This window comes from Scyliorhinus canicula, chromosome 17 (assembly GCF_902713615.1).
Source record: "Scyliorhinus canicula chromosome 17, sScyCan1.1, whole genome shotgun sequence".
Taxonomy (NCBI): domain Eukaryota; kingdom Metazoa; phylum Chordata; class Chondrichthyes; order Carcharhiniformes; family Scyliorhinidae; genus Scyliorhinus; species Scyliorhinus canicula.
This window is the reverse complement of record NC_052162.1, coordinates 133,068,384-133,342,146: the sequence shown is the minus strand read 5'-3', so window position 1 is coordinate 133,342,146 and position 273,763 is coordinate 133,068,384. Positions and strand designations below refer to the sequence as shown.

At 47.3% G+C, this 273,763-nt stretch overlaps 6 protein-coding genes, 3 long non-coding RNA genes and 2 pseudogenes across 12 annotated transcripts in view; 5 read left to right on the top strand and 6 right to left on the bottom strand.

Moving 5' to 3' along the window:
* Positions 1–17,173, bottom strand: part of ttc5 (tetratricopeptide repeat domain 5) — a 28,255-nt gene extending 11,082 nt beyond the window's left edge. Inside the window, exon 1 of the mRNA XM_038774821.1 lies at positions 17,148–17,173. Coding sequence (XP_038630749.1) covers positions 17,148–17,173 — 26 coding nt within the window. The remainder of the gene's footprint in view (positions 1–17,147) is intronic.
* Positions 17,174–30,626: 13,453 nt separating this feature from the next.
* On the bottom strand, positions 30,627–166,085 carry LOC119951642 (annotated as a pseudogene).
* On the top strand, positions 35,369–41,169 carry LOC119951164 (zinc finger protein 239-like). Its single transcript, XM_038774195.1, has 2 exons — positions 35,369–35,460; positions 40,144–41,169. The coding sequence occupies exon 2, from the start codon at positions 40,205–40,207 to the stop codon at positions 40,877–40,879; it is 675 nt and encodes a 224-aa protein (XP_038630123.1). The 5' UTR covers positions 35,369–35,460; positions 40,144–40,204; the 3' UTR covers positions 40,880–41,169.
* On the top strand, positions 65,133–65,787 carry LOC119951183. The gene is made up of 2 exons (XR_005457539.1): positions 65,133–65,172; positions 65,684–65,787. It is a non-coding gene; the product is annotated as an uncharacterized LOC119951183 (long non-coding RNA).
* LOC119951163 (zinc finger protein 239-like) lies at positions 73,469–98,759 on the bottom strand. 4 transcript variants are annotated; one of them, XM_038774192.1, is made up of 3 exons: positions 98,686–98,759; positions 97,170–97,251; positions 73,469–74,433 (listed from the first exon to the last, which is right to left on the bottom strand). In XM_038774192.1, exon 3 carries the CDS (start codon positions 74,313–74,315, stop codon positions 73,614–73,616), a length of 702 nt encoding a protein of 233 aa, XP_038630120.1. In that variant the 5' UTR covers positions 74,316–74,433; positions 97,170–97,251; positions 98,686–98,759; the 3' UTR covers positions 73,469–73,613. The 4 variants fall into 4 exon arrangements, with proteins under 4 accessions (XP_038630120.1, XP_038630121.1, XP_038630122.1 ...); XM_038774193.1 differs by having other exon boundaries at positions 98,696–98,739; XM_038774194.1 differs by lacking the exon at positions 98,686–98,759 and adding an exon at positions 98,604–98,661.
* Positions 116,963–118,998, top strand: LOC119951173. Its single transcript, XR_005457529.1, has 2 exons — positions 116,963–118,875; positions 118,961–118,998. It is a non-coding gene; the product is annotated as an uncharacterized LOC119951173 (long non-coding RNA).
* Positions 131,471–133,848, bottom strand: LOC119951178. Its single transcript, XR_005457535.1, has 2 exons — positions 133,787–133,848; positions 131,471–131,570 (listed from the first exon to the last, which is right to left on the bottom strand). It is a non-coding gene; the product is annotated as an uncharacterized LOC119951178 (long non-coding RNA).
* LOC119951641 (oocyte zinc finger protein XlCOF6-like) lies at positions 165,974–195,664 on the bottom strand. Its single transcript, XM_038774820.1, has 5 exons — positions 195,607–195,664; positions 192,534–194,328; positions 184,198–184,279; positions 168,314–169,442; positions 165,974–166,293 (listed from the first exon to the last, which is right to left on the bottom strand). The coding sequence occupies exons 2-4, from the start codon at positions 193,881–193,883 to the stop codon at positions 168,319–168,321; spliced, it is 2,556 nt and encodes an 851-aa protein (XP_038630748.1). The 5' UTR covers positions 193,884–194,328; positions 195,607–195,664; the 3' UTR covers positions 165,974–166,293; positions 168,314–168,318.
* Positions 195,665–201,093: 5,429 nt separating this feature from the next.
* On the bottom strand, positions 201,094–207,592 carry LOC119951640 (zinc finger protein 239-like). Its single transcript, XM_038774819.1, has 4 exons — positions 207,526–207,592; positions 205,697–205,792; positions 203,966–203,988; positions 201,094–203,400 (listed from the first exon to the last, which is right to left on the bottom strand). The coding sequence occupies exons 1-4, from the start codon at positions 207,590–207,592 to the stop codon at positions 202,459–202,461; spliced, it is 1,128 nt and encodes a 375-aa protein (XP_038630747.1). The 3' UTR covers positions 201,094–202,458.
* On the top strand, positions 207,368–271,188 carry LOC119951639 (annotated as a pseudogene).
* On the top strand, positions 243,687–256,358 carry LOC119951153 (endogenous retrovirus group PABLB member 1 Env polyprotein-like). The gene is made up of 3 exons (XM_038774172.1): positions 243,687–243,933; positions 248,434–249,979; positions 256,068–256,358. Exons 2-3 carry the CDS (start codon positions 249,069–249,071, stop codon positions 256,231–256,233), a joined length of 1,077 nt encoding a protein of 358 aa, XP_038630100.1. The 5' UTR covers positions 243,687–243,933; positions 248,434–249,068; the 3' UTR covers positions 256,234–256,358.
* Positions 271,189–273,763: the final 2,575 nt, after the last annotated feature.

Below are 273,763 nucleotides of genomic sequence, written 5' to 3'. Positions count from 1 at the left end.
TTCAAACTTAGCAACAGTGCCTTCAGTACCTTCTTCCAGATCATTAATGTATGTTGTAAAAGGGTGTGGACCCAGCACAGACCCTGAGACACACCACTAGTCACCAGCTGCCATCCTGAAAAAGACCCTTTTATCCCCACTCTCTGCCTTCTGCCGGTCAGCCAATCCTCTAGCCATGCCAGGATCTTACCCTGAACACCATGAGCTCTTAACTTATTTAACAGTCTCCTTTGCAGCACCTTGTCAAAGCCCTTCTGGAAATCTAAATAAATCACGTCCGCTGATTCTCATTTGTCTAACTTCCTTGTTACCTCCTCAAAGAACTCTGACAGATTTGTCAGACACGCCGTCCCTTTGACAAAGCCGTGCTGACTCAATGGCGGAGCAGACCCGATGGGTGAAATGGCCTTATTCTGCTCCTATATCTTATGGTCTGGATGGTGTATTGCCACCAATGTTATCTTCAGAAACGTTATCTTTGCTTATTTTCAGCTTTTGGGTCAAGACTCCTCAACCTGCCTGTACTGCACCACTGAACCCACAATCTGCGACTGAGCGCTGAGGATTCTCTTTGTCCTTTTATACGATTCTACTCAGTTTCAGTCTTAGATTCCTTGGCAGCTGAGAGTCAGTTTCTTTTCTTTGTTTCCCTTTTCAATGAGTGTCTGTCTCTAAAAATACAAGCTTTAACCACAGTTTCCACAACACACCCCTTGGCTTGAACCATCACATCAGCACTTGGAGTAAATGACTGGGCTCAGGTCTGCCTTGGATAAAAACACAAGGATCACTTGTCATCACAGAATCCTAAAAGTTTCCAGCACAGTGGAGGCCATTCAGCCCACCATGTTTGTACTGGCTGAGAATGAGTTATTCCCTATTCCCTGTAATGTGGTGACCAGAACTGTACTTCGTACTCTAGCTGTGATCTAACTGGTGTTTTTTAGGTCCAGAATAACCACCCTCCTGCCTGTCACTGACTTCAATGTGATGGAAATCGACAGTTGGAACCTGCCAACATTTGACAGATATTTACAAATGATTTGCGGGGTTCTTACAATCGGGATTTTTCTCTGATCAATTCCCTCAATGTGTTCGATAACAGACTGACTTTCCCCTGTGAATATCCAGCTAGAGAATTGGGCCCTGATGAACACATCCTTCTTCATCTTGTTGACTCTAAATATTGAATCCTGTGGTTTCAGATACCAGATAATATAGAGCTTGGGGCGAAAGGGATCTAAGGATATAAAGGAAAAGCAGGAATACGTTACTGAGTTGGGAGATCAGCCATGATCACAATGAATGGTGCAGCAGGCTCGAAGGGCCAAATGGCCACTCCTTCAATTTTCTGTATTTCTATAATCAAGCTCCCAACAACAGATTGTCTTTTACTGACTTCATTAACAGCTCTGCAATAATACAGACAGAGTACAGTGATCCCATCCGGAGAACAGGGATAATGTTGGGATAAACTCCTCATTGTTCGAGTATGTCCAAGCTGACATTAATTACATTGTTTTCTCTGGATCCTATTGTGACTGAGGGTCTGATGTGGGACGACATGGACGTCCACAGAACTGGCAGTTTATGTTGTTGTTGGTGCTTAGGGAGAACTTCTGTAGCTGCTCCACCTCTGGTCTTTCTCTGGGAATGTCGGATGTTATGAGTTTGCTGTTGATGGTCCTTGAAACAAACTGAACTGATTTCAGTCTTGCTTCCACATGGACCGGTCGATTGCAATATTTTCCCAGAGAGGTAGTCTGCAGTGCAGACGTTTGTAAGGATCCTATTTTGGATATCCTTGTATCATTTGTACTGACCACCGTGATGTTGTTTATCCTGAGACAATCCCCATTGAAGGTCTGCTTGGGGATTTTATAATCATCCATGTGAGAGATATGGCCTGGCCGCTCAGTTGAATGTTCTGGAGGATGGTCTCCATGCTGTTGAGTCCAGCATGATGGGAAACCTGTTTTTTTGAGATTTTTGTTCTGCTATTGAATTTTTATGATGGTCCTCAGGAGTCTTTGCTGGAAGAGTTCCAGAGCTGTAGCTCCCGCATCCCCAGGATTCCGCTCCACACAGCCGGATGGGAAGGGCAGTGGCCTGGGAGATTTTGATTACAGTCCTCAGTTTAACGTCATGCTGCTTCCCGACACAAACAGAAATAACGCAGTGGATTCAGAGCTCGATTCCACAGGATATACAGCACAGCAACAGACCATTCAGTCCCTGCTGGTGTTTCTGCTCCACTCCCATCTTTCCACATCTAAATCTCTCATTGTAATCTTCTATTCCCTTCTCCCTCTTGTGTTTGTCTAGTTTCCCCTTCAACACATCTGTACTATTCACTTCACCCACTCTCTGTGCCAGTGAGCTGATTCTCACCATTAGTAGAATGAATCCTGAGAGATAGGATTAACTGTCACATAGAAAGGCATCGACCAATCGGGGATAGTCAGCATGGATTTGTTAAAGGATGTTCTTGCCTCACAAATTTGATCGAGTTCTTTGAGGAAGTGACAAGAAGTGTTGATAAAGGTAGTGCAGTAGATGTTGTGCACATAGATTTTAGCAAGGCGTTTGACGAAGTCCCACGTGGCAAAAAGTGAAAGCCCGTGGAATACAGGGCAACATGGCAAACTGGATCAAATGTTGGCTCAGTAACCGGGGACAAAGGGTAATGGTCATTGGCTGCCCTTGCAATTGGAAAAGTTGTTTCAAGTGGTGTGCCACAGGGCTCGGTGTTGGGACCATTACTATGTGGGTTATATAGTAACAATTTGGACGTGAACGCAGAGAGCATGATTAGGAAATTTGCAGACGACACAAAGATTGGCCGAATTCTGGACATTGTAGAGGATAGCAATCATCTCCAAAACAATATTGGTGGAGTGGGCAATAAAGTGGCAATAGGGAATTTAGCGCTGCTGTACCGGGTGACGGTAGCTAGTGTACGGACAAATAGGACGACGTTGGAATATTTCAGACTACACTGGGGCACGAGACAGGGATGTACCCTCTCCCCACTGCTGTTTGTGTTGGTGATAGAGCCGCTGGCAATTGCTCTGAGGGCCTCAAGGGGATGGAAGTGGTTGGTTCGGGGTGGGGTGGAGCACAGTCTCGTTGTATGCGGATGACTTGCTGCTGTATGTCTCAGACCCAATGGAGGGGATGGGGGAAATTATGGGAATCCTAGGGGAATTCGGCCAGTTTTCGGGCTACAAGCATAATATGGGGAAGAGCGAGCTGCTTGTGGTTCAGGCGCGAGGTCAGAAGAGGCAACTAGGGGAACTGTCGTTCAGAGTGGTAGGGGACAGTTTTTGGTACTTGGGTATTCAGGTGGTGAGGGATTGGGACAAGCTGCACTAATTGAACTTGGCCCGGTTGGTGGACCAGATGAAGGAGGATTTCCGGAGATGGGACGGGCTCCCGTTGTCTCTGGCGGGTAGGGTGCAGTTGGTAAAAATGATGGTCCTCCCGAGGTTTCTCTTTGTTTTCCAGTGCCTCCCCATCTTCATCCCGCGGGGGGGGGTGGGGGGGGGGGAGATGGTGGGGGGGGGGGGGGGGGGGGGGGAGGGTGGTGGGGGGGGGGAGGGCAAGTCCCCACGGGTGGAGGGCAAGTCCCCACGGGTGGAGGGCAAGTCTCGAGCGGAATCGGGGAGATGGTGGACTGGCGCTGCTGAATTTCAGTAATTATTACTGGCCGGCTAACATAGCCATGATGAGGGGGTGGCTGGTGGGGGGGTGGCTGGTGGGGGGGAGGAGCCGGCGTGGGTGCGCATGGAGGCGGCCTCGTTTAAGGGCACAAGTTTAGGGGCACTGGTGACGGCGCCCCTGGCATTTCCGCCGGCGCAGTACTCCACCTGTCCGGTGGTAGTGGCGGCCCTGAGAGTCTGGGGGCAGTGGAGGAGGCATGTGGGAGCAGAGGGAGCATCGGTCTGGGCCGCAATCTGCGACAATCATAGGTTTACCCCGGGGAGGATGGATGGGGGTTTCCGTATTTGGCGGTGAGCGGGGATAGAGAGGATGGGGGACTGGTTCTTGGAAGGTAGCTTCCCAAGTATGACGGCGCTGGAAGAGAAGTTTGCACTAGCTGGAGGAAATGATCTCCAATATTTACAGGAGTGGGATATTTTGCAAAGGCAGGTACCAACCTTCTCACGCCTGTTGCTAAGGGGGATTCAGGACAGGGTGGTCTCTGGAGGGTGGATAGGAGAGCGGAGCGTCTCGGACATATATAAAGAGCTTACGGGTTCGGAGGAGACGCAGACTGAGGAGCTGAAGCATAAATGGGAGGAGGAGCTGGGGGGAGAGATGGAGGAGGGCTTCTGGGCGGACGCGTTAGGAAGGGTTAATGCGACCACAACATGCGCCAGGCTCAGCCTGATCCAATTTAAGGTTGTTCACTGGGCTCACATGACAGTGGCCCGGATGAGCAGATTCTCTGGGGTGGAGGACAGGTGTGCGAAGGGGGGGAGGGGGGGGCAGCAACCATGTCCACATGTTCTGGACGTGTCCTAAACTGAGGGGATTTTGGCAGGGGTTTTCCGACACCATGTCCACGGTATTAAATATGAGGGTGGCAATGAGTCCGGAGGTGGCGATTTTTGGGGTATCGCAGGACCCGGGAATTCAGGAGGAGAAAGAGGCAGACGTTCTGGCCTTTGCTTCCCTGGTAGCCCGGTGGCAGATATTGTTGGCATGGAGGGACACAAAGCCCCTGAAATCGGAGACCTGGCTATCGGACATGGCCGGCTTCCTCTGCCTGGAGAAAATTAAGTTCGTCATTAGAGGGTCTCGGGTGGGGTTCGCCCAGAGGTGGCAACCGTTCGTCGACTTCGGGAGAGGGTGGCAGAATTTGCACTGTGTATATATTTATATTGTTGATTTTGTTGCTGTTAAAATGGCAAAGAAAATACTTCAATAAAACGTTTATTTTTTAAAAATCGGGAATTTAACACAGAGAAATGTGAGGTTATGCATTTAGAGAGGTCAACCAGTTCTGGGGGGTGGGGGGGTGCACAATTAATTAGATCTAGATCAAAACTGGGCATCCATGAGGTGCTGTGAGCCATCAGCAGCACAATATTTAAACACAATCTGTAAACTCATGGGCCAGCATATCCCTCACTCTGCCATTACCATCAAGCCAAGGGACCAACCCTGCTTCACCATGGAGGGGAGAACATGTCAGGAGCAGCACCAGGTATCCCTGAAACACATTCCAATCTGGTGACCCGATAACAGGAGACCATCAGTGTGTTAAACAGCGGAAGCAGCTCTAGGCAGGGCTAAGCGATCTCACTCAGAGTGGTTCAGATCAAAGCTACAGTCCTGCTACATCTACATGATAGGTCAAAAATTAAACAAATCACAGGAGGAGGAGTCTCCACAAACATCACTCCTCAGTGATTGGGGAGACAAGCACATCAGTACAAATGACTGGGTTTGTGTTTAGTGATCCTGGGTTTGTTGCCAATACCTCCCCTGGATGACAAAGCTAAGACAGACACACTGGAAGCGATGGAGAGCTGGGACATTGCTGTGAGAGTAACTGACGGTGTGAGAACTGAAATAATCTAGAGTTAGAAAAGAGGAAAGGCCACAAAAATGCAGCATTCAGTAACAGGACATCAATTAATCTCCTCTTATCCTGGTGAAATGAAGGTTTCGATAGTGTGTCTGAAACAATATTAGTTAATTTGACATATATATTCAGAGGAATAAACTCCAGCTCAGTTATTGGGATTATTAACATCAGCAAAAACAAACTCCAACTGTCAGAATAAACAAGGTTCAGTCCTGGATGTGATTAACAGCAGCAATAACAGCAGAATCCAAACCCTGCAGACACTTATCAACCTGTTGCTGTATCAGATGAGTGGCCTGAGTTAATCGCTTCTCATACTCAGAGCAGGTGAACGGTCTCTCCCCAGTGTGATCTCGCTGATGTGTTAGCAGGTTGGATGAGCGAGTGAATCCCTTCCCACAGTCAGAACAGGTGAACGGCCTCTCCCCAGTGTGAACTCGCTGATGTGTCAGCAGTATACTTGTGGTTTTAAAGCTCTTCCCACAATCCAAGCATTGGAAAGGTTTCTTATCCGAGTGAACAAGTTGGTGTGATCTGAGGCTGGTTAAATAAATGAATCCCTTTCCACATAAGGAGCAGGTGAATGACCTCTCCCCAGTGTGAACTCGCTGGTGTTTCTGGAGGCCAGATAACTGAGTAAATCCCTTCCCACACACTGTACATCTGAACGGCCTCTCCTCATTGTGAACTCGCTGGTGTATCAGCAGATCACTTGTGGTTTTATAACTCTTCTCACATTCAGTACATTTGAAAGGTCTGTTATCACTGTGAATCAGTCGGTGAGTAGCGAGGTGGGATAATCGTGTGAATCCTTTCCCACACACAGAGCAGGTGAATGGTCTCTCCCCAGTGTGAGTGCGTTCGTGTTCAATGAGATTCTGTGATCGTTTGACTAGCTTCCCACAGTGAGAGCAGCTGAACTGTCTCTCGATGCGAACAGCTTGGTGCTTGACCAGGTCCTCGGAACATTTAAAGTTGTTATCACAGTCTGACTGGTTAAACAGCCTCTCCCCACTGTGAACTCTCTGGTGTGTCAGCAGGTGGGATGACTGAATGAATCCCTTCCCACACACCGAGCAGGTGAACGGCCTCTCTCCAGTGTGACTGCGTCGATGCATTTCCAGCAGGGATGGGTAATTGAATCCCTTCCCACAGTCCCCACATTTCCACGGTTTCTCCATTGTGTCCGTGTCCTTGTGTCTCTCCAGATTGGATGATCAGTGGAAGCCTCGTCCACGCACAGAACACGTGTACAGTTTCTCCCCGCTATGAATGATGTGCTGTTTTTTCAGGCTGTGTAACTGGTTGAAGTCTTTCCACAGTCAGTTCACTGGAACTCTCTCACTCGGGGGTGTGTTGTGTGTGTCTCGGTGCTTTCCCAGTCACACTGATGTTTGAAATCTTTTCCCACAGACAGAACCAACAAACATTTCTCCTTCCACATTCAAAAACCGATGATATTCAGGTCCTGATGAATTGAGTGACTCTGTCAGATCTTAATGTGATGTTTGGTCTGAGTTTCCCATGTGCAAATCATCGTCCTCTTGTACCTTGTAAAAGACATTGACCGTGTCAGTATTACCATTAGTACAGGATAGAAATTCAGAACAGACAATTCCAGTTTCTATGGATTTTTTCTCTTGTTTCCCCAAACTTGTGGCACAATCAAACCTCCTCCTCAATTAAACCAGAATGTTGTTTCCAGTATCTGTGGGACATTTTGTATCCTGAGATTTCCACCAGTGTGGAAGGTCTCAAGTGTTCCGGTAGACACCACATGCTCCCTCTCCAGGACAACCCGGGGACCGACAGACCACAGAAGAGGGGCCGACAGGCAGAGTTACCCCCTGCCAATCTACAGGCTGCTGCTTTAATTAGGCCCAAGAGCAGGTCCAGGAGCAGATCCTCTGACTTACCCAGTCCCCTACACACTGAGCAGTGATTAGGAGTGTGGGGTTGTAGTGCAAATCAAATGGCAAAGCAGTTCCTTCAGGTAACTATACGGAGACTGCGACCTCTCACTGAATATGAATATATGGCCCAAAGACTCCTCTGGGCGGTTCTGTCAGTGGGAATGGCCGGAGAGTGAGGAATTTGTTTTAAAAGTGTTGTCCCGGATTGTTTCGCCCAGACACTAGGACCCGGTGAGAACAGAAACCCTGAAGCTCCACCTACTCTCTGTTGCGTCTTGAGGCCACAGCGCATGCGCTCTGCGCTGAACCAAAATGGCAATCGTTAACCAGAAGCTGGGTCTGAGGGAAAAAAAAGACCCGGGGCTGGAAACGCGGGACTTGCAGAGTCTGATTCTGGATTTGAGGCCTTCACCAGGTGTTTAGAAACCCTCCCTATCCAGATTCGCCTCCATCATTCCGTCACAGTTTCGGCATCCTTCCCGCTGCAGAGATGACAAATGAACGACTCGTCTCATCGCCATTACTTACACTGCGCATGCTCCCATACTGGTCACTGCTGTGCCTACGCAGCACATTCCTCTGATGTGAATAGGAGACATTCACTATCGCAGGGAATCCTGGGTAAATACAGCGCCATCGAAAATCCTAATTAGTGACTCGTGATCTTTTTTGCTGTGATGTGGATATTGGGGGAGAATGTGTCAAGACTCTTCATTAGAAGGGAAGGGGGGAGCATAGAAAAGCAATAGTAATAGGAGATTCAATGGTTAGGGGAATAGATAGGAGATTCTGTGGTCGCGAGCGAGACTCCCGAAAGGTATGTTGCCTCCCGGGTGCCAGGGCTAGGGATGTCTCTGATCGTGTCTTCAGGATCCTGAAGGGGGAGGGTGAGCAGCCAGAAGTCGTGGTGCACATTGGTACCAACGATGTAGGTAGGAAAAAGGGTGTGGAGGTAATAAACAAGTTTAGGGAGTTAGGCTGGAAGTTAAAGGCCAGGACAGACAGAGTTGTCATCTCTGGTTTGTTGCCGGTGCCACGTGATAGCGAGGCTAGGAATAGGGAGAGAGTGCAGTTGAACACGTGGCTGCAGGAATGGTGTAGGAGGGAGGGCTTCAGGTATTTGGATAATTGGAGCGCATTCTGGGGAAGGTGGGACCTGTACAAGCAGGACGGGTTGCATCTGAACCAGAGGGGCACCAATATCCTGGGGGGGAGGTTTTCTAGTACTCTTCGGGAGGGTTTAAACTAATTTGGCAGGGGAATGGGAACCGGATCTGTAGTCCAGCAACTAAGGTAGACGATAGTCAGGACGCCAAAGCACATAGTGATGCAGTGGGGAAGGTAACAATGACAAAGGAGAGTACTTGCAGGCAAGGAGATGGGTTGAAGTGTGTATACTTTAATGCAAGAAGCATCAGGAATAAGGTGGGTGAACTTAAGGCATGGATCTGTACTTGGGACTACGATGTGGTGGCCATCACAGAAACTTGGATAGAAGAGGGGCAGAAATGGTTGTTGGAGGTCCCTGGTTATAGATGTTTCAACAAGATTAGGGAGGATGGTAAAAGAGGTGGGGGGGGGGGGTGGCATTGTTAATTAGAGATAGTATAACAGCTGCAGAAAGGCAGTTCGAGGGGGATGTGCCTACTGAGGTAATATGGGTTGAAGTTAGAAATAGGAAAGGAGCAGTCACCTTGTTGGGAGTTTTCTATAGGCCCCCCAATAGCAGCAGAGATGTGGAGGAACAGATTGGGAAACAGAGTTTGGAAAGGTGCAGAAGTCACAGGGTAGTAGTCATGGGTGACTTCAACTTCCCAAACACTGAGTGGAAACTCTTTAGATCAAATAGTTTGGATGGGGTAGTGTTTGTGCAGTGTGTCCAGGAAGCTTTTCTAACACAGTATGTAGATTGTCCGACCAGAGGGGAGGCCATATTGGATTTAGTACTTGGTAATGAACCAGGGCAGGTGATAGATTTGTTAGTGGGGGAGCATTTTGGAGGTAGTGACCACAATTCTGTGACTTTCACTTTAGTAATGGAGAGGGATAGGTGCGAGCAACAGGGCAAGGTTTATAATTGGGGGAAGGGTAAATACAATGCTGTCAGACAAGAATTGAAGTGCAGAAGTTGGGAACATAGGCTGTCAGGGAAGGACACAAGTGAAATGTGGAACTTGTTCAAGGAACAGGTACTGCGTGTCTTTGATATGTATGTCCCTGTCAGGCAGGGAAGAGATGGTCGAGTGAGGGAACCATGGTTGACAAGAGAGGTTGAATGTCTTGTTAAGAGGAAGAAGGAGACTTATGTAAGGCTGAAGAAACAAGGTTCAGACAGGGCGCTGGAGGGATACAAGATAGCCAGGAGGGAACTGAAGAAAGGGATTAGGAGAGCTAAGAGAGGGCATGAAAAATGTTTGGCGGGTAGGATCAAGGAAAACCCCAAGGCCTTTTACACATATGTGAGAAATATGAGAATGACTAGAGCGAGGGTAGGTCCGATTAAGGACAGTAGCGGGAGATTGTGTATTGAGTCTGAAGAGATAGGAGAGGTCTTGAACAAGTATTTTTCTTCAGTATTTACAAACGAGAGGGGCCATATTGTTGGAGAGGACAGCGTGAAGCAGACTGATAAGCTTGAGGAGATACCTGTCAGGAAGGAAGATGTGTTGCGCGTTTTGAAAAACTTGAGGATAGACAAGTCCCCCGGGCCTGACGGGATATATCCAAGGATTCTATGGGAAGCAAGAAATTAAATTGCAGAGCCGTTGGCAATGATCTTTTCGTCCTCGCTGTCAACAGGGGTGGTACCAGAGGATTGGAGAGTGGCGAATGTCGTGCCCCTGTTCAAAAAAGGGAATAGGGATAACCCTGGGAATTACAGGCCAGTTAGTCTTACTTCGGTGGTAGGCAAAGTAATGGAAAGGGTACTGAGGGATAGGATTTCTGAGCATCTGGAAAGGCATTGCTTGATTAGGGATAGTCAGCACGGATTTGTGAGGGGTAGGTCTTGCCTTACAAGTCTTATTGAATTCTTTGAGGAGGTGACCAAGCATGTGGATGAAGGTAAAGCAGTGGATGTAGTGTACATGGATTTTAGTAAGGCATTTGATAAGGTTCCCCATGGTAGGCTTATGCAGAAAGTAAGGAGGCATGGGATAGTGGGAAATTTGGCCAGTTGGATAACAAACTGGCTAACCGATAGAAGACAGAGAGTGGTGGTGGATGGCAAATATTCAGCCTGGAGCCCAGTTATCAGTGGCGTACCGCAGGGATCAGTTCTGGGTCCTCTGCTGTTTGTGATTTTCATTAACGACTTGGATGAGGGAGTTGAAGGGTGGGTCAGTAAATTTGCAGATGATACGAAGATTGGTGGAGTTGTGGATAGTGAGGAGGGCTGTTGTCGGCTTCAAAGAGACATAGATAGAATGCAGAGCTGGGCTGAGAAGTGGCAGATGGAGTTTAACCCTGACAAGTGTGAGGTTGTCCATTTTGGAAGGACAAATCTGAATGCGGAATACAGGGTTAATGGTAGGGTTCTTGGCAATGTGGAGGAGCAGAGAGATCTTGGGGTCTATGTTCATAGTTCTTTGAAAGTTGCCACTCAAGTGGATAGAGCTGTGAAGAAGGCCTATGGTGTGCTAGCGTTCATTAGCAGAGGGATTGAATTTAAGAGCCGTGAGGTGATGATGCAGCTGTACAAAACCTTGGTCAGGCCACATTTGGAGTACTGTGTGCAGTTCTGGTCACCTCATTTTAGGAAGGATGTGGAAGCTTTGGAAAAGGTGCAAAGGAGATTTACCAGGATGTTGCCTGGAATGGAGAGTAGGTCATACGAGGAAAGGTTGAGGGTGCTAGGCCTTTTCTCATTAGAACGGAGAAGGATGAGGGGCGACTTGATAGAGGTTTATAAGATGATCAGGGGAATAGATAGAGTAGACAGTCAGAGACTTTTTCCCCGGGTGGAACACACCATTACAAGGGGACATAAATTTAAGATAAATGGTGGAAGATATAGAGGGGATGTCAGAGGTAGGTTCTTTACCCAGAGAGTAGTGGGGGCATGGAATGCACTGCCTGTGGTAGTAGTTGAGTCGGAAAATTTATGGACCTTCAAGCGGCTATTGGATAGGTACTTGGATTAGGGTAGAATAAGGGAGTGTAGGTTAACTTCTTAAGGGCAGCACGGTAGCATTGTGGATAGCACAATTGCTTCACAGCTCCAGGGTCCCAAGTTCGATTTCGACTTGGGTCACTGTCTGTGTGGAGTCTGCACATCCTCCCCGTGACTGCGTGGGTTTCCTCCGGGTACTCCGGTTTCCTCCCACAGTCCAAAGATGTGCAGGTTGGGTGGATTGGCCATGAAAAATTGTCCAAAATTCTATGATTAACCTAGGACAAAAGTTCGGTGCAACATCGTGGGCCGAAGGGCCTGTTCTGTGCTGTATTTCTCTATATCTCTATTATCCATCAGAAAGACAGAGTAGGAATTGGAGGAGAATTTCAAATGCCTAAAGTTTTCCAACACAGCAGCAATGACAGCAGAATCCAATAGCTCCAGTGAAATGTAAACTTAGAATGCGAGATGGCTGAGTGAAGCACTTCGCCAGAGACTCAAGTTGAATTCTGGCCTTGAGTGACTTTCTCCCCATGTCCCCATCTAGGTACTCTGGTTTGCTCCCACAATCCAAATACGTGCCGGTTAAGTGGATTGGCTATGCTGAATTGCCACTTAGTGTCCATAGATGTGGGGCGGCACAGTGCGCGAGAGACTCGAGTTCAACTCAACCTTATCATCATATCATAGAATTTACATTGCAAGAGGCCATTCGGCCCATTGAGTCTGGACCGGCTCTTGGAAAGAACACCCTACTTAAGCTCATGCCTCCACCCTAACCCCGTAACCCCACCTGTTTTTGATTCTGCAGTTATTGCTGCTGTTAATCACATCCATGCCGCATCCATGTTTATTCCAATATTTATTTCTGATGCAAATCAGCCCTATTTGGATGCAGTTTGTGCCCTATAACATCTCATTTACGTAGGAATAGACCATCATGTCTGAAAATCTTGTTTTAAATTTAAATCACTTCCAGACTGTATGAACTGAAGATGAGCAATAAACAGATCACAGTCCAATCCTGCAGCTCTATATTGACAGGAGAAAGTCTGTGTTGTAACTCAAGGATGAGGCTGTGTCCAAGATTTTGACCCAGCGACAGTGAAGGAACATTAATATATTTCCAAGTCAGGAGTAACTTGGAGGGGAACCTCCAGATGGTGGTGCTCCAATGTATCTGCTGTTCTTCTCCTTCTGGATGGTAGAGGTTATGGGTTTGGAAAGTACTGCCTAAATGAACCTTGGTGAGTTATCGTGCATCTTGTAGCTGGTACATACTGCTGCTACTGCTCACCAGTGGTCGTGGGATTGAATGTTTGTGGATGAGGTGCCAATCAAATGGGCTTGGTTTTTCTGGATGTTGTCAAGCTTCTGGCATGTTGTTATGCTGCACTCATCCAGGTAAGTGAGGAATATTCCATCATACTCCTGACCTGGGCCTTGCAGATGGTGGACTGGCTTTGCTGAGCCAGGGGGTGAGTTACGTGCTGCAGGATTCCTGGCCTCCGACCTGCTCGATAGCCACAATATTTATATGGCTAGTCCAGTTCATTTTCTGGTCAGTGCTAACCCCCAGGATGTTGATTGTGGGGCATTCAGCGATGGTAATGCCATTGAAAGTTAGGGGTCGATCATTAGATCCTCTCTCGTTAGAGACGGTCATTGCCTGGCACTTGTGTGGCATGAAGGTAACTTGCCACTTGTCAGTGCAAGCCTGGATATTGCCCAGGTGTTGCTGCATTTGGACATGGATTGTATTATAACCCCAATGGAGGTCCCGGGATAGGACCATACAATTTCCCATGGCCTCCCCGGAATAGGAACTGCCCCTTTAAGGGAGCAGGTCTTCCCCTTAACAGGGAGGCCCCATCTCACATAAAACCCTTGCCTGGGAGCAATCAGGGAAGGAGATTCTTAGGGGAGTGGAGAAGTTTGGATTTGTATCATAATAAACCTCGTCATTACTTTCTACCTATTGTCTCTGTGTCCTGCTGTCCGTGAATTCAACAGACTGCTTCAGTATCTGAGGAGCCATGAATGATACTGAGTGTTGTTTAGTCACCTGCAAACATCCCCAATTCTTTTTTTAAAAATTTAGAGTACCCAATTATGTTTTTCCAATTAAGGGGCAATTTAGTGTGGCCAATCCACCTGGCCTGCACATCATTTGGGTTGTGGGGGCAGAACCCAGGCAAATATGGGGACAATGTGCAAACTCCACACGAACAGTGACCCAGGGCCGGGGTCGAACCTGGGACTTCGGCGCCATGATATAGCAGTGTAAACATTCCCAATTATTTTTTTTTAATATTTTTATTCTCCTTTTTCAAAATTTTTCTCCCGAATTTGCACCCACCAACAACAAACAATAACAAACAACAAATATCTCAAAGCCCATAACAATAGCAATGATTCCATCCTCCCACCATACCCCAGACATCAGCCCGCATGTTAACATAAACAAATGACAAAAAAGGAATCGGGGATTACCCGTAGCCATCTTTTTTTTTTTAAATAATTTTTATTGAAGAGATTTTTTTACATGAGAATATTTACCCCCCCTAACCATAGACTATTACACAATATTCCCTCTTAACAGATATCCCCCCCCCCCGCCCGACCCCCCCCCAAAAACAAACAAAGCAACAATTAACATCAAACATGAACTGCGAGCAAATTTGTCCGCATTACAACCTTAAATAACCCACCACCCCCGTTGTTGCCACCCCCCCCCCCCCCCCCCCCCCCGGGTTGCTGCTGCTGCGACCTCTGCACCCTATCTTTGAGCCAAAAAGTCGAGGAAAGGCTGCCACCGCCTGAAGAACCCTTGTACCGACCCTCTCAGGGCGAATTTGACCCTTTCCAACTGGATAAAGCTTGCCATGTCATTAATCCAAGTTTCCACGCTTGGAGGCCTCGCGTCCTTCCACTGTATCAGTATCCTTCTTCGCGCAACTAGGGACGCAAAGGCCAGTACTCCGGCCTCTCTCGCCTCCTGTACCCCCGGCTCCACCCCAACCCCAAAGATCGCTAGCCCCCATCCTGGTTTGACCCTGGATCCCACCACCCTCGACACCGTCCTTGCCACCCCCTTCCAGAACTCCTCCAGTGCCGGACATGCCCAAAACATATGGACATGGTTTGCTGGACTTCCCGAACACCTGACGCATCTGTCCTCACCCCCAAAGAACCGACTCATCCTTGTCCCCGTCATATGGGCTCTATGTAGCACCTTAAATTGAATGAGGCTAAGCCTCGCACACGAGGAGGAAGAATTAACCCTCTCCAGGGCATCAGCCCATGTCCCATCCTCTATCTGCTCTCCCAGCTCCCCCTCCCACTTGTCTTTCAGCTCCTCTACTGATGCCTCCTCAGCCTCCTGCATTACTTTGTATATGTCCGATATCCTCCCCCCTCCGACCCAGACCCCCGATAGCACCCTATCGCTCGCCCCCCTGCTGGGGAGCGAGGGGAACCCTTCCACCTGGCGGCTAGCAAATGCCTTCACCTGCAAATGTCGAAACACGTTTCCCGGGGGGAGCCCGAATTTCTCCTCCAGCTCTCTCAGGCTCGCAAATCTCCCATCTACAAACAGATCCTTCAGCTGCCTGATGCCCACCCTGTGCCAGCTCTGAAATCCCCCGTCCATGTTCCCCGGGATGAATCTATGGTTCCCTCTTAACGGTGCCTCCATCAGACCTCCCACTTCCCCCCTGTGTTGCCTCCACTGCCCGCAGATCTTGAGGGTGGCCGCCACCACCGGGCTCGTGGTGTACCTCGTGGGAGGGAGCGGCCATGGTGCCGTTACTAGGGCCCCCAGGCTAATGTTGCCACAGGACGCCCTCTCCATTCGTTTCCAAGCTGCCCCCTCCCCTTCCATCATCCACTTGCGCACCATCGACACATTAGCCGCCCAGTAATACCCCGAAAGGTTGGGTAATGCCAGCCCCCCACTCTCCCTACTCCGCTCCAAGAAGACCCTCCTCACCCTTGGGGTGCCATGCGCCCACACGTAGCTCATGATGCTGCTCGTCACCTTTTTGAAGAAGGCCCTAGGGAGGAAGATGGGCAAGCACTGAAATAAAAACAAAAACCTTGGGAGGACCGTCATTTTAACGGACTGCACTCTACCCGCCAGCGACAGCGGCACCATGTCCCACCTTTTAAATTCCTCCTCCATCTGTTCCACCAGCCTAGTGAAGTTCAACTTGTGGAGAGTCCCCCAGTTCCTAGCCACCTGCACCCCTAAATATCTAAAACTCTTTCCTGCTCTCTTCAACGGGAGTCTCCCGATTCCCTCTTCCTGGTCCCCTGGGTGTATCACAAATACCTCACTCTTACCCAAGTTTAGCTTGTACCCCGAAAAGTCCCCGAATTCTGCTAGCAGTTCCATCACCTCCGGCATTCCCCCCTCTGGGTCTGCCACATATAGCAGCAGGTCGTCCGCGTATAGCGATACCCGGTGCTCCTCCCCGCCCCTTGTCAGCCCTCTCCACCCCCCTGAGCCCCTCAGTGCCATCGCCAACGGTTCAATTGCAAGTGCGAAGAGCAGGGGGGACAAGGGGCACCCCTGTCTGGTCCCCCAGTGGAGCCCAAAATACTCCGATCTCCTACCATTCATCACTACACTTGCCGTCGGGGCCGAATAGAGCAGCTTCACCCATTTAATAAATCCCTCCCCAAATCCAAACCGTTCCAGCGTCTCCCACAGGTACTTCCACTCCACCCTATCAAATGCTTTCTCCGCGTCCAATGCCACCACTATCTCCGCCTCCCCCTCCACTGCCGGCATCATGATGACGTTTAGCAGTCTCCGCACGTTCGTATTAAGCTGCCGCCCTTTCACAAAACCCGTCTGGTCCTCGTGTATCACCCCTGGCACACAATCCTCTATCCTGGTAGCCAGGATCTTTGCCAGCAGCTTGGCGTCCACATTCAGGAGCGAGATAGGCCTATATGACCCACACTGCACGGGGTCCTTGTCCCGCTTCAAGATCAAAGAGATCAGTGCCTGCGACATTGTCGGGGGCAGAGCCCCCCCCTCCCATGCCTCGTTGAAGGCTCGCACCAGCACAGGGCCCAAAAGATCCGCATATTTTTTGTAAAATTCCACCGGGAACCCGTCTGGCCCCGGCGCCTTCCCCGACTGCATATGCCCAATCCCCTTGACTAGCTCCTCTAACCCTATCTGCGCCCCCAGCCCCTCTACCAGCTCCTCTTGGACCTTGGGGCCCGTAGCCATCTTTAACATACAGAAAACATCCCCAACTCTGACGTCGTGAGGGTAGGCAGGTCATTGATAAAGGTGGTTGGGCCGAGGACTCTGCCATGAGAAACTCCTGCAGTGATGTCCTGGAACTGAGATAATTGACATTCAACAAACACAACCATCGTCCTTTGTGCAAGTTATGACCAGCGGAGTTTCCCCCGATTCCCATTGATACCAATTTTGCTCGGATTCCCTGATGCCATACTTGGTCAAATGCTGGCTTGGTTTAAATAACCGTCACTCTCAGATTACCTTTGGAGCTCAGCTCTTTTGACCATGTTTGAACCAAGGCTGTAATGAGATCAGGAGCTGAGTGACCCTGCCAGAACTTAAACTATCACCAATGATAATAATCTAATAATAATCTTTATTAGTGTCACAATTAGGCTTACATTAACACTGCAACGAAGTTACTTTGAAAATCCCCTAGTCGCCACACTCCAACGGCTGTTCGGGCACACTGCGGGAGAATTCAGAATGTCCAATTCACCTACCAAGCACGTCTTTCGGGACTTCTGGGAGGAAACCGGAGACTCAACGTGCAGACTCCGCACAGACAGTGACCCAAGAGCAGGTTATTGCTGAGCAAGTGCCACTTGATAACACTGTTGATGATCCCTCCATCACTTTACTGAAGATTAAGAGAAGACTGATGAGGCAGTAATGGGCTGGGTTTAACCTGCTCTTTATGTACAGGACATACCTGGGCAATTTTCCAAACTGCTGGGTAATCAGTAATTTACTAAGATTCACGATAGCTTGCTTGCATTTGTACTCTGTGTCTACATTAATAAACTGAGGACCCTATTAGGTTTTTTTTAAACCGCTTGATCAACAGCTTAATCAACCAATTGTGTACATTTACCACCCTTCGCCCCCAGCCAGGATTTTTGATGCTACCCTCAGTTTAAAATTGCATCGTTGACGGAGAGGTTTAGAGAGGGAATTTCACAGTTTCCTGCCTTGGCCCTGACACTGATTGTGGAGTAATTAAAATGGGGAATGCTAATTAGGCCAGAGTGAGCAGAGTGCTGATATCTCAGAGGGTTGTGAAACTGGAAATTACAGAGATAGGGAGGGATGAGGCTATGAAGGGATTTGCAAACAAGGATGAGGATGTGAATTTTAAAATCAAGGCTGTGCTACATAAGGAGCCAGTGTAGGTCAGTGAGCACAGGGGGAATGGTGAACAGCACTTGGTGTGAGAAAGCTCACAGGCAGCAGAGTTTGGGATGATCTCACGTTTCCGTGTGGGGTGAATGGGAGAGGCTGGACAGGAATGTATTGGAATCACCAAGTCTAAAGGTAACAGGGGCATGGATGAGGGTTTCAGCAGCAGATGAGCTGGGGTGAGGTGGAGACAGGTGACATTATGGAGATTGAAATATCTGGTATTAATGATGTTGTGGATATGGGGTCAGAAACTCATCTTGGGGTCAGATCTGACGCCGAGATTGTACTTAGTGTGGTTCAGCCTCAGACCACGGAGCGGGATGGACTCGGTAGTTAGGGACCGGAATTTGTAGTGATGACTGAAGACAATGGCTTTGATCTTCCCTAAATGTTTAATTGGAGGAAATTTCTGCTCATCCAGTACTGGATGTGGGATAAGCAGTTTGATAATTTAGTGACAGAGGAGGAATGGAGAGGGATGGGGGTGAGGTAGAGCTGGGTGTTGTCAGTGTCCATGTGAAAACTAACACGGTGCTTTTGGATGATGTCACCTAGTGGCAGCTTGTCGATGGGAAATAGGAGGGGCCGAGGACAGATCCTTGGGGAACACCGAGTACACGGACTTTGGAAAGGAACGGGAGATTGGAGATGGAGCAGTAGGTTGCCAGGACGATGGGGTCAAGGGTTTTAGGTTGGATGATGAGAGTGAATTTTTAAAAAAATAATTGTTTTTTTAAAATTGGGTTTTTGAATAAAGTATATTTACCGTTATGTCCACAAAATAGAATACATATATATACACACACACACACACAAAGAGAAGGGAACACGCAGAAAAAACAAAACAAACAACAACAAAAAAAAGTTACAATAGAATGACTGGTAGGGTATTATGTGCTAGCTCAACAACAGCAGCTCTGTACAATTGGCAGTATTGTTTTTGGCACTTAAGTAGGCATCTGTTTGTGTGGGGGGGGGGGGGGGGTGAAACTGGGTGGGTACATATACATTTGGGCGCCGGGGAAACAAATACAGAACAATTAGAGAGCAAGACGTGAATGGATCTGGTTTTGGTGTTGTAGCTTGCTTCTCCCTGATGGTTTTCGCTGCCGTTGTCGTCTCGCGATCACCTCCGCTTCAGCCGTTCGTCCCGTCTTTCGCACGGATTTTCCTTGTTCTCTGCTCCTGTAGATGCCAAGTTGTTATTGTTTCCCGTGCCCTCCTTCTGGCTGTCATTCCATTGCCTCCCCCTCCACCTCACTAGTTCCCCTCTATTGTTCCCTATCTCCTCCTTCTTCCACCCCCTCCGCTTCTCCTGTGTTTCGCCTTTCTTTTCTCTTAGGTTTAGCTGCTATCCCCCACCAGCCCAGGTCTATCCCTCCCTCCCGCGCCTTTCCCCTGATTCTTGCCGACCGTGCTATTCTTCCGCTTGTTCGTTGGCCACAAACAGGTCCCGGAACAATTGGGTGAATGGCTCCCATGTTCTGCGGAAGCCATCGTCTGACCCACGGATGGCGAATTTGATTTTCTCCATTTGGAGAGATTCCGAGAGGTCGGACAGCCAGTCTGCAGCTCTGGGCGGTGCTGCTGACCGCCAGCCAAACAGGATTCTACGGCGGGCGATCAGGGAGGCAAAGGCAAGGGCGTCCGCCCTCCTCTCCAGGAATAGATCTGGCTGGTCTGAAACCCTGAACACCTCCACTATCGGGCATGGCTCCACCCTCACCCCCACCACTTTTGGACATAGCCTCAAAGAAGGCTGTCCAGTACTCCACAAGTCTGGGGCAAGACCAGAACATGTGGGCGTGGTTGGCCGGGCCTCCTTGGCACCGTTCACATTGATCCTCCATCTCCAGGATGATACTATTCATACGAGTTCTTGTTAAGTGGGCTCTATGTACCACTTTTAGTTGCGTCAGGCTGAGCCTTGCGCATGTGGAAGTGGAGTTTACCCTATGCAATGCTTCGCTCCAGAGTCCCCACCCTATCTCAATCCCCAGGTCGTCCTCCCATTTCATTCTTGTTGCGTCCAGTACGGTGTCGGCCCTTTCTACCAATCGATCATACATATCGCTACAGTTCCCTTTATCTAGGATGCTTGCATCCAGTAAATCTTCCAGGAATGTCTGTCGTGGCAGTTGTGGGTACATCCTTGTCTCCTTTCATAGGAAGTTTTTGAGTTGCAAGTACCTTAGCTCGCTCCCCCTGGCTATCTGGCATTTCTCTGTCAGTTCGTCCAGTGTTGCGACCCTGCCGTCCGTGTATAGGTCCCTGACTGTCAGTGTCCCTCCGTCCTGTCCCCACCTTTTAAAGGTGGCGTCAGTCAGTGCTGGTGCGAACCTATGGTTGTTGCAGATGGGAGCTTTGGCTGACAGTTTGGACAGGCCAAATTGCTGCCGTAGTATGTTTCAGGACTGGAGGGTGGCTATCACGACCGGGCTGCTGGAGTATGTTTTGGGTGGGGTTGCAAGTGCCACCGCGGCGAGAGCCCGGAGGGAGGTCCCCTTGCAGGAGGCCTCTTCCGCATGAACCCCCTTGGCTCCTGGCTCCTTGATTCATTCCCTTATTCGCTCACTGTCATTGCCCAGTGGTAGAATTGTATGTTTGGGAGGTCTAGCCCCCCCCACCCCGGATTTAGTTTCTTTACGACCTTCTTTAGGATGCAAGCATTCTTCCACCCCCCACCTCCACCCCCCCCCCCCCCTCCACCCCCCCCCCCCCCCCCCCCCCCCCCCCCCCCCACCACCACCACCACCACGAACGCCATGATCAGTTTGTCTAGTGCTTTGAAAAAGGCCTTGGGGATGTAGATCGGGATGGATCTAAGTAGGAAGAGGTACCTGGGCAGCAGGTTCCCGCCTGAGTGTTTAACATCACCTGGCTGGAGCTCAGACAGGACAATCTCACCTCATAGAATCAGAGGATTTACAGTGCAGGAGGAGGCCATTCAGCCCATCAGGTCTGCACCAGCCCTCGGAAAGAGCATCCTACTTAAGGCCACACCTCCACCCTATCCCGTAACCCCACCTAGCTTCTTTGGACAGGAAGGGCAATTTCGCATGGCCAGTCCACCTAACCTGCATATCTTTGGATTGTGGAAGGAAACCGGAGCACCCAGAAGAAACCCATACAGACACGGGGAGAACTTGCAGACTCTGCACAGACACTGACCCAAGCCGGGTATCGAACCCGGGTCCCTGGTGCTGTGAATCAACAGTGCTAACCACAGACTTCCGGTGGCTGTGATGGAGTAGGAAGCCACACATTTGGGAGCTCCGTTTTAAAGAGTCTTTTCGGCTCTTTTGAGAGTCCAAAACGGAAATTTTTCGACGTCTCCCGGTGGGGGAAGGTGTGCTGAACGACTTTCCCCGCAGTCCATGCCTCGAACTCGGAGTGGAAAGGGGGAAAAAACAGCAGCAGGTCCTCAGAAAAAACGGGGGAAGGGATCCAAGATGGCCACCGACAAAGCTCCAGAGGAATGGAAGCTCTTGGTCCAGGAGCAACAAGCTGCTCTCCTGAGCTGCTTTAAAGAATTCAAGGATGAGGTACTGAGCTCTCTGCAGGAAACGAACAGAAGGTTGTCAGAGATTCAGTCCACCCAGGGTGCTGCCATCAAGGGGTTGCAGACGCAGGCCACTGAACGAGAGGAGGAGGCCGTGGTCCTCGTGAGTAAGGTGGAGGGGCACGAGGCACTCCACAAGAAGTGGCAGGAATGCTTCGAGGAGCTGGATCACCGCATGAGGCGGAAAAACCTGCGGAACTTGGGCCTTGCGGAGGGGCTGGAGGGATCGGACCTGACAGCCTACGTGGCTGTAATGCTGAATTCGCTAATGGGGGCCGGGTCTTTCCATCTGCCCTTGGAGCTGGAGGGAGCGCACAGGGTGCTGGCCAGGAGGCCCAAGGAAGATGAACCCCCGCGTGCGGTGCTGGTGAGGTTCCACCGGTTCAGTGATCGGGAGTGTGTGCTACGCTGGGCCAAGAAGGTGAAGAGCAGCAATTGGGAGAATGGGGTAGTACGGATCTACCAGGACTGGAGTGCGGAGGTGGCTAAGCGGCGGTCCGGATTTAATCGGACGAAAGAGGTGCTTTACAGGAAAAAGATAAAGTTCGGAATGCTGCAGCCCGCGCGCCTGTGGGTAACTTATTCGGACCGGGACCATTATTTCGATTCCCCGGAGGAGGCGCGGGCCTTCGTGCGGACGGAGAAACTGGACTTGAACTAGGGGTTGGGGGTTGCGAGGTCGGCTGTAAGATATTAGTGCTGGATTCTGCTGTTGCTGTGTTCTCTTTTTCTTCTGGTGTTTTTCTTCCTGTTTTAGTACTTTTGCAATTTTGATATGGTTATTTACGGAGGGGTTGTTCTGCTATGTTTTTGTTCTTGTGCTGTGGGGCATTGTTTGGGCTGTGTATCCTGCGGGGAGGGTCGGGGGGGTTTGTTGTATTCTATGGCTTTACCTGAATGCTCGTAGTATTCGGAATAAAGTAAATGAGTTGGTGGCACAAATCATCGTAAATGACTATGATTTAGTGGCCATTACTGAAACATGGTTAAAGGATGGTCACGACTGGGAGTTAAATATCCGAGGGTATCAAACTATTCGGAAGGACAGAGTGGATGGTAAGGGAGGTGGTGTTGCTCTGTTATTTAAGGATGACATCCGGGCAATAGTAAGGGATGACATCGGTGCTATGGAGGATAAGGTTGAATCCATTTGGGTGGAAATCAGGAATAGTAAGGCGAAAAAGTCACTGATAGGAGTAGTCTATCGGCCACCAAATAGTAACGAGATGGTGGGGCAGGCAATGAACAAAGAAATAACTGATGCATGTAGAAATGGTACAGCAGTTATCATGGGGGATTTTAATCTACATGTCGATTGGTTTAACCAGGTCGGTCAAGGCAACCGTGAGGAGGAGTTTATAGAATGTATCCGCGATAGTTTCCTAGAACAGTATGTAATGGAACCTACGAGGGAACAAGCGGTCCTAGATCTTGTCCTGTGTAATGAGACAGGATTGATTCATGATCTCATAGTTAGGGATCCTCTCGGAAGGAGCGATCACAATATGGTGGAATTTAAAATACAGATGGAGGGTGAGAAAGTAAAATCAAATACTAGTGTTTTGTGTTTAAACAAAGGAGATTACAAGGGGATGAGAGAAGAACTAGCTAAGGTAGACTGGGAGCTAAGACTTTATGGTGGAACAGTTGAGGAACAGTGGAGAACCTTCCAAGCGATTTTTCACAGTGCTCAGCAAAGCTTTATACCAACAAAAAGGAAGGACGGAAGAAAGAGGGAAAATCGACCGTGGATATCTAAGGAAATAAGGGAGAGTATCAAATTGAAGGAAAAAGCATATAAAGTGGCAAAGATTGCTGGGAGATTAGAGGACTGGGAAATCTTTAGGGGGCAACAGAAAGCTACTAAAAAAGCTATAAAGAAGAGTAAGATAGAGTATGAGAGTAAACTTGCTCAGAATATAAAAACAGACAGTAAAAGTTTTTACAAATATATAAGACAAAAAAGAGTGGCTAAGGTAAATATTGGTCCTTTAGAGGATGAGAAGGGAGTTTTAATAATGGGAAATGAGGAAATGGCTGAGGAACTGAACAGGTTTTTTGGGTCGGTCTTCACAGTGGAAGACACAAATAACATGCCAGCGACTGATAGAAATGAGGCTATGACAGGTGAGGACCTTGAGAGGATTGTTATCACTAAGGAGGGAGTGATGGGCAAGCTAATGGGGCTAAAGGTAGACAAGTCTCCTGGCCCTGATGGAATGCATCCCAGAGTGCTAAAAGAGATGGCTAGGGAAATTACAGATGCACTAGTGATAATTTACCGAAATTCACTAGACTCTGGGGTGGTCCCGGTGGATTGGAAATTAGCAAACGTGACGCCACTGTTTAAAAAAGGAGGTAGGCAGAAAGCAGGAAATTATAGGCCAGTGAGTTTAACTTCGGTAATAGGGAAGATGCTGGAATCTATCATCAAGGAAGAAATTGCGAGGCATCTGGATAGAAATTGTCCCATTGGGCAGACGCAGCATGGGTTCGTAAAAGGCAGGTCGTGCCTAACTAATTTAGTGGAATTTTTTGAGGACATTACCAGTCCAGTAGATAACGGGGAGCCGATGGATGTGGTATATCTGGATTTCCAGAAAGCCTTTGACAACGTGCCACACAAAAGGTTGCTGCATAAGATAAAGATGCATGGCATTAAGGGTAAAGTAGTAGCATGGATAGAGGATTGGTTAATTAATAGAAAGCAAAGAGTTGGGATATATGGGTGTTTCTCTGGTTGGCAATCAGTAGCTAGTGGTGTCCCTCAGGGATCCGTGTTGGGCCCACAATTGTTCACAATTTACATTGATGATTTGGAGTTGGGGACCAAGGGCAATGTGTCCAAGTTTGCAGATGACACTAAGATGAGTGGTAAAGCGAAAAGTGCAGAGGATACTGGAAGTCTGCAGAGGGATTTGGATAGGTTAAGTGAATGGGCTCGGGTCTGGCAGATGGAATACAATGTTGACAAATGTGAGGTTATCCATTTTGGTAGGAATAACAGCAAACGGGATTATTATTTAAACGATAAAATATTAAAGCATGCCGCTGTTCAGAGAGACTTGGGTGTACTAGTGCATGAGTCACAGAAGGTTGGTTTACAAGTGCAACAGGTGATTAAGAAGGCAAATGGAATTTTGTCCTTCATTGCTAGAGGGATGGAGTTTAAGACTAGGGAGGTTATGTTGCAATTGTATAAGGTGTTAGTGCGGCCACACCTGGAGTATTGTGTTCAGTTTTGGTCTCCTTACTTGAGAAAGGACGTACTGGCGCTGGAGGGTGTGCAGAGGAGATTCACTAGGTTAATCCCAGAGCTGAAGGGGTTGGATTATGAGGAGAGGTTGAGTAGACTGGGACTGTACTCGTTGGAATTTAGAAGGATGAGGGGGGATCTTATAGAAACATTTAAAATTATGAAGGGAATAGATAGGATAGATGCGGGCAGGTTGTTTCCACTGGCGGGTGACAGCAGAACTAGGGGGCATAGCCTCAAAATAAGGGGAAGTAGATTTAGGACTGAGTTTAGGAGGAACTTCTTCACCCAAAGGGTTGTGAATCTATGGAATTCCTTGCCCAGTGAAGCAGTTGAGGCTCCTTCATTACATGTTTTTAAGGTAAAGATAGATAGTTTTTTGAAGAATAAAGGGATTAAGGGTTATGGTGTTCGGGCCGGAAAGTGGAGCTGAGTCCACAAAAGATTAGCCATGATCTAATTGAATGGCGGAGCAGGCTCGAGGGGCCAGATGGCCTACTCCTGCTCCTAGTTCTTATGGCGGGTTGGGGGTATGGAGGGGGGCTGATATTTGGGAGCTGCGTCAGAAGGGTGTGGTGGGGCAGGTCGAAAGCGCGGGCTTTCCTCTGGTTTCCCGCGCTGCGGGGCTGGGGGGGGTGGAGACGGTGACGGGGGAGGCGGGGCCTTAACTGGTTCTTCTCCGCGCTGGAGCGGTGCCTGGAGGAGGGATAGATTGGGGGATGATCCCACTTCAGGAGGGGTCGGGCTATTGGCGGGAGTTTCCGGGGTCAGCAGAAGTTAGCTGACCCACGGAAGTACAATGGAGGACGGTTCGCGGCTGGGAGGGTTCCTAGACTGGGGGGGAAGGGAGGGGGGGGGAAAGGGGAATACCGGGATGCTGCTGGTAGGGTCAAGAAGGAGCTGGTGGGGGCTGGGGGGACAGAGGTGAGGGGTTGTCGCTATGGGGACGGGGTCGGGCAGGGGGTGCTGACCTGGGGCGGGCAGTCGACGGGCTATGGCTAGCCGACGGGGGAAGGGGGCGGGACGCCCTCTGATCCGGTTGGTCACCTGGAATGTGAGAGGGTTGAATGGGCCGGTGAAGCGGTCAAGGGTATTGGCTCACCTGAAGGGGCTAAAGGCAGATGTGGCAATGCTTCAGGAGACCCACCTGAAGGTGGCGGACCAGGTCCGCCTGAGGAAGGGATGGGTGGGGCAGGTTTTCCACTCTGGGTTGGATGTGAAGAACCGGGGAGTGGCGATTCTGGTGGGGAAAAATGTGTTGTTTGAGGCATCGGAGGTGGTGGCGGATAAGGGGGGTAGGTATGTTATGGTTAGGGGCAGGCTACAAGGAGAGAAGGTGGTACTGGCTAGTGTGTATGCCCCAAATTGGGACGATGCGGGCTTTATGAGGCGTATGTTGGGACGGATCCCGGATCTGGAGGCGGGAGATCTGATCATAGGGGGGACTTTAATACGGTGTTGGCTCCTTCACTGGATCGGTCCAGCTCTAGGACGGGTAGGAGGCCGGCGGCGGCCAAGGTACTGAGAGGGTTTATGGATCAGATGGGTGGAGTGGATCCATGGAGGTTTGTGAGGCCGAGGGCACGCGAGTACTCTTTCTTCTCCCACGTACATAGGGTCTATTCTCGGATAGATTTCTTCGTGGTGAGTAGGGGACTGATTCCGAGAGTGGAGGAGGCCGAGTATTCGGCCATTGCAATCTCCGACCACGCTCCGCATTGGATAGAGTTGGAGATGGGGGAGGTGCGGGACGAACGTCCGTTGTGGCGGTTGGATGTGGGGGTGTTGGCGGAGGAGGAGGTGTGTAGGAGGGTCCGGGCAAGTATTGAGGGGTACCTTGAGGTGAATGATACGGGGGAGGTTCAGGTGGGGGTGGTCTGGGAAGCCGTGAAGGCAGTAATTCGTGGGGAGCTGATATCCATCCGGGCACACAGGGAGAGGAGCGAGAGGCGTGAGAGGGATAGACTGGTGGGAAAGATGCTGGAGGTGGACAGGAGGTATGCAGAGGCACCAGAGGAGGGACTGTTGGGGGAGAGGCGCAGCCTGCAGGCTAAATTTGATTTGCTGACCACTAGAAAGGCGGAGGCACAGTGGAGGAAGGCACAAGGGGCAGTGTACGAACATGGTGAAAAGGCGAGTAGGATGCTGGCTCATCAGCTCCGTAAGCGGGATGCGTCTAAGGAGATTGCTGGAGTGAGAGACAAGAGTGGGAATGTGGTGCGGAAGGGGGTAGAGGTGAATGAGGTCTTCAAGGACTTTTACGGGGAACTGTACCGGTCGGAGCCAACGGGGGAGAGGAGGGGAATGGAGAGGTTCCTTGACAGGCTTTCTTTCCCGAAGGTGCAGGAGGAGAAGGTGGAGGGGCTGGGTGCGCCAATTGAGCTGGAGGAGCTAGTTAAGGGGATCGGGCAGATGCAGTCAGGGAAGGCACTGGGGCCAGATGGGTTCCTGGTGGAATTTTATTAAAAGTTTGTGGACCTTGTGGGCCCCTTGCTGGTGCGGACACTCAACGAAGCATGGGAAGGGGGGACTTTGCCCACGACGATGCCGCGGGCGCTGATCTCGTTAATTTTAAAGAAGGACAAGGACCCCCAGCAGTGTGGTTCATACAGGCCCATATCTCTCCTCAACGTGGATGCTAAGGTGCTGGCAAAAATCCTGGCCACCAGGATAAAGGACTGTGTGCCAGGGGTTGTGCATGAGGACCAGACAGGTTTTGTGAAGGGAAGGCAGCTGAACATGAATGTGCGGAGATTGTTGAATGTCATCATGATGCCGGCGATTGAGGGGGAGGCAGAGATAGTGGTGGCGCTGGATGCGGAGAAGGCCTTCGATAGAGTGGAGTGGGGGTACTTATGGGAGGTGTTGGGGAGGTTTGGATTTGGTGAAGGGTTCACTAGATGGGTATGGCTGCTATATGAGGCCCCGATGGCGTGCGTGGCCACGAATAGGAGGAGGTCGGAGTACTTCCGGCTTTACCGAGGGACCACGCAGGGTTGCCCCCTGTCCCCCTTGTTGTTTGCACTGGCAATCGAGCCGTTGGCGATGGCGTTGAGGGATTCAGGGAGGTGGAGAGGCTTGGTGCGAGGTGGAGAGGAACATAGGGTGTCGTTGTATGCCGATGACCTGTTACTGTATGTGGCGGACCCGGTGGGAGGGATGCCAGGAGTGATGGAGTTGCTAGCCGAGTTTGGGACCTTTTCAGGTTATAAATTAAACTTAGGCAAGACCGAGGTGTTTGTGGTGCACCCTGGAGACCAGGAGGAAGGAATTGGTAGGCTCCCACTCAGGTGGGCAGGGGAGAGCTTTAGGTACCTGGGGGTGCAGGTGGCCAGGGACTGGGGGACTCTTCACAAGCATAACTTCACCAGACTGGTAGATCAGATGGGGGAGGAGTTCAGGAGGTGGGACATGCTGCCATTATCGTTGGCGGGGAGGGTACAGTCCGTCAAAATGACGGTGCTTCCGATGTTCTTGTTCCTTTTTCAGTGCCTGCCCATATTTATCCCCAGGGCCTTCTTTAGGAGAGTGACCAGCAGTATTCTGAGCTTTGTGTGGGCACATGGGACTCCGAGAGTGAGGAGGGTGTTCCTGGAGCGAGGAAGGGATAGAGGCGGGCTGGCGCTGCCCAACCTTCTGGGGTACTATTGGGCAGCCAATGTGTCAATGGTGCGTAAATGGGTGATGGAGGGGGGAGGGGCGGCGTGGAAAAGAATGGAGATGGCGTCATGTAGAGGTACGAGCCTGGGTGCCATGGTAACGGCGCCGTTGCCGCTCTCCCCTAAGAGGTCTACCACGAGCCCGGTGGTGGCGGCGACCCTAAGAATCTGGGGACAGTGGAGACGGCATCGGGGGGAAACAGGGGGCTCGATGGAGGCTCCACTGGGTGGCAACCATCGGTTCATCCCGGGGAACACGGATGGGGGATTCAGGGGGTGGCAAAGGGCGGGCATCAGCAAATTGAGGGACCTGTTTATTGGCGGGAGGTTTGCGGGCCTGGGGGAACTGGAAGATAAATTTGGCCTTCCCCAATGGAACATGTTCAGATACCTGCAGGTAAAGGCGTTTGCTAGGCGACAGGTAGAGGGATTCCCTTTGCTGCCCTCGCAGGGGACGATGGACAGAGTGCTTTTGTGGGTGTGGGTAGGAGAGGGGAAGGTGTCTGACATCTATAAGGTAATGCAGGAGGTGGAGGAGTCGTCAGTGGAGGAGCTGAAGGCTAAATGGGAGGAGGAACTCGGAGAGCAGATAGAGGACGGGACTTGGGCGGATGCCTTGGAGAGTCAACTCTTCCTCCTCATGTCCGAGGCTTAGTCTCATCCAATTTAAGGTGCTGCAACGGGCCCACATCTCCGGGACTAGGATGAGTAGGTTCTTCGGGGGTGAGGATAGGTGCACCAGATGTTCGGGGAGTCCAGCGAACCACGCCCATATGTTCTGGGCATGCCCAGCACTGGAAGAATTCTGGAAGGGGGTGGCGGGGACGGTGTCGAGGGTGGTTGGATCCAGGGTCAAACCAGGTTGGGGACTCGCGATTTTTGGAGTTGCGGTAGAGCCGGGAGTGCAGGAGGCGAAAGAGGCCGGTGTCCTGGCCTTTGCGTCCCTAGTAGCCCGTCGAAGGATTCTGTTACAATGGAAGGATGCAAGGCCCCCAAGCGTGGAGACCTGGATCAGTGACATGGCGGGATTTATAAAATTGGAAAAGGTCAAATTTGCCCTGAGAGGATCAATACAAGGGTTCTATAAACGATGGCAGCCTTTTCTGGACTTCCTGGCTCAGAGATAGGTAACTGGGTCAATAGCAGCAGCAACCCGGGGGGGGGGGGGGGGGGGGGGAGGGGGAGGTGCATTATTGTAGTGTTTATTCTGTTACTTTATAGTGTGTTAATTTGTGTTGTTAAAATGCTGGGTTGTTCATGGGGATGGGGCGAATGTATATGATTGTTAATATTATTGTTATTTTCGGTATTTTACTAAGGTGCGTCAATGTTGTATAAAATCAAAATTTTTCAATAAAAATTATTTTTTTTTAAAAACGGTGCTAACCACTGTGCCACCCTTGCATCCAAGGTCCCGGATTGTCTGTCTTCTCTCCGGGTGAGATTCTGTTTGTCTCTTGTATTTCACTGTGACAGGGCAGAGACCTGATTTAAGGGATTCAAACATGGGAGTTCTGGGAAAGATGGGCAAGGATTTGGGAGGTGACAACAAGTTCAAAGAGTTTGGAGAGGAGAGGGAGGTTGAAGATGGGGCAGTAATTTGTAAGGATGGCAGGGTCAAGGGTTTGTTTTATTGAGGAGGGGGTGATGATGGCAGATTTGAAGGACAGAGGGACAGTACCTGAAGAGAGAGAAATGTTGACAATATCCATGGACACAGGGTAGTTGGCTGATCAGTAGCTCAGTGGGAATAGGGTCGATGGAGCAGGAGCTGGGTCTCATGGACAAGATGAGCTCTGAGAGGGCATGAGGGGAGATGGGAGAGAAACTAGAGAAAGATGTGGGTTCAGGGCTCGGGAAAGGGTGAAATTTAGAGACAGTTTGGTCCGGTGGGCTCGTGGAAGGGAGGGAAGCAGCAGAGGCAGCTGATCGGATTGACTCAATCTCAGTCACAAAGAAGCTCCACAAGCTCCTCACACTTCATGTTGGAGGTGAGGATGGAAGAGACAGGGGAGAGCGAGAGTACTTCAAAAGGAACAACTTGTGTCAGAGATTTTTAAAAGTTTCAACACTGCACGTTTGCACAAATCTAATTTATTTGACTTCTAGCCAGCATAGTAGCCCCTGTAAATGGGTTGGAGTTTATTATCAGCAGAAAGAATCTGAAATGAACATGGTTCAGTCCGGAATGTGAGTCACAGTAAAACCCAATCACTGTGGTTACTTGTGGCCTCGTTGGTGTCTCAGGAGGTGTGAGGAAGTGGTGAATCCCTTCCCACACTCGGTGCAGGTGAATGGTCTCTCTCCAGTGTAAACACGCTGGTGCTTCCGCAGTGCGGATGACTCAGTGAATCCTTTTCCACAGTTGGAGCAGGTGAACGGCCTCTCCCCAGTGTGAATTCGTTGGTGACTCAGCAGGTGGGATGACTTAGTGAATCCCTTCCCACACTCGGAGCAGGTGAATGGTCTCTCCCCAGTGTGAACTCGCTGGTGTGTGGACAGATTAGATGACTCAGTGAATCCCTTCCCGCACTCTGAGCAGGTGAATGGCCTCTCCCCAGTATGAATTCGCTGATGTACAGTGAGGTTAGATGATCGTCTGAACCCAGTCCCGCAGTAAGAGCACCTGAACGGTCTCTCATCAGTGTGAACACGTTGATGGCGTATCAGATCTCCAGAACTTTTAAAGCACTTCCCGCAGTCTACACATTGAAACGGTTTCTCATCGGTGTGAACTAGCTGGTGTCTCAGCAGGAGGGATGAGTGAGTGAATCCTTTCCCACACTTGGTGCAGACGAATGGCCTCTCCCCAGTGTGAACTAGCTGGTGTTTCAGCAGGAGGGATGACTGAGTGAATCCTTTCCCACACTCTGAGCAGGTGAACGGCCTCGCCCCAGTGTGAATTTGCTGGTGCTTCTGCAGAGCGGATGACTGAGTGAATCCCTTCCCACACTTGGCACAGGCAAATGGCCTCTCCCCAGTGTGAATTCGCTTATGTGCAGTGAGGTGAGATGATTTTCTGAACCCAGTCCCGCAGTAAGAGCACCTGAACGGCCTCTCCCCAGTGTGAACTCGCTGGTGGCTCAGCAGGTCGGATGATTGAATGAATCCTTTCCCACACTTGGAGCAGGTGAATGGTCTCTCCCCAGTGTGACTGCGTCGATGAGTTTCCAGCTGGGATGGGGAAGTGAATCCTTTCCCACAGTCCGCACATTTCCACGGTTTCTCCTCGGTGTGACTGCATTTGTGGCTTGTGAGGTCTGATGATAGAGCGAATCCTCGTCCACACACACAAATCATGTACGGTTTCTCCCCACTGTGAACGATGCTTTTTCCTTCCATGTTCAATGATATTCCGCTGATATTCAGGATATGATAAATTGAGGGCTCTGTCAGATCCTGATGTGATGCTTGGTTTGAGTTTCTGGACTTTGAAACCTCCCCCTCGAACACCCTGTGAAACGGATTTAAAAACAGAAAATAGGGAGTGAGAGAGAACCCACAAAAACACAAAGGCAGGTTGTGAAATTGAGCTGAATGAATCTGGTCATTTGTGGGGCCGGCTCTGGGAAAAAGTGACCATGAAAACAGCTGGATTGTTATAAAATTCTTCATTAGAGAGAAGAAGGTTAAGAGGTGACTTAATAGAGGCATACAAAATGATCAGAGGGTTAGATAGGGTGGACAGCGAGAGCCTTCTCCCGCGGATGGAGGTGGCTAGCACGAGGGGACATAGCCTTAAATTGAGGGGTAATAGATATAGGACAGAGGTCAGAGGTGGGTTTTTTACACAAAGAGTGGTGAGGCCGTGGAATGCCCTACCTGCAACAGTAGTGAACTCGCCAACATTGAGGGCATTTAAAAGTTTATTGGATAAGCATATGGATGATAAGGGCATAGTGTAGGTTAGATGGCCTTTAGTTTTTTTTCCATGTCGGTGCAACATCGAGGGCCGAAGGGCCTGTACTGCGCTGTATCGTTCTATGTTCTATGTTCTAAAACCCAACTGACGTCTTTGGGAGAGAGAAAGAGGGATTTTGTATATCTACAAGACATATTAACAGAGTAGTTGGCAAAGCATATTCGACCTTGAGCTTTATAAATAGAAATATTGATACTGAAACTATGCTTCTGGTGGCACAGTGATTAGCACTGCTGCCTCACAGCGCCAGGGACCCGGGTTCAATTCCGGCCTTGGTGACTGTCTGTGTGGAGTTTGCACTTTCTCCCCGTGTCTGCGTGGGTTTCCACCCGGTGCTCAGGTTTCCTCCCACAGTCTAAAGAAGGGAACGTTAGGTGGATTGACCTTGATAAATTGCCCCTTAGTGCCCAGGGATGTGGTTAGGTGGGGCTATGGGGTTACAGGGACAGGGTAAGGGTGTGGGCCTAGGCAGGGTGCCCTTTCAGAGAATCAGTGCAGACTCGATGGGCCGAATGGCCTCCTTCTGCACTGCAGGAATTCTATGGTTCTAATTCTATTCCATGAATCTTTATAAAGCTCTGGTCACCACTCTTCAGGAAGAATGGGAAGGTTCTTGGAGAAGGTGCAGAGGGGATTTACCAGAATGGTTCCAGCAAAGGAGGTTGAGGGGAGATTTGATTCAGGGACACAAGATTATGCCAGATTTCCATCAGGTGGACAAAGAAACTCTATTTCCATTCATTGATCGTACAAGCAGCCGGGACACAGATTTAAAGTTTAAGGTAAAACCTGGATTGATCTATATAAGATCCTGAGGGGTCTTGACAAGTTGGATGTGGAGAGAATGTCTTCTCTTGTTGGAGAATCGAGAACGAGGGCATCACTGTTGCAAAATAAGGAGTCACCCACTTCAGATGGAGATGAGGATTTTTAATTCTCTTGAGGGTTGTAAAACTTTGGAAATCACGTCCTTAAAAGGCAGTGGAAGCAGAGTCCTTGAATATTTTTAAGGCAGAGCTGGATAGATTCTTGATGAGCAAGGGGGTGAAAGGTCATCAGGGGTAGGCAGGAATGTGGAGTTGAAGTTAGAATGAGATCAGATGCAATCTTATTGAATGCTGAGCAGGCTCGAGGGGCTGAGTGGCCTGTTCCTAGTTTGTATGTAAAAGGTACAGGAGACATGAGGTGATATGAGATATATATTTTTACACAGCGAACGGCAATGACCTGAAACTTGCTGCCTATCAGGGAGTTTGGAAATAGATACATGAATCATTTGATTTCAAAAGGAAATTGGATACACAGTTGAGGGAAATAAACATGTGAGGATACAGGGAGCAGGAGAATGGCACTGACTGGATTGCTTCAGAGAGCTAGCATGGATTCAATGGGCCGACTGCCATCATGTCTCTGACTCTTTTGTGTAATCTAGTTTTGTAATTTAACCCCAGGGGGCTCAGATATCACTCAGGTAAATCTGTGCTGCACTCCCTCCGAGGCCATTCTATCATTCCTCAAGTTTGGTGCCCAGAACTGAACACAGTTCTCCAGATTTGGTCTAACCAGGGTTTGTGAATCTTGGGACTTTTCCAGTCACACTGAGACCTGAAATCTTCCCTCACAGAACAGAAAAACCTTTTACCTTCCACACCCAGATGCTGCTGATATTCAGGTTCTGATGAATCGAGTGACTCTGTCAGATCGCGATGTGACGTTTGGTTTGTGTTTCCCGTCTGTTAAACCTCCTCTTCCAGTATCCTGCAAATTTACAGAAACCTCATTGTCAGTTTAGGATAGAAATTCACAACATTCTCTCCTCGCCAACTTTGATTAAATGTATTCCTGGAGGTTTGATCACATGACCTGCCCCCATCCTCCAGCCAATAATCGGTCAACACATCCATCCTTGTGACACACTGCCTTCCTCGGTCAATTGGGAAGCAAAATGACTCATTACCTTACAGGACAGTGATTGACTGTCAGACAAACAACCTTTATCCCATTTTCAATATTTTTATATCCCCCCCACACTCCCTCCACCCACCCTTCCCCCCCCCCCCCCATCCACATACACTCATTCCTCACTCCCTCCGCCCCCCCCCCCACATACACTCACTCCCCCCCCCACATACACTCACTCCCCCCCCCCACATACACTCACTCCCCCCCCCACATACACTCACTCCCCCCCCCACCCCACATACACTCACTCCCCCCCCCACCCCACATACACTCACTCCCCCCCCCCCACATACACTCACTCCCCCCCCCCCCACATACACTCACTCCCTCCGTTCTCACTCTGCTGCATCGAAGACACACCCTCCCTATCCTCCCCCATCATGCTGATGGACAGATGTTCACAGCATTTCATATTCTCAATGGAGAGATCTTAAGAACCTCAGGACAGGAATCAGCCATTCGGCCCATCAATCCTGCTCTTCTATTTAATAAGATCATGGCTGATCGGATTGTGACCATAAACTTCATTTTCTTCCTGTCACCCATAACCTTTGACTGCCTTTTGGATCTAACTGAGCCTTGAATATATTTAATGAAGCAGCTTCCACTGCTGACTGGGAATTTCCTTCCTTGCCAGAGATCAGAGTCCTCATTGATTTGAGCCCCACAGCTGCAAACCAGGGAGCTGACAATGATGGTGAAGGGTTTGCGGATCCACAAAGTGTTTCCAAATCCTCCCACCCACCGCCTGACGCTGACTCTGCTTCTCCGGCTCCTTCCGCCAAAGGCCTCGACTCCGAGCATGCGCAATAATGTTCAGCTCTGGCAGCTGCACCACGCATGCTCCAGCTCCCTGGGAATGATTGACGGCGGTTCGCGATCAATAGAAAGTGGGGGCGGGACTGGAGGACCGAGTGGGAGAGGCTGGTCCTCCAGCCAGTCGGAGACAATGAGGGGCGGGGCTGAGCTGTCTCGGGTCCGCGGTCGGTTCCGGGGGAGTTGGCGCTGCTCCGGGAGGACAGATCTGCCAGGTTGGTGGAGAGGCATCAAAACATCCTTTTCAAGCTGAAACTATGAGAAATAACTTCTCAGTTCCCATATTTGCACCGAACAAGGCCACAACTTCTCGTGATAGGCCTTAGTTGAGGCCACCTTTCTGGTTGGGTGGAGATGCCGCCTCTGGGCTGGGGTGAGCACAGGGAGAAGTCTCACAAAACCAGGGTAAAGCCCAACAGGTTTATTGGAAATCACAAGCTTTCGGAGCGCTGCTCCTTCCTCAGGTGAAGTTGAGGCAGGTTCACAGGCACAGTAGAAATAGGCAGAGACATAATTGCCAGATAATTACAGATTGGAATGTCAGTCTCTGTAGGAACAGTCTGAGTGGAGTGAGGGATAATCACAGGTAATCGAGGTGTGAATTGTCTCAAACCAGGACACTGAGTAGGATTCTGTAAATCCGGGCAGTATGGTAGGGGTTACATGTAATGTGATAATTCCTATCACATTCAAATTCAAATTCCTAGGGGTGCACATAACCAAAAATCTGTCCTGGTCCACTCACGTCGACGCTATCACCAAGAAAGCACAACAGCAACACAATCAGGAAACTAAGAAAATTCGGCATGTCCACATTTACCCTTACCAACTTTTACAGATGCACCATAGAAAGCATCCTATCGGGCTGCATCACAGCCTGGTGTGGCAACTGCTCGGCCCAGGACCGCAAGGAACTTCAGAGAGTCATGAATACGGCCCAGCCCATCACCCGACCCTGCCTCCCATCCATGGACTCCATCAACACCTCCTGCTGCCGGGGGAAAGCAGGCAGCATAATCAAGGATCCATCCCACCCGGCTTACTCACTTTTCCAACTTCTTCCATCGGGCAGGAGATACAGAAGTATGAGAACACGCACGAACAGACTCAAAAACAGCTTCTTCCCCCACTGTCACCAGACTCCTAAATGACCCTCTTATTGACTGACCTCATTAACACTATACCCTGTATGCTTCATCCAATGTCAATGCTTATATAGTTACATAGTATATCTTGTGTTGCCCTATTATGTATTCTCATGTATTTTCTTGAATTTTGTTTAATTCCCCTTTCTTCCATGTGCTGAATGATCTGTTGAGCTGCTTGCAGAAAAATACTTTTCACTGTACCTCGGTACATGTGACAATAAATAAATCCAATCCAATCCAATATGAACCCGAGATCCCGGTTCAGGCCGGCCTCACGCGAGCAGAGTTTGACGACCTGTTTCTGCTCGGCAATTCTGTGTTGTCGTGTGTCTTTTTAAAAATAAATTTAGAGAATCCAATTATTTTTTCCCCAATTAAGGGGCAATTTAGCGTGGCCAATCCACCTAACCTGCACATCTTTGGGTTGTGGGGGTGAAACCCACACATACATGGGGAGAATGTGAAAACTCCACAAGGACAGTGACCCAGGGCCAGGATTCAAACCCGGGTCCTCAGCGCTGCAGTCCCAGTGTTAACCACTTATTATGCCGCCCTTGTTGTCGTGTATCTTGAAGGCCGCCTTGGAAAATGTTTACCCAAAGACTGGAGGCTCAATCTTTCTGGTAGGCAAAATGCAGCAAGGCGCATGTCCGGCCGCCATCTGTGTAAGGGGCAAAATTTTGAATGACTGGGAGGAGGTTGTTCCCATTGTTCAGAATGGAGACAACCTGTCCATCAAACTGTATTAGCCTTTGATCTGGGGAATTTGACCCTCCATTTCCCTTGTTTGCAGGGACCCAGATGATAAGTAGAGAAGTAAAGGAAAAGAAGTGAATTCTGCTCTCTCGATCTCTCTCTCCCTCCTGGGACATCGTGCCCCACGCCTCCAAAGATTTGTGGGTCTGTTCTTTACTCTGGGCCTGAATCCATCTCCATCTGCTTCACCCCTGCTCTCCCGAATCACCTTCCACCATTGTTCTCTGTCTTCAGTAATGAATGAGTTTAACATATTTTAAATATATTTAGCATGGTTCCATTGATCAGAAACTGAACTGGACTAGCACATTAATACTGTGGCTACCAGGGCAGGTCAAAGGCTAGGAATCCTATGGCGAGTAACTCACCACCTGACTCCCCTCAAAGCCTGTCCATCATCTGTAAGGCACAAGTCAGGACTGTAATGGAATACTCTCCACTTGCCTGGATGAGTGCAGTTCTAACAACACTAAAGAAGGTCGACACCATCTAGGACAAAGCAGCCCGCTTGATTGCGCCCCTTCCACAAACATTGAAACCCTCCACCACCAACTAACAGTGGCAGCCGTGTGTACCATCTACAAGATGCACTGCAGTAACTCACCAAGGTTCCTTAGACAACACATTCCAAACACACGACCACTACCATCTAGAAGGACAGGAGCAGCAGATACCTGGGGACCCCACCACCTGGAGGCTTCCCTCGAAGTCACTCACCACCCTGAGCTGGGAATATATCGCCGCTCCTCCTGTCGCTGGGGCAACATCCTGGAACTCCCTCCCTAACAGCACAGTAGATGTACCTACACGCCATGATCATAGATCATAGAATTTACAGTGCAGAAGGAGGCCATTCGGCCCATCGAGTCTGCACCGGCTCCTGGAAAGAGCACCCTGCCCAAGGTTAACACCTCCACCCTATCCCCATAACCCAGTAACCCCACCCAACACTAAGGGCAATTTTGGACACTAAGGGCAATTTATCATGTCCAATCCACCTAACTTGCACATCTTTGGACTGTGGGAGGAAACCGGAGCACCCAGAGGAAACCCACGCACACACGGGGAGGATGTGCAGACTCCGCACAGACAGTGACCCAAGCCGGAATCGAACCTGTGACCCTGGAGCTGTGAAGCGATTGTGCTATCCACAATGCTACAGTGCTGCCCATAAATAAATGAAGAAAACATGCGGTTTGACCAACGGAAAACCTCATCGAAGGGCTCGTCCGGGATTTGAACCCGGGACCTCTCGCAAATTCCGACAGCGACACACCCAAAGCGAGAATCATACCCATAGAACAGTACAGCACAGAACAGGCCCTTCGGCCCTCGATGTTGTGCCGAGCAATGATTACCCTACCTAAGCCCACGTAACCCGTATACCCGTAACCCAACAATCCCCCCATTAACCTTACACTACGGGCAATTTAGCCTGGCCAATCCACCTAACCCGCACATCTTTGGACTGTGGGAGGAAACCGGAGCAGCCGGAGGAAACCGGAGCACACACGGGGAGGACGTGCAGACTCCACACAGACAGTGACCCAGCCGGGAATCGAACCTGGGACCCTGGAGCTGTGAAGCATTGATGCTAACCACCATGCTACCGTGAGGCCCCTAAACCCCTAGACCAACGAGCCCCTAAACGAGCCAGGACTGCAGTGGTTCAAGAAGGCAACTCAGCACCACCTTCTGAAGGGCATCTGAGGATGGACAATAAATGCTGGCCTAACCAGAATCCTGTAAATTAATTTTTTTTAAATGTTATTGTTACTTCCACCGACCATGTCTAAACGAGGTTTCCATCACTGCTCATCCCCTGACCATCTCACTGCACCTTTCAGAGTCAGGAATTGTTTTTCCTGTGGCGTAATGCATTTCTCTTCCACTTCTGAGCTTATATTGACCATTTTTATTACCTGGAGTTCGTTCTGCACAAAGTGAAAATGTGAAATCTGTTTCCCTCCCCACAGACCCTGCTGAGTGTTTCCAGCATTTCCTCTTTTTATTTCAGCTTTCCAGCAACTGCAGTATTTTGATTTTTTTATTGCAAGAAATGAAAATGAAATGAAAATCGCTTATTGTCACGAGTAGGCTTCAATGAAGTTACTGTGAAAAGCCCCTAGTCGCCACATTCCGGCACCTGTCCGGGGAGGCTGGTACGGGAACCTCACCACAGAGTCACTCATGGAAACACAGGCAGACCAATTAGGAGCCAGTTTGTAGCAAGGTGGGTCCAGAGGCAGAATCTGGCCCATGGCCTCCAGTGTAAGTCTTTTTGCATTGAATCATTGAGTGATTACAATACAGACAGGGGCTGGGGCCATTTGGTCTGTCTTGCCTGTGCTAGCTCTCTGCAAGAGCAAATTAGCTTTTTCCACTTCCCTCCCTCTCACTAACAAGAGAAAGACAAGAGCAGGGAGAAGATAAGAGAGAGAGAGAGTCAAGGGCAGAGAGGAGATAAGAGAGAGAGAGTCAAGGGCAGAGAGGAGATTACACAGCGAGAGAGAGACGAGCACTGAGGTGGAAATAAACGGTCTTGGTTATGAAGTGGTTGGAAACCCATATTTAGGTGCAAGATGACACTGAGGTTGTGAACTGTCTGATTCAGACAGTTCCCAGGGAGAGGGATGGAGCCACTGGTGAGGGAGTGGAGTTTATAGCTGGGACTGAAGACAAGGCTTCAGTCTTGTCAATAATTAAATTGAGAGAGGAAATTTCTGCTTATCCAGTACTGGATATTTGATTAGTCAGGACGATATGTTACCTGGAGGGGAAACACAAGATGACGATGTTCAATATGGAAGATTATTATTATTAATATATACCTGCTATCCCAGTCCTTTTGGGTGGTACATGTTGAGGGTTGGCAGACTTTTGTCGAGTTGTAGCTGTATAAACTTCATCCCCTTCAACCCTGCTGCTCCACATCGCTCTCTCTTTGTGTTTTTGTGGGTTCTCTCTCACTCCCTTTTTTCTGTTTTAAATCAGTTTCACAGGACATTGGAAAAGTCGCCAATAATCATCACCTGAATATCATCAGATTTTGAACATGGAAGAGAAAAGCACCGTTCACAGTGAGGAGAAACCGTTCACGTGTTCTGTGTGTGGACGAGGATTCCGACAATCATCTGACCTGTTAAAACATCGGCGCAGTCACACTGGGGAGAGACCGTTCACCTGCTCTCAGTGTGGGAAAGGATTCATTCAGTCATCCAACCTGCTGAGACACCAGCGGATTCACACAGATGAGAGACCGTTCCAATGCCCAGACTGTGGGAAGTGCTATAAAAGTTCTGGGGATCTGAAATCCCATCAACGCGTTCACACTGATGAGAAACCGTTCAGATGCTCTCACTGCGGGACTGGGTTCAGGCGATCATTTAACCTCACTCAACACCAGCGAGTTCACACCGGGGAGAGACCATTCACCTGCTCTAACTGTATGAAAGGATTTATTACCCCATCCCAACTACGGACACACCAACGCATTCACACTGGGGAGAAGCCATTCACTTGCTCCAAGTGTGGGAAGGGGTTCACATGTGCATCAGCTATGCTGGTTCACCAGCGAATTCACACCAGAGAGAAGCCATTCACCTGCCCTCATTGTGGGAAAGGATTCACTCAGTCATCCAACCTGCTGAGACACCAGCGGATTCACACTGGGGAGACGCCGTTAAATGCCTGGACTGTGAGAAGTACTGTCGAAGCTCCTGGGAACTGAAGTTCCATCAACGTATTCACACTGAGGAAAGACCATTCAGCTGCTCTCCCATTGGGGCTGGGTTCAAACGATCATCTGACCTCACTGTACATCAGGGCACTCACACTGAGAGAGGCCGTTCACCTGCTCTGAGTGTGGGAAGGGATTAACTTGTTCATCACACTTGCTGACACACCAGAAGGTTCACACTGATGAGGCCTTTTAAATGTCCAGATTGTGGGAATTTTTTAATAACCTTTATTGTCACAAGTGGGCTTACATTAACACTGCTTGGTGTATAATGAGGGAGAATTCAGACTGTCCAAAGTACCTAATAGGACTTGTGGGCGGAAACCGGAGCACCCGGAGGAAACCCACGCAGACATGGGGAGAACGTGCAGACTCCGCACAGACAGTGACCCAAGCTGGGAATCAAACCTGGGATCCTGGTGCTGTGAAGCCGTAGTGGTAGCCATTATGCTACCATGCTGCCCACTGGAGCCCTGATATCCCACCAACTTGTTCACACTGCTGACAGACGGTTCAAGTGCTCTCACTGTGACAGTAGGTTTAGGCGTTCATCTGACCCCACTGTACATCACAGTCACACTGCCGAGAGTCCATTCACCTGCTCTGAATGTGGGAAAGGATTCAGTATCGCATCCTGCCTTCAGACACCAGAGAATTCAGACTGGGCAGAGGCCATTCACCTGCTCTGAATGTGGGAAGAGATTTAGTCAGTCATCCCATGTGCGGATACATCGGTGCATTCACACTGGGGAGAGGGCGTTCTCTTGCTCTGAATGTGGGAAGAGATTTAGTCAATCATCCCAACTGCGGATACATCGGTCCATTAACACTGGGAAGAGGCCGTTCTCTTGCTCTGAGTGTGGGAAGGGATTTATTCAGTCATCCCAACTGTGGATACACCAGCGAGTTCACACTGGGGAGAAACCAGTCAGTTGTTCTGTGTGAGGAAAACAATTCACTCGTTCATCCTACCTGCTGATCCACCAGCGACTTCACACTGGGGAGAGGCCATTCACCTGTTCCAAGTGTAGGATGGGATTTGCTCACTTGTCCAACCTGGTGAGACATCAGCCAGTTCACACTGATGAGTGACCTATTAAATGCCCAGATTGCGGGAAGTGCTGGAAACTTTCCGAGGAACTTTATCTCCCATTGACGTGTTCACCGATGTGAGTGAGTTCAGGCGCTCTCACTGTGGGACTGGTGTTTTTCTAAATTCACCTCTCTGTTTTAGAATTCCCCTTATACCAAAGAACAAAAGGGCCAATACTCTAAAACGGTGAACAGGGATTCTCCCACCCTGACTCCAGTACAGGCTTCTGTGAGTGCTAATCGGGTCAAACTCTCCTTTCAAGTTATCCCCCGGTATAACTCATACCTTCACTGAAGAATTTTACTTACTTACCCCTTAATAGCATCGATGTCCCGGGTCCTGCGTTCTTAAGGAAGTGAAGCAAGCTAATAACCACTTTTTCAGGTTAAATTATTTTATTATTAACATACTCTTTTCTCTTTCATTAAATTATAAACATTATTTACTTTTGGATGTTGTCTGGTTGGTTGTTGAGGCCTTCAGACTCTCTCTCTCTCTCTTTCAATTCTCCTGGTCATCTCTCCTGGTGCTGTTTTCTCTTTTTCTCTGTCTTCTGTCTTCATTGGCTGCTGCTCCCTCGCATTCTTCTCCTGGGCCGTCTGCTCTTGGGTCTCTCCTGCCGCTGGGCCGCTCCGCTCCTGGGCCGTCTCGCTCCTGGGCCTCTCCTGCCGCTGGGCCGTCTCGCTGCTGCTCCTGCTGCTGCCTCTTCCTTCTGGTGCCGTGCCGTTCTGCCGCTGGTTCCTTTGTTCCTGTCTGCTGCCTCGTGGGGAGAATCAGAGGAGGAGCCCTGGAAGCCCGCGCTGGCTGATCTCTGGCGCGAGATCGGGACCTCCGATAAGGATCGGACTTCGGGTCTTAAAGGGGCAGTCCATTACAATTTTTCAACAGCACAAAGAAATTTTTTAAAACTTTTTTCTTTTCCCTTTCTCCTGCTGCAGGTTGTAATAACCATTCTGACAGACTGAAATTGCTGCCCACAGTTTCTGTGCTCTTCAGCTGCCACCAACCTCTTGTGGGATCTTTCCCTGCACTCTCCCCGATCAGATATTGGCAGACCTCTATGTTTCAAATGACACATTCTGTATTTTCCAGAACACCCCGTCTTGACATTTGAAACATTACTATAATTTGGTTTATTGTCCCCCCATCCAATTGTACTAACATACATCCCTGATCATTGTCATTTGTATGCATATCACAGACCAGTGTCAATACGAGTCTTGTTTTCCGTTCCAGTCCAACTTGTTTTCCATTTCTGATTGGAATGTGGTAATTGTGATATCTTGTACCCCCCACTGATCCCCTTGTCTTATTAATTTAAAATGTTCAATTGATCCTGCTTGTATTCCTAACTTCCCCATTAATGTCTAACATTGTCGTGAATCATGTAAGTCTGCCAACCCCTGGTTTACATGAGAGAACATCTTTCTGACAACGTGTATATTTTTCATTTCAGCATTTACAAAACCACATTGAACCGTCTCTTTTTTTTTTCTTCCCAAACAAATTCTCCCTATTGTTCTATACATAGTAAAATTTTTATCTTATCTTAACACCTTATTAATTACCTAACCAATAGACTGTGTGTTACACTTTACATATTTTCAACTGTTAACAATTTAATATCAATATCGAAACATCGCTTCTTGGCTTTTGGAACAATAATTATTACATACTAAACTAACCCTCTATTAAAACATTCACAGTTTAGAAATGCGGATCAAGTTATTTAACGACACACATACCCCCCTTATCATATATATACAACAGTCCCTATCAATTTACATGAAAATAAAATGTTTTTCTTATCAACGATTATAGCTCTTCAATGCAATATTGTTTTGTTGCATTGGTAACAATTTTCCCGCCGTAGTATCAAGCTACTAAAATTCTTAACCTATTATCATTTATCATATTGGGGTTCCTCGTCAGTCGCTGCTATCTGCTGCCGAGACCTTAATGATTCCACCGCGTAGTACATACCCCATGGAGACCACAGATCATCCATCAACTAATGTCCAGTTAGAGATGTCTGACCGGGGGTTTCACTGTCCAGTTATAATTTGATATTCTAATTTGTTTCTAACCCGTAAAGTTTTCCTCCGGGTTCTGTCATTTAATTCCCTCAAATTTGTAGCCAATTATATCATTAGTTTCCCCCCAATCCTGTCGAACAGATTCTTCTCTGGAGTGTAGTTCTCTTCCTTTTTGCGAACTGGTTTGTTATTAATTTTTTCCACCTGAAAAAGCAAATGAACAGATCAAGGGTGGAGAGGGCCCTATTCTTTAATTTGTACCTTCTATTTTCATTCGGATTATCCCAGAAGTGCCCTCTCCAGGACTTCCGGATTCCTTTTGCCATCATTTCTTTTTGAACTGGTTTATATTCCATATCCTTGATGTACATCATACCATTAAGGCCTGTCAAGCCTCCTTCTGTCATTGCACCCCTGAGTGAGATTCGAAGAATCTCAAACTCCTCTGATGCTCACTGGGTCGTGTGTTTCAAGCGTGACACAATTTCTTTTGCTCCAGACACCATGCTTCTCTAATTCAATTGTATGTGTACCCAGAATCTGAACAATCTTGTCTTTACATTTTACAGTCTCACGAATGATTTTCCCCGCAGTCTTAGTTGGTAACTTCACCCAAACTTCGTCTCCTACTTGATAATTCCCAGATTCACTTGGGTCTCCTTGTCCCTGGGGGACAGAGGTTCCAAGATTGCTATTAAGATCAAATACTATTCTTTCAATGTCTTTATCCCAGCCTTTATTATTCTGAGTCTTTATGATCCAATCCTTTACTTTTCTTACAGACCTCTCAGCCATTCCATTACTCTCAGGTGCATATTTCACGGCCCAATTGATTGTTATTCCTCTGTCAGCACAAAAGTTAATAACAGTATTGTTTCTAAAGTGTGGCGCGTTGTCCATTCGGATCGATTCTGGTCTACCTCTGGAGGTCATCATTTCTGCCAATACCCTTTTGGTTGTGGCTCCATTTGCTTTGCTGGTTGCTCTAAGGTCAATTTCTCCCGTGCAGCTATCAGCTTTGACTAAAAAATACAAATTACCTTTGCTGCTTCTGGGAAAAAGTGGTCCTGCATAATCTAATGACCATTCCTGCATTGGTTTCTCAGTTTTTATGCTCCCATATGTTTTATTTCCTCTCTGTCCTCCACAGGCCATACATCTCTCACATTTTCTCCTTACTGCAGTTAAATGTTGTCTCCAATAGGCTATTTTAATTCCCAACTTCTTCAACTCCCTTGCGACTACAACATGACCCCCATGTCCTGTGGCTTCATGTACTTGCTTAATTATCATTTGATGGTCGGCTGCTGAGTTCCCAAGAGTCCCCACGATTATTGTCCTAAGTCTGGCTAATTCATCCACTTCCTGATTCCCCTTACACAGTTCCCCAATTCCTTTTGTGTGTGCTTTTTGATGAATTGTCTGGATCTCCATATTGGCTAAAATTTTATCTATCTCTTCCCACTGTTCTTTCTGTTCCAGTAGTTTATTTCTACCGTTCGTCCAACCGTTTAGTTTCCAAAACTCCAAATCTTTCTCCAATCCTTGCTGCACGAAAAAGCTGTCGGTTACAACGGTAACTTCCTGCAGCTTTCGCTGGTGACACTCCTTTAACCCTTGCAATACTCCCTCTACCTCAGCTGTCTGAGCTGATCCAATGATTATTCCCTGTTCCTCCACTACTATGTTTCCTGAATTTTTTAAAATGAATGCCCATCTGGCTTGTTCTTCGTCCTTCTTGACTTTACTACCATCAGTATATAATACCCAAGCATTCACCAACTCCGTTTTACTAACTGGCTCATCAAGTTTCTGTCCCTTTTGAATGTTATGAACAAACATTAAGTCAGGGTTTAGAAGAATGGTTTCCCATCTTTCCCATCGAGCTGTATTCGCGCCTTGCTGGCAAATCTGTCTCTTGGTTAGCTCCTTTAACTCCAAAAACTCAGTTGTGACATAAATTTTCTTACCACCCGACAAGTTTTCTATCTCTGCTATTCTCTTTGTTATAGCTGCTAGACATTTCTCGATGTTTGAAAACTTTTGTTCAGCTCTCGACCAGTTTCCTGTCAGATGTTTGATAGGTGTCTGATTGCTAAGATTAGCAAGTACCATACCATATCCATTTTTATATATGTCTAATTTAATGCTTAAATCATCCTCTTCTTGTCTCCCAACTAATGACCCCGATATCGCAATTGCTGTCTTTAACTGATCTAACCCTTTCTGGGCCTCGCTGGTCCAAATAAAATCCCCTTTCAAGGTTTGATAAATGGCTTTAGCATAGAGACTGAAGTCCTTCACTACTGGCCTTAGATATCCCAACATTCCCATTATTTTTTGAACCCCTTTTTTCGAAACAGGCGCAGTAATTTCAGCTATCTTCTTCCTCATTTCAATACTGGCCTCTCTACCTTCCTTCGATACTGAATAACCCAAATAGTTGACTTCGCTTCTCCCAATTTGACATTTCTTTAGCCCTATTTTAAAGCCTGCTTCACTAAGTGTCTTAATGATCCTGGCCACTCTTTCCACATGTTTGTCCTGATCGTCATCTCCAATTAATATATCATCGATATATACTAAAGCCAAATCATCTTTAATCAGCTCCCTGATTATTGCCTGAAAGTGATTTGGAGAATTAACATATCCCTGTGGAAGTCTACAATATACATAATGCTTAGTTCCAAAGGTGAATGCTGTTTTCTCCCTGCTGTCTGGGTCTAATGGAACACTCCAGAATCCATTCGCCAAATCTATACTAGTTAAGTAAGTTTTTCCCGCGACTTGCTCTAAGGTAGCTTGTGGATTTATTAAATATCTCTTGTCCTTCTTTGTGACTTTATTTAAAGCTTTGTAATTTGTTACCATTCTAAATGTACCATCTGGTTTTCTTACTACCTGAAGTGGACTATTTGTTGAGGCATATGTGACCCCTTGAATAATCCCCTGCTGCTCCAATTCCTTGATTATTATCTCCAGCTCGCTCTTAGCTCCTCTAGGCAAAGGATACTGTTTTTGAGGTCTGTGTTGTCCCCCGTGAATTGTGTGTTGAAATTGCTGGCTAATCAAACCTGTGTCATTCTTACCTATCGCTAGGTTTGCTCCCATCAGTACTTCTTCCATCTTCTTCCAAGCTTCGTCATTTAAAATACTTTTCTCTTTCTGTTTCCTTATTTCCTCCATGTTATCAATTGGTTTTAATATCCTTATTTTTCCAGTATCTATTTTTATTAAATCTTTCCCTGCCATCAGATTATCAGTTCCTGATATTGCCAGTAATTCTCCCAATCTAACTTCTGGTCTAATATCCTTATTCCCTAATGCTCCTTCTACTATGTATTTCTTTCCTGTCGGATTTCCAGCTTCTTCCCTTATCATTGATATCTCAGCCCCTGTGTCCACTATAAATCTTTCCCCCTTGTATACTACTACTAATTCTCCTTTGTCTGTTTCTGTTGTTAGATTTTGTATAGCCTGTTTAAGGGGAGAAGCCGAATCCTGTCAATATATACCGGGGCCTCCTCTGCCTCCTCCTCGGAATCCCCCTCGCGAGCGTCCCGGATACCCTTCTGGTGGTTGATATCTACCTTGCTCAATCCTCCCCTGACCAGCTGCTCTTCTTCTCCTATCCTCAATGAATCTGTCTCTTTCCTCCCGACTGAGGGCTAGGAATTGTTCCCTTGGTAAATAATCTAGATTTTGTGGTGGAGGTGGCCCTTGTGACCGCAAATTATACCCATGTTGTGGCATTGCTGGTTGTGCTGGATTTTGTTCCGATTTGTCAGGTATCTGTCGGTTTGGTGGTCTAATCTGAGCATTTTGTGTTGAAACATTATTTTGGGCAGCTGCTCTTTTTTGTTCCCCTTTTGTGTGTTTATCCTTAAATGCTTTGCCTGCCAAATCAAATTTAACCAGTTCTCTTCCTATTTCTCTTCTAGAGGTCGTTAACAGTATTGTTGAGAGGCTTTTTCCTCCTGGAATCTTGGGTCCTAATTCCCTCAGGAATCTGACTACATCGACCCCCTCTTCCTTATTAACCTCATATATTCGGTCGATATATGGTGTGAGGTGTTCCCCTGCATATGCTGCCTCTGTCATCTCTTTCATTAAATTAGCTCTCTCATTTCCCAAATCTAACTCATTTATTAAATCTGAGACTTCGCCTGTAACTATTTCTCCCACTGTATGTAAATCAATCAATTTGGTGGATTCTCCTGATGCCCCCATTTTCTTCGCTAACTGTTTTAACCTCTGTGAATACTCAATTCTACTCTCCCCATGTTTCTTTGGGCCTGCTGTCTTCATTACGGCTGCTACTATTTTATACGGTACCATGCCTCCCTGTCCTTCCTCTGGACCTGGTGTAAATGACTGAACAATTTTCTCACTTCTGGGGCATGGTGTTCTTAAAGGGGCACCTCTATCTGGGTCCCTATATTCGGAGAAATGTATCCGTCGTCGTACCGGTTCTTCCTCAAAATAGGGGGTACTATGTTGTACAAACTCTTCCACCGATTCTATATATTCTTCAAACCTTGCACTTGGTACTTGGCTATCTCGTGGAGCATAACTTGCCCTATCCATTGGAGTAGGAGCAGTTTTTTGGGGTCTTGGACGATTCTGTATCCTTTCCTGTGGTCTTAATGCTGCTATTATCTGGCCTTGTGTTTCTGTGCTGTTCCTTACCCTACTCATGGCTCTTCCGAAACTGTCATACCCTTTGCTCATTTGCCAAATTTTAGCTTTGGGGGTAACGTTTGGTAATTCTAGTAATTTCGTAGAATCAATTTGTTGACTTCCTCCTAATATTTCTCCTATTTTAAGTCCCCTAGCTGTAACCTCTCTTTCCCATCCTTCCTGATCTCTATGGTGTACCATTTCTGCTTCTGGATTATAAATATAATACGGTACATCCTGATTTACTGGTTGATAAGTGGAAGGTTGTTGTTGTTTCCAGTGGTCGCTATAATCCCCTATTTCTAATGGTTTAGAATTTTTTCTATTCCCTATTCCTCTCTTTTGTTTGACTATTTCCTCATTCTCGGATGAGGATGATAATTCTTCCTGTCCCATCACAGGAGGCGCCATAATCCCAACTATGCCTTGTTCCTCTTCACTTTCTTGTGGTTCAAAGAAATGATCGATAAACGCTTCTTTCTTATGTGTGGCAGATTGCTGAGGCCAATTTTCTTCCTGAACCAGACTTGGATCTGGGTATTGAAAATTGTATCCCGTTGGGAAATTTTCACAGGGGTCCGAATCCTCTCGGCTATCTGATTCTAGGCCTGATTCCTCGTCACTTTCCATTTCTAATGGTTCATTTTTCTGCAGTTGTTTTATATATTTGCCTACCCCTTCAGAGTTACTTTTGTGTTTACTAGGGATCTGTATTATTTCTTTCATGTTTACTCCGTCAATGATTTAAATCAGTTTGGAACACACTTTGCCCACTTGAGCAGCTGCATGCTTCTGTCTGTGTCCAAACACGATTAGTGATTCAGCTCGCTTTTCAAATGCAAACTTACAAAGTGCTTTAAGGACCCTGACAGAATCTGTATATTGCAGGGCTTTTGGCACTCTAACAAAGAGGGAGATATCTCCGTCTGGATACATATCTCTTGTCCAGGATTTCTTTTGCTCTTTTAATTTCTTCCATTCCCTTTTCATTTCTACATTTCTCTTGACCGTATCCCAGGGCATGAGAATTACCCTAATTGCCATTTTCGGATTTTTAGTTCTGTTCCTGGTTGTCCCTTTCAGGTGCACTCTGAAATTAAGGATAAGTACCCTTTCTGGGCCCTATCCAAGGCTGACTAAGGCACTATCTTCCGGTTTTAGTTAAGGGTCGATTGGTTATTGGTTTCTGAAGATTCTAAGCGTCCCTATTTTCCAGAAAATGTCCGCACAATCTGCCTTACTCTGAGGATGATTTATTCTTTGGCCTCTTTTACCAGTAACGGATGCAAGATTTTAGTGCTATCACCAAAATGTCTTGCAGACTTTTTCTCAGGGTCAGTATCTTCTAGTCTACTGATTTTCACACCCAACCTGAGCTTCAGTCCCCTCGATCCACAGAATATCCTTACAAAAGCCAATCACACATGACTTTCCAGACTAAACTCGGCAGGTAAAGTCTGACTCACACATAGACTAGAAACTTCTAATATTCTAGCCTTTTCTTGGGAACTAGAAACTTCTAATATTCTAGCCCCTGTGTACCTAGGACTTCTAATATTCTAGGCCCCACGTTGGGCGCCATGTTTTTCTAAATTCACCTCTCTGTTTTAGAATTCCCCTTATACCAAAGAACAAAAGGGCCAATACTCTAAAACGGTGAACAGGGATTCTCCCACCCTGACTCCAGTACAGGCTTCTGTGAGTGCTAATCGGGTCAAACTCTCCTTTCAAGTTATCCCCCGGTATAACTCATACCTTCACTGAAGAATTTTACTTACTTACCCCTTAATAGCATCGATGTCCCGGGTCCTGCGTTCTTAAGGAAGTGAAGCAAGCTAATAACCACTTTTTCAGGTTAAATTATTTTATTATTAACATACTCTTTTCTCTTTCATTAAATTATAAACATTATTTACTTTTGGATGTTGTCTGGTTGGTTGTTGAGGCCTTCAGACTCTCTCTCTCTCTCTTTCAATTCTCCTGGTCATCTCTCCTGGTGCTGTTTTCTCTTTTTCTCTGTCTTCTGTCTTCATTGGCTGCTGCTCCCTCGCATTCTTCTCCTGGGCCGTCTGCTCTTGGGTCTCTCCTGCCGCTGGGCCGCTCCGCTCCTGGGCCGTCTCGCTCCTGGGCCTCTCCTGCCGCTGGGCCGTCTCGCTGCTGTTCCTGCTGCTGCCTCTTCCTTCTGGTGCCGTGCCGTTCTGCCGCTGGTTCCTTTGTTCCTGTCTGCTGCCTCGTGGGGAGAGAGAGAGGAGGAGTCCTGGAAGCCCGCGCTGGCTGATCTCTGGCGCGAGATCGGGACCTCCGATAAGGATCGGACTTCGGGTCTTAAAGGGGCAGTCCATTACAATTTTTCAACAGCACAAAGAAATTTTTTAAAACTTTTTTCTTTTCCCTTTCTCCTGCTGCAGGTTGTAATAACCATTCTGACAGACTGAAATTGCTGCCCACAGTTTCTGTGCTCTTCAGCTGCCACCAACCTCTTGTGGGATCTTTCCCTGCACTCTCCCCGATCAGATATTGGCAGACCTCTATGTTTCAAATGACACATTCTGTATTTTCCAGAACACTGGATTCAGGCAAACATCTCGCCTCACAGTTCACCATTGCACTCACACTGGGAAGAGGCCATCTCATGCTCCGAGTGTGGGAGGAGAGTCAATTAGACATACACCCTTCTGAGACAGCAGTGTATTCATACTGGGGAGAGGCCAACCATCTGCTCTATGTGTGTGTGTGTGTAGGGATTATCACAGTCACACAGTCTGCTGTTGGACAGTCATTCACTTGCCCTGTGTGTGTAGGGATTATCACAGTCACACAGTCTGCTGTTGGACAGTCATTCACTTGCCCTGTGTGTGTAGGGATTATCACAGTCACACAGTCTGCTGTTGGACAGTCATTCACTTGCCCTGTGTGTGTGTGTGTAGGGATTATCACAGTCACACAGTCTGCTGTTGGACAGTCATTCACTTGCCCTGTGTGTGTAGGGATTATCACAGTCACACAGTCTGCTGTTAGACAGTCATTCACTTGCCCTGTGTGTGTGTGTAGGGATTATCACAGTCACACAGTCTGCTGTTGGACAGTCATTCACTTGCCCTGTGTGTGTAGGGATTATCACAGTCACACAGCCTCCGGTTGGACAGTCATTCACTTGCACTGTGTGTGTGTGTAGGGATTCACTCAGTCACACAGTCTGCTGTTGGACAGTCATTCACTTTCTCCATGTGTGGAAATGTTTCATCTCACCTGATGAAAGTTCACACTGGGCTGAGACTGTTCACTGCTCTGAGTGGGAAGGGATTCACTCAGTCGTTTAAACCTTTCACTCCTCAGTGAGTTCACACTGCACAGAGGGTGTGTGTGTGTGCTGCCTGGAAACACAGTTTCTGATAATGGAATTCATAATGATCAGAGATCCTGGATTTCATTTCAAATTGTTACAGTGTTGTTCCCGAAAATCTAAATATACCATGTGTTTTTACCGAATTATCCATAACACTTAATACGAGCTCGGAAACTAAGAAACAATGAGACATTGGTTTAATGTTTTTATTTCCATCACATAACCCATTCCAGACAGAGACCGTGAGATTACTGGATACTGACGGGAGGTCTCATCAGAAAGATCAGTGAGCACGTTATTCTAATCTGATCAATCTGCTCAAAGGTAGATCTGGTCAGGAACACCGAGATTTTATATTGATCCTTTTTGACTTTAGTAACGTGTTCTTAACTTGTCAACACACTCTGGTTATTTATTTATCAAAGTGGAACACATGAACCCATTAATTCATCTGGTAAATGATGTCATGCTCTTTAGTCAGTCTGTGTGATATGGCCACCACGTTTCTCATGGTTTAGAACTGAATATCTCATCTCTTTCTTAAAAACTTAAGAATGTCTTTGCATTCAGTCCATCTCCTGACCCTCTGGCTCAGTGTCGAGAACATACATTGTCTGTCCTTACAGATTATTTATCTCTTCATGTGCAATCTTATCCTCAGTCTGACCTCTGAGAATCTGTTTGTATTGTAGGTCCTTAGTTTTAATGTGTGTAAGTGACATTACTGTTGAATAATGTTTATTAAAGTTAATCAGATATTCTCTGCGTTGCCTCCCTCTGTCTACATTCCCCATCATGAGAATCAATAAGGTTCTTACTTTTGTAGCCTTAGAGGTTTCTCTTGCTCAGTGCAAACATTTATCTTATATTCTTTCTCCTTGCAACTTGTTTACTTGAATTTCTGTAACACTGGGGCCTTTACACACACTTCCCCGAGGGGAACTCCGGGATTTTCTACATGTAAACTGTGGTCGCCAAAACCCGAGTGCAGCTCGCCCTCAACCGGTGGTCTGACATGGCGCTGCTCATTAAATCTTCCCGCACCTACGTGAAAGAGGAGGGAGACGCAGACGTGACTGAGCAGTGCAAGCTGAAATCTTTCCTCGCCCAGCTCCAGAGGGAATGGAGGGGCCCGCGCTCCTCTGCTCCCTCCAAGCACTCAATAGATGGCGGTGCAGGTGGCAATTTACTGCTGACACGGAGGTGACTACAGCCAACCTCAACATTAACGGCAGCTGGGACACACTCCACAGGTTCCAGAACTTCTCGGTCCTCTGGGACGGGAAGTATGCTGCGTACTTCCTGCAGGAAACCAACACCGCTCCGGGAGACAAAGCCACCTGGCTCCTGGAGTGGGGGGGGGGGGGTTACATGAGTCACCTATCCTCACGTTTAGGTGGGTTGGCTATCTTGTTGGTCCCACATTTTCAGCCGGAGATCGTGAGGGTCAAGGAGCCAGTCGGTTGCTGCACCTGACGGTCCGCGAGGGGGGTGAGGTGCCTCACCTTGTGAATGTCTACGCCTGTCTACGAATGTCTAGGCTGGCCAGCAGCAGACAGCTTTCTTCGAGCAAGTATCCACTCTCCTTGGCATCATCGCTGCAGGCAAGTGTATCATTCCGGCGGGGGGGTTTAATTTTAATTGCACGCTCAGGACAAAGGACCGCCTCGGTACCCTGTGCAGCTCTCGTGTGGTGGTGAAGTTAAGGAACCTGGTTGGGTTCTTTGACTGGTGGATGTCTGGCAGACTCTCCATCCTGACTCCAGCGTCTGCACTTTTTTGAGGCCTGGGGTCGGAGTGTGCAGAATTGGCCGCCTCTACATTTCAAGGTCACAGCTGCCCCGTTTCCATTATTTTTCTTTTTTTAAATTTAGAGCATCCAATTCATTTTCTCCAATTATGTGACAATTTAGCATGGCCAATCCATCTACGCTGCACATCATTTGGGTTGTGGGGGTGAAACCCATGCAAATGCGGGGAGAATGTGCAAACTCCACACGGACAGTGACCCAGAGCCGGGATCGAACCTGGGACCTCAGTGCCGTGAGGCAGCCGTGCTAACGACTAGTGCCACCGTGCCCCATTTCCTGATGGCCTCTGTGCAGCAGGTGCCGTGATTGCACCACTGTCTGGTCTGGGTGCGGCTCGCCCTGTCTCGCGCTCAGACACGGTCCACGTACTGGCACTTCAACAACCTGCTGCTGGAGGACGAGCGGTTCCTTGGCTCGTTCATCAGATCTGAACCGGCTGGAGAAGGAAGCGGAGAGGCTTCCCCTCCCTGAGGTTATGATGGGACAAGACTCCCATGCCTACCTTCTGTCAGGTGTATGTGATGGGGTCGACAAGAAATCCAAGGTTGAGGAGTTGGAAAAGGAGGTACGTGACCTGGAGTCATGTCTCAGTCAGCCCGATGAGGATCCGGCCCTGTGGCTGGTGTTCAGGGAGAAGAAGTGCGCACTGTGGGATCTGCAACTTGTCGGATCCCGTGATGCGTATATGAGGTCATAGATCCAGATCCTCATGGACCCCAGCTCTCCTACTTCAGGCAAAAATGCGCTGGGCCAGTCAGCTGTTCCTTACACTGCTGGCTGACGACTGGTCCCTCATCTCGGGTCAGGGCCCAAATTCGAAACAGTTAGTGTGCATTTCTCCTGGATCTGTCCAATGAGTTTGTGGTAGGACCTGCCGCAGATCGGCCAGAGGGCGCTGGGAGATTTGATAACCCTCTCAGCCTGGGGGAGCTCACCTGCGCCCTCGACAGCCTGTCCAGGGGCAAAACCCCCGGCCTGACCGTGCAGACTTTCAGAGTTTTCTGGAACTTCCTGGGGAGCGATGACGCAGGGGTCCTGGGGGAAAGTCTTGCGACTGGGGAGATGCCACCATTACCCTGCTGCCAAAGAGGGGGGATCTCCCCCACCTTAAAAACTGGTAACCGGTCTCCCTCCTCAGCACGGATTACAAAATCTTCGCCAACATTTATTACCCATCCCTAATTGTCCTTGAGAAGGCGGGGAGCTGCTTTCCTGAACCGCTGCAGTCGGTGTGGTGTTGGGACACCCACTGTGCGTTCCTGAGGGAATTCCAGGTGTTTGACCCAGCGACAGTAAAGGGTCAGTCGAAGGGGAAGCACGGGAGCACAGTGGTTAGCACTGTTGCCTCGCAGTGCCAGACCCAGGTTCGATTCCGGCCTTGGGTGACTCTCTCTCGTCCTTTGCAGCCTCCTTAAATCTACTTCACATATTACTTCCCTACCTGTATGAGTCATTCATTCAATTCCATCATCCAAAACATTCATATAGATTGTAAATGGTTGAGAGCCCAGCACTGATCCTGGTGACATTCCACTTGTCACATCTTACCCCCCCCCCCCCCCCCCCCCCCCCCCCAGAAATGACCCATTTGTACCTACTGGCTGCTTCCTGTTCGCTAACCAATCCTCTATCCATGCTGATATGTTGCTCCTACACCATGAGCTTTTATTTTGTGTAATAACCTTTGATGTGGCACCTTGGGAAATACCTTCTGGAAATCCAGATAAAGCACATCTACAGGTTCCCCTTTATTGGCATCCCTTGTTACCTCCTCAAAGAACATTGATAAATTAGTCACAATTGATTCCCCGAACCTCATTTTCAAACTATGTATCAAAAGAAAAATCAAATCTTCTCTACCCCAGGAAAGTCCAACAAATTAATGTATTTTCTGGTTGAAAGTTAATTGACGAAACTGAACATGGTTAAAAAAATCGAACAGAGAATTACTTGAGGATCAAAGACAACCAGAGTAAAAGGATGTTCACAATGTTCTGGTACCCCGTTCCTGTGACTCCCCGCTTTGGACACAGGGGCACTGAACCCTGGGGTTGCATCACCATCAGCCACTATCACCCTTGATTAGTTGGAGAGCCATTTCTCAAGCCAGGCCTCCAGCACCTTCCCCTCTCTATTTGTGTACAGGCTCCTTTACTCTCAGCTAAATTCAGCCCTCAGCTCCATCACCTGGCTGTCATTGACACGAGCAGTACAGACAGAAAGGTGCACAAGGGAAGTCAGAATTTGTGGATTAGAACCTCCATAAAGGTCAGCAACTTCTTTAAAAAAAAATTGAATTCCCAGTCAACAAATTGAAGAATCACACAACGGGACTTCACGTTTTATCACTTTTAATGCAACAAACAAACTAGATGCTACTGTAACCTACCCACAGAACTTTGGTATTTTAAAATAATAATAATCTTTATTAGTGTCACAAGTAGGCCGACATTAACACTGCAATGAAGTTACTGTGAAAATCTCCTAGTCGCCACAGTCCGCCGCCTGTTCGGGTGCCCACAGGGAGGATTCAGGATGCCAAATTCATCTAACAAGCACATCTTTTGGAACTTGTGGGAGGAAACCGGAGCATCTGGAGGAAACCCACGCAGACACGGGGAGAACGTGCAGACTCTGTACAACAGTGACCCAAGTGGGAGAAGCACCAGTGCTAACCACTGTGCTACCGTACCAAAGTTACGCAATCTAAATTCGAACTGCACGATTATAGTTACTCTGCCCTGCAAGTCGAAACTGAATCTCAGAACCAGTCCGAAGTGATGATTCATTCCCCAGGATTTACTTCCGTTCTTTTCTTTTTGCCATCTGGCAGCCTTTAATCCCAGAATTATCTTTCTCAGTGAAAGATTAGCCAGCTGCCAGAAAACCGAGAGTAGGCATAAATAGGCCATTTTCTGGTTGGCAAGATGTAATGAGTGATGTGTCACCGGGATCAGTGCTGGGACCTCAACGTTTTACAATGACTTTGATGACAGTACCAAAGGTTTTGTCACTTAGTTTGCTGATGATGCAGGCCAAAAGGAAAAGGTGGTGGTGTTGCTCGGATAATAAGGGACGGCATCAGAACATTAGTAAGGGTGGATCTCAGATCAGGAATACAAAACCGGAATATGTTTGGGTGGAGCCAAGAAACAGCATGGGGCAGGAAACATTGGTGAGAGGTGTTATAGGCCACCAAACAGTAGGGGTTGTGTGGGACATGGTATTAATTGGAGATTAGAGAATAGGTAAAACATTATAGCATGGGTAAAATATTAAGGAGTGACTTCAATCTGCATATAGACTGGGTTAACCTAATGGACACTGATGCTGTGGAGGACACGTTTCTGGAGTATCTTAGGGACAGTTTTCTACAGCAGTAAGTTGAGGAACCAACTAGAGAACAGGCGCTTGTAGATCTAATATTATGCATTGAAAAAGGGCTAATCGATAATCGTGCTGAAAAATAACCTTTCAGGATGAGTGACCAGAATATTGAATATGAGGTATTCCAATCTGAAGCCAAGGTATTACGTTTGAAGGAAATTATGACGGTAGAAGGGACAAATTAGCTGAGGTGGATTGGAGTAAATACATTAAAAAGTGTGACAGTCCACAGGCAATGGATAGACTTTCAATAATTATCACACACTTTACATTTCTTCAGAGCACAAGAACCCCAAAAGGTCAGAGAACCAGAGGAAGTAAAGTATTGTATAAGATTGAAAGAAAAGGCCGACAAAGTTATCAGAAATAGGAATAAACCTGAAGATTGGGAGGATTTTAGAATACAGCAAAGGACTAAGACACTGAGAAAGCGAGGGAGAATAGAATATGAATGTGAAACAGCAAATTACATTATAATGGACTGTAAAAATGTCTATAGGTACGTAAAAAGGAAACGTTTGTCCATTCCAGATAGTCAGGAGAATTTAGAATGAGGAATAGAGATCTCTACAGCCACCTCGTTCAACACTCTGAGATGTAGATCATCAGCTTTTGGGGATTTATTCATTTCCAACACCATTAATTTCTCCAGGACTACTTTTTCACGAATTCTCATCTCTTCCTGTTCCTCGTGCTCACGAGTCCCTTGGTTTGCATGTGTTTTGGAGAAAGTTTAGCATCATCCTCCATGAAGACAAACACACATTACTCAGTTTCTCTGCCATTTCCTGACTCCCCATTATAAACTCTCCTGTCTCTGCCTGGAATGGACCCACATTTGTATTTGACAGTGTTTTCCTTTCCAAATATCTATCGAAGCTTTTCCAGTCGGTTTTTACGTTTCTCCCCAGTTTGCTCTCCTATTCTATTGCTCTTTATCGGTTTCTTGGCCCTCCTTCTCTGAATTCTAAAACATTTCCCAATCTGCAGGTTTACTAATATTTTGACCACGTTTTGAGCCTCTTCCATTGATCTAATGGAATCTTTTACTTTTCTTGTTAGCCAAGGTTGCATCACTTTTCCTGTTGGATTTTTGTTCTTTAAAGGAATCTATATTTGTTGTATATATGTAAAATAAAATTCGCAAAGATCCCATAGGCCGCTCTCGCCTTTGACCGAGAGCTGACTGGAGGTGATTTAACCCGAGGGTCAGCACACCTCAGGCCAGGGGCCTGGTTGAGAAGGCGGAGCCTTCATGAATAAACTCAGCCAGTACGGGAGTTGAATCCTCTCTGTTGGCCTCGCTCTGCATCACGAACCAGCCGTCCAGCCAACTGAGCTGACCGACCCCCTGATAAATATGTAATAATTCCTTCAATATTAGGTATTCCCCGTACCAATCAGTCTCCCAGTCCACCTCAAACAACTTGCCCCTCATACCGTGATAGTTTTCGTCTGTGAGGAACACCCAGATAACTTGAACAAAAGAACCATGTAACAACCAGGGCCCATCTCCACGGCAATGCGGCATGCTTTGCGTGGTTCCAAACAGAAATGGAAACTAAATATCTCCACACTTCCAAACCCCCTTTCGCTCTGTGATCCTTGTGCAATTTGAAGCCAGGTATTAGCAACAAGTCTCAAAGAGAATCAGCCCACTGGAGGCAAAGTGGTGAGACCGGCCAGTCCAGCAGAAAGAAACCCTCCAACTATCCCCACTGACCACCTGTCAGAATGAACAAAATGCAGTCCTGGGTGTACAGCAGAAACAATAACAGCAGAATCCAACCCCTGTAATCGATTGTGAAATTGTTGGTGTCACAGCAGGTGTGGTGAAACATGCAATCCCGTCTCACATTGAGAGGTGGACGGTGTCTCCTCAGTGTGAACTCGCTGGTGTCTCCGCAGGGTGGATGAATGACTGAATGCATTACCTCACTAAGAGCAGGTGAACGCTCTCTCTATAGTGTGAACTCGCTGGTGTGCCTGCAGGTTGAATAACCGAGTGAATCCCTTCCCACACTGAGAGCAGGTGAATGGCCTCTCCCCAGTGTGAACTTGCTGATGTCTCCGCAGGTTGGATGAATCACGGAACCCTTTCTCACACTGAGGGCAGGTGAATGGGCTCTCCCCAGTGTGAATTCGCTGGTGTGTCTGCAGGCTGGATAATTGAGTGAATCCCTTCCTACATTGAGAGCAGGTGAACGGTCTCTCCCCAGTGTGAACTCGCTGGTGTGACTGCAGGTGTGATAACCGAGTGAATTCCTTCCCACACTGTGAGCAGGTGAATGGGCTCTCCCCAGTGTGAACTCGCGGGTGTGTCTGCAGGATGGATGACTGAGTGAATCCTTTCCCACACTGGGAGCAGGTGAATGGCCTCTCCCCAGTGTGAACTCGCTGGTGTTTCTGCAGTTTGGATACTTCAGCAAATCCTTTCCCACACTGAGAACAAATGAACGGCCTGTCCCCAGTGTGAACTCGCTGATGTCTCAATAGGAGGGAAGAATCACAGTATACTTTCCCACACTGAGAGCAGTAAGGTGGCCTCTCCCCAGTATGAACTCGCTGGTGTTTCTGAGTAAATGCCTTCCCACACTGAGAGCAGGTGAACGGCCTCTCCCCAGTGTGACTGCGTCGATGAACCTCCAGCACAGATGGGACTCGGAATCCCTTCCCACAGTCCCCACATTTCCATGGTTTCTCCATGTTTTGGGTCTCCTCGAGTCTCTCCAGGTTGGACAATCAGTTGAAGCCTCTTCCACAGACACAATACGGGTATGGTCTCTCTATGAATGGTGTGATGTTCTTCACGCCGTGTAACTGGTTAAAGCTCTTTCCACAGTTAGTTCACTGAATCGCTCTTACTTGGGTGTGTGTTGTGTGGGTCTCGGTGCTTTTCCAGTCACACTGATGTTTGAAATCATTAGCTGACAGTTTGGGCAAATAGTTCTTCTTGATTCAAAGGCCAATGATATTCAGGTTCCAACAAAAGTACTGACTGTCAGATCGAGACGCAACATTTGAGATTTCTGTCTGTAATTCCTCATCTAATATCCTGTGAAAACAATTGACAAAATTCATCACAGTCAGTACAGGATAGAAACTCAGAACAGACAATTCTAGTTTCTATGTCATATTTTTTCCTTTCTCTTATTCCCCAAAAGCTGTAAATCTCCATCCCTCACCTTCCCTCCCTTCTCTTTTTTAAAATAAATTTAAAGTACCCAATTCATTTTTTTCCAATTAAAGGGCAATTTAGCTTAGCCAATCCACATACTGTTCACATTTTTGGGTTGTGGGGGCGAAACTCATGCAAACACGGGAGAATGTGCAAATTCCACACAAGACAGTGACCCAGATCCGGGATGGAACCTGGGACTTCGGCGCTGTAAGGCTGCATTGCTGTGCTGCCTCTTTCCCTGTTGTATCAAATAATAAGAATATTTACTGGTGTCACAAGTAGGCTGACATTAACGCTGCAATGAAGTTACTGTGTAAAACCCCTCGTCGCCACACTGCGGCGCTATTCACCCTCCCTATTCTCCTGAAGGTGCTGATTCTGGCTGATTGACAGATCCATGCTCACAGCTTCCTGTCCAGGAGGTCACAACAAATATGAGCTGCAACCAAAGAAAAAATACTGGAAAATCTCAGCAGGTCTGGCAGCATCTGTAGGGAGAAAAGAGCTAACATTTCGAGTCCAGATGACCCTTTGTCAAAGCTAAAAGACAGAGATAGTGGGAAAGATTTATGCATGAAAGATGACTCCATTCTCACTCCACAGTATAAAGAAGCTGACTGACCTGCTAATTTATCCACATTTTATGTCTTTACTTCCGATTTCCAGCATCCGCAGTATTTTGCTCTAATTTGAACCTTCAGACCTCCTCCCACCCAGTCAGCTCAGTGGAATGTCCTCCAGCTGTTTTGTTTGGATTGTTGTCACCATCCGGGTCACTGGGAACCTGAGGCCCCGCCCACTCGTCCGGCCGAATCCGCGCATGCGCTTCGCTGCCCGCCCAAACAAGATGGCGGCCATTAACTTGGGCCTGTTCCCAGGAAAAAGCCCTGGAGCAGAAAGCAGGGGACCGGCAGGCTCCTGTCGGGGCTTGCAGCCCGCACCAGGTCTTTATGAAGTCTCCGCTCCCTCCCACCCCACCTTCCGGCTCCATTCCTCTCTCCGCCCCTCACCTGCCGAAAAAAGCCTCTGCCGCACTCGCAGGACTCCGAGCAAAGTGAAATTGCGCATGCTCCAGATACAGCATTGCGCCTTCGTACTGGGCTCCTGGGCAGTTACCAGGGCAGATTTACAAACGCTGGGTATGTTGGGTAATAATAGCACCATTGAAACTCCAAATAGGCAGTAGAAGATGTATTTTGTTACATAGTTGAAATAAAACACAAATTTGTGTAAATGGGTGTTGTGTTATGTTCTATTTCCCAAAGTGATTTAAATGGCTGTTCTAAACAAAAGCAAATTGCTGCGGATGCTGGAATCTGAAACTAAAAGAAAAATGTTGGAAAATCTCAGCAGGTCCGGCAGCACATGTAAGGAGAAAAAAGAGCCCAGATGCCCCTTTGTCAAAGCTAAAAGCCGTTGAAAGTGGGAGATATTTATACTGTAGGGGGAGAGAATGAAAGATGAGTCATAACCACAGAAACAAAAGGAAAAGAGTGCTAAAATGTGCAGGTTAGGTGGATTGGTTCTGCTAAATTGCCCCTTCATGTCCAAAAGGTTTGTCGGGTTATGGGGATAGGTTGGAGGCATGGGCTTAATTAGGGTGCTATTTCCAAGGGCTGGTACAGACTTGATGGGCCAAATGGCCTTCTCTGCACTGCAAATTCTATGATAATGGCAGTCCCCAGAGAGAATAAAAGGGCAAATAGCAGAGAAACTAAAATCAGAGAGTAAGCTGTGAAAGGAAGGGGAAACACGACTGAGAGAGAGGTAATGAAGGGGGGAAGGATTGTATTGGATTTGTTTATTGTCACGTGTACTGAGGCACAGTGAAAAGTATTTTTCTGCGAGCAGCTCAACAGATCATTAAGTACATTAAAAGAGAAGGAAATAATGGAAAATACATAATAGGGCAACAGAAGGCACACTACATAAACACCGGCATCGGATGAAGCATACAGGGGTGTAGTGTTACTGAGGTCAGTCCATAAGAGGGTTGTTTAGGAGTCTGGTAACAGCAGGAAAGGGGGGATAAGATAGGGGGAAAGAGTGGGGGGAGGATATATATAAAGAAAGGCAAAGAAATAAAAGGTAAAAGACAGTTAAAATTAAATGGAATGAAAATAGTGGGCTCGAGCTAATCATCTGAAGTTGTTGAATTCGATGTTGAGATGCAAAGTCTGTATCGTGCCTAACCGGAAGATGAGATGCTGTTCGTCCAGTTTGCGTTGAGTTTCACTGGAACATTGCAGCAGGCTAAGGACAGACATGTGGGTGTGGGAACAGGGTCTTATGTTAAAATGGCAAGCAACGGAAAGGTCAGGGACTTGAATGCGCACAGACCGAAGATCTACGTTTGGTCTCTCTGATATAGAGGAGACCACATTGGGAGCAGTGAATGCAATAGACCACATTGAAAGAGGTGCAAGTGAAACACTGCTTAACCTGGAGTCAGTGTTTTGGGCCTGGGATGTTAAGCATGGAAGAGATAAAAGGGCAGGTGTTGCACCTTCTGTGATTGCATGGGAAGGTGCCATAGGTGATGGGAGAGGTGCTGGGTATGGTGAAGAAGTGGACTAGATTATCTCGGAGGGAACGGTCTTTGTGGAATGCTAACAGAGGGGTGAAGGGAAGATGTGTTTGGTGGTGACATCACGCTGGAGTTGGCGAAAATAGCAGAGGATTATGCTTTGCATATGGAGGCTGGTGGGGTGAAATGTGAGAATGAGGGGGATTCTATCCTTGTTCTTGGAGGGAGGGGACGGGGTGACGGTAGTGCCGTGGGAGATGGACCGCACACTGTTTAGGGCCCTGCCAACAACTGTAGGTGATAAATCATGGTTGAGGAAGAAAGAACACATTTGAAGCACCACTTTGGTAAGTGGCATCATAAGAACAAATCTGACAGAGGCGGAGGAGCTGAGAGAAAGGGAGGGAGTCCTTACAGGGTGTAGGGTGCAAAGATAGCTGTGGGATTGTAATAGGTATCAGTAGATAGTCTATTGCCAGAAATGAAGCCAGCAAGATCAAGGGAGGGGAGGAGTCTGAGATGGACCAGGTGAAAGTGATGAAGGGATGGAAACTGGAAGCAAGGTTGATTAATTTTTCTAGGTCCGGACGACAGCATGAAGCAGCACCAAAATAGTCATCTATGTACCGGGGAAGGAATTGTGGGAGGGGACCCGGGTAGGTCTGGAACAAGGAATGTTCCACATACCCCATAAAAAGGCAAGCAGAGCAAGGACCCATGTAGGGTACCCATTGCTACCTTTGATTTGAAGAAAGTGGGATGAATTAAAGGAGAAGTTGTTGAACGTGTTCAGCCAGGCAGAGGAGAGTGGTGGTGAATGGGAATTGCCCAGGCCTCTTTTATTCAAGTATTATATCATTTTTTATTCAAATATTTATATCAAGTATTCCATATTCTTTTTTTAACCACCCTATCTACCTGTCCACCAATGGACATGCACACCAAGGCCCCTCTGATCCTCTGCACTTCCTCGGGTCCTACCATTGATGATCTATTCCCTTGCCTTGTTTGCAGATTCATTACCCAGCGTGAAACCACAGGCTGACCGTATGCTGTGTAAAACCTAACATTCCACAGGCTCCACTTTTCTGGAACAAGATGAAGAATCTGCTGCTTTCCAGATCCCTTCATTTCCTCTCATCTGTTTAAAGCCACAAACAGAAAGGTCCAGTTTTCTCCTGGAGTTTGAGACAAATCAGCTTTTGAGACAAAAATGATGCAGAGTTTCAGCCAATGAGAGAGACCCAGGCTTAGCCCCGCCCCTCATTCACTCCGATTGGTTGGAGGATCAGCTGCTGCCGCTCAGCTGGAGCATGCGCAGTATTGAGAGTAAACCGGTTCAGGCGATCGTTTGGAAATTCTCAGCCGGTCAAACACCGTCGGGAGGGATGGAGCCGGCGGCTTCATAAAAACCCCGTGCAGGTCCCAGGCTCCAAATACGAACCTTGGATACGACATTTGACGGCGAAGGTTGCTCGGGCTTTTATACTAGACAGGCCCAGATTAACCGCCCATTGAGGCTTTGCTCCACCTCCCATTCACTCTGATTGGCTGGAGGACCAGCCGCTCGTTCGGTCCTCCAGACCCGCCCCCTCATCCTATTGGTCCGAATCCGCCGTCCATCAGTCCCCGGGCATTGTGAGCTGGAGCAAACCCGTCACCATCATTGTCAGCTCCCTGGTTTGCAGCTGCGGAGCTTCTCCCTCCCTCCCGGGAACAGGCCCAGGTTAACGGGCACCATCCTGCTTCACACACTGGAGGGTGGGATAATAAATAAGAGCTGACACTTTGCACTCAAACCAATGAGGACTCTGATCTCTGGAAAGGAAGGAAACCCTGGCAGGTGGGCGGGGAGGATTCACAAACACCCGCTGGAGGCCCCAAACCCCCCAATAAGACCCATTGATTTTATTGTCAGTCTGCAGACAGGAGCTGGAGAACTGAACCCAGGCAGAGGAGAGGGATGGAGAAAACTGGGAGTGGAGGAAAGAAATGGTGCAGATGGTGAGATGAGGTTCGATTTCAGCCCAGGGAGGAGGGAGAGTGTGTGGGACGGGGATTTACAGCTTTGGGGGAACAAGAGAGGAAAAAATGTTCCAGAGAAACTAGAATTGCCTGTTCAGAATTTCTATCCTGGACTGACAGTGATGGCTTTTATAAACTCCTTTTACAGGGGGTTAGAATTGGAGAATTTGCACACAACAAACTGAACCCAACAGAAAGGTTTGTCTCTTTGCGAATTCTATCCTGCATCAACAGTGATGACTTTTGGAACATGAGAAATTACAGCTCTCAGGAAAGATTAAATGGAGTGGGGACTTTTTCTATCGACAACAACAAATTAAGCAGTGACCTGCTATAAATCTTTTAAATTATCAGTAGTTTGGAGAGGGGCGATGTGAGAGAGTGACCATCAATAAACAACAAGTCATAAATACAAGATAGTTACGAATAAATCCAAGTGAATAATACAGACAAAATTATTTATCAGAGGTTCAGAATGTGCAACTCATTACCATGGAAAGGAGTTGAAGAAAGTGCTGAGATGTTTTCAAAAGGAAACGGGACAAGCACATGAGAGAAAATGGAATCGAAAATCAGCAGAAAGGCTGAGATTTGATCGGTGTGACAGTCGGAGATATGTGCCAAGTATTGACAGTAGCAGAATCTGTAACAGAATGGCCTGGTTGTATTTTATATATTCACAGTAATTCAATGTAATCTCCTTTAACAGAATATTTGCAGTTGCAAACATCATGTTGAGATCTGACAGAGTCACTTGATTCATCAGGACCGGCCTTTCAACGTGGAAGGAGAAATGTTTGATTTGTCTTTCGGGAAAAATTTCAAAACTCCCTGTGATTGGAAAAGCACCAAGACACAGACATCGAAGTAATTTTCCACAGTTAGCTGGAACTGCGCTTTAACCAATCACACAGCATGAAATTAAATTGCAGCATTTACATCAGGGAGACACCGTACTCAGGCTTCAACTGATGATCCAAGTTGGAGAGACATAAGGACATTCGCACCAAAGGAAATAAAGAAGCAGCAATCGGACATTCAGGCCCGTGAGCCTGTTCCACCATTTAATAACATCACGGCTGATCTGATAGTGACCTCAAATCTGCATCCCACCTACACCTGATTTCTTCTTGATAACCATGGAGAAACCGTGGAAATGTTGGGACTGTGGGATGGGATGCCAATCCCCGTCTGAATTGGAAACTCATCAACGTATTCACACTGGGGAAAGGCCATTTACCTGCTGTGTGTGTGGGAAGGGATTCACTCGGACATCATCCCTCCTCACACACCAACTTGTTCATTCTGATCAGAGACCATTTAAATGTGCTGACTGTGAGCAGAGTTTTAAAAGTAAAAAGGATTTACTGAGACACCAACACACTCACACTGGGGAGAGGCCATTCACCTGCTCCGTGTGTGGGAAGGGATTCACTCGGACATCATCCCTCCTCACACACCAACTTGTTCATTCTGATCAGAGACCATTTAAATGTGCTGACTGTGAGCAGAGTTTTAAAAGTAAAAAGGATTTACTGAGACACCAACACACTCACACTGGGGAGAGGCCATTCACCTGCTCCGTGTGTGGGAAGGGATTCACTCGGTCATCCCACCTCCTGCAACACCAACTTGTTCATACTGATCAGAGACCTTTTAAATGTGCTGACTGTGAGAAGAGTTTTAAAAGTAAACAGGATTTACTGAGACATCGACGTATTCACACTGGGGAGAGGCCATTCACCTGCTCCGTGTGTGGGATGGGATTCACTCAGTCATCAGTCCTCCTGAGACACCAACTTGTCCATACTGATCAGAGACCTTTTAAATGTGCTGACTGTGAGATGAGCTTTAAAAGTAAAAATAATTTATTTTAAGAAATGGAGGCATAGACTATTCTCTAAATGGGAAAATACTGAGGAAATCACAAGCACAAAGGGACTTGGGAGACCTTGTTCAAGATTCTCTTCAGGTTAACGTGCGGGTGCACTGCAGCCTCACGGCGCCGAGGTACCAGGTTCGATCCTGGCTCTGGGTCACTGTCTGTGTGGAGTGTGCTCATTCTCCCCGTGTTTGGGTGGGTTTCGTCCCCTCATCCCAAAGATGTGCAGGGTAGGTGGATTGGCCACGCTAAATTTCCCGTTAATTGGAAAAAATGAATTGGGTACTCTAAATTTAAAAAAATGTAAAAACAAAAGGTTAATGTGTAGGTTCAGTCGGCAGTTAGGAAGGCAAATGCAATGTGTTCATGTCGAGAGAGCTCGAACACAAGACCAGGGATGTACTTCTGAGGCTATGTAAGGCCCTGAGCAGACCCCATTTGGAGTATTATCAGTTTTGGGCCCCGTATCTAAGGAAGGATGTGTTGGCCTTGGAAAGGGTCCAGAGGAGGTTTGCAAGAATGATCCCTGGAATGAAGAGCGTGTCGTATGAGGAACAGTTGAGGTCTCTGGGTCTGTACTCGTTGGAGTTCAGATGGATATGGGAGAATCTTATTAAAACTTACAGAATACTGCGAGGCCTGGGTAGAGTGACATGGAGAAGATGTTTCCACTTGTAGGAAAAACTAGAAGCAGAGGACACAATCTCAGACTACGGTTGCAATCCTTTAAAACAGAGTAAGAAGTCTTACAACACCAGGTTAAAGTCCAACAGATTTGTTTCGACTCACTAGCTTTCGGGGCACAGTTCCTTCCTCGGGTGACGAGGAGGAATTAAAACAGAGATGAGGAGGAATTTCTTCAGCCAGAGGGTGGTGAATCTGTGGAAGTCTTTGCCACAGAATGCCGTGGAGGCCAATTCACTGAGTGTCTTTAAGATAGAGATAGATAGGTTCTTGATTAATCAGGGGATCAGGAGTTATGGGGAGAAGGCAGGAGAATGGAGATGAGAAAAATATCAGCCATGATTGAATGGTGGAGCAGATTCGATGGGCCGAGTGGCCTAATTCTGCTACTATGTCTTATGTGAAGAAAAACAATCTGTGCTGCATGTGGGATCATGAATGCACTGCTCGAAAATGTGATGGAGGCAGATTCAATTGATGCATTGAAAAGAGAATTGGGCAACTATCTGTTACTGTCAGATCAGCCATGACCTTATTAAATGGTGGAGCAGACTGGGCTGAATAGCCAACTCCAGCTCCTTGCTCATCTGTTTGTATCTTTTGAGGAGAAAACTATCTACAGAGTTCAAGGCCAATGACTGTTGCAGAAAGTTGTCACAGATACAATTTGTTGAGTGCCTTTGTTTTGTGCTGTCACCTTTCTGTGCTACTGTGTTATGAGGGAATTGCAGTGCACCAATGCAAGAGAGGCAGATTGCTCCCACGATTTGGATTAGATTTTGTCACGTGTACCGAGGTACAGTGAAAATTATTATTCTGCGAGCAGCTCAAACAGATCATTTTGTACATGAAAAGAAAGTAAACTAAAAAGAAAATACATAATAGGGCAACACAAGGTACACAATGTAAAATGTAAATATATAGACAAAGGCATTGGGTGGAGCATACAGGAGTGTAGTATTAATCAGGTCAGTCCATAAGAGGGTTGTTTCAGAGTCTGGTAATAGCGGGGAAGAAGCTCTTTTCAATCTGTTCGTGCGTGTTCTCAGACTTTTGTATCTCCTGCCCGATGGAACAAGTTGGAAGAGTGAGTAAGCTGGGTGGGAGGGGTCTTTGATTATGCTGCCCGCTTTCCCAAGGCAGTGGGAGGTGTGGATAGAGTCAATGGATGGGAGGCAGGTTTGTGTGATGGACTGGGCTGTGTTCACTACTCTCTGAAGTTTCTTGTGGTCTTGGGCCGAGCAGTTGCCATACCAGGCTGTGATGCAACCAGATAGGATGCTTTCTATGGTGCATCTGTAAAAGTTGTTAAGATTAGTGTGGACATGCCAAATTTCCTTAGTTTCTTGAAGAAGTATAGGCGCTGTTGTGCTTTCTTGGTGGTAGCGTCGACGTGTGTGGACCAGGACAGATTTTTGGTGATGGAAACCCTGTGGCCCAGTGCAGGAGAGGCTGGTTGTTGGGCAGTGTGAGCTGAACATACATGGCTGGATAAAGACTAAGGCAGATGTCAAGACCCTTGAAGTGAAAACAGGTCTGGAGGGAGTGGGTCAGAAAACCTGGGGAGTTGCATTTTGCATGAATCGTGAGTGTGATCCAGTCACAATTATGAACAGTAAACAAACCTATCACTGGTTTGATGAGATGATATACCGTGTCCCAGGTGTTGTAAATACTGTACATACTGTAGATCAGCCTGCTTGCTGCCCATGTCTAAGTGATATCTTATCAGAATAATGTGCTTCTGTATTAAATAAAGTATCCAAACCTCTCATTGTGCTTCATGCCCAGCATCTTGCTTAACTGTGGATCTTCTGTTTTGCTAACAGGGAAATAGAATCTTCCTGTTTACTAATTGCTCTATGGCGGCTGTGTTACCCAGAATCCCCCACGCTGCAGAAAGTTCCCAATCAGTGAGTGTCCGAGGCCAGTACGCGGGTGCAGTGTGGGTGTGTGCTCTGAGCATGCTCAGTGTCAGTCATGGTGAGAGAGTGAGGACGAGCTGGGTTGAACACAACAGGAAGCTGTACCCCTGTGAGAAGGGCATCTCCCAGTCTCTGTTTGACTCCTGCAGCTTCCTGTCATGGTTTAGTTGGACAAGGAACTCTCATCATTGGAGCTGGAAAAGGGCATTGATTGCTGAGCAAGCAGAAAGATGCCCGGCAAGGATGGAATTCCAGCTGAACTGCTCACACACAGAAAGTCCCATCGACTGTCACACCTTCCTGCCCTCCCCCTTTGGGCTGTGGGACTGGTCCATGGAACATGTGTGATGCAATAAAAACAGCAGTGACAGAGGAGACAGCATCAACTACAGGGACATCTCACTCCTTAGAGTCAGGGGAAGACCTTCACTTGGGTGATATTTAAAAGATTCATCTACTTGCAGACTGAGTTTATCCAGAAGCACAGTGCGGTTTCTGTGCTGACAGATCTACAGTGAACATGATCTTCTCCACACACCAGCTACAAGGGAAGTGAACAATTGGGATTTGATCTGAAATGTCAGTGCTGAGAAAGTGAAATGTTCTAACTACTGAGTGAAAGTAAACCTTTCAGTGTGAATCACAATTTACTGGGACAATTGTTTCAATCTCTGAAGATAAACTTCAGCCTTGAAGTTATGTTTCGGAACTCACAAGCTGTGGGAAGCTTTGTGAATGTTTCCTCTTCCCTTTTGTAAACAAGCAGAGAAGTTAACCTTTTCCCCTGACACCAACAGCAACAATTTGAAATAAAGACTTTGTCTTTTAAAGATTTGGCTTCAACCCATTTGCTGGGGTCATATTTATGGCCGTGCGAGTCATCGTGGGCGAGATGGAAATTTTGCTGGAACATTTTTTTATAATCCTAATCTTTATTGTCACAAGTGATCTTACATTAACACTGCAATGAAGTTACAGTGAAAAGCCCCCAGTCAGCACATCCCGGAGCCTGTTCAGGTACACAGAGGGAGAATTCAGAATTGTCATGTGAGTGCACCTTTAAGAACTGGGTATTTATCAAATAGCTGCAGTGAAGACAGACAGCCCAGCTCCACCCACACTCTGATATTACTGCAGCTATTTTATAAACACCCATTTCTTAAAAATACATGTCAGAGGTTGGTTCTTTGCTCAGAGAGTGGTTGGTGTGTGGAACGCACTCCCAGCTATGGTAGTGGAGTCGGACACTTTAGGACTTTCAAGCGGTTATTGGATAGGCACATGGAGTGCACTAGAATGATTGTTGGTTGTAGGTTGATTTGATCTTAGTTTCAGACTAATTCGGCACAACAGCGTGGGTCGAAGGGCCTGTACAGTTCAATGTTCTATATCCCCACATTTCTCCGGTTTGCCCATGGTGCCGGTGTCCTTGTGTCTCTCCAGATTGGAGAAACAGTTCAAACCTTGTCCATACACCGAACACATGTACATATTCTCTTTGCTGTGAATGGTGTGATTTATTTTCAGGATGTGTAACTGGTAAAAGCTTTTTCCACGGTCAGTTCACTGGAGCACTCTCAGTCGTGTGTGTGTCTCGGTGCTTTCTCAGGCACACCCATGTTTGAAATCTCTTCCCACAGACAGAACAGACAAACATCTGTCCTTCCACATTCAAATTCAAGTCCAGATGAACTGAGTTATTCTGTTAATTTTCTGTCTGAAAATCCTCTTCTGAGCCCCAGTAAAATGGCTGCAGTCACTCGTAATTTACCTGGTGTCTCAAAGATGAGATGACTGAGTAGATCCCTTCCTACACTCGGAGCAGGTGAATGGCTTCACTCCAGTCCCACACATCCTGTCCCACACATGATGCAGGTGAGTGTGAGTGCGTCAATGAATTTCAACACAATGTGTAATTAAATTCTTTGCCACAGTCCCTACACTGGAACACTCTCACTCTGTGTGTCCATGTGCTGTTCCTGTCACACTGATGTTTGAAATCTTTCCCACAGACAGAACAAACATTTCTCCGGCCACATTCAAACGATATTCAGGTCCTGATGAATTGAGTGACTGTCAGATCTTGATGTGATGTTTGATTTGAGTTTCCTTTCTGTCAATCCACTCCTTGTGACCCTATAAAACCAATTTGCCCAGGTTAGCCTAGGACAGAAACTTAGAACAGATCATTCTAGTTCCCAGGATTTAAGTATTGCTCTCTTGTTTCCCAAAGCTGCAAATCCCAGTCCCACACACTTTCCCCTTCCCACAAACTCACCACAATGATTTCAGCGTCACCAATACCGAGATGAACATTGAATTCCAGATTATTGAATTTACCCTCCACCAATTGCCTTGATGGGATTTGAACCCTTGTCCCCAGAACACGAGCCTGTGTCTGTGGATTGCTGGTATAGTGAACCCCCATGGAGAGTGGTACTGGCCTGGAACTCAATGGTTACACTCAAAGACCAATAATATCCAGGTTCAGATTAATCAAGTGACTCTCAGGTTTGAATTTCTTGTTTGATTTCACTTTGCTGTGTTTAAATCCTCCCCTTGTAACCCCCTGTCAAAGGAGTTTCCAGAATCCATCACTGTCAGTCCTGCTGAGTGGACAGGGCTCACCACGCATGCGCCCTGCTGCACACAGCACCCGATGAGGATGGTGCTGGTTAACTGGGGAAAGGCTCTGCAGGAAAACCTTCCTGCTCGAGACCGGTAATTTCTTGTTTTAGCTTTGAGGCCTCCACTGGGTGTTGTGAAGCCTCCCCTCCCACCCACTGCCCCTAACGCTGCCTCCGCTTATCCGCCTCCTTCCCGCCTGAAGATGAGACAAACAAGCGTCTGTCCCTGGACATGAGCCGCACTGCGCATGCTCCACATCACAATGCCTGAGAGTGTTTGACGGCAGCTCCGGACCAATAGGAAGAGGGGGCATGACTGGAGGACCGAGCATGAACGGCTGGTCTTCCAAGCAATCGGAACTAATGAGGGGCAGGGCTGATCCCGGATCTCACTCATTGGCTGAGACTCTGCATCATTTTGAGTTCTTCCCATTGGCCACGGGTTCCTCAACCTCATTTCCTGCCTGAGAGGTGTTAACCAATGGGAGGAATTGGAGGACTGGGTGGACTCTGGTCCTCCAGCCAATCAGATTGTGGACTTTGTGTGAATGAAGATTGAGCTTCACAAAGACTGAACCTTCTTCCTGTGTCAAACCTCTGAGGAAAACACTTTCTTTTCACTTCAATGGACTTCTTAAGATTCAATTGGCCCTTCTACAGAACTGTTACAACAAGGGACAACAAACTGTTTCTGATGCCACAGATGTGGCCTGGCGGCACAGTGTTTAGCACTGCAGCATCACAGGGCCAGCAAACTCAGTTCAATTCCAGCCTTGGGTGACTGTGTGGAGTTTGCACATTCTCCCCGTGTGTGTGTGGGTTCCCTCCCTGTGCTCCAGTTTTCTCCCACCGTCCAAAGATGTGCAGGTTTGGTGGATTTGTTATGCTAAATTGCCCCTTGGTGATCAACGGTGAAGTGAGGTTATGGAGAGAGGGCAGGGAGAGTGCGCCTGCAAAGAGGGGGGGGGGGGGGGGGTGTAGGGTTTGTGCAAACTCGATGGGCCGAATGGGCTCCTTCTGCACTGAAGGGATTCTATGATGCTGCCAGACATGTTATGTTCATCCAGCATTTTCTGTTTTTACTCTATATCACACACATTTTTGATCCACTAATTTGATTTATTGAACCGCTATACCATCAACTACTGGAAGCAGTGTATTGGTGTTGCAGCTTTCCTATGGAACTTTCTCTCAAATCTGATCTAATGGGAGGCAGAGGCAGCTGATCGGATTGACTCAATCTCAGTCACAAAGAAGCTCCACAAGGTCCTCACACTTCTTGTTGGAGGTGAGGATGGAAGAGACAGGGGAGAGCGAGAGTACTTCAAAAGGAACTAACTTGTGTCAGAGATATTAAAAAGTTTCAACACACTGCGTATTTAACACAAATCTAATTTATTTGACTTTTAGCCAGAATATTAGCCCCTGTAAATGGGCTGGAGTTTGTTATCAGCACAAAGAGACCCAAATGAACATGGTTCAGTCCTGAGTGTGAGTAACAGCAAAATTCAATCACTGTGGTTATTTGTGGCCTCGTTGGTGTCTCAGCAGGGAGGATGACCGATTGAATCCCTTCCCACACACGGAGCAGGTGAATGGCCTCTCCCCGGTGTGAATTTGCTGGTGTCTCAGCAGGGAGGATGACCGAGTGAATCCATTCCCACACTTGGAGCAGGTGAATGGCCTCTCCCCAATATGAACTCGCTCGTGTAGTCGTAGGGCCGATGACTGAGTGAATCCCTTCCCACACTTGGAGCAGATGAATGGCCTCTCCCCAGTGTGAATTCGCTGATGTACAGTGAGGTGAGATGATTGTCTGAACCCAGTCCCACAGTGAGAGCACGTAAACGGTTTCACGTCAGTGTGAACACGTTGGTGGATCATCAGTTCCCCAGAACTTTTCCAGCACTTCCCACAGTCTGCACATTGGAACGGTCTCTCAGTAGTGTGAATCCGCTGGTGACTCAGCAGGTCGGATGATTGAATGAATCCTTTCCCACACTTGGAGCAGGTGAATGGTCTCTCCCCAGTATGACTACGTCGATGAGTTTCCAGCTGGGATGGGGAAGTGAATCCTTTCCCACAGTCCGCACATTTCCACGGTTTCTCCTCAATGTGACTGCATTTGTGGCTTGTGAGGCCTGATGATTGACTGAATCCTCGTCCACACACACAAATCATGTACAGTTTCTCCCCACTATCAATGATGCTTTTTCCTTCCATGTTCAAAATCCGCTGATGTTCAGGATATGGATAATTGAGGACTCTGCCAGATCCTGTTGTGATGTTTTGGTTTGAGATTCCCGACCTTTGAAGCCTCCCCTTTGAACACCCTGTGAAACTGATTCAAAACAGAAAATAGGGAGTGAGAGAGAACCCACAAAAACACACAAACAGGTTGTGAAATTAATCTGATTGAATCTGGTCATTTGTGGGGCCGGCTCTGGGAAAAAGTGACCATGAAAACTGCTGGATTGTCATAAAAACCCAACTGGCCTCTTTGGGAGGAGAGAGAAAGAGGTGAAGAGGGATTTTGTATATCTCCAAGACATATTAAGAGAGTAGTTGGCAAAGCAAATTCGATTTTGGGCTTCATAAACAGTAATAGGGAAATGCACCCAACTCCAGCTCCTCGAGAGCCGCGTTAGGGACCTGGAGCTGGAGCTGGATGAACTTCGGATCATTCGGGAGGCGGAGGAGGTTATTGAGAGGAGTTATAGGGAGGTAGTCACACCTCAGGTAAAAGAAGAAGATAGATGGGTTACCATCAGGGGAGGGAGAGGGAACCGGCAGGTAGTGCAGGGATCCCCTGTGGTCGTTCCCCTCTATAACAAGTATATAGTTTTGGATACTGTTGCGGGGGACGACTTACCAGGGGTAAGCAAGAGGGCACAGGTCTCTGGCACAGAGTCTGTCCCTGTTGCTCAGAAGGGAAGGGAGAAGAGGAACAGAGCACTTGCCATTGGGGACTCCATAGTTAGAGGAACAGACAGGAGGTTCTGTGGGAACGAAAGAGACTCACGGTCGGTGTGTTGCCTCCCAGGTGCCAGGGTTCGTGATGTCTCTGATCGTGTTTTTGGGATCCTTAAGGGGGAGGGGGAGCAGCCCCAAGTCGTGGTCCACATAGGTACCAACGACATAGGTAGGAAGAGAGATGGGGATTTGAGACAGAAATTCAGGGAGCTAGGGTGGAAGCTGAGAGCTAGAACAAACAGAGTTGTTATCTCTGGGTTGTTACCCGTGCCACGTGCTAGTGAAGTGAGAAATAAGGAGAGAGAGGAGTTGAACACGTGGCTACAGGGATGGTGCAGGAGGGAGGGTTTTGGTTTCCTGGATAATTGGGGCTCATTCTGGGGTAGGTGGGACCTCTACAAACAGGATGGTCTTCACCTGAACCAGAGGAGTACCAATATCCTGGGGGGGAGATTTGCTAGTGCTCTTCGGGGGGGTTTAAACTAATTCAGCAGGGGGATGGGAACCTAAATTGTAGTCCCAGTGTACAGGATGTTGAGAGTAGTGAGGTCAGGGATAGGGTTAAAAGTTCGAAAGAGGGCACCGGCAAGCAGGACGCTGGTTTGAAGTGTGTCTACTTCAACGCCAGGAGCATCCGGAATAAGGTAGGTGAGCTTGCAGCATGGGTTGGTACCTGGGATCTCGATGTTGTGGCGATTTCGGAGACATGGGTAGAGCAGGGACAGGAATGGTTGTTTTTTTAAAATAATTTTTATTGAAATTTTTCGATACAAACATTTACCCCTGCTACATTTTAAATTAAAACACAACAAATCCCCCCTGGAAAATCCTCCCCACGCCCTCCCCCGCGCGCACCCCCCCCACCCTCCCCCCCCCCCCCCCCCCCCCCCCCGCGCTACCAGTCTAGCAACCAAACCGTTTTTCCCTTTCTGCCGATGGCCTCGGGCAGTCATTGCCCGCGACCCCCCGCTGACGTGCTCCCTTCGTTGCTATCCCCCCCCCCTCCCTTCCCCCCCCCCCTCCCTTCCCCCCCCCCCCCCCCCCCCCCCTTTCTCCCCGGGTTGCTGCTGTTTCGGCCTCCAGTTCCTATCTCTGATCCAGAAAGTCAAGGAAGGGCTGCCACCGCCGGAAGAACCCCTGTACCGACCCTCTCAGGGCGAATTTGATTCTTTCCAATTGGATGAAGCTTGCCATGTCGTTTAACCAGGTGTTAACACTTGGTGGCCTTGTGTCCCTCCACTGAATCAAGATCCTTCTCCGAGCTACCAAGGACGCAAAGGCCAATATTCCGGCCTCCCCTGCCTCCTGTACTCCTGGCTCCATCCCAACCCCAAAAATCGCTAGCCCCCACCCTGGTTTGACCCTGGTTCCCACCACTCTCGATACCGTCCCCGCCACCCCCTCCCAGAACTCTTCCAGTGCCGGGCACATCCAGAACATATGTACATGGTTCGCAGGGCTTCCCGAACACCTAACACACCTGTCCTCACCCCCGAAGAACCGACTCATCCTAGTCCCCGTCATATGGGCTCTGTGCAGCACCTTAAATTGGATGAGGCCCAACCTTGCGCACGACGACGACGAATTGACCCTCTCTAAGGCATCCGCCCATGTCCCATCTTCTATCTGCTCTCCCAGCTCCGCTTCCCACTTGTCTTTCAGCTCCTCTATCGATACCTCCTCCACCTCCTGCATTATTTTGTAGATGTCCGAGACCTTCCCTTCTCCGACCCAGGCCCCTGACAGCACCCTATCACTCGCCCCTCCATCGGGAAGCAAGGGAAATCCTTCCACCTGTCGTCTGGCAAATGCCTTCACCTGCAGGTATCTAAACGTGTTCCCCGGGGGGAGCTCAAATTTCTCCTCCAGCTCTCCCAGGCTCGCAAACCTCCCCTCTATGAACATGTCCCTCAGTTGCCTGATGCCCGCCCTGTGCCAGCTCTGGAATCCCCCGCCAGTGTTCCCCGGGACAAATCTGTGGTTCCCTCTCAGTGGCGCCGCCATCAGACCCCCCACTTCCCCCCTGTGTCGCCTCCACTGCCCCCAGATTTTCAGGGTGGCCGCCACTACCGGACTCGTGGTATACCTTGTGGGGGGGAGCGGCCATGGTGCCGTTACTAGCGCCCCCAGGCTTGTATTGCCGCAGGACGCCCTCTCCATACGTTTCCAAGCTGCCCCCTCCCCCTCCATCACCCACTTGCGCACCATCGATGCGTTCGCCGCCCAGTAGTATCCGGAAAGATTGGGTAGCGCTAATCCTCCCCTATCCCTACTCCGTTCCAAGAAAATCCTTCTCACTCTAGGGGTGCCATGTGCCCACACATAGCCCATAATGCTGCTAGTTACCTTCTTGAAGAAGGCCCTGGGGAGAAAGATGGGCAAGCACTGAAACAGAAACAAGAACCTCGGGAGGACCGTCATTTTGACTGACTGCACCCTCCCTGCTAGCGACAGCGGTACCATGTCCCACCTCTTGAACTCCTCCTCCATCTGCTCCACCAGCCTTGAAAAGTTCAGCTTGTGGAGGGTCCCCCAGTTCCTTGCCACCTGCACCCCCAAGTACCTGAAGCTCTTTACTGCTCTCTTAAAGGGGAGCCGCCCAATTCCCTCCCCCTGATCTCCCGGGTGTATCACAAAGACCTCACTTTTACCCACATTTAATTTATATCCCGAAAAGTCCCCAAACTCCGCTAGTATTTCCATTACCTCCGGCATTCCCCCTTCCGGGTCCGCCACATATAACAACAAATCATCCGCATAGAGTGATACCCGATGTTCCTCCCCTCCCCTTGTCAGTCCTCTCCACCCCCCTGAACCCCTCAGTGCCATCGCCAACGGTTCGATCGCTAATGCAAATAGTAAGGGGGATAGGGGGCATCGACAGGAATGGTTGTTGCAGGTTCCAGGATTTAGATGTTTCTGTAAGAACAGAGAAGATGGTAAAAGAGGGGGGGGGGGGGGGTGTGGCATTGTTAATCAAGGAAAGTATTACGGCGGTAGAAAGGACGCTTGAGGACTCGTCTACTGAGGTAGTATGGGCCGAGGTTAGGAACAGTAGAGGAGAGGTCACCCTGTTGGGAGTTGTCTATAGACCTCCGAATAGTTCCAGAGATGTAGAGGAAAGGATTGCAAAGATGATTCTCGACAGGAGCGAGAGTAACAGGGTAGTTGTTATGGGGGACTTTAACTTTCCAAATATTGACTGGAAATACTATAGTTCGAGTACTATAGATGGGTCAGTTTTTGTGCAGTGTGTGCAGGAGGGTTTTCTGACACAGTATGTAGACAGGCCAACAAGGGGCGAGGCCACATTGGATTTGGTACTGGGTAATGAACCGGGCCAGGTGTTAGATTTAGATTAGGTGAGCACTTTGGTGATAGTGATCACAACTCGGTTATGTTTACTTTAGCAATGGGCAGGGATAGGTATATACCGCAAGGCAAGAATTATAGCTGGGGGAAAGGCAATTATGATGCTATTCGGCAAGATTTAGGATGTATAGGTTGGGGAAGGAAACTGCAGGGGATGAGTACAATCGAAATGTGGAGCTTTTTCAAGGAACAGCTACTGCGTGTCCTTGATAAGTATGTACCTGTCAGGCAGGGAGGAAGTTGTCGAGCAAGGGAACCGTGGTTTACTAAGGAAGTTGAAGCACTTGTCAAGAGGAAGAAGAAGGCTTATGTTAGGATGAGACATGAAGGCTCAGTTAGGGCACTTGAGAGTTACAGGTTAGCCAGGAAGGACCTAAAGGGGGAGTTAAGAAGAGCGAGGAGAGGACACGAAAAGTCGTTGGCGGATAGGATCAAGGAAAACCCTAAGGCTTTCTATAGGTATATCAGGAACAAAAGAATGACTAGAGTAAGATTAGGGCCAGTCAAGAATAGTAGTGGAAAGTTGTGTGTGGAATCAGAGGAGATAGGGGAAGCGTTAAATGGATATTTTTCGGCAGTGTTTACACTGGAGAAAGACAATGTTGTCGAGGAGAACACTCAGGTTCAGTCGACCAGGCTAGATGGAATTGAGGTTCAAAAGGAGGAGGTGTTAGCAATTTTGGAAAATGTCAAAATAGATAAGTCCCCTGGGCCAGATGGGATTTATCCTAGGATTCTCTGGGAAGCCAGGGAGGAGATTGCAGAGCCTTTGTCCTTGATCTTTATGTCATCTTTGTCGACAGGAATAATGCCGGAAGACTGGAGGATAGCAAATGTTGTCCCCTTGTTCAAGAAGGGGAGTAGAGACAACCCTGGTAATTATAGACCTGTGAGCCTTACTTCGGTTGTGGGTAAAATGTTGGAAAAGGTTATAAGAGATAGGGTTTATAATCATCTTGAAAAGAACAAGTTGATTAGCGATAGTCAACACGGTTTTGTGAAGGGTAGGTCATGCCTCACAAACCTTATTGAGTTTTTTGAGAAGGTGACCAAACAGGTGGATCAGGGTAAAGCTGTTGATGTGGTGTATATGGATTTCAGTAAGGCGTTTGATAAGGTTCCCCACGGTAGGCTATTGCAGAAAATAAGGAAGTATGGAATTGAAGGTGATTTAGCGGTTTGGATCAGTAATTGGCTAGCTGAAAGAAGACAGAGGGTGGTGGTTGATGGCAAATGTTCATCCTGGAGTTCAGTTACTAGTGGTGTACCGCAAGGATCTGTTCTGGGGCCACTGCTGTTTGTCATTATTATAAATGACCTGGAAGAGGGTGTAGAAGGATGGGTTAGTAAATTTGCAGATGACACAAAGGTCGGTGGAGTTGTGGATAGTGCTGAAGGATTTTATAGGATACAGAGGGACATCAGGGGCAGCAGGGTAGCATGGTGGTTAGCATAAATGCTTCACAGCTCCAGGGTCCCAGGTTCGATTCCCGGCTGGGTCACTGTCTGTGTGGAGTCTGCACGTCCTCCCCCTGTGTGCGTGGGTTTCCTCCGGGTGCTCCGGTTTCCTCCCACAGTCCAAAGATGTGCGGGTTAGGTGGATTGGCCATGCTAAATTGCCCGTAGTGTCCTAATGAAAGTAAGGTTAAGGGGGGTGTTGTTGGGTTACGGGTATAGGGTGGATACGTGGGTTTGAGTAGGGTGATCATGGCTCGGCACAACATTGAGGGCCAAAGGGCCTGTTCTGTGCTGTACTGTTCTATAGATAAGCTGCAGAGCTGGGCTGAGAGGTGGCAGATGGAGTTTAATGCGGAAAAGTGTGAGGTGGTTCACTTTGGAAGGAGTAACAGGAATGCAGAGTACTGGGCTAATGGCAAGATTCTTGGTAGTGTAGATGAACAGAGAGATCTTGGCATCCAGGTACATAAATCCCTGAAAGTTGCCACCCAGGTTAATAGGGCTGTTAAGAAGGCATATGGTGTGCTAGCCTTTATAAGCAGGGGGATTGAGTTTCGGAGCCACGAGGTCATGCTGCAGCTGTACATAACTCTGGTGCTGCCGTTCCTGGAGTACTGCGTGCAGTTCTGGTCACCACATTATAGGAAGGATGTGGAAGCTTTGGAAAGGGTTCAGAGGAGATTTACTAGGATGTTGCCTGGTATGGAGGGAAGGTCTTACGAGGAAAGGCTCAGGGAATTGAGGTTGTTTTCGTTAGAGAGGAGAAGGCTGAGAGGTGACTTAATAGAGACATATAAGATAGTCAGAGGGTTAGATAGGGTGGACAGTGAGAGTCTTTTTCCTCGGATGGTGATGACCAACACGAGAGGACATAGCTTTAAATTGAGGGGTGATAGATATAGGACAGATATCAGAGGCAGTTTCTTTACTCAGAGAGTAGTAGGGGTGTGGAACGCTCTGCCTGCAACAGTAGTAGACTCGCCAAATTTAAGGGCATTTAAGTGGTCACTGGATAGACATATGGATGAAAATGGAATAGTGTAGGTCAGATAGGCTTCAGATGGTTTCACAGGTCGGCGCAACATCGAGGGCCGAAGGGCCCGTACTGCGCTGTAGTGTTCTATGTTCTATATTCTAATATTGACACCAAACTATGCTTCCGGTGGCAATGATTAGCACTGCTGCCTCACAGCGTCAGGGACCCGGGTTCAATTCCAGCCTTGGTGACTGTCTGGAGTTTGCACATTCTCCCCGTGTCTGCGTGGGTTTACATCCGGTGGGGCTATGGGGTTACAGGGACAGGGTAGGGGTGTGGGCCTAGGCAGGGTGCCCTTTCAGAGAATCAGTGCAGACTCAATGGGCCGAATGGCCTCCTTCTGCACTGTAGGAATTCTATGGTTCTAATTCTATTCTATGAATCTTTATAAAGCTCTGGTCACCACTCTTAAAAATAAAAATAAAAATTGCTTATTGTCACGAGTCGGCTTCAATGAAGTTACTGTGAAAAGCCCCTAGTCGCCACATTCCGGCGCCTGTCCGGGGAGGCTGGTACGGGAATCGAACCGTGCTGCTGGCCTGCTTTAAAAGCCAGCGATTTAGCCTTGTGAGCTAAACCAGCCCCTTCAGGAGGATGTGAAGGATCTTGGAGAAGGTGCGGAGGGGATTTACCAGAATGGATCCAGAAAAGGAGGTTGAGGGGAGATTTGATTCAGGGACACAAGATTATGCCAGATTTCCATCGGGTGGGCAAAGAAACTATGTTTCCATTCACTGATTGTACAAGCAGTCGGGTCACAAATTTGAACGATACACGATCCTGAGGGGTTTTGACATGGTGGATGTGGAGAGGATGTTTCCTCTTGTGGGAGAATCTGGAACAAGGTGGTCACTGAAGCAAAATAAGGGGTCACCCATTTTAGATGGGTGACAGTGCGGAGACTGCACATTTTCTCCGTGACTGTGTGGGTTTCCTCCGGGTGCTCCGGTTTCCTCACACAGTTCAAAGATGTACAGGTTAGGTGGATCGGCCATGCTAAATTGCCCCTTTGTCTCCAAGGATGTGATGTGGAGATGCCGGCGTTGGACTGGGGTGAGCACAGTAAGAAGTCTTACAACACCAGGTTAAAGTCCAACAGGTTTGATTCAAACACTAGCTTTCGGATGTGGAGTTCACCTGAGGAAGGAGCTGTGGTCCGAAAGCTCGTGTTTGAATCAAACCTGTTGGACTTTAACCTGGTGTTGTCAGACTTCTTACTGTCCAAGGATGTGCACATTGGGTGGGATGGGGTGGACCCGAGTGGGATGTTCTTTCGCAGGGTTGGTCCAGACTTGAGTCCGTTTCAGTGACAGCCGGACTCTGCGCATGTGCAAAATTGTGTCATGTGGATCGTGCACATTCTCAGCTGCAGTGCACGTTGGGTGATTAACCCGCCATTGAAATCTATATTGTTGATATAAATCATGCTTTGTGAACCGATTACGACTGGTAATATTGGACCAATGTAACAAATGTATTCAATCAATCAAACAGCAGCTAAATAGTACGGGCCCTCCATCACAGTTCTGTCCTGGGTGTGATTGACAACAGTGGAAAGCGCGGGCTTTTTCACACCCAGGACAGAACTGTGATGGAGGGTTCAAGGGCCCGGAGCTGCGAAGCACAGGCTGGGAGGGGAATGGGGAGGGCGAGAGCCTCCTGGTGGACAAGGGGGTGGGGGGTAGGGGGAAGTTCCACACTGGGGGGGGGGGGTTCGATGGAGCGGTGGGAGTGGCCGGGTCCAGCAGGAGTCGGCTGACTTACGGGAGTGCAATGGAGGGAGCAACGCAGCTAGGAGGGGACGTAGCTGGGGGGGAGGGGGGGTGGACCGGGTTGCTGCTGGAATGGCCAAAGGGGAGCTGGAGTTGGTAGAGGAGGTCGGGGCGGGGGGTCTGCCGCTGTGGGGACCGGGTCGTGCGGGAGACGCGGGCAGGTGGCTGGCCTAGGAAGGGCTATGGCTAGTCGGCGGGGGCAAGTAGCCCCCTGATCCGGCTGATAACCTGGAATGTGAGGGGACTGAATGGGCCGGTCAAGCGGGCCCGGGTGTTCGCGCACCTGAAGGGGCTGAAGGCGGATGTGGCCATGCTTCAGGAGACGCACCTGAGGGTGGCTGATCAGGTCAGGTTGAGAAAGGGGTGAGTGGGGCAGGTGTTTCATTTGGGTTTGGATTCAAAAAAATCGGGGGGGTGACGATCTTGGTGGGGAAGAGAGTGTCGTTCGTGGTGCGAGCATCGTCGCAGACAATGGCGGTAGGTATGTGATGGTAAGTGGCAAGCTGCAGGGGGAGTGGGTGGTGTTGGTCAATGTATACGCCCTGAATTTGGACGATGCGGGTTTCATGCGGTGTATGCTGGGCCGGACCTGGAGTCAGGGGGCCTGATAATGGGGGAGATTTTAACACAGTGCTGGACCCGGCACTGGATCGCTCTAGGTCCAGGACGGGCAGGAGGCCGGCAGCGGCCAAGGTGCTGAGGGGGTTCATTGACCAGATGGGAGGGGGGGGCCCATAGAGGTTTGCTAGGCTGGGGGCTTTTAATTCTTCTCCCATGTCCACAAGGCCTACTCCCGGATTGACTTTTTTGTCATGATTTCGAGGGTGGAGGATACGGAGTACTCGGCGATAGCCATCTCTGACCATGCTCTGCATTGGGTGGAGCTCGAGTGTGGGGAGGAGAGGGACCAGCGCCCGCTGTGGTGCTTAGAGGTGGGGTTGCTGGCGGATGAGGTGGTGAGCGGGTAGGTTCAGAGGTGTATAGAGCGGTACCTGGAGGCTAATGACAATAGGGAGGTGCAAGTAGGGGTGGTCTGGGAGGCGCTGAAGGCAGTGGTCAGAGGAGAGCTAATCTCCATTATGGCACACAAGGAGAGGGGGGAAAAGAGAGAGAGGGATAGGTTGGTGGGGGAAATGGTGAGGGTGGACAGGAGGTACGTGGAGGCCCCAGAGGAGGGATTGCTTAGGGAGCGGCATAGCCTCCAGGCTGAGTTTGACTTGTTGATCACCAGGAAGACGGAAGCGAGAGACATCTGGGGAGTTAGGGATGGAAGAGGGAGCACAGTGCGAAGTGCGGTGGGTATCAATGGGGTCTTCAGGGACTTGTACAAGGAACTGTACCGGTCTGAGTCCCCAGGGGAGGAGGGAGGGATGGGTCGCTTCCTGGACCGGCTGAGGTTTCCGAGGGTGGAGGAGGGGCAGGTGGCGGGGTTGGGGGCGCCGGTTGGGTTGGAGGATTTGGTCAGAGGGACAGGGAACACACACGTGGGGAAGGCACCGGGGTCGGATGGGTTCCTGGTTGAATTTTACAAGAAGTATTCGGACCTGCTGGGCCCGCTGTTGGTAAGGACCTTCAACGAGGCAAGGGAAGGGGGGGCTCTGCCCCTGACGATGTCGAGGGCCCTGATCTCCTTGATCCTGAAGCGAGACAAGGATCCCCTACAGTGTGGATCATATAGGCCGATCTCACTTCTAAATGTAGATGCAAAGTTGCTGGCAAAGATTTGGTCATGAGGATAGAGTGCTGTGTGCCTCAGGTCATACACGAGGATCACACAGGTTCGTGAAAGGCAGGCAGTTGAATACCAATGTACGGAGGCTCTTGAATGTTGTAATGATGCCGGTGGTAGAAGGGGAGGCGGCAATGGATGCGGAGAAGGCCTTTGATAGGGTGGAATGGAGGTACCTGTGGGAGGTGCTGAAAAGGTTTGGGTTTGGGGAGGGGTTCGTCAGGTGGGTGAGGTTGCTATATGAGGCCCGGGTGGCGAGTGTGGCCACGAACAGAAGGAGGTCAGAGTATTTCCGGCTGCACCGGGGGACGAGGCAGGGGTGTCCCCTGTCCCCCCTGCTCTTTGCACTGCCGATCGAACCCCTGGCCATGGCGTTGAGGGAGTTGAGTAACTGGAGGGGGTTAGTGCAGGGTGGGGAGGAGCATCGGGTGTCGCTTTATGCGGATGATCTGCTGCTATATATGGCGGACCCGGTGGGGGGAATGCCAGAGGTGATGAGGATCCTTAGGGAGTTTGGGGATTTCCTGGTTACAAGCTCAATATGGGGAAGAGCGAGTTGTTCGTGGTGCACCCAGGGGACCAGGAGAGGGGGATTTGTGAGCTCCCGCTAAAAAGGGCAGAGAGGAGTTTCAGGTACCCGGGGGGTCCAAGTGGCTAGGAGCTGAGGGGCCATGCATCAGCTTAACTTCACAAGGCGGGTGGAACAGATGGAGGAGGAGTTTAAGAGGTGGGACGTGCAGCCACTCTCCCTGGCGGATAGGGTGCAGTCAGTTAAAATGACGGTGCTCCTGAGGTTTTTGTTCCTGTTCCAATGCCTCCCCATCCTGATCCCTAAGGCCTTCTTCAGGCGGGTTAACAGGAGCGTTATGGGGTTTGTGTGGGCGCAGAAGGGTGAGAAGGGTGTTCCTGGAGCGGAGCAGGGATACGGGGGGTTGGCGTTGCCTAACCTCTGTAGGTATTATTGGGCCGCCAACGCGGCAATGGTACGCAAGTGGGTGATGGAGGGGGAGGGGGCGGCATGGAAGAGGTTGGAGATGGTGTCCTGTGTGGGCACGAGCCTGGAGGCGCTGGTGACGGCACCGTTGCCGCTTCCTCCAACGAGGTATACTACGGGCTTGGTGGTGGCGGCTACCCTGAAAATCTGGGGGCAATGGAGACGGCACCGGGGGGGGGGCCTCGGTGTGGTCCCCGATACGGGGGAACCACCGGTTTGTCCCGGGGAGAATGGACAGAGGGTTCCTGAATTGGCACAGGGCAGGTATTAGAAGAATGGGGGACCTATTTGCGGATGGGAAGTTCACGAGCCTGGGTGAGCTGGCGGGGAAGTTCAGCCTCCCCCCGGGGAACACCTTCAGATATATGCAGGCAAGGGCGTTTGTTAGGCGGCAGGTGGTGGAGTTCCCACTGTTGCCGCCACGGAGGGTCCAGGACAGGGTGCTTTCGGGGATGTGGGTTGGAGAGGGGAGTATCTCGGCAACGTATCAGGTGATGCAGGAGGAGGAGGAGGTTCGGTGGAGGGGCTGAAGGGTAAGTGGGAGGAGGAGTTGGGTGAGGAGATCGACGAGGGGACGTGGACGGATGCCCTGGGGAGAGTAAATTTCTCCTCCTCTTGCGCGAGGCACAGCTTAATACAATTCAAGGTGCTGCATAGGGCGCACATGACCGGGGCGAGGCTGAGCCGGTTCTTTGGGAGAGAGGAGAGATGTGTTTGGTGCTCAGGGAGCCCAGCAAACTACACCCACATGTTCTGGGCGTGCCCAGCGCTGGAGGACTTTTGGAGGGGCGTAGCAGAGACGATGTCAAGGATGGTTGGTTCCAGGGTTCAGCCGGGCTGGGGGCTCGCAATATTTGGAGCGGCAGAGGAGCCCGGAGTGCAGGGGGTGAAAGAGGCCGGTATTCTGGCCTTTGCGTCCCTAGTAGCCCGGCAAAGGATTCTTCTTCAATGGAAGGATGAGGCGCCCCCAGGCGTGGAATCCTGGGTCAACGATATGGCTGGGTTTATTAAATTGGAGGGTCAAATTTGCCTTAAGGGGGTCGGTGCAAGGGTTCTTCCGGCGGTGGCAACAGTTTCTAGACTTCCTGGCGGAGCGTTAGGTGATGGTCAGCAACAGCAGCGACCCGGGGGGCAGTGGGGGATTTTGGGGTGGTTGGGGGGCTTGTGTAAGGGTTTGTTTGTTTTTCTTGATTGGGTGTGTATATTTGCCGATATGCTGATTATTTGTTAATTTATCACTTGTGTATACGGTGGTGGTGGTGGTGGGGGGGGGGGGGGGGGGTTGTTCTTATTTCTTTGTGTTTTTGTTGTTGATAATTTGGGAAAACTTGAATAAAAATTATTTATAAAAAAGAAGCATTAAAGTGCCCAATTCTTTATTTTCCAATTAAGGGACAATTTAGCGTGGCCAATCCACCTACTCTGTACACCTTTGGGTTATGGGCGAAGACCCATGCAACAGTGACGTGGCTGCAAGGAGATCAGGGCTAGGATCGAAATATACAAGGATCTGTGTCCAATCGAAAGAAAAGGCAGATGGGCAAAGGGGGCGGGGTTGCATTGTTAGGAAGGAATTAAGTAAATTGATTGCAAGGAGAGATATAGGTTCTGAAGGCATAGAATCTCTGTGGGTAGAGTTGAGGAATCGCAAAGGTAAAAAGACCCTGATGGGAGTTATGTACAAGCCTCCGAGCAGCAGTCAGGATGTGGGACAGATAAGAAATCAGGAGATAGAGAAAGCGTGTAAAAAGGCAATATCACAATAATCATGGGGAATTCAATATGCAGGTGGGCTGGGAAAATCAGGTTGGTAGTGGATCCCAGGAAAAGTAATTTGTGGAAGGTCTAAGAGTTGTTTTTTTGGAGCAGCTTTTAACAGAGCCTAATAGGGAACGGGGTAATGTGTGATGTGTAATGAGGCAGACTTGATTGAGGCACTATGGAAATTCATCCCAAGGAGGAACAAAGAACAGTACAGCACAGGAACAGGTTCTTCTGCCCTTCAAACCTGCGCCGACCATTCTGCCCGTCTAAACTAAAATCTTCCACACTTCCTGGGTCCGTATCCCTCTATTCCCATCCTATTCATGCATTTGTCAAGATGCCCCTTAAACGTCACTATCGTCCCTGCTTCCACCACCTCCTCCGGCAGCAAGTTCCTCTGTATAAAACTTACCTCGTACATCTACTCTCAACCTTGTCCCTCGCACCTTAAACCTATGCCCCCCAGTAATTGAAAACATGCTAAAGGGAGGACAAGGCATCCATGGTTGACGAGGGATGTCAAGGACAGCATAAAAGCAAAAGCAGACAAAATGGCGAGGATTAGTGGGAAGCCAGAGGATTTGGAATCCTTTAAAAGTGAGCAGAAGACAACTAAAAAAGCAATAAGGGGAGAGAAGATGAAATATGAGGGGCTGTTTAGCACAGGGCTAAATCGCTGACTTTGAAAGCAGACAAAGGCAGGCCAGCAGCATGGTTCAATTGCTATACCAGCCTCCCTGAACAGGCGCTGGAATGTGGCGACTAGGGGCTTTACACAGTAACTTCATTTGAAGCCTACTTGTGACAATAAGCGATTTTCATTTCATGAATGCAAGCCGCCGGCCTCCTACCCGTCCTGGAGCTGGACCGATCCAGTGAAGGATCCAACACCGTATTGAAGTCCCCAGCTACTTAGTAATATGAAAGAAGAGAGGAAGAGATTTTTCAATATATAAAAGGTATATATATACCTTTCAATATATAAAAGGTAAGAGAGAGGCAAAAATAGACATGGGACCACTGGGAAATGTGGCAGGAAATGTAATAATAGGACACAAAGAAATGGCAGAGGAACTGAATACTTACTTTGCATCAGTCTTCACGGTGGAATACCCCAGTGGAATGCCAGAACTCCGGGAGAATCAGGGGCAGAGGTGAGTGCAGTGGCCATCACTAAGGAGCAGGTTCTCGGTAAACTGAAAGGTCTGAAGGTGGATAAATCACCTCGACCAGATGGACTACACCCCAGGGTTCTTAAAGAGATAGCTCAAGAACTTCCGGTGGCGGCGATGCGCAGTTAAGCCGCACGTTCGGCGGCTCCCGCGAATAACGGACTTTGGGGCTCTTTTCAGGGCCCCCAACGGAGCTGAGGAGGCGAATCCCAACGGGGGAAGAGGCCAGGAGTCGACCCCAACGGTCCCATGGTCCGGACCAGGAGTGGGGCAGAGAGAAGACCGTCGAAAACACGCAGGAAAAATCGGGGGCAGAAAAACAAAATGGCGGCCGGCGAAGGCCTCGAGGAGCTGAGGAAGTGGGCCCAGGAGCAGCAGGCGATTCTGCTGAGCTGCTTCCAGGAGCTGAAGTTGGAGCTGCTGGAGTCCCTGAAGGTAACCAACAGGGAACTGATGGAGACCCAGACAGCCCAGGGGGCTGCGATCCGGGAGCTGCAGCAGCAGGCCTCCGAGAGGGAGGACGAGGTCGTGGCCGTGGCGGGGAAGGTGGAGATGCACGAGGCGCTCCATAAAAGATGGCAGGAGCGGTTCGAGGAGCTGGACAACCGGTCGAGGAGGAAGAATTTGCGGATCCTGGGCCTCACGGAGGGGCTGGAGGGGTCGGACCTAGCGGCCTATGTGGTGATGATGCTAAACTCGCTGATGGGGGCTGGGGCCCCTGGAGTTGGAGGGGGCCCACAGAATTCTGGCTAGGAGGCCCAAGCCGAACGAGCCGCCGCGGGCGGTGTTGGTGAGGTTCCACCGGTTCGTGGATCGTGAGTGTGTGCTCCGGTGGGCCAAGAAGGAGCGGAGCCGCAAATGGGAGAACACGGAGGTGCGGATCTTCCAGGACTGGAGTGCGGAGGTGGCGAGGCAGAGGGCTGGGTTTAACCGGACGAAGGCGGTGCTCCACAGACGGAGGGTGAAGTTTGGAATGTTGCAGCCGGCGCGTCTGTGGGCCACCTATAAGGATCGGCACCATTATTTTGAGTCCCCAGAGGAGGCGTGGGCCTTTGTGCAAGCCGAGAAACTGGACTCAAACTGAGGGTCCCCCGGAGGGGGGATGCTGTAGAATACTGTATTTATTTATACTGTATTTGTATTTGCTTGGTTTAGTGTAAGATGTGGGGTGGCTTTAGGGTGGGTGGGGTGATGCCGTACGGGTGTTTTCTTTATGGGTTTTCTAGCAGGAGTTGGGTGGACGGGTTTGGACTGAGGGGTAAACGGGGTGTTTGGGGAGCTGGTGGGGGGGACTGACAATGGGAGTGGCCCTGTAGGAGGCGGGGCCCGGCAGGGCGAAAGTGCGGGCTTCCTGCGGGGTTCCCGCGCTGTGAGAGGGTGGGGGCGTGTTTTCTTTTCCCGCGCAGGAGCGGGGGGAGGATGGACTCGTTGACGGGCACAATGGAGGAGGGGCAGGCCCACGTGGGGAGAAGCCGAATGTAGGGCGGGAGTCGCCGGGGTCAGCAGAAGTTAGCTGGCTCACGGGAGTGCTGTAGAGGGGGGGGCGCGGCTAGGAGGGGTCCTAGCCTGGGGAGGGGGGGGGGGGGGGGGGTTGGAGGTACCGGGTTGCTGCTGAAACGGTCAGGAAGGAGCTGGAGGACGCAGGGGGTGCTGGAGGAGGGGAGGTGCCGCCATGGGAAACTGGCAGAGCGTGGGACGCTGGCCGGGGGTGGGCAAGGAATGGGGTATGGCTAATCGGCAGGGGAAGTGGGCAGGGAGCCCTCGGACCCGGCTGATAACTTGGAATGTGAGGGGGCTGAATGGGCCGGTCAAACGGGCCCGAGTATTTGCGCACCTGAAGGGGCTGAAGGCGGATGTGGCCATGCTCCAGGAGACACACCTGAGAGTGGTGGACCAGGTCCGCCTGAGGAAGGGGTGGGTGTGCCAAGTATTCCACTCAGGGCTGGATGAGAAGAGTAAAGGGGGTGGCGATCCTGGTGGGGAAGAAGGTGTCGTTTGAGGCGTTGAAGGTGGTGGCTGACAGTGGCGGGAGGTACGTGATGATGAGTGGTAAGCTGCAGGGGGAGCGGGTGGTGTTGGTGAATGTTTACGCCCCAAATTGGGATGATGCGGGGTTTATGCGGCATATGTTGGGCCGCATTCCGGACCTGGAGGCGGGGTGCCTGATCATGGGGGGGGGGCTTTAACACAGTACTGGATCCCCCATTGGATCGATCCAAGTCCCAGACGGGTAGGAGGCCGGCGGCAGCTAAGGTGTTGAGGGGATTTATGGACCAGATTTGGGGGGGGGGATCCCTGGAGGTTTGCGAGGCCAAGGGTCAGGGAATACTCGTTTTTCTCCCATGTACATAAGGCCAACTCGAGGATTGATTTTTTTGTCCTGAGCAGGGGGCTGGTTTCGAGGGTGGAGGCTGTGGAATACTCCGCCATTGCCATTTCGGATCATGCCCCGCACTGGATGGACCTCGGGCTGGGGGAAGAGAGGGACCAACGTCCGCTCTGGCGCATGGAGGTGGGGCCGTTGGCAGATGAGGAGGTGGCCGGGAGGGTTCGGGGGTGTATTGAGAGGTACCTCGAGGCCAATGATAACGGGGAGGTTCGAGTGGAGACGGTCTTGGAGGCATTGAAGGCGGTGATGAGGGGGGAATTGATCTCCATCCGAACCCATAGGGAGAGGGGGGAGCAGAGGGAAAGGGAAAGACTGATAGGGTAGATGGTGCAGGTGGATAGGAGATATGCGGAGGCCCCAGAGGAGGGATTGCTGGGGGAGAGGCGTAGCCTTCAGGCCAGATTTGACCTACTGACGACCAGAAAGGCGGAAGCTCAGTGGAGGAAAGCACAGGGGGCGGTGTATGAATACGGGGAGAAGGCGAGCAGGATGCTGGCGCACCAGCTCCGGAAGCGAGACGCGGCCAGGGAGATTGGGGGAGTGATGGATAGAGCTGGGAAGGTGGTGCGGAGGGGGGTAGATGTCAATAGGGTCTTCAGGGACTTCTATGGGGAACTGTACCGGTCTGAACCCCCGGTGGAGGGGGGTGGAATGGGACGCTTCTTGGACAAGCTGTGATTCCCGAGGGTGGAAGAGGAGCAGGTGGAGGGACTAGGGGCGCCGATCGAGCTGGAGGAGCTGGTTAAAGGGATAGGGAGCATGCAGTCGGGGAAGGCGCCGGGGCCGGACGGGTTTCCGGCGGAATTCTATAAAAAGTATTTGGACCTGTTGGGCCCCCTGTTGGTCCGGACCTTTAACGTGGCAAGGGGGGGGGGGGGGGGGGGGGGGGGGGGGGGGGCCTCTGCCCCCAACTATGTCACGGGCGCTGATTTCCTTGATCCTGAAGCGGGACAAGGACCCTCTGCAGTGTGGATCATATAGGCTGATTTCGCTGCTGAACGCCGATGCTCAGCTGCTGGCAAAGATCCTGGCCACTAGAATAGAGGATTGTGTGCCTGGGGTCATTCATGAGGACCAGACGGGGTTTGTGAAGGGAAGGCAGCTGAACACAAATGTACGAAGGCTCCTCAACGTCATTATGATGCCGGCTGTGGAAGGGGAGGCGGAGATAGTGGTGGCATTAGATGCGGAGAAGGCCTTCGATAGGGTTGAGTGGGAGTATTTGTGGGAGGTGTTGGAGAGGTTTGGGGAGGGGTTTATCCGGTGGGTGAGGCTGCTCTACGAGGCCCCGATGGCGAGTGTAGCCACAAATAGGAGGAGGTCGGAGTACTTTCGGCTGTGGGGAGGAGCATCGAGTGTCGCTGTACGCGGACGACCTGTTGCTGCATGTGGCGGACCCGGTGGGGGGGGGATGCCGGAGGTGGTGAGGATTCTTAGGGAATTCGGGGGTTTCTCGGGGTATAAGTTGAACCTGGGCAAGAGTGAGGTGTTTGTGGTGCATCCGGGGATCAAGAGGAGGGGATTGGTAGGCTCCCATTGAAGCAGGCAGGGAAGAGCTTCAGGTACCTAGGGGTCCAGGTGGCGGGGAGCTGGGGGGCCCTGCACAAGCTCAACCTCACAAGGTTGGTGGAGCAGATGGAGGAGGAGTTTAAGAGGTGGGGTATGTTACCGCTGTCACTGGCGGGGAGGGTGCAGTCCGTCAAGATGACGGTGCTCCCGAGGTTTTTGTTCCTGTTCCAGTGCCTCCCCGTCCTTATCCCGAAGGCCTTTTTTAGGAGGGTCAACAGGAGTATCACGGGATTTGAGTGGGCGCATGGGACTCCGAGGGTTCGAAGAGTTTTCCTGGAACGAGGCAGGGATGGGGGGGGGGGCTGGTGTTGCCCAACCTCTGTGGGTACTATTGGGCTGCCAACGCAGCGATGGTGCGTAAGTGGGTAATGGACGAGGAGGGGGCAGCATGGAAGAGGATGGAGGCTGCAGATGGAGGGGTTCCCCTTGTTGCCCCCACGTGGGGTACGGGACAGGGTGCTCTCAGGGGTGTGGGTCGGAGGAGGGAGGATTTCGGACATATACCGGGTAATGCAGGAGGTAGACGAGGCCTCGGTGGAGGAACTGAAGGGTAAATGGGAAGAGGAGCTGGGTGAGGAGATTGAGGAGGGGACGTGGGCGGATGCCCTGGAGAGAGTGAATTCCTCCTCTTCCTGTGCGAGGCTTAGCCTCATACAGTTCAAGGTGCTGCATAGGGCCCACATGACTGGGTCGAGGATGAGCAGGTTTTTCGGGGGAGGACAGGTGTGCTGGGTGCTCGGGGAGCCCAGCGAACCACGCCCGTATGTTTTGGGCGTGCCCAGCGTTGGGGGAGATTTGGACAGTGTCGAGGGTGGTGGGATCCAGGGTCGAGCCAGGCTGGGGACTCGCAATTTTTGGGGTGGCAGTGGAGCCGGGAGTGCAGGAGACGATAGAGGCCGGCGTTCTGGCCTTTGCGTCCCTAGTAGCCCGGCGGAGGATCTTGCTCTAGTGGAAGGATGCGAGGCCCCCCAAGCGTGGAGTCCTGGATCAATGATATGGCGGGGTTCATTAAATTGGAGAGGGTGAAATTTGCCCTGAGGGGATCAGTACAAGGGGTTCTTTAGGCGGTGGCAGCCGTTTCTGGACTTCCTGGCGGAACGGTAGGGAAATAGGCCGACAGCAGCAGCAACCCGGGAGGGAGGGGGCGGGGGTAAGGATTGGAGGAGGGAGAACTGTGCACATGGGTTTGTGGAGGGTGCTATATCTTTCCCTTTCGTTGTCTGGGTGCTCTTTTGTTTTTTTTTGGTTTTTGTTCTTTCCTTTTGTTTGAAGTTGCTCTTGAAGCTGGGGGGGGGGGGGGGTATTGTTCTTGGGGTGTTACCGCGGTTGTTTGTTAATAGAGTTAAGATGTTTATATTTTGTATTTTGTAAAAATTTCAATAAAAATTATTTAAATTTAAAAAAAAGAGATAGCTCAAGAGATTGTGGAGGCATTGGTGGTGATCTTTCAGGAATCACTGGAGGCAGGAAGCGTCCCGCTGTTTAAGAAGGGAGGGAGGCAGATGACGGGAAATTATAGTCCGGTTAGCCTGATTCGGTAATTGGTAATATTTTAAAGTCCATTACTAAAGATGAGATCGTGGAATACTTGCAAGTGCATGAAAAAATAGGACTGAGTCAACACGGCTTTGTCAAAGGAAGATCATGTCTAACAAATCTGTTAAGAGTTCTTTGAGGGGGCAACAAGGAAGTTTGATTTCCAGAAGGCCTTTGACAAGGTGTCGCACAGGAGACTGTTAAATAAGTTAAGAGCCCATCGTGTTAATGGTAAGATCCTGACATAGATCTCAAACAGTGGCATTAGAATTTGATGTGAGGATTGGTTGTGAGTCTCCTGTCTGCAAATCCCTTTCTAAGCCCCTGTGAAAGAAGTTTACAAAGGCATCACTGTCAGTCTAGAAATAAAATTCAGGAAAGATAAACATTTCTCCTGGTTTGAATTTGCTGTGTGTAAATCCTCCCCTACTAACCCCCTGTAAAAAGAGTTTCCAAAATTAATCACCGTCAGTTCAGGATAGAAATTCAAAACATTCTCTCCTGCTTCCTGGTGCAGGATGACCGCTCATCCCCCATCCCCCCCCCCCCCCCGCTGCACACTGACCCTCGTTGTCACAGCAGTTCCTTGATTTGAGGGTGACGTCTACTCAGGGTTGTGTGTTTCTGCCCTGGGTCTTCATGTGGCTGAACAGAGCCGCAGAGCTTTGGACACATGGGGCAGGATGTCCAATGAGACAGTGAAATCCGGAGAGCAGGATTGGCTTCCTTTTCTTTCCATCTCTGCCACCGCTTTGCATCATCAATAAGACATTGGGACTGAAAGACTAATCCAGTTTGATGGACAAGTTGTCTCCATTCTGAACAATGGGGAACAACCTCCTCCCACTCATTGAAACATCGCCCCGACAAAGATGAGAAACGTGCATGTGCCCTGATACACATCCAATAAAGATGGCGGCCACAAAGCCGAGCCGAAGATGAGGAGCTGCAGCTCCGCTCGGTAGAAACTGGGTCCCAGAAACGCTTTTCCCAAGGTTTGCGACTTACAACAGCTTTACACAACGTTTCCACCCACCCCCGCGATCTCACGCTTCCTCCATATTATGGAGATGCCTGCGTTGGACTGGGGTGAGCACAGTAAGATGTCTTACAACACCAGGTTAAAGTCCAACAGGTTTGTTTCCTAAAACAAACCTGTTGGACTTTAACCAGGTGTTGTAAGACTTCATACTGTGCTCCTCCATGTTGTTAAACGTCTCTTATCAATTTCGGATCTGAAGAAGATGCTCTTCTCCTTCGCCATTACCCACACTGCACATTCTTCAATCACAGCGGACCCCGCCCCTCATTCACTCCAATTGGTTGGAGGACCAGCCGCTCCCGGTCGATCCTGTAGTCCCACCCCTCCTCTTCCTATTGGTCCGGAGCTGCTGTCAATCACCCGGGCATTGTGACGGTGACAGATGGTGAGAGCGGCCACAGGCTCAGGCTGATTGTCCAATAATAACAGTGAGTGTCTCAGTGGGACAATCAGACAATAATAGTGGAGATGGGGCCCAGAGGAGAAACAGCAAAGGATTCATTCACTTTGAGAGTAACAAACACAGTGTCTGTTCAAATAAGTCAGGCTGCAATGTGTGAGTGAACACATCTTTGGATCCAATGTAGAATCATAGAATCCCTACAGCGCTGAAGGAGGCCGTTTGGCCCATCGAGTCTGCACCGACCCGCTGAAAGATCACCCTACCGTGGCCAATCCCCCACCCTAACCCCGTAACCCCACCCAGGGACAATTTATCACAGCCAATCCACCTAACCTGCACATCTTTGGACTGTGGGAGGAAATTTTCACAGCCACGGGAAGAATATGTAAACTCCACACAGACAGTGACCCAAGGTCGGAATCAAACCCAGGTACCTGGAGTGTGAGGCAACAGTGCTAACTACCGAGCCACACCCGTAACTCTGTCATGATTAGACAATAATCTGCCTGTTATTCCAATTCTGGTGTATGTTACTCAGTCACTATTATTATTAGACAACAACCTATCTGATATTCCAATTCTGGTGTGTGTTGCTCTGTTACTGTTTTCATGAGACAGTAATAGGAGGGCAAGATGCAAGGTAGCAATGATATTTTGAAGTTTCTGGGTTACAATGAGTGTCACTGGGAGGTGTGATAAAATAGGAATGGAAACATCATGACAAAGGGTGGCACAGTGGCAGTGGTTAGCACTGCTGCCTCACAGTGCTGAGGACCCAGGTTCGATCCCAGCCCTGGGTCACTGCCAAGTGGAGTTTGCACATTCTCCCCATGTCTTCGTGGGTCTCACCCCCACAACCCAAAGATGTGCAGACTCGGTGGATTGGCCACTCTTTTGAGGTCCACCAAAAAAATGGAACAAAGGAAACAAACTTAGGGACAAAGCAAAAAGGGCCGCTCCAGTTAGGGGCACTGCCCGAACGCAACAAAGATCAGCAGAAGCTTAAAAACATCTAATGAGAGTGCATTTAAAGGGGTCAATAAAGCACCCCAACCCCTGTGGTGCCCACCGGGCATGGAAGGCTTTGATGGTGCCCATGGACACTGCATGCTCCCTTTCTAGGGACACCCAGTTGCGAGTGTAGCCGCGGAAAAGGGGCAAACAGTCTGGTTGGATGACCCCCTCAGTCGCCCGCTGCCTGGACCTATAAATGACGTGCTTCACCAGGCCCGGAAGGAGGTAAGTGGAGCTGGTTCGCGAGGTCTTCGGCCCAAGTAGGACTCAGCAAAAACACAGTCCGTGCTCCCACCCTGGAACGAACACCCAATGGAATCCACCTCCTCCCTGCTGGCGTGTGGAGTCTTCAGTCCAGGAGGGGGCTCAGCAAACACACTGTCCACTCGCTCCCCCTGACCCGGAACAAGCACACCGGATCGAATAAGGAAGGTTTTGTCCTTGCTGAAGGCAGATGTTATCAGTTGGGAGGACTGGGCCGGGCCCTTGGCCCAGCAAACAAGTAGTCCAATGGCTTTACTCCCACCTTGTTTTTGAAGTTGCCCCCTTGTTGTTGTCATTCTCTCCCCTCTCCTTCCTTCTCTCACCTCTCCTTCATCCAGGCAGCTCAAAAGCAACCAGCACCGGAAACAGGCAGTAAACTGAGCAACAACAGAGAGCGAGAGAGAACAGCAACAGAGAAAGAGAGAGAGCAGCAACAGCAGCAGCCACTCTCCACAACAGCAACATCCTCACAACACCAAAGTCTGCACTGGGAGTGCCAGCTTCGGATTGGCCATGCTAAATTGCCCCTTAATTGGAAACAAATAATTGGGTAGTCTAAATTCATAATAAAAAATAACAATAATACTCACCTCTTGTCACAATTTTGGTGTTTTCAAGTTTACAATCTGCTGCAACCTTCGGCTGGAAAGATATCAGAAGCTTTGGTAGCACCTGTAAAAAGAAATTACACTGGTCAGAAATGTTAGTTGAGGTTAGAAATTAAGATTAGACAAACCTTTATCTTGGTTTGAGTTTGCTGGGTGTAAATCCTCCCCTTCTAACCCCTAGTAAAAGGAGTTTCCAAAATCCATCACTCTTCAAGTCCAGAATAGAAGGTCCAAACATTCTTTCCCCTTGTTGCCAGTCCCAGGATTACTTAATGAGGGTTTTACTTGCTTTGGAGGCAGTTCAGTGAAGTTTCACTAGTCTGATTCCTGGGGTGCGAGACTTTGTTTTATGGAGCAAGATTGAGCCTGTTTGATCTGTACCCGATGGAGTTTAGAAGAATGAGAGGTGATCTTATTGAAACGTCTAAGATTCTGAGGGGTTTTGATAAAATAATATTTTCCCAAATGGGGATTCAAGAACTAAGGGGGACAGTTTAAAGATAAGAGTTCTCCAATGCATGCTCCCTTTCTAGGGACACCCAGCTGCGAGTGTAGCCGCGGAAAAGGGGCAAACAGTCTGGTTGGATGACCCCCTCAGTCGCCCGCTGCCTGGACCTATAAATGACGTGCTTCACCAGGCCCGGAAGGAGGTAAGTGGAGCTGGTTCGCGAGGTCTTCGGCCCAAGTAGGACTCAGCAAAAACACAGTCCGTGCTCCCACCCTGGAACGAACACCCAATGGAATCCACCTCCTCCCTGCTGGCGTGTGGAGTCTTCAGTCCGGGAGAAAGGTAAGGAGGGTCATCAGTATGTGGATAAAAGTAAATTGCTGCGGATGCTGGAATCTGAAACAAAAACAGAAAATACTGGACAATCTTAGCAGGTCTGACAGTATCTGTGGGGAGAAAAGGGAGCTAATGTTTTGAGTCTGGATGACTCTTTGTCAAAGCTGAGTTTGTGGAATTCTCTTTCCCTGAGAATAGTGACGCTGGGTCACTGAATATACTCAAAGCTGAGTTAGTCTTTTTTTATCTACTGGGGAGTCAAAGGTGTTTTGGGGAAGGCAGGAAAATGTGATTAAAGGCACATGCGGATCAGCCATGCCTTTATTGAATTGCAGAGCAGGGTCAATAGGCCGCATGGCCGTTCCCTGCTGCTAATTCTGATGTTATTATTCTTCTGTTCTTCGGATTGCCATACATGGCAGCAGCACCTTCTCCCTCTGGAGGGGCCTGTCAATCATCGACACAATGATTTTCTCTCCTGGTCACCGGGATCCGGAAGCATCGCCTCTGTTACGTCATCAAGATGGCCCGTCAGCTGCTCCGCTAAACAAAGATGGCGGCCGTGGAACTGGGCCTGATACTGGATAAAAGCTCCGCAGCTGCAAACGCGGGATTTTCTGTCTTAAACCGACCTTGTGACCAGCAGGGGGTGTTTATGAAGCCTTCACTCCCTCCCCACCCTGGCTCCCGGCTCCATTCCTCCCTCCGCCTCACCGACTCTCACCGCCCCAAACAGCCGCTCCCGCACTCACAGACCTCCCAGGAAAGTGATACTGCGCATGCTCCAGACACAGTCCAGCATTGCGTCTGCGCACTGGGCTCCTGTGACGTGTGGGCACATTCACAGCCGCATGGAATGATGGGTAATAGCCGCACGATTGAAACTGCAAACAGTTAATACAAAATAACTTGGTTACCGATTGATAAACATAATCAAGCAAATTATTGTCAATGGGTATTCTGCTATTCTCCATTTCTCGAAATGAATGAATTCTGCTCTCCTGTGGAACAATGCAGATCTTAAAATGCTTTTTCCCCAGAGGTCCTTCCTCTCTCCTCCCCAGAAGATGCAAACAGTTGCTGGGTTCAATCCCAGAATCAGTAATTCCTCCATCTTCTTCCCTCTTACTCGTGATACTGAATGTTCAGTGTTTTCTAGAATGATCCAGCACAGATGGAAGTCACTCGGCACATCATGTCTGCACTGACTCTGGACAAGAGCTACCACTTTTCCTGGTTAAATTCCATTTGCCGCTGTACTGTCCATCTGACCAGCCCATCTGTACCATCCCGTAATTTAAGGCTTTTGTCCTCGCTATTTACCACACCGACAATTTCCCATCTGCAAACTTATCGATCATACCTTCACATATTTCAAGTACATGATTTTATATACAATTACTATTGGTGGCTGAGGATTCACCGGATCTCCGTCAGCATCTGAACCTGTGATTCCTTCCTGTGAGACAATCGAGAGCTTTAATTGCTCTGGAGAAACAATGCTGAGAAAGCTGATGTTCTGGTCAAGGCTAATAACTGGGTGCTGCCTTGCCTGTCTCTGAATTTACTCCACTCCTGTTCACTCCCCACTTATAAGCATTAACCAGCAAGACTTGCTGCCAATCAGTCACCATCGTGACAACGTGCCTATCAAACTGCATCATTTGAGCGGCACGGTAGCACAGTGGTTAGCACTGTTGCCTCACAACTCCAGGGTTCAGGGTTCGATTCCTGCTTGGGTTACTGTCTGTGCAACGTCTGCACATTCTCCCCGAAAGACTTGCTTGTTAGGTGAATTGGTCATTCTGAATTCAGACGAACAGGCGCTGGAGTGTGGCAACTCGGGCATTTTCACAGTAACTTCATGGCAGTGATAATGTAAGCCTACTTGTGACAATAATAAAGATTATTATTATTACATTTGAATTCCAACGCCTCAATGAAGAGGCAGAAAGTGGTAGAGAGGGATCTCTGCCAAACATCTGCGGGTCGAGAAACACCTTCTCCAATCGCAGTAAGACCATAAGAGAAAACATATGACCCTGAGTAGATGTCATCCTCGAAACGAGGAACAACTGACAACCGAACAACAGAGGAGGAGCAGGTCATGAGGGTGTGACAGTCAATGTAACTTTCTGCGTTTGAGCGGTTCAGCTGGAATTCCATCCTTGCCGGGTTGGTTCTGATTGCTCAGCAATCAATGGCCTTTCCCAGTTCAAGTGATGAGGATTCCTTGTCCAACTCAATCATGATAGTAAGTTGCAGGAGAGTCAAACAGAGACCGCAAGGTGTCCGTCTCACAGGAGTACAGCTTACAGTCGTGTTCAACCCAGCAGGACATGTTCACATCTGATGGTGAGAACTTCACCATACTCCACAATCAGGGTGGCACGGTGATGCAGTGGTTAGCACTGCTGCCTCTCGGCACTGAGGTCCCTGGTTCGATCCCGGCTCTGGTCACTGTCCATGTGGAGTTTGCACATTCTTCCCGTGTTTGCGTGGGTTTCGCTCCCACAACCCAAAAATGTGCAAGGTAGGTGGATTGGCTATGCTAAATTGCCCGTTAATTGGAAAAAATGAATTGGCCACTCTAAATTTTAAAAAATAACAATACATAATCAAAGGCAGTTCCACCTTTATCAAATGTTGCAGCTGTTGTGTCAGAAATGATTTAACTCAGCGACTTCCAAACTTCATCAATAATAATGTTGATTGATTAAGTTTCTATTCATGCGCCTGAGAAATATTTTACCGTTTTATTTCATGTTGATAATTTTATTTTATAATGGTGGTGTCACAGTGAAGCATGTGTAAGTCAGAAAGAATTGTCAGCAAGGTTTAATCAGCATTTTCCACTTGGAGATCAGTAGAATGTTTCAGAAACTGAATTATAGATTTTGCACCAAAAACTATTTAAGATTAAAGTAAAAGTGAATAACGCTATTGCAAGTGTGTTCCTGGGAAAGATCTTGAATGAAGAGGAAAGATGTTTTTAAAAAGAGACACTGCAGCCCCAAAAATCAGTGACAGATCCAGAATATTAAACTGCAGCCAGTTATAGGGGTTGTTGACATCAGCAGAAATAACCAAATATTGTAAGACTATCGATCTTGTGTGTGATTAACAGCAGCAATAACAGCAGAATCCCATCTCGTCAGTCACTGAAGAAGCTGTTGATGTGTCAAGAGGTTAAGTGACTGAGAATATCTCTTCCCACATACAGAGATGAACGGTGTCTCCCCTGTGTGCGTACGTGTGTGTAACAAACAGCAGGCTGCCGGACTGAGTATCTCTTCCCACATACAGAGCAGATGAACGGTCTTTCCCCAGTGTGATTACGTTGGTTTGCAATGACAATGGATGACTGCCTGAAATTCTTCCCACAATGAGTACAAGTAAGTGGATTCTCCCCTGTGTGTATTTGCTTGTGTATCAGAAAGCTGGATGAATGAATGAATCCCTTCCCACACAGAGAGCAAGTGAACAGTCTTTCCCCAGCCTGAACATGTTGGTGTACATTGAGGTTAAATGACCGCCTGAATCTCTTTTCACAGTGAGTGCAGCTGAATGGCCGCTCCTCGGTGTGAATTTGCTGGTGTGACATGAGGCTGGCTGACATACTGAATCCCTTCCCCCACACAGAACAGATGATTGGCTTCTCCCCAGTGTGACTGTCGATAATTTTCCAGCTGAGATGAACATCGAACCATTTCGCCCAGTCCTCACATTTCCACACTTTCTCCATGGTGCCGGTGTCCTTGTGTCTCTCCAGGTTGGATGATCAGTTGAAGCCTCGTCCACACAGAACACATGCACGGTGTCTCCCTGGTGTGAATGGTGTGATTTTTTTCAGGCTGTGCAACTGGTTAAAGTTATTTCCACAGTCTGTTTACTGGATCAGACAGATGGGTGACCACTAGAAAGGGCAGGCAGGCAGTGCAGGAATCCCCTATGGCTGTCCCCCTCTCTGACAGGTATACCGTTGTGGATACTGTTGGGGGAAGTGGGGAAAATAACAACAGCAGCCTGAACAGTGGTTCTGCTGCTCAGCAGGGGAGGGCAATGTACAGGAGAGCGAAAGACATAGGGGACTCTATAGGAAGGGGCACAGATAGGCGCTTCTGTGGACAGGAAAGAGACTCCAGGATGGTATGTTGCCACCTTGGTGCCAGGGTCCAGGATGTCTCTGAACGAACACAGGACATCCTGAAGGGGAATGGAAAAGAGCCACTGGGATCTCTTCTGGGGCAGGTGTGACCTGCACAAGAAGGATGTGTTGCATCTAAATTGGAGGGGTACCAATATCCTGGCTGGGAGATTTGCTGGAGTCACTCGGGAGGATTTAAACGCGTATGGCAGGTGGATGGGAACCAGAGCGCTAGCGTAGAAGGTGTAATAACTGAGGGGAATCGGAGAACAAAAATAAGAGAACAACATCACCTTATCTGCTCAAACATAGCGGTTTGAAGTGTATTTGTTTCAATGCCAGAAGTATCGTGGGGTGGCAGATGAACTTTGAGCACTTATTAGTACTTGGAATTACGATGTTGTAGCTATCACAGAAATATGTGTAAGGAAGGGTAGGATTTTCAGCTGAACATTGGAGGATATAGATGCTTCAGGAGAGATAGAGAGGGGTGTAAAAGGGGTGGGGGAGTAGCATTACTGGTTAAGGAAAATATTATTATATTATGAGGGGAAATATACCATAAATGGCAAAACTCCTCAGAATATAGAAAGTCAGAGTTCTCTGTGTTGCATGTTCACAGATCTTTGAAGTTGGCAGCCCAAATGGACAAGTTACTCAAGAAAGCAGACAGAATGCTTGCCTTCCTTGGACGGGGCATTGAGTATAAAAACTGGCAAGTCATGCTACAGTTGTATAGAACCTTGTTAAGGCCACACTTGAAATATTGTCCATAATTCTGGTCGCCACAGTACCAGAAGAATGTGGAAGCTTTGGAGTGCGCGCAGTGGAGGTTTACCAGGATGTTGCCCAGTCTGGGGTGTGTTAGCTATGTGGAGAGACTGAATAGACTCGGACTGTTTTCGTCAGAAAGACGGAAGTTGAGGGATGACCTGATAGATGTCGACAAGATTATGAGGGGCATAGATAGAGTGGATGGGCAGGCACTCTTTCCTAGTGTGCAGGGGCCAGTAGACAGGGGGCATAGGTTTAAGGTCCCTGGTGCAAAGTTTAGAGATGAGCGAGGCAGGTTTTTTTATGCAGAAGGTGGTGCGTGCCTGGAATGCATTGCCAGGGGAGGTTGTGGAAGCAGATACGTTAACGGCGTTCAAAAGGCATCTTGACAAACACATGGATAGGATGGGGATAGGGATACGTCACAAGGAAGTGCTGAGGGTTTTGGCAAAGGTTGGTATCATGACCAGTACAGACTTGGAGGGCCGAAGGGCCTGTTCCTGTGCTGTATCGTTTTTTGTTCAAAGACACAGTTCAATGTGGGAGAAATAGTTCACGTGTTCGGAATGTGGATGACATTGTAACCGATGGTCTAACCTTTCGAACAATATGTCATCACGCTGGAAGAAACCTTGGAAATCTGGGGATTGTGGAATAGATTTAATCAGACCTGGAGATTCATCGACCTGTTCACATTGAGGAGTGACCATTAATGTTTTCCGTTTGTGGGAAGGGATTCACTCAGTTCACCAGCCTCACTTCATCATCGTCAATCTGTGCTGGACTGTTACCAAGTACAATATATCTTTCCTGAGGTTTGGTGCCCAGTACGGAACACAGTTCATGCAGCAAGTGAGGAAAAGACAGCAGGAATTTCTCTAATCTGTGATTTACAAGGACACATTCTCCGGTTCCCAGCAGTTACGTTTCTTCAGTAATTTCCTCATTTTCCCTGAACTACCCTGCCTGTTAATTCTATTATTTCTGATAATTCTATTACTGCAGCTATAGAACATAGAACAGTACAGCACAGAACAGGCCCTTCAGCCCTCGATGTTGTGCCGAGCAATGATCACCCTACTCAAACCCACGTATCCACCCTATACCCGTAACCCAACAACCCCCCCTTAACCTTACATTTTTAAGACACTACGGGCAATTTAGCATGGCCAATCCACCTAACCCGCACATCTTTGGACTGTGGGAGGAAACCGGAGCACCCGGAGGAAACCCACGCACACACGGGGAGGACGTGCGGACTCCGCACAGACAGTGACCCAGCCGGGAATTGAACCTGGGACCCTGGAGCTGTGAAGCATTTATGCTAACCACCATGCTGCCCTAAACATCACACATTAGAATTTAATCTGTGCCATTATTCACTCTGGTTTAAGTTTATGTTGAGGTTAATAACAGACAAACTCTGTCCTCTCCCCGATCCGATTAGAGTTTCCAATGAGTCAATTCTGTGGAATGGAATGTCTGATCAGCGTTTCCACGGTGACCTGTCTGCATAGAAGGAATGTCTTATCAGCGTTTCCACGGTGATCTGTCTGCAGTGAAGCGCCTACTTGAGTTTCTAACTCAGACTAAACTTCTCTCTCCCATAACACACATTTTATCAGACCTTGGATGTCAATGTATTTCAGCCATGTTATGTTAATGTCTCCAAAACCCTAAAAGGAGTTTAGATACACAAACGTTTAAATGTAGTAGGACAAGTTGATAAAGTGTTTAAAAAAAAACACATGGGATCCGAGGTTTCATAATTCCTGAGGTTTGGTGGCCAGTACGGAACACAGTTCATGCAGCAAGTGAGGAAAAGACAGCAGGAATTTCTCTAATCTGTGATTTACAAGGACACATTCTTGGTTCCCAGCAGTTATGTTTCTTCAGTAATTTCCTCATTTTCCCTGAACTACCCTGCCTGTTAATTCTATTATTTCTGGGTGTGGAGTACAAAAGGACAGAGGTCATGTAAACCTGGACAAATCATTGGTTAGGCTGCAGTTGGAATATTAGATCAGGTTTTGGGGATCTTACACCAGGAAGGATGTCAAGGCCTTGGAGAGGGTGTAGAAGAGATTCACTGAGATGATCCCTGGGAAGAGAGGCTTTAGTTTCCAGGAGGGATTAGAGAAACTGGGGCTCTTTTCATTCGAACAGTGGCTGACTGGAGATCAGAGGGAGGGTTTTCGAGTCTGCCCTTGGGTGACTGTGTAGAGTTTGCACTTCCTGTTGTGTCTGCATGGGTTCCTTCCGGGTGCTCCAGTTTCCTCCCACAGTCCAAAGATGCACAGGTTAGGTGGATTGGCCATTCTGAAAGATTTCCCCTGTTTGTCTAAAGGTTAGGTGGGTTTCTGGGTATACTGTGGAGGAGTGGTCCTGAGTGGGGTGCCGCATTGGAGGGTCTGTGCAGTCTCGATGGGCTGAATGGCCTCGTTCTGCACTTTACGGATTCTATGGAACAGAAAAAGGCTCATGTGAAATATCAATCAGACTGTACAACAATGTTCAGGACTCTCACTGTCTCTCTGGGCCTGCGGGGGGGGGGGGGGGGGGGGGGGGGGACAGTGGTGGAACCAGTGATGGTTTCTCTTATCTCTGAATTAAATGTTATTTTTAAAGTGAAGGGTGTCTGTACTGGGGAATCTGAGTAGTAAGTGCTAGCTTGAACCATTCTCAGCAGGTGAATGGCCTCTCTCCAGTGTGAACCCGCTGGTGTCTCAGCAGGTTGCTTGAGTGAATGAATCCCTTTCCACACTGGTAGCAGGTGAATGGCCTCTCTCCAGTGTGAATCCGCTGGTGTTGAGTGAGTTGAGATGACCGTCTGAACCCAGTACCACAGTCGGAGCAGCTGAATGGTTTCTCGTCAGTGTGAACACGTTGAGACACCAGTTCCCCGGAACTTTTAAAGCATTTCCCACAGTCCAGGCATTGAAACGGTCTCTCGTCAGTGTGAACTCTTTGATGGGACACCTGATCCCGAGAACTTTTAAAGCATTTCCTGCATTTAAAAGGTCTCTCATCATTGTGAATCTGCTGGTGTGTCAGCAGTTGGGATGAATGAGTGAATCCCTTCCCACACTCGGGGCAGGTGAAAGGCCTTTCCCCAGCGTGAAATCGCTGGTGCATCAACAAGCTGTATGCCTGAGTGAATCCACACCCACACTCAGGGCAGGTGAAAAGCCTTTCCCCAGCGTGAACTCGCTGGTGCATCAACAAGCTGTATGACTGAGTGAATCCACGCCCACACTCAGGGCAAGTGAAAGGCTTCTCCCCAGTGTGAATGCGTTGATGGGTTGTCAGGTCAGATGGGTAATTGAACGCCTTGCCACAGTCCGCACATTCCCATGGTTTCTCCCTGCTGTGACTGCGCTTGTGTTTTGACAGACCAGATGATCGGCTGAAGCTTCGCCCACACACAGAACACGTGTACAGTTTCTCCCCACTGTGAACTGTGCTTTTCCCTTCCATGTTCAAAATCTGATGATATTCATGTTCTGATCAGTTACACGACTGTCAGATTTTGATGTGGTGTTTGGTTGGAGTTTGCCAATTGCACATCCTTCCCTGCTGATACCCTGTGAAACTGAGTTAAAACAGAAAAAAGGGAGTGAGAGAGAACCCACAAAACACAAAGGCAGCTTGTGAAACTGAGCTGAATGAATCTGGTAACTTGTGGGGCCGGCACTGGGAAAAAGTGACCACGAAAACTGCTGAACCTTTTGTGAAAAGTGAACCAGTTTGTTAATGTCCTTCAGGGAAGGGAACCTGCCACCCGGCCTGAGCCCACAAAAGATTCGGGCCTCTGCAAGAACACAAGAAATAGGAGCTGAAGTGGACCATTCGGCCCATCAAATCTGCTCTGTCATTGAACACGATTGTCGTTGATCTCAGTCTTCAATTCTACTTTCCTGTTAGCTTTCTATGTCATTTGCCTTCCTGAGAGACCAAAATCTCACCATCTCAGCCATAAATATATTCAATGATGGTCACAGTAACTTCATTGCAGTGTTAATGTAAGTCTACTTGTGACAATAATGATTATTATGATCATCCACAACCCTCTGGGCTAGAGAATTATTTGCGAGAAACAGAGTGAGAGAGAAAGAGAGTGAGTAGTGGGAAAGAGAGAATCAAAAAGGTTGATTGAAAGGGAGAGAGTGAGAATGGAGTGAGGGTAACAGGAAGCAATGAACCAATAACTGAATCACAATTTGACAGAATCTCCAAAACACTTAACCTCCACCACCTGGATGGAGCAGGGCAGCAGATGTATGTGAACATCAATGTGCACATTCTGGCAGCACGGTAGCATTGTGGATAGCACAATCGCTTCACAGCTCCAGGGTCCCAGGTTCGATTCCGGCTTGGGTCACTGTCTGCGGTGTCAGCATATCCTCCCTGTGTGTGCGGGGGTTTCCTCCGGGTGCTCCGGTTTCCTCCCACAGTCCAAAGATGTGCAGGTTAGGTGGATTGGCCATGATAAATTGCCCTTAGTGTCCAAAATTGCCCTTAGTGTTGGGTGGGGTTACTGGGTTATGGGGATAGGGTGGAGGTGTTGACCTTGGGTAGGGTGCTCTTTCCAAGAGCCAGTGCAGACTCGATGGGCCGAATGGCCCCCTTCTGCACTGTAAATTCTATGATGATCACCACCTGCAAGTTCCTTTCGAAGCCACACACTCTCTGATCTTGTCTGACATCCAGTGCTGGATGAGCAGAACTTTCCTCCATTTAAATACTGAGAAGACTGAACCCATTCCCTTTCAACCCCTCTACAAACTCCACTCCCTTGTTATCAATTACATTCCTGTCAAATGTCTGAGGCTGAAGCAGACTGTTCATAACCGTGGTGAAATATTTCACCCCTAGATGAGCTCTTAACCACATATCCACATCATCACCAAGATTGCCGATTTCCACCTCAGGAACATAGCTCAACTCCGCCATAGTCTCTGTTCATCTGCTGCAGAAACATAGACATAGAACATAGAACAGTACAGCACAGAACAGGCCCTTCGGCCCTCGATGTTGTGCCGAGCAATGATCACCCTACTTAAACCCACCTAACCCGTATACCCGTAACCCAACAATCCCCCCATTAACCTTACACTCCGGGCAATTTAGCATGGCCAATCCACCTAACCCGCACATCTTTGGACTGTGGGAGGAAACCGGAGCACCCGGAGGAAACCCACGCACACACGGGGAGGACGTGCAGAATCCACACAGACAGTGACCCAGCCGGGAATCGAACCTGGGACCCTGGAGCTGTGAAGCATTGATGCTAACCACCATGCTACCGTGAGGCCCCTCATCCATTCTTCTGTTACCTCTCAACCAAATTATTCCAACGCACTCGCAGCCGGACTCCAACATTAAACAACCCCTCCATCCCATCCCAAGCTCTGCGACCCATGTGTTTACTCACACCAGCCCGTCCCACTGATCTGCAAATGCTTCCTTTTAAAAGGCACAAAAACGTTTACATTTCTCATTCTTCTTTTCCTCCATGGTTGTGATCACCCTGATCACTGTAATCTCCTCCACACACACCCCTTTGAGATCTCTGCACTCGTTTAATTCCAGCCACTTGAGAATTCCTGATTTTAATCTCTTCACCATTACTGAGTTGCCAAGGCCTCAATTTCTGGGATTTCCTCCTTAAAACTCTCTGACTCTCTAACTCACTTTCCTCCATTAAGATTCTCCTTAAAATCTAATATCTCCTCATGTGGCTCAGTGTCAATTGTTATTTTGTAATGTTTCTCTGAAAGTCTTAAAAGTTATATTCTGTTCAAGTCACGATATAAATTAGAATTATTGTCATTGCCCTCGACATATATTCTGCCCCATAAATAAATAAGAATCTGTAACTCAGAGTGAAAGTTTGCTGGACATTCTGTCATGAAAACGCATTTTAAAAATGTTGCCCCGAACAATGATGGCGATTGAGCCTGCGCTCTGCTGCTCGTCCCCCAACAAAAATGGTGGGTGAGCGTGCGCACTGCCGCTTGTGAGCCACATAAATGCCGAGGGCGCATGCGTACGGCTGCCAGCACCAAATAAAGATGGCGGCCGCATAGTCTCATCTGTAACAAAGCTGCAACCTCCACTCAGATCCCCAGGTACCGGTGGTTTATTTTGTCAGATGTTCGGTTTATATAACATGTTTGCGAAGCGTGCCTAACTACCCGCATGATCCAGGTCTCCCTCCGTCCCGCCATTCCCACCTTCATGGATTGTGGATCCGAGAAAGAACTTTTTCCGCGCCGCCATTAATCACATTGCGCATGCTTCACTCGGCCCAGTCCCGCCCCAGATTCACTCCGATTGGCTGGAGGATCAGTCACTCCCGGACCTGCCTACCTTACTCCAATTGGTCGGGAGATGCCGTCAATCATTGTCCGGGCATTGTCAGGTGAGAGGTCAGTGTCGGGGGGCGGGGTTTACAAATCCCGGCTGCGGCCTCGGAGCCGAATGTGAAACAATGAACATTCTCCACTCTCACTGTCCGTCACTTCCGGCTTCTCTCCACAAACAACCTCATGGAGACATGGGGGGAGACACTGACCCAGTGACAATGTCACTGCATTAGTCACCCAGAGAGACAGGAAAATGTTCTGGGGACATCGGCTCCAATCCATTCAATTAATAAAATCTGGAATTTAAAGTTCGTCTCAGTGATGGTGACTGAGGGTCACTGAGAAAATCTCCAATGTCACTGGATTAGGTCAAAAAGGCAGAAAGTAGGAAACTAGTTAGTTTAAAGTCTGTTGTTGGGAAACTGTTGGAATCCATTATTGAGGAAGCAGTATCTGGACATTTGGAAAGTCAAACTGCAATCCATCAGAGTCAGCGTGGTTTTGTGAAGGGTAGATTGTGTTGCATTCATTTCTTGCAGTTCTTGGAAGATGTAGCAAGCCAAGTGGATAATGGGGTCCTGTGGATGTATTTGGACTCCCGGAATACATTTGATAAGGTGTCAAACAAAAGGTAATAATCAATGTAAAATCCAGAGGGTGGTGACGGTCTGGAATGCACTGCCTTCAGAGGGTGATAGAGACGGGTTGCTTCACATCCTCTAAAAAAAGTACCTGGATGAAGACTGGCACATCATAACATTGAAGGCTATGAGCCAAGTGCTGGCAAATGGGATTAGGTAGGTGGGTCAGGTTTATTATGTGTCGGTGCAAATTCGATGGACCGGAGGACCTCTTCTGCACTGTGAATGAAATGAAATGTAAATCGCTTATTGTCACAATTAGCCCCACATTCCAGCGCCTGTTCGGGGAGGCTGGTCCAGGAATTGAACCGTGCTGCTGGCTTGCCTTGGTCTGCTTTAAAAGCCAACGATTTAGCCCAGTGTGCTAAACCAGCCCCTCTGAGTTGCTGATGATACAAAGTTTGGTGGCATCATAGACAGCATAGATGATTGCATTAAATTGCAAGAAGATATTGACTGACAGACAAGGTGAATGGGCAAGATTGTGGCATTATAAACAAGTGTGAGGTTATCTGTTTTGAGCCAAAAAAGGATAGAACTGAGTACTTTCTAAATGGAAAGAGGTTAAGTACAGTCGGTGTCCAAAGAGACTTGGGGTTCATAGAATCTACCGCACGGAGACAGGCCCTTCGGCCCAAACTGGTCCATGCCAACCAAAAAGTTCATCTAAGCCAATCCCATTGGCCTGTATTTGGCCCAGATCCCTCTGAACCTTTCCTATCCATGTATCTGTCCAAATGCCTTTTCAGTGTTGGCAATGTCCCTGCCTCAACTCCTTCCTCCGCCAGCTCATTCCGTACCACCCTCTGTTTAAAACTATTGATCCTTAGGTTCCCATTAATTCTTTCCCCTCTTAACATAAACCTGTGCCCTCTGGTTCTCGATTTCCCAACGCTGGGGAAAAGGCTGAGTGCATTCACCCTGTCCATGCCTCTCATGATCTTATACACCACTATAAGATCACCCCTCAGTCCCCTAGGATCCAAAGATAAAGGTCCTGGCCTGTCCGATCTGTCCCTTTCACTCAGTCTCTTGAGTCCTGGCAGCATCCTTGTAAATCTCTTCTGCACTCTCTCCAGTTTAATAACATCTTTCCTATAGCAAGGCGACCAAAACTGAACACCATACTCCAGGTGTGACCTCACCAACGTCCTGTACAACTGCAGTAAATGTCTTACAACACCAGGTTAAAGCCCAACAGGTTTGTTCCAAACACGAGCTTTCGGAGCACTGCTCCTTCCTCAGGTGAATGGAGAGGTATGTTCCAGAAACATTTATGTAGACAAAGTCAGAGATGCAAGACAATGCTTGGAATGCGAGTATTTGCGGGTGATCAAATTGTTACAGATCCAGAGATAGGAGATGATCCCAGGTTAAAGAGGTGTGAATTGTCTCAAGCCAGGACAGTTGGTAGGATTTTGTAAGTCCAGGCCAGATGGTGGGGGTGAATGTAATACGACAGGAATCCAAGATCCCGGTTGAGGCCGCACTCATGAGTGTGGAACTTAGCTATAAGTTTTTGCTCGGCAATTCTGCGTTGTCGCGTGTCCTGAAGACCGCCTTGGAGAACGCTTACCCGGGGATCAGAGGCTGAATGCCCTTGACTGCTGAAGTGTTCCCCGACTGGAAGGGAACGTTCCTGCCTGGTGATTGTCGCACGATGCCCGTTCATTCGTTGTCGCAGTGTCTGCATGGTCTCGCCATTGTACCACGCTTCGGGACATCCTTTCCTGCAGCGTATGAGGTAGACTTTAACCTGGTGTTAGAACATAGAACAGTACAGCACAGAACAGGCCCTTCGGCCCTCGATGTTGTGCCGAGCAATGATCACCCTACTCAAACCCACGTATTCCCCTATACCCGTAACCCAACAACCCCCCCTTAACCTTACATTTTTTTAGGACACTATGGGCAATTTAGCATGGCCAATCCACCTAACCCGCACATCTTTGGACTGTGGGAGGAAACCGGAGCACCCGGAGGAAACCCACGCACACACGGGGAGGACGTGCAGACTCCGCACAGACAGTGACCCAGCCGGGAATCGAACCTGGGACCCTGGAGCTGTGAAGCATTTATGCTAACCACCATGCTACTGTGCTGCCCCTAAGACTTCTTACTGTCCGTGTTGTAAGACTTCTTACTGTGCTCAGCCCAGTCCAATGCCGGCATCTCCACATCACTGTGCAACTGCAGCATAGCTTCCCAACTTCTATACTCAATGCCCTGACTGATGAAGGCCAGCACGCCAAAAACCTTCTTCAGAGAATTTACAGTGCAAAAGGAAGCTATTCGGCCCATCGAGTCTGCCAGAGCTGGATAGCCCTTACAGAGAGCACACCACCCACTTATCTATCCTATCTCCGTAACCCAGTAACCCCCACTTAACCTTTTGTTGGGACACTAAGGGCAATTTAGCATGCCCAGTCCACCTAACCTGCGTATCTTTAGACTGTGGGAGGAAACCAGAGAACACAGGGAGAACGTGCAGACTCCGCACAGACAGTGACCCAGCTGGGAATCGAACATGGGACCCGGAGATGTGAAGCAACTGTGCTAACCTCTATACTACCGTGCTGCCCTATCTACCTGTGACTCCACCTTTAGAGATCCGTGCACCTGAACTCCAAGGTCCCTCTGTTCCATGATACACCCTAAGGCCCTACAATTCACTGTGAAAGTCCGACCTTGGATTTGACTTTCTGAAATGCAACTCCTCACACTTATCTGTATTGAACTCCATTTGCCATTTCTTGGCCCACTTCCCCAGCTGATCGAGAGCCTGGTGTATTTTCTGATAACCTTCCTCACTGCCGACAATACCAACTATTTTAGTGTCATCTGCAAACTTACTGATCATGCCTTGCACATTCTCATCCAAATCGTTGATATAGACACAAACAGCAATCTCCTAGTTACTGATCTCCGAGTTACTCCCTCCTTAGTTAATTACTCCAGTTTCTCAAATTTAGAACAGATTCCCAACCAGCCAATCAGCTTTACTCTGAGGTAAGTTATTTATATTTACTGTTCCGAAGCTCCTCCTGCCCGGATTCGGGCCAAATCCGCTCCCTGCCGACTAGGCCGTGAATCCCCAAGGTAAGTTATTTATATTTACTGTTCCGAAGCTCCTCCTGCCCGAGTTCACACCAACTCCGCTCCCTGCGTTGGTGAGATTCTTACCTGGGTGTCTGGAAAATCATCAGGACGGTAACTGTCCTGTAAGGTAAGGAGTCCTTTTCCCAATTGGCCGTGGAAGGCAGTGTGTCACAAGGATGGATATGTTGACCGATTAATGGCTGGAGGTCATGTGATCAAACCTCCAGGAATACATTTAATCAAAGTTGGCGAGGAGAGAATGTTGTGAATTTCTATCCTAAACTGACAGTGTGGTTTCTGTAAATTTACAGGATACTGGAAGTGGAGGTTTAACAGACGGGAAACGCAAACCAAACGTCACATCGCGATCTGACAGAGTCACTCGGTTCATCAGAAACTGAATATCAGCAGCATCTGGGCGTGGAAGGTAAAAGGTTTGTCTGTTCTGTCTGTGAGGGAAGATTTCAGGTCTCAGTGTGACTGGAAAAGCCCTGAGATTCACAAACCCTGGTTAGACCAAACCTGGAGAACTGTGTTCAGTTCTGGCAACAAACCTGAGGAAGGATAGAATGGCCTCGGAGGGAGTGTAGCACAGATTTACCTGAGGGTTAAATTACAAAACTAGATTACACAAACGAGTCAGAGACATGATGGCACAGAAAATGGCATTCGGCCCATTGAGTCCATGCTAGCTCTCTGGAGCAATCCAGTCGGTCCCATTCTCCTGCTCCCTGTATCCTCGCAGTTTTATTTCCCCCAGATGTCTATCCAATTTCCTTTTGAAATCAAATCATTCATTGTGTCCATTTCCAAACTCCCTCACGGGCAGCAAGTATCAGGTCATTGCCGCTCGCTGTGTCAAAACATACATCTCATATCACCTCATATCTCCTGTACCTTTTACATACAAACTAGGAACAGGCCACTCGGCCCCTCGAGCCTGCTCAGCATTCAATAAGATTGCGGCTGATCTCATTCTAACCTCAACTCCACATTCCTGCCTACCCATGATGACCTTTCACCCCCTTGCCCATCAAGAATCTATCCAACTCTGCCTTAAAAATATTCCAAGGATTCTGTTTCCACTGCCTAAGGACGCGAGTTCCCAAGTCTTACAACCCTCAAGAGAATTAAAAATCCTCATCTCCAGCTGAAATGGGCGACTACTTATTTTGCAACAGTTACCCCCTTGTTCCAGATTCTCCCACAAGAGGAAACATCCTCTCCACATCCACCCTGTCAAGACCCCTCAGGATCTTTTATAGTTCAATCCAGGTTTCACCCAAAACTTTAAATCTGTGTCCCGACTGCTTGTCCGATCAGTGAATGGAAACAGTTTATTTGTCCACCTGATGGAAATCTGCCATAATCTTGTGGACCTGAATCAAATCTCCCCTCAACCTCCTTTGCTGGAACCATTCTGGTAAATCTCCTCTGCACCTTCTCCAAGAACCTTCAGATCCTTCCTGAAGAGTGGTGACCAGAGCTTTATAAAGATTCATAGAATAGAATTAGAACCATAGAATTCCTACAGTGCAGAAGGAGGCCATTCGGCCCATCGAGTCTGCACCAATTCTCTGAAAGGGCACCCTGCCTCGGCCCATACCCCTACCCTGTCCCTGTAACCCCATAGCCCCACCTAACCTGCCCATCCCTGGACACTAAGGGGCAATTTATCAAGGCCAATCCACCCAACTTGCCCTTCTTTGGACTGTTGAAGGAAACCTGAGCACCGGGTGGAAACCCACACAGACATGGGGAGAAAGTGCAAACTCCACACAGACAGTCACCAAGGCCGGAATTGAACCCGAGTCCCTGGCACTGTGAGGCAGCAGTGCTGATCACCGTGCCACCAGAAGCATAGTTTTGGTATCACGATTACTGTTTATGAAGCTCAAGATTGAATTTGCTTTTCCATCTACTCTCTTATTATGTCTTGTAGATGTACAAAATCCCTCTTCACCTCTTTCTCACTCCTCCCAAAGAGGCCAGTTGGGTGTTTATGACAATCCAGCCGTTTTCATGGTCACTTTTTCCCAGTTCCGGCCCCACAAATGACCAGATTCATTCAGCTCAATTTCACAACCTGCCTTTGTGTTTTTCTGGGTTCTCTCTCACTTCCTATTTTCTGTTTTGAATCTATTTCACAGGGTGTTCGAAGGTGAGGCTTCAAAGTCTGGAGAATCAAACCAAGCATCACATCAAGATCTGACAGAGCCCTCAATTTATAATATCGTGAATATCATCGTACTTTGAACATGGAAGGAAAAAGCATTGTTCACAGTGCGGGGAAACTGTACACGTGTTGTGTGTGTGGACGAGGATTTGCTCGATCATCAGGCCTCACAAGCCACAAATGCAGTCACACTGAGGAGAAACCATGGAAATGTGCGGACTGTGGGAAAGGATTCACTGTCCCATCCAAGCTGGAAACTCATCGACGCAGTCACACTGGGGAGAAACCATTCACCTGCTCCAAGTGTGGGAAGGGATTTACTAAGTCATCCCACCTGCTGAGTCACCAGCGAGTTCACACTGATGAGAGACCGTTTCAATGTCCAGACTGCGGGAAGTGCTATAAAAGTTCTGCGGGACTGATGTACCATCAACGTGTTCACACTGACGAGAGACCGTTCAGGTGCTCTCACTGTGGGACTGGGTTCAGACAATCATCTGACCTCATTGTACACCAGCGAGTTCACACTGGGGAGAGGCCATTCATCTGCTCTCAGTGTGGGGAAGGATTTACTACTTCAGCCCACCTGCTGAATCACCAGCGAGTTCACACAGATGAGAGACCGTTTCAATGTCCAGACTGCGGGAAGTGCTATAAAAGTTCTGGGAATCTGATGAGCCATCAACGTGTTCACACTGACGAGAGACCGTTTAGGTGCTCTCACTGTGGGAATGGGTTCAGACAATCATTTCACCTCACTGCACATCAGCGAATTCACACTGGGGAGAGACCGTTCACCTGCTCCAAGTGTGGGAAGGGATTCACTCAGTCATTCGCTCTCTCCACACACCAGCGAATTCACACTGGGGCGAGACCATTCACCTGCTCTGAGTGTGGGAAGAGTTTCAGTCAGTCATCCACCCTGCAGAACCACTATCGAATTCACACTGGGGAGAGACCATTCACCTGCTCCGAGTGTGGGAAGGGATTCACTCAGTTATCCCACCTGCTAAGACATCAACGAGGCCACAAGTAACCACAGTGATTGGATTTTGCTGTTCCTCACATTCAGGACTGAACCATTTTCATTTGGGTCTCTTTCTGCTGAAAACAAACTCCAGCCCATTTACAGGGGCTAATATTCTGTCTAATAGTCAAATAAATTAGATTTGTGTTAAATGCGCAGTGTGTTGAAACTTTTTAATATCTCTGACACAAGTTAGTTCCTTGTGAAGTTCTCTCGCTCTCCCCTGTCTCTTCCATCCTCACCTCCAACAAGAAGTGTGAGGAGCTTGTGGAGCTTCTTTGTGACTGAGATTGAGTCAATCCAATCAGCTGCCTCTGCTGCTTCCCTCCCTTCCACGAGCCCACCGGACCAAACTGTCTCTAAATTTTATCCTTGCCTGAGCCCTGAACCCATATCTTTCTCTAGTTTCTCTCCCATCTCCTCTCATACTCTCTCAGAGCTCATCTTGTCCACGATACCCAGCTCCTGCTCCATCGACCCTATTCCCACTGAGCTACTGATCAGCCAACTACCCTGCGACCATGGATATTGTCAACATTTCTCTCTCTTCAGGTACTCTCCCTCAGTCCTTCAAATCTGCCATCATCACCCCCTCCTCCATAAAACAAACATTAACCCTGCCATCCTTACAAATTACTGTCCCAGTTTCAACCTCCCTCTCCTCTCCAAACTTATTGAACATATTGCCACCTCCCAAATCCTTGCCAATCTTTGCCAGAACTCCCATGTTTGAATCCCTTCAATCAGGTCTCTGCCCTGTCACAGTGAAATCGAAGAGACAAACAGAATCTCACCCGGAGAGAAAGACAGACAATCCGGGAGCTTGAATCCAACACGGATATGTTCATAAGACCAGAAGACAAGGGTAGCAGCGCAGTCATTATCGAGAAACAACAATACCTGCTGGAGACAGTAGACAACTAAACAATACAAATCACAGTACCAAGATCCCTTGACTCATATACCTGAGACAGGAAGAATTGGAGGCAGACTGGAAGAACTCAAAGTCTCCAGACACATTAACCAAATCAAATGGAATATCTGAGGGGACAACAGGTCGAACCAGGGAAGTTCTACCTGCTTCTTAAAATACCCAAACACCCTAACACATAAAGATTATTATTATTGTCACAAATAGGCTTTCATTAACTCTGCAATGAAGTTACTGTGAAAAGCCCATCGTCGCCACACTCTGGTGCCTGTTCGGGTACACAGGGAGAATTCAGACTGTCCAATTCACTTAACAAGTACGTCTTTGAGGACTTGTGGGAGGAAACCGGAGCACCCGGAGGAAACCCACGCAGACACGGGGAGAATCCGCACAGACAGTGACCCAAGCGGGATTTGAACTCGGGATCCTGGAGCTATGAAGAGTGCTAACCACTATGATACCATCAGGGAAATATTACCAGACAGACCCATTGGATCAGACTGAGAGAGGAAATCATATTGAGTCATAGAATTTATCGTCCAGAAGGAGGCCATTTGGCCCATCGAGCCTGCACTGGCCCTTGGAAAGAGTACCCTAATTAAGCCCACGCCTCCACCCAATCCCAGTAACTCCACCTAACTTTTTTTTGGACACGAAGGGGTAATTTAGCACAGCCAATCCACCAAGATCCCGCAAACAGAAATGTGACTGTGACCAGAGAATCTGTTCAGTGATGTTTGTTGAGGGATGAATATTAAGCAGTAAACCAGGGAGATCTCTCCTGTTCTTTGGAGTAACATCATGGGAACGTTTACACCCAACTGAGGGTAGATGGGGCCAGAGTTAAAGGTCTGATCTGGAAGACGGGACCTCTGACAGTGCAGTGCTCCCTCAGAACTGCATAAGAATATCAACCTGGATTTGATGCTCATGTTTCTGGAGGTGGATTTGAACCCACAACCTCGTGACTCAGAGATAAGAACGTAACCACTGAGCCACAACTAACACCTGTAAAATATAATGGGAAGAATGTCATTGGAAACATGAAGGTCTGATGATCAACCTGAAGGAATATGAGAAAATACAATGCTTAAAAATGATAAAGAGAAGTTAAAGCAGAAGTCTCTCAAAGGGTTAACAGCAGCAAAAAGTTTCAGACTGCAGACAGTTATTATCACACAGGCTTTGAGATAGCACCTCCAAACAACTCAAGCTGTAACCCAATACCTTTCTTTCAAGTTAGAGAAATTCTAGCAAAGTTAAGTTTTAAGTTACATAAAGGAAACAAGTTCTCCACCGTTTGATATAAGGTTAATTATTTTAGCCAGCTATTCATTGGAGTTGCCAGAATCGTAAGTTTGAATTACTTGAAATAATGTTTATTTGTGAATGATAGAAACTTAATGACACCAGTTAAAAGTGGAAATGTGGAGATGACAGTTGCCTTTGATACGGTACAATTCACCGCAGCTAACTGCTTCTTCCCAAAAAGCAGCCAACACTTTTGTAAAACTGTAAAATGGGAAGAATGTCATTCAAAACATTTGAAAGGTATATGAGAAAATGGAATGCTTAAAAATGATAAGGGATTAAAAGGCTGAAATACAACAAAATAATTAGCAGGAAGCTTCCCTGCCAGTGTTCTGACAAGCTAAGGTCATGTTAATGTGAAAGCATTATCATGTTAGACACCACGGCAACCAGATGTATCACTCTTTAAGTAAAAGTCTGACAAGCTAAGGTCATGTTAATGTGAAAGCATTATGATGTTAGACACCACGGCAACCAGATGTATCACTCTTTAAGTAAAAGTCTGACAAGCTAAGGTCATGTTAACACATTAAAAAGAGTTGTACTTACGCTTTCGCAGAATTTTTATTTATTTATTTATTTTTCCTTTTTTATTTTTTATAAATGTTTTTTTATTGGGTTTTTGAACAAAGTCTATTGGCCGTTATGTCCACAGGACAAGAGACATATATATACACACATATATAGAAGAGAAGGGCACACCCAAACATTCCAAAGAAAAGAAAATAGTAAATAATTAAAAAAATACAATAAAAAATAAAATAGAATAACTGGTAGGGTATTGTGCACCAGCTCGACAGCAGCAACTCTGTACACCTGGCAAAATTATTTACAACACAAAAGTGGGCTACTGTTTGTGGGGGGGGGGGAGGGAGGGAGGGAGGGGGGTGTGGAGACTGGCAAGGTAAATATACATTCGGGTGCCGAAGAAACACTTACAGTGGACAATACTCGAATGGGTTTGGTGTTGGTGTTGTCACTTGCTTCACCCGGACGGATCTCGCTGCCGTCTCGCGCTCACCTCGGCTTCTGCCGTTCCTCCCGTCTTTCGTCTTTATTCTCCTCGTTCCCTGCTCCTGGAGATGCCATGTTCGTTATTGTATCCCGTGCCTTCCTTTCGGCTCTCATTTCCCTGCCCCCCCCACCTCCCTGGTTCTCCTCTCTTGTTCCCTGTCTCTTCTTCCCCCCCCCCCCCCCCCCCCCACTCCTGTGGTTCGCCTTTCTTTCCACTTAGGTTTAGCTGCCCCCCCCTCCCCCCGGTCTATCTCTCTCTCTCTCTCTCTCTCTCATGCTTTGGCTACTTTCCCCTGATTCTTGGCTACCTAGCTATTCTTCTGCTTGTTCGTTGCCACAAACAGGTCCCGGAACAATTGTGTGAATGGCTCCCACGTTCTGTGGAAGCCGTCGTCTGACCCTCAGATGGCGAATTTGATTTTCTCCATTTGGAGAGATTCTGAGAGGTCAGTCTGTAGCTTTGGGTGGTGCTGCTGATCGCCAGCCAAACAGGATTCTACGGTGGGCGATCAGGGAGGCAAAGGCAAGGGCATCCACCCTCCTCCCCAGGAATAGATCTGGCTGGTCTGAAACCCCGAAGACCGCCACTTTCGGAAATGGCTCCACCCTCACCCCCACCACTTTGGACATTGCCTCAAAGAAGGCTGTCCAGTACTCCACAAGTTTGGGGCAAGACCAGAACATGTGGGCGTGGTTGGCCGGGCCTCCTTGGGGCTTTAGCAGAATTAAACATGTTAACAAATGGGCAAAATATATACATCAATAAGCAGAAGATATTACTTCAGTAGAAGGCCATGTAAACAGTAAGGCTGCTAGAAGGGTAATAAATACCCTGAATCACTAGTTGCCAGCATGAGCTTTTACAGCTACTTCGGTGCATGGGGACTGCAGTACTGAGGAGCCGATCAGAGAATCAAAACTACTGAGAACATCCACAGATAAAAAGGGAGATTATCAAGGAGGTCACGAAGGTCTGTTCAACTCGAACGGAACACCAGAAGCAAGATCTTTTACTTGTAAAAACAGTGATTTTATCTTTTGAAACAAAATAAAGTAAAAATGTACTCTAACCTGAAATAGTGGTTATTCCAAAATAGTCAAAGTCTACTTTACTATACCTCAGCAAAGCAGGACCCAGGATCGAAGCTACTGAGTAGTAAGTATACAACATCTTTGTAGATATAGGTTACACCAGGAATAACTTGAAATATTAGTTTGACCCTGAATAGCACCGACTTCAGTCTGCATTAAGGAGCCAAGGAGTGAAAATCCTTGTTCACTATTTAAAGAATCTTTATGACCCTTTTTGGTTTAGGGGGAGGTTTCTAAGAAAAGTGGTGATAACAATGCCCACCTGATCATTACTCTGGATTATTTCAGTTCTCAGACCTTCCGTTACTCTCATGGACAAGTGTCCAGGGAAACAGATTATCCAAAAGGGGGTCAAAATCATAGATGATTTTAAAGCAGTTGATTAAGAAGCAACAGTTTAGATATAACGCATCAGCTAAATAGACAGAAAAGACGTATGATCCTGGATCAGGTGGGAACAGTTTACTGGACCCACATCAGGGAGATGCTGATCTCTGTGGCTGGAGGTGACAGTCTCCTCGGAATGGTTTACTGATCCCGAATCAGGGAGATGCTGATCTCTGGGGCTGGAGGTGAATTTCCTCGGAATGGTTTACTGATCCCGAATCAGGGAGATGCTGATCTCTGGGGCTGGAGGTGAGATTCCTCGGAATGGTTTACTGATCCCGGATCAGGGGGATGCTGCTGTCTGGGGCTGGAGGTGAATTTCCTCGGAATGGTTTACTGATCCCGAATCAGGGAGATGCTGATCTCCGGGACTGGAGGTGAGATTCCTCGGAATGGTTTACTGGTCCTGGATTGGGCGGTACCTTTATGAATAATCTCAGCTGGGACATGAATTAAACCCACGCTGTTGGCCTCCCCACACACGGAGCAGGTGAACAGTCTCAGCCCAGTGTGAACTCGCTGGTGTGTCCACAGATTGGATGAATTAATGAATCAATCTCACGTCAGATCACTGCCCAGCCTTTCCCCAGTTTGAACAAGTTGGTGTTTCATCAGGTCAGTTGAAACATTTCCACACACAGGGCAAGTGAAAGACTGTCCAACAGGAGACTGTGTAACTGCCAGAACCCCTACACACACACGGCCTTCCCTATTATGAACTCACCGGTGACTCAGCACCTGAATGGTCTCTCGTCACTGTGAACACGTTGATGGGACATCAGTTCCTCAGAACATTTATAGAACTTCCCACAGTCTGAACGTTTAAAAGGTCTGTCCTCACTCAACCCACTGATATCTCAGCAGGTTGGACGAATGAGCAAATCCCTTCTCTCACTTGGAGCAGATAAACGCCTTCTTACGGGGTAGCATGGTGGTTAGCATAAATGCTTCACAGCTCCAGGGTCCCAGGTTCGATTCCCGGCTGGGTCACTGTCTGTGCGGAGTCTGCACGCCCTCCCCGTGTGTGCGTGGGTTTCCTCCGGGTGCTCCGGTTTCCTCCCACAGTCCAAAGATGTGCGGGTTAGGTGGATTGGCCATGCTAAATTGTCCTTAGTGTCCTAAAAAATAAGGTTAATGGGGGGGTTGTTGGGTTACTAGAATAGGATGGATACGTTGGCTTGTAGGGTGATCATTGCTCGGCACAACATTGAGGGCCGAAGGGCCTGTTCTGTGCTGTACTGTTCTATGTTCCAGTGTGAATGTGCTGGGTGTGTGAATGAGAGAATCCCTTCCCACACTTGGAGCAGGTGAATGGTCGCTCCCCAGTGTGAACCCGCTGCTGTCTCAGTAAGTAGGCTGTACAAATGAATCCCTTCCCACACTCAGAGCAGGTGAATGGTTTATCCCCAGAGTGAATGCGTTGGTGTGTCAGCAAGTTGGACGACTGAGTGAATCCCTTCCCATGTTTGGAGCAGATGAACGTTCTCTCTCCAGTGTGAACTCGTTGGTGTGTCTACAGGTGGGATGACTGAGTGACTCCTTTCCTACACACAGAGCAGGTGAATGGCCTCTCCCCAGTGTGAATGCACCGGTGTGTCAGCAGGTAGGATGATGTAATGAATCAGTGTGAACAAGTTGTTGGGACATCAGTTCCCCAGAACCTCCAGTGTTTCCCGCAGTCTGGGTATTTAAAAGGTCTCTCGTGAGTGTGAACACGCTGGTGTCTCAGTGGGTTGGCTGAGTGAGCTAATCCCTTCCCACACTCGGAGCAGCTGAACGGTCTCTTCCCAGTGTGGACTCATTGGGGGTCAATAGGTGGGATGAGGGAGTGAATGTCTTCCAATCTCCGATTATCTGTCATCAGCTCCAGCCTCACAACCTCCAAGGTCTCTGCACTCCTCTCATTACGTCTTCCTGACCATTCCGATTGTTATTCACTCCATGTTTGGTAGCTATGCCTCGAGCTGAGGTCACAAACTCTGGAATTTCCTCCCCAAGCCTCTTGACTTCTCTATCTTCCTATTCTCCTTTAAGATACTCGTTAAATCCAACCTCTAACCATCTGCCCTGCCCTCTTATCTTCTGACATCACTGTGTCCAATATTGCTTTTTAACCCACCTCTGGAGCACTCAGAATGGTTCATTACATGAAAGGCGCTATATAAATACAGTGTTAGTGATTTGTTAGTGTGGGTGGAGCTGGGCTGTCTGTCTTCACTACAGCTATTTGGTAAACACCCATTTCTTAAAGGTACTCTCACATGGCAATTCTGAATTCTCCCTCTGTACCTGAACAGGCTCCGAATGTGCTGACTGGGGGCTTTTCACAGTAACTTCATTGCAGTGTTAATGTAAGACTACTTGTGACAATAAAAATTAGGATTATAAAAACAATGTTCCGGCAAATTTCCATCCCACCCACGATGATTCGCACAGCCGGAAATATGACCCCAACAAATGGGATAAAGCCAAATCTTTAAAAGTCAAAGTCTTTATTTCAAATCATTGCTGTGTTGTCAGGGGAAAAGGTTAACTTCTTTGCTTGTTTACAAAAGGGAAGAGGAAGCATTCACAAAGCTTCCCACAGCTTGTGAACTCCGAAACATAACTTCAAAGCTGAAGTTTATCTTCAGAGATTGAAACAATTGTCCCAGTAAATTGTGATTCACGCTGAAAGGTTTACTTTCACTCAGTAATTAGAACATTTCACTTTCTCAGCACTGACACTTTAGATCAAATCCCAATTGTTCACTTCCCTTGTACCTGGTGTGTGGAGAAGATCATGTTCACTGTAGATCTGTCAGCACAGAAACCGCACTGTGCTTCTGGATAAACTCAGTCTGCAAGTAGATGAATCTTTTAAACATCACCCAAGTGAAGGTCTTCCCCTGACTCTAAGGAGTGAGATGTCTCTGTAGTTGATGCTGTCTCCTCTGTCACTGCTGTTTTTATTGCATCACACATGTTCCGTGGATCAGTCTCACAGCCCAAAAGTGGAGGGCAGGAAGGTGTGACAGTCGATGGGACTTTCTGTGTGTGAGCAGTTCAGCTGGAATTCCATCCTTGCCGGGCACCTTTCTGCTTGCTCAGCAATCAATGCCCTTTTCCAGCTCCAATGATGAGAGTTCCTTGTCCAACTAAACCATGACAGGAAGCTGCAGGCAAGTCAAACAGAGACTGGGAGATGCCCTTCTCACAGGGGTACAGCTTCCTGTTGTGTTCAACCCAGCTCCTCCTCACTCTCTCACCATGACTTACACTGAGCATGCTCAGAGGACACACCCACACTGCATCAGCGCACTGGCCTCGGACACTCACTGATTGGGAACTTTCTGCAGCGTGGGGGATTCTGGGTAACACAGCCGCAACAGAGCAATTAGTAAACAGGGAGATTCTATTTCCCTGTTAGCAAAACAGAAAATCCACAGTCAGGCAAGATGCTGGGCATGAAGCACAATGAGAGGTTTGGATACTTTATTTAATACAGAAGCACATTATTCTGATAAGATATCACTTAGACATGGGCAACAAGCAGGCTGATCTACAGTATGTACAGTATTTACAACACCTGGGACACGGTATATCATCTCATCAAACCAGTGATAGGTTTGTTTACTGTTCAGAATTGTGACTGGATCACACTCACGATTCATGCAAAATGCAACTCCCCAGGTTTTTGACACACTCCCTCCAGACCTGTTTTCACCTCAAGGGCCTTAGTCTTTATCCAGCCACGTATGTTCAGCTCACACTGCCCAACAACCAGCCTCTCCTGCACTGGGCCACAGGGTTTCCATCACCAAAAATCTGTCCTGGCCACGCACATCGACGCTACCACCAAGAAAGCACAACAGCGCCTATACTTCTTCAGGAAACTAAGGAAATTTGGCATGTCCACACTGACTCTTACCAGCTTTTACAGATGCACCATAGAAAGCAACCGATCTGGCTGCATCACAGCCTGTTATGGCAACTGCCCGGCCCAAGACCACAAGAAACTTCAGAGAGTAGTGAACGCAGCCTAGTCCCATCACTCAAACCTGCCTCCCATCCATTGACTCGATCCACACCTCCCGCTGCCTGGGGAAAGCGGGCAGCATAATTAAAGACCCCTCCCACCCAGCTTACTCACTCTTCCAACTTCTTCCATCAGGCAGGAGATACAAAAGTCTGAGAACACGCACAAACAGATTGAAAACAGCTTCTTCCCCGCTATTACCAGACTCCTGAACAACCCTCTTATGGACTGATCTGATTAATACTACACTCCTGTATGCTCCACCCAATGCCTTTGTCTATATATTTACATTGTGTACCTTGTGTTGCCCTATTATGTATTTTCTTTTTAGTTTAATTTCTTTTCATGTACAAAATGATTTGTTTGAGCTGCTCACAGAATAATAATTTTCACTGTACCTCGGTGCATGTGACAATAAACAAATCCAATCCAAATCGAGGGAGCAATCTGCCTCTCTTGCATTGCTGCACTGCATTTCCCTCATAACACTGATAAGTGCGAGGTGGTTCATTTTGGTAGGAGAAATTTGAATGCAGATTACAGGGTCAATGGCAGGGTTCTGAGGAATGTGGAGGAACAGAGAGATTTTGGGGTTCATGTCCACAGATCTTGGAAGATTGCCACTCAAGAGGATAGAGCCGTGAAGAAGAGGCAGCACGGTAGCATGGTGGTTAGCATAAATGCTTCACAGCTCCAGGGTCCCTGGTTCGAATCCGGCTTGGGTCACTGTCTGTGCGGAGTCTGCACGTCCTCCCCGTGTGTGCGTGGGTTTCCTCCGGGTGCTCCGGTTTCCTCCCACAGTCCAAAGATGTGCGGGTTAGGTGGATTGGCCATGCTAAATTGCCCGTAGTGTCCTGTAAGGTTGGGGGGGGGTTGTTGGGTTACGGGTATAGGGTGGATGCATGGGTTTGAGTAGGGCGATCATTGCTCGGCACAACATCGAGGGCCGAAGGGCCTGTTCTGTGCTGTATTGTTCTATGTTCTATGTTTATAGTGTGTTAGCATTTATTAACGGGGGGCTTGAGTTTAAGAGCCGCAACTATGCTGCAACTATACATGACACTGTTGAGATCACATTTGGAGTATTGTGTGCAGTTCTGGTCACCTCATTATAGGAAGGATGTTGAAGCATTGGAAAGGGTGCAAAGGAGAATTACCAGGATGCTGCCTGGTTTGCAGGATAGGTCTTCTGAGGAAAGGTTGAGCGAGCTAGGGCTTTTCTCTTTGGAGCGGAGGCGGATGAGAGGCGACTTAATAGAGGTTTATAAGTTGGTGAGGGGGGTAGATAGAGTGGACGTTCAGAGACTCTTTCCTCGGGTGGATGTAGCTGTTACAAGGGGGCATAACTATAAGATACAGGGTGGGAGATATAGATATAGAATTTACAGCGCAGGAGGCCATTCAGCCCATCGAGTCCGCGCCGGCTCTTGGAAACAGCAACCTACCCAAGCCCACATCTCCACCCTATCCCCATAACCCAGTAACCCCACCCAACACTAAAGGCAATTTTGGACTAAGGGCAATTTAGCATGGCCAATCCACCTAACCTGCACATCTTTGTGACTGTGGGAGGAAACCGGAGCACCAGGAGACCCACGCACACACGGGGGATACGTGCAGACTCCGCACAGACAGTGACCCAGCGGGGAATCGAACCTGGGACCCTGGAGCTGTGAAGTAATTGTGCTAACAACTATGCTACCGTGCTGCCCTCGAAATATAGGAGGGATATCCGAGGTAGGTTCTTTACTCAGAGAATGGTTAGGGTGCGGAATGGACTGCCTGCTGAGATAGTGGAGTCGGACACTTTAGGAACTTTCAAGCGGTTATTGGAGAGGCGCATGGATCACACCAGAATGACAGGGAGTGGGATATCTTGATCTTGGTTTCGGACAATGCTCGGCACAACATAGAGGGCCGAAGGGCCTGTTCTGTGCTGTACTGTTCTATGTTCTATGTAACACAGTGGCATAGAAAGGTGACAGCACAAAACAAAGGCACTCAACAAATTGTATCTGTGCCAACTTTCTGCAACAGTCACAATCCCCTGTCATTGGCCCTGAACTCTGCAGATAGTTTTCTCCTCAAAAGATACGAACAGATGAGCAAGGAGCTGGAGTTGGCCATTCAGCCCAGTCTGCTCCACCATTTAATAAGGACATGGCTGATCTGATTGGAACAGTTTGTTGTCCAATTCTCTTTTCAAGGCATCAATTGAATCTGCCTCCATCACATTTTCGAGCAATGCATTCATGATCCCACATGCAGCACAGAATGTTTTTCTTCACACCATCAGACATAGGAACAGAATTAGGCCATTCGGCCCATCGAATCTGCTCCGCCATTCAATCATGGCTGATATTTTCTCATCTCCATTCTACTGCCTTCTCCCCATAATCCCTGATCCCCTTCTTAATCAAGAACCTATCTATCTCTATCTTAAAGACATTCAGTGATTTGGCCTCCACGGCATTCTGTGGCAAAGAGTTCCACAGATTCACCACCTTCTGGCTGAAGAAACTCCTCCTCATCACCTGAGGAAGGAACTGTGCCCCTAAAGCTAGTGAGTCGAAACAAACCTGTTGGACTTTAACCTGGTGTTGTAAGACTTCTTACTCTGTTTTAAAGGATCGCCCATTTAGTCTGAGATTGTGTCCTCTGTTTCTAGGTTTTCCTACAAGTGGAAACATCTTCTCCATGTCTACTCTACCCAGGCCTCACAATATCCGATAAGTTTTAATAAGATCCCCCCATATCCTTTTAAACTCCAATGAGTACAGACCCAGAGTCCTCAACCATTCCTCATACGACAAGCTCTTCATTCCAGGGATCATTCTTGTAAACCTCCTCTGGACCCTTTCCAAGGCCAACACATCCTTCCTTAGATACGGAGCCCAAAACTGCTCATAATACTACAAATGGGGTCTGATAAGGGCCTTATGTAGCCTCAGAAGTACATCCCTGGTCTTGTATTCTAGCCATGGATGCATTATATTTGCCTTCCCTTTTTTCTTTAATTTAGATTATCCAATTATTTTTTTCCAATTAAGCGGCAATTTAGCGTGGCCAATCCACCTACTCTGCACATTTTTGGGTTGTGGGGGCGAAACCCACGCATACACAGGGAGAATGTGCAAACTCCACACGGACAGTGACCCAGAGCCGGGATCGAACCTGGGACCTCAGCACCGTGAGGCGGTTGTGCTAACCACTAGGCCACCGTGCTCCCCGCATTTGCCTTCCTAACTGCCGACCGAACCTGCACATTAAACTTTTGTTTTTAAATTTTTTTTAAATTTAGAGTACCCAATTCATTTTTCCAATTAAGGGGCAATTTAGCGTGGCCAATCCACGTACCCTGCACATCTTTGGGTTGTGGGGGCGAAACCCACCCAAACACGGGGAGAATGTGCAAACTCCACACGGACAGTGACCCAGAGCCGGGATCGAACCTGGGACCTCGGCGCCGTGAGGCTGCAGTGCACCTGCACGTTAACCTGAAGAGAATCTTGAACAAGGTGTCCCAAGTCCCTTTCTGCTTGTGATTTCCTCAGCATTTTCCCATTTAGAGAATAGTCAATGCCTCCATTTCTCCTTCCAAAGTGCATAACCTCACACTTTTCCACATTGTATTCAATCTGCCACTTCTTTGCCCGCTCTCCTAGCCTTGCGCAGCATTGCTTATTTTTCTAATCACTTTAAATGAATGCCCTCTGTTTATAACTTTGCCCTAAATATGACTTGCCAGATCAAACGTCTATTGCAGATCCTTAGTTTTAATGTGGTCAAGTGCCTTTCCATTTGAGAACTGTTGAATAAAGTTATTAGAATTATTTGTAGCTGGGGCAGCACGTGGAGCAGTGGTTAGCACTGGGACTACAGCGCTGAGGACCCGGGTTTGAATCCCGGCCCTGGGTCACTGTCCATGTGGAGGTTGCACATTCTCCACGTGTCTGCATGGCTTTCACCCCCACAACCCAAAGATGTGCAGGTTAGGTGGATTGGCCAGGCTAAATTGCCCCTTAATTGGAAAAATAAATAATAATTGGGTACTCAATTTATTTTTTTTAAAAAAGGATTATTTGTAGCTTCCCCACCAATCAGTTTTTTGCATTATCCTGAAGTGACCTTATTTCTATCGGGAGTTAACTGAAGTGTGTTCCTAACCTCTCATTATCTAAATTTCCATTTACCATTTTTCTGTCCACCTGACCCAGTCCATGGCTTTCTCCCTCATTGTCAAAAACACATCAGCAACTTTTGTATATTCCTGGTGCATACATTCAAGTCTAAATCATTGATATATACCGGAAACTGTGGAGCCCCACTGGAAACAGCCGTCCAGGCATCATTCAGTCCTGGATGTGACTAACAGCAGCAACAAAGCTGAATCCAAACCCCTGCTGTTGCCTGTGAACTTGCTGATGTCTGTGTAGGTTGTTTGACTGAGTGAGTCTCCTCCCACACACGGAGCAGTTAAACAGCCTCTCCCCAGTACCGCTCCCACGTGTAGGCCACATGGTAGCACAGTGGTTAGCACTGTTGCTTCAAAGCTCCAGGGTCCCAGAATTCCCGGCTTGGCTTACAGTCTGTGCGGAGTCTGCACGTTCTCCGCATGTCTGCGTGGGTTTCCTCCGGATGCTCCAGTTTCCTCCCACAAGTCCAAAAATGTGCAGATTAGGTGGATTGGCCATGCTAAATTGCCCTGAGTGTCCAAAAAGGAGAGGTGGGGTTATGGGTGAGGTTGGAGGTATGGGCTTAAGTAAGGTGCTCTTTCCAAGGGCCGGTGCACTCGATGGGCCGAATGCTGTCCTTCTGCACTGTAAATTCTATGATTCTGTTTCAGTGTGAACTCGCTGGTGTTTCCGCAGATGCTGTTCACTTTTAAATCTTTTTTCACAGTCAGAACATTTAAAAGGTTTCTGATCCGTGTGAACAAGTTGGTGTGCCATCAGGTGGGATAACTGAGTGAATTTCTTGTCACACACAGGACAAGAGTACGGCCTCTGCCCAGTGTGAACTCGCTGGTGTTGCAGAAGCTTGGACGAACAAATGAATCCCTTCCCACACACAGAGCAGGTGAATGGCCTCTCCCCAGTGTGAGTACGTTGATGTGTCAGTAAATCATTTCTGCGTTTAAAGCTCTTCTCACAGTCAGCACATTTAAAAGGTCTCTGATCAGTATGGACAAGTTGGTGTCTCAGGAGGACTGATGACTGAGTGAATCCCATCCCACACTGGGAGCAGGTGAATGGCCTCTCCCCAGTGTGATTGCGTTGGTGTCTCAGTAAATCCTGTTTACTTTTAAAACTCTTCTCACAGTCAGCACATTTAAAAGGTCTCTGATCAGTATGAACATGTTGGTGTTCCAGGAGGTGGGATGACCGAGTGAATCCCTTCCCACACATGGAGCAGGTGAATGGCCTCTCCCCAGTGTGAGTGCGTTGGTGTCTCAGTAAATTCTTTTTAGTTTTAAAACTGTTCTCACAGTCAGCACATTTAAACGGTCTCTCATCATTATGAACAAGTTGGTGTGTCAGGAGGTGTGATGGCTGAGTGAATCCCTTCCCACACACGGAGCAGGTCAATGGCTTTTCTCTAGTGTGATGGCGTTGATGCGCCCGTAAATCCTTTCTGCTTTTAAAGTTCTTCTCACAGTCAGCACATTTAAACGGTCTCTGGTCAGAGTGAACCTGGCGGTGAGCCCGGAGGTTTGAGGAAGCATTAAATCCCTTCCCACATTCCAAACAGGTGAATGGCCTCTCCCCAGTGTGAGTGCGTTGATGTAACAGTAAACTATTTCTGCTTTTAAAGCTCTTTCCACAGTCAGCACATTTAAACGGTCTCTGATCAGTATGAACAAGTTGGTGTATCAGGCGGTGGGATGACAGAGTGAATCCCTTCCCACACACGGAGCAGATGAATGGCCTCTCCCCAGTGTGAATACGTTGATGTGTCAGTAAATCCTTTCTGCATTTAAAACTCTTTCCACAGTCAGCACACTTAAAAGGTCTCTGATCAGTATGAACAAGTTGGTGTGTCAGGAGGGTTGATGACCGAGTGAATCCCTTCCCACACACACAGCAGGTGAACGGTGTTTCCCCAGTGTGAATACGCTGATGAGTTTCCAATTCAGAGGGGGATTGGCATCCCATCCCACAGTCCCCACATTTCCACGGTTTCTCCATGGTTATCGACAAGAAATCAGGTGTAGGTGGGATGCAGATTTGAGGTCACTATCAGATCAGCCGTGATGTTATTAAATGGTGGAACAGGCTCACGGGGCTGAATGTCCTATTGCTGCTTCTTGATTCCTTTGGTGCGAATGTCCTTATGTCTCTCCAACTTGGATCATCAGTTGAAGCCTGAGTAAGATGTCTCCCTGATGTAAATGCTGCAATTTAATTTCATGCTTTGTGATTGTTTAAAGCACAGTTCCAGCTAACTGTGGAAAATTACTTAGATATCTGTGTCTCGGTGCTTTTCCAATCACAGGGATTTTTGAAATTTTTTCCGAAAGACAAAACAAACGTTTCTCCTTCCACGTTGAAAGGCCGGTCCTGATGAATCAAGTGACTCTGTCAGATCTCGACATGTTTGCAACTGCAAATATTCTGTGAAAGGAGATTACATTGAATTACTGTGAATATATAAGATACAACCAGGCCATTCTGTCACAGATTCTGCTGCTGTTAATACTCGGCACATATCTCCGACTGTCACACCGATCAAATCTCAGCCTTTCAGCTGATTTCCGATTCCATTTTCGGTGCTATGTCTTTTCGTCCGACGTCATTTCGTCCAACGACACTTAGTCCACGTCTTTTGGTCCAACGTCTTTTTGTCCGCCCGTCTTTTGGTCCAACGTCACTTCGTCCAATTATCCAATTACAAATTAACTCCGTATAAAACCATTCAATTGATAAAATGCAAGTACAATACAGCAAGTGAATTTAGTTGCTAAAATGCAAGTAATTGATAAAATGCAAGTAAAATGCAAGTTGAAAAATGCAGTTTAAAAATCTGAAATTGCAGTTAAAAAATCTAAAAGTTTTTTGTCTAAGACTTTTTGTAACTTGACTTTTTGTAACTTGTACCACTCCACTCCACTATTTGATAGACGATGAAGAAATACCTGCTGAATTCATCGTTTACTTCGACTTGACTTACATAGGCATTGTGAGAGGACGTGGTGCCAGACGAAGGAGTGAAACACCTACATTCCCGACAGCTGTATGGAATGTTAATCAGCGTGTTCTACAAGATCTACCGAGAACAAATAATGCTGCTGAGGGGTTTCATTCTGCCATAAAGCGTTCGGCGGGTGGAGCTCATTTGAATATCTGGAGGTTAATCAAAACTCTGAAGGAAGAGGAAGGGTTCATAATAGGCAAAAAGGCTCAAATTCTTCGGGGAGATCAGTCGACTTCATGTACGCGATATAAGAAAATAACTGAACGCCTCAAAAGATTGGCCGTTGAATATGATTCTACAACAAAAATTGATTTCTTTAGGAATGTTGCTTACAATTTACATCAATTTTAAGTAATTTCGGGAATTTGAAGTAATTAGTAAACTTTTAGATTTTTTAACTGCATTTTTAGATTTTAAAACTGCATTTTTCAACTTGCATTTTACTTGCATTTTATCAATTACTTGCATTTTAGCAACTAAATTCACTTGCTGTATTGTACTTGCATTTTATCAATTAAATGGTTTTATACGGAGTTAATTTGTAATTGGATAATTGGACGAAGTGACGTTGGACCAAAAGACGGGCGGACAAAAAGACGTTGGACCAAAAGACGTGGACAAAGTGTCGTTGGACGAAGTGACGTCGGACGAAAAGACGCGACACGCCATTTTCTCTCATGTGCTTGTCCCCGTTTCCTTTTGAAAACATCTCAGCACTTTCCTCAACTCCTTTCCATGGTACTGAGTTGCACATTCTGAACCCTTGATAAATAATATTGTCTGTATTATTCACTTGGATTTATTCGTAACTTTCTTGCATTGATGACTTGTTGTTTATTGATGGTCACTCTCTCACATCGCCCCTCTCCAAACTAGTGATAATTTAAAAGATTTATAGCAGATCAATGCTTAATTTGTTGTTTTCGATAGAAAAACGCCCCACTCCATTTAATCTTTCCTGAGAGCTGTAATCTCTCATTTTACAAAAGTCATCACTGTCAATGCAGGATAGAATTCACAAAGAGACAAACCTTTCGGTTGGGTTCAGTTTGTTGTGTGCAAATTCTCCAATTCTAACCCCCCGTAAAAGGAGTTTACAAAAGCCATCACTGTCAGTCCAGGATAGAAATTCTGAACAGGCAATTCTAGTTTCTCTGGAACATTTTTTTCTCTCTTGTTCCCCCAAAGCTGTAAATCCCAGTCCCACACACTCTCCCTCCTCCCTGGGCTGAAATCCAACCCCATCTCACCATCTGCACCATTTCTTTCCTCCACTCCGAGTTTCCCGAAAACCAGGGAGCTGACAATGATGGTGAAGGGTTTGCTCCAGCTCACAGTGCCCGGGGACTGATTGACGGCAGGTTCGGACCAATAGGAAGAGGGGGCGGGGCTGAAAGTCCAAACAAGAGCGGCTGGTCCTCCAGCCAATCAGAGCGAATGGGAGGCGGAGCAAAGCCGGGGCTCTCGCTTCTTCCGCATGCGCCCGGCCACCCGGGCCTATCTCAGGGAAAAGCTCGAGCAGCTTTCGCCAGTTCAACTGCGGTATCCGAGCTTCGTATTCTGGGCTTGGGCTGCACGGAGCGTTCATGAAGCCTCCCGACCCATCCACCGGCTCCATCCCTCCCTCATGACTTACCCGACAGAATTTGACTGGCTGAGGACATGCACTCAACATCCTGAATCCTGCGTTGTCATCGGTACTGCGCCAGCTCCAGCTCATGTGGGAGACCGGGCTCAGGCCCACCCCTCATTCACTCCGATTGGTTGGGGGGTCGCTGGGGTCACCCGGCCCAGACCTCTCGTCCTATTGGCCCAGAGCTGCCGTCAATCACTCCCTTGGGCATTGTGAGCTGGAGGCTCCGAACCCCAATAAGAAGTTTCCGGGTCCGGGTTTGTATCGAGCTGGGGGCAGCTGCGGCCTGCTCCCGGTGACAGGCCTGAGTTAACGGCCGCCGTCTTTATAGAGGCTGCAAACCCACAGGGGGCAAAACATCAGAGATAGAGGTTGTTGTGAAACCAATGGGATATTGTAAAACAGGAGGTCAGGGTTACAGTCAACAACAACAACTTCTATTTATATAACACCTTTAACACCATAAATCATCCCAGTCAACTTCACAGGAACATTATAAAACAAAGTTGCAGGTTACAGAGGGACATAGATAAGCTGCAGAGCTGGACTGAGAGGTGGCAAATGGAGTTTAATGTGGAGAAGTGTGAGGTGATTCACTTTGGAAAGAATAACAGGAATGCGGAATATTTGGCTAATGGTAAAATTCTTGGTAGTGTGGATGAGCAGAGGGATCTCGGTGTCCATGTACATAGATCCCTGAAAGTTGCCACCCAGGTTGATATTTTGTGAAGAAGGCCTATGGTGTGTTGGCCTTTATTGGTAGAGGGATTGAGTTCCGGAGCCATGAGGTCATGTTGCACTTGTACAAAACTCTAGTACGGCCGCATTTGGAGTATTGTACAGTTCTGGTCGCCTCATTATAGGAAGGACGTGGAAGCTTTGGAACGGGTGCAGAGGAGATTTACCAGGATGTTGCCTGGTATGGAGGGAAAATCTTATGAGGAAAGGCTGATGGACTTGAGGTTGTTTTCGTTAGAGAGCAGAAGGTTAAGAGGTGACTTAATAGAGGCATACAAAATGATCAGAGGGTTAGATAAGGTGGACAGCGAGAGCCTCCTCCCACGGATGGAGGTGGCTAGCACGAGGGGACATAGCCTTAAATTGAGGGGTAATAGGTATAGGACAGAGGTCAGAGGTGGATTTTTTACGCAAAGAGTGGTGAGGCCGTGGAATGCCCTACCTGCAACAGTAGTGAACTCGCCAACATTGAGGGCATTTAAAAGTTTATTGGATAAGCATATGGATGATAAGGGCATAGTGTAGATTAGATGGCCTTTAGTTTTTTTCCATGTCGGTGCAACATTGAGGGCCGAAGGGCCTGTACTGCGCTGTATCGTTCTATGTTCTAAAGTGAGACACCCAGACACAAAAGGAGATATTAGGACAGGTGACCAAAACTTGGTCAAAGAGGTGAGTTTTAAAGAGTCTGAAAGGAGGTAAGTGAGGTGGAGACGGGGAGGTTCAAGGAGGGAATTCAGTGCTTGGGGCCGAGGGAACTTAAAACCATGGCGGAGTAATTAGAATTGGGGGTGTGCAAGAGTCCAGGATCAGAGCTGTGCAGATATCTCAGGGGGTTGTGGAGCTGGAGGAGATGATGGACACAGGGAGAGACGAGTCCATGGAGGGATTGGAAAACAAGGGTGAGAATTGACTGGGAGCGAATGCAAGTTTCGGAGCACAGGGATCATCGGGGAAAGGAACGTGCTGTGAATTAAGACATGGGGAGCAGACTTTTGGATGCTTTAAGTTTACAGAGGTAGAATGTGGGAGAGCAGCCAGGTGTGTAATGGAATTGTCGAATCGGGAGGTGACGATGGTAAATTGCCTTATTATCTAAAAAGGTTAGGTGGGGTTACGGGGGTGGTGGAGGTGTGGGCTTAGCTAGGGTGCTCTTTCCAAGAGCCGGTGCTGATTAGATGGGCCGAATTGCCTCCTTCTGCACTGTAAATTCTATGAGGTCAGAAGCTCATATTGGATCAAGTATCAAATCATGTTTACAAAGCGACTGGCTAAGTCTCAGACTGTTACCAGGGAGAAGGATAGAGTCGGTATGTCAGGAATGGAGATTGGATCAGGGACCGAACAGTGGATTCAGTCTTCTCCATATTTGATTGAAGTTATTTAGTCAGCAGGAAGAGAACCAGAATGAGCCCTAAATCGGATATCCGGTACAACTTAGTTCGAGAGGGAGAGGAAGAATAAAGGAAACCCTGGAAGATTTGGAGAAACAACTTTCGCGATTGTTCATCAAATCGCCACACAGTCAGTTCTGGACACAAGGTTCACATCTGTTATTCTGACTGCTCAGTCAGGGTGATTCAGATTAATGTCTGTCACAATTTCATAGAATTTACAGCGCAGAAGGAGGTCATTCGGCTCTTGGAAAGAGCACCCTACCCAAGGTCCAAGTCTCCACCCTATCCTCATAACCCAGTAACCCCACCAAGCACTAAAGGCAATTTTGGACACTATGGGCAATTTAGCATGACCAATCCACCTTTGCACATCTTTGGACTGTGGGAGGAAACCGGAGCACCCAGAGGAAACCCACTGGGAGAATGTGCAGACTCCACACAGACAGTGACCCAAGCCGGGAATCGAACCTGGGACCCTGGAGCTGTGAAGCAATTGTGCTATCCACAATGCTACCGTGCTGCCGAAGTCATGAATGAAGTGGCTTATAAAGCATATTCTTCCCTCTAATTATATAACTTTGGTAAAAGGAAACAGAAATAATGATCGAATACTTTATTTGGATTTTAGCCCCAGGGAGGAGGGACAGTGTGTGGGACGGGGATTTACAGCTTTGGGGAAAGAAGAGAGACAAAAATGTTCCCCAGAAACTGGAATTAACTGTTCTGAATTTCTATCCTGTACTGCTAGTGTGACATTTGTAAACTCTTTTTAAATTGCATGAGGGAGGATTTTCAGACAGGAAACACAAACCAAATATCACATTAAGATCCGACAGTGTCACTCGGTTGGTGTGGACCTGAATATCCTCAGCTGTGAGAGCTGAATATGCTTCTCTCCTCTCTGAGTTCTCCTTCTGCTTCGGGTCTCTGGGTTTATATTCTCTTTCTAACAATTACTAAGTTTTTATTACCTTATTGTAAATTAACTTGTTTCACTTTGATTGTTAAAAAGTATCTTTGATTTAAACATTCTAATACAACTAAGTATTCATTTTGGACATGGCCTCCCCTCTCAGATCTGATTACATTGTCCTTTGATGTTCAAAATGCTTTGGTTTCAATAGGTGTTACTTTTAATTCCTGTGATTTCAATAGTTTAATTTTCCAATTGTCCCCAGCTCATAACTTTGCCTTTGATTTTGACTTTAAATTATGTTTCTCGTAGACAGGTTGTCTCCAATTTTCTTTAATTTACCTGATATTAGCAAAATTTCACACGTAGAATTTTCACCAAATTCAACTGAACATCATCCTTTCCTTTCCAGCTGTTTGCTAAGAGAGTTAATTCCAATGAAGGTGTGAAATCTTTGCTTTTAGCTGTACTAAAAATCCACTTAGTTATAACTTGAAAGACCTGCCTGTTTTAAACATTCGCCACTGAATTCAATTGAAACTCTCATCCATGCTTTTCCAGGTGGTTCCTAAGATAGCTACTTTCAATGAATGTGTGAGCCATTGTTTTTAGCTTAGTACAAGAATCCTGTGTGTTTGCAAAGCCTGCTTGTGAAAAGGAATCTGCATTTTATAATCCTGCTATTTGCAGCTGCTGTTAACCCTTCATGGGATCTTTCCCTGTATCCTTTCATGTTTTTCAGACCAGATATTGCCAACTTCCATGTTTCAAATGACACATTTTTCCGTATTTTCAACAACAACCTGTAAAGACTTAATGACCTGCACATACTCACATTCAAAGTACCATTTTGCATCATTGAATTTTTCTACATACAGAACATACATTGCAGAAGGAGGCCATTTGGCCCATCGAGTCTGCACCAACCCACTTAAGCCCTCACTTCCACCCTATCCCCGTAACCCAATAACACCTCCTAACCTTTTTGGACACTAAGGGCAATTTAGCATGGCCAATTCACCTAACCTGCACGTCTTTGAACTGTGGGAGGAAACCGGAGCACCCGGAGGAAACCCACAGACATGGGGAGAATGTGCAGACACCGCACAGACAGTGACCCAGCAGGGAATCGAACCTGGGATCCTGGTGCTGTGAAGCCACAGTGCTAGCCACTTGTGCTGCCCATATGTGTTTGTGGAACCCACATCTTCATTGACCTGAGGAAGGAGTTGCACTCTGAAAGCCAGTGATCTGAAACAAACCTGTTGGACTTGAACCTGGTGTTGTAAGACTTCTTACTGTGCTCACTCCAGTCCAACGCCGGCATCTCCACATCATAAATTAGAAGCATTTAATGCTTCTGCCAATTTCGAATCGGACACCTTTCACGCGTTATGTGTATGTGATAACCTCTATGCTACAGAAACAGCTGACAGCACAGTACCCAATGACCCTGTGCAACATTCAACTGCACAGTCTTGTTGCAGCTTTCAATGGTTCAGCTGAGAGGCCAGGTCACTTATTACACGAAGACAGCTGTTCCTTTAAAACACCAGGTTCAAGTCTCAACTCATAAGACCATAAGATATAGAACTTATATTGAACTTTAGCATTTGTTCAGTAAATATCATACGGAACAATGCTCTCTGTTCAATCATTAATGCATCATTCTTAACTTCCTACAGAAAATTTCCACCAGTTTCACCTAATATTTGTTTCATTATTAAATGTTGAACCTCAGTATATTTATTTGTTATATATGACTTCATTTTGAATTGAATAGATCTCGAGTCTTCACTCTGAATAACTGAAATATACACCATTGAATTGCAAACATGACTGATCAAGAAAAGAAAGCGTTTCACTGGGTAATACAAATCCCATGAATCTTTATTGAGTTTGACCACAGTCAGCCTTTGAACAAAGTCAAATATCGTTAAATAGAAGAGAATTGTGAATTCTGTGTTGCTTATATTAGGCCCCTCTGTGTTTTGGTGTGAAACGTTCTGCAGCCTAAATACCGTTCATGTACATAAGAAAGGAGGGGTGACAGCAAATCCGCACTGAGCCTGAATTTCCTCGTCCCCCTGAGTGGCTTTTCCTGTTTCTATATCATGAAGGCCGAATCTTTCAAAAATGTGGTTCAGTTAAATCTCTAACATTTCCTCTAATTCAGTTACAGTATCGTTTGTGTCTGTCCAAATGAGCACACATTGCCATTAGATATGTTTCGGATGGGTGAGTAAATTTGCAGATGACACTAAAGTCGGTGGAGTTGTGGACAGTGCAGAAGGATGTTACAGAGGGACATAGATAAGCTGCAGAGCTGGGCTGACAGGTGGCAAATGGAGTTTAATGTAGAAAAGTGTGAAGTGATTCATTTTGGAAGGAATAACAGAAAGGCAGAGTACTGGGCTAATGGTAAGATTCTTGGTAGTGTGGACGAGCAGAGAGATCTCGGTGTCCATGTCCATAGATCCCTGAAAGTTGCCACCCAGGTTGAGAGGGTTGTTAAGAAGGCGTACGGTGTATTAGCTTTTATTGGTAGAGGAATTGAGTTTCGGAGCCATGAGGTCATGTTGCAGTTGTACAAAACTCTGGTTCGGCCGCATTTTGGAGTATTGTGTGCGGTTCTGGTCGCCACATTATAGGAAGGATGTGGAAGCATTGGAAAGGGTACAGAGGAGATTTACAAGGATGTTGCCTGGTATGGAGGGAAGATCATATCAGGAAAGGCTGAACGACTTGAGGCTGTTTTCGTTAGAGCGAAGAAGGTTAAGAGGTGACTTAATTGAGCCATACAAGATGATCAGAGGATTAGATAGGGTGGACATCGAGAGCCTTTTTCCTCGGATGGTGATGTCCAGCACGAGGGGACATAGCTTTAAATTGAGGGGAGATAGATATAGGACAGATGTCAGAGGTAGGTTCTTTACTCAGAGAGTAGTAAGGGCGTGGAATGCCCTGCCTGCGACAGTCGTGGACTCGCCAACACTAAACGCATTCAAATGGTCATTGGATAGGCATATGGACGATAAGGGAATAGTGTAGAGGGACTTTAGAGGGGTTTCACAGGACGGCGCAACATTGAGGGCCGAAGGGCCTGTACTGCGCTGTAATGTTCTATGTTCTACAAAGCCATTAAATAATTTTGTGAACTGAGCAAACTGCCAAGATCCGCACTTTGTTTTTTCATGTGTGGAACGATCTGTCTGGACTGTACACAGAACAATACTTTTCACTGTACCTCGGTACACGTGACAATAAATCAAATCCAATCAAAGAGACAGTTTCTTACTCGTCTTCAGATTGAACAATGAGCCGCCTTAAAAAGTATTCATTCATGGGAGGTGGGCGTCACTGGCTGGACCAGCATTTACTGCTCATTCCAATTGCCCTTGAACTGCGTGTCTTTTGAGGCTATTTCAGAGGGCACTTACAATTCAACCACGACATTGCTGTGAATCTGGAGTCACGTGAAGGCCAGGCCACATAAGGAGAGCAGATTTCCTGAAGGACATTAGTGAACCAGATGGGTTTTTACAACCATCCAGTGTCATCATTGGACTTTTATTCAATTTCACCATCTGGCATCGACAGATTCAATCCCAGATCCCCACAGCATTAACCTGGGTCTCTGGATTACTAGCCCAGTAACAATACCATTACTCCACTGCCTCACCCACAGTGTTGGCAGAATATGATGTCTCGGAACTTCTCAAATGTATAAAGTAATTTATTTCTTCAAACAAATTCTGATAGCTCTGCAGTTTCTGGAAATATTTTGTTGATAGTGTTATTTTTTGAAATAAAGATCTCGGGCTATGTACGCAGGATTCATCTGGTCTTATGACCAAGTTGGCAGCGCCCCTGCATTGATCCTCCGCCCAGTGGGGGGCAGCAGCCACGCAGCAAAAAGCCCCCAGTCTACCCGTGGATATGGGGGCAGAATGGCCGGGTCTGTGGACGCGAATGCACACAGCGGCGGTTGCCCCCTGCAATATTGTACCAGCCGCCTGTGTACCCAACCTGCCAAAAACTGCCCCCCTGTAACCAGCCTCGCCATCCCCCACCAGTCCTCGCAGTACCGAAGCCCCCGTCAATGGAATGGCTCACCCGCCTGACACTGGCGGTGTGGACGCAGTCTGCAGCCGCTACGCGGCGTCCCAGAACAGTGAGAGGACACGCGCTCCGCGCCGTCGGGGACTCGGCCCATCAGGGGCAGAGCATCGGGGAGGGCATCAGGTGACGTCCTGAGGCCGTGCATACGGCGTGCAGCGTACTCCCCAAGTACGCCATTTTTGAGGCATCGCAAAAATGGCACCTTCCCCGATTCCAACGTAAACGTGGATTCTCCGGCCGATTGTGATTTTGGCGTCAGCGATCGGAGAATCCGAGCCCTCGTCTCTATAATATAATTGCCGAATACACCAATTCACTGATGATAATCAATGTTTACTGCTGAATAATCATGAATTTAATTATTGTTTTTTGCTATGAAATCAATACACAGTTAATATAAAAAAAGATACAGAAAGTGAAATGGCTGCAGGAAGCCACGTGTCAGAGGTATAAAAGGGCTTCCTTGACCTTGTTACTAATGACAGTGAATACACTATGAAAATAACAATTTAAAAAGTAAATGTGATTACACATGCGTACGTACAGCTTCCTACAATACAACAGTGAATATGTTTCAAAAGTACTCCATTGGCTTTAAAACACTTTACGAGGTCCAATGGTAGTGAGAGGTTTTACAGAAATGTACATTTGTTCGAACTGTCCGCAAACAAGGATATATTACACTTGGTGTCCTCACCAATTTATTGATAAAGGTTGAGTCTTAATTTTGTGGAATAACCATGTCATTTACAATATTTTTAATACTCTGTGAAACTCCAGACACACCATATCCCAATTATTTGTTCTAAAACACAGCGAGTTGTTGTGATATGGAATGCGCTGGCTATAAATGGTGCTAGAATCTCATCTCATTGGACTGTAACTTCCAAAAGGGAATTTGATGCATTCTGAAAAAAACTAGTAGAAACTATGGGATTAAATGGGTCATGGTACAATGCTAGCATGGAACAAATGGGCCAAATAGACTCCTCTGTACTCTAGGAGCCTTGTGTACATTTAAAGCAAGTGGGAACGACCTGGAACCTACAGCCTATGGGGGTAGGAGATGCAGAGATGACAGAAGGATTTCAATAGGAAATTGGGCAGGCACTGAGAGAAATAAACCTACAGGGATTTGGGGATAGAACGGGGCAATGAACAGACTGGCTTCCTCCACAGAGAGCCAACACAGTCTCAAAGGGCTGAATGGCCTCATTCCCCACCCTCCAGATGCTGTGATCTCAGGGGAGAAATTCAGCAGCTCCAGTCACTCCAACTAACTAGAGTCCTTAATGTTAGCGACCTTTAAGACTTATCTGGATAGGCACATGAACGGACAGGGTATGGAAGGATACAGGCAGTTGGCCCAGGCAGGACACTTGATCGGCACACGCTTGGAGGTCCGAAGAGCCTGTTCCTGTGCTGTATTGTTCTTTGTTATCTCTGGTACTATTCTTGTAAATGTTCTCTGCACCCGAACTAAGAACTTCACGTCTATGTTTGGGCCCCATATAGGATTCCATTCTTGAGGGATAGAATTGAAAAGCACAGAGGAAATGTTCAACTTGTTTAGAACCAGCAGACTACACTGGCAGCACTGACAACATTGGTGATCTCCATTTAGAAAAAGGAAATAGAGGCACTGTAGAAGGTGCAACAAAGATTCATAATATACAGAACTGAGAGCATTTAACACTCAGGAAAGGCTGGGGCTGCTTTTTCCTGTAAGAGAGAAGACTGATAGAAGTCTTTAAGAGTATGAAGAGATTCAATCGGAATTTCAATAGAAACCTCTTTACCAAGCGAGTGGTGAGAATGTGGAACTCGCTACCACAGCGAGTGGTTGAGGTGAACAGCAGGAATCCATTGAACGTAAAGCTCGATACATACATGAGGGAGAAAGGAATAGAAGGAGATGCTGTTGGGGGGGGGGGGGGGGGGGGGGAAGAGATATAGAGGGGTGGATGGAGGCTCATGTGGAGCATAAATACTGACACAGACCATGGCTAACCTCAGCCATTATGGGAATTTAACCTGTGCTGATGGTGTCACTCAACACAAACCAGCCATCCAGCCAACTGAGCTAACCGATCCCCATGTAAATCTGTAATAATTCCTTCAATATTACTGATTGCCTGTCTCCCACCATACTATTTAATGTAGTTTCCCAGTACACCTCAGACAACTTGCCCCTCATACCCTGATAGTTTTATTCTGTGTGAAGCACCAAGATGAATTAAACAAAAGAACCATATAACCACCATAGTCCATCTTCATGGCAATGAGGCATGATTTTGGGGATTTCCAAACTGAAATGGTAATAAAACATCTTCTAAACTCCAAACCCCCTTTCACTCTTTGATCCTTGTGAAATGTGCAACCAGATATTCGCAAGAAGGCTCAGAGAGAATCAGCCCACTGGAGACGAAGCCGTGAGACCGGCCAGTCCAGCAGAAAGAAACCCTCTGACCATCCCCATTGACCAACAGAATGAATAAAATGCAGTCATACAATTTACAGTGCAGGAGAAGGCCCATCGAGACTTCACCGGCCATTGGAGAGAGAACCCTACTCAAGCCCACACCTCCACCCTATCCCGTAATCCCACTTAAATGTTTTTGGACACTAAGGGTAATGTAGCAAAGCCAATCCGCACATCTTTGGACTGTGGGAGGAAACCGGAACACCTGGAGGAAACCCATGCAGACACGGGGACAACATGCAGACGCCACGCAGACAGTGACCCAAGCCAGGAATCGAACTAGGGACCCTGGAGCTGTGAAGCAGCTGTGCTAACCACTGTATTACTGTACTGCCCAAATGTCCTGGAAGTAATTCAGAACAGAAACAAAATCAGCCGAATCCAATCGGTTGTGAATTTGTTGGTGTCTCACAAAGTGCGATGAATTACTAAATCCCTTCACACATTGAGAGCAGGTGAACAGCCTCTCCCCAGTGTGAACCTCCTGGTGTGGCTGCAAGCAGCATAACCGAGTGAATCGCACAAATAAACGGGTGTGAGATAATCGGGATTGTGGAAACATGGTTGCAGGATGATCAGCGATGGGAACTGAATATATTCAGTACTTAGGAAGGACAGACAAAAAGGAAAAGGCAGTGGAGTGGCAGTGCTGGTTAAAGAGGAAATTAATGCAATAGTGAGAAAGGATATTAGCTCCAACAATGTGGAATCTGTATGGGTAGAGCTGAGAAACACCAAGGGGCAAAAACATTAGTGGGCATCGTATATAGACGCCCAAACTGCAGTGATGCTGTTGGGAATGGCATAAAACAGAAGATTAGACTGATTGTAAAAGTTTCTATTGGTATGTGAAGAGAAAAAGATTGGTGGAGATAAATGTAGGTTCCTTACAGTCAGAAACAGGGGAATGTATAATAGGGAACAAAGAAATGGGTGAGCAAATAAATACATACTTTGGTTCTGTCTTCACAAATGAGGGCACAGATGTTGAGGAACGCAGGATTTAGTGAGAGAGAGGAATTGAAAGAGATCAATATTAGTGGAGAAATGATGTTCGGGAAATTGATGGGACTGAAGGCTGACAAATCCCCAGGGCCTGATAATCTGCATCCAAAGTACTTAAGGAAGTGGCTCTAGAAATAGTGGATATATTGGTGGTCACCTTCCAGGATTCTATAGACTCTGGAACAGTTCCTGCAGATTGGAGGGTGGCTTATGTCATTCCACTGTTTAAAAAGGGAGATAGAGAGAAAACAGGGAATTATAGACTAGTAAGCCTGAAACTGGCAGTGGGGAAAATCCAATATTAAAGATTTTATAGCAAAGCACTTATAATAATAATCTTTATTGTCACAAGTAGACTTACATTAACACTGCAATGAAGTTCCTGTGAAAAGCCCCCAGTCGCCACACTCCTGCACATGTTTGGGTACACTGAGGGAGAATTCAGAATGTCCAAATCACCTAACAGCACGTCTTTTGGGACTTGTGGGAGGAAACCGGAGCACCCGGAGGAAACCCACGCAGACCCAGGGAGAAGGTGCAGACTCCACACAGACAGTGACCCAAGCCGCGAATCGAACCTGGGACCCTGGCGCTGTGAAGCCACAGTGCTACCGTGCCTCCCTAGGAAACGTAGAAAACAGTGGCAGGATTGGTCAGAGTGAGCATGGATTTACGAAGGTAAAATCATGCTTGACAAATCTACTGGAATTCTTTAAGGGTGTAACTGGTTGGCTGACAGGAAACAAAGAGTAGGAATTAATGGTCTTTTTCAAATTGGCAGGCAGTGACACGTGGGGTACCGCAGTGATCGTTGCTAGGACCCCAGATATTCACAAGATATATTAATGATTTTTTAAAAAACCCAATTCCTTTTTTACAATTTAGCGTGGCCAATTCACCTACCCTGCACATCTTTGGGGTTATGGGGGTCAGACACACACAGATACAGTGAGAACTTGTCTCCGCATAGACAGTGACCCGGGACAGGATTGAACCCTGGTCCTCAGCTCCGTGCAGTGCTCACCACTGGGCCACCTAATGATTTAGATGAGGGAACAAACTGCAATATCTCCAAATTTACAGATAGAACATAGAACAGTACAGCACAGAACAGGCCCTTCGGCCCTCGATGTTGTGCCGAGCAATGATCACCCTACTCAAACCCACGTATCCACCCTATACCCGTAACCCAACACCCCCTCCCCCCAAACCGGGATATCTTGCTGCAATTATACAGGACAGGGCGAGGCCATACCTGGAATAATGTGAGCAGTTTTGGGCTCCTTATCTGAGGAAGGATGTTCTTACTCAGTGGAGATTTGCGGGGGGAAGTTTTTTTTACACAGAGGGTGGTGGTGGCCTGGAATGCACTGCCAAGTGAGTTCGTTGAGGCAGGTACGTTAGCGACCTTTAAGACTGATCTGGATAGGCACATGACCAGACGGGGTATAGAAGAATACAGGCGATTGGTCAAGATAGGATAAGTGATCGACGCAGGCTTGGAGGGCCGAAGTGCCTGTCCCTGTGATATATTGTTCTTTGCTCTGAAGGGAATGCAGCGAAGGTTTACCAGACTGATTCCTGGGGTGGTGGGACTGACGTATGAAAGATTGAATCAGGTAGGATTGTATTCGCTGGAGTTCAGAAGAATGAAGGGGGATCTCATATAAACCTATAATATTCTAACAGGACTTGACAGGGTAGATGCAGGAAAGATTTTCCCGATGGTGAGAGTGCACATAACCAGAGGTCACAGTCTGGTGATACGGGGGAGACTATTTAGACAGAGATGAGGAGAAATTTCTTCAACCAGAGAGTGGTGAGCCTGTGGGATTTGTTACCACAGGAAATAGTTGAGGCCAATACATTGAATGCTTTCAAGAAGCAGTTGGATATAGCACTTAGGGGATCAAAGGATGTCGAGGGGAAAGCGGGATTAGGCTATGGAGTTGGATGATAAGCCATGATCATAATGAATGGCAGAGCAGGCACAAAGGGCCAAATGTCTCATCCTGCTCCTATTTTCTATGTTTCTATGTAATCCCTTCCCACACTAAGAGCAGGTGAATGGCCTCTCCCCAGTGTGAACTCGCTGATGTCTCTGCAGGCTGGATAACCGAGTGAATCCGTTCCCACACTGAGAGCAGGTGAATGGCCTCTCCCCAGTGTGAACTCGCTGATGGATCCGCAGGGTGGATGAATCACTGAATCCCTTCCCACACTGAGAACAGGTGAATGGGCGCTCACCACTGTGAATTCGCTGGTGTGTCTGCAAGGTGAATGAATCAATGAATCCCTTCCCACACTGAGAGCAGATGAATGGCCTCTCCGCACTGTGAATTCGTTGGTGTTTCCGCAGGTTGGATGAATCACTGAATCCCTTCCCGCACTGAGAGCAGGTGAATGGCCTCTCCCCAGTGTGAATTCGCTGATGTCTCAGAAGGGTGTATGAATTAATGAATCCCTTCCCACACTGTGAACAGGTGAATGGCCTCTCACCAGTGTGAACTAGCTGGTGAGACTGCAGGTTGGATGAAGCTCGAAATCTCTGCCCACACTGGGCGCAGTTAAATGGCCTCTCCCCAGTGTGAACTCGCTGATGTCTCTGCAGGCTGGATAACCGAGTGAATCCGTTCCCACACTGAGAACAGGTGAATGGGCGCTCACCACTGTGAATTCGCTGGTGTGTCTGCAAGGTGAATGAATCAGTGAATCCCTTCCCACACTGAGAGCAGATGAATGGCCTCTCCGCACTGTGAATTCGTTGGTGTTTCCGCAGGTTGGATGAATCACTGAATCCCTTCCCGCACTGAGAGCAGGTGAATGGCCTCTCCCCAGTGTGAATTCGCTGATGTTTCCGCAGGGTGGATGAATTAATGAATCCCTTCCCACACTGTGAACAGGTGAATGGCCTCTCACCAGTGTGAACTCGCTGGTGTTTCCGCAGGTTGGATAAAGCACGGAATCTCTGCCCACACTGAGAGCAGGTGAATGGCCTCTCCCCAGTGTGACTGCGTCGATGAATCTCCAGCTCAGATGGGGCTCTGCATCCCTTCCCACAGTCCCCACATTTCCACGGTTTCTCCATATTTGGGGTCACCTCGTGTCTCTCCAGATTGGACAGTCAGTTGAAGCCTTGCCTGCACACAGAACATGTGCACTGTCTCTCCTCACTGTGAATGGTGTGATGGTTTTTCAGGCTGTGTCATAGTTGAAGCTCTTTTCAGTCAGTTCGCTGGAACACTCTCACTCGGGTGTGTGCTGTGTGGATCTCGGTGCTTTTCCAGTCACACTCACGTTAAAAATCTTCAGAAGCCAACAGATTGGACAAAGATTTTTCCTTCTCGCCGATGATATTCAGAGCCCTATGATATTCAGATCAGAAGGAATCGAGTGAGTTTATCATATCAAGGTGTGACGTTTGAGATTTCTGTCTACAATTCCTCCTCTTCCAATATCCTTTAAAAACAATTTACAAAAGCCGTCAGTTAGTTGATGTTGATTGACAGATCCAAGCTCAGCTCCCTGCTTCCTGACCAGGACACAGAGATTAGAATAGGAGCAAGAGTAGGCAATTCGGCCCACCAAGTCTGCTCAACCATTCAATGAGATCCTTGGCCAATCTACCTCAGCCCCATATCCCTTGATATCTTCAGTATGTCTTAAACATACCTGATGACTGAGGCTGCACATTCCTCTGGGATAGAGAATTCCAAAGCTTCACCACATCCTCGAGTGAAAAGATCCCTCCTCATCTCAGCTTTACATCTATTTTCCTACCTGTTCCCCATAACATTAAACTCCACTCTCAATAAAATATCCGTCAAATTTGTGCTTCAATATCTTCAATGACCCGCAGATACAACTTGTCCCTGTGCAAGAGAAATCCGAAGACTAACAACCCTCTGAGGGAAGAGATGACTGGAAATCTATAACGTAGCTACGGTCTTATATTACATGTAATAATATGCAAGAAATAATAATACATTTGCTTTATAACAGAACGATACATAATATATCTAATCTGTACCATGTAACAACAATAGGCATATCTCTGTCCATTATTAATTGCCCTGAAATGTCAGCTGTCTCCTGGGGAACTCACCCCTTTAATTGTGAACATTAGAAAAGAGACTAGCCTTTTTTGAAATAAATTTCGAGTGACCAATTATTTTTTTCCAATTAAGGTGCAATTTAACGTGGCCATTCCACCTACCCTACACATCTCTGGGTTGTGGATTTGAGACCCACGCAGATACAGGGAGAATGTGCAAACTCCACATGGACACTGACCCAGGGCCGGGATCGAACATGGGTCCTCGGCGCCATGAGGCAGCAGTGCTAACCATGGTGCAATCAGAGACCATTCTTTTTGTCAGGCAAATAAATGCGTCAACCTGTTAAGGAGATGGATGGGAGGAGTTGGAAACATTTTGTGGAGCCGCGAACCTACATGAAAATATTTTTTCCCCAATTAATGTGGTTGCAGTTTGGGCTCAAATCATCAATAATGACTCTGATCTTTGGCAAGGAAGGAAACCCTGGCAGGTGGGCGGGGAGGATTCACAAACACCCGCTGGAGGCCCCAACCCCCCAATAAGACCCATTGATTTTATTGTCAGTCTGCAGACAGGAGCTGGAGAACTGAACCCAGGCAGAGGACAAGGAGGGAGAAAACTGGGAGTGGAGGAAAGAAATGGTGAGATGGGTTTGGATTTCAGCCCAGGGAGGAGGGTGAGTGTGTGGGACGGGGATTTACAGCTTTGGGGGACCAAGAGAGGAAAAAATGTTCAAGAGAAACTAGAATTGTCTGATCAGAATTTCTATCCTGCATTGACAGTGATGGCATTTGTTTATTTTTAATTAAAAATTTAACATTAACCGATTTTCTTTCTCCCAATTGAGCCGTACTTTTAGCGAGGTCAATTCACCTACCCTGCACATCTTTTTGGATTGTGGGGCTGAGTCTCACACAGACATGAGGAGAATGTGCAAACTCCATACAGACAGTGACCCGGGCAGGGATCAAACCCGGATCCTCGGCTAATGACTGAACCACCGCGCCTGCCCCTCGTGATGACTTTTATAAACTTCTTTTACAGGATATTACAAGGGGAGGATTTACAAACAAATTTCACAGCAAGATTGAACAGTCACTCCATTCATCAGGACCTGAATATCATTGGCCTGTGAATGTGGAAGAATAAATATTTGTCTGGTCTGTCTGCAGGAAAAGATTTTCTTTTGAAAAAAATAAATTTGGAGTACCCAATTCATTTTTTCCAGTTAAGGGGCAATTTATCGTGACCAATCCACCTATCGTGAACATCACGCAGATAAGGGAAAAATGTAGAAATTCCACACAGACAATGACTGGGGGCCAGCATCGATACCAGATCCTCAGCGCCATAGGCAATAGTGCTAACCACTGCGCCGCCCTTAGGGTGTGTGTTTCTGACATGGGTCTCCGTGTGACTAATCAGAGCCGCACATGGGGTCAGAGATCCGTTGAGTGGGATCCATGGAGCAGTATTTGCTCGTTTCTTTACTTCTCTGTTCCTCCTCCTCCTGTGAAAACCGGTGTAATGGGAGGTCAGGTACCCAGGACAAAGGGTAATGCAGTTTGCTGGCCAGGTTGTCTCCATTCTGAACAATGTGGAATAAGCTTCTCCCAATCATTGAAAATGTTGCCCCCAACAAACATGGCGGCCGCACATGCGCTCTGCTGCCTATTGTCCCGAATAAAGATGGCGGTCGTTATCCCGAACCGATCACTGGACCCTCGCGGCCCCGCTCCGTGAAACGGGAGAACGAGGAAGTGGTTTTGCCGGGTATGGGCTTGTACAACATATTTAGAAAACTTTTCCACCCACCAGCCAGATCCATCGCTCCGGCGTTCCACAATATTCCTCTTACCCTTTGTGGATCCGAGATAAAAGCTTCTCTTCATCGCCATTGCCCGCACTGCGCATGCTTCAGTCGAAGTCCCACCCACCCTCACTCACTCCAATTGGTTGGAGGACTAGCGTCTCCCTCTCGGTCCTCCAGTCCCGCCCCTTCGTCCTATTGGTCTGAAGTTGCCGTCAATCACACCCCGGGTATTGTGATGTGGGACATGCGCAGTGCGGCTCATGTCCAGGGACAGACGCTTGTTTGTCTCATCTTCAGGCGGGAAGGAGGCGGATAAGCGGAGGCAGCGTTAGGGACAGTGGGTGGGAGGGGAGGCTTCACAAACACCCAGTGGGGGCCTCAACACCCCCAATAACAAACTAGCCGCACCGCCTCAACACCCAACACAACGGCAGCTGCCGCTTTCTCCCGGTGCCAGGCCCCAGTGGACAAATGTGGCTTCAGGAAGGAAATGCAGCAATGGATTTGTTCAGGAGAAATGATCTTTAACTCACTTTACTGATCCTGGAGCAGGAGGAGAGAATGGGGCAATTTCTATCCTGCTCTCACACTGATGGATTTGCTAATGCAGATGGTAGAATTTAAATTCAAGGGATAATCTGGAATTCAAAGCTGCACTCAGTGTTAATGACCTTGAAACCATTGTGGTGAGTGTGTGGGAAGGGGAAAGTGTGGGACTGGGATTTGCAGCTTTGGGAAACGAGAGAAACAATTGTTCCCCAGAAACTAGAATGATCTGTTCTGAATTTCTGACCTGTAAACTGATTTTACAGGGTTACAAGGAGTGGATTGACAGACTGGAAACTCAAATCAATCATCAAATCAAGATCTGCCAGTCACTCTTTGATCAGGGTCTGAATGTCATCAACTTTTGAATGTGGAAGGAGAAATGTTTGTTTGTTCTGTCTGTCTGGGAAAAGATTTCAAACATAAGTGTGACTGGAAAAGCACAAAGACACACACACACCCGAGTGAGAGTGTTCCAGTGAACTGACTGTGGAAAGAGCTTCAACCAGTTACACAGCCTGAAAAACACCACACCATTCACAGCGAGGAGAAACTGTACACATGTTCTGTGTGTGGAAGAAGCTTCAACTGATCGTCCGAAATGGAGAGACACAAGGACGCCGGCACCATTAAGAAACCATGGAAATGTGGGGAATGTGGGAAGGGATTCAGTTTCCCTTCTGAGCTGGAAACTCATCAGCGGGTTCACACTGGGGAGAGACCATTCACCTGTTCTCAGTGTGGGAAGGGATTCACTCGACTAACACATCTGACTGCACACCAACTTGTTCACTCTGACATGAGACCTTTTAAATGTTCCGATTGTGAGAAGAGCTTTAAAAACAAATTTAATCTTCTGACACACCAGCGTGTTCACACTGGGGAGAGGCCGTTCACTTGCTCCGAGTGTGGGAAGAGATTCACTCAATTATCCAGCCTTTTGACACACCAGCGAATGCACAGCGGGGAGAAACCATTCACGTGCACTGAGTGTGGGAAGGGATTCGCTCAGTTATCCAACCTTCTGACACACCAGCGAGTTCACACTGGAGAGAAACCATTCATCTGTCCTGAGTGTGGGGTGACATTCGCTCAGTTATCCAAACTTCTGGATCATCAGCGGGTTCACACTGGGGAGAGACCATTCACCTGCTGTTTGTGTGGGAAGGGATTCGCTCAGTCATCCACCCTGCTGAGACACCAGCGCATTCACACTGGGGTGAGACAGTTCATCTGCTCTGAGTGTGGGAAGGGATTCACTCAGTCTGCCCAACTCGCCTCACACCAACGTGTTCACTCTGATACGAGACCTTTTAAATGTTCCGCCTGTGAGAAGAGCTTTAAAGGCAAAATGGATCTGCTGATTCACCAGCGCAGTCACACTGGAGAGAGGCCGTTCACCTGCTCCGTGTGTGGGAAGGGATTCACTCAGCATTCGCTCCGGGTGAAACACCAGCGCATTCACACCAGGGAGACATTATTCATCTGCTCTGTGTGTGGGAAAGGATTCACTCGTTCATTCACCCTGCAGAAACACCAGCGAGTTCACAAGAGGTTGGATTCTGTTATTGCTGCTGTTAATCACATCCAGGACTGAACCATGTTCATTCTGACAGTTGGAGTTTGTTTCAGTTGATGTTAATCATTCCTGTGACTCAGCTGAAGTTTAATATTCTGGATATATGTTGCTCGTTCTGGTGAGTGTGCTTTACGCTCAATTTGCTCTGTTTTATTACCTTGCTCTAGAGTCGCCAGGTATCTTTATGATACCACCACGAGGTTCAAGTTCAAGTGCTGATCAATACCTCGGTACACCAATTAGTAAGGTTCAAATCAAAACACGTTTATTATATACACAGTTAATCGCTACTCATGCATAAACACTACAAAACTAGACTATCTCTACCACTACAGGAAAAACCCTTTGGAAAAGAACTCACTGGGTCAGGGAACAATGGCCTCTTGTTCAATCCTGGGGCTGCGGGCTTCCAACTGGTACAGAGTAAGGGTCAGGAGCGCCTGTCTCGTAGCGTGCGTTGACTGGACACTTACTTGTCAGTGTAACTGTTAGCTAGGCCTCTCCTTCTCACGGTCAAGAGTTCTTCCAAGCTGCTAAGATGTTCTGCTGGGAGGGCCGGCTAAGAGACTGAATTGAACTTGGGACCTGTCTTTTATAGGCCCCAGGGGCTTCGCGCCCTTTTGGGCGGACCCCGTTCCTGCCTCCAATCGATTGGATCACGTACCAATCGATCAGTTTTAATTCCCCCAATACTGGGGCTGTTCCCTGATCGCTGCGCGGTCCTTGGGTGCTCGTTAGCCTCTTTTGTCTTGGACTCCTGCTGGCGCCGAGGAGTCTGACTTGTTTTGACCGTTCTCGATTGTTACCATTGTGCCCGGGAATCGCTCATTAATATTCAGATTGCTGGTTTCAATGCTTTCTGCTTTCTGCGAGTCGAATATGCAGGAAAACTTTGCAAACTGCTTGCTTCTCTGAGCCTGTCCATTTTTCCCTGCGTTCTTTGCGAATCTCCATTTTAAACTGGGGAAGTGGCCAACCCAGGTGGCTACATATAGATTAATAAAATTAGATTTGTGTTAACGGCAGTGTTCCAGTCCTTGATTTCTCTAAGATAGGGGCTGGTTTAGCACAGGGCTACATCGCTGGCTTTGAAAGCAGACCAAGGCAGGCCACCAGCACGGTTCAATTCCCGTACCAGCCTCCCCGAACAGGTGCCGGAATGTGGCGACTAGGGGCTTTTCACAGTAACTTCATTTGAAGCCTACTCGTGACAATAAGCGATTTTCATTTTCATTTTCAGATAGGAGGAGACTGATTGATGTCCTGTTACCGATTGTTCCATTGTTGTGTCTTTTCTGATTTGTTTTGGACAATGTGGTAAAGCAAAGAGTGAGACCAGAGAGAAAGGTAAGAATATGGGAAATGATAAACAGACTGTGGCAGGAAGAGACGGAGAGAACACATTTAAAATTACATCAGATAAACGCTACAAAAATAATAAAAGGACAAAACTAACGGCTCTGTATCAAAACATAAATAGCATTTGAATCAAAACTGATGAATTGACAGCACCTATAGAAATAAGTAAGTACGATCTGATGGCCATTCAGATACATAGATTGGGACCTGAATTTTTTAATATTCGATCATGGCATGTGGGTGTCGCTGGCCAGTCCAACATTTATTGCCTACCCCTCATTTCCCTTCTAAAGGTGGTGGTGAGCTGAATATTGTCGTGTATGTGACATTTAGGAAGGACAGAAATCCAGGAAAAGGTGGAAGAGCGGCTTTGTTAATTATTGATGGTGTTAGCACATTAGACAGGGATGACCTAAATTCAGGAAACCAGGATGTAGGAGTGGTTTGGTTTGAGATGAAAAATGGTAAAGGCAAGAATTTACTTCTGGGAGTGGTGTGCAGGCCTCCTAATTGTAATGACACAGTAGGACAGAGTGTAAAGGAAGAGATAATGGGAGTTTGTCAGAAAAGGTACAGCGATAATCAAGGGGGATTTTAGTCTACTTATAAACTGGAAAAATCAGCTGGTCGAAGGTAGGAGTTCACAGAATGTTTTTGCGATAGTTTCTACAATTAGCACATTTTGGAGCCAACCAGAGGGCAGGTTATACCAGGCTTGGTATTGTGCAACAAGGATTAATTGATAACCTCATGGTGAAGACATCCCCAGGTAACAGTGATCATAATATGATTGAATTTGACATGCAGTTTGAGGGGAAGAAGATTGAGTCCAAGACGAGTAAGTTAAGCTTCAATAAGAGCAATTATGAGGGAATCAAAGCAGAGCTAGCTTAAAATGAACTTTCAAATGAGCTTGTGTGTCAGGTCAATAGAGATTCAGTAGCAGACATTCAAAGAGATATTTCAGTATACACAGAATAGATACATTCTCGTGAGAATGGAAAATTCCAAGGAGAGGACCCAGCATCTGTCTTTAACTAAAAAATTTAAAGACATCGCAATGATTTTTTTAAAAGCACGTAACAGCGCAAAGGCAGATAGCAGGTCAGAACACTGGGCAGAATATAAACAATAGAATATAAACATTAAAATATTAATAAGGATGTAAAAATTAGATTACCAGAGAAAGCTGGCTAGAAATATAAAGACAGATAGAATTTCAATAGATCTTTGTGTTCGTAAATAATTCAAGTGAGTGTTGATTGTCCAGAAAGCTCATCTGGGAAATTAACAATGGAAAGTAAGGTTTTGGCAAATGAATTGAACAGGTATTTGCATCAGTTTTTACTATGGAGGAAACAAGTAACATTCCACAAATATCCATCAATCAGGAAACGGAAAGGATGGAGGAACTCAGGAAAATTATCTAACCAGGGAAGTGGTAATGAGCAATGTTTTGAGTCTGCAGGCTGGTTAATCTCCAGGTCCGGGCGGACTTCACCGTAAGGTCTTGAGAGAAGCAGCTAAACGGGGAGTTGATGCACTCGTTTCATTGTCCAAAATTCACCAGATACGAGGAGGTTTCCATTAAATTGGAAAATAATAAATGTAATTCCTTTATTCACAAAGGGAGGGGGACAGATAGCTGGAAGCTATCGGCCAGTTAGCCTAACATCAGTCATAGGGAACATGTTAGAAGCTATTATTAAATGTTATGTCCGATCCGTTAGAAAAATTCAAGGCAATCAGGCAGGGTCAACATGGTTTTGTGAAAGGAAAATCACACTTAACCAATTTATCAGAGTTACTTGATGGAGTCACATGAACTGTGGATAAAGGGGTGAATGTACTGTCTTTAGGTTTCCAGAAAGCATTTGATAAGTTGTCATATCAAAGGTTATTGTACAAAATACAAACTCAGGATATAAGGGGTAATATATTGGCTTGGACTGAAGATTGGCTAACCAGTGGGAAACAAAGAGTGGACATAATGGGTATTTTTCTGATTGGTAGGATGTGATGAGTGGTGTGCCACAGAGATTAGTACTGGAGACTCAACGTATTATAATTTTGGATTTTCTTTTTAATTTTAAAATAAATTTAGAGTACCCAATTCATTTTTTTCCAATTAAGGGGCAATTTAGTGCGGCCAATCCACCTACCCTACACATCTTTGGGTTGTGGGGGTGAAACCCACGCTAACACGGAGAGAATGTGAAAACTCTGTCAGGTAATGCTCTGATGTTCAGTTTGAGCTTCCTGTTCGTAAATCCACCCTTCTAATGCCCTGGAAAAGGAGTTTACAAAACTTTAAATAGAGTAGAGAAATTCTGAATTTCCAATTCTATTTTCCATTAAACATATTTTCCTCATTTGTACCTGCAAAGCAGTAAATCCTAATCCCATGCACTCTGTTGCCTCCTGGGGCTGGATGCAAATCCCAGGGTGACTAACAGTCTCGTATTTGATAGGAATGTATTTGAGTCCACATGGTTAACATGGTTAAAAGATGATCACGACTGGGAGTTAAATATCCGAGGGTATCAAACTATTCGGGAGGACAGAGTGGATGGTAAGGGAGGTGGTGTTGCTCTGTTATTTAAGGATGACATCCGGGCAATAGTAAGGGATGACATCGGTGCTATGGAGGATAAGGTTGAATCCATTTGGGTGGAAATCAGGAATAGTAAGGTGAAAAAGTCACTGATAGGAGTAGTCTATCTGCCACCAAATAGTAACGTTATGGTGGGGCAGGCAATAAACAAAGAAATAACTGCTGCATGTAGAAATGGGACAACAGTTATCATGGGGGATTTTAATCTACATGTCGATTGGTTTAACCAGGTCGGTCAACTCCACCAGGAAAGCAGTACACCAACTCCGCCAGGCACGCGGGGCCCTGTACGAACACGGAGACAAAGCCAGCCGCCTGTTGGCACACCAGCTGAGAAAGCAGGCAGCCAGCAGGGAAATTGCGCAAATCAGAGGTACCAGAGGCACGTGGGAAACAGAACCAGAGAGGATTAACGAAACCTTCAAGGCCTTCTACCAAGAGCTATACACCTCAGAGCCCCCAACGGGGAAGGCTGGGATGAACCGGTTTCTTGATGGACTGGACATACCAGTCGTGGGAGAGGGCAGAAAACGGGATCTGGAAGCACCACTAGCACTGGGAGAGATCATGGAGAGCATTAGCTCCATGCAGACGGGGAAGGCGCCGGGACCGGACGGATTCCCGGCGGACTTCTACAAAAAATTCGCGACAGCGCTGGCCCCGCACCTGCGGGAGATGTTCACAGACTCGCTAGCTAGGGGCACACTGCCACCCACGTTAGCACAGGCCTCAATCTCGCTGATACCTAAGAAAGACAAAGACCCAACGGAATGTGGGTCATACAGACCCATATCTCTGCTGAACGCAGACGCCAAAATACTGGCCAAAATCCTAGCCAAAAGGCTAGAAGACTGTGTACCTGAGGTGGTCACAGAGGACCAGACGGGCTTCGTCAAAGGTAGACAGCTTACCGCGAACATCAGGCGCCTGCTGAACGTGATAATGACCCCCTCCGGGGAGAGAACACAAGAGGTGATCGTCACCCTGGACGCAGAAAAGGCCTTCGACAGAGTCGAATGGAAATACCTCATAGAGGTACTGGAGCGGTTCGGGCTTGGAACAGGGTTCACCACTTGGGTAAAGCTCCTATACAACGCTCCCATGGCGAGTGTACGGACCAACAATACCAACTCCCAATACTTCCAGCTGCACAGGGGCACCAGACAAGGATGCCCACTGTCCCTGCTGCTGTTCGCACTAGCAATCGAACCGCTAGCAATCGCGCTCAGGGCAGCAAAAAATTGGAGGGGGATCCGAAGGGGAGGTAGAGAGCACAGAGTCTCACTCTATGCGGATGATCTGCTCCTCTATATCTCGGACCCACAAAGCAGCATGGACGGAATCATAGCGCTCCTGAAAGAGTTTGGAGCCTTCTCGGGCTACAAACTCAACATGAGCAAAAGTGAGATCTTCCCAGTACACCCGCAAGGGGGGGGGGGGGGGGGGGGGGGCAGCACTAAAGGGCCTGCCGTTCAAACAAGCCCGAAATAAATTCCGCTACCTGGGGATCCAAATAGCCCATGACTGGAAAGGGATCCACAAATGGAACCTCACCAGCCTGACGGAGGAAGTTAAAAAGGACCTGCAAAGATGGAACACACTCCCGCTCTCCCTCGCGGGGAGAGTCCAGACGATCAAAATGAACGAACTGCCCGGGTTCCTTTTCCTGTTTAGATCCATTCCGATCTACATCCCCAAGGCCTTTTTCAAAGCGCTGGACAAACATATCATGGCGTTCGTATGGGGGGGGTAAAAATGCTAGGATCCCAAAGAAGGTCATACAAAAAACAAAATCCAGGGGGGGGCTAGCCCTCCCGAATCTACAATTCTACCACTGGGCGGCAACAGCCGAGCGAGTAAGGGGATGGATCCAGGAGCCAGAAGCCGAGTGGGTGCGTGCGGAGGAGGCCTCCTGCATGGGAACCTCCCTCCGGGCCCTCGCCACGGCAGCACTCCCATCCCCACCCAAAAAACACTCCACCAGCCCAGTGGTGACGGCCACCCTCCAATCCTGGAACCAACTGCGGCAGCAATTTGGCCTGTACAAAATGTCGGACAAGGCTCCCATCTGCAACAACCAGAGGTTCAAACCAGCACTGACCGACGCCACCTTCAAAAGGTGGAGGCAGGACGGGGGGACACTGACAGTCAGGGACCTATACACGGACGACAGGATCGCAACACTGGACGAACTGACAGAGAAATTTCAGCTAGCTGGGGGGAACGAGCTACGGTACCTGCAGCTCAAAAACTTCCTACGAAAGGAGACAAGGACGTACCCACAACCGCCACAACAGACACTATTGGAAGACCTACTGGACGCAAGTATCCTAGAGAAAGGGAACTGTAGTGACATGTATGACCGACTGGTAGACAGGGACGACACCGTACTGGACGCAACAAGAAGGAAATGGGAGGACGACCTGGGGATGGAGATAGGGTGGGGACTCTGGAGCGAAGCACTGCATAGGGTCAACTCCACCTCCACGTGCGCAAGGCTCAGCCTGACGCAACTAAAAGTGGTACATAGAGCCCACGTAACGAGAAATCGTATGAGTAGGTTCTTCCCGGAGGTGGAGGACAAATGTGAGCGGTGCCAGAGAGGCCCGGCCAACCACGCCCACATGTTCTGGTCTTGCCCCAGACTTGTGGAGTACTGGACAGCCTTCTTCGAGGCTATGTCCAAAGTGGTGGGGGTGAGGGTGGAGCCATGCCCGATAGTGGCGGTCTTCGGGGTTTCAGACCAGCCAGAACTATTCCTGGGGAGGAGGGCGGACGCCCTTGCCTTTGCCTCCCTGATTGCCCGCCGTAGAATCCTGTTTGGCTGGCGGTCAGCAGCACCACCCAGAGCTGCAGACTGGCTGTCCGACCTCTCGGAATCTCTCCAAATGGAGAAAATCAAATTCGCCATCCGAGGGTCGGACGACGGCTTCCACAGAACGTGGGAGCCATTCATGCAACTGTTCCGGGACCTGTTTGTGGCCAACGTACATGAGGAAGAATAGTCGGGTGGCCAAGAACCAGGGGAAAATGGGCGGGAATCGGGGGAAGGTAGCCTGGGGGAGGGGGGGGGGGGGGCTACGGGCTCGGTATGGGGGTTTGATGGCAAGCTAAGGCCCAAAACCAAACTATAAATAAATGCCTATAAACATGTGCCTCGGCCATATTGGGGAATGTAAAATATGTATGCTGGCTAAAGGGGGCGGCCACAATTATTGTTATGAAGATGCTTACCTGTAAATATTCATGTTAAATTTTTGTGTTTTCCTTTTTTTTTTCTCTCTCTCTAATAACTTGTAATTTGTCATATATAAAATATGAAAACTCAATAAAAAAACATTTATAAAAAAAAAAACCAGGTCGGTCAAGGCAACCTTGAGGAGGAGTTTATAGAATGTATCCGCGATAGTTTCCTAGAACAGTATGTAATGGAACCTACGAGGGAACAAGCGGTCCTAGATCTTGTCCTGTGTAATGAGACAGGATTGATTCATGATCTCATAGTTAGGGATCCTCTCGGAAGGAGCGATCACAATGTGGTGGAACTTAAAATACAGATGGAGGGTGAGAAAGTAAAATCAAATACTAGTGTTTTGTGTTTAAACAAAGGGGATTACAATGGGATGAGAGAAGAACTAGCTAAGGTAGACTGGGAGCAAAGACTTTATGGTGGAACAGTTGAGGAACAGTGGAGAACCTTCCAAGCGATTTTTCATAGTGCTCATCAAAGGTTTATACCAACAAAAAGGAAGGGTGGTAAAAAGAGGGAAATTTCGACCGTGGATATCTAAGGAAATAATGGAGAGTATCAAATTGAAGGAAAAAGCATATAAAGTGGCAAAGATTGGTGGGAGACTAGAGGACTGGGAAATCTTTAGGGGGCAACAGAAAGCTAATAAAAAAGCTATAAAGAAGAGTAAGATAGAGTATGAGAGTAAACTTGCTCAGAATATAAAAACAGACAGTAAAAGTTTTTACAAATATATAAAACAAAAAAGAGTGGCTAAGGTAAATATTGGTCCTTTAGAGGATGAGAAGGGAGTTTTAATAATGGGAGATGAGGAAATGGCTGAGGAACTGAACAGGTTTTTTGGGTCGGTCTTCACAGTGGAAGACACAAATAACGTGCCAATGACTGGTAGAAATGAGGCTATGACAGGTGAGGACCTTGAGAGGATTGTTATCACTAAGGAGGTAGTGATGGGCAAGCTAATGGAGCTAAAGGTAGACAAGTCTCCTGGCCCTGATGGAATTCATCCCAGAGTGCTAAAAGAGATGGCTAGGGAAATTGCATATGCACTAATGATGATTTACCAAAATTCACTAGACTCTGGGGTGGTCCCGGTGGATTGGAAATGAGCAAACGTGACACCACTGTTTAAAAAAGGAGGTAGGCAGAGAGTAGGAAATTATAGGCCAGTGAGCTTAGCTTCGGTAGTAGGGAAGATGCTGGAATCTATCATCAAGGAAGAAATAGCGAGGCATCTGGATAGAAATTGTCCCATTGGGCAGACGCAGCATGGGTTCATAAAGGGCAGGTTGTGCCTAACTAAATTAGTGGAATTTTTTGAGGACATTACCAGTGCAGTAGATAACGAGGAGCCAATGGATGTGGTATATCTGGATTTCCAGAAAGCCTTTGACAAGGTGCCACATAAAAGGTTGCTGCATAAGATAAAGATGCATGGCATTAAGGGTAAAGTAGTAGCATGGATAGAGGATTGGTTAATTAATAGAAAGCAAAGAGTGGGGATTAATGGGTGTTTCTCTGGTTGGCAATCAGTAGCTAGTGGTGTCCCTCAGGGATTGTGTTGGGCCCACAATTGTTCACAATTTACATAGATGATTTGGAGTTGGGGACCAAGGGCAATGTGTCCAAGTTTGCAGATGACACTAAGATGAGTGGTAAAGCAAAAAGTGCAGAGGATACTGGAAGTCTGCAGAGGGATTTTGATAGGTTAAGTGAATGGGCTAGGGTCTGGCAGATGGAATACAATGTTGACAAATGTGAGGTTATCCATTTTGGTAGGAATAACAGCAAACAGGATTATTATTTAAACGATAAAATATTAAAGCATGCCGCTGTGCAGAGAGACCTGGGTGTGCTAGTGCATGAGTCACAGAAAGTTGGTTTACAGGTGCAACAGGTGATTAAGAAGGCAAATGGAATTTTGTCCTTCATTGCTAGAGGGATGGAGTTTAAGACTAGGGAGGTTATGTTGCAATTGTGTAAGGTGTTAGTGAGGCCACACCTGGAGTATTCTGTTCAGTTTTGGTCTCCTTACTTGAGAAAGGACATACTGGCACTGGAGGGTGTGCAGAGGAGATTCACTAGGTTAATCCCAGAGCTGAAGAGGTTGGATTATGAGGAGAGGTTGAGTAGACTGTGACTGTACTCGTTGGAATTCAGAAGGATGACTTGGGATCTTATAGAAACATTTAAAATTATGAAGAGGATAGGGTAGATGCGGGCAGGTTGTTTCCACTGGCGGGTGAAAGCAGAACTAGAGGACATAGCCTCCAAATAAGGGGAAGTAGATTTAGGACTGAGTTTAGGAGGAACTTCTTCACCCAAAGGGTTGTGAATCTATGGAATTCCTTGCCCAGTGAAGCAGTTGAGGCTCCTTCATTAAATGTTTTTAAGGTAAAGATAGATAGTTTTTTGAAGAATAAAGGGACTAAAGGCCGGACCGGTCCACAAAAGATCAGCCATGATCTCACTGAATGGCGGAGCAGGCTCAAGGGGCCAGATGGCCTACTCCTGCTCTTAGTTCTTATGTCCCAGCCTGTATGCTGCTTGGATGTTGCCTGTCACGTAAATTGGACCTTTCGCAATGCACAGAACCATGTTCCTTACTGTTTCTGTGTTCCAACAGCTCTGGCAGAGTTATTGGTGGCCTGGTCTGGCAGAACGCCAGCCTTTCAGTGCAGGCTGTGCCTTAATTTTCACCATGAGGGTTGGTCAGCCCTGCAAACCCTGCACACCACCTTCACAATTCTTTTCCTTACAGTTTACTCCCTCCCTCCCCTCTGGCTGGGTTCAGTTCTCAAGCCCCTCTGTGCAAAGTGAGATTAAAATCAATTCATCAATAATTTTTCCTCCTGGTCATTGATGTGAACCATCCTCCAGTGTGTGAAACAGGATGGTGCCCGTTAACCTGGGCCTGTTTCCGGGAGGGAGGGAGAAGCTCCGCAGCTGCAAACCAGGGAGCTGACAATAATGGTGAAGGGTTTGCGGACCCACAAAGTGTTTCCAAATCCTCCCACCCACCGCCTGACGTTGACTCCGCTTCTCCGGGAAAAACAAGGACTAAAGTCACCCTTGCTCCAACTGCACCAGCGCACTAAAATCCAGCAACTGCATTGCCCATGCGCCAGATCACAATGACCGCGATGATTGACGGCAGCTCCGGACCAATGGGAAGAGTGTCGAGGACTGAGCGGGAGCGGTTTGCCCATCAACCAATCAAAGTGAATGAGGGGCGGGGCTGAGCCCGGATCTCCCTCATTGGCTGAAACTCTGCATCATTTTGAGATAGAGCACTTCAACAGCAGCACGGTAGCATTGTGGATAGCACAATCGCTTCACAGCTCCAGGGTCCCAGGTTCGATTCCGGCTTGGGTCACTGTCTGTGCGGAGTCTGCACATCCTCCTCATGTGTGCGTGGGTTTCCTCCGGGTGCTCCGGTTTCCTCCCACAGTCCAAAGATGTGCCGGGTAGTTGGATTGGCCATGATAAATTGCCCATAGTGTCCAAAATTGCCCTTAGTGTTGGGTGGGGTTACTGGGTTATGGGGATAGGGTGGAGGTGTTGACCTTGGGTAGGGTGCTCTTTCCAAGAGCCGGTGCAGACTCGATGGGCCGAATGGCCTCCTTCTGCACTGTAAATTCTATGAAGTTCTATAATCACAGATTCTGTCTCTCCCACTGTTGTTGCTTCTGCAGAGACAGAACCTGTGATTGGAGGAACAGCTTTGTCACCCATTTTGAGGAAGGAAGCTGGCTGATGTGCTGCCTGAGTCAGTGCTGTGCGGAGGAGCCGTGTCTCCCTGGGACAGAACTACAGGGTTTCACAGCAATGGGAGCTTCAGAAGGAGATCCAGACACGTGGAGCTTTCCCCATTCTGCTGAGCAAGATTTCATTATTTGTATATATCCCAGGAGGTGGGGCGCACAGCTCAGGAATTGGAGTAATCGGGTATTGTGAACTTACTCACCAATCACATCTGTCAAATTAGAAGTTGAGATCCAGGTTTCATTCTTCATTGCTGTCATTTGCAGTTAAACGCTGACAGACAACATACAGAACCCCCGGTCTGAGCTGATCTCAGTGGGTGTAGTGAGGTTATCGCTGGGTTTTGAATGTAAATCCACACAATGAAGATCAGAATTGAGTGAGTTTTTTCCTCCTCCACCGTTGATCCAATAAACACTCAGCACCTGTTCGGTTACCGTGTGTCAAATAGTTCGAATTCTCATTTTGGAAACGGAGTAAGGGAGTTTCCTTTTTCAATAAATTAACAAAAACATCTTATTTATAGATTCCAAAGTTAAAACATTTAATATGTACACAGTCTTTAGTATTTGTGCTTTCTTATCTACAAAAAGAAGTAAACTCAAAAAATATTCAACACAAATACAGACAGTAATGTGATTACGTGACTACATCACTTAATAAAGGAGTCAGTGAGAGTGGAAAAAGAGATCCTGGAAACCAAAAATTAACTCCCAAAAATCAAAGAGCATCTCTCGAGAAAATCATAGATTATCATAGAATTTACAGTGCAGCTCAGGAATTGCACATCCTCCTCATGTGTGCGTGGGTTTCCTCCGGGTGCTCCGGTTTCCTCCCACAGTCCAAAGATGTGCCGGGTAGTTGGATTTGCCATGATAAATTGCCCATAGTGTCCAAAATTGCCCTTAGTGTTGGGTGGGGTTACTGGGTTATGGGGATAGGGTGGAGGTGTTGACCTTGGGTAGGCCACTCGGCTCATCGAGTCTGCACCGGCTCTTGGAAAGAGCACCCTACCCGAGGTCAACACCTCCACCCTATCCCCATAACCCCACCCAACACTAAGGGCAATTTTGGACACGAAGGGCAATTTATCATGGCCAATCAACCTAACCTGCACATCTTTGGACTGTGGGAGGAAACCGGAGCACCCGGAGGAAACCCACGCACACACGGGGAGGACGTGCAGACTCCACACAGACAGTGACCCAAGCCGGAATCGAACCTGGGACCCTGGAGCTGTGAAGCAATTGTGCTGTCCACAATGCTACCGTGCTGCCCAAAATCTCAAGACGAGCCATTGAAAAAATATATTTTGAGCTCTGCAGTTGCACCTTTCAGACACTGGATTGTAGAGTTTACACCAAAGATTGATTTAGATTGAAGCAAAAGTTCATAAATTTATTCTAAACAGGTTTCTGCTGAGAATTCTTGAATTAAGGAGAAAGATCACAGATGGTACTTTTAAAAATAGACACTGTGGCCCCCACAATAATTGGCATTTTCAGCAGATTAAGTTCCAGCTGTTATCAGCAGGAACAAAATATTGTCCGCTGATCAAAACTAAACAACAGCAGAATCCAACCCCTACAGTCATTTATGAACTTGCTGATGTCTCTGGAGGCATCGTGACTGAGTGAATCCCTTCCCACACACACAGCAGTTGAATAGCCTCTTAGTGTGAGTGCGTTGGTGTGCCAGCAAGTTGAAAGACTTTGCGAATCCCTTCCCACACATTGAGCAGGTAAACGGTTTCTCCCCAGTGTGAACTCGCTGGTGAGCAGTGAGGTTGGACGACCGATTGAATCCCTTCCCACACACGGAGCATGTGAATGGTCTCTCCGCAGTGTGAGTGCGTTGGTGAGCAGTGAGGTTGGATGACTGCCTGAAACTCTTTCCACAGGAGGTGCAGCTGAATGGTTTCTCTTCAGTGTGAATTCGCTGGTGTCTCAGAAGGGTGGGTAAAACTGTGAATCCCTTTGCACACACGAAGCAAGTAAACGGTCTTTCCCCAGTATGGAGCCGCTGGTGTGCAATGAGGGAGGATGCCTGTCTGAAACTCTTTCCACAGGAAGTGCAGCTGAATGGTTTCTCCTTAATGTGAACTCGCTGGTGTGACAGCAAGTGGGATGATCCAGTGAATCCCTTCCCACACACAGAGCAGGTGAACGGCCTCTCACCTCTATGAACACGCTGGTGAGACAGCAGGTGAAAAGACTGAGTGAATCCCTTCCCACACTCGGAGCAGACGAACGGCCTCTCCCCAGTGTGAGTGCGTTGATGTACAGTGAGTGCTGAAGAATGCCTGAACCTCTTTCCACAGGAGGTGCAGGTGAATAACTTTTCCTCAGTGTGAATCCGCTGGTGAGACCAAAGGCCAGATGACTGAATGAATCCCTCCCCACACACAGAGCAGGTGAACGGCCTCTCCCCAGTGTGACTGCGCCGATGGTTTTCCAGGAGGGAAGGATAACTGAATCCCTTCCCACAGTCCTCACATTTCCATGGTTTCTCCATGGTTCCAGTGTCTTTGTGTCTCTCCAAGGTGGATGATCAGTTGAAGTCTTCTCCACATACAGGACACGTGTACAGTTTCTCCTCGCTGTGAATGGTGTGATATTTCTGCAGGCTATGTAACTGGTTGAAGCTCTTTCCGCAGTCAATTCACTGAGCGCTCTCACTCGGGTGTGTGGTGTGTGGATCTCGATATCTTTCCAGTTTCACTGATGTTTAAAAGTGTTTCTCACAGACAGAAGAGACAAACGTTTCTCCTTCAACATTCAAAGTCTGAGGATTTTCAGGTCCTGATGACTTGAGTGACTGTCAGATAATGTTTGGTTTCGGTGTCACATCTGTAAATCCTCCTAATATCCTGTAAAAGGAATTTACAAACATCATCACTGTCACTGTAGCATATAAATTCAGAATCGACAATTCTAGTTTCATTGTACCATTTTCCTCTCCGTTCCCCCAAAGCTGTAAATCCCCGTCCCACACACTCTCCCTCCTCCCTGGGCTGAAATCCAAACCCATCTCACCATCTGCACCATTTCTTTCCTCCACTCCCAGTTTTCTCCCTCCCTCTCCTCTGCCTGGGTTCAGTTCTCCAGCTCCTGTCTGCAAACTGACAATAAAATCAATGGGTCTTATTGGGGGTTTGGGGCCTCCAGCGGGTGTTTGTGAATCCTCCCCACCCACCTGCCAGGGTTTCCTTCCTTGCCAGAGATCAGAGTCCTCATTGATTTGAGTGCAAAGTTTAAGCTCTTATTTATTATCCCCCCCTCCCCCATCCTGTGATGTGAACCACCCTCCAGTGTGTGAAGCAGGATGGTGCCCGTTAACCTGGGCCTGTTCCCGGGAGGGAGGGAGAAGCCCCGCAGCTGCAAACCAGGGAGCTGACAATGATTGGGAAGGGTTTGAGGATCCACAAAATGTTTCCAAATCTGTTTCTCCCGCCACAGTGGTTAGCACTGCTTCCTCACAGCTCCAGCGACCTGGGTTCAATTCCAGGGTAACCATGTGCAGTTTGCACATTCCCCGCATGTGTGCGTGGGTTCCCTCCGGGTGCTCCAGTTTTCTCCCACCGCTCAAAGCTGTGTAGGTTTGGTGGATTGGCTATGCTAAATTGCCCCTCCGTGTCCAAAAAAGGTTAGGTGGAGTTACTGGGTTATGGGGATAGGGTGGAGGCATTGACTTAAGTAGGGTGCCGTTTCCAAGGGCCGGTGCAGGCGAGATGGGCCGAATGGCCTCCATTTGCACTGCAAATTCTATGAATCTGCAGGATTTCTCAGTCACTCTGATCCAATGGGTCTGTCTGGTGGTATTTCCCTGGTCCTGTCTATGTGTTTGGGTATTTTAGGGAGCCGGTACAACTCCCTTGGTTCCAGCTATTGTTTTTGGTTAATGTGTCTGGAATATTTGAGTTCTTCCAGTCCATTTCCAATTCTCCTTCCTGTCTCGGGTATATGGGTCTAGGTAGCTTGGTGTGATTTGTGTTGTTCAGTTGTCTGTCTGTCTCCAACAGGTATTTTTGTCTCTCGATAATGACTGTGCTGCTACTCTTGTCTTCTGGTCTTATTAACATTTCCGTGTTGGATCTAAGTTCCCAAATTGTCTGTCTTTCTCTCCGGGTGAGATTCTGTTTGTCTCTTGTATTTCACTGTGACAGGACAGAGACCTGATTGAAGGGATTCAAACATGGAAGTTCTGGGAAAGATGGGCAGGGATTTGGGAGGTGGCAACATGTTCAAAGAGTTTGGAGAGGAGAGGGAGGTTGAAGATGGGGCAGTAATTTGTAAGGATGGCAGGGTCAAGGGTTTGTTTTATAGAGGAGGGGGTGATGTTGGCAGATTTGAAGGACAGAGGGACAGTACCTGAAGAGAGAGAAATGTTGACAATATCCATGGACACGGGGTAGTTGGCTGATCAGTAGCTCAGTGGGAATAGGGTCGATGGAGCAGGAGCTGGGTCTCATGGACAAGATGAGCTCTGAGAGGGCATGAGGGAAGATGGGAGAGAAACTAGAGAAAGATGTGGGTTCAGGGCTCGGGAAAGGATGAAATTTAGAGACAGTTTGGTCCGGTGGGCTTGTGGAAGGGAGGGAAGCAACAGAGGCAGCTGATCGGATTGACTCAATCTCAGTCACAAAGAAGCCCCACAAGCTCCTCACACTTCATGTTGGGGGTGAAGATGGAAGAGACAAGGGAGAGCGAGAATACTTCAAAAGGAACTAACTTGTGTCAGAGATATTAAAAAGTTTCAACACTGCGCATTTAACACAAATCTAATTTATTTGACTTTTAGCCTGAATATTAGCCCCTGTAAATGAGCAGAAAGAGACCCAAATGAACATGGTTCAGTCCTGAATGTGAGTAACAGCAAAATTCAATCACTGCAATTATTTGTGGCTTTGTTGGTGTCTCAGGAGGTGGGATGAAGTGGCGAATCCCTTCCCACACTTGGAACAGGTGAACGGTCTCTCCCCAGTGTGAACTCGCTGGTGCTTCTGCAGAGCGGATGACTCAGTGAATCGCTTCCCACACTGGGAGCAGGTGAATGGCCTCTCCCCAGTGTGAATTCGCTGGTGCTTCTGCAGGTTGAATGACTTGGTGAATCCCTTCCCACACCAGGAGCAGGTGAATGGCCTCTCCCCAGTGTGAATTCGTTGATGTACAGTGAGGTGAGATGATCGCCTGAAACCAGTCCCACAATGAGAGCACCTAAACCGTCTCTCATCAGTGTGAACATGTTGATGATGCATCAGTTCCTCAGAACTTTTATAGCTCTTCCCGCAGTCTGGACATTGAAACGGTCTTTCATCAGTGTGAATTCGCTGGTGACTTAGCAGGTCGGATGACTGGGTGAATCCTTCCCCACACTTGGAGCAGCTGAATGTTCTCTCCGCAGTGTGAATTCGTTGGTGCTTCTCCAGGTCAGATAATCGCAAGAATCTTTTCTCACACTTGGAGCAGCTGAATGGCCTCTCCCCAGTGTGAATTCGCTGGTGCCTCTGCAGGTCAGATGATCGAGTGAATTTCTTCCCACACTCTGAGCAGGTGAATGGCCTCTCCCCAGTGTGACTTCGCTGATGTGCAGTGAGGTCAGATGATTGCCTGAACCCAGTCCCGCAGTAAGAGCATCTGAACGGTCTCTCGTCAGTGTGAACACGCTGATGGCGAATCAGTTCCCCAGAACGTTTATAGCACATCCCACAGTCTGGACAATGAAACGGTTTCTCATCAGTGTGAATTCGCTGGTGACTCAGCAGGTGGGTTGAAGAAGAAAATCCCTTCCCACACTCTGAGCAGGTGAATGGTCTCTCCCCAGTGTGAACACGCTGGTGTGTGGACAAAGTGGATGACTGAGTGAATCCCTTCCCACACTTGGAGCAGGTGAATGGTCTCTCTCCAGTGTGACTGTGTCGATGAGTTTCCAGCTTGGAAGGGGAAGTGAATCCTTTCCCACAGTCCGCACATTTCCATGGTTTTTCCTCAGTGTGACTGCATTTGTGGCTTGTGAAGTCTGGTAGAGCGAATCCTCGTCCACACAAACAAATCATGTACGGTTTCTCCCCACTGTCAACTATGCTTTTTCCTTCCATGTTCAAAATCCGCTGATATTCAGGAAATGATAAATTGAGGACTCTGTCAGATACTGGTGTGATCTTCGGTTTGAGTTTCCGGACTTTGAATCCTCCCCTTCGAACACCCTGTGAAACTGATTTAAAAACAGAAAATAGGGAATGAGAGAGAACCCACAAAAACACAAAGGCAGGTTGTGAAATTGAGCTGACTGAATCTGGTCACTTGTGAGGCCGGCTCTGGGAAAATGTGACCATGAAAACTGCTGGATTGTCATAAAAACCCAACTGGCCTCTTTGGGAGGAGAGAGAAAGAGGTGAAGAGGGATTTTGTATTACTACAAGACACATTAACAGAGTAGATGGCAAAGCAAATTCGATCTGAGCTTCATAAACAGTAATATTGATACTGAAACTATGCTTCTGGTGGCACAGTGATTAGCACTTGGCAGCGGATGCAGAGTCCTTGAATATTTTTAAGGCAGAGTTGGATAGATTCTTGATGGGCAAGGGGGTGAAAGGTTATCATGGGTAGGCAGGAATATGGAGTTGAGGTTAGAATGAGATCAGCCGCAATCTTATTGAATGCTGAGCAGGCTCGAAGGGCTAAGTGGCCTGATCCTAGTTTGTATGTAAAAGGTACAGGAGATATGAGGTGATATGAGATGTATTTTTACACTGCGAGCAGCAATGATCTGAAACTTGCTGCCAATGAGGGAGTTTGAAAATAGACACAATGAATCATTTGATTTCAAAAGGAAATTGGATAAAAATTGGAGGGAAATAAACCTGCGAGGATACAGGGATGGAGCAGGAGAATGGGACTGACTGGATTGCTCCAGAGAGCTAGCATGGATTCAATGGGCCGAATGCCCTTCTCTGTGCCATCATGCCTAATATAACCCAGGAGGGTTCAGATATCACTCAGGTGCTCACTCCCTCCGAGGCCATTCTATCCTTCCTCAGGTTTGTTGCCCAGAACTGAACACAGTTCTCCAGGTTTGGTCTAACCAGGGTTTGTGAATCTCAGGGCTTTTCCAGTCACACTGAGACCTGAAATCTTCCATCACAGACAGAACAGACAAACCTTTTACCTTCCACACCCAGATGCTGCTGATATTCAGTTTCTGATGAACTGAGTGACTCTGTCAGATCGCGATGTGACGTTTGGCTTGTGTTCCTGTCTGTTAAACCTCCTCTTCCAGTATCCTGTAAATTTACAGAAACCTCACTGTCAGTTTAGGATAGAAATTCAGAACATTCTCTCCTTGCCAACTTTGATGAAATGTATTCCTGGAGGTTTGATCACATGACCCGCCCCCATCCTCCAGCCATTAATCGGTCAACACATCCATCCTTGTGACACACTGCCTTCCTCGGCCAATTGGGAAGCAAAAGGACTCATTACCTTACAAGACAGTGATTGACTGTCAGCCAAACAACCTTTATCCCATTTTCAATATTTTTATATCTGCTGAAGAGAAATGTTCAAAGAAAATTACATAAAAACCTTCTTTACTGTCCTAATGATTTCCCAGACACGAATCCTGCCAAGACAGAAGGTTAAATTTGAATTCAATAAAGTCTACTGAAGACCCTGAAATGATTGCCAATTGCTGTAAAGACCCATCTGATTCACTGATGTCCTTCAGTGAAGGAAATTGTCTATCCTTATCTGGTCTGGCCTACACGTGACTCCAGATCCACAGTCAGCTTGTTGACTCTTAAAGTGCTCTCTGAACTGCACTCAGTTCAAAGGCAATTAGGAAGGGCAATAAATGCTGGCCCAGCCAGCGACTCCAACATCCCGTGAATCAGTGGGTGCGATTCTCAGCAAATGCGGAGAGTCGTAAAGGCTGCCGTGAAACCGGCCGTGTTTCACGGCAGCCTCCGCGCCCCCTCCCAGGACCCGATTCACCCGCCCGGTCGGGGCTAGCATCGCGGCCCCGGGAAGAACGGCAGCGCGGGCTTAGCGAACGTTCGCTAAGCCCGGCCGCCAAGACTCACGGCGGCTGACGCACACGATGACGTCAGCCGCTCATGCGCGGGTTGGACGGCTCCAACCCACGCATGCGCGGATGACGTCATCGCGCATATGCGTCAAACCCGCGCATGCGCGGTCTGTCATGCCCCTCAGCCGCCCCGCGGACTGATCCTGCAGGGCGGCGGAGGGACAAAGAGTGCGCGGGAATCGGACCCGCTGCACGCGATCGGTGGGCACCGATCGCGGGCCCAGGCCACCCTTGGCACGGCCGTGCCAATCGGTGGCATGGTTGTGCAGAGCGGCACTTTGCAGCCGTTTTTACGAATGGCGAGAGCAGGTGTGTTTAAATTTGTGAAAACGGCCGTAAAGGCCTGGGAATTCGGCCCATCGGCCAGGGGAGAATTGCTGCTCGCCGTTTTTTACGGTGAGCAGTCATTCGTGTCGTGGGGCGGCCGTGGCGGGGGGGGAAAGAGAGAATAGCGGGAGGTCGGGAAAAATGTCGGGAAGGCCCTCCCGCTATTCTCCCACCCGGCGTGGGGGGTGGAGAATCGCGCCCAGTGTTCTTCAAAGTTGGGGGTGAGATCCGCGGGTGGGTCGCGGGCGGGTGTCGGAAGGGTCACGTAGCCGTTGTCCGCAATGCTTCCGATCGCGCAAATTCTTGTGCAGCAGCCGGCTTCTAATAATGCCGGCTGCAAAGCGCCGCAAACCTGTTAAAAAAGTCGGCCACACTACGTATGCGCGCACGATGACCGGCGCGCATGTGCATTCTGCGAACATGTTAAAAAAAATCGGCTGCATTGCACATGCACGCCTGATCATCGTGCGCGCATGCGCAATGCAGCCGATATTTTTACATGTTCGCGGAATACGCATGCGTGCCGATAAACGGGCATGCATGTGCAGTGCGGCCGCTATTTTTTTTTAAACCGTTGCAACTTTTTGTTTTCCAAGTTCTGGAGTGGTTTTTATTCATTTATTTTGTTCATTTTATTTTTTGTTACAAGTTCAGAGGGGGTTTTATTCATTTTATTTTTTTTACAAGTTCGGGGGGTGTTTATTCATTTATTTTACTAATTTTGTTTTTAACAAGTTCAGGGGGGAAAATGACGGTGCTTCCGAGGTTCTTGTTCCTCTTTCAGTGCCTGCCCATCTTTATCCCCAGGGCCTTCTTTAGGAGAGTGACTAGCAGTATTCTGAGCTTTGTGTGGGCGCATGGGACTCCGAGAGTGAGGAGGGTGTTCCTGGAGCGAGGGAGGGATAGAGGCGGGCTGGCGCTGCCCAACCTTCTGGGGTACTATTGGGCGGCCAATGTGTCAATGGTGCGTAAATGGGTGATGGAGGGGGGAGGGGCGGCGTGGAAAAGAATGGAGATGGCGTCATGTAGAGGTACGAGCCTGGGTGCCATGGTAACGGCGCCGTTGCCGCTCTCCCCTAAGAGGTTTACCACGAGCCCGGTGGTGGCGGCAACCCTAAGAATTTGGGGACAGTGGAGGTGACATAGGGGGGAAACAGGGGGCTCGATGGAGGCTCCACTGGGTGGCAACCATCGGTTCATCCCGGGGAACAAGGATGGGGGATTTAGGGGGTGGCAAAGGGCGGGCATCAGCAAATTGAGGGACCTGTTTATTGGCGGGAGGTTTGCGGGCCTGGGGGAACTGGAAGATAAATTTGGCCTTCCCCAAGGGAACATGTTCAGATACTTGCAGGTAAAGGCGTTTGCTAGGCGACAGGTAGAGGGATTCCCTTTGCTGCCCTCGCAGGGGACGATGGACAGAGTGCTTTCGGGGGTGTGGGTCGGAGAGGGGAAGGTGTCTGACATCTATAAGGTAATACAGGAGGTGGAGGAGTCGTCAGTGGAGGAGCTGAAGGCTAAATGGGAGGAGGAACTCGGGGAGCAGATAGAGGACGGGACTTGGGCGGATGCCTTGGACAGAGTCAACTCTTCCTCCTCATGTGCGAGGCTTAGTCTCATCCAATTTAAGGTGCTGCACCGGGCCCACATGTCCGGGACTAGGATGAGTAGGTTCTTTGGGTGTGAGGATAGGTGCACCAGATGTTCGGGGGGGGGGGGGGGTTCCTTATTGTAGTTTCTATTCTGTAACTTTATATTGTGTTAATTTGCGTTGTTGTTAAAATGCTGTGTTGTGCATGGGGGTGGGGCGAATGTTTATGATTGTTAATATTATTGTTATTTTTGGTATTTTACTATGGTGCGTTATTGTTGTGTAAATTCAAAATTTTTCAATAAAAATTATTTACAAAAAAAAAACAAGTTTGGGGGGGTTTATTTGGTAAAAATTTACAGAAAAAATATGCAGAACTTTGGACAGATGGAGACTCCATGCTTTCCAACACTGGAAGGCTTCACCTTCATCCAACAGGTTCCATTGGAGGAGCGTGATCGAGGGCCAAAGGGACCCAAAACCATTTCCTCCATTTTTGTCAGCAGCAAACAAGGTAAGAGAAAATGGTGTGTCGTGCCAGTCGGCCAGCGTGTGTCACAAAGGCCGGCCAGTGTGCATCGCGAATGTCGGCTGGGTTGGGTCCCGAAGGTTGGCCGGTTGGTAAAAATGGATCCCCGGAAAAAAAGTTTGAAGAACATTGCCGTGAATGAATGGAAAACAAAATTTCCATCCTTACCTGGTCTGGCCAACATGATTCCAAATCACAGCAATGTGGTTGACTCTTTAAATTCTCTCCGAGATGGTCTAGAAAGCCGCTCAGTTCAAGGGAAATTAGAGATGGGCAATAAATGTTGGCCCGGCCAGTGAGTCCAAATAAAATCAAATCCTGGAGACTCCAGTCAGTCAATCCTGGAGAGTTGGCATCCAGTCGAGGCTCCAGCGCATGCATCCTGCAGCACCTTGTCCTCTTTAAAGATGGTGGCCGGTAACCCAGGCCTGTTACCAGACTCCTAAATGATGCTCTTATGGACTGACCTCATTAACACTGCGCCCTGTATGCTTCATCCGATGCCGGTGTTTGTGTAGTTACATTGTATACTTGTGTTGTTCTCGTATGTATTTTCTTTTATTCCCTTTTCTTCACATGTACTTAATGATCTGTTGAGCTGCTCGCAGAAAAATACTTTTCACTGGACCTCAGTACACATGACAATAAACAAATCCAATCCAACATGCATACTTACAGCATCTTATATTACAACAGTGAATATGTTTCAAAAGTACTCCATTGGCTTTAAAAGACTTCAGGAGGTCCAGCGGCAGTGCAAGGTTTTATAGAAATGTACATTTATTCTAATAGTCCACAAACTAGGATATACCCATCTCTGGATCTGTAAAGACTTAATTACCTGCAAATGCTCGCATTCAAAGACTTGTCTTGAATCTTTGACTTTGTCTCTATATATGTTTCTAGAACATACCTCTTCATTCACCTGAGGAAGGAGCAGTGCCATTGATTTGAAACAAACCTGTTGGGCTTTAACCTTGTGTTGTAAGACTTCTCTCTGTGGGATGATTCTGAAGAGTTTGCTCCAACTCAGAGGACGCTGCTGGAGGACCGACCGAGAGCGGCTGGTCCTCCAGCCAATCAGAGTGAATGGGAGACGGGACAAAGCCGGGGCTCTCTACGCATGCGCCCAACCACCCGGGCCTGTCTCGGGGAAAAGCCTGAGCAGCTTTCGCTGGTTCAATTGCCGAATCCGAGCTTCGTGTTCGCGGTTTGGGGCCCACACGGAGTGTTTATGAAGCCTCCCGACCCATCCGTAAGCTCCATCCCTCCCTCATCACTCACCCGAACGACATCTATCCAGCAGAAGATTTCCTTCCGACCGCCTGAATCTTCGGTTGTTATCGGTACTGCGCAAGCTCCAGTTCACGTTGGAGACACCGGGGCTCAGCCCCGCCCCTCATTCACTCCGATTGGTTGGAGGATCCGCTGCAACCACTCGGTCCTCGAGTCCCGCCCCTCTCTTGCTATTGGTCCAGAGCTGCCGTCAATCACTCCCCAGGCATTATGAGCTGAAGCATGGACTCGGCCGGGAGGTTTCACTGAAATCCGGTGGAGGTTCCAAACCCCAATAAGAAGTTTCCGGGCCCGGGTTTGCATGGAGCGGGGGGACAGCTGCGGCCTGCTCCCGGTGACAGGCCTGAGTTAACGGCCGCCGTCTTTGTAGAGGCTGCAAACCCGCAGGGGGCAAAACATCAGAGACACAGTTTGTTGTGAAACCAATGGGATATTGTAAAACAGGAGGTCAGGGTTACAGTCAACAACAACAACTTCTATTCATATAACATCTTTAACATCATAAATCATCACAGTCAACTTCACAGGAACATTAGAAAACAAAGTGAGACACCCAGACACAAAAGGAGATATTAGGACAGGTGACCAAAAACTTGGACTAAGAGGTGAGTTTCAAAGAATCTGAAAGGAGTTAAGTGAGGTGGAGACAGGGAGGTTTAGAACATAAAACATTACAGCGCAGTACAGGCCATTCGGCCCTCAATGTTGCGCCGACCTGTGAAACCCCTCTAAAGTCCATCTACACTATGCCCTTATCGTCCATATGCCTATCCAAAGACCATTTGAATGCGTTTAGTGTTGGTGAGTCCACTATAGAACATATAGGGAGCAGATTCAGTGCTTGGGGCCGAGGGAATTTAAAACCATGGTGGAGTAATTAGAATCGGAAATGGACAAGAGTCCAGGATCAGAGCTGTGCAGATATCCCAGGGGGTTGTGGGGCTGGAGGAGATGACAGACACAGGGAGAGAAGAGGCCATGGAGGGGTTTGAAAACAAGGTGAGAATTGACCACAGGGATCATAGGGGGGAAGGAACTTGCTGTGAATTAAGACATGGGTAACAGACTTTGGATGTCTTTAAGTTTACAGAGGCAGAATGTGAAAATGAAATGAAATGAAAATCGCTTATTGTCATGAGTAGGCTTCAATGAAGTTACTGTGAAAACCCCGTAGTCGCCACATTCCGGCACCTGTTCGGGGGGGGGGGGGGGCTGGTACGGGAATTGAACTGTGCTGCTGGCCTGCCTTGGTCTGCTTTAAAAGACAGCGATTTAGCCCAGTGTGCTGAACCAACCCCTGTGGGAGAGCAGCCAGGTGTGTAATAGAATTGTCGAATCGGGAGGTGACGATGGTAAATTTCCTTAGTATCTAAAAAGTTTAGGTGGGGTTACGGGGATAGGTGGAGGTGTGGGCTTAGTTTGAGTGCTCTTTCCAAGAGCCAGTGCTGTTTAGATGGGCTGAATGGCCTCCTTCTGCACTGTAAATTCTGTGATGTCAGAAGCTCATATTGGATCAAGTATGAAACCAAATTTACAAAGAAACTGGCTAAGTCTCAGACTGTTGCCAGGGAGAGGGATGGAGTCGGTATGTCAGGAATGGAATTTGGAGCAGGGACCAAACAGTGGATTCAGTCTTCTCCATATTTGATTGAAGTTATTTAGTCAGCAGGAAGAGAACCAGAATGGGCCCTGAGTCTGATATCCGGTATAACTTAGTTCGAGAGGGAGAGGAAGAACAAAGGAAACCCTGGAAGATTTGGAGAAACAACCTTCGTGATTGCTCATCAAACCTCCACATGGTCAGTTCTGGACAGAAGGTTCTAATTGTTATTCTAATTGGTCAGTCAGGGTCATTCAGATTAATTTACATAAGTCATGAATGAAGTGACTTATAAAGCATATTCTTACCTCTAATTATGTAACTTTGGGAAAATTATACAGAAATAATGATTGAATATTGTATTTGGATTTCAGCCCAGGGAGGAGGGAGAGTGTGTGGGACTCGGATTTACAGCTTTGGGGACAGAAGAGAGAAAAAAAATGTTCCACAGAAACTGGAATTATCTGTTCTCAATTTCTGTCTTGTACTGATAGTGTGACCTTTGTAAACTCCTTTTACAGGGCATTAGGAGAGGATTTTCAGACAGGAAACACAAACCAAATATCACATTAAGATCTGAGAGTGTCACTCAATTGATCAGGCCCCTGAATATCCTCAGAATATAAATGTGAAATGAAAAATGTTTGTTTTTTTAAAAAAAAATTTAGATTACCCAATTAAGGGGCAATTTAGTGTGACCAATCCACCTACTCTGCACATCTTTGGGTTGTGGGGGCGAAACCCACGCAGACACGGGGAGAATGTGCAAACTCCACACGGACAGTGACCCAGAGCCGGGATCGAACCTGGGACCCCAGCGCCGTGAGGCTGCTGTGCTAAGCACTAGGCCACCATGGTGCCCGAAAAATGTTTGTTCTGTTTGTGGGGAAATATTTCAAACATCAGTGTGACTGGAAAGTACCGAGATACACATGCACCTGAGTGAGTGTATTCCAGTGAACTGACTGTGGAAAGAGCTTTAACCAGTTACACCCTGAGAAAATACACCATTCACTAAGGGGAGAAACCATACACGTGGTCTGAGTGAGCACCAAGCTTCACTTGATTGTCTAAAGAAGAAACGGACAAAGACACTGACTCCATGGAGATACCGTTGAAACCGCAGGGTATGGTTTTCGCTTCGGGGGTTTCCAAAATGCGAGAGGTCCCGGGTTCATATCCCAGAGGATCTCTGCAAAGCACTTGACTGGGCAGGTGATGGTGTCATGGTATTGTCACTGGATGAGTAATACCGAGACCCGACACCCTGAGAATGCAGGTTCAAATCCCACCCCCGCAGATGCTTCATTGTGGCTTGTATTTGAACTTGAATCCAATAAATCAGGTGCAGCACAGTGGTTAGCACAGTTGCTTCACATCTCCACTGTCCCAGGTTTGATTCCCAATTGGGTCACTGTCTGTACGGAGTCTGCACATTCTCGTTTCTGCGTGGGTTTAGTCCGGATCTCCGGTTTTCTCCCACAGTCCAAAGATGTGCAGTTTCGGTGGAGTGGCCAAGCTAAATTGCCCTTAGTGTCCAAAAGGGTTAAGTGGTGTTACTGGGTTATGGGGATAGGCTAGAGGTGTGTGCTTGAGAAGGGTGCTCTTTCCAAGGGCCAGTGCAGGCCCAATGTGCCAAATGGCCTCTTTCTGCACTGTAAATTCGATGATTGTGGGAGTTGGATGTTCAACAGTTTAGTGAGAATCGGTCAAAGGAGCAATGGGTAAGTCTCAGATAAGATGAACGCTGAGAGAGCATGATGGGAGATAGCAGGAAAAGAGGGGAAAGATGTGAGTTCAGAATTTGCACAAGAAAGGTCTTCGAGAGAGATTTACTGAGCGGTTTCGTGGAAGAGGAGCTGTAGAAGCAGCTGATCGGATTGTTTCAATGGGTGAGGTTTTCCAGCCCTTCCTGCTGGCTGGATCTTCCAGTCCCACAGACCTTTCAGTCTGCTCTTCCGGCTCATTGGTTGTCTCATTGGGTTCACTGTAGGCCTCTTGGGGTCTGTGGAAGAACTCCCAGAGCCTCATTCGCCTGATGAATTCCCTGGAGCGGAGAAACTACAACATCTTCTTCGCAGCCTTCAACAAGTCATCGATGAAGACGAACATCTTGCCAAGGCCATCCCCACTACTTTCCTTCAAACAACCGCACTACCTCAGACCATTGATTGCAGCAAACTACCCAGCGTTCAGGAGAACAGCGACCATGACACCACACAACCCTGCCATGGCAACGTCTGCAAGACTTGCCAGATCATCAACATGGGTACCACCATTACACGTGAGGACACGACCCAACTAAGTATGCAGTGTATTCTTGTGCAACTCGGCCAACGTTATCATAGAATCTACAATGCAGAAGGAGGCCATTCGGCCCATTGAGTCTGCACTGGCTCTTGGAAAGAGCATCCCACCCAAGGTTAACACTTCCACCCTATCCCCATAACCCAGTAACCCCACCCAACACAAAGGGCAATTTTGGACACTAAGAGCAATTTATCATGGCCAATCCACCTAACCTGCACATCTTTGGACTGTGGGAGGAAACCGGAGCACCCGGAGGAAACCCACGCACACACGGGGAGGATGTGCAGACTCTGCACAGATAGTGACCCAAACCGGAATCGAACCTGGGACCCTGGAGCTGTGAAGCAATTGTGCTATTCACATATATATCTACCTCATATAAGAACATAAGAACATAAGAACTAGGAGCAGGAGTAGGCCATCTGGCCCCTCGAGCCTGCTCCGCCATTCAATTAGATCATGGCTGATCTTTTGTGGACTCAGCTCCACTTTCCGGCCCGAACACCATAACCCTTAATCCCTTTATTCTTCAAAAAACTATCTATCTTTACCTTAAAAACATGTAATGAAGGAGCCTCAACTGCTTCACTGGGCAAGGAATTCCATAGATTCACAACCCTTTGGGTGAAGAAGTTCCTCCTAAACTCAGTCCTAAATCTACTTCCCCTTATTTTGAGGCTATGCCCCCTAGTTCTGCTGTCACCCGCCAGTGGAAACAACCTGCCCGCATCTATCCTATCTATTCCCTTCATAATTTTAAATGTTTCTATAAGATCCCCCCTCATCCTTCTAAATTCCAACGAGTACAGTCCCAGTCTACTCAACCTCTCCTCATAATCCAACCCCTTCAGCTCTGGGATTAACCTAGTGAATCTCCTCTGCACACCCTCCAGTGCCAGTACATCCTTTCTCAAGTAAGGAGACCAAAACTGAACACAATACTCCAGGTGTGGCCGCATTAACACCTTATACAATTGCAACATAACCTCCCTAGTCTTAAACTCCATCCCTCTAGCAATGAAGGACAAAATTCCATTTGCCTTCTTAATCACCTGTTGCACTTGTAAACCAACCTTCTGTGACTCATGCACTAGCACACCCAAGTCTCTCTGAACAGCGGCATGCTTTAATATTTTATCGTTTAAATAATAATCCCGTTTGCTGTTATTCCTACCAAAATGGATAACCTCACATTTGTCAACATTGTATTCCATCTGCCAGACCCGAGCCCATTCACTTAACCTATCCAAATCCCTCTGCAGACTTCCAGTATCCTCTGCACTTTTCGCTTTACCACTCATCTTAGTGTCATCTGCAAACTTGGACACATTGCCCTTGGTCCCCAACTCCAAATCATCAATGTAAATTGTGAACAATTGTGGGCCCAACACGGATCCCTGAGGGACACCACTAGCTACTGATTGCCAACCAGAGAAACACCCATTTATCCCAACTCTTTGCTTTCTATTAATTAACCAATCCTCTATCCATGCTACTACTTTACCCTTAATGCCATGCATCTTTATCTTATGCAGCAACCTTTTGTGTGGCACCTTGTCAAAGATATACCACATCCATCGGCTCCCCGTTATCTACTGCACTGGTAATGTCCTCAAAAAATTCCACTAAATTAGTTAGGCATGACCTGCCTTTAACGAACCCATGCTGCGTCTGCCCAATGGGACAATTTCTATCCAGATGCCTCGCAATTTCTTCCTTGATGATAGATTCCAGCATCTTCCCTATTACCGAAGTTAAGCTCACTGGCCTATAATTTCCTGCTTTCTGCCTACCTCCTTTTTTAAACAGTGGCGTCACGTTTGCTAATTTCCAATCCACCGGGACCACTCCAGAGTCTAGTGAATTTCGGTAAATTATCACTAGTGCATCTGCAATTTCCCTAGCCATCTCTTTTAGCACTCTGGGATGCATTCCATCAGGGCCAGGAGACTTGTCTACCTTTAGCCCCATTAGCTTGCCCATCACTCCCTCCTTAGTGATAACAATCCTCTCAAGGTCCTCACCTGTCATAGCCTCATTTCTATCAGTCGCTGGCATGTTATTTGTGTCTTCCACTGTGAAGACCGACCCAAAAAACCTGTTCAGTTCCTCAGCCATTTCCTCATTTCCCATTATTAAAACTCCCTTCTCATCCTCTAAAGGACCAATATTTACCTTAGCCACTCTTTTTTGTCTTATATATTTGTAAAAACTTTTACTGTCTGTTTTTGTATTCTGAGCAAGTTTACTCTCATACTCTATCTTACTCTTCTTTATAGCTTTTTTAGTAGCTTTCTGTTGCCCCCTAAAGATTTCCCAGTCCTCTAATCTCCCAGCAATCTTTGCCACTTTATATGCTTTTTCCTTCAATTTGATACTCTCCCTTATTTCCTTAGATATCCACGGTCGATTTTCCCTCTTTCTTCCGTCCTTCCTTTTTGTTGGTATAAACCTTTGCTGAGCACTGTGAAAAATCGCTTGGAAGGTTCTCCACTGTTCCTCAACTGTTCCACCATAAAGTCTTAGCTCCCAGTCTACCTTAGCTAGTTCTTCTCTCATCCCCTTGTAATCTCCTTTGTTTAAACACAAAACATGCTGCAACAAAGGATGTCCCGAAGCGTGGTACACTGGCGAGACCATGCAGACGCTGCGACAACAGACGAACGGACATTGCGCAGCAATTTCCAGGCAGGAATGTTCCCTTCCAGTCGGGGAACATTTCAGCTGTCAAGGGCATTCAGCCTCTGATCTTCAGGTAAGTGTTCTCCAAGTTGGCCTTCAGGACTCGCGAAAAACCAGAATGGCCAAGCAGAAACTGATAGCCAAGTTCCGCACACATGAGTACGGCCTCAACCGGGACCATGGATTCATGTCCCATTACATGCGCTTGCGAAATTCTACCAACTGTCCTGGCTTGAGACAATTCACCCATCTTTAAGCTTTGATTATCCCTCTCTCCAGTCGCACCATCTGGACCGGCAAAGACTTAATTACCTGCAAAGACTCGCATTCAAAGTACCATTTTGCATCATTGAAGTTTTCTACATATAGAACACACAGTGCAGAAGGAGGCCATTCAGCCCATCGAGTCTGCACTGACCCACTTCAGCCCTCATTTCCACCTTATCCCCGTAACCCAATAACCCCTCCTAACCTTTTTGGACACTAAGGGCAATTTAGCATGGCCAATCCACCTAACCTGCACGTCTTTAGACTGTGGGAGGAAACCAGAGCACCCGGAGGAAACCCGCAGACTCTGCACAGGCAGTGACCCAGCGGGGAATTGAACCTGGGAACCTGGCGCTGTCAAGCCACAGTGCTATCCACTTGTGCTGCCATGCTGCCCATGTGTGTTTGTGGAACCCACATCTTCATTCACCTGAGGAAGGAGCTGCGCTCCAAAAGCCAGTGATTCGAAACAAACCTGTTGGACTTTAACCTGGTGTTGCAAGACTTCTTACTGAGCCCACCCCAGTCCAACGCCGGCATCTCCACATCATAAATTAGAAGCATTTAATGCTTCTGCCAGTTTCGGATCAGACACCTTTCGTGCGTTAGATGAATGTGATAACCTCTATACTACAGAAACAGCTGGCAGCACAGTACCCAATGGCCCTGTGCAACATTCAACTGCACAGTCTTGCTGCAGCTTTCAATGGTTCAGCTGGGAGGCCAGGTCACTGATTACATGAAGACAGCTGTTCCTTTAAAACAGATGTCTCAACTTGTAAGACCATAAGATATAGAAATTATAATTAACTTTATTATTTGTTAAAGGGAACTGTAGCGACATGTATGACCGACTGGTAGAAACGGACGACACCGTACTGGACGCAACAAGAGTTAAATGGGAGGATGACCTGGGGATTGAGATAGGGTGGGGACTCTGGAGCGAAGCACTGCATAGGGTAAACTCCACTTCCACATGCACAAGGCTCAGCCTGACGCAACTAAAAGTGGTACATAGAGCCCACTTAACAAGAAACCGTATGAGTAGGTTCTTCCCGGAAGTGGAGGACAGATGTGAACGGTGCCAAAGAGGCCCGGCCAATCATGCCCACATATTCTGGTCTTGCCCCAGACTTGTGGACTACTGGACAACCTTCTTCGAGGCTATGTCCAAAGTGGTGGGGGTGAGGGTGGAGCCATGCCCGATAGTGGCGGTCTTCAGGGTTTCAGACCAGCCAGATCTCTTCCTGGGGAGGAGGGCAGCCCTTGCCTTTGCCTCCCTGATCGCCCGCCGTAGAATCCCGTTTGGCTGGCAGTCAGCAGCACCGCCCAGAGCTGCAGACTGGCTGTCCGACCTCTCGGAATCTCTCCAAATGGAGAAAATCAAATTCGCCATCCGAGGGTCAGACGACGGCTTCCACAGAACGTGGGAGCCATTCATGCAATTGTTCCGGGACCTGTTTGTGGCCAACGAACAAGAGGAAGAATAGTTGGGTGGCCAAGAATCAGGGGAAATTGGACGGGAATCGGGGGAAGGTAGCTGGGGGGGGGGGGGCAACGGGTTTGTTATGGGGGTTTGTTCGCATGGTTTTACGCTTATTTATTTTTCTTGTTTTTGTATTGGAGGGGAGGGGTTACTGTTTTTCTATGTTGTGATAAAAATTTGTTGTTGAAAACTTGAATAAAAATTATTCAAAAAAAAAATTTCAGCAGCAACCGGGGGTTGGGTTTGGGGTCTGTAAAGGGGGTTTCTTTTTACGACTGTTTGTTTGCTACTTTCTTCTTTTTTGTATTGTTATTAATTTATTGCTTTGTATTGGTGGGGGGGGGGGGGGGGGGTCCTTCTTTCTGTTTATTTCTATACCTTGTTTATTTTATTGTTGGGAGAAAATTTGTTGTTGAAAAATTTGAATAAAAATTATTTTTTAAAAAACTTTATTATTTGTTCAGCAAATATCTAACGTAACAATGCTCTCTGTTCAATCATTAATGCATCATTCTTATCTTCCTATAAAAAAATTCCACCAATTTTACTTAAGACCTGTTTCATTATTCAATATTAAACATCAGTATATTTATGTGTTACCTGTGACTTCATTTTGAATTGAATCGCTCGAGTCTTCACTCTGAATAACTCTGAAATATACACCATTGATGTGCAAACATGACTGACCAATAAAAGAAAGTGTTTCACTGAGTAATTCAAATCCCCTGAATCTTTTTTGAGATTGTTGCTTTTAAACAAATTCAAATATAGTTAAATGGAAGTGAATTGAGAATTATGTGTTTCTTCTATTTGACCCCTCTGTGTTTTGGTGTGAAACGGTCTGCAGCCTAAATACCGTTCATGGATAAGAAAGGAGGGTTGACAGCAAATCCGCACTGAGCCTGGATTTCCTCATTTCTCTGAGTGACTTTTCCTGATTCTCCATCATTAAGGCCGAATCTTTCAAAAATGTGGTTCAGTTAAATCTCTGCTATTTCCTCAAATTCAGTTACAGTATTGTTTGTGTCTGTCTCTATGACCACACATTACCATTAGATATGTTTCAGATGGTGATTAAAATATTAATCGGTGTCTACAATGCCATTAAATTCTGAGCAAACTGCCAAGATCAGCACTTTATTTTTTCATGTATGGAACGATCTGTCTGGATTGTACGCAGAACAATACTTTTCATTGTACCTCGATATACGTGATGATAAACCAATCCAATCAAAGAGACAGTTTCTTACTCGTCTTCAAATTGAAAAGTGTTCTTAAAAAGTATTAATTCATGGAAGGTGGGCGTCACTGGCTGGACCAGCATTTACTGCTCATTCCAATTGCCCTTGAACTGCGTGTCTTGTGAGACTATTTCAGGGGCACTTACAAATCAACCACAACATTGCTGTGGATCTGGAGTCACGTGTCGGCCAGACCACGTCAGAAGAGCAGATTTCCTGAAGTACATTAGTGAACCCATGGATTTTTACAACAATCGACAATGTTATCATCAGACTTAATTCGGGACTTTCATTCAATTTCAATATTTGTCAAAGGCAGATTCAAACCCAGATCCCCAGAGCATTAACCTGGGTCTCTGTGTTACTCGCCCAGTAACAATACAGGGTAGCACGGTGGCTCAGTGGTTAGATTTGCTGCCTCACAGCCCCAATGTCCCAGGTTCGATCCCAGCTCCGGGTCACTGTCCATGTGCAGTTCCGGTGCCAGCCTCCCCAAACAGGCGCCGGAATGTGGCGACTAGGGGCTTTTCACAGTAACTTCATTGAAGCCTACTTGTGACAATAAGCAATTTTCATTTCATTTTCATTGTCCGTGTGTAGTTTGCACATTCTCCCCGTGTTTGCGTGGGTTTCGCCCCCACAACCCAAACATGTGCAGGGTAGGTGGATTGGCTCCGCTAATTTGCCCCTTAATTGGAAAAAAAATAATTGGATACTCTTAAAAAAAATTTTTTTAAATCAATACCATTCCACCACTACTTAGCCTACATATTCTTGACAGGGTATAATGTCTAATGTTGAGTTCTGTAATCTTGTCTTGCAAGGATTCTACAGAACTGCTGGTGACTTTATTAATGGAGTAACTTCACAAAAGTATTGAGTAATTAATTTTTTCAAACAAATTCTGATAGCTCTGCAGTCTCTGGAAACATTTTGGTTGATCGTGTTATTTTTTGAAACAAAGATCTAGTCTTTGCAATACAATTACCTGATACACCAATTTACTAATGATAACCAATGTTCACTACTGAATAATCATCAATTTAGTTAGTATTTTTTGCTATGAAATCAATACATAGTTAATATAGAAAAGGTACAGAAGGTGAAATGGCTGCAGGAAGCCACATGTTTGAGGTATAAAAGGGCTTCCTTAACCTTGTTACTAATGGCAGTGAATACACTATGAAAATAACAATTTTAAAACTAAATGTGATTACACATGCAGACTTACAGCTTCTTGCATTACAACAGTGAATATGTTTCAAAAGGACTCCATTGGCTTTAAAACACTTTCGGAGGTCCAGTGGTAGTGAGAGGTTTTATAGAAATGTACATTTGTTCGAATTGTCCACAAACTCGGATATATTACACTCGGTGTCTTCACCAGAATCATTGATGAAGACTGAGTCTTAATTTTGTGTAATAACCATGGTGTTGACTTCATTTTGAATACTCTGTGAAACTCCAGACACACCATAAGCACAATTATTTGTTGTAAAATACAGCGAGTTGTTGTGATTTGGAATACACTGTCTGTAAATGGTGGTCGGGCCCCATTAGACTGTCTTTTGATATATTCCGAAAAAGAAAACAAAATAGTCGAACTCTGGGATTAAATGGTTCGCTGAACAAAGAGCTGGCACGGGGAAAATGGGCCAAATAGACTCCTCTGTGCTCTAGGAGCCTTGTGTACGTGTAAAACAAGTGGTAACGACCTGGAACCTACTGCCTATGAGGGTAGGAGATGCAGAGATTAAAAAAAAAAAAAATTTAGATTACCCAATAATTTTTTCCAATTAAGGAAGGATGGAAGGAAGGACTGGAGGATAGCAAATGTGGTCCCTTTGTTCAAGAAGGGGAGTAGAGATAACCCCGGTAACTATAGGCCGGTGAGCCTAACATCTGTGGTGGGTAAAGTCTTGGAGAGGATTATAAAAGATACGATTTATAATCATCTAGATAGGAATAATATGATTAGGGATAGTCAGCATGGTTTTGTGAAGGGTAGGTCATGCCTCACAAACCTTATCGAGTTCTTTGAGAAGGTCACTGAACAGGTGGATGAGGGTAAAGCAGTTGATGTGGTGTATATGGATTTCAGTAAAGCGTTTGATAAGGTTCCCCACGGTCGGCTATTGCAGAAAATACAGAGGCTGGGGATTGAGGGTGATTTAGAGATGTGGATCAGAAATTGGCTAGTTGAAAGAAGACAGAGGGTGGTGGTTGATGGGAAATGTTCAGAATGGAGTTCAGTTACGAGTGGCGTACCACAAGGATCTGTTCTGGGGCCGTTGCTGTTTGTCATTTTTATAAATGACCTAGAGGAGGGAGCAGAAGGATGGGTAAGTAAATTTGCAGACGACACTAAAAGTCGGTGGAGTTGTAGACAGTGCGGAAGGATGTTGCAGGTTACAGAGGGACATAGATAAGCTGCAGAGCTGGGCTGAGAGGTGGCAAATGGAGTTTAATGTGGAGAAGGGTGAGGTGATTCACTTTGGAAAGAATAACAGGAATGCGGAATATTTGGCTAATGGTAAAATTCTTGGTAGTGTGGATGAGCAGAGGGATCTCGGTGTCGATGTACATAGATCCCTGAAAGTTGCCACCCAGGTTGATAGGGTTGTGAAGAAGGCCTATGGTGTGATGGCCTTTATTGGTAGAGGGATTGAGTTCCGGAGCCATGAGGTCATGTTGCAGTTGTACAAAACTCTAGTACGGCCGCATTTGGAGTATTGCGTACAGTTCTGGTCGCCCCATTATAGGAAGGACGTAGAAGCTTTGGAACGGGTGCAGAGGAGATTTACCAGGATGTTGCCTGGTATGGAGGGAAAATCTTATGAGGAAAGGCTGATGGACTTGAGGTTGTTTTCGTTAGAGAGAAGAAGGTTAAGAGGTGACCTAATAGAGGCATACAAAATGATCAGAGGGTTAGATAGGGTGGACAGCGAGAGCCTTCTCCCGCGGATGGAGGTGGCTATCACGAGGGGACATAGCCTTAAATTGAAGGGTAATAGATATAGGACAGAGGTCAGAGGTGGGTTTTTTACGCAAAGAGTGGTGAGGCCGTGGAATGCCCTACCTGCAACAGTAGTGAACTCGCCAACATTGAGGGCATTTAAAAGTTTATTGGATAAGCATATGGATGATAAGGGCATAGTGTAGGTTAGATGGCCTTTAGTTTTTTTTCCATGTCGGTGCAACATTGAGGGCCGAAGGGCCTGTACTGCGCTGTATCGTTCTATGTTCTATGTTCTAAGGGGCAATTTAGCGTGGCCAATCCACCTACTCTGCACATTTTTTGGGTTGTGGGGGCGAAACCCACGCAGACATGGGGAGAATGTGCAAACTCCACACGGACAGTGACCCAGAGCCGGGATTCGAACCTGGGACCTCAGCGCCGTGAAGCAGCTGTGCTAACCACTAGGCCACCGGAGATGCAGAGATGACGGAAGGATTTCAATCAGAAATTGGACAGGCACTGAGAGAAATAAACCTACAGAGATTTGGGGATAGAACAGGGCAATGAACAGACTGGCTTACTCCACAGGGAGCCGACTTGGTCTCAAAGGGCTGAATGGCCCCATTCCCCACCCTCCAGATGCTGTGATCTCAGGAGAGAAATTCAGCAGCTCGACACGCCAACTAACTGGAGTTCCTTATCCCTGGTGCTATTCTCGCACAATGGTTAGCACTGTTGCTTCACAGCACCATGTCCCAGATTCGATTCCCGGTTTGGGTCACTGTCTGTGGGGAGTCTGCACGTTCTCCCCGTGTCTGCGTTGGTTTCCTCCGGGTGCTCCAGTTTCCTACCACAAGTCCCGAAAGATGTGCTTGTTTGGTGAATTGGACATTCTGAATTCTCCCTCGGTGGAACCGAACAGGCGCCGGAGTGTGGCGACTAGGGGATTTTCACAGTTACTTCATTGCAGTGTTAATGTTAGCCCACTTGTGACAAGAATAAAGATTATTATTATTGTAAATGTCCTCTGCACCCTCTCTAAGAACTTCATATGATTCTTAAAGTGTGGGGCCCATATCCAAGGTTCCATTCCAGAGGGATAGAATTGAAAAGCACAGAGGAAATGTTCAACTTGTTTAGACCCAGGGTTAGACTACACTGGGAGTTCTGTCAACATTGGTGATCTCCATTTAGAAAAAGAAAATAGAGGCACTGGATAAGTTGCAACAAAGATTCATAATAGACAGAACTGAGAGCATTTTACACTCATGATGTGGAGATGCCGACCATCAGGAGCATAGAGACACAGAGAGATCTGGGCATGCAGGTCCACAGATACTTAAAAGTGGCAGCACAGGTGGAAATGGTGGTGAAGAAAGCAGACAGCATGCTTGCCTTCATAGGACGGGGTATCGAGTATAAAAGCTCAAAAATTGTTACAATTACATAGAATGTTGGTTAGGCCACATTTGGAATACTGTGTCCCAATTCTGGTCACTGCACTACCAGAAGGACGTGGAGGCTTTGGCGAGAGTACAGAAGAGGTTTACCAGAATGTTGCCTGGTATGAAGGGTATTAGGTATGAGGAGAAATTGAATAAAAGGCATTGTTTTCCCTAGAGAGACGGAGGCTGAGGGGTGACCTGATAGAAGTTTCTAAAATTATTAGGGGTACAGATAGAGTGAACATTTAGAGGCTTTTTCCCCAGTGCAGAAATGACAATTACAAGGGGAGGGTGGAAAGGTTCAGTGGAGATGTGCGGGGGGGGGGGGGGGGGGGGGGGGGGGGGGGGAGCATTTTACACAGAGGGTGGTGGTGGCCTGGAATGCACTGCCAAGTGAGGTGGTTGAGGCAGATACGTTAGCGACCTTTAATACTTATCAGGATAGGCACATGAGCAGATGGGGTACAGAAGGATACAGGCAGTTGGTCGAGATAGGACACGTGGTCGGTGCAAATTTGGAGGGCCTAAGGTCCTGTTCCTGTGCTGTATTGTTCTTTGTTCTACACAGGGCCTTGGCAAGGCCATACCTGGAATATTGTGAGCAGTTATGGTCTCGTTTTCGGATGAAGGATGTTCTTGCTCTAGAGGGAGCGCAGCAAAGGTTTACGAGACTGATTCCTGGGATGATGGAACTGACTTATGAGAGATTTATGAGAGTGGAGAACCTTCCAAGCGATTTTTCACAGTGCTCAGCAAAAGTTTATACCAACAAAAAGGAAGGACGGAAGAAAGAGGGAAAATCGACCGTGGATATCTAAGCAAATTGAAGGAAAAAGCATATAAAGTGGCAAAGATTGCTGGGAGATTAGAGGACTGGGAAATCTTTAGGGGGCAACAGAAAGCTACTAAAAAAGCTATAAAGAAGAGTAAGATAGAGTATGAGAGTAAACTTGCTCAGAATATAAAAACAGACAGTAAAAGTTTTTACAAATATATAAGACAAAAAAGAGTGGCTAAGGTAAATATTGGTCCTTTAGAGGATGAGAAGGGAGTTTTAATAATGGGAAATGAGGAAATGGCTGAGGAACTGAACAGGTTTTTTGGGTCGATCTTCACAGTGGAAGACACAAATAACATGCCAGTGACTGATAGAAATGAGGCTATGACAGGTGAGGACCTTGAGACGATTGTTATCACTAAGGAGGGAGTGATGGGCAAGCTAATGGGGCTAAAGGTAGACAAGTCTCCTGGCCCTGATGGAATGCATCCCAGAGTGCTAAAAGAGATGGCTAGGGAAATTGCAGATGCACTAGTGATAATTTACCGAAATTCACTAGACTCTGGGGTGGTCCCGGTGGATTGGAAATTAGCAAACGTGACGCCACTGTTTAAAAAAGGAGGTAGGCAGAAAGCAGGAAATTATAGGCCAGTGAGTTTAACTTCGGTAATAGGGAAGATGCTGGAATCTATCATCAAGGAAGAAATTGCGAGGCATCTGGATAGAAATTGTCCCATTGGGCAGACGCAGCATGGGTTCGTAAAAGGCAGGTCGTGCCTAACTAATTTAGTGGAATTTTTTGAGGACATTACCAGTGCAGTAGATAACGGGGAGCCGATGGATGTGGTATATCTGGATTTCCAGAAAGCCTTTGACAAGGTGCCACACAAAAGGTTGCTGCATAAGATAAAGATGCATGGCATTAAGGGTAAAGTAGTAGCATGGATAGAGGATTGGTTAATTAATAGAAAGCAAAGAGTTGGGATAAATGGGTGTTTCTCTGGTTGGCAATCAGTAGCTAGTGGTGTCCCTCAGGGATCCGTGTTGGGCCCACAATTGTTCACAATTTACATTGATGATTTGGAGTTGGGGACCAAGGGCAATGTGTCCAAGTTTGCAGATGACACTAAGATGAGTGGTAAAGCGAAAAGTGCAGAGGATACTGGAAGTCTGCAGAGGGATTTGGATAGGTTAAGTGAATGGGCTCGGGTCTGGCAGATGGAATACAATGTTGACAAATGTGAGGTTATCCATTTTGGTAGGAATAACAGCAAACGGGATTATTATTTAAACGATAAAATATTAAAGCATGCCGCTGTTCAGAGAGACTTGGGTGTGCTAGTGCATGAGTCACAGAAGGTTGGTTTACAAGTGCAACAGGTGATTAAGAAGGCAAATGGAATTTTGTCCTTCATTGCTAGAGGGATGGAGTTTAAGACTAGGGAGGTTATGTTGCAATTGTATAAGGTGTTAGTGCGGCCACACCTGGAGTATTGTGTTCAGTTTTGGTCTCCTTACTTGAGAAAGGACGTACTGGCGCTGGAGGGTGTGCAGAGGAGATTCACTAGGTTAATCCCAGAGCTGAAGGGGTTGGATTATGAGGAGAGGTTGAGTAGACTGGGACTGTACTCGTTGGAATTTAGAAGGATGAGGGGGGATCTTATAGAAACATTTAAAATTATGAAGGGAATAGATAGGATAGATGCGGGCAGGTTGTTTCCACTGGCGGGTGACAGCAGAACTAGGGGGCATAGCCTCAAAATAAAGGGAAGTAGATTTAGAACTGAGTTTAGGAGGAACTTCTTCACCCAAAGGGTTGTGAATCTATGGAATTCCTTGCCCAGTGAAGCAGTTGAGGCTCCTTCATTACATGTTTTTAAGGTAAAGATAGATAGTTTTTTGAAGAATAAAGGGATTAAGGGTTATGGTGTTCGGGCCGGAAAGTGGAGCTGAGTCCACAAAAGATCAGCCATGATCTCATTGAATGGCGGAGCAGGCTCGAGGGGCCAGATGGCCTACTCCTGCTCCTAGTTCTTATGTTCTTATGAATCAGTCAGCTTTGTATTCGCTGGAGTTCAGAAGAATGGGGGATCTCACAGAAACCTATAATATTCCAACAGGAGTTGAGAGGGTAGATGCAGAAAAGATTTTCCCAAAGGTGGGAGTGTACAGAACCAGGGGTCGCAGTCTGAGGATACGGGGTAGACCATTTAGACAGAGATGAGGAGAAATTTCTTCACCCAGAAAGTGGTGAGCCTGTGGAATTTGTTAGCACAGGAAATAGTTGAGGCCAATACATTGTACATTTACAAGAAGCAGTTAGATATAGCACTGAGGGCAAAGGGAATCAAGGGATATGGAGGGGAAAGCAGGATTAGGAGATGGAGTTAGATCATAAGCCACAATCATAATGAATGGCGGAGCAGGTGCAAAGAGCTAAATGGTCTCTTCCTGCTCCTATTTTCTATATTTCTATGTAATCCCTTCCCACACTAAGAGCAGGTGAATGGTCTTTCCCCAGTGTGAACTTGCTGGTGTGTCTGCAGAGTGGATAACTGTGTGAATCCATTCCCACAGAGGGAGCAGGTGAATGGCTTCTCCCCAGTGTGAATTCGCTGATGTCTCTGCAGGATGGATGAATCAATAAATCCCTTCCCACACTGAGAACAGGTGAACGGTCTCTCCCCAGTGTGAATTCGTTGGTGTGTCTGCAGACTGGATAAATCACTGAATGCGATCCCACACTGAAAGCAGGTGAACAGCTTCTCTCCAGTGTGAACTCGCAGATGGTTCCGCAGGCTGGAAGAAGCTCGGAATCTCTCCCCACACTGAGAGCAGGTGAATGGCTTCTCCCCAGTGTGAATCCGCTGGTGTGTCTGCAGGCTGGATGACTGAGTGAATCCCTCCCCACAGTGAGAGCAGATGAACGGGCGCTCACCAGTGTGAACTCGCTGATGGATCCGCAGGTTGGATAAATCACGGAATCCCTTCCCACACTGAGAGCAGGTGAATGGCTTCTCCCCAGTATGAATTCGCTGATGTTGCCGCAGGGCGGATGAATCAATGAATCCCTTTCCACATTGAGAGCAGGTGAACGGCCGCTCCCCAGTGTGAATGCGCTGATGTTTCCGCAGGGTGGATGAAGTAATGAATCCCTTCCCACACTGAGAGCAAGTGAACGGCCTCTCCCCAGTGTGAATTCGCTGATGTTTCCGCAAGGTGGATGAATTAATGAATCCCTTCCCACACTGAGAGCAAGTGAACGGCCTCTCCCCAGTGTGAATCCGCTGATGTTGCCGCAGGGCAGATGAATCAATGAATCCCTTCCCACACTGAGAGCAGGTGAACGGCCTCTCCCCAGTGTGAATCCGCTGATGTTGCCGCAGGGCAGATGAATCAATGAATCCCTTCCCACACTGAGAGCAGGTGAATGGCCTCTCCCCAGTGTGAATTCGCTGATGTTTCCGCAGTGTGGATGAATTAATGAATCCCTTCCCACACTGAGAACAGGTGAACGGCCTCTCCCCAGTGTGAATTCGCTGATGTTTCCGCAGGGTGGATGAATCAATGAATCCTTCCCCACACTGAGAGCATTTGAATGGCTTCTCCCCAGTATGAACTCGCTGGTGTGACTGCAGGCTGGATAAATCAGTTAATCCCTTCCCACACTGAGAGCAGGTGAAAGGCTTCTCCCCAGTGTGAACTCGCTCGTGTCTTTGCAGGTTGCATAATCGAGTGAATCCCTGCTCACACTGAGAGCAGGTGAATGGCCTCTCCCCAGTGTGACTGCGTCGATGAATCTCCAGCTCAGATGGGCATCTGTATGCCTTCCCACAGTCCCCACATTTCCACGGTTTCTCCATGTTTTGGGACTCCTCCTGTCTCTCCAGATTGGATAATTAGTGGAAGCCTTGTCTGCACACAGAACATGTGCACTGTCTCTCCTCACTGTGAATGGTGTGATGTTTTTTCAGTCTGTGTAACTGGTTAAAGCTCTTTCCACAGAAAGTTCACTGGAACACTCACACTCACATGTGTGTTGTGTGGGTCGTGGTGCTTTTCCAGTCACACTGATGTTTACAGTCAGTTCACTGGAACAGTCTCACTCGGCTGTGTGTTCTGTGGGTCTCGGTGCTTTTCCAGGCACATTGATGTTTAAAATCTTTTGAAGCCGACAGATTGGACAAACATTTCTCCTTCTCACCGATGATGCCCGATGATATCTAGTTCAGAAGGAATCGAGTGAGTTTGTCACATCGCGACATGATGTTCGAGATTTTTGTCTATAATTCCTCCTCTTCCAATATCCTTCAAAAACAATTTACAAAGTCAGCAGTTAGTACAGGATAGAAATTCAGAACAGACAATTCTAGTTCCTATGGAACATTATTTCCTCTCTCGTTCTCCAAAAGCTGTAAATCTCCGTCCCACACGCTCTCCCTCCATTCTCACTCTGCTGTATCTAATATCCAACCTCCCAATTCTCCTGAAGGTGCTGATTCATGTTGATTGACAGATCCAAGCTCAGCTCGCTGCATCCTGACCAGGACACAGGGATTAGAATAGGAGCAAGAGTAGGCCATTCGGCCCACTGAGTCTGCTCACCCATTCAATGAGATCCTTGGCTGATCTACCTCAGCACCATTTTCCCACACAATCCCCATATCCCTTGATACATTCAATATCTAAAAACCTATCAATATTTGTCTTGAACATACCTGATGACTGAGGTTCCAGATTCCTCTAAGGTAGAGAATTCCAAAGAATCCCCGCATCCGAGTGAAGAGATCCCTCCTCATCTCAGCTTTCACTCTATTTTCCTACCTGTTCCCCATAACCCTGAACTCCTTTGTCAATAGAATGTCTGTCAAACGTGTGCTTCAATATATTCAATGACCCCCAGATACAACTGGTCCTGTGGAAGAGAAATCCAAAGACTAACAACTCTCTGAGGGAAGAGATGACTGGAAATCTACAATATAGCAACAGTTTTATATTACAAGACAAGAAATAACGATGCATTTACTTTATTACAAACTGTAAATAATATAACTAATCTGTTGCAACTGTCCTGGCTTGAGACAATTCACATCTCTTTAACCTGTGATTAACCCTCTCTCCAGTCGCACCACCTGGACCTGTAAAGACTTAATTATCTGCAAAGACTCGGATTCAAAGTGTCATCTTTCATCTTTGGCTGTTTGTGTAACCATCCTCTTCATTCACCTGATTAAGAAGCTACACTCTGAAACCTCGTGATTCCAAATAACCCTGTTGCTGTCAGACTTCTCCCTGAGCCCAGCCCAGTCCAAGGCGGCATCTCCACATTCTGAACAATGGGGAACAAGCCCCTCCCACTCATTGAAACATCGCCCCGACAAAGATGAGAAACGCGCATGCGCCCTGATGCACATCCAATAAAGATGGCGGCCGTTAACTCAGCTGAAAATAAGGAGCTGCAGCCCCGCTCGGTACAAACAGGGTCCCGTAAAACTTTCCGAAGTTTGCGATTTCAACAGTTTTACACAACGTTTCCACCCATTCCCGCGATGTCTCGCTCCCTCCATATTGTTAAACGCCTCATACCAATTTCCGATCTGAATACAAAGTCCTTCCCGGTCGCCATTACCCACACTGCGCATGCTTCAATCACAGCGGGCCCCGCCCCTCATTCACTCCGATTCGCTGGAGGACCAGCGGCTGGGTGGATCCCGGAGTCCCGCTCCTCCTCTTCTTATTGGTCCGGAGCTGCCCGTCAATCACTCCGGCATTGTGACGGTTACAGATGGTGAGAGCGGTGAATGAAGGGCGGGGCTCTCGGGGTGCCCGATCTTCAGAGAAGAAGCAACCGCGCAGGCGCACGCGCCAACTCAAACAAAGTTTCGTCTCCTCAATTTCTAACCTGGATGCAGAGTGATGATTTTTGCAAACAGAGATTACAGCTATCGGGCAAAAATTAAACAGATTGGGACTTATTTTCTTGAGAAATCAAGTGACTCAGTTGTGACCTGATTTTAAAATGATTTTTAAAATCTTTAAAATGATCTGTGGGTTGGACAGGGGAGAGGTGGGGAGGATGCTGCCACTTGTAAAGAAGTCGAAAACTGGGAGCCAGGAATAAACATGGGTAGCACAGTGGTTAGCGCTGAAAAACAGTGTGGGATTTACCGGTTCACGCTTGACACTGAGGAGGCTGACAAGCACTGTTGCTTCACAGTGAGAGGGTCCGAGATTCAATTCCTGCTTGGGTCACTGTCTGTGCGGAATCTGCGTGGGTTTCCTCCGGGTGCTCGAGTTTCCTCCCACAAATCCTGAAAGATGTGCTGGTTCGGTGAATTGGACATTCTGAATTGTCCCTCTGTGAACCTGAACAGGTGCCGGAATGTGGCAACTGGGGGCTTTTCACAGTAACTTCATTGCATAAGCCTACATGTGACAATAATGAATATTATTATTATTATAAACTAGGTCATAAATACAAGAGAGTTACTAATAAATCCAAGAGGGAGATATGGACACATTTCATCATTCACTGGATTAGATGTGCAACTTGTTACCAGGGAAGGAGTTGAGGAAAGTGCTGGGAAGTTTCCAAAATGAAATGGGACAAGCACATGAGAAAAGGGAGTGGAAAGATCAGCTGACATGCTGAGATGAGGTGGATGGGATGGAAGGAGATGTGTCGAGTATAATCAGCAGCAGAACAGTTGGACCAACTGGCCTGTTTGTGCATTGTAGAATCTAAGTAATTCAATGTAAACTTCTTTTACACAATATTTGGATTGCAGATGGGAAATTCAAACCAAACATCATGTCAAGTCCTAACAGAGTCTATCGATTCATCAGGAGTTGAAAATCATCAGCCTTTCAATGTGGAAGGAGAAATGTTTGTCCTGTCTGAGAGAAAAGATTGCAAACATCAGTGTGATGGGAAAAGCACTGAGGCACATACACACTGACTGTGCAAAGAGCTTTAACCAGTCACAGAGTCTGAAAAAATATTGCACCATTTACATCAGGAAGAGACCGGACTCAGGCTGTGTGTCGACGAGGCTTCAACTCATCGTCCAACCTGGACAGATACAAGAACACCGGCACCAAGGAGAAACCATGGAAATGTGGGGAATGTGAGAAGGGATTCAATTATCTATCTAATGGAAACTCATCGACGCAGTCACACTGGGGAGAGGCCATTCACCTACTCTGTGTGTGGGAGAGGATTCGCTCAGTCATCCAACCTCTACACACCAGCATGTTCACACTGCTGAGAGGCCATTCACCTGCCTGGATAGTGGGAAGGGATTTAATGCTTTATCAAACCTCGGGACACACCATCAGGTCCACTCTGACCAGAGACCGTTTGGGTAGCATGGTGGTTAGTATAAATGCTTCACAGCTCCAGGGTCCCAGGTTCGATTCCCGGCTGGGTCACTGTCTGTGCGGAGTTTGCACGTCCTCCCCGTGTGTGCGTGGGTTTCCTCCAGGTGCTCCGGTTTCCTCCCACAGTCCAAAGATGTGCGGGTTAGGTGGATTGGCCATGCTAAATTGCCCGTAGTGTCCTAAAAAGTAAGGTTAAGGGGAGGGTTGTTGGGTTACAGGTATAGGGTGGATACGTTGGTTTGAGTAGGGTGATCATTGCTCTGCACAACATCAAGGGCCTGTTCTGTGCTGTACTGTTCTATGTCTATGTCTAAATGTGCTGACTGTGAGAAGAGCTTCAAAAGCAGAAAAGATTTACTGATACATCATTGTACTCACTGGGGAGAGGCCATTCACCTGCCCTGTGTGTGGGAAGAGATTCACTTGTTCACCTATCTTCTGACTCACCAATTTGATCACACTGATCAGAGACCTTTTAATTGTTATGACTGTGAGAAAACTTTGAAAAGCAAAAAGGATCTTCTGAAACACCAATACACTCACATTGGAGGGCAGCAGGGTAGCATGGTGGTTAGCATAAATGCTTCACAGCTCCAGGGTCCCAGGTTCGATTCCCGGCTGGGTCACTGTCTGTGTGGAGTCTGCACGTCCTCCCCCTGTGTGCGTGGGTTTCCTCCGGGTGCTCCGGTTTCCTCCCACAGTCCAAAGATGTGCGGGTTAGGTGGATTGGCCATGCTAAAATGCCCGTAGTGTCCTAATAAAAGTAAGGTTAAGGGGGGGTTGTTGGGTTACGGGTATAGGGTGGATACGTGGGTTTGAGTAGGGTGATCATGGCTCGGCACAACATTGAGGGCCGAAGGGCCTGTTCTGTGCTGTACTGTTCTATGTTCTATGGAGAGAGGCTAGTCATCTGCTCAGTCAAACAACCTGCTCAGACACCAGCAAGTTCACAGGCGACATCAGGGTTTGGATTCTGCTGTTATTGCTGCTGTCAATCACGTGCAGAAGTGAAATTTATTTGGATGCCTATTTCATGTGGGATTCCACAGTTTTGTGGTATATATCAATGATTTTGAGTTAAATGTAGGAGCAACGATTAAGAAATTGGTAGAAGGTACACAAGTTTTTCATGTGTTTGACAATGCATGGGTTTCCTCCGGGTGCTCCGGTTTCCTCTTACAAATCCCGAAAGACGTGCTTCTCCTTTAGTGTACCCGAACAGGCACCGCAGTGTGGCAGCATTAATGTCAGCCTACTTGTGACTATTATGCAGAATAAATCCATGGACTGGGTCAGATCGACAGAAAAATGGAAAATGGAATTCAATCTGCAGCAGTGTGACATCAAGAATTTGGAGGGTAAAGAAGAGAAGGGAATGAAGAATAAACGGGATGATGCTGAGAATTATACAGGAACAATGACCTTGGATTCAAAAACCACAGATTCCTGAAGGTGGCTGGACAGATAGATCAGGTAGTCAAGAGGCATTTGGGACACTTTTCTTTCTTGTCTGAGGCACAAAATAAAAGAACAGGGAGATTATGTTTGAACTTGATAAAACATAGAGCACAGCTAGAGTGCTGAGTACAGATCTGGTCACTACATTAATCAACTATAAAGTAAAAATATATTAATCAAGTAATGTAAATCTTAAAATAAATTCATAATTTATCATGTAGTTACATTCAATGTTCAGTTAATCAAATCTAGGGGATAAAGATAACACTAAAAAGGATTGCAACAGTTGGAAATCTCAATTTTTCAGTAAACGAAATTCTGAGGTGTTTAGATAATAATCATTTCAGTTAATTCTATAAAATAAGGTGACTTCAGCATAGTGGAAGAAGCTGATTGATGAGTAGCTGATAAACTTTCATTTATTTTAATATCAAACTGATTCTGGTTCAGTCAGTTAATAATCAGATAAACAAAGACACAGCAGGGCATCCTAGTCCCGTGGAATGCACATCCAGTTCCCAGTGGGAAAAGCAGCATCTTTCTCATAGGCTGGACAATCACACGTGCAGGAAATGTCATCAGCTGCAGCAGCAGGCAGCAAAGAGGAGTATTTCTCAGGATAAGATTCCATGCTTTGTGTGATATACGTCAATGATTTAAACTTTTACATAGGGGACATGTTTAAGACATTGACAGTCTTGCGATTGTGCGGAAGAAAGCTGTAACCTTCAGGAAAATATCAGCTAACTGAACAGGTGGAAAGACAAGTAACAAACGGAGATTAATCTGTAACATTGTGAAGTAATAATTACATTTGGGGCGGACAAACAAGGCAAAGAGAAATAATATTACTGGTATGAGTGAGAAGTGTAGAGGCACAGAGGGAGATTGAAGTGCAGGCTCACATATCTCTGAAAGTAGCAGGAGAGGTAGATGAGGTGGTTGAAAAGGCACACTGGGCAGCATGGTAGCATAGTGGTTAGCACAATTGCTTTACAGCTCCAGGGTCCCCAGGATGATTCCCGGCTGGGTCACTGTCTGTGCGGATTCTGCACGTTCTCCCCGTGTGTGCGTGCGTTTCCTCCGGGTGCTCCGGTTTCCTCCCACAGTCCAAAGATGTGCAGGGTCGGTGGATTGGCCATGCTAAATTGCCCTTCGTGATCAAAAACATTAGGAGGGGTTATTGGGATAGGGGGGAAGTGAGGGCTTAAATGGGTCGGTGCAGACTCGATGGGCCGAATGGCCTCCTTCTGCACTGTATGTTCTATGTTCAACGCACCGATAATTAAGTGAGACACAGCATATAAGAGCAGCGAATATGTCCAGCATTTTCTGGTGATGAACGATTATGGGCTGGATTCTCTGTCCGCAGGATCCGTTACGACCAAAAGCCAGCGCCACCCCCACACCGATCCTCTGCCCGGAGGGGGGGGGGGGGGTCAGCAGCCACTCAGCATAAAGCCCCCGGCTCTACCTGCGGATATGCTGCAGAATGGCTGGGTCAAAGACCGTGCATGTGCAGGGCTGTGGCCTGTGACGGCCGCGCCGTACAGCATGGTACTGGCCGCGTGCGGACCCGGCTTGCCAAGATATGCCCCCCTGTAACCCCCCCTCGCCACCCCCAGACCATCCCCCCCTCGCCACCCCCAGACCACCCCCCCAGCCCCGCCGAAGCCTCCCCTGCCAGCGGAACGGCTCTCTCCCTTCCCCGACAGTGAGAGCGCTGGGCACAGTCCGCAGCCACCACGCAAGGTCCCTGAAAGTTGTGAGGACACGTGTCCCACACCATCGGGGAGTTGGCCAATCGGGGGCGGAGCATCGGGGGAGGGTCCCGGGTGATGTCCTGGGGCCATCCATACGGTGTGCAGCGTACTCCTCGAGTTTGCCGTTTTAGGGGGTGGAGCATCGTAAAAACGGTGCCCCCTCTGATTCCAGCGTCAAAATGGATTGTCCGGCCGATCAACGAACGCGATTTCGCCGATCGGAGAATCCAGCCTATTATGGACCAGGGTTTAGAGAATTCCAAAGTATATCATGGAGTTCATCTGACCCACAACTTTAAATAGATTGTGGTTATGGGGAGCACAAGGGCCCACTTTGCAGGTGTGACGCAAAAGAGAGCTAAAGTATGTTTAAAACAAAACAATGTTTATTCTATGGATCCAGTTAACATTTTATAAACAAACAGTGAACAATTGATCAACTACCAATCCTGACCCCCCCCCCCCCCCACAAAGAATACAGTACTCTATAGATAACTCTGGATAACTTTCCAAACAACATCCATCAGAGAAATCCTTTCTAAAATAAAGACAGCAGGTTTAAATGCGCTACAGAAACAAGTATTACATTGAAATCATCAATGATCACAAGACACAAGAGTTGAATTAGACCACTCGGCCCATCGGGTCTACTCCACCATTCATTCATGGCTGATAATTTTCTCATCCCCCTCATACACATGAAGAACGAGCTTTAAAGATCGAGTCACCTTGTTCAAAATCAAACTAAACTCAGTCTTTACCAAGGAGATAGATGCTAACTGTAAAGTCTCAGGCAAGCAACCACTCGGAAGCAAGCGATGACTGTAGAAAAGTTTAGATTTATTCCTCTTACTATTTACATCTTCTACTCACCAAAGGGTCTCCGGCGTCGGCCCACACCTGGGTCGGGATATTTATGTTCCAGCAGTCCGAGGAAAAGGTGGGGCAGCTCCCCCTCCCATCACCTGGGTAAATAATACTCAGATGAGGCCACAGGGACTCTGAGGTTGCAGATCCCTGAGCCTCCTGTAGGGTTAGAACACTACCCAGGCCATGGAGACAGATTAGGAAACCCTGTCCCTAGATCGGTTCAAAATTGAGGACGTGTTGAAGTGAGAATGTAAATTACAGGAGTGCTGGCAATAATCTCCCAGCCATTCCTGGAGGTGCCAGAGGACTGGAGAATTACAAATGTTATGCACTTGTTCAAAAAGGACGGTTCTAGCAAGTACAGATCAGTTAGTTTAGAATATCCTGGGAAAGGAGTTCACTAAAATCAGCAACAACTCAGCCTCTTGTGCGGTTTTGGTTTCTGTTTTTCTTCCTGCACAATGTAACCATAAACTCCTGTTTACAATGATCCACTTCCCAAACAGAGATCTGTGGCTTCATTAATTTCAGCCCAAAGTGTAACCACAGGAAGAGGAGGCTTTGTAAACATCCCACCCTTACTGATGAGATCCAGTACATTAGTCCAAAAGACTATCTCTCAGTCCAAAAGACTGGCTCTTGTGTTTGTGGTCCCGGGAGTGTTCCCAATACATTCCCTGGATCCGAGGATTAGGAAACACTCTGGAAGGTATGGGGAGCTCGGACCTGTCCATGGGAGTAACTGAAGGTGTGAGAACTGGATTAAAAAGGAGAAGAGACCCTAAAATGGGGCAGTCGGGAACAGGACACCAATTAGTTTCCTCTTATCCTGGAGAAATTACTGTCCCTGCTGTGTATCTAAAAAAACATAAATTAATTTGACACGTATCAGAATATTAAACTGCAGCAAATTGTGGGATGATTAACATCAGCATGAACATTCTCCAACTGTCAGAATGAACATGGTTCAGTCCTGGATGTGATTAACAACAGCATTAACAACAGAATCCAATTCCAATTGTTGCTTGTGAACTCTCTGGTGTCTCAAGAGGTGGGATGAGTGGATGAATGTCTTCCCACAGTCAGAGCAAAGAAACGGCCTCTCCCCAGTGTGAACTCGCTGGTGTGTCAGAAGATTGGATGGATGAATGAATCCCTTCCCACACGTGGAGCAGGTGAATGACCTCTCCCCAGTGTGAACTCGCTGGTGTTTCTGGAGGCTGGACGACAGAGTGAATCCGTTCCCACACACAGTACACCTGAATGGCCTCTCCTCATTGTGAACTCGCTGGTGTGTTAGCAGATCAGTTGAGGTTTTGTAAATCTTCTCACACTCAGAACATTTGAAAAGTCTTTTATCCGTGTGAACCAGTTGGTGTTTAGCAAGGTGGGATGATCGTGAGAATCCCTTCCCACATATAGAGCAGGTGAATGGCCTCTCCCCAGTGTGGACTCTCTGGTGTATCAGCAATTCACTTGTGGTTTTATAACTCTTCTCACATTCAGTACATTTGAAAGGTCTGTTATCCGTGTGAACCAGTCGGTGTGTAGTGAGGTAGGATGATCGGGTGAATCCTTTCCCACACACAGAGCAGGTGAATGGCCTCTCCCCAGTATGAGTACGTTCATGTTCAATGAGTGTCTGTGATCGTATGAACCGCTTTGCACAGTGAGAGCAACTGAATTGTCTCTCGGTGGGAACAACCTGGTGCGTGACCAGGTCCTCGGAGCTTTTAGAGTTGTTATCACAGCCTGAGGGGTTAAAGAGCCTCTCGTCAATGTGAACTTGCTGGTGTGTCAGCAGGTGGGAGGACTGAATGAATCTCTTCCCACATACGGAGCAGCCGAATGGCCTCTCCCCAGTGTGACTGCGTCGATGATTTTCAAGCAGGGATGGATAATTGAATCCCTTCCCACAGTCCTCACACTTCCACGGTTTCTCCATGGTGCTGGATTTGTTGTGTCTCTCCAGGTTGGATGATCAGTTGAAGCTTGATCCACACACAGAACATGTGTACGGTTTCTTCCCGCTGTGAATGTTTTTATTTTTATCAGGCTGTGTAACTGGTTAAAACTTTCCACAGTCTGTTCACTGGAACACTCACTCGGGTGTGTGCTGTGTGGGTCTCGGTGCTTTTCCAGTCACACTGATGTTTCCACAGTCAGTTCACAGGAACACTCTCACTCGGGTGTGTGTGTATCTTGGTGCTTTCCAATCACACTGATGTTTGAAATATTTTCCCACAGACAGAACAGAGAAACATTTCTCCTCCACATTCTCCGAAGTTATTCAGATTTTGATGTAGTGAATGATTCTGTTACATCTCTGCGATGTTTTGTTTGAGTTTCCACTTGCAAAATTTTTTCTCCTAATACCCTGTAAAAGAAGTTTACAAACATCATCACTGTTTAGCAATAGAAATTCAGAATGGACAATTCCAGTTTCTGTGGACTAATCTTTTATCGCTTGTTACCCCAAATAAGTGGTCCAAACAAACTGAAAGAAGACAAAATTAGCAACAAAATCAAAGGGAAGCTTCCTAACTAAACCAGAATGTTGCTTCCAGTGTTTTGGAGTTGCTCTGTACCGAGTTTCCCACCAGTTGTGGAAGGTAGCAAGCGTACCAGTGGACACCACTGCTCCCTTTCAATGAAACGTTGTAAGGCAGTCTGACAGGCGCCCAACCTCCAGAGAAACTGCTCATTGAGGTTCAACACATTTCTGTGTTAACCAGATCCAAGAACAGGTCCAGGAGAAGTACTTCTGATTTACCCAGCCTCCTCCACACTGGACAGCCAAAGATTCGGAGCCTGGGGCTCAAGTGTAACCAAAGTTGAGGAGCAGCCCCTGCAGGAAACTATACAGAGGCTGTAACCTCTCACCCTGAATATATACATGGCTTCATGCACTCTTCTTGACTGCAGCCTGGGGATGGGTGAATTTGTTTAACTTGTTGCCAGAACGATGCTTTTTCGGGCACTAGGACCAGGCCGGGAATAGACAACGAAGCCCCGCCGATTACACACCTTTCCCAGGACAATCAGTGTCCTCTCTCCTACATTACTCTGATGGAGTTCAGAGGCTCAGAGGAGGAAAAAAATGAGGACGGTTTTGGACCTGTGGGAAAGACTAGAACAAGGTGACACACTTTAAGAATGAGAGATGGGGAGAACGTGAAGGCTAAAATTAAGATAAATTTTTTGTTTCCGAGGTTCATTAGTCTGTGGAATTCACTTCCCCAGAGAACAGTGGAGGCTGGGGTAGAGTTGGACAGATTTTTGATAGACAAGGGAGTCAATGGTTCTGGGTGCAGGTGGGTGGTGCAGACAGGCAAGGGGAACTGAGACCACAACCAGATTAGCCCTGATTATATTGAATGGTGGAACAGGCTTGGAGGGCCGAATGGCCTGTTCGTCCTCCTAAGTCCCAGTCCAATAGGTTAAACCCAGCAGCATCTCCTCCATCTCCACTCCAGCCCAAATTGCTTCTGCATCCAATGCCCATCCTAACTGAACCCTGCTCATAATTGGTCTGCCCAGTCTTTCTGTACCTGCGCATTCCAGTCTTTTTGGTTAAGACAGGATGTACTCACACACACAACTGTTTCTGGGTTGAACTGTGCCCCCTCTTGGGAGGGGTGTTCTTTCTCTCTCTCTCCCTTCCGCCATGCCCCATATCAGTGTGTCCTTTACCAGTTGTCAGTGCTGCTCGTTTGGGAGCTTTTCTGCTGATGTGGTGGTGGGAGTGTGCTGGCGTGAAATCTGGTGGTTTTGTTTTCTTGTTGATTATTCGTTGGTTTCTGTTTTATAACAATAATCTTTATTGTCACAAGTCGGCTTACATTAACTGCAATGAAGTTACTCTGAAAATCCCCGAGTCGCCACATTCCGGCGCCTGTTCGGGTTCACTGAGGGAGAATTCAGAATGTCCAGTTTTGGTGTATTGTGGATATTTTTACTGTATTACTGATTGTTTTGTATTCAGCTGTGTTCTTTTGTAATATGGAGTTGTTATTAACTAAAATATCTATATTCGCCCATGGAGGGAATTCTGGGTAGCATGCTCCACCATTTAAATGTAAGAAAAAAGAAAGATGATGTGTCGAAATCATAGAAAAGAAGAACAATATAAAACAACTAACATAATTTGCTTCCATTCTGCATAAGTGTCAGACAAAATTAATATATTAATTGCAATCAAATACTGTGACTTAAATCCTTCAGTTTATCATGTTTCTTTAACTCAATTTCTGAATTCAGATTCATGTCCTCATTTCTTTCCTCTTCTGAGCCTCTGAACTCTATCAGACAGAGTAATGTAGGAGAGTGGACATTGATGCATAGAATCATTGCATTTACAGTGCAGAAGGAGGCCATTCGGCCCATCAAGTCTGCACTGGACCTTACAAAGAGCATCCTACTGAAGCCCACGTATCTCCGCCACCCCCGTAACCCAGCAACCCCCACTTAACATTTTTTGGACACTAAGGGCAATTTAGCATGGCCAATCCGCCTAACCTGCACATCTTTGGACTGTGGGAGGAAATCGGAGCACCCGGAGGAAACCCATGCAGACACGGGGAGGACGTGCAGACTCCGCACAGACAGTGACCCAGCCGGGAATCGAACCTGGGACCCTGGAGCTGTGAAGCAACTGTGCTAACCACTATGCTACCGTGCTGCCCTAAAATGAAATCAAAATCGCTTATTGTCACGAGTAGGCTTCAATGAAGTTACTGTGAAAAGCCCCTATTTGCCACATTCCGACGCCTGTTCGGGGAGGCTGTTACGGGAATTGAACCGTGCTGCTGGCCTGCCTTGGTCTGCTTTCAAAGCCAGCGATTTAGCCCTGTGCTAAACAGCCCCTCAATTGTCCTGGGATTGTCCTGGGAAACAACAGCAAGAGGAGCTCGGAGGTTATAAGGGCAAGGGAGCAGAGAGGTCTGGCACCAGACTTGAGGACTGATACCTGAGTTGCTCAGTCAAGTGAGTGAATGTCTTTTTTTTATTAGTGTCACAAGTAGGCTTACACTGCAATGAAGTTACTGTTCAGGTGCACTGAGGGAGAATTCAGAATGTCCATTTCACCTAACCTGTGGACTGTGGGATGAAACCGGAGCACCCGGAGACCCACGCAGACGTGGGGATAACATGCAGACTCCGCACAGATAGTGACCCAAGCTAGGATTTGAACCAATGTCCAATAATTTATATTTTAAGAATGTCTTCCATCAACTGGGCAGTTGGCTATTTCTCAGTACTTTGATTTCCTGAAGCTCCTGTTTCGAGTTTCAGACAGTTCTGTTCCAAGTGAGATGTTTAAAGGCTTTTCATCTGCCTCTCTGCATATCAATGTTCATTAAGGATACATAAATTGTTCTCCCTGTGTCTGCATGGATCTCAGCCCCAATTAGATATTGGATATCTATTTTCCAATATTAGATGGATAGGGCTTCCCACATCAACGCTACGACCAAGAAAGCATAACAGCGCCTATACTTCCTCGGGAAACTATGGAAATCCAGCTTGTCCACGTTGAGTCTTACGATTTTTACAGATGCAGGAAAACATGATAGGAAAACATCCTATCTGGCTGCATCACAGCCTGCTGTGGCAACTGCTCAGCCCAAGACCATCAGAAACGACAGAGAACACAACCCCAGTCCATCATGCACCTTAGCTCCTCAGCGCCTTAGTCCCACTGCTAACCACTATGCCACATGTCTCCCTCTTACTTGGATTTATGTATGATTTATATCCCACTCGCCCAAACTTCACATCATAGCAAACAAAAATCACTATTCCCCGCAGTGGTGAATGTCCCCTGTTGACACCGCAGGACAGCACTGCGCATGCGCAAAGCCTGGGATTCGTTGGAGCATGCGCGGTGGGTGATGACGCCTGGGAAAGAGACGCTTCTTTGTCTCCTGGGCAGCGGGTAAGGATGCGGAAATCCGGAGGAAGCGATAGAGCCCAGTTTGGTGGGAGAGAGTTTCTAAACACTGCGTGAAGGCCCTAAACCAGGAAGACGTACCTGCAGGACCTGCGTTTGCAGCTTCGGCTCTTTTTCCCGATAACAGGCCCAGTTCAACGGTTGCCATCTTGATTCAAATGGAGCGGTACGCATGCGCGGATGCGGTGACGTCTGGAATGGGCGGGGCTTCTTAGTCTCACCCGGCCAGGTCCCAGTGCCCGAGGCAGCTATTACTCCCAGGCTGCAGTGTCCCTCAGCTTGATTAATTTATTTGTCTGGCTAAAAGGATGGTCTCTTTCCTAATATTCACAACTAAAAGGCTGGTTTCCCCAGGAGATGGCTGACATTTAAGGGGGCAGTAAAGTAATATTGGGCACAGATTTTTCTAATGTAGTGGCACGATCGCACAGTGGTTAGCACTGTTGCTTTACAGCGCCAGGGACCTGGGTTTGATTCCCGGCTAGGGTCACTGTGCGGATTCTTCAACTTCTCCTGTGTCTGCGTGGGTTTCCTCCGGGTGCTCCGGTTTCCTCCCACAAGTCCCAAAAGACGTGTTGTTAGGTGACATTGGACATTCTGAATTCTCCCTCTGTGCACCCGAACAGGTGCTGGAGTGTGGCGACGAGGGGCTTTTCACAATAGCTTCATTGCAGTGTTAATGTCAGCCTGCTTGTGACACGAATAAAGAACATTATGTTCTGAAGGTTAGTCTTTGGATTTCATTTCCACGTGGAGCAGCGGTGTCTGGCGTGACGGGGGGGGCGGGGATCATTGAATATATTGAAGCACAAGTTGGATACAATTCCTTCACAGCTCCAGGGTCCCTGGTTCGATTCCCGGCTTGGGTCACTGTCTGTGCGGAGTCTGCATGTTCTCCCCATGTCTGCGTGGGTTTCCTCCGGGTGCTCTGGTTTCCTCCCACAGCCCAAAGATGTGCAGTTTAGGTGGATTGACCATGCTAAATTGCCCTTAGTGTCCAAAATTGCCCTGCGTGTTGGGTGGGGTTGCTGGGTTATGGGGATAGGGTGGAGATGTAGGCTTGGGTGGGGTGCTCTTTCCAAGAGCCGGTGCAGACTCGATGGGCCAAATAGCCTCCTTCTGCACTGTAAATTCTGTCATATTTTATTGACAATGAAGTTGATGGTTATGGGGTTCAGGCAGGGGTTATGGGGAACAGGTAGGAAAATAGAGTGAATGCTGAGATGAGGGGTTTTTTCACTCACGGATGTGGTGAAGCTTTGGAATACTCCACCCCAGACGAATGTGGCATCTCAGTCATTAAGTATGTTCAAGACAAATATTGATAGGTTTCTAGATATTGAAGATATCGAGGGATATGGGATCGTGTGGGAAAATGGTGCTGAGGTAGATCGGCCAAGGATCTCATTGAATGGATGAGCAGACTCGGTGGGCCGAATGGCCTACTCTTGCTCCTATTCTAATCTCTGTGTCCTGGTCAGGAAGCAGTGAGCTGAGCTTGGATCTGTCAATCAACATGAATCAGCACCATCAGGAGAATTGGGAGGGTGAATATTAGATACAGCAGAGTGAGAATGGAGGGAGAGTGTGTGGGATGGAGATTTACAGCTTTCGGGGAATAAGAGAGAGGAAAAAAACGTGACGTAGAAATTAGAATTGTCTATTCTGAATTTCTATCCTGTACGAACTGATGGCTTTTGTAAATTGTTTTTAAAGGATATTGGAAGAGGAGGAATTATAGACAGAAATCTCAAACATCACACCTTGACATTACAAACTCACTCGATTCCATCTGACCTGAATATCATTGGTCTCTGAATATCATCGGTGAGAAGGAGAAATGTTTGTTCAATCTGTCGGCTTCAGAAGATTTTAAACGTGAGCGTGACTGGAAAAGCATCAAGACCCACACAGCACACGCCTGAGTGAGAGAGTTCCAGTGAACTGACTGAAAAGAGCTTCAACTATTACAGAGCCTGAAAAAACATCACACCATTCACAGTACCGAGGGACAGTTTCTGTGTGTCTGTGAACATATTCTGTGTGTAGACAAGGCTTCCACTGAGTGTCCAATCTGAGGAGACCCAAAACATGGAAAAACCGTGGAAATGTGAGGACTGTGGGAAGGGATACAGATTCCCATCTGAGCTGGAGATTCATCGACGCAGTCACACTGGGGAGAGGCCGTTCACCTGCTCTCAGTGTGGGCATGGATTCACTCGATTATCTCACCTGCAGGCACACCAGCGAGTTCACACTAGGGAGAAGCCATTCACCTGTTCTCAGTGTGGGAAGGGATTCATTGATTCCTCCACCCTACAGACACACCAGCGAGTTCACACTCAGCAGAAGCCATTCACCTGCTCTCAGTGTGGGAAGGGATTCATTGATTCATCCACCCTACAGACACACCAGCGAATTCACACTGGAGAGAGGCCGTTCACCTGTTCTCAGTGTGGGAAAGGATTCATTGATTCATCCGCCCTGCAGAAACATCAGCGAATTCACACTGGAGAGAGGCCGTTCACCTGCTCTCAGTGTGGGAAGGGATTCATTGATTCAACCACCCTGCTGAAACATCAGCAAATTCACACTGGCGAGAGGCCATTCACCTGCTCTCAGTGTGGGAAGGGATTCATTGATTCATCCGCCCTGCAGAAACATCAGCGAATTCACACTGGGGAGAAGCCATTCACCTGCACTCAGTGTGGGAAGGGATTCCGTGATTTATCCAACCTGCGGATCCATCAGCGAGTTCACACTGGTGAGCGCCCGTTCATCTGCTCTTACTGTGGAGAGGGGTTCACTCAGTCATCCAGCCTGCAGACACACCAGCGAGTTCACACTGGGGAGAAGCCATTCGCCTGCTCTCAATGTGGGGAGAGATTCAGAGCTTCTTCCAGCCTGCGGAGCCATCTGCGAGTTCACACTGGGGAGAAGCTGTTCACCTGCTTTCAGTGTGGGAACGCATTCAGTGATTTATCCACCCTGCAGAGACATCAGCGAATCCACGCTGGGGAGAGGCCGTTCACCTGCTCTCAGTGTGGGAAGGGATTTATTGATTCATCCATCCTGCAGAGACATCAGCGAATTCACACTGGGGAGAAGCCATTCACCTGCTCCCTCTGTGGGAATGGATTCACACAGTTATCCAGTCTGCAGGCACACCAGCAAGTTCACACTGGGGAGAAGCCGTTCACCTGCTCTTAGTGTGGGAAAGGATTACATAGAAAATAAGAACAGGAAAAGACCATTTGGCCCTTTGCTCCTGCTCCGCCATTCATTACGATCATGGCTTATCATCCAACTCCACAGCCTAATCCCACTTGCCCCTCCATATCCCTTGATCCCCTTCACCCTAAGTGCTATATCTAACTGCTTCTTGAAAACATACAATGTATTGGCCTCAACTATTTCCTGTGGTAACAAATCCCACAGACTCACCACTCTCACCATACGGGGCTATTTAGCACACTGGGCTAACTCGCTGGCTTTGAAAGCAGGCCAGCAGCACGGTTTGATTCCCGTAAGAGCCTCCCCGAACAGGTGGCGGAATGTGGCGACTAGGGGCTTTTCACAGTAACTTCATTGAAGGCTACTCGTGACAACAAGCGATTTTCATTTTTATTTCACTCTCTGGTTGAAGAAATTTCTCCTCATCTCTGTCTAAATGGTCTCCCCCGTATCCTCAGACTGCCACCTCTGGTTCTGTACACTCCCGCCATCGGGAAAATCTTTCCTGCATCTACCCTGTCAAGTCCTGTTAGATTATAGGTTTCTATAAGATCCCTCAGTCTTCTGAACTCAAGCGAATACAATCCTAACTGATTCAATCTCTCATACGTCAGTCCCACCATCCCAGGAATCAGTCTGGTAAACCTGCTCTGCACTTCCTCTCGAGCAAGAAGATCCTTCCTCGGATAACGAGACCATAACTCCTCACAATATTCCAGCTACGGCCTTGCCAAGGCCCTGTATAGAACAAAGAACAATACAGCACAGGAACAGGCCCTTCGTCCCTCCAAGCCTGCGCCCATCACGTGTCCTATCTAGACCAACCGCCTGTATCCTTCTGTACCCCATCTGTTCATGTGCCTATCCAGATATCTGCCTCAACCACCTCACTTGGCAGTGCAATCCAGGCCACCACCACCCACTGAGTAAAAAAAACTTCCCCCACACATCTCCACTGAACCTTTCCCCCCTCACCTTGAACTTGTGGCCCCTTGTAATTTTCAATTCCGCCCTGGGAAAAAGCCTCCAACTGTTCACCCTATCTATACCCCTAATAATTTTATAAACCTCTATCAGGTCGTCCCTCAGCCTCCATCTCTCTAGGGAGATCACATCAATCCCAGTTTTTTCAATCTCTCCTCATAGCTAATACCCTCCATACCAGGCAACACCCTGGTAAACCTTTTCTGTACTCTCTCCAAAGCCTCCACGTCCTTCTGGTAGTGCAGTGACCAGAATTGGGACACAATATTCCAAATGTGGCCTAACCAACATTCTATGTAATTGTAACAATTTTTGAGCTTTTATACTCGATACCCCGTCCTATGAAGGCAAGCATGCTGTCTGCTTTCTTCACCACCATTTCCACCTGTGCTGCCACTTTTAAGTATCTGTGGACCTGCATGCCCAGATCTCTCTGTGTCTCTATGCTCCTGATGGTCGGCATCTCCACATCATGAGTGTTAAATGCTCTCAGTTCTGTCTATTATTAATCTTTGTTGCACCTTATCCAGTGCCTCTATTTTCTTTTTCTAAATGGAGATCACCCATGTTGTCAGTGCTCCCAGTGTAGTCTAACCCTGGCTGTAAACAAGTTGGACATTTCCTCCATGCTTTTCAATTCTATCCCTCTGGAATGGAACCCTAGATATGGGCCCCACACTTTAAGAAATATGTGACGTTCTTAGAGAAGGTGTGGAGAACATTTACAATAATAATAATCTTTATTCTTGTCACAAGTAGGCTTACATTAACAGTGCAATGAAGTAACTGTGAAAATCCCCTAGTCGCCACACTCCGACGCCTGTTTGGGTACACTGAGGGAGAATTCAGAATTTCCAATTCACCGAACAAGCCCATCTTTTGGGACTTGTGGTAGGAAACTAGAGCACCCGGAGGAAACCCATGCAGACACGGGGAGAACGTGCAGACTCCACACAGACAGTGATCAAACCGGGAATCAAATCTGGGACCCTGGTGCTGTAAAGCAACAGTGCTAACCATTGTGCTAGAATAGCACCAGGGATAAGGAACTCCAATTAGTTTGAGAGACTGGAGCAGCTGAATTTCTCTCTGAGATCACAGCATCTGGAGGGTGGGGAATGGGGCCATTCAGCTCTTTGAGACCATGTCGGCTCTCTGTGGAGCAAGCCAGTCTGTCCATTGCCCTGTTCTATCCCCAAATTTGTGCAGGTTTATTTCTCTCAGTGCCCGTCCAATTTCCGTTTGAAATCCTTCCGTCATCTCTGCATCTCCTACCCTCATAGGCAGTAGGTTCCAGGTCGTTACCACTTGTTTTACACGTACACAAGGCTCCTAGAGCACAGAGGAGTCTATTTAGCCCATTTTCCCCGTGCCAGCTCTTTGTTCAGCGAACCATTTAATCCCAGAGTTCGACTATTTTGTTTTCTTTTTCGGAATATATCAAATGACAGTCCAATGAGGCTCGACCACCATTTCCAGACAGTGTATTCCAAATCACAACAACTTGCTGTGTTTTACAACAAATAATTGTGCTTATGCTGTGTCTCGAGGTTCACAGAGTATTCATAATGAAGTCAACACCATGGTTATTACACAGAATTAAGACTCAGTCTCCATCAATGATTCAGGTGAGGACACCGAGTGTAATACATCCTGGTTTGTGGATAATTAGAATAAATGTACATTTCTATAAAACCTCTCACTACCACTGGACCTCCGAAAGTATTTTAAAGCCAATGGAGTACTTTTGAAACATATTCACTGTTGTAATGGAGGAATCTGTAAGGACGGATGTGTAATCACATTTAGTTTTAAAATTGTTATTTTCATAGTGTATTCACTGTCGTTAGTAACAAGGTCAAGGAAGCCCTTTTATACCTCAAACATGTGGCTTCCTGCAGCCATTTCACCTTCTGTACCATTTCTATATTAACTTTGTATTGATTTCACAGCAACAAATAATAATTAAATTGATGATTATTCAGTAGTGAACATTGGGTATGATTAGTGAATTGGTGTATCAGGTAATTGTATTGCAAAGACTAGATCTTTGTTTCAAAAAATAACACGATCAACCAAAATGTTTCCAGAGACTGCAGAGCTATCAGAATTTGTTTGAAACAATTAATTACTCAATAATTTTGAGAAGTTACTCCATTAATAAAGTCACCAGCAGTCCTGTAGAATCCTTGCAAGACAAGATCACAGAACACAACATTAGACATTATATCCTGTCAAGAATATGTGGGCTAGGTAGTGGCGGAATGGTATTGTTTTTTAAAACAAAAAAATTAGAGTATCCAATTATTTTTTTTCCAATTAAGGGGCAAACTACCGTGGCCAATCCACCTACCCTGCACATCTTTGGGTTCTGGGGGGGAAACCCACACAAACACAGGGAGAATGTGCAAACTACACACGGACAATGAAAATGAAATGAAAATCGCTTATTGTCACAAGTAGGCTTCAATGAAGTTACTGCGAAAAGCCCCTAGTTGCCACATTCCGGCGCCTGTTCGGGGAGGCTGGTACGGGAACTACACACGGACAGTGACCCAGAGCTGGGATCGAACCTGGGACATTGGGGCTGTAAGGCAGCAATTCTAACCACCGTGCTGCCCTGTATTGTTACTGGCCGAGTAATCCAGAGACCCAGGTTAATGCTCTGGGGATCTGGGATAGAATCTGCCTTTGACAGATATTGAAATTGAATTAAGTCTGATGATAACATTGTCGATTGTTGTAAAAATCCATCTGGTTCACTAATGTACTTCAGGAAATCTGCTCTTCTTACGTGGTCTGGCCTACACGTGACTCCAGATCCACAGCAATGGTGTGGTTAACTTGAACGTGCCCCCTGAAATAGCCTCACAAGACACGCAGTTCAAGGGTAATTGGAATGAGCAGTAAATGCTGGTCGAGCCAGTGACCCCCACCTCCCATGAATGAATTTTTAAGGCAGCTCATTGTTCAATCTGAAGACGAGTAAGAAACTGTCTCTTTGATTGGATTTGATTTATTGTCACGTGTACCGAGGTACAGTGAAAAGTATTGTTCTGCATACAGTCCAGACAGATCGTTCCATACATGAAAAAACAAAGTGCGGATCTTGGCAGTTTGCTCAGTTCACAAAAGAATTTAATGGCTTTGTAGATGCAGATTAATATTTTAATCACCATCCGAAACATATCTGATGGTAATTTGTGGTCATAGAGACAGACACAAACGATACTGTAACTGAATTAGAGGAAATATCAGAGATTTAACTGAACCAGTTTTTTTGAAAGATTCGGCCTTAATGATGGAGAAACAGGAAAAGCCACTCAGGGAGATGAGGAAATCCAAGCTCAGTGCGGATTTGCTGTCACCCCTCCTTATACATGAACGGTATTTAGGCTGCAGAATGTTTCACACCAAAACACAGAGGGGTCAAATAGAAGAAATGCATAATTCTCAATTCACTTCCATTTAACTATATTTGACTTTGTTTAAAAGCAACAATCTCACAAAGATTCATGGGATTTGAATTACTCAGTGAAATGCTTTCTTTTATTGGTCAGTCATGTTTGCAATTCAATGGTGTATATTTCAGAGTTATTCAGAGTGAAGACTCGAGAGCTATTCAATTCAAAATGAAGTCACAGGTAACACATAAATATACTGATGTTTAATATTGAATAATGAAACAGGTCTGAAGTAAAATTGGTGGAATTTTTTTATACGAAGATAAGAATGATGCATTAATGATTGAACAGAGAGCATTGTTACGTTAGATATTTGCTGAACAAATAATAAAGTTCAATATAATTTCTATATCTTATGGTCTTACAAGTTGAGACATCTATTTTAACGGAACAGCTGTCTTCATGTAATCAGTGACCTGGCCTCCCAGCTGAACCATTGAAAGCTGCAGCAAGACTGTGCAGTTGAATGTTGCACAGGGCCATTGGGTACTGTGCTGCCAGCTGTTTCTGTAGCACAGAGGTTATCACATTCATCTAACGCACGAAAGGTGTCTGATCCGAAATTGGCAGAAGCATTAAATGCTTCTAACTTATGATGTGGAGATGCCGGCATTAGACTGGGGTGGGCACAGTAAGAAGTCTTGCAACACCAGGTTAAAGTCCAACAGGTTTGTTTCAAATCACTGACTTTTGGAGCGCAGCTCCTTCCTCAGGTGAATGAAGATGTGGGTTCCACAAACACACATGGGCAGCATGGTAGCACAAGTGGATAGCACTGTGGCTTCAGAGCGCCAGGGTCTCCCAGGTTCGATTCCCCGCTGGGTCACTGTCTGTGCAGAGTCTGCACATTCTCCCTGTGTCTGCGTGGGTTTCCTCCGGGTGCTCTGGTTTCATCCCACAGTCTAAAAATATGCAGGTTAGGTGGATGGGCCATGCTAAATTGCCCTTAGTGTCCAAAAAGGTTAGGAGGAGTTATTGGGTTACGGGGATAGGGTGGAAGTGAGGGCTTAAGTGGGTCTGTGCAGACTCAATGGGTTGAGTGGCCTCCTTCTGCACTGTATGTTCTATGTTCTATATGTAGAAAAATTCAACGATGGTACTTTGAATGCGAGTCTTTGCAGGTAATTAAGTCTTTACAGGTCCATACGGTGCGACTGGAGAGAGGGATAATCACAGGTTAAAGAGGTGTGAATTGTGTCAAGCCAGGACAGTTGGTAGGATTTTGCAAGCACATGTAATGTGACATGAATCCAGGGTCCCAGTTGAGGTACTGATGTGTGCGGAACTTGGCCATCAGTTTCTGCTCGGCGATTCTGTGTTGTCGCGAGCCCTGAAGGCCGCCTTGGAGAACACTTACCCAAAGATCAGAGGCTGAATGCCCTTGACAGCTGAAGTGTTCCCTGACTGGATGGGAACATTCCTGCCCGGTGATTGTTGCGCGATGTCCGTTTGTCTGTTGTCGCAGCGTCTGCATGGCCTCGCCAATGTACCACGCCTCGGGACATCCTTTGCTGCAGCGTATGAGGGAGATAACATTGACCGAGTCGCACAAGTAGATACCGCATACTTGGTTGGGTGATGTTCTCATGTGTAATGGTGGTACCCATGTTGATGATCTGACATGTCTTGCAGAGGTTGCCATGGCAAGGTTGTGGTGTCATGGTCGCTGTTCTCCTGAACATTGGATATTTTGCTGCAATCAATGGTCTGAGGTTGTGCGGTTGTTTGAAGGAAAGTAGTGGGGATGGCCTTGGCAAGATATTCATTTTCATCGATGACGTGTTGAAGGCTGCGAAGAAGATGTTGCAGTTTCTCCGCTCCAGGGAAATCATCAGGTGAATGAGGTTCCAGGAGTTCTTCCACTGACCCCAAGAGGCCTACAGTGAACCCAATGAGACAACCAATAAACCGGAACAGCAGACCGAGAGATCTGTGGGACTGGAAAACCTCACCCATTGAAACAATCCGATCATCTGATTTTCCAGCTCCTCTTCCACTAAACCACTCAGTAAAACTGCCTCAAAGCCTTTTCTTGTCCAAATTCTTTCTCCTCTTTTCCTGCTGTCTCCTGTCATGCTCTCTCAGCGCTCATCTTGTCTTTGCTCCTTTGACCCAATTTTCACTAAACTGTTTAACATCCAATTTCCACAATCATAGAATTTACAATGCTGAAAGAGGCCATTGGGCACATAGAGTCTGCACTGGCCCCTTGGAAAGAGCACCCTTCTCAAGCCCACACCTCCACCCTATCCCCGTAACCCCCACTTAACCCTTTTGAACACTGCAGGGAATTTAGCATGGTCACTCCACCGAACCTGCACATCTTTGGACTGTGGGAGAAAACCGGAGATCCGGACTAAACCCACACAGAAACAAGGAGAACGTGCAGACTACGCACAGACAGTGACCCAAGCCGGGAATCGAACCTGGGACAGTGGAGCTGTGAAGCAATTGTGCTGACAACTGTGCTGCCCCTGATTTATTGGATTCAAGTTCAAATACAACCCACATTGAAGCATCTGCCATGATGGGGTTTGAACCTGTATTCTCAGGGTGTCGGGTATCGGTATTACTCATCCAGTGACGATGCCACTACACCATCACCTCGCCAGTCAAGCACTTTGCAGGGCTCATCCGGTATGAACCCGGGACCTCTCGCATTTTGGAAACCCCCTGAGCAAAAATCATACCCACGGTTTCCATGGCAGCTCCATGGAGTCAGTGTCTTTGTCCGTTTCCACTTTAGACAATCAGGTGAAGCTTGGTCCTCACACAGAACACGTCTATGGTTTCTCCCCTTAGTGAATGGTGTGTTTTTCAGGCTGTAACTGGTTAAAGCTCTTTCCACAGTCAGTTCACTGGAACACACTCACTCAGGTGCGTGTGTGTCTCGGTGCTTTTCCAGTCACACTGATGTTTGAAATATTTTCCCACAAACACAACAAACATTTTTCATTCCAATTTATAGTCTGAGGATATTCAGGTCCTGATCAGTTGAGTGACGCTGTCAGATCTTAATGTGATATTTGGTTTGTGTTTCCTGTCTGAAAATCCTCTCCTGATGCCCTGTGAACGGAGTTTACAAAGGTCACACTATCAGTCCAGGATAGAAATTCAGAACAGATAATTCTAGTTTCTGCAGAACATTTTTGTCTCTCTTCTTTCCCCAAAGCTGTAAATCCCCGTCCCACACACTCTCCCTCCTCCCTGGGCTGAAATCCAAATAAAGTATTAGATTGTTATTTCTGTATCCTTTTACCAAAGTTATATAATTAGTGGTAAGACTATGCTTTATAAGCCAATTCATTCATGACTTGTGACAGACATTAATCTGAATGACCCTGACTGACCAATTAGAATAACAGATGTGAACCTTGTGTCCAGAACTGACCATGTGGAGACTTGATGAGCAATCACGAAATTCGTTTCTCCAAAACTTCCAGGGTTTCCTTCGTTTTTCCTCTCCCTCTCGAACTAAGTTATACCGGATATCAGATTTAAGGCTCATTCTGTTTCTCTTCCTGCTGACTAAATAACTTCAATCAAATATGGAGAAGACTGAATCCACTGTTCGGTCCCTGCTCCAATCTCCATCCTGACATACCGACTCCATCCATCTCCCTGGCAACAGTCTGAGACTTAGCCAGTCTCTGTAAATTTGGTTTCACACTTGATCCACACTTGACCTTCTGACCTCATAGAATTTACAGTGCAGAAGGAGGCCATTCGGCCCATCTAGTCGACATCGGCCCTTGAAAAGAGCACCCTAGCTCAGCCCACACCTCCACCTATCCCAGTAACACCCTCTAACCTTTTTACCATCGTCACCTCCCGATTCGACAATTCCATTACACACCTGGCTGCTCTCCCACATTCTACCTCTGGAAACTTCAAGTGATCCAAAAGTCTGCTACCCATGTCTTAATTCACAGCAAGTTCCTTTCCCCTATGATCCCTGTGCTCCGAGACTTGCATTCGCTCCCAGTCAATTCTCACCCTTGTTTTCAAATCCCTCCATGGCCTCGTCTCTCCCTGTGTCTGTCATCTCCTCCAGCTCCACTGATGGAACCATCAATTCAGCGAACACGTGTAGTTGGATCTGAACAGAGGCTTTAATACACTTACAACAGAGCCAGCCTATTCGTCGTTGAACTCCAGATGACTGCAGGCTGGCTCTAATGCACTGATCTTTATACATCGGTCCCAGAGGGAGGAGTCCTGGGTGGAGCCAAGGGAGGAGCCCAGTACAAACTCTCGCGTACTCCCACAGCGACTTCCCCTGGTGGTCGGATAGTGCAACTGCACTTACAATGGTGGATAGTGAACATATATACACGGAGTTATATTGGCAACTATATACAGCATTGATCTTAAAACGGGTAGATAACGAACATATATACATGGAGTGATATTGGCAACTATATATAGTGTGAATCATATTCACCACATCCACAACCCCCTGAGATATCTGCACAGCTCTGATCCTGGACTCTTGCACACCCCCGATTCTAATTACTCCGCCATGGTTTTAAGTTCCCTCGGCCCCAAGCACTGAATTCCCTCCCTAAACCTCCCCATCTCCACCTCACTTACCTCCTTTCAGACTCTTTAAAACTCACCACTTTGACCAAGTTTTTGGTCACCTCCCCTAATATCTCCTTTTGTGTCTGGGAGTTTCACTTTCTTTTATAATGTTCCTGCGAAGTTGACTGGGATGATTTATGATGTTAAAGGTGCTATATAAATAGTTGTTGTCAGTGGCGGACTGGCCAGGGTGTCAGCTTGCCCGATGGCAAGTGGGCCCCTGATGAAGTGGGCCCCCAATATCAAATAAAAATGCAAGAAAGAAACAAACACAGCCAACTGTTTTAGTAATAAAAAGGAATAAGAAAAAAAAGAACAGGACACAAATAAGCAGTGCATGAAAAGGAACTAAGCAGGGGAGGTAGTGGAAGGATGTGGAATGGGGGGCCCGGGTCGGGCATAATTAAGGAAATTCCATGTTTTCAGCAAGAGTGTGTGAATTTAAAGATAAAGTTACAATTCGTGATTTGAGATGGTCGGCAACTTCAAAGGATATCAAGCAGTAGTCTTGGTTCAGCCGGTACATCGGTCCGGGGCCCGGAGAGCCAAGAAGGGGCCCGTGAATCTCTGAAGCATCCTTAAAAATTATAATTAATTAGATAAATAAATCTCCAACTTCTTTCCTGAGATTTGTATTCTAACTTAATAAAATATTGATTTTAAAAAGAGCAATACCAAATAAAAATGCAGTAAAGAAACAAATAATTACTCAGTGTATGAAGGAACGAAGCAGTGTTAAACGGATGTGAAAAGGAATGGAGGGGTGGGGGGGGGCTGGTTCACCCGGGTCAGACATAGTTGGAAATTCACGTTTTCAGCAAGAGTGTGTGAATTTAAAGATAAAATTACAGATCGTGATTTGAGATGGTCGGTAACTTGAAAGGTTATCAAGCAGTACATAGGGTCGTGAGGTCACCGAAAAGGAGAAGCGGTACCTTTGACCGTGAATCATGAGGTCAAAGATATTGAAGTGATAAGCCATGATCGGTAAACTCAAAGGGTTGCGACTTGTAACATTACACTGGTATCAAACTGGACATGTTAACTTTGGTCGTGGGACCATTCTTAATGTCTTACTATAGTCGGAACAAACTTCTAAGTTTCAACAGTTGTCTCAGTTGCTTGCTGGTGTGAATACTGGACAGTGGATTGCCTCCTCTTCTGAAGCTGCATAGGCCACAGTAGTATTGACTAATGAACATAGCCTATTGAAGTGTAAGTAAGTTATTTTATATTTTTTATCAGGTAGGGGTTTATCTGGCGTTCCTTCAAGTTATTCTTGCAATCATCAATATTCATTTTTCCCAATGTGGGCTATTTTTAATTAAGTTTTTATTTCAGGAATATTACCCCTACCAGCATGGAAAAGAAAAAGCATAAATCTGGGTCACTAAAACGCAAAGAACAAAAAGAAGCAGAAAGGAAGGAAGGAACGATGCAGGCCTATTACAGAGTTTATAATACCACAAGCACAATCCACATCAATATCCAGTTCTGCAACAAATAATCACGAAGCAAGAAACAATGCTCATGGTGATGATGCAATGACATGCGAGTTACAAGAACAGAGAAGAGCTACTTTAAATGTAGAGACAAATACAAGTGCATCCATTACTAATCAACCCAGGCCCAATATTTCTTCTGGCTTGCTTGTTCCGGTATCTGTACTGCCTGTAGTTGCAACATCTGAACACATAGCTTCAACTAGTGACAGGGAATCAGATATTCCTTCAAGCATAAATGACTTGGTTTCTGAAGCACATCCTGAAAATGAACCTACGCAAGAAAATGAAAGATCAATTGCTGGAATCTTCCAATATCCATCACGAGGAAAGCTAAAACAGTTTTTTGCTGAACACCCACTTCAGCCACTTGATGACCTGCCATTTGATGCTCATTTGTATGAGAGGAAAATTATGAATGACTCAGTCCCAAGAAAATGGCTATCATATTGGGGCAGCTGCTGCCCCTATCATATTGGGGCAGCAGGGTAGCATGGTGGTTAGCATAAATGCTTCACAGCTCCAGGGTTCCAGGTTCGATTCCCGGCTGGGTCACTGTCTGTGTGGAGACTGCACGTCCTCCCCCTGTGTGCGTGGGTTTCCTCCGGGTGCTCCGGTTTCCTCCCACAGTCCAAAGATGTGCAGGTTAGGTGGATTGGCCATGCTAAATTGCCCGTAGTGTCCTAATAAAAGTAAGGTTAAGGGGGGGGTATAGGGTGGATACGTGGGTTTGAGTAGGGTGATCATGGCTCGGCACAACATTGAGGGCCGAAGGGCCTGTTCTGTGCTGTACTGTTCTATGTTCTATATAACAAAGAAAATAGATGCTAATATTGTTCATACTGCTTAGCCTTTGAGTTTCCCAACACTTGTAATCCATCACCCTTTGTACGTGGCTTTAGTGACTACAGGCGTATTAGCCAGAGCTTGACTTTACATGAATCGACAACAACACATGTCAGAAATGCTCAGCAATATATTAGTGTGGTTAATGATGGCACCTTAGATTAATTTTTTGCAGCATCACTAATTAAAAGGAAAGAAGAAGTATTGAAGCAGAGAAGTATTGTCATGAGGATTATAGACATCATAAAGATGTTAGGCAAGCAAGCACTTCCTTTTCGAGGTCACAGAAATGAATCAGCCTACACTCTAGATAATGAGGTTCTGAATTATGGCAATTTTTTAGCCACAGTGCAGTTGATGGCAAAATATGACCCCATTATGGCAGCTCACATTTCTGCAGTGCAAAACAAGTCTAAACAAAGAATCAAATGATTAGAGCAACAAGGAAAGGCTCAAAGTAAAGGCCGCGGTGGTGGACTTGTTACATACCCGAGTAAAACAACTATAAACATGTTAATCAAAATTATGAAGAATATGATACAAGAAAGAATTAGTCATGAAATTTCTCAAGCAAAATATTATTCTATTCAGGTTGATTCAACACAAGATAATTCATCCATCGGTCAGTTTAGCATTATTATTCGGTATGTGCTTAAAGGTATTATCTGTGAGCGACTACTTTCAGTTGTGCCAAGTAATGATGGTACAGGACAGGGACTTTTTGATCTATTGATTGAAACATTACAGCATCTTAAAATTGACCCCCAGGGGCAGCACGGTGGCCTAGTGGTTAGCACAACCGCCTCACGGCGCTGAGGTCCCAGGTTCGATCCCGGCTCTGGGTCACTGTCCGTGTGGAGTTTGCACATTCTCCCCGTGTCTGCGTGGGTTTCGCCCCCACAACCCAAAAATGTGCAGAGTAGGTGGATTGGCCACGCTAAATTGCCCCTTAATTGGAAAAAATAATTGGGTAATCTAAATTTAAAAAAAAAAAATTGACCCCCAAAAATGTTTACCTGATAGCACAGATGGCGCTGCAAGCTACCATGGCCAGTATAATGGTTTACAAAGTAAAATTGCTGATGTGGCTGATCAACATGCTCATATATGATGCTATGCCCATGTCTTGAATTTGGTGATAACTGAAACAACAAAATGTTGTGTGCCTGCAGATTCTTTTTTCAATTTGCTCCAGAATATAGCAACTTTTGTGAAAGCATCATACAAGAGAATGGCTGTATGGATAGAGTTGTTGGAAAACATCTAGGACAAGAAAAAATGAAACGATTAAAGCTAATTGGTGAGACCAGATGGTCAGGAAAATCCAATGCAGCAACAACTATATTTGGACGTTTTGATGATGCCGCTGCCAGTACTTTCATAAATCTATTGACATGCTTATCAATGATACAAGATTCAGAAAAGTTTGATGCAAAAACAAAACATGAAGCAAATGTTTTACTTCAAAGTCTTCTAAAGTTTGAAACCATATTGACAGCATTTACTTACTTGTATATATTTGAAACTACAACCCCGTTATCAAGTTATCTACAGACAAGTGGTTTAGATACGTTTACTGCATGGAGTTTGGTAGATTCAGCTACAACAAAGTTGAAGGAACAGACAAGAACATTTGATAATGCTCACAGCAAGGCTTTGGAATTTGTACATAAATGTAATGACAGGATTTCACAGATGAATATGGATGAAAATCAAACATTAGAAATTGATGCGTTGGAAACAGCATTGCCAGTTAAGAGGCAGAGGAAGAAGAAAAGAATGGCAGATGGGCTTATTGATGATGAAAGAATTCCTCAGATTCTCTAGCTGATTTTCAAGTAAATGTGTTTAACCTAATAATGGATCGCATTGTCCAGCCACTGGAATCACACTTTGTACAACACAGTTGTATAAAGATTTGTCCTGCTGGACCCAGCAAAGTTTAAAACTATTGCAGAGAAGGGCCTTGAAGATGAAGCATTGGAAGGTATTATTAAGCTGTTTCCACAAATCAGCAAAGATCAAGTAATATTGGAATTGTTTTCTTTTGCTTCAAACTTTGATGTATTAAAGCTATTGCTTAATGATGGTGAGAATATGGATTCAGTTGCAACAATTGTAAAATTTGCAGCACTTACCCATCGTGTGTACTAAAAATTCTGGCATCCAACAGACTTCATGACAAGGCATACGATAACCTTTATGAATTTTATAAAGTCATCTGCACACTATCAGTTACCCAAGTCCAATGTGAGAGGACATTTTCAAAGCTAAAGATCATAAAGACAAGGTTAAGAAATTTGCTGTCTGAGGAGAATTTGGAATCATACATGTTGCTATCCATTGAAAAGGAATTGTTAGATGAATTAGATGCAGAAGCAATTATTGGCAGATTCGCACAATCATCCAGCGAACACAAACGATTGCTCTTAATATAGTGAACTGCATGCAATGCTCTATTGTGCTTTTGAACTATCTGTTAATGTGTAATTGTGCAGTAAACTATTTAAAAATATCAACCAATTACTTAAAATTTTAAAAAATAAATTAAAAATTCAATTCTAACATTCTGTATTTACATTTGGTTTCTACTACCAGTAATATATACAGTACATGTACACTGTAATTACTAGGAATTCACATTTTTTTCCACAAATGTTTTAATTGTACCCTTTTTAACATGTATTTTTTGAAAATTTTATTTATTCGTTATGAAAATTAAATGATAGCATTGTAGTTGTGGGTGGGCCCCCTTTGTCTCCTGGCAACCAATATTTTTAGACCCAGTCCGCCACTGGTTGTTGTTGTTGACTGTAACCCTGACCCCCCCCCCTGTTTTACAATATCCCATTGGTTTCACAACAAACTCTATCTCTGATGTTTTGCCCCCTGCGAGTTTGCAGCCTCGAAAAAACGGCGGTCGTCAACTCAGGCCTGTCACCGGGAGCAGGCCGCAGCTGTCCCCCCGCTCGATGCAAACCCGGACCCGGAAACTTCTTATTGGGATTTGCAGCCTCCACCGGGTTTCAGTGAAACCTCCCGGCTGAGACCAGCATCGGCACTGCGCATGCTCCAGCTCACAATGCGAAGGGAATGATTGACGGCAGCTCTAGACCAATAGGAGGAGAGGGGTGGACTGGAGGACCGAGTGCTTGCAGCGGGTCCTCCAACCAATCGGAGTGAATGAGGGGCGGGGTTGGGCCCGGTCTCCCACGTGAGTTGGAGCATGCGCCGTATCGATGGCAACTCGGGATTGAGGCGGAAATCGTGAGCTGGTCAAATTCGCTCGGGTGAGTTATGAGGGAGGGATGGAGCCGGCGGATGGGTCGGGAGGCTTCATAAACACTCCGTGTGCAGCCCAAGCCCCGAATATGAAGCTCGGACAAAGCAGTTGAACCAGTGAAAGCTGCTCGGGCTTTTCACCGAGACAGGCCTGGGTGGCCGGGCGCATGCGGAAGGAGCGAGAGCCCGGATTTGTTCCGCCTCCCATTCACTCTGATTGGCTGGAGGACCAGCCGCTCTTGTTCGGTCTTCCAGCCGCGCCCACTTTCTATTGGTCCGAACCCGCCGTCAATCATTCCCCGGGCATTGTGAGCTGGAGCAAACCCTTCACCATCATTGTCAGCTCCCTGGTTTGCAGCTGCGGAGCTTCTCCCTCCCTCCCGGGAACAGGCCCAGGTTAACGGGCACCATCCTGCTTCACACACTGGGGGATGGTTCACATCACAGGATGGGGGAGGGGGGATAATAAATAAGAGCTTACACTTTGCACTCAAATCAATGAGGACTCTGATCTCTGGCAAGGAAGGAAACCCTGGCAGGTGGGCGGGGAGGATTCACAAACACCCGCTGGAGGCCCCAAACCCCCAATCAGACCCATTGATTTTATTGTCAGTCTGCAGACAGGAGCTGGAGAACAGGGAGAGGAGAGAGAGAGGGAGAGGGGAGGGAGGGATGGGGGTGGGGGGGAAGAGAGAAAACTGGGAGTGGAGGAAAGAAATGGTGCAGGTGGTGAGATGGGTTTGGATTTCAGCCCAGAGAGGAGGGAGAATGTGTGGGACGGGGATTTACAGCTTTGGGGGAACAAGAGAGGAAAAAATGTTCCAGAAAAACTAGAATTGCCTGTTCAGAATTTCTATCCTGGATTGACAGTGATGGCTTTTCTAAACTCCTTTTACAGGGGGTTAGAATTGGAGAATTTGCACACAACAAACTGAACCCAACCGAAAGGTTTGTCTCTTTGTGAATTCTATCCTGCATCAACAGTGATGACTTTTGCCGTGTGGAGTTTGCACATTCTCCCCGTGTCTGCGTGGGTTTCGCCCCCACAACCCAAAAATGTGCGGAGTAGGTGGATTGGCCACGCTAAATTGCCCCTTAATCGGAAAAAATAATTGGCTAATCTAAATTTAAAAAAAAAAAAACAGTGATGACTTTTGTCACATGAGAGATTACAGCTCTCAGGAAAGATTAAACAGGCAGCACGGTGGCACAGTGGTTAGCATTACTGCCTCCGACGCTGAGGACCCGGGTTCGAATCCCGGCCCTGGGTCATTGTCCGTGAGGAGTTTGCACATTCTCCCCGTGTCTGTGTGGGTTTCACCCCCACAACCCAAAGATGTGTAGGATAGGTGGATTGGCTATGCTAAATTGCCCCTTAATTGGAAAAAAAAATTGGGTACTAATAATTTTTATTAAAAAAACGAAAGATTAAATGGAGCGGGGGGGGCGATGTGAGAGATTGACCATGGTTTAGCACACTGGGCTAAATCACTGGCTTTGAAAGCAGACCAAGGCAGGCCAGCAGCATGGTTCAATTCGCATACCAGCCTCCCCGAACAGGTGCCGGAATGTTGCGATTGGGGCTTTTCACAGTGACCTCATTTGAAGACTACTTGTGACAATAAGAGATGTTCATTTTGTTTCATTTCATTTCAACAAACAACAAGTCATAAATACAAGAAAGTTACGAATAAATCTAAGTGGACAATATGGACAAAATTATTTATCAGAGGTTCAGAATGTGCAACTCATTAACATGGAAAGGAGTTGAGGAAAGTGCTGAGATGTTTCCAAAAGGAAACGGGACAAGCACATGAGAGAAAATGGAATCGAAAATCAGCAGAAAGGCTGATATTTGATCGGTGTGACAGTCGGAGATATGTGCCGAGTATTGACAGCAGCAGAATCTGTGACAGAATGGCCTGGTTGTATCTTATATATTCACAGTATTTCAATGTAATCTCCTTTTACAGAATATTTGCAGATGCAAACTTCATGTCGAGATCTGACAGAGTCACTTGATTCATCAGGACCGGTCTTTCAACGTGGAAGGAGAAATGTTTGTTTGTTTTGCCTTTTGGAATAAATTTCAAAAATCACTGTGATTGGAAAAGCACCAAGACACAGACATCTAAGTAATTTTCCACAGTTAGTTGGAACTGAGCTTTAATCAATCACAAAGCATGAAATTAAATTGCAACATTTACATCAGAGAGACACCGTATTCAGGCTTCAATTGATGATCTAAGTTGGAGCGACATAAGGACATTCGTACCAAAGGAATCAAGAAGCAGCAATAGGACATTCAGCCCCGTGAGTCTGTTCCACCATTTAATAACATCACGGCTGATCAGATAGTGACCTCAAATCTGTATCCCACCTACACCTGACAACCTGTCAATAACCATGGAGAAACCGTGGAAATGTGTGGACTGTGAGATGGGATTCAATTACCCATCTGAATTGGAAATTCATCGACGTATTCACACTGGGGAAAGGCCATTCACCTGCTCCGTGTGTGGGAAGGGATTCACTCTGTCATCGAACCTCATCAAACACCAGCATGTTCACACAGGTGAGAGGCCATTTTCCTGCTCCGTGTGTGGGAAGGGATTTGCTCTGTCATCGACCCTCATCAAACACCAGCATGTTCACACAGGTGAGAGGCCGTTTCCCTGCTCAGTGTGTGGGAAGGGATTCGCTCAGTCAACAAACCTCCTGAAACACCAACTTGTTCATACTGACCAGAGACCGTTTAAATGTGCTGACTGTGAGAAGAGCTTTAAAAGCAGAAAGGATTTACTGACACATCAACGCATTCACACTGGGGAGAGGCCATTCACCTGCTCCACGTGTGGGAAGGGATTCACTCGGTCATCCAACCTCCTGACACACCAACTTGTTCATACTGATCAGAGACCGTTTAAATGTGCTGACTGTGAGAAGAGTTTTAAAAGCAGAACTGAATTACTGACACACCAACGTACTCACACTGGGGAGAGGCCGTTCACCTGCTCCACGTGTGGGAAGGGATTCACTCGGTCATCCCACCTCCAGACACACCAACTTGTTCATACTGATCAGAGACCTTTTAATTGTGCTGACTGTGGAAAGAGCTTTAAACGCAGAAGGAATTTACTGTTCCATCAACGCACTCACACTGGGGAGAGGCCGTTCACCTGTTTGGAATGTGGGAAGGGATTTAATGATTTGTCAAACCTCCGGATTCACCACCAGATTCACTCTGACCAGAGACCTTTTAAATGTGCTGACTGTGAAAAGAGCTTTAAATGCATAAAGGATTTACTGACACATCAACGCACACACACTGGAGAGAGGCCATTCACCTGCTCTGTGTGTGGGAAGGGATTCACTCGGTCATCCCACCTCCTAGACCACCACTTTGTTCATACTGATCAGAGACCTTTTAAATGTGCTGACTGTGAGAAGAGTTTTAAAACAAAAATGATTTTACTGAGACACCAACGCACTCATACTGACACAATCATAGAATTTACAGTGCAGTAGGAGGGCATTCGGCCCTTCAAGTGCACCGGCCCTTGGAAACAGCACCTTACTTAAGCCCATACCTCCAACCTAACCCATAACCACACCTCACCTTTTTGGACACGAAGGGCAATTTAGCAGGGCCAATCCATCTAACCTGCACATCTTTGGACTGTGGGGGGAAACCGGAGTACCCGGAGCAAACCCACGCAGACACTGGGACAACGCGCAGACTCCGCACAGTCAGTGACTCAAGCCGGGAATGAAACCTGGGACCCTGGAGCTGTGAAGCAAGTGTGCTAACCACTGAGCTACTGTGTCACCCAAAGGTAGGAGCGGTACTTGGGAGAGGTTCAACTGCTCCGTGTGTGGGAGGAGATTCACTCAGTCAAACAACCTGAACAGACATCAGCAAGTTCACAGGCAACAGCAGGGTTTGGATTCAGCTGTTGCTGCTGTTGGTCACATCCAGGACTGAATGATGCCTGGACGTCTGTTTCCAGTGGGGCTCCACAGTTTTCCGGTATATATCAATGATTTAGACTGAAATGTATGCACCAGGATTATACAAAAGTTGCTGATGTGTTTTAGACAATGAGGGAGAAAGCCATGGACTGGGTCAGGTGGACAGAAAAGTGATGAATGGAAATTTAGATAATGAGAGGTTAGGAACACATTTCAGTTAACGCCCGATAAAAATAAGGTCACTTCAGGATAATGGAAAAAACTGATTGGTGGGGAAGCTACAAATAATCCTTTTTTAAAAAAAAATTCAGAGTGCCCAATTATTGTTATTTATTTTTCCAATTAAGGGGCAATTTAGCCTGGCTAATCCACCTAACCTGCACATCTTTGGGTTGTGGGGGTGAAACACATGCAGACATGGGGAGAATGTGCAACCTCCACACGGACAGTGACCCAGGGCCGGGATTCAAACCCGGGTCCTCAGCGCTGTAGTCCCAGTGCTAACCACTGCTCCACGTGCTGCCCTAGCTACAAATAATTCTAATAAATTTATTGAACAGTTCTCAAATGGAAAGGCACTTGACCACATTAAAACTAAGGATCTGCAACAGATGTTTGATCTGGCATGTCATATTTAGGGCAAGATTATAAACAGAGGGCATTCATTTAAAGTGATCAGAAAAAGAAGCAATGCTGAGCAAGGCTAGGAGAGTGGGCAAAGAAGTGGCAGATGGAATATAATGTGGAAAAGTGTGAGGTTATGCACTTTGGAAGGAGAAATGGAAGGGTAGACTATTCTCTAAATGTGAAAATGCTGGGGAAATCACAAGCACAAAGGGACTTGGGAGTCCTTGTTCACGATTCTCTTCAGGTTAACGTGTAGGTGCACTGCGGTGCTATGTCTTTTCGTCCAACGTCATTTCGTCCAACGACACTTCGTCCACGTCTTTTGGTCCAACGTCATTTTGTCCGATGATTTTTTTCGTCAAAGACTTTTTGTAACTTGACTTATATTGCCAGAGTTGATCTCTGCGTGGATTATTGAAATAGGGATTATATAAACAGAACATTTACTCAGTCTAAATTTGATCCGGCTCTGTAACTAGCAGTGGGGACATCACTGAAAACCGATGCTGCAATTTGTCATAATCACGCCATTCCTTCTGATACACCTTTCGTATGTGTTTTCTACAAGAGGGGTGTTTGCACTTTACCTAGCAGAGGGTTGAAATCTTATATTGAATAATGTATATTCCGATCATGTACGGATTGATTCAGATTTTGCTGTGTTAGTGTACTTACGGGAACCAAGTTCCTTCCGACAATCAGTTTAATATCTGCGAAACGCAAAGCTGTCATTTCACATTTTTCAAAGACCGTTGCATTAAAATATGCCAGGCGCCAGTGCCCCAAATGATGGATATATTTTAAAATGTCAATCACCGGAAAATCAAGTACACCCTGCATATGCCTCCCTTAATGAACTATCAAACGTTCATTTAACAGAAGTTCACAGGCGTGAGGTGACAAAATAGAAATAAGCTTTAATTCCGACCTGGAAGTGTTTGATGCTGATACCGGATGCCAAAAGCGAAAACAATTCAATCCCCAGCACAAACATGTATAAAACGAAAAGTACGTTTTTGTCACCGGGTTTAGATTTAGGAATGTGCTTCGTAGTTACTAATTTAAATGGATTGGTCGTAGCTGACATTTATCGTTCAGAAATACTTTCTAGTTTCATGCACTTAACAGTCAAATAAGAGCATTCGAACTCTAAACAAGTATTTCTAACAATGTTTGCAATGTTTTCCATATTGTCTGTGTTACTGCACTACATCGAAGATAATTTGCAGTTATTTCTAGTTAAGAAAAATCACCAGGTAAGTCCTTCTAAATTTGTAATTGGATAATTGGACAAAAAGACGTCGGACCAAAAGACGTGCGGACAAAAAGACGTTGGACCAAAAGACGTGGACGAAGTGTCGTTGGACGAAGTGACGTCGGACGAAAAGACGCGACACGGTGCACTGCAGCCTCACGGCGCCGAGGTCCCAGGTTCGATCCCGGCTCTGGGTCACTGTCCATGTGGAGTTTGCTCATTCTCCCCGTGTTTGCATGGGTTTCGCCCCCACAACCTAAAGGTGTGCAGGGTAGGTGGATTGGCCACGCTAAACTGCTCCTTAATTGGAAAAAATGAATTGGGTACTCTAAACTTAAGGGAAAAAATGTTAAAAAAAGGTTAGCGTGCAGGTTGAGTCAGCAGTTGGGAAGGCAAATGCAATGTATTCATGTCGAGAGGGCTAGAATAGAAGACCAGGGATGTACCTCTGAGGCTATATAAGGCTCTGATCAGATTCCATTTGGAGTATTATGAGCAGTTTTGGGCTCCGTATCTAAGAAGGATGTGTCGGCCTTGGAAAGAGTCCAGAGGAGGTTTATAGGAATGATCCCTGGAATGAAGAGCTTGTCGTATGAGGAACGGTTGAGTACTCTGGGTCGGTACTCGTTGGGGGGGATCTTATTAAAACTGCCGGGATATTGTGAGGCCTGGGTAGAGTGGACATGGAGAAGATGTTTCCACTTGCAGAAAATTATCCCTTAAAACTCTCCAAAAAAATGCCTTTGGCAGGAAAATCGGCAGGCATTGGAAACTAAACAGAAATCACACCAACATGTTCATTTTAACCAACCCTCCAGTGACCCCCCCCCAATCCTGAGCAACCTGCACCTCCAGATATCTAAAGTGAATCCCTGCCCTACGGAATGGCAGCCCCCCCACCCCACCCCTGCCCCCACCCCCGGCCTAAACACCACTGAATACTCACTCTTGTCTAGATTTAATTTGTACCCCGAGAAAGACCCAAACACCCAAAGCAGACCCAAGCACCCGAAGCAGCGGCCTAGTTTCGGGAGCCGTTCAGAGGAGGAGGAGCAGTCTCTGGGTGAGTATAAAAACTCACTTTAACCCGGGGATCGAGGCCTAGTTTCGGGAGCCGTTCAGAGGAGGAGGAGCAGTGTCTGGGTGAGTATAAAAACTCACTTTAACCCGGGGATTGAGGCCTAGTTTCGGGAGCCGTTCAGAGGAGGAGGAGCAGTCTCTGGGTGAGTATAAAAACTCACTTTAACCCGGGGATCGAGGCCTAGTTTCGGGAGCCGTTCAGAGGAGGAGGCGCATTCTCTGGGTGAGTATAAAAACTCACTTTAACCTGGGGATCGAGGCCTAGTATCGGGAGCCGTTCAGAGGAGGAGGAGCATTCTCTGGGTGAGTATAAAAACTCACTTTAACCCGGGGATCGAGGCCTAGTTTCGGGAGCCGTTCAGAGGAGGAGGAGCAGTCTCTGGGTGAGTATAAAAACTCACTTTAACCCGGGGATCGAGGCCTAGTTTCGGGAGCCGTTCAGAGGAGGAGGCGCATTCTCTGGGTGAGTATAAAAACTCACTTTAACCTGGGGATCGAGGCCTAGTATCGGGAGCCGTTCAGAGGAGGAGGAGCAGTCTCTGGGTGAGTATAAAAACTCACTTTAACCTGGGGATCGAGGCCTAGTATCGGGAGCCGTTCAGAGGAGGAGGCGCATTCTCTGGGTGAGTATAAAAACTCACTTTAACCTGGGGATCGAGGCCTAGTATCGGGAGCCGTTCAGAGGAGGAGGAGCAGTCTCTGGGTGAGTATAAAAACTCACTTTAACCTGGGGATCGAGGCCTAGTATCGGGAGCCGTTCAGAGGAGGAGGAGCAGTGTCTGGGTGAGTATAAAAACTCACTTTAACCCGGGGATTGAGGCCTAGTTTCGGGAGCCGTTCAGAGGAGGAGGAGCATTCTCTGGGTGAGTATAAAAACTCACTTTAACCCGGGGATCGAGGCCTAGTTTCGGGAGCCGTTCAGAGGAGGAGGAGCATTCTCTGGGTGAGTATAAAAACTCATTTTAACCCGGGGATCGAGGCCTAGTTTCGGGAGCCGTTCAGAGGAGGAGGAGCATTCTCTGGGTGAGTATAAAAACTCACTTTAACCCGGGGATCGAGGCCTAGTTTCGGGAGCCGTTCAGAGGAGGAGGCGCATTCTCTGGGTGAGTATAAAAACTCACTTTAACCCGGGGATTGAGGCCTAGTTTCGGGAGCCGTTCAGAGGAGGAGGAGCAGTCTCTGGGTGAGTATAAAAACTCACTTTAACCTGGGGATCGAGGCCTAGTATCGGGAGCCGTTCAGAGGAGGAGGAGCAGTCTCTGGGCGAGTATAAAAACTCACTTTAACCCGGGGATCGAGGCCTAGTTTCGGGAGCCGTTCAGAGGAGGAGGAGCAGTCTCTGGGTGAGTATACAGACCTAACGGTAACTTCCTGTTTTCCACTTTTTTTTCAAAAGTGACGTCAGAGGGAAGCTGTGATCTGATTGGTTGATAACCAATCTGCCCCAAATTTAAAACTCGTAAACTTAAATTAAACAAATTAATTAATTAGAGATGGCTGGTCAGGTGATGTGCTTAAGCTGCTTGATGTGGGAGCTGGCAGATCCCATTGCGAGCTGCAGCGACCACATCTGCAGTAAGTGTTGGCCGCTCGAAGAACTCCGGCTCAGAGTTGATGAGCTGGAGTCTGAGCTTCACACACTGAGGCACATCCGGGAGGGGGAGGCTTACCTGGACACTTTGTTTCAGGAGGCAGTCACACCTGTCAGAGTAAATAGTTTAAATCCTGCCAGTGGCCAGGGACAGCAGGGTGTGACTGCAAGTCAGGCAGGTAAAGGGAACCAGCAGTCAGGAACTCAGGAGCCTCAGCCCTTGACCCTGTCCAACAGGTACGAGGCACTTGCTCCCTGTGTGGATGGCGAACAAGGCTGCAGGAAGGATGAGTCAGCTGACCAAGGCACCATGGCTCAGCAGGCCATTCAAGGGGAGGAAGTAAATAGGCAAGTTGTAGTTGTAGGGGATTCTATTATCAGAGGGATAGATAGTATCCTTTGTGAGCAGGATAGAGGGTCCCGCATGGTATGTTGCCTGCCCGGTGCTAGGGTGCGGGACATCTCTGACCGGCTTGAAAGGATATTGGAGAGGGAGGGGGAGGATCCAGTTGTTGTGGTCCATGTCGGTACCAACAACACAGGCAAGTCTAGGAAAGAGGACCTGTTTAGAGATTATAAAGAGCTAGGATTCAAATTAAAAAACAGGTCCTCAAGGGTCATAATCTCCGGATTACTGCCCGAGCCACGTGCAAATTGGCATAGGGAGGCAAGAATAAGGGAAGTTAACACGTGGCTGAAAGAGTGGTGTGGGAAAGAGGGGTTCCTTTTCATGGGACACTGGCATCAGTTTTGGGACAGGGGGGACCTATACCGTTGGGATGGTCTCCACCTGAACCGAGCTGGGACCAGTGTTCTGGCGAAAAGAGTAAATAGGGTGGTCAATAGGACTTTAAACTAGAGATTAGGGGGGAAGGGAAAGTCAGGGAACCAAGAGGTGAAGGAATCAGTGGGAAGCGTAGCTGCTTAGGATTACAAAAAATCACGAAAAGACAGAGCTCAGGAGAGGTTACGATAGTCCCCATCTCACAAAATATGACACAGTGTATGGAAAGGCTCAGTAAACCAAGGTCCACCACACTAAGAAAACAAAAAGGGACAGTCAATAGGGAATTAAAGGTGCTATATTTAAATGCCCGCAGTGTACGGAACAAGGTAGATGAGCTTGTGGCCCAGATTATGACTGGCAGGTATGATGTGGTAGGCAACACAGAGACGTGGTTGCAGGGGGTTCAGGACTGGCAGTTAAACATCCAGGGATTTACAACCTATCGAAAAGACAGAGAGGTGGGTAGAGGGGGCGGGGTTGCCTTGTTAATTAGAAATGAAATTAAATCAATAGCACTAAACGACATAGGGTCAGACGATGTGGAGTCTGTGTGGGTAGAGTTGAGGAACCACAAAGGCAAAAAAACCATAATGGGAGTTATGTACAGGCCTCCTGACAGTGGTCAGGACCAGGGGCACAAAATGCACCACGAAATAGAAAGGGCATGTCAGAAAGGCAAGGTCACAGTGATCATGGGGGACTTCAATATGCAGGTGGACTGGGTAAATAATGTTGCCAGTGGACCCAAAGAAAGGGAATTCATTGAATGTTTACAGGATGGCTTTTTGGAACAGCTTGTGATGGAGCCCACGAGGGAACAGGCTATTCTGGACTTAGTGTTATGTAATGAGCCAGAATTGATAAAAAGATCTTAAAGTAAGGGAACACTTAGGAAGCAGTGATCATAATATGGTAGAATTCAGTCTGCAATTTGAAAGAAGGAAGGTAGAATCAGATGTAAAGGTTTTACAGTTAAATAAAGGTAATTACAGGCGCATGAGGGAGGAACTGACGAAAATCGACTGGAAGCAGAGCCTAGTGGGAAAGACAGTAGAACAGCAATGGCAGGAGTTTCTGGGAGTAATTGAGGACACAGTGCAGAGGTTCATCCCAAAGAAAAGAAAGGTTATCAGAGGGAGGATTAGGCAGCCATGGCTGACAAAGGAAGTCAGGGAATGCATCAAGGCAAAAGAGAGAGCCTATAATGTGGCAAAGAGTAGTGGGAAGTCAGAAGATTGGGAAGGCTACAAAAACAAACAGAGGATAACAAAGAGAGAAATAAGGAAGGAGAGGATCAAATATGAAGGTAGGCTAGCCAGTAACATTAGGAATGATAGTAAAAGTTTCTTTAAATACATTAAAAACAAACGGGAGGCAAAAGTAGACATTGGGCCGCTCCAAAATGACGCTGGTAATCTAGTGATGGGAGACAAGGAAATAGCTGAGGAACTTAATAAGTACTTTGCGTCAGTCTTCACAGTAGAAGACATGAGTAATATCCCAACAATTCAGGAAAGTCAGGGGGCAGAGTTGAATATGGTTGCCATCACAAAGGAGAAAGTGCTAGAGAAACTAAAAGGTCTGAAAATTGATAAATCTCCGGGCCCAGATGGGCTACATCCTAGAGTTCTAAAGGAGATAGCTGAAGAAATAGTGGAGGCGTTAGTTATAGAACATAGAACAGTACAGCACAGAACAGGCCCTTCGGCCCTCGATGTTGTGCCGAGCAATGATCACCCTACTTAAACCCACGTAACCCGTATACCCGTAACCCAACAATCCCCCCATTAACCTTACACTACGGGCAATTTAGCATGGCCAATCCACCTAACCCGCACATCTTTGGACTGTGGGAGGAAACCGGAGCACCCGGAGGAAACCCACGCACACACGGGGAGGACGTGCAGACTCCACACAGACAGTGACCCAGCCGGGAATCGAACCTGGGACCCTGGAGCTGTGAAGCATTGATGCTAACCACCATGCTACCGTGAGGCCCCAATGTTATGATCTTTCAAAAGTCACTGGAATCAGGGAAAGTCCCAAAGGATTGGAAAATCGCTGTTGTAACCCCCCTGTTCAAGAAGGGAACAAGAAAAAAGATGGAAAATTATAGGCCAATTAGCCTAACCTCGGTTGTTGGCAAAATTCTAGAATCCATCGTTAAGGATGAGATTTCTAAATTCTTGGAAGTGCAGGGTCGGATTAGGACAAGTCAGCATGGATTTAGTAAGGGGAGGTCGTGCCTGACAAACCTGTTAGAGTTCTTTGAAGAGATAACAAATAGGTTAGACCAAGGAGAGCCAATGGATGTTATCTATCTTGACTTCCAAAAGGCCTTTGACAAGGTGCCTCACGGGAGACTGCTGAGTAAAATAAGGGCCCATGGTATTCGAGGCAAGGTACTAACATGGATTGACGATTGGCTGTCAGACAGAAGGCAGAGAGTTGGGATAAAAGGTTCTTTTTCGGAATGGCAACCGGTGACAAGTGGTGTCCCACAGGGTTCAGTGTTGGGGCCACAGCTGTTCTCTTTATATATTAACGATCTAGATGACGGGACTGGGGGCATTCTGGCCAAGTTTGCCGATGATACAAAGATAGGTGGAGGGGCAGGTAGTATTGAGGAGGTGGGGGGGCTGCAGAAAGATTTAGACAGTTTAGGAGAATGGTCCAAGAAGTGGCTGATGAAATTCAACGTGGGCAAGTGCGAGGTCTTGCACTTTGGAAAAAAGAATAGAGGCATGGACTATTTTCTAAACGGTGACAAAATTCATAATGCTAAAGTGCAAAGGGACTTGGGAGTCCTAGTCCAGGATTCTCTAAAGGTAAACTTGCAGGTTGAGTCCGTAATTAAGAAAGCAAATGTAATGTTGTCATTTATCTCAAGAGGCTTGGAATATAAAAGCAGGGATGTATTTCTGAGGCTTTATAAAGCACTAGTTAGGCCCCATTTAGAATACTGTGAGCAATTTTGGGCCCCACACCTCAGGAAGGACATACTGGCACTGGAGCGGGTCCAGCGGAGATTCACACGGATGATCCCAGGAATGGTAGGCCTAACATACGATGAACGTCTGAGGATCGTGGGATTATATTCATTGGAGTTTAGGAGGTTGAGGGGAGATCTAATAGAAACTTACAAGATAATGAATGGCTTGGATAGGATGGACGTAGGGAAGTTGTTTCCATTAGCAGGGGAGACTAGGACGCGGGGGCACAGCCTTAGAATAAAAGGGAGTCACTTTAGAACAGAGATGAGGAGAAATTTCTTCAGCCAGAGAGTGGTAGGTCTGTGGAATTCATCGCCACAGAGGGCGGTGGAGGCCGGGACGTTGAGTGTCTTTAAGACAGAAATTGATAAATTCTTGATTTCTCGAGGAATTAAGGGCTATGGGGAGAGAGCGGGTAAATGGAGTTCAAATCAACCATGATTGAATGGTGGAGTGGACTCGATGGGCCGAATGGCCTTACTTCCGCTCCTATGTCTTATGGTCTTAATTTGTACCCCGAGAAAGACCCAAACACCCGAAGCAGCTCCAATATTCCCCCTCCTGACACACTTGGTTCCGACACATATAATAACAAGTCATCGGCAGACAAAGGCACCCTGTGCTCTATTCCCCCCCCCCCCCCCCCCCCACCCCCCGCACTATCCCTTTCCATACCCCAAACGTCTTAATGCAATGGCTGAATCACGAGTGCAAACAGCAGGGGGGACATAGGACTAGTCCCATGGTGGAGAGAAAAGTATCTCGAGTTGATGTTTTTTGTGCGGACACTGGCTCCGGCTCCTTATACAGTAGCTTTACCCAGTCCACAAATCGTGGACCAATCCCAAACCGCTCCAGAACTGCTATCAGTGCCCCCATTCTACTCGGTCAAATGCTTTCTCGGCGTCCAATACCACAACCACCTCTGTTTTCTTCCCCTCTGCCGGCGCCATAACCACGTTCAATGCCCTCTTAACGTTTGAAAAGTGCTGCCTCCCTCACACAAACCCCGTCTGATCTTCACCTGTCACCTTCAGGAGGCACTTCTCCTGCCGACCTGCCAGTACCTTCGCTAATACCTTTGCGTTCACGTTTAAAAGTGATATGGGCCTATACGACCCACACTCCGTCAGATCCTTATCTTTTTACGCAACAGGGAAACCGATGCCTGCCCCAAAGTTTGTGGTAACACCCCCTTCCCTATCGCCTCCTCAAACATCTCCACCATCAGGGGTGCCAGCTTATCCTGCAGACTCACCAGCGAGTTCACACTGGGGAGAAGCCATTCACCTGCTCTCAGTGTGGGAAGATATTACATAGAAAATAGGAGCAGGATGAGACATTTGGCCCTTAGCGCTTGCTCTGCCATTCATTATGATCATGGCTTATCATCCAACTCCATAGCTTAATCCCGAATTCCCCTCTACATCCTTTGATCCCCTTCGCCCTAAGTACGATATCTAACTGCTTCTTGAAAACATACAATGTATTGGCCTCAACTATTTCCTGTGGTAACAAATTCCACAAGCTCACCACTCTCTGATGAAGAAATGACTCACCTCTGTCCTAAATGGTCCACCCCGTATCCTCAGACTGCGACCTCTGGTTCTGTGCACTCCCACCATCGGGAAAATCTTTCCAGCATCTACCCTGTCAAGTCCTGTAAAAATATTATAGATTTCTATGAGATTCCCCTCCCCCTCCCATTCTTCTGAACTCCAGCGAATACATTCCTAACTGATTCAATCTCTCATACGTCAGTCCCACCATCCCAGGAATCAGTCTGGTAAACGCTCGCTGCACTTCCTCTAGACCAAGAACATCCTTCCTCAGATAAGGAGACCAAAACTGCACACAATATTCCAGGTATGGCCTCGCCAAGGCCCTGTGTAACTGCAGCAAGGTATTCCTGCTCCTGTACTCAAATCCGCTCGCAATGAAGGCTAGCATATCATTTGCCTTCTTTACCGCCTGCTGTAGCTGCATGCTTACCTTCAGTGACTGGTGCACAAGGATAACAAGGTCTCGTTGCACATTGCCCTCTCGTAATTTATGACAATTCAGATAATCGTCTGCCTTCTCGTTTTGCTACCAAACTGGATAATCTCGCATTTCCCCAAATTATACTGTATCTGCCATTCATTTGCCCACTCACTCAACTTGTCCAAATCACTCTGAAGGATCTCTGCAACCTCCTCATAGCTCACCTTCCCAAGCAACTTGTGTCATTTGCAAATTTGCGTTTTGTTCCCTCATCTAAATGGTTAGGTGACGCAGTGGTTAGCACTGCAGTCTGACGGAGCTGAGGACCAGTGTTCAAACCTGACCCCAGGTCTCTGTCCGTTTGGAGACAAGTTCTCCAAGTGTCTGCGTGGGTGTCACCCCCATAACTCAAAGATGTTCACCTCTATTTACACAATTCACTCGGTTATGCCGTCTGCAGTCACACCAGGGAGTTCACACTGGGGAGAGGCCGTTCACCTGCTGTCAATGTGCGAAGGGATTTTGTGATTCATCGCATTTCCTGAGGCACCAACAAGTTCACAACTGACTACAAGGATTGGATTCTGCTGTTATTGTTTCTGTTCTCAATTACACCCAGGACTGTATTTTGTTCATTCTGTTGGTCAATGGGGATGGTCAGAGGGTTTATTTCTGCTGGACTGGCCGGTCTCACGGCTTCGTCTCCAGTGGGCTGATTCTCTCTGAGCTTTCTTACGAATATCTGGTTTCACATTTCACAAGGATCAAAGAGTGAAAGTGTGTTTGGAGATTAGAAGATGTTTCATTCCCATTTATGTTTGGAAACCCCCCAAATCATGCCACATTGCCGTGAAGATGGGCTATGGTGGTTACATGGTTCTTTTGTTTAATTTATTTTGGTGTTTGTCACCGAAGAAATTTATTCGGGTGTGAGGGGCAAGTTGTCTGAGGGGCACTGGGAAACTACATTAAATAGTATGGTGGGAGACAGGAAATCACTAATGGTTAAGGAATTATTACAGATTTACACAGGGATCGGTTAGCTCAGTTGGCTGGATGGCTGGTTTGTGCTGAGTGACACCAACAGCACAGGTTAAATTCCCATACCGGCGGAGGTTAGCCATGGTCTGTGTCAGTATTTGTGCTCCACATGATCCTCCACCCACCCCTCTATATCCCCCCCCCCCCAACAGCATCTCCTTCTATTCCTTTCTCCCTCATGTATGTATGTAGCTTTACGTTCAATGGATTCATGTTGTTCATCTCAACCACTCGCTGTGTTAGTGAGTTCCACATTCTCACCACTCGCTGGGTAAAGAGGTGTCTATTGAAATTCCTATTGGATTATTGAATCCGTTCATAATCTTTTTTTTATAAATTTAGCGTACCCAATTAATTTTTTCCAATTAAGGGGCAATTTAACGTGGCCAATCCACCTAACCTGCACATCTTTGGGTTGTGGGGGTGAAACCCACGCAGGCATGGGGAGAACGAGCAAACTCCACATGGACTGTGACCCAGGGCCGGGATTCGAACCCGGGTCCTCAGCGCCATAGGTAGCAATGCTAACCACTGTGCCACCGTGCTAATCCGTTCATAATCTGAAAGACCTCCATCAGGTCACCCATCAGTGTTCTCTTTTCCAGAAAAAAGCAGCCCCAGCATTTCCCAAGTGTTAAATGCTCTCAGTTCTATCTATTATGAATCTTTGTTGCACCTTATCCAGTGCCTTTATTCCCTTTTTCTAAATGGAGATCAGGGGTTGTTTAGCTCACAGGGCTAATCACTGGCTTTGAAAGCAGACCAAGACAAGCCAGCAGCACGGTTCGATTCCCGTAACAGCCTCCCCGAACAGGTGCCGGAATGTGGCGACTAGGGGCTTTTCACAGTAACTTCATTTGAAGCCTACTCGTGACAATAAGCGATTTTCATTTTCATTTTCAATGTTGACAGAGCTCCCAGTGTCGTTGATTCATTGTTTTAAACAAGTTGAACACTTCCTCCGTGCTTTTCAATTCTATCCCTCTGGAATGGAACCCTATATATGGGCTCCACACTTTAGGAAATATGTGAAGTTCTTGGAGAGGGTGTAGAGGACGTTTACAAGAATGGCACCAGAGATGAAGGACTCCAGTTAGTTGGAGTGACTGGAGCAGCTGAATGTCTCTCCTGAAATCCCAGCATCTGGAGGGTGGGGAATGGGGCCATTCAGCCCTTTGGGACCGTGTCGGCTCCCTGTGGAGGAAGCCAGTCTGTCCATTGCCCCGTTCTATCCCCGAATCCCTGTGGGTTTATTTCTCTCAGTGCCCGTCCAATTTCCTATTGCAATCCTTCCATCATCTCTGCATCTCCTATCCTCATAGGCAGTAGGTTCCAGGTTGTTACCACACGCTTTACATGTACACAAGGCTGCTAGAGCGCAGAGGAGTCTATTTGGCCCATTTTTCCCATGCCAGCTCTTTGTACAGCGACCCATTTAATCCCAGAGTTCGACTATTTTGTTTTCTTTTTCAGATTGTACCAAATTCCCTTTTGGAAGTTACAGTGCAATGAGATTCTAGCTCCATTTATGGACAGTGCATTCCAAATCACAACAACTCGCTGTGTTTTACAACAAATAATTGTGCATATGGTGTGTCTGGAATTTCACAAAATGGTGTCAATGACGTGGTTATTATACAAAAGTAAGACTCAACCTTTATCAATAAATTGGTGAGGACACCGAGTGTAATATATCCTCGTTTGTGGACAATTCGAATAAATGTACATTTCTATAAAACCTCTCACTCCCACTGGACCTCCTAAAGTGTTTTAAAGCCTATGGAGAACTTTTGAAATATATTCACTGTTGTAATGTAGGAAGCTGTAAATGCGCATGTGTAATCACATTTAGTTTTTAAATTTATTTCCATTATAAAAAAAAATTTTGAGTACCCAATTCAGTTTTTCCAATTAAGGTACAATTTAGCGTGGCCAATCCACCTACCCTGCATATCTTTGGGTTGTGGGGGTGAGAACAACAAAACCACAGGAAGAATGTGCAAACTCCGCACGGCAGTGACCCAGGGTCGGGATCAAACCTAGGGCCTCTGTGCTGTGAGGCAGCAGTGCTACCCATTGCACCACCTTGCTGCCTGTAAATTGTTATTTTCAAAGCGTATTCACTGGCCTCAGTAATAAGGTCAAGGAAGCCCTTTTATACCTTTAACATGTGCCTTTCTGCAGCCATTTCACCTTCTGTATCTTTTTTATAATAACTATGTATTGATTTCATCGCAAAAAAAATAATTAAATTGAAGTTTATTCAGTAGTGAACATTGATAATGATGTGAATTAATTATATTGCAAAGACTAGATCTTTATTTTAAAAAATAACACGATCAACCAAAACGTTTCCAGAAACTGCAGAGATGTCAGAATTTGTTTGAAAAAATAAATTACTCGATAATTTTGAGAAGTTACGAGATGTGATGATAAAGCCTGTATATAATATTACATGTACTCAGCAGTGTGACCTCCCACCAGTAGTTGGTGTCAGGCATCAGTCAGGTGACATCCGGCTACCAGCAGAAAGTTGTCAGGCATACACGAGGCCAGTCGCACATTGAGAATGTGAAGCATGGGTTAATAGCTAGAACAATCCAGAATTAATGGGACACGTTACAAATAAGGGAGTTATTATTGAATTCGTGAGCCGACTCATGACTGTAAGCCGAATAGCCTTGAGAAACAAGGAAGATGGCTGGATGACGGAATATGAAATGTGGGAGCCGTTGATACTGTGGCTAAACACCTGCTGTTTTTGCTAAAATTGCTATGTACTCATGTGCCAATAGATAAGCTCAAAGTCTGTAAAATCATGTATCGAAACTATGGCAAAAACATGCTATGCTTTGTAATGGGGGCAAGCTCAAGTGAATGTAAGGGACAGCCCCTTAAAAAAACATATAAAGACAGGATGTTTTGAGCAAAACTTTGGCACACTCAGAGATGTTTCTTTGGAATACCTAGAGGGCTGCCCCGATCGTAATAAAGAATATTCAGAAGTACGGACGTGTTCGAGACTTTCTTCCGGACTGAGAGACAAGTGAATTAGAGACACATTCACATTTTGGTGGCAGCGGTGGGATTTCAAAGAGTCTCCACTGAGACTGGTGGCATAAGTGACTGATTGAGTTCGGGAGCGAAGGAGGAATTGGGCCACCATTGTGAGTAAAGTTTTTGCCACTTTGGTATTCCCCTCCGCTGTACCGTCCACGATTCGGCCCCGCTGTCAGCGCTCAGGGACGCTCCTACGAAATCCAGGTCAGTCCGGCGAACCCGTTTAAGGGAGGGAGTGTGACCCCTACAGTAATAGTCACAGGCAGAGTCAGGGACTAGTGCTTTAAGGGAGGGTGTGTAGCCCCTACAGTAATAGCCACAGAAGAGGTTTCGGCATCATCATGATCCTTGCTTTTGTCTAAAAGTGCCCCCGCGATAAGAGGCTTTAGAAGGGTGCGTGATCAACCCTAAGGTAAAATATAACAAGGACGTTATAACCTTGTAGTTAGATAGGCTTGCAGGCACGGATGAGCCTGCCTGAATTGGGCAACGGAGCAGGATAACTCAGTTTAAATTCATGATTGAATAAAGTGGTCCAGGACCATTTAGCCAAATAAACAATAATCGCAAGGATCATTAACTGCCAGTAGTGTTAGAGATGGGTAATACAACCTCTGATAGTGGAAGCGCGTTTCAAACCTTGTGTGAACAATATCCTGAATATTCCAAGCAACTGAGACAATTGTCAGGAGAATTGTATAAAAATTTAGGAGAAGAAAAATGGCCACTGGGGGGAAATCAATTGCATTAAAATTGGGTATAAAATTGACAGAGAAAGAAATAGTTAAAACAGCCAAGGTCTTAAAAAAAAGGAATGCACATATGGGAAAAGAACCAAGTCATTAGGCTATCCGCCTTAAATCTGTATATTAATCCATGTGAATTTAAGCTTAAGTGGGATAAGGTGCTGTCAGGGACTGCGGAGTTCCCAAATCTTATCTCCCAGAATTCTGACATAGTAAACTGCTTTGTTACTGATACTCAGGCCTTCGTGTGAATATTTTCACCCCTAACATTTAGTGTAAGTCTGGAAGGATTTGCTGAGCTGGACGCCGCTTGAGCCAGTGGACAAGGCGAGTAGTCAAACCTTTGGCCACCAAAAATTAGAATCACTTGGCAAGGTGGACAAACGGTGAGGTAACATCCAATAAGTCTGGTATCAAGGCCAAATGAGTAAAAAAGTCAGTTTAAAAATTTATTTTTGGTTTTTGAAGAGCAAAATACTCTGGTAAAAAAAACAATGATCAAAGATGGGTGTGTTTTCTGTGGAACACAGAAAAATGGTGAGATACACAGAAGTAAAGATAAGACAAATAAAGTTAGAAGCACAAATGACATAAATTAAACCTTCACACCATTTGGAAGACAGGCTGGTTTAAAGGAATTGAGCTCTAACTCCTTTAAGCATGTCAATAAAGCAAGTAAAGATACGGCAGTACAGATAACAGCAAACTAGCAAAAGACCTCACAATACTGCCAACAATTACGGCTAACGACTGTCCCGGAATGTCTCAAGGAGAGAAAAATAATCAAATTAAGTGAAGTCCAAAAGATCAGAAAGGGGCTAAAACACTCAATTAGTTTTGTTCAGGAATATCTGAGGATGACTAACCCCCCCCCCCCCCCCCCTCCCAAAACGTAAAAATGGGGAGGAAAATCAATACAAGATTACGGTTAGAAACTTAAGAATGGATACATGTCGAGAATAACTTCAGATCGTTTCAAGCCGTCCAGATAAATTCAGCAGTAATTCAACTCATTTGAAATAAAAGTAAAATAAACATCCAGTAATGTCTCTTTCCAAAAACCGGTTAAATAACGAACATTGAAAATTGAAAGAAAGGATGGGTAATGTCTAAGGTCACATAGCGGATGCCAAGTTCTCCACCACTTTCAATTCTGTACAAAAATGTAACCATTTCAGCAAGCAGGTCATCGGCACAAAGAAATATACATCTCTAAGAATAGCTAATGCCTCTAAAATTAATCAGTGGAAATTGACTTAAATGGAATGACACAGATAAAGTTTTCGAAGGAGAACGAAAAATTTTGTTCAGTATTTTAATTGAGCTCCATTTCAGAGAAAGAGTGAGAGGGTTAGAGAGAGAGAGCCAGAGACAGAGAGAGACAGAGACAGGGAGGGGTAGTTAGATAAAGAGAAAAAGCAACAAGAGTTCCAGAGACAGACAGAGTTACGTAGAGAGAGAGACAGAGAGAGAGAGAGTTTTAGGCATTTAAACTTTGTTCTGAACTATTCACTGTCTCTGTATTCAGACTTTGACTTCAGACCTTGACTTTTTACGAGCTGTGATTATTTGAAAGCTTCAAATTGTCTACGCATTGTCGTTAAAGATTATAGTTTGAGTACAGTTAACAATTTTTTCTTTTCAAAGGCTATCATTGGCATTTCCAGGGTAATTTTGATACACAAGGAATTTTAATCAGGGTGCAAAATCACATATGTAAGAATAAGAAAATATTAGTTTTATGGTGTTCAGTGTAGGTTAGGATAGTTGAAATACATATGACAAATATGATCAAGCCGGTGTTTCATTAGTTCAGGGTTAAAACTTCCCTGACACAAATAATCATCAGTAGGGTGAAACTAACCTGTCTCACAATGCAAATGTTTTAATTATGAGATTGCAGAATTACTTATAAACAACAGATGGGTAAATGAAATATGTCCATGAGTTTCAATAACATATTGTGTTTGCTGAAAGACTTGATAACGGGAATTTGGCAGCACTCCAACTTTTACTCCCAGTCCATTTGAGTGAAAAATATAAAAAAACGTTTAGAGATGCGAATGGCATCATTCCAATTTATCCACCCACTATACGCCCCTTTTTGTCTCTGCAAGACAATTAACCCTTTCAACAAGCTTTTGTGTGTAATCCAGAAGATGTCTTGACACTGGTCTTTTGCTGGTTTGCCTGAGCTCTGGCCCTTTTAATTCTGATAAAGTAATGAACAGTCCACACAGCTGAAGATGCATTTTAATTGGAACTTACAAATCTTAAGTTTTGAATTTTCACCCTCTTAAGGACCCAGACCTGACCATGTTCACAGATGGAAGTGCTTCCATCGGTGAAAGGGGGGAGAGGTTATCAGGATATGCTATAGTCAACCAGGGTGGGGAGACAGTAGAATCAGCAGCATTTGAAACTCCATTCTTGGCCCAGCAAGCAGAATTGTTCGCACTAATACGCGCATGCGCACTTGGAGCAGGCAAAAAAGTAAATATTTATACAGACTCCAGATATGCCTTTGGAGTCGTACATGATTTTGGACAATTATGGAAGAACAGAGGATTCTTAACATCCGCTGGCACCCCAATTTCCCATCAGCAGCTAGTAACCCAATTACTCCAACCTCTTATGCTCCCAGAAAAGGTAGCAGTGATAAAGTGTACTGCCCATACGAAAGGAAAAATTCCAGTAGATGAAGGAAATAGGGAGGCCGACCACCAAGCAAAAGAAACCTCAAAGTCAAAAGCCATGGTAGTGCCCAAAATGATGAGCCAGACTAAAAGCTCAAAGAGCAAGTCTCCCTCTGAAAAACCTATGCCGACCATTATTGACGTAATCCAGCTACAGGAGGACGGATAAAAAGTTATGGGAAGAATTGGGATGTACATATGATAAAGAAAGTAAGCTGTGGGTCACCCCAGCAGGGCAGACATGTATGCCCGATGCTTTGGCAGCCTGGGTGACCGAATGTGTACACTTTGCAACTCACTGTGGTGCTCGCGCTACAGGTGATATATTGTTAAAAACCTGGTGGCATCCCAGACTGCAGGAGATAGCCCAACGAATTAGCAATTGCTGCTTGATATGTCAGCAGTATAACTCTGGGAAGGCTGTCCCCTGTGAGCGGGGGAAAACACCATTGCCCGAGCGTCCCTTTGAGACCCTGCAACTGGACTACATTGAGTCGGAAAGATGCCAGTGTTGTAAGCATGTATTAGTGATTGTTGATGTGTTTAGAAAATGGATAGAGGCCTATACTACTGTAGATAATAAGGCTTCAACTGTAGTAAAAGTTCTTATGCGTGAAATTGTACCAAGGTTTGGAATTCCCTATCGTTTAAGCTCTGATAATGGACCTCACTTTGTGGGACAGATTAATAAAGAATTCTGCACTCTTACAGTTACACTGCGCCTACAGACCCCAGGCAGCTGGGATAGTGGAAAGAGCTAACCAGACTTTAAAGACTAAGCTTTTTAAATTACAAGCAGAGACTGGAGCCACTTGGCTCAAACTATTACCTACTGCACTCTTTCAGATAAGAGCCACCCCAGCAGGAAAGACTTGATTAAGCCCTGCAGAAATCCTGTATGGAAGACCTCTCCGTACTCCATGGGATTGTGAGATTCCCCAAGAGGTCCAGTTCCATCACATGACTACAGAAATGGCTAATTACATAATAGCCTTAACTAAAGTATTAAAGAGTCTCCACTTGCGAGTATGTGCCACGCAAGAGGAAGTGCCACCCTTAGCTAGCTCCGATATTGTGCAACCAGGAGATCATGTGATGATCCGCAATTGGACACGGAAGGGGTTGGAACCACGTTGGGAAGAACCGTTCCAAGTTCTCCTAACCACCCCCACGGCAGTCAAAGTTGAAGGACGCATTGCGTGGATTCACACCCACCACTGTAAGCTAGTGAAGTTTTCGTGATTATTAACTCTCGTTTTAAGTTTTAGGTGCAAACGACCTTACTCGGACTAGGAGCAGGACCCCACAATGAAGCTGCTCTTTTTACTAGTGATCCTCGCCAGCGCCATCCAGTTTACATTCACTAGCGGCCGGCGATGTAGACCCGGCGGACGAATTCTGCACCTTTGTCGTGAGGACACCTTTAGCTGTGCCAACAGCACCACAGATGAGACCTTGTGGACGGCGACCCCGGTAGATACCTGCACCGCCATCATTGATCAAGACGAGCAGAAGCCTCGGTTCCTGACTATCCGCAGATGCCTGACCTGCGATCGCTACGCTTGCCGGTGGGACTACCGGTGTACGAGGGAAAGGCAAGCCACGAGTTCCTGAATGTAACACTATTCATACTCACCCGCCTACCAGGAGGAAGCGGGCAATGCACCACGTGACTGTGAATTCATTCCTGTTTATGTCTTATACTTATGCAAAGAAATTGAATGTCTCCTCTTGTTGGGTATGTATGCATGTTCCCAGCCATGCCCATGGGGGTATTCCTTTGGTCCCTCATTCCTATTTGATCGAGTATGTCGCAGAATGGGCTCTGCGACGTAATCGCACCGATCCTGATAATGATACACAAGATATGATAGATTAGCGATCGGCCGGGTCCAATATGAACAGGTTTCAAAGATGGTGGTGGCCAAAATTTACTGTAACCCATCAGCCGCCCTACCTGATCCTCCCCAAGTATGCTAAATTTCCAAAAGGTAGTATATGTTTTAAAAAGGATCATGCCAATGGTGCCCACCCAGTAGGTACCAGCCAATGTAACCAGACCTTGATTTGGCAACCACCCATAACTAATCTTACACAAAAAGGTTTGATCACCTTTAATTGGTCAGCAATAGAAAACCATACTAGTGGCGGCCCCTGGAGGGGGGAGCCGACTAGAATCATGCTGATGGATGCCAAGGGGAACTTGACCTCGTACAATGATACCTATTTTATATGCAGACATAAAGCATATCCCTGGTTGCAGGAAAATTGGTCGGGTTCTTGCTATATGGGTATTGTAATCCCTGGCATCACCCATTATACAGATCTATCCAAACATCCCCATGCCCGAACCACTAGGTCCCTTGTGCCTTGGGAGGTGATAGCTACTGTCCTTTGGCCGCAGTTCGGCTGTATTAGATCTCTCCAAAAAGTCACCAAGCTCCGGGATATATTGGAGCAGGTGGATAATGATACCGCGAAAGGACTCAGTGAGCTCAACACAGAGTTAGTAGCTGTTCAGATGGTTGCCTTACAGAACCGCATGGCTCTAGACTACCTCCCCACCAGTGAGGGAGGTACATGTGCTGTAGTGGGTTCTGAGTGCTGTACTTATATCCCTGATAGCTCGGAGAACATTACTTACCTAGTGGACCACATTAGGGATGGGGTAAAGAGGCTCCGCCAGTCCTCCTCGAACGACTGGTGGGGAGGGCTGTGGTCTAGTTCCTGGACCACCTATCTGTTTCATGGATTTATTATCTTTATCGTTATTTGCCTTTTGCTATGTATCATTGTAACTTGTGTTAAATGCTTTTGTTTTTTTAAAATAATTTTTTATTGAAATTTTTCGATACAAACATTTACCCCTACTACATTTTAAATTATAACACAACAAATCCCCCCTGGAAAATCCTCCCCACGCCCTCCCCCGCGCGCACCCCCCCACCCTCCCCCCCCCCCCCCCCCCCTCCCCCGCGCTACCAGTCTAGCAACCAAACCGTTTCTCCCTTTCTGCCGATGGCCTCGGGCAGTCATTGCCCGCGACCCCCCGCTGACGTGCTCCCTTCGTTGCTATCCCCCCCCCCCCTCCCTTCCCCCCCCCCCCCTTTCTCCCCGGGTTGCTGCTGTTTCGGCCTCCAGTTCCTATCTCTGATCCAGAAAGTCAAGGAAGGGCTGCCACCGCCGGAAGAACCCCTGTACCGACCCTCTCAGGGCGAATTTGATTCTTTCCAATTGGATGAAGCTTGCCATGTCGTTTAAACCAGGTGTTAACACTTGGTGGCCTTGTGTCCCTCCACTGAATCAAGATCCTTCTCCGAGCTACCAAGGACGCAAAGGCCAATATTCCGGCCTCCCCTGCCTCCTGTACTCCTGGCTCCACCCCAACCCCAAAAATCGCTAGCCCCCACCCTGGTTTGACCCTGGTTCCCACCACTCTCGATACCGTCCCCGCCACCCCCTCCCAGAACTCTTCCAGTGCCGGGCACATCCAGAACATATGTACATGGTTCGCAGGGCTTCCCGAACACCTAACACACCTGTCCTCACCCCCGAAGAACCGACTCATCCTAGTCCCCGTCATATGGGCTCTGTGCAGCACCTTAAATTGGATGAGGCCCAACCTTGCGCACGGACGACGACGAATTGACCCTCTCTAAGGCATCCGCCCATGTCCCATCTTCTATCTGCTCTCCCAGCTCCGCTTCCCACTTGTCTTTCAGCTCCTCTATCGATACCTCCTCCACCTCCTGCATTATTTTGTAGATGTCCGAGACCTTCCCTTCTCCGACCCAGACCCCTGACAGCACCCTATCACTCACCCCTCTATCGGGAAGCAAGGGAAATCCTTCCACCTGTCGTCTGGCAAATGCCTTCACCTGCAGGTATCTAAACGTGTTCCCCGGGGGGAGCTCAAATTTCTCCTCCAGCTCTCCCAGGCTCGCAAACCTCCCCTCTATGAACATGTCCCTCAGTTGCCTGATGCCCGCCCTGTGCCAGCTCTGGAATCCCCCGCCAGTGTTCCCCGGGATAAATCTGTGGTTCCCTCTCAGTGGCGCCGCCATCAGACCCCCCACTTCCCCCCTGTGTCGCCTCCACTGCCCCCAGATTTTAAGGGTGGCCGCCACTACCGGACTCGTGGTATACCTTGTGGGGGGGAGCGGCCATGGTGCCGTTACTAGCGCCCCCAGGCTTGTATTGCCGCAGGACGCCCTCTCCATACGTTTCCAAGCTGCCCCCTCCCCCTCCATCACCCACTTGCGCACCATCGATGCGTTCGCCGCCCAGTAGTATCCGGAAAGATTGGGTAGCGCTAATCCTCCACTGTCCCTACTCCGTTCCAAGAAAATCCTTCTCACTCTAGGGGTGCCATGTGCCCACACATAGCCCATAATGCTGCTAGTTACCTTCTTGAAGAAGGCCCTGGGGAGAAAGATGGGCAAGCACTGGAACAGAAACAAGAACCTCGGGAGGACCGTCATTTTGACTGACTGCACCCTCCCTGCTAGCGACAGCGGTACCATGTCCCACCTCTTGAACTCCTCCTCCATCTGCTCCACCAGCCTTGAAAAGTTCAGCTTGTGGAGGGTCCCCCAGTTCCTTGCCACCTGCACCCCCAAGTACCTGAAGCTCTTTACTGCTCTCTTAAAGGGGAGCCGCCCAATTCCCTCCCCCTGATCTCCCGGGTGTATCACAAAGACCTCACTTTTACCCACATTTAATTTATATCCCGAAAAGTCCCCAAACTCCGCTAGTATTTCCATTACCTCCGGCATTCCCCCTTCCGGGTCCGCCACATATAACAACAAATCATCCGCATAGAGTGATACCCGATGTTCCTCCCCTCCCCTTGTCAGTCCTCTCCACCCCCCTGAACCCCTCAGTGCCATCGCCAACGGTTCGATCGCTAATGCAAATAGTAAGGGGGATAGGGGGCATCCCTGCCTGGTACCTCGATGGAGCCCAAAATACTCTGACCTTCTCCCGTTTGTAACCACACTCGCCATCGGGGCCGAATACAGCAGCTTCACCCACTTGATAAATCCCTCCCCAAACCCAAACCGTTCCAGCGTCTCCCACAGGTATTCCCACTCCACCCTATCGAATGCCTTCTCCGCATCCAGTGCTACCACTATCTCAGCCTCCCCCTCCACTGCTGGCATCATAATCACATTCAACAGTCTCCGGACATTTGTGTTAAGTTGTCGTCCCTTTACGAACCCCGTCTGGTCCTCATGGATTACCCCTGGCACACAATCCTCTATTCTGGTTGCCAGGACCTTTGCCAACAGTTTGGCATCTACATTCAAGAGGGAGATAGGCCTGTAGGACCCGCACTGTACAGGGTCTTTGTCCCGCTTCAGGATCAAGGAGATCAGGGCCTGTGACATTGTCGGGGGCAGAACCCCCCCCCCTCGCGCCTCATTGAAGGCTCGCACCAGCACTGGACCCACCAAGTCCACATACTTCTTATAAAATTCCACCGGGAACCCATCCGGCCCCGGCGCCTTCCCCGCCTGCATCTGGCCTATCCCTTTAACTAGCTCCTGCAGCTCTATCGGCGCCCCCAGCCCCTCCACCCGTTCCTCCTGGACCTTTGGGAACCTCAATCTATCGAGGAAGTTCTCCATTCCCCCCCTCCTCCTGGGCGGCTCAGACCGGTACAATTCCCTGTAGAAATCCCTGAAGACCCCGTTCACCTCTTGCCCCTTCTGCACTACGTTCCCTCCCTTCTCTCTCACTCCCCCAATCTCTCTGGCTGCATCTCGCTTGCGCAGCTGGTGTGCTAGCATCCTGCTCGCCTTTTCCCCGTACTCATAGACCGCGCCCTGTGCCCTTCTCCATTGCGTCTCCGCCTTCCTAGTGGTCAGTAGGTCAAACTGGGCCTGTAAACTGCGCCGCTCCCTCAACAGCCCCTCCTCTGGTGTCTCCGCATATCTCCTGTCCACTTCTATAAGTTCCCCCACCAGTCTCTCCCTCTCCTGCCTCTCCTTCCTTTCTCTGTGTGCCCTTATGGAGATCAGCTCTCCTCTGATCACTGCTTTCAGGGCCTCCCAGACTACCCCCACCTTCACCTCGCCCGTGTCGTTCGTGCCCAGATATCTCTCAATGCCCTTCCGGACCCTTCCGCACACCTCATCGTCCGCCAGCAGCCCCACATCCAGGCGCCACAACGGGCGCTGGTCCCGTGCTTCCCCAGTTCTACCTCTACCCAGTGTGGTGCATGGTCCGAAATCGCAATGGCCGAGTACTCCGTGCCCTGCACTCTCGAAATCAGCCCCCTGCTCAGTACAAAAAAAGTCTATTCTGGAGTACACCCTGTGGACGTGGGAGAAAAAAGAATACTCCCTCGCCCTTGGCCTGCCAAATCTCCAAGGGTCTACCCCCCCCCATCTGCTCCATGAACCCACTTAGCACCTCTGCCGCTGCCGGCCTCCTATTCGTCCTGGAACTCGATCTGTCCAGCCCAGGGTCGAGCACTGTATTGAAGTCCCCCCCCATGATCAGGCCCCCTGCCTCCAGCCCCGGAATGAGGCCCAACAGGCGCCTCATAAAACCCGCGTCATCCCAATTCGGGGCATACACATTCACCAGCACCACATTCTCTCCCTGCAGCCTACCCTTCACCATCACGTACCTACCCTCCTTATCTGCTACCACCTGCGCCGCCACGAACGACACCCTCTTTCCCACCAAAATCGCCACCCCCCGGTTCTTTGCGTCCAAGCCTGAGTGGAACACCTGTCCCACCCACCCCCTTCTCAGGCGTACCTGGTCTACTACTCTCAAGTGAGTCTCCTGCAACATTGCCACATCCGCCTGCAGTCCCTTTAGGTGTGAAAAAACCCTTGATCTCTTGACCGGCCCATTCAGCCCCCTCACGTTCCAAGTAATCAACCGGGTCGCTGAGCGACCCGTCCCTTTCCCCTGTCTATTAGCCATGTCCTGTCCCCTGTTCGCCCCGGGTCGACCCTCCCCTTCTGACCCGTTCCCCATGGCGATGGCCCCCCCCCCCTCTCTCCTCCCGTTCTTCCCTTCCCGTCCTCGGCCTTTCCAGCAGCAACCCGGTATCCCCCCCTAACCCCCCTTCCCCCCCCCTCCCCCCCCCCCCCCCCTGGCTAGGACCCCTCCTAGCCGCGGTGTATCCACCATCGTACTCCCGAGAGTCAGCTGGTTTTCGCTGACCCGGCTGCCCCTGCCACACTCCGACTCCTCCCGATGTGGGGGGGGAGGGGCCTCCCCCCCCCCATGCCATCCCTCTCTGACCCCGCTTCAGCGCGGGAAAAGCCGCCATTGCTGGCCACACCCCACTCTTCTCTCCTCCCACTTCCTCCGTCCCGCGCGCGGGAAACAGGGGAAAGCCCGCGCTTTCGCCCGGCCACACCCTACCCCGCCATCTTCAATTCCACCCCCGTCCCCATCCAAGCCCATAAACAAGCCCCCTTAAAACGAGAGGAAGAAAAAAGAGAAAAAGAAAACACGCATAACCAACTTGCACCCCCCCCGTCCCGCCTCCCCAACTTAACAATATAACAATATAAATAACAAATCTCAAATAAATACATAAATACATAACTATACCTGCATAACTAAATAACTACCCAATAATAACGTATTTAACCATCACCCTCCATCGAACAGAACAGTAACCATAACCCTTAAAGAACTGATCAAAAAACAGTAAAAAAGCCCCCCCTACAACAACAATAATTAAGGGAAGTTGGCAACGGGAAGAGACACACAAAAAGGAACAAAGAAACCCCCCATAACACAAGTTTCAAAGAAACCAAACGATCCATCAACTTTAACCAAGTTCCGACCTGGCCTAAGAAAGACATGGGCCACTTGATCAGTCAAGGGTACTCGGGCGTCCTCGACCGCCGGCGTTCCCAAGTTCTAGTTCAGGTCCAGCTTTTCCTCCCGAACAAAAGTCCATGCCTCCTCTGGGGTCTCAAAGTAATGGTGCTGGTCCTTGTAGGTGACCCACAAGCGCGCTGGCTGCAGCATTCCGAACTTGATCCTCTTTGCGTGCAGCACCGCCTTCGTCCGGTTAAACCGGGCCCGCCGCTTTGCCACCTCCGCACTCCAGTCCTGATATATCCGCACCGTCGAATTCTCCCATTTGCTGCTTTTCTCCCTCTTGGCCCACCTCAGCACTTTCTCCCGATCACAGAAACGCTGGAATCGCACCAGCACCGCCCTCGGGGGCTCGTTCGCCCTAGGCCGCCTAGCCATGACCCGATATGCTTCTTCCAGCTCCAGGGGCGATGGACCGGCCCCCTCTCCCATCAGGGAGCTCAGCATCTCCGCTACATATTTCGGGAGATCAGGCCCCTCCAGGCCTTCTGCTAGGCCCAGGATCCTCAAGTTCTTCCGCCTCATTCGAGTGTCCAGCTCCTCAAAGCGGCTCTGCCATTTCAGGTGGAGTGCCTCGTGCACCTCCACCTTTCCCACGAGGACCGTGGCCTCCTCCTCCCTTGCAGTCATCTCCTGCTGCAGCTCTCTTATCGACGCCTCTTGGGTCGCCTGGGCCCCCATCAGCCTTGTGGTCGTCGCGTTCATAGACTCTAAGAGTTCCACTTTCAGCTCCGTAAAACACCGGAGGAGAGCGGCCTGCTGCTCCTACGCCCATTTTCTCCAATCTTCTAGTGCGCCACCGGCCGCCATTTTGGTCCTCTTCCCCCGCTTTTTTCGGGGAGCTGCTGCCGCTTTTTTTGTCGCCCCACTCCGAGTACCGACCATAAAGTTGGTCTCACTCTCCTCAGGGAGCCTTCCCCCACCGGGATTCGTCTTTACAGTACCGTCGGGGCCCTCCAATCGGCCCTTAAACACCTTTGTCGCAGGAGCTGCCAAATGTGCGACTTAGCTGGTCATAGCCGCAACCGGAAGTCGTTAAATGCTTTTGTAATCATTTAGGCGCCTCTGTGATGCCACAGATGCTGCAGCGGCTTTCCCAGTTAGACAAGCAGGACTTAGTAGATGCCGGAAATGTGTATGAGGACATTGGACCAAAGGATGATTTCCCGGAGGAATTCCTCAGACTCTCAAGGATAAGTGCCTGAGGGCTGTGTGATCATGGAATGATCAAAGGGGGGACTGAGAATGTGAAGCAAGGGTTAATAGCTAGAACAATCCAGAATTAATGGGACACATTAGTGGAAAGTTACAAATAAGGGAGTTATTATTGAATTCGTGAGCCGACTCATGACTGTAAGCCGAATAGCCTTGAGAAACAAGGAAGATGGCTGGATGACGGAATATGAAATGTGGGAGCCGTTGATACTGTGGCTAAACACCTGCTGTTTTTGCTAAAATTGCTATATACTCATGTGCCAATAGATAACTTTAAAGTCTGTAAAATCATGTATCGAAACTATGGCAAAAACATGCTATGCTTTGTAATGGGGGCAAGCTCAAGTGAATGTAAGGGACAGCCCCTTAAAAAAACATATAAAGACAGGATGTTTTGAGCAAAACTTTGGCACACTCAGACGTGTTTCTTTGGAATACCTAGAGGGCTGCCCCGATCGTAATAAAGAATATTCTGAAGTACGGACGTGTTCGAGACTTTCTTCCGGACTGAGAGACAAGTGAATTAGAGACACATTCACAACATAAGGGTAGTTCCAAGAGAGTCTAATGTAACTCTGTGATAACTTAGTCTTTACAGCATTCTGATCATTACCTTACCACGTGTACATGAAGAAATCATCGTTCTGGCTAATTCACCAGCGGTTCTGTAAAATCATTGCAAGACAAGATCACAGAACACAACACGAGACATCATATTCTGCCAAGAATAGGGCAGCACGGTGGCCTAGTGGTTAGCACAGCTGCCTCACGGCGCTGAGGTCCCAGGTTCGAATCCCGGCTCTGGGTCACTGTCCGTGTGGAGTTTGCACATTCTCCCCGTGTTTGCGTGGGTTTCGCCCCCACAACCCAAGAAAATGTGCTGAGTAGGTGGATTGGCTACGCTAAATTTCCCCTTCATTGGAAAAAATAATTGGGTAATCTAAATTAAAAAAAAAAAATATTCTGCCAAGAATATGTTGGCTAGGCATTGGTGTAATGGTATTGTTACTGGGCGAGTAATCCAGAGACCCAGGTTAATGCTCTGTGGATCTGGGATCGAATCTGCCTGTGACAGATATTGAAATTGAATAACAGTCTCGTATTAGAAGTCTAGATAACACTCTTGATTGTTGTGAAAACACATCTGGTTCATAAATGTCCTTTTGGAAATCTGCTCTCCTTACGTGTCCTGGCCAACACGTGACTCCAAATCCACAGCAATGTTGTGGTTGATTTGTAAGTGCCCTCTGAAATAGCCTCACAAGACACGCAGTTCAAGGGCAATTGGAATGAGCAGTAAATGCTGGTCCAGCCAGTGACCCCCACCTCCCATGAATAATTTTTAAGAAGACTTTTCAATTTGAAGACAAGTAAGAAACTGTCTCTTTGATTGGATTTGATTTATTGTCACGTGTACCGAGGTACAGTGAAAAGTATTGTTCTGCATACAGTCCAGACAGATCGTTCCTTCATGAAAAAACAAAGTGCGGATCTTGGCAGTTTGCTCAGTTCACAAAAGAATTTAGTGGCTTTGTAGGCGTAGATTAAGATTTTAATCACCATCCGAAACATATCTAGACAGCTCATATAGACAGACACAAACAATACTGTAACTGAACTAGAGGAAATGTTAGAGATTTAACTGAACCACATTTTTGAAAGTTTTGGCCTCAATGATGGAGAAACAGGAAAAGCCACTCAGGGAGATGAGGAAATCCAGGCTCAGTGCGGGTTTGCTGTCACCCCTTCTTTCTTATACATGAACGGTATTTAGGCTGCAAATCGTTTCACACCAAAACACAGAGGGGTCAAAGATAAGCAACACATAATTCTCAATTCACTTTCATTTAATTATATTTGACTTTGTTTGAAAGCTGTCTGTGGTCAAACTGAACAAAGATTCATGGGATTTCTGTTACCCAGTGAAAAGGTTTCTTTTCTTGGTCAGTCATGTTTGCAATTCAATGGTGTATATTTCAGAGTTATTCAGGGTGAAGACTCGAGAGCTATTCAATTCAAAATGAAGTCATATATAACAAGTAAATATGCTGATGTTCAACATTAAATAATGAAACAAATGTTGAGTAACATTGGTGGAAATTTTCTGTAGGAAGATAAGAATGATGCATTAATGATTGAACAGAGCACTATTCCATTAGATATTCACTGAACAAATGCTAAAGTTCATTATAAGTTCTCTATCTTATGGTCTTACAAATTGAGACATCTGTTTTAAAGGAACAGCTGTCTTCATGTAATAAGTGACCTGGCCTCCCAGCTGAACCATTGAAAGCTGCAGCAAGACTGTGCAGTTGAATGTTGCACAGGTCCGTTGGTACTGTGCTTCCAACTGTTTCTGTAGCATGGAGGTTATCACATTCACCTAACGCGCAAAAGGTGTCTGGTTCAAAACTAGCAGAAGCATTAAATACTTCTCATTTATGATGTGGAGATGCTGGCGTTGGACTGAGGTGAGCACAGTAAGAAGTCTTAAAACGCCAGGTTAAAGTCCAACAGGTTTGTTTAGAATCACTAGCTTTCGGAGTGCAGCTCCTTCCTCAGGTGAATGAAGATGTGGGTTCCACAAACAGATATGTAGAAAAATTCAATGATGCAAAATGGTACTTTGAATGCGAGTCTTTGCAGGTAATTGTCTTTACAGGTGCATACAGTGCGACTAGAGAGAGGGATAATCACAGGTTAAAGAGGTGTGAATTGTCTCAAGCCAGGACAGTTGGCAAGATTTCACAAGCACATGTAATGTGACAAGAATCCAGGGTCCCAGTTTAGGCCGTACTCATGTGTGCGGAACTTGGCTATCAGTTTCTGCTCGGCCATTCTGCGTTCTGACACGTCCTGAAGGCCAAACGCTTACCCAAAGATCAGAGGCTGAATGCCCTTGACTGCTGAAGTGTTCGCTGACTGGAAGGGAACATTCCTGCCTGGCAATTGTTGCATGATGTCCGTTCGTCCGTTGTCGCAGTATCTGTATGGCCTCGCCAATGTACCGCTCCTCTGAACTTCCTTTGCTGCAGAGTATGAAGTATATAACGTTGGCCGAGTCGCACCATTACACGTGTTCTCACGTGTAATGTTGGTACCCATGTTAATGATCTGGCACGTCTTGCAGAGGTTGCCATGGCTGGGTTGTGTGGTGTCAGGATCGCTGTTCTCCTGAATGCTGGGTAGTTTGCTGCAATCAATGGTCTGAGGTTGTGCGGTTGTTTGGAGGCAAACAGTGTTGATGGTCTTGGCAAGATGTTCGTCTTCATCGATGATGCGTTGAAGGCTGCAAAGAAGATGTCATAGTTTCTCCGCTCCAGCAATTTCATCAGGCGAATGAGGCACTGGGAGTTCTTCCACAGGCCCCAAAAGGCCTACAGCGAACCGAATGAGACAACCAATGAACCGGAACAGCGGACTGAGCAACCTGTGGGACTGGAAGATCCAGTCAGCAGCAAGGGATTTGAAAACCCCACCCATTGAAATAATCCAATCAGCTGATTCTACAGCTCCTCTTCCACTACACCACTCAGAATAACTGCCTCAAAGACTTTCTTGTCCAAATCCTGAACTCACATCTTTCCCCTCTTTACCTGTTGTCTCCCATCCTGCTCTCTCAGTGCTCATCTTGTGAGACTTACCCTTTGCTCCTTTGACCCAATTCTCACGAAACTGTTTAACATCCAACTTCCACAATCATTGAATTTACAGTGCAGAACAGGCCATTCGGCACATCGAGTCTGCACTGGCCCTTGAACAGAGCACCCTTCTCAAGCACACACCTCCACCCTATCAGTACGGGATAGAAATTATGAACAGTTAATTCCAGTTTCTGCGGAATATTTTAGTCTCTCTTCTTTCCCCAAAGCTGTAAATCCCCGTCCCACACACTGTCCCTCCTCCCTGGGGCTAAAATCTAAATAAAGTATTAGATCATTATTTCTGTATCCTTTTACCAAAGTTATATAATTAGAGGTAAGAATATTCTTCATAAGTCACTTCATTCATGACTCGTGACAGACATTAATCTGAATCACCCTGACAGAGCAGACAGAATAACAGAGGTGAACCTTGTGTCCAGAACTGACTGTGTGGAGATTTGATGAACAATCGCGAAGGTCATTTCTCCAAATCTTCCAGGGTTTCCTTTGTTCTTCCTCGCCCGCTCGAACTAAGTTATACCGGATATCAGACTCAGGGTCCATTCTGGTTCTCTTCCAACTGACTAAATAACTTCAATCAAATATGGAGAAGACTGAATCCACTGTCTGGTCCCTGCTCCAAACTCCATTCCTGACATACCGACTCCATCCCTCTCCCTGGCAACAGTCTGAGACTTAGCCAACCTCTTTGTAAATTTGGTTTCATACTTGATCCAATATGAGCTTCTGACCTCATAGAATTTACAGTGCAGGAGGCCATTCGGCCCATCTAATCAGCACTGGCTCTTGGAAAGAGCACCCAAACTAAGCCCACACCTCCACCTATCCCCTTAACCCCCCCTAACCTTTTAGATAATACGGCAATTTACCATTGTAACCTCCAGATTCGACAATTCCATTACATACCTGGCTGCTCTCCCACATTCTACCTCTGTAAACTTAAAGCCATCCAAAAGTCTGCTACCCATGTCTTAATTCACAGCAAGTTCCTTTCCCCTATGATCCCTGTTCTCCGAGACTTGCATTCGCTCCCAGTCAATTCTCACCCTTGTTTTCAAATCCCTCCATGGCCTCGTCTCTCCCTTGTGTCTGTCATCTCCTCCAGCTCCACAACCTCCTGAGATATCTGCACAGTTCTGATCCTGGACTCTTACACACCCCCGATTCTAATTACTCCGCCACGGTTTTCAGTTCCCTCGGCCCCAAGCACTGAACTCCCTCCCTAAACCTCCCCGTCTCCACCTCATTTACCTCCTTTCAGACTCTGGAAAACTCACCTCTTTGACCAAGTTTTAGGTCACCTGTCCTAATATCTCCTTTTGTGTCTGGGTGTCTCACTTTGTTTTATGATGTTCCTGTGAAGTTGACTGGGCTGATTTATGATGTTGAAGGTGTTATATAAATAGAAGTTGTTGTTGTTGACTCTAACCCTAACCTGTTTTACAATATCCCATTGGTTTCACAACAAACTCTATCTCTGATGTTTTGCCCCCTGCGGGTTTGCAGCCTCTATAAAGACGGCGGCCGTTAACTCAGGCCTGTCACCGGGAGCAGGCCGCAGCTGTCCCCCCGCTCGATGCAAACCCGGGCCCGGAAACTTCTTATTGGGGTTTGGAGTCTCCACCGGGTTTCAGTGAAAACTGCCACTTCGCGGCTCTGCCAGAGACCTGCTCCTTTTGCGGCCTGGTGGAGACCGCGGAGCACGTTTATGTTGTCTGTCCCAGGCTGCACCCCCTCTTTGATTTCTTGACGTTGTTGTTGAGGTTTTATTTGCACTTGAGCCCCACGCTCCTGATCTATGGACATCCGGTGCGGCGAGGGGCAGGGAAGGCGGAGGACGTCCTTGTGAACCTGCTCCTGGGCCTGGCCAAACTAGCCATTTATCGGTCCAGGGCGAGCAAGGGGTCGTCCAGCCCGACTGTCTGCCCGTCTTCCGCGGCCTTGTTCGCGGCCGGCTGTCCCTGGAGAGGGAGCATGCGGTGTCCACGGGCACACTGGAAGATTCCCGGGCTCGGTGGGCGCCGCAGGGGTTGGATTGCTTTATCTACCCCGATTTTCAGACTCTAATTTGACGGGTTTTAGATAAGTTTCTGTTCCCTTTCTTGTTCTATTTGGGTTGTGCTCCACTCGTTGTTTTAGCAGCATTCCCTTCTTTTGTTTTATCCATTATTTACTTTATTTTCTTTTGCTTAGTTCTTTTCACACCCAGCATCATGCTAAGGCAGATGCTGGTTTAATCCTGCACATGAACATAAATGTGCAGGTCTCAAAACTCACAAAATAATTTTTTTTAAAAACGAACATCGACATCAGACATAAACTAAAGTAGTGAAGCCCCAAAACAGCTTCAGTGAAACCTCCCGGATGCCCCAGCTCACAATGCCATGGGAATGATTGACGGCAGCTCTGATCCAATAGGAAGACAGGGATGGGCCTGGAGGACCGAGTGGTTGCAGCGGGTCCTCCAACCAATCGGAGTGAATGAGAGGCGGGGTCTGAGCCCGGTCTCCCACGTGAGGTGGAGCATGCGCTGTGCCGAGGACAGTTCAGGATTCAGGCGGTGGCTGGAGATCCCTGGTGAGATCCCGCTCGGTGAGTCATCAGGGAGTGATGCAGCCGGCGGATGGGACGGGAGGATTCATAAACACTCCGTGTAGGCGCCGAATACGAATCTCGGATATGGCAGTTGAACCGGCAAAAGGTGCTCGGGCTTTTCACCGAGATAGGCCCGGGTGGCCGGGCGCATGCGTACGGAGCGAGAGTACCGGCTTTGCTCCGCCTCCCATTCCTTCTGATTGGCTGGAGGACCAGCCGCTCCCGGTCAGTCCTCCAGCACCGCCCCCTGAGTTGGAGCAAACCCATCAGCTTCATCCAACAGATAGAACATAGAAAAATACAGCACAGAATAGGCCCTTCGCCCACGATGCTGTGCCCAACCTTTGTCCTAGATTATCATAGAATCTACAGTGCAGAAGGAGGCCACTCGGCCCATCGAGTCTGCACCGGCTCTTGGAAAGAGCACCCTACCCGAGGTCAACACCTCCACCCAACCCCATAACCCAGTAACCACACCCAACACTAAGGGCAATTTTTGACACTTAAGGGCAATTTATCATGGCCAATCCACTGAACCTGCACATCTTTGGACTGTGGGAGGAAATCGGAGCACCCGGAGGGAACCCACGCATGGGGAGAATGTGCAGACTCCGCACAGACAGTGAACCAAGCCAGGAATCGAACCTGGGACCCTAGATCTGTGAAGCAATTGTGCTATCCACAATGCTACCGTGCTGCCCTTAAGAACAAATTAATCTACATCTCATTATTCTACACTTCATTATTCTACCATAATCCATGTACCTATCCAATAGCCGCTTGAAGGTCCCTAATGTTTCCGACTCAACTACTTCCACAGGCAGTGCATTCCATGCCCCCACTACTCTCTGGGTAAAGAACCTACCTCTGACATCCCCCCTATATTTTCCACCATTCGCCTTAAATTTATGTCCCCTTGTAATGGTTTGTTCCACCTGGGGAAAAAGTCTCTGACTGTCTACTCTATCTCTTCCCCTGATCATCTTATAAACCTCGATCAAGTCATCCCTCATCTTTCTCCGTTCTAATGAGAAAAAGCCTAGCACCCTCAATCTTTCCTCATAAGACCTACTCTCCATTCCAGGCAACATCCTGGTAAATCTCCTTTGCACCTTTTCCAAAGCTTCCACGTCCCTCGTAAAATGAGGTGACCAGAACTGCACATAACACTCCAAATGTGGCCATACCAAGGTTTTGTACAGCTGCATCATCACCTCACGGCTCTTAAATTCAATCCCTCTGCTAATGAACGCCAGCACACCATAGGCCTTCTTCACAGCTCCATCTACTTGAGTGGCAACTTTCAAAGATCTATGAACATAGACCCCAAGATCTCTCTGCTCCTCCACAGTGCCAAGAACCCTTCCGTTAACCCTGTATTCCGCATTCATATTTCTCCTTCCAAAATGGACAACCTCACACTTGTCAGGATAGAAGTCTTACAACACCAGGTTAAAGTCCAACAGCTTCAAATCACTAGCTTTCGGAGCACTGCTCTTTCCTCAGGTGAATGAAGAGGTATGTTCTGGAAACATATATAGACATAGTCAAAGATGGAAACAATGCTTTGAATGCGAGCATTTGCAGGTAATTAAGTCTTACAGAGACAGGGGTATATCCTAGTTTGCGGGCTACTTGAATAAATGTACATTTCTATAAAACCTTGCACTGCCACTGGACCTTCTGAAGTCTTTTAAAGCCAATGAAGTACTTTTGAAACATATTCACTGATGTAATGTAAGAAGCTGTAAGTACGCTTGTGTAATCACATTTAGTTTTAAAATTGTTATTTTCATAGTGTACTCACTGTCATTGGTAACAAGGTCAAGGAAGCCCTTTTATACCTCTAACACGTGGCTTCCTGCAGCCATTTCACCTTCTGTACCTTTTCTATATTAACCATGTATTGATTTCATACCACAAAACAATAATCACATTTATGATTATTCAGTGGTGAACATTAATTATCATTAGTGAATTGGTGTATTCGGTAATTATATTGCAAAGGCTAGATCTTTATTTTTAAAAATAACACCTTCGACCAAAATGTTTGCAGAGCTATCAGAATTTGATTGAAAAAGTAAATTACTTTGTAATTTTGTGAAGTTACTGGACATCATATTCTGCCAAGACTGTGTGGGCCAGGCAGGAGAGTAATGGTATTGTTACTGGGCGAGTAATCCAGAGACCCAGGTTAATGCTCTGGGGATCTGGGATCGAATCTGCCTATGACAGATATTTAAATTGAATAAAAGTCTCAAAGTATAAGTCTAACGGTGACTTTGTCGATTGTTGTAAAAACCCGTCGGGTCCTTCAGGAAATCTGCTCTCCTTACGTGGCCTGGCCTACCCATTACTCCAGATCCACAGCAATGTTGTGGTTGATTTGAACGTGCCCTCTGAAATAGCCTCACAAGACACGCAGTTCAAGGGTAATTGGAATGAGCAGTAAATGCTGGTCCAGCCAGTGACGCCCACCTCCCATGAATGAAGAATTTTGAAGAAGGCTCAGTGAGGTACAGTGAAAAGTATTTTTTCCATATAAATTTAGAGTACTGCTCCAATAAAGCTCAAAGAAAACTTGAGAAACAGAACCTCATCCTTGATCAGGCAATTTATCTTTTATTTGTATAAATTTAGAGTCCCCGATTATTTTTTTTCCAAATTAAGGGGCCATTTAACATGGCCAATCCGCCTAACGTGCACAATTTTGTGTTGTGGGGTTGAAATCCACGCAGACATGGGGAAAATGTGCAAACTCTACACGGACAGTGATTCAGGGCAGTGCAGGAGGCTGTGGACAGAGTGGGAGTGGGGCAGGGAATTAAAATGTTAAAATGATCAGAAGCTCAGGATTATGTTTGCAGACTGAATGGTGATGTTCCACAGTCACTCAATCCAGATTTAATCTCCTCAGTGCAGGGAAGACCAAATCGTGAGCAGTGAATACACAACACTGGATGGCAAGAAGTACAAGTAAATCACTGTCACCTGGAAAGTGTGTTTGGAATCCTGGAATATGGGAAGGATGGCGATGAACTGGTGGTTGTTGCATCTGTTGTGTCTGCATGGAAATGGTTTACAGTGATGTTCATAAGAACACATGAAATGGAAGCGGGGGGAGCCCAGATGACTCCTCGAGCCACTGCATTTCTTGCTGGCGGTAACCTGCCCGTTCAGGCATCATTCTGGTACAATTCCTGTATCTTCCCCAGTCCTTCCAGATCCATTTTATGATATGGATACATTAGCTCAACAATCCTGTGAACTAATTTAGTCTGGCCCAGTGTCACCGAGCTGAAATCCAGTCTTTCTCTGACACATTATTCTTGATGCCACAGCTGACAGGTTAAGAGTTTAGCAGTAAGTGGAAGAGGCAAGTTTGTAGATGCTCTGCGGTGTTACAGACTGGCTCGTTGGATCTTGTTCTATCCCATCTTACATTCTGCTAACAGTAAAATTACTAAAATGCTGCAACATACAGGCATTTGTGGACAACGGTGAGTTTGCTGCTCAGATTAGTTAAAGTCTCCATATTGTAAAATAGATCTCGAAGGACTGGAGAAAATGCAGGAAAAGATATTTGAATTATGCCTGAACTGGCAGGTTATACCCAGCAAGAAAGATTGGACAGGGCATCACCTTTTCTTTGGAAAGGGAATGAAGGATGACCTAATAGAACATAGAACAGTACAGCACAGAACAGGCCCTTCAGCCCTCGATGTTGTGCCGAGCCATGATCACCCTACTCAAACCCACGTATCCACCCTGTACCCGTAACCCAACAACCCCCCCCCTTACTTTTTTTAGGACACTACGGGCAATTTAGCATGGCCAATCCACCTAACCTGCACATCTTTGGACTGTGGGAGGAAACTGGAGCACCCGGAGGAAACCCACGCACACACGGGGAGGACGTGCAGACTCTGCACAGACAGTGACCCAGCCGGGAACCGAATCTGGGACCCTGGAGCTGTGAAGCATTTATGCTAACCACCATGCTACCGTGCTGCCCAAGATTATGAAAATGTTTGATATGATAGACAAGTGGAAGATGTTTCCACTGGATAAGAATAAATATGAGTTAGTCATTAATTAATCTAATGTGCAGTTCAGAGGGAGATCACTCACACACTTCATGTGTGCAAAGAAATGGAGCCGGTGGGTAGCCGGGAAGCAATAGAAGCTGCGGAGTGACCTGGGGAGGCTTCAGAAAAACCCTGAGGAGGCTTCAACTCCCGAGTAAAATGTTAACGGTGCGGTCTTAACGGGCACTGAACAGAGTGAGAGCTGAGCGGTGACAGGCCCTGGTTACCGGCTGCCACCTTTACACAGGACAAGGTGCCGTACTGCGAGCCTGGACCGGTTGCCAACTCTCCCGGATTGACTGACTGGAGTCTCCAGGATTTCATTTTATTCATTTGTGGGAGTCACTGGCTGGGCCAACATTTATTGTCCATCCCTAATTGCCCTCAAACCGAGTGGCTGGCTCGGCCATCTTGGAGGGCATTTAATGAGTCAACCACATTGCTGTGATTTGGAATCGTGTCGGCCAGACCAGGTAAGGACGGCAGATTTTCTTTTCTATTCATTCCCGGGGTGTGGGTGTCGCTGGCTGGGCCAGCATTCACTGCCCATCCCTAATTGCCCTTGAACTGAGTGCATCTCCGAGAGCATTTTAAGGGTCAACCAGCTGACTGTGGATCTGGAATCACATGTAGGCCAGACCAGGTAAGGATCGAAGATTTCCTTCACTGTAGGACATCAGCGAACTAGGTGGCTCTTTGCAACAACCAAGAATGGTTTCATGGTCACCACTGGACTTTCAATGAATTCAAAATTTTACTTTCTGCCTTGGTGAGATTCATGCCTGTGTGGCTGGGAAATGATTAGGACAGTAAAGAAGATTTTTTTTGTAATTTTCTTTTAACATTTCTCTTAAGCAGATATAAAAATATTGAAAATGGGATAAAGGTTGTTTGACTGACAGTCAATCACTGTCCTGTAAGGTAATGAGCCCTTTTGCTTCCCAATTGGCTGAGGAAGGCAGTGTGTCACAAGGATGGATGTGTTGACCGATTAATGGCTGGAGGATGGGGGCAGGTCATGTGATCAAACCTCCAGGAATACATTTAATCAAAGTTGGCAAGGAGAGAATGTTCTGAATTTCTATCCTAAACTGACAGTGAGGTTTCTGTAAATTTACAGGATACTGGAAGAGGAGGTTTAACAGACGGGAAACTCAAACCAAACGTCACATCGCGATCTGACAGAGTCACTCGATTCATTTGAAACTGAATTTCAGCAGCATCTGGGTGTGGAAGGTAAAAGGTTTGTCTGTTCTGTCTGTGAGGGAAGATTTCAGGTCTCAGTGTGACTGGAAAAGCCCCGAGATTCTCAAACCCTGGTTAGACCAAACCTGGAGAACTGTGTTCAGTTCTGGGCAACAAACCTGAGGAAGGATAGAATGGCCTTGGAGGGAGTGTAGCACAGATTTACCTGAATGATATCTGTACCCTTCAGGGTTAAGTTACACAAACGAGTCAGAAACATGATGGCACAGAGAATGGCATTCGGCCCATTGAATCCATGCTAGCTCTCTGGAGCAATCCAGTCAGTCCCATTCTCCTGTTCCCTATATCCTTGCAGGTTTATTTCCCTCAAATCCAATTTCCTTTTCAAATCAAATGATTCATTGTGTCCATTTTCAAACTCCCTCATAGGCAGCAAGTTTCAGGTCATTGCCGCTTGCAGTGTAAAAACATACATCTCCTGTTCCTTTTCCTTTTGTACACAAACTAGGATCAGGCCACTCGGCCCATCCAGCCTGATCAGCATTCAATAAGATTGCGGCTGATCTCATTTTAACCTCACCATTCTAACCTCAACTGAGGGGCTGTTTAGCACAGGGCTAAATCGCTGGCTTTGAAAGCAGACCAAGGTAGGCCAGCAGCACGGTTCGATTCCCGTACCAGCCTCCCCGAACAGGCGTCGGAATGTGGCAATTAGGGGCTTTTCACAGTAACTTCATTGAAGCCGCCTTGTGACGATAAGTGATTTTCATTTCATTTTTTTTCATTTCAACTCCACATTCCTGCCGACCCCGATAACCTTTCACCCCCTTGCCCATCAAGAATCTATCCAGCTCTGCCTTAAACATATTCAAGGACTCTACTCCCACTGCCTTTTAAGAAGTCTTACAACACCAGGTTTAAAGTCCAACAGGTTTGTTTCAAACCTGATGGACTTTAACCTGTTGTTGCAAGACTTCTTACTGTGCTCACCCCAGTCCAACGCCGTCATCTCCACATCATGACTGCCTTTTAAGGACACGAGTTCCAAATTCTTACAACCCTCAAGAGAATAAAAAATCCACATCTCCATCTGAAATGGGTGACCCCTTGTTTTGCAACAGTGATGCCCTTGTTCCAGATTCTCCCACAGGAGGAAACATCCTCTCCACATCCACCCTGTCAAGACCCCTCAGGATCTTATATAGTTCAATCCAGGTTTCACCCAAAACTTTCAATCTGTGTTCCGACTGCTTGCACGATCAGTGAATGGAAACAGTTCCTTTGCCCACCTGAATGAAATCTTAACAATCTTGTGTCCCTGAATCAAATCTCCCCTCAACCTCCTTTGCTGGAACCATTCTGGTAAATCTCATCTGCATCGTCTCCAAGAACCTTCACATCATTCCTTTTTAAAAAATTTTAGAGTATCCAAATCATTTTTTTCCAATTAAGGGGCAATTTAGCATGGCCAATCTACCTACCCTGCACATCTTTGGGTTGTGGTGCAAAACCCACACAAACACAGGGAGAACGTGCAAACTCCACATGGACAGTGACCCAGAGCTGGGATCAAACCTGGGATCTCGGCGCCGTGAGGCAGCAGGGCTAACTTTCTGCACCAACATACTGCCCACTTCACATCCTTCCTGAAGTGTTGTGACCCGAGCTTCATAGAATTTACAGTGCGGAAGGAGGCATTTCAGCCCATCCGGTCTGCACTGGCCCTTGCAAAGAGCACCCTCCTTCAACTTAAGCCCACGCCTCCACCTTGCCCCTGGAACCCAGTGACCCTAACTAACCTTCGGACACCAAGGGGCAATTTAGCATCGCCAATCCACCTAACCTTCACATCTTGGGACTGTGGGAGGAAACCCGCGCAGACACGGGGAGAAATTGCAAACTCCAGACATAGTCACTGAGACTCGAATTGAACCCGGAACCCTGGTGCTGTGAGGCAGCAGTGCTAACCACTTTGCCACCAGAAGCATAGTTTCAGTCTCAATATTTCAATTTATGAAGCTCACGGTCCAATTTGCTTTGCCAACTAGGAGCTTAATATGTCTTGTAGATAGACAAAATTCCTCTTAACCTCTTTCTCTTCCCAAAGGGACCAGTTGGGTTTTTATAACAATCCAGCAGTTTTCAGGGTCACTTTCTCCCAGTGCCGGCCTCACAAATGACCAGAATCATTCAGCAATTTCACTACCTGCCTTTGTGTTTACGTGGGATCTCTCTCACTCCCTATTTTCTGTTTTCAATCAGCTTCACAGGGTGTTCGAAGGGGAGGCTTCAAAGTCCGGAAACTCAAACCAAGCATCACATCAGGATCTGACAGAGTCCTCAATTGATCATATCCTGAATATCAGCGGATTTTGAACATGGAAGGAACAAGCACCATTGACAGTGGGGAGAAACCGTACTTGATTTGTGTGTGTGGACGAGGATTCGCTCTATCATCAGGCCTCACAGGCCACAAATGCAGTCACACTGAGGAAAAACCGCGGAAATGTGCAGACTGTGGGAAAGGATTCACTTCCCCATCCAAGCTGGAAGCTCATCGACGTAGCCACACTGGGGAGAGACCATTCACCTGCTCCAAGTGTGGGAAGGGATTCATTGTTTCATCGGCTCTGCAAAATCACCAGCGAATTCACACTGGGGAGAGACCGTTCACCTGCTCCACGTGTGGGAAGAGATTCACCCAATCATCCACTCTGTCCACACACCGGCTAATTCACACTGGAGAGAGACCGTTCAACTGCTCAGATTGTGGGAAGGGATTCACCACTTCTTCCCACCTGCTGAGACACCAGCAAATTCACATCGGGGAGACGCCATTCACCTGCTCCAAGTGTGGGAAGGGATTCAGTGATTTATCCACCCTGCAGAAGCACGAGCGAGTTCACTCCAGGGAGAAACCATTCACCTGCTCGGAGTGTGGGAAGGGATTTACTATTTCATCTCTCCTGCTGAGTCACCAGCGAGTTCACACTGATGAGAGACCGTTTCAATGTCCAGACTGTGGGAATAACTATAAAACTTCTGGGAATCTGACACGACATCAACGTCTTCACACTAACGAGAGACCGTTTAGGTGCTCTCACTGCGGGAATGGGTTCACACAATCATCTCAGCTCACTGTACATCAGCGAACCCACACTGGGGAGAGGCCATTCACCTGCTCCAAGTGTGGGAAGGGATTCACCACTTCATCCCACCTACTGAGACACCAACGAGGCCACAAGTAACGACTGCGATTGGGTTTTGCTGTTTCTCACATTCAGGACTGAACCATGTTCATTTGGGTCTCTTTCTGCTGATTACAAACTCCAGCCCATTTACAGGGGCTAATATTCTGGCTAAAAGTCAAATAAATTAGATTTGTGTGAAATACGGAGTGTGTTGAAACTTTCTAATATCTCTGACACAAGTTAGTTCCTTTTGAAGTACTCTCGCTCTCCCCTTTCTCTTCCATCCTCACCTCCAACAAGAAGTGTGAGGAGCTTCTTTGTGACTGAGATTGAGTCAATCCGATCAGCTGCCTCTGCTGCTTCCCTCCCTTCCGCGAGCCCACCGGACCAAACGGTCTCTAAATTTCATCCTTTCCCGAGCCCTGAACCCACATCTTTCTCTAGTTTCTCTCCCATCTCCCCTCATGCCCCCTCGGAGCTCATCTTGTCCATGAGACCCAGCTCCTGCTCCATCGACCCTATTCCCACTGAGCTACTGATCAGCCAACTACCCTGTGTCCATGGACATTGTCAACATTTCTCTCTCTTCAAGTACTGTCCCTCTGTCCTTCAAATCTGCCATCATCACCCCCTCCTCAATAAAACAAAACCTTGACCCTGCCATCCTTACAAATTACTGCCCCATCTTCAGCCTCCCTCTCCTCTCCAAACTCTTTGAACTTGTTGTCACCTCCCAAACCCTTGCCCATCTTTCCCAGAACTCCCATGTTTGAATCCCTTCAATCAGGTCCCTGCCCTGTCACAGTAGTGAAATACAAGAGACAAACAGTGGTTAGCACTGTGAAGCAGCATTGCTGACATCAGGGAAATACCACCAGACAGACCCATCGGAGGAGACTGAGAGAGAAAATCCTACAGAATCATAGAATTTACAGTGCAGAAGGAGGCCATTCGGCCCATCGAGCCTGCACCGGCCGTTGGAAAGAGCACCCTACTTAAGCCCACACCTCCACCCTATCCCCGTAACCCAGTAACTCCACCTAAACATTTTTGGTAACACATTGGTTAGCACAGTTGCTTCACAGCTCCAGGGTCCCAGGTTCGATTCCCAGCTTGGGTCATTGTTTGTGTCGGGTCTGCACATTCTCCCTGTGGGTTTCCTTCGGGTGCTCCAGTTTCCTCCCACAAGTCCGGAAAGACGTGCTGTTAGGTAATTTGGAAATTCTGAATTCTCCCTCTGTGTATCCGAACAGGCGCCGGTATGTGGCGACTCGGGGCTTTTCACAGTAACTTCATTGCAGTGTTAATGTCAGCCTACTTGTGACAATAAAGATTATATTATAAAGGGGCAATTTAGCATGGTCAATCCACCTAACCTGCACATATTTGGACAGTGGGAGAAAACTGGAGCACCCGATGGGAACCCTCACAGACACGGGGAGATTGTGCAAGCTCCCACAGTCACCCAAGGCTGGAATAGCTGAAACAGCAACACACTGCTCCTGGCAGTTGATGGTACAGTGGTTTAATAAATATAACTAGTGGATTGAAAAGGTGTGTCACATGGAGTAAAAACAGAAAATGCGAGATTAATTCAACAGCACTGGGAGAATGTGCAAACTCAAATAGCTGCAGTGATATCAGAGTGTGGGTGGAGCTGGGCTGTCTGTCTTCCTGCAGTTATCTGATAAATACCCAGTTCTTAAAGGTACTCTCACATGACAATTCTGAATTCTCCCTCTGTGTTCCTGAACAGGCACCGGAATGTGCTGACTGGGGGCTTTTCACTGTAACTTCATTGCAGTGTTAATGTAAGACTACTTGTGACAATAAAGATTAGGATTATTTAAAAAAATGTTCCGGCAAATTTCCATCCCGCCCGCAACAAATGGGATGAAGCCAAATCTTTAAAAGTCAAAGTCTTTCTTTCAAATTGTTGCCGTGCTGTCAGGGGAAAGGGTTAATTTCTCTGCTTGTTTACAAAAGGGGGTTTAGCTCACTGGGCTAAATCGCTGGCTTTGAAAGCAGACCAAGGCAAGCCAGCAGCACTGTTCGATTCCCGTAACAGCCTCCCCGAACAGGCGCTGGAATGTGGCGACTAGGGGCTTTTCACAGTAACTTCATTGAAGCCTACTCGTGATAATAAGCGATTTCCATTTCATTTCATTTTTCAAAGGGAAGAGGAAACATTCACAAATTCCCACAGCTTGTGAGCTCCAAAACATAACTTCAAGGCTGAAGTTTATCTTCAGAGATTGAAACATTTTGGTGCCTTTTCCAATTGTACCAGTAAATTGTGATTCACACTGAAAGGTTTACTTTCACTCAGTAATTAGAACATTTCACTTTCTCAGCACAAAATCCAATTGTTCTCTTCCCTTGTAGCTGGTGTGTGGAGAAGATCATGTTCACAGTAGATCTGTCAGCACAGAAACCGCACTGTGATTCTGGATAAACTCAGTCTGCAAGTAGATGAATCTTTTAAACATCACCCAAGTGAAGGTCTTCCCCTGACTCTAAGGAGTGAGATGTCCCTGTAGTTGATGCTGCCTCCTCTGTCACTGCTGTTTTTATTCCATCACACATGTTCCATGGACCAGTCTCACAGCCCAAAAGGGGAGGGCAGGAAGGTGTGACAGTCGATGGGACTTTCTGTGTGTGAGCAGTTCAGCTGGAATTCCATCCTTGCCAGGCATCTTTCTGCTTGCTCAGCAATCAATGGCCTTTTCCAGCTCAAATGATGAGAGTTCCTTATCCAACTCAACCATGACAGGA

Bases quoted from the DNA above. Each gene is read 5' to 3' on its own strand.
- LOC119951164 (XM_038774195.1), top strand. From the start codon at position 40,205: ATGGAAGAGAAAAGCACCGTTCACAGTGAGGAGAAACCGTTCACGTGT.
- LOC119951163 (XM_038774192.1), bottom strand. From the start codon at position 74,315: ATGGAAGGAAAAAGCATCATTGATAGTGGGGAGAAACTGTACATGATT.
- LOC119951641 (XM_038774820.1), bottom strand. From the start codon at position 193,883: ATGGAGAAACCGTGGAAATGTGGGGACTGTGGGAAGGCATACAGATGC. The intron at 184,280-192,533 runs AGACCATTCACC...TTTATTGGTCAG, and splicing joins AGCAAGTTCACACTGGGGAA to TCATGTTTGCACATCAATGG. The intron at 169,443-184,197 runs GTAACACATAAA...TCGCTCTACCAG, and splicing joins AATTCAAAATGAAGTCACAG to ACTTCACAAGCCACAAATGC.
- LOC119951640 (XM_038774819.1), bottom strand. From the start codon at position 207,592: ATGGCAACCGTTGAACTGGGCCTGTTATCGGGAAAAAGAGCCGAAGCT. The intron at 205,793-207,525 runs GTACGTCTTCCT...TCTGTCTGATAG, and splicing joins TGCAAACGCAGGTCCTGCAG to AGTTCAGAGGCTCAGAAGAG. The intron at 203,989-205,696 runs GTATTTGATTGC...GTCTTCTTTCAG, and splicing joins ACTGAAGGATTTAAGTCACA to TTTGTTTGGACCACTTATTT.
- LOC119951153 (XM_038774172.1), top strand. From the start codon at position 249,069: ATGAACAGGTTTCAAAGATGGTGGTGGCCAAAATTTACTGTAACCCAT. The intron at 249,980-256,067 runs ATGCTTTTGTTT...GGAAGTCGTTAA, and splicing joins ATCATTGTAACTTGTGTTAA to ATGCTTTTGTAATCATTTAG.